A 217,631-nucleotide genomic window follows, 5' to 3' on the forward strand; every position below is an offset into this window, starting at 1 on the left:
AAAAGAGGCCTGGTCCTTGGCCAGAGCCCTTCAAGCTGAGTCCCCAGACTGCTGGGGTCCATTCACTCACCTCTCTCTAATATCAAAGGGACTTTGGCAGAAAAGTTTGAGAATCTTTACGTTAGGGACAGAGCCTGGACAAGAGCCAGGGTTTCTAACTTTGTTACTCTTTAAAAGAGCAAAACATACAAACCACACTACTGTTCCCACCTGCCCAATGTTTAACCTTCAAGTTTAGCATTCAGAACATGAAGTGTTCAGTTTAAATTTACAGCAACTTATTCCTGATTCCTTCCTGTTTAATAATTACTAGCTGAACCACTAATCATCAACTGGGTGAACAGCATACTTTATAGAAGGCTGCAAAGCATAACACCTAAAATCGGTTGGATTCTTACAGAAAAACCCCAAAGCTTCCTGTCACTTAGATCTTTTAAGTTTTATGGCTGTGAAAGGAATTCGACCATCCAGGTCTTGTCGACCCTTCCTCTCTTTACCTGCGTTCTCATCCCCTGCAGGTGCCCCTGTTAGCCGGGTGTGGGGCTGCCCAGGGCTCAAGGCTGCCGTGGGCTGGCCCTTTGTTCATTAGCACATCCACAGGACACACACCTAACTCGGGCTGTGTTACCAACCCAGCAGAAGCCACCTCCATGGCCCCCTGTAGCTATACTTCCTAACTCCTGGTCTTTCTAAAGTTTTACTTTCTCCTTAATGGCACAAGTAATATATATTGATTGCAGAGAAATTTAACCGTCCAGATAGTGAAAAAGTAGGAAAAAGAATCCAAATAGTTTCCCCGCCAAGGAAGAACCTTGGTTAGCTGGGGAGGGCACGTGACTTGGGGTAGCCATGTTGAGTGTCTACCTGTTTAAGTCACACAGTGTGACTCTGACGGTTTAGAACCCTGGTCAGTGTAGGGGGTTCAGTGAGGTGGTATTTTGCTGGGTGTATTGCTCTGATAAAAGTCAGAAGCCTGCCCAAGTGCAAGGTGGGAGGGGACTGGTCACAGCATGGTTTGAGGATCATTAGGTTGGTCCTTTGGTGACTCTTAGGGGTTGGATCCAGAGGACAAAAGGCCTTTTGAGTGGATCCCAGCACCCCTTCACATGGCAGGTTCATGGAGAAGTGGGCTGACTGGACCCTGACCAGCTCTTCCAAGATTTCCCCCTCCGCCTACTCCGTTTCTTGGTGATATTTAAAACTCCGTGAATAAAGAACAAGTCTAAATTACAAGTACTCCTAGGAAAGGGCGTCGAGTGACGTGGATCTACAACGGCTCTTATTCTGAGAGAAGGAAATGCCTTACTCTGCCAAACAAAACTTAAGTGATGCTCTGGCCCCCCCAAAACAGGAGCACCGGGGATGGTAAAGGCATTCCAGCCCCAGAACCCAGGGATGACATAGGGAAATGCCATTAATCATACCCAGGACCCAAAGAACTCTGCGGCCAAGCCATGGAAGGCTCAGGTGAGGGCTGGAAAGAGGGACAAAGACGGATGAGATTGGAGCTGAGAGCTGCAGGGTTCAGTTCAGGAAATCAGTGCTAGGGTGCAGGGGAGGGTGGGGCAGGGAAGGCTTCCAGGGGAGGGGAGTGTGTCAGAGAAAGAGAAGGAGAAGACAAACGAGAGACTGTTTAAAGGTGAATTGGCAGCGGAGGGTGGGAGGTGGCTGGGCCTGGGCAGGGGTGGGTGGGGTAAGGGAAGGAGGAGGGACAGTAGCTTTGAGGGAGCTCTTCGCAGAGGGGGCAGCCTTTCGAGGTGATGACCAGAACTCTGGGTTTTAAGAGCAGGAAAGCAGGTTATATTTCACATCCTTCCCTGAATAGAGAGATTGGATTTGGTCAAGAACAAGTCCCTAGGAAGCAATTGTGAGCACCCTGCCCGTCCATCTTGTTGATGAATATGGAGTGGGAGCAAAGTTGGGAGTGTGGGCACCTGACAAGGTCTTTATGATTCTAGAATCACTTATTACACCTTCTTCCTCCTCCTCTGCCTTGGCTAATGGGCTGCGGTACTCGCCACACAAAGGGCAACAAGGCATTCGTTGTGGGTAACGCGGAAGCGGGGCCCTGCCCTCCTGGCCTTCTGAGGAAACTGGTGTTTGAATCTCGCTTGGTTTTCAACTCTCCCTTTGCCTCCAGCATGACTGAAACTTTCCCCCCCTCCAGTCTCTGGATCGCTTCAAATCCTTCATTGCCCTCAGTCCTGAGAAGTGGGAGTCTGTTCTGCTCCCTATCATCAACCCTTATTGTGCAATGCAGCCCCATTTCCTCCGGCCCAGAAAGACAGCTTCTGGATTAATCTTTCCCTGCAATCCAGCTCCTCTTCCTGGGACCCTCATCTTGGATACTAGCACCATCATCCCATCAGTCACACTGGGATGAGAATCTGGGAGTCGATCTGGATTCCTCTGTCCCTATCAACCTCTCTGATTCAACAAGTGTTTATTGAGCATCTTCAATCAACAGGGCCCTGTTCATGGTGCTGAAGAGCAGCGTGTACAAAACAAACCCGTGCCTCCCAGGCTCGCCATCAGTGACCTCTGCTGTGGATTCTACCTTTTGAACATCTGTTACCTCCTTTTCCGCTCTTACCATCCTCAGTCCTCCCTGTCACCTGGAGTCCTCCACTTGGTAGCCAGAGTGATCTTACAAACCCAGATCTGGTCAGTGCTTTGCCAAAAACCTCAAATGAAGACTTTTTTTTTTTTTAATGTGGAATGAAAAAAATCAAGTTGTAAATTATATCATAATAGTTGAAGTGTTTTTTAAAAAGCACCGAAGCAGGGGTGCCTGGGTGGTTCAGTCGGTTGAGCGTCTGACTTTTTTTTTTAATTAAAAAAAAAATTTTTTTTAATGTTTGTTTATTTTTGAGAGAGAGACAGAGCATGAGTGGGGGAGGAGCAGAGAGAGAAGAAGACACAGAATCTGAATCAGGCTCCAGGCTGTCAGCACAGAGCCTGACGCGGGGCTCGAACCCATGAACTGTGAGATCATGATCTGAGCCAAAGTCGGACACTTAACCGACTGAGCCACCCAGGGGCCCATTTTTTTAATTTTTTTTTTAATGTTTATTTACTTTTGAGAGAGAGAGAGAGAGAGAGGGAGAGGGAGAGGGAGAACATGAATGGGGGAGGGACAGAGACAGAGGGAGATACAGAATCCAAACCAGGCTCAAACTCATGAACCATGAGATCATGACCTGAGCTGAAGTTGGACACTTAACCAACTGAGCCACCCAGGTGCTCCCAGCATCCAACTCTTGATTTCGGCCCAGATCATGATCCCAGGGTCATGGGATTGTGCCCTGTGTCAAACTTCATGCTGAGTGTGGAGCCTGCTTAAGATTCTCTCTTTCTCTCTCTCTCTCTCTCTCTCTCTCTCTCTCTCTCTCTCCCCCTCCACCCCCTTCCTGCTCTCTCTCTCTCTCTGTCTCAAAAAAAAGCACTGAAGCAATGGACATATGTGTGTGTTAAAAATATGAAAACATAGACTGGATGGATGAACAACTCCAAATTTATGGTGGTGCCTCTGGGAGGGAGGAGAATGATACTGGGGAGGGGGGAAAGGGAGCTTTAGTTTTATCGGTAGTGACCTGTTTGTTTTATTTTTAAAACTTCAGAGCAAAGTTGACTAAAGTTTAATAATAGTTTAATAAAACCTCAATTCTGGATAGCAGGAACAAGAGTATAGAAAAACTTGTCAGCATTTATACCATAAATACTTCCAGGGTCCCTCACTGTCCCCACCCCCTTAGCCTGACAAATTGGCTCTTCACCAGCCTATGCCGACTTCTCTCTACACTGGAGGACCTGCGGTTTCCCCAAAGAGACCACAGGCGCTCTTGCCTCTGGGCCTTTGCCCAGGCCCTTCTCCCAGTGCCTTTCCTACTTTTGCTGCTTCACCCCTGCCCTTCCAGACTCAGCTCCAGTGGGGTAGTGAGGATGGCTCATGTAGGGAGCTGGTTAGGACTGGGGAGGCAGAAACATTCTAGAGAGGACAATTCTTTCTTGTCCTGGTTTGTATTCAGCTGCAGCCAGAGAGACGATCACTTTGTTTCTTGTTATTTAAAATCTGGTTTGTTTCAAAACCGTTATCAGTAAGGGGGATGTGGAAAGAGTAAGACCCTCCACAGAGCCTCCCTGCCCTCCAGCCTTCCCAAACAGCCTAGCCCTGAGGCAGAAGCTTCTCGGGAGAATAAGGAAAACTGATAAGCTCGTTCCCTGGGCTGGCTCTGTTGGGATTATCGTCTGGCTCTCCCTGCAGCTGCTGGAAGAGCTGCGGTAATGCAGGCCAGTGCCATCCTGTGCCTAGAGGAAGGAAACATGGCCTGGGCCTGCTGTGACCACAGCCCCTGCTGGGATGCCGAACAGACCCACAAACTCTGGGCCCTCAACATCCTCCCCATGCCATTCTGCCCTTGATTTCTTTTTTTTTTAATTTTTAAAGTTTATTTATTTTGAGGGGGAAGGAGCAGAGAGAGAGGGAGATAGAGAGACTCCTAAGCAGGCTCCCCGCTCTCAGCACAGAGCCTGACGCAGGGCTCGATCCCTCGAGCCATTGAGATCACGACCTGAGCCGAGATCACGAGTTGGACGCGTAACCGACTGAGCCACCCAGGTGCCCCCCCCCCTCTTCTGCCCTTGATTTCTGTGCATCCTTTGAGGTAGATTTAGTGTTGCCTTTTCTACATCGTCCTCGATTCCCCTTTCACAGACTAGGGTGGATGTCCCACATATGCGCCCCCCCGCCCCCGCCGCGCATGGCAACGGTCCAGTCCCCTGCAGAGCACACATCACCCTGAACTCTAACTGCCGGTTCTGCTCCTATCTTCTGTAGCAGACAGTGATCTCTGAGAAGCAGGGACGGAGTCTGTCTGGTTTGCACTTGTATCTCTAGTGCCTGTGGCACTGCCTGATAAGAGCTCAGCACTTTTTCTGAATGAGTGGATTGTCCTCCCCACCAAACTGTGAGCACCTTGTTGACCAGGACTGGGCCTTGGTCACCTCTCGGTCCTCAGTGCCTTGTATAGTGCTTGGCACCCATATCTGGTGCTCAAAAAACTTGTCGATTTGAGTGACTGGACCTCTGTTTCTCCCCCTTACACTCTGGATGCAGGGAAAGGATTTTGCTTCTCTCTCCTTCCTCCCCTGTGTCAGGGCTGGTGGCTGAAACTGTGGAGCCCTGCCTCCAATGGCCATATTCCTGGACCTTCTAAAGGTACAACAAAAGGTGATGGCCGAGTCCCCGGGGCCGGGCATCTCTCCCCTGGCCTATCCCAAGTACAGGAGGACTCCTTGGGAGAAGGGGTGCTCAGGGCCCCTCCCCACTCACTTCAGTCTCCAGCATCATCGAGATCCCATCGTCTTCCGTGAATTCTTCCTGCTATCACACAAGTTTTGTTTCATCTTAACCTATTTTCAGAGACGTGTTTTAGCCATGTGTACCTGTTCCTCAACCCAAAATAAAATACAGGATCTGTCCTACTTCGGGCCCAGTGTTTCCCCATCTGGAACTTTCTTTTCCAATTCATATCACCATTCGACTTCCAAATCAGGTCTCCTCCAGAAAGTCTCCCTTAAACTCAGCATGTTTTCATTTTCATTTTCATTTTCACCCCCTTCTCCCATTACCCTCTGTCCCAACAGCATTGGTTTGTTTCCTAACTGTTCAAATATGAATTCTGTCTTCCTAACCATACTGCATCAGCATGCACTATTTTATTTTTTTATTTTTTATTAAAAAAGATTTTTTTAACGTTTATTCATTTTTGAGAGACAAAGAGAGACAGAGCATGAGCGGAGAAGGGGCAGAGAGAGGGAGACACAGAAACCGAAGCAGGCTCCAGGCTCCGAGCTGTCAGCCCAGAGCCAGGTGCGGGGCTTGAACTCACGAACTGCAAGGTCATGACCTGAGCTGAAGTTGGATGCTCAACCGACTGAGTCACCCAGGCACCCTTGTTTTATTTTTTTTTTTAAGTAAACTCTACTTCCAATGGGGGTTGGAACTTACCACCCTGACATCAAGAGTCGCCTGGTCTACCCACCAAGCCAGCTGGGTACCCCAAGCAAGCACTATTTTAAAAGCAGGATTGACAGATGATTATCACAAATTGACAAGAAGAAAAAAAAATACATACCAAAAAGGGAGTAGAGGAGGATTTTTCTTTTGCTGCTTTAATGTAGAATTTGTCATCTTGGTTCTTGCAAGCTCCTTAGCACAATGGGAAGAGAATTTGATTTCTGCAAAAACTTCAGGACACATTAAGTATCTGTAAGTACACAGGAATAAAGACCATGTCTTTTACACTTATTATTTTTTCTATTCCGCCCCCTTCTTCCTGGGGTTTGCCCAAAGTCCTTGGCTTAAACCCTGAGTATTAATTGGTTGACTTAGGTTTGGACTGCGGTCCACTAAGATCCCCAGATCCTTTTAAGCTAAAGAGTTTACACCCTGCCACGTGGATGTAGGTAGCAGAAGGGCCTTTAAGCGTGACCCATGAGAGAGAAGGAGGTTCTCCCAGGCGGCAGGCTCCTGGCTGTGTGCATAGGAAGGTGGGGGCAGGGGGGGAGTGGGAAGAGCCAGACTAGAGACAGACATACATACTGGGCTGGCAGTTGGGGCAGGGTTGGGGAGTGGAGAGAGGGGAAGAGAGGAGTCTGGGCCAAGGCCAGAGGTGGCTCCCAGGGGAGTCCTCAGAGCGGGCAGCCGGACGTCGCTCCATCCTTCCCGCCTGACGGATGGGTCTGTTGCTCAGGCACAAGCTGTCAGGCCGGGCCGCTGCCAAGGCAGAACAGTGGCGCTTCTGTGCGCGCTGCTCCGCGCCTGGAGAGTGGAGCCGCCCCGAAGGCCGCGGGAGTGATGGAGAAAGCAGACGTCCCGGAGCAGGAGCCGCGAGGGGCGGGGACCCGCGGCCGCTGGGTCACGCGAAGCGAGGGCCACGGGATGCCAGCAAGGGGGGTTGGCGGGGAGCCGCGGAGGGCGGGCAGGGGTGGGGGGATGGAACCAGCTCTGGGGGTGGGGGCGGGAGCCGTGGGCCGGAAGAAGGGGCAGAGGGAAGGACGCCCAACGAGGGTCGGGGCGAGGCGCTCAGTCCTCCGGCCCCACGCCCCCTCCCCTTCGATAACAAGAGCCATTTGCCTTCAGTGACGCGATGTTCGTTTCCCGGTCGGACGCTCCGAAACCGTCCGAGCGCTTCCCTCCCCTCCGGCTCCGCCACCTCGGCCCGCGCGTTCCGCAGCCGCACCGGCCGTCCGCGCTCCGCGTCCGCAGACCGGCGGCGACATCCCCGCGGCTCGCGCCCGGGACCGGGCTCCGCCAGCCGCCCCGGGGCCCGGCTCCGACCCCGCCCGGCAGCCGCCTCCCCCTCAGCGTTAATTAAAACTTGCGAGATGGAGAGGCTGGCGCGGGCGGCTCCGTTTTATTTGCAGCATCTTTCATGCTGCTGACGATCGTAAAGGGCTTTAATATTGAAATATGGGCCATTTTCCCAGCTCCAGCCCTCGCCGCGCGCTCCCCACACCCCCACACCCAGCCACCCCGCGCTTGATGAAAGAGCCCCTGCAAATCCATTAAGAAGAGATAATTGAAAACTCCGGGGTAATATTTAAGGCCGCGCGCCGACGCGGGGCGGAGGGCCCGGCTGCGCCCGCGGGGCCCGTCAGTGCGGTGCGCGCCTCCCCCCCCCCCCCCCCCCCCCCCCACCTCGCGCCCTTCGCGGGCCTCACTGTACCCGCCTCACTCCCAGCTCTCAAAGGGCCTGCTCTCGGGTCCTGGGCGCTGCGGAAGGCTTGCCTCGAGAGACTTCTAGTTCCATAAACAGTGACAAGTCACATGGGCGAAATATGGCTCCGGAGCCAACGTGCGCGGTGGACACAGCGTCTCGCCCCACTGGTCCAGCTCGAATTTGATGCATCAGCACGAAGCCCTGCTTGGCGCCCGCGGACGCTGCGTTTCCCCTCTGCCTGCAGTGTCCCTCCAGTGCTTGCCCACACGGGGGATTGCGGCCTCTCCATCCAAACCGTCCAAAGGAATGGTGCCCTGTGGGTGGGAGGGAGTGACATCGCGTCTGACCACAAGGTAATGGTCTTTGCAGCTGGTGATGAGGACACAAGGATTTGTTATATGTGTATCTTCTCAATTTTCTACCAAAAATTTTTAGAAAGCAGCTCGAGTATCTTCCTTTTATGCCTCCCTCTCCCATAGACCTGTTGGCCTGTCCATTACTGTCCCTTAGCGCATTGTGTTGTCATTAAATGGTTTAAAGTCTGTCCCCTACTAGGCTATGACATCTTGAGAACAGGAACCAGGTCTAATTTCCCTACATAGCCCTTGTGCCTGGCTCAGTGCCAGGCACATAGCATGTGCTCAGTAAATGTCATTGACTTGGATGCTGTCTGTGTTCCTAGAGGTCTCCAGGGTTTCCATGCAAGCACATGGGGGGGGAGGGTGGGACAGAGCACGGAAGAGAGGCAGGATCTGTGAGGCTGGGTTGGGGGTCATGTCCATTTCCCACGGTGACTGGCTCCAGGATGTTCCCGGAATGGGGCAAGGGGGTGGGGGGGATTGCTGAGAACATTGTCGTGCACTGTGGTATGGGAATCCTTAGGTCTGTACCTGAGCTCTCAGGGTGGGGGTGGGAGTGGGATTCTCTACTCCATTTGGCTCACACTCCAATCAGGTCAGCCTCAAAATTCCTGCTGTGTGAGTGTGTGTCTGTGTGTGTGCGTGTACACACCCACACATGTGTCCCTATGTGTTTTGGGTGGGGGAGGGAAGCAGGGGGAAGGGAAACAGGTTATTTGAAGATCTACCCATGCAAAAAGCATGAATGATTCAGGCATTTCCATTGATAACCATCGATAACCCCCTACCCCTCAGCAGGGCCCTTCTTGATCTCTTCTCTTGCCCCAGACTTCCCAAACACAGTGCCCAGCACCCTGCCAGGAGTGGAACTCACAAGAAAGCATCATTGAGGGAGGGGCTATTCTGGCTCAGCTTCCACCCCCACCTCCATTGGTCCCTGAGGCCACAGCTGCAGGGACCCCCTCTGTATGGCCAGGATGAGGCCCACGCCCTTCCAACTCTCTGTTTCCAACTGAAGGACTCCTCGTCAAAATCACAAAATATAAGAGCTGGAAGGAGCCAACAGAACGTCAGGTCTCGCCCCCTCTTTAATATCTACGGGGCAACTGAGGCCCAGAAATTGTATGTGAGGCTGTTGGTGACAGAGCCGATGCGAGAATCCCAGCAAGTTAGCAGAAGAGCGGGAGTTAGAATCCCAATCTCTTGCCCTACTTAAATACACACAATTAGTACTTGAAGTGCCTTCTGCAGACACTGCCTGTGAGGTTGTTTTACAATTCCCATCTACAGATGAGGAAAACGAGGCTCAGGAAGAGAAGTGATTTGTCTAGAGTCACACACTGCTAAACAACAGGTCCAGGATTTGAACCCCAGTTTGATTGGCTCCAATTCCAGTGCTTGATTCAATATCCACTCCCCTGCCCTCAACACACACACGGACAAGCCGGGCCCGCTTCCCAGACATTCACGCTTCATCCCTAGGACATCTGCAGTCAGAGGTCTTTCCTCTCCTCGGCCCACCCGTTCCTACCCAGGGCAGTGCTCTTTGTCCCAAATGAAGGCAGCGGAGGTGTCCCCAGTATGATTCTGGGCACAGACCGTCATGAACGGAAGCCACGCAGAGCCTGGTCTCCTGCACGCAGCCCGGCTCCTGTCCGTGGCCGCTGAGGCCTCAGCCATAAATCCCCAGGTCTCAGCTCATAACCATTAGCAAGCGATTGGGCTCATCAGGACGCATTTATGAGACTCAGGTCAGATAAATGGATTGCCGGAGGTCAGGAACAAGGGATCTCCTCGCCTTGCCTTGCTTCAGAGGTGTCCCCCACCACCCAGAGGCTGGCAGATCCCATTCGACTTGCAGCTGCACGTACAAGAGGGGGTGTTGTCACAGTGAGGTCAAGATGTATCCCCGGGTGTGGAAAAAGGCCAGGAGATGTCAAGCCCCAGATAGCTCGCAGTCCTCAGGGCTGGAGACACACACACACACAAGCACATACATAAACCCACATCCACTATCACACCTCATCTCGGGTTCAGATCTGAACTATTCAGCAGCCACCGCCGCCCCCCACGACACTCACCTCAGTGACGTTCTCGCACTGCTCCACCTCTGAGGTGTTCTCTAGATCGATGCTACTCCAACATCGCCGTCCCTCCCAACGACTGGGCATTTTGTTACAATGCAGATTCTGACGCAGGAGATCTGGAGTGGAACCTGGCGTTGTTTTTCTGATCAGTTCCCAGGCGGAGCCCATGCTGGATCTCCAAGGATTTTCAACGATGCGCCTGCATAAGGAAGGGGTACGAGTTTCAGAATTTGGAAGAGATGGGGGAGTATAGTTTGGAACACCGCTGCCCCCCCCCGCCCCCCCCGCCACAGAGGGACTCCCCTGCTCACACCCAGGCGCCGGAGCCACTTCTGGAATGCTGGTCCCCTTTCCTCCACACAGTTCCTTCTTGCCCTTCAAATCTGAGCCACGTGTCACTTCCTCGGAGAAGCCTTCTCCAGCCACCCAGTTTAATGGGTCCCCACATTAAATCTGTGATCACCTCAGCCCTCTCCACAGTCTAGGTGCCACGACTTGCATTTACACATTTGCTTCCTTTTTTTGGTCTGCCTCATCCCCTGAAATGTAGGCCCTGGGGTCAGGGATCGTGCCCGGCCTGTTCTTTCGTGAATTCTCAGTACCCAGAGCCTCGTAGGCAGCATATATGCGGTGACTATTGCTGAATGAATGAATGAATGAATGAATGAATGAAGTGTTTCCATGCTGAGAAGTAATCTGAATGGGGAGCGGAGGCGAAAGGCAATTAGCGAAATCTCCTTGGTTGCAGGAAACTGGGAGGAACATTGTATGAAGGACTTCGGAGAGAAGACCCAGGGAAAGGAGGGAGGCAAATGTGTCTGGGTAACAGATTGGCCTCACTGGTCCCAGGTGACGTGACAGGCGTGGAGAAGGGGCCTGCAGGGAGAGGTCCTGCGGGCAGGGGCAGGTGCTGCAGGATCTTAAAAACCATTCCCCGCACCTCATGGGCAAAGTTCTTCACTTATTTATTCTTTCCTATGCTTGACAGATGCTTACTGAGCCTCTACTAGGTGCCGGGCACTGTGCTGCGTGTTGCATTTGCAGGGATGAACACCATGGCTCTGCTTCCTGCCCTCATGGAGTATGCAGTCGATCAAGAGGGACTGACATTAAACCAATTGAATTGGATTGTCCGGGTTGGGCTAAGCCTACAAAGGAGAGGTGCATGATGAGGGGTGTGATGGACAGCGGAGAAGCTTCCCTAAGACAGGACAGGTCACCCCGAGTCCTGAGGGGTGGGGCTCTTCCTCGCCAGCCCCCTGACCCCTCGGCTTACATCCTGGACTTCCCTGCATTCCGCTGCACTGCCCCTTTAAGAGGCGCGCCTCTTTCCTGAGCAAAGGAGGTTCCGGGCATACAGCCGAGCCTGCCAAGGTTGTGGGCTATAAATCAATGCTGGCACTCCCTTGGCAGTGGGCTCTCCTCTGAGTTGCCCAGATGGCGGGCAGGCCTGTGGCTCCAGGGGCAGCCAGGCTCACAAGAGGGGGGAGGCAGGCAAAGTGGGGACACAGCTGGGCCCTGGGCCCCGATGGCAGCTGTCCACCTCTGTCTGAGGGCCTTGGGCCAGAAAAAATGCCAAGGTCCTTCTATGCCAGTCACAGGGACCTTCTGACTCCTGAGTCACGAGCTGGCATTGACCTTTGGGGTCACAGTCCTCTCACCACTTCCTGGGATCCAGGCCTCACGGACATCCTCTGAGACCAAAGGCAATGGGGCTGTCCTTTCGGATGACCTCTCAGAGTCCTAGTCTGTTCTAGCATCCAACCCCCAAGTTCTGCCTGTGAGGCAGAACTCTTCTGCCCTCTTCCCTCTTGCTGTAGCCAAGGTGTGCTCTTTAACCCTCCGAAGGACAGCGGCTTCCCATTTGGTGGGGGTTTGGGACCTGTCCCCTCTGCCCTCACTTTAAGCTCCCCAGAAAGACAGGCTAAGATTTCTCAAGGTCAGCTGCAGAGGGTGGCACTCTGCCCTCTTGGGGGCTGGCATCCCTCAGCCACCCTCACAGGTGCTGTGACAGAGGGAACATATGTTGCTCCCACCCCAGAGGACAGTAACAACATCTCAGCAGCCACAGCCCCACAGAGCTGAGCTCAGCAGGCCTTGACAGACCTGGAAAGGCAGCCTCTTGCCTGGGCCCGGGGCCTGGGTTGTGTGTGGAGGGGGAGAAGCAAAGCCTGGAGACCCTTCCCACAAAGGAATAGACAGGCTTGACTGCTCTCCCTTCTCCCCCCTGCCCCCAAATAACCAACAATGTATCTAGAACAGTGGGAAACTCCTGGGTTATAGAACACTAGAGATTTCCTGGGACATTCTTGCCCTCAAGTTCTCCTGTGAAAAGTCAGAGCTCCCAGGAACTTAAAAATCCCCTCACACACTCGTTGTATAGATGAGGAAACTGATGGGGAAACCCCCATTGTATAGAGGAGTAAACCCGGGTCTATCAGCATCCAGGTTATTTCCACTCTATCACGTTTGCTTCCTGAATAGAAATCCCCTGAGCCACCAATAAGCAGGAGGTATTATGTTCCAGCTGTGATAGTGTAGATGGAGGTTAGAGAGTAAGTAGGACTTTCTCAGAATGGCGGACTACAGAAGAGGAGAAGACGGAGTGAAGAAATTGAGTTCTCCAAAACAGTGCGGTGGGAGCAGGGAGGGCTGGAATTTTGCAGAATAGAATAGAGGCAAAGGGGACTGGCATGGAGCCCCAGCAGGGCCCGTGGGGCGTGGGGCTTCTGGGGTTCTTCACTGAGGACCTCCAGCCTTCACCCATTCCAGGCTTCTGGGAATCTCCGGTAGTTTAAATTCAGGCCTTACCTCGGCTGATTCTCTTGGCTTATTCCTTGCTCTCCCGGGATGGCTTATCTGGCTGCCAGAGTCATTTGCCGTCTCTAATTTGTGTTTAAATTAAAGTTCCCACAAACAGGGGCTTAATGTGCTGTTACCAAGAGCTCCCGGGCCCCCTGCAGCTCCGGGAAGTTGAGGGGGCTGGGGGAAGAGGCCGTTCTGCACGCATCGAGGCTGAGCCCACTGGGCATAGGCACCTGGGGTGAGTGAGCCAACTGGGTGCGTCCTGTCCTCACTGCTCTCCCCAGAATGGTGACCCCTCGGGGCAGGGCTCGTGCTCACAAAAGGCTTGGTGATGGTAGACTTGACAAGGGGCTCCCTTGGTGGTTGTTCACCCTTTTTCGGGACATTGGAAAGGAGGCAGGGGAGGTGCACAATCAAAAGAAGGCTGGGGGCAGAATCAGAGAAGCTCCGATTTTTAGCACTTACACAGTGTTCCCTGTGTGCCAGCGCTGTTCCTAGGAGCCTCGTGACCACAAACTCACTTAACCGTCTCCCCAACCCTATGAGGTGGGGGGTTGCTATTCTCATCAGCCCCATTTTTATGGATGGGGAAACTGAGGCCCAGAGAAGTCAAGTACCCCGTCCAAGATCACACCGCTAGTAAGAGGTGGATCCGGGATTGGCATCTACGCGGTCTGGCTCCAGATTTTTTCATGTGCTGGGCCACCACCGCGGCCAAGATTTGTCTGTTACCCTCCAACCTCTTGATCACCCAGCGGGGTTTCTCTTTGATTGCCAGTGTGGGGGAGACAGAATGATCCTCCTGTAGGCTCCTTCTTCCCTCTCTGAGTCACAGATTTCTCATCAGTAAGGTATGTGCGGGGATTCCAGGGCTCGAAAGCCTTGAGGAGATAGCTGGGCATAGCAGCCAGCAGAGGCGGGCCCTGGGCACCAGTCTGTTTCATTCCCCTTGGCCTGACCACAGCTTCCGGCTGCCTGTCCCACACTGCCCCTTGATTCTGCTTTCCAGGAAGGCAGGGATTCCTCATCCCTCAGGGAAAACCCTTGGTAGAGCGTTGTCCTTCATTCAACCTCTCTGTTCCCCGGGGGAGCCCCTGGAGAAGAGGGGTAATAAAGCTGACCTGGGTCTCTGAACCACCGGGGACCCAGTCCTCTGCACCCAGGTGAGGCCAGCCAGAGTTCCAGTGGGAAACAAAAGACACATTCAGAAGGGCTTCACGGAAGGGAGTTTCATGATATGACAGTTTGCAAGGTATAGACAGGATTCGGGGAACCGATAAGGGCCGATGAGGCACCAGGAAAGCCCCAAAGAGGCAGGAAATGGAAATGTGCAGCAAAGCCTGATTCAAGCTGGGGTCATGAACGAAGGGCCACCCAGCAAAGCTGTGGCCACAGAGGAGCCCGAACCCCTGCTGGGACTCAGGCAGGAGAGAGAGCAGGCAGCAGGGGATGGGAAATAAACACAGTGGCTTCTCTCTCCTTCCCTGCCAGGACCCCTGCTGGCCAAACCCCACAGAAATCAGGAGGTCAGGAGCCCAGGTGATGCGGTCTGCTTAGGGCTGCTTCCCCAGGGCCCAGAGCAGCCCAGAGAACACAGGGGGCAAACAAAATAACCCGCCCTCCCCCACCTGGGATCCCCATATGACGGCAAAGCCTATCTCTGCTGCTTTATCACCACCTCTGTCCCTGCCTGCAGACCAACAGTAAACTGACAGGGAAGGAGATCCAAGACTCCTCGTTTGACAGAAACGGTCTGGCTCACAAGGAAGGTGCGGATCCAGGCAGAAAGAAGGTAGAAGGAAGGAGGGCTGCCTGGGCCAGGCGTGACCTGTGCCTGAGCATGGGGAGAGGCCAGCAGGACAGAGCTGGGCGGGAGATGATGTCAAGTGGCGAGGCGAAATGACCGTACGACGTCAGGATTTAGTGCAAACCACTGGATCCTGCTCCTGCCTCCCCTCTCTAGACGGTGAGCCCCTGGAGGGCAGGAATTTTGTCTTGCCTATCCTCCACAGCTAGCTCAGTGCCTCTTAGGTGCATGAATTAGAATGCATTGGATAAATAAGTGGATAACAAGTACATGAATGAACAAGCCTAGTCACAGCTCTTGTGCACACCCCTGGGCCCTCGTCAGGGAGCACTGTTGAGCGAGTAACACGCCACACTCCTAGAGAAGTGTTATTTCTATCATCCACCACCTCAGATTTTCCACGCGGCCAGTGAGTCACTGGCCGCTCCAGCCCACGTAGGTCTCCAAACTGGCCAGAGGCTGTGCTCTGATGGCACCTGTTCATACGTGCAGTGACTTCCTTTGGCCGCTCTCGACGAGGCAACGGGGGAAACGGCAAGTTACATCATTTTGCCCAGCAGCCTTCCTGTGAGCTCTTTCTCCGGAGAAACCTTGATCCATGGCAAACCGTCTGCGGTATTCCCGGCTGGAGCCTTTGGCAAGAGATAGGAGGCCAGAATGACAGTGCCAAAGAGGCAGCTGAAGGATCGTCACCCTGGGAGCCACAGCTCTGGCTCGCTTTTTTTCCAATGGGCCATAAAGACTGAGGGAGGCAGGGGGAAGGGGAGGGGGGTCACCAGAAAAACAAACTAGAGTTCCCGAGTGCAGTCGCTGTGCCGAGCCCACCTGGTGCAGCGATTACACGCAGACCGTGGGGCCAGGCAGCTGGCTTCCGCCTCCCCGCTCTACCACTCGCCCGCTGTGCGGCCTGGGGCAAGACACTCCATTACTGTGCCTCAGTTTCCTCATCTTAAAAAACTGCGGCTAACGCTCATGCCCACCTCATATGGTGGTAGAGAAGAGGAGATGGGCTAACAGTCGTGAAATATTTCAGAGTACGCGGTCCATACATACATAAATAATGTCATTACATACGTACATTACATACATAATTCATTACATACATAAATTTCATTACATGAAGTTGAGCAGGACGCTTTGTGGACGCTAGCCCCACAAACTTTCTTTTTCTGGAACAAGGCCAGCCTTAGCTACCCCGCAGGTCTGTTGTGAGCAGGGAGCTAACGCATGTGAAAATTAGAACGTGTGAAAGCTTGTTATTTGTCGTCAAGACCACGGGAGCGGGCTGATTTAGCAGGAGGCGGCAGGGAGGGATGTTCAAGGACTATCAGTCGTCAACTTCTTTTTTTTTTTTTTTAATGTTTTTATTTATTTTTGAGACAGAGAGAGACAGAGCATGAGCAGGGGAGGGGCAGAGAGAGAGAGGGAGACACAGAATCTGAAGCAGGCTCCAGGCCCTGAGCTGTCAGCACAGAGCCTGACGCGGGGCTTGAACCCACGGACTGTGAGACAATGACCCGAGACTAAGTTGGACGCTCAACCGACTGAGGCATCCAGGCGCCCCAGTCGTCAACTTCTGATTATCTGCCTCATGGAGGTCCCCTTCTTGCCAACGTCGTCAGCTCTTTGGCCTGTTCGAGTCTTTGGTTGACAACATCCAGGCGTCTCACGGGTCCCTCCCACAGAGCAAGGGAAATGGCTGGTCCTTCCCTTCCCACCTGCGAGGCAGGTATAGCCAGTGGGCACAAGCTGTGAGAGAGGGACACACACCTCCGTGTCAGCCCGCTTTCCTTTGAGCAGGAGGGGCAGGACAGGGGAGGGCGGCCAGCTCCTCTGTACCAGGGCCTCGGGAAGAAATGGGTTTGTCTTGAATGCAGAGAGCTGGGAATGAGAACAAATACACATCCCAGAGCAAAGTACAAATGTTCTGCCATATATTGCTACCTATGGGATTTCAAAGACTCTTGGAGTCTCAGTTTTTCTCATCCTCAAAATGGGGATAATTATACCTAATTAAAAGGGTGAAAATCGGTGACATATATAACTCCCTTGGTACATGGCTAGTCCAATAAACGGCAGCCACTTGAGCTAACATTTTGCATTATCCGCACACCATCCCCTCCGAGGGATGGAGAAGGGCTGACATCTATCTACACCAGGAAAGGTGGTGGCGACACAAGTGATTTACAACTCCGATGTTTACAGTTTCTTTCCAGGGAACATACTAAGGGTTCACGCGTTCGTTCATTCAGCAAATGTTGCAGAATTTGTACAACTTGCCGTTATTTTGCTCACTCGTATTTGTCTGGCTCTCACCACCGGAACTGCGAGGCTTACGAGGTCGGTGGCGGAGTCTGTGGAGTTCACTGGATACTTAGTGAAGACTGGCTAGGTAGGTAAGTGAACGGACGGAGCCCAAGGCATGTCTGCAAGACTGAAATGGCGGGTGCTCCTGGGTGGCTCAGTCGGTTGAGCGTCCGACTTCGGCTCAGGTCATGATCTCACGGTTTGCGAGTTCGAACCCCACGTTGGGCTCTGTGCTGATAGCTCGGAGCCTGGAGCCTGCTTCGGATTCTGGGTCTCCCTCCCTCTCTGCTCCCCCACCCTTTCGTGCTCTGTTTCTCTCTCTCTCTAAAATAAACATTACAATTTTTTAAAAAGTAAAGTAAAAGACTGAAAGGAGGTAGGGGCAGGAGGCCTGCATTCTGGGCTCAGTCACGCCTCCAGGAACAAAACTTTCCCTTGACCTGGAGCCTCCACAGACCTTCCTTCAGCTGTGAGATACCGGAGGATCACTGGAGCCCAGACTCCAGGAACCTTTTCCCCAGTGGGAAGATATCCATGCAACTGCTTAGGTGTCTCTAAAAGACCTGGAGATGGGGCGCCTGGGTGGCTCAGTCGGTTAAGCGGCTGACTTCAGCTCAGGTCAAGATCTCGCGGTCCATGAGTTCGAGCCCCGCATCGGGGTCTGTGCTGACAGCTCAGAGCCTGGAGCCTGTTTCAGATTCTGTGTCTCCCTCTCTCTGACCCTCCCCCGTTCATGCTCTGTCTCTCTCTGTCTCAAAAATAAATAAACGTTAAAAAAAAAATTAAAAAAAAAAAAAAGACCTGGAGAAGGGTTCGAGTCCCCCACTCTGAGGAATACAGCAAGTGACCAAAATAAGGATGATAAAAAAAAGAATTGATGGCAAATGGAAGGAGCAGCCCCTTCTTAGTAACTTAACAGAGGGAGGGAAATTCCAGCGAGTGGGTACGTAACTAACATAAAAGAAGACATGACCTAAGTAAGGCCCTGCTTTTGTGGATATCGGGTGCTCCCACATGTAAGACACACTCGTTCTTGCCCACAGACCTCACTTTGTGTGATCCAGGCTGTCCAGAGACCTAAGAGTAAAGGGTGGAAACAACCCACATATGCATCAGCTGAAGAGTGGATCCACACAGTGAGGCATATCCATACGATGGAATATTATTCGGCCGTGAAAAGGACTGAGCTACGCCGAAGTACTGCTACACGCTGCAGCAGGGATGGCCCTCGCAAACATTATGCTAAGTGAGATCAGCCAATCACAAAGACCACACATCACGATTCCCTTTACGGGGAAGTCCAGAACAGGGAAATTGACAGGGACGGAAAGCAGGCTAGTGGTTGCTTAGGGCTTGGGAGGGGGTCTGGGGGGACACGAAGGTGATAAGTAACGGGTATGAGATTTCTTTCGGGGGTGATGAAAGTTCTCAAATTGTGCTCATAGTTGCGCGTTATCTGTGAATACACTGAAACCACCAAATCATACGCCTGAATGGTGAATTGTCCGGTATGTGAATTATTTCTCAAGAAACCTGTTTAAAGAGCGAGCGAGCGAGCGAGGAGGGGAAGGGGCTTTGAGAGGGAGCAGGAGGGCTGTGCTCAGAAACAAAGCTCGAGGCCTGTCAGTCCTGGCTGCGCCCTCAAGCCAGAGCCTGCACATCACACCGGCAGGGTTATGGTAGCCCCCAAGCCACGACTCAGGAAGATAAATTGGCCCCAGAAGGTATGGGGCTGGGTCTCTTCTCCCCTGACAGCTCCCTCTCTGTGTTTTTTCTGGCACAAGAAACATTCTGTCTTCTTGTATAAATAGGGGAAATTTATGATAGTTTTCCCCCTTCTCCTCCCCGGTGGGCTACTCAGAAGGGGCCTGGGCGGGAGGAGGGAGACATAAATGTGGAAAGACTTGAAGGAGTCAGGGATCTTGGCTCTGGCCCCTGTTCTCCTTTCCCTCCGCATGTTTGACCATCTGCGTGAGGAGGCAGCTAGAGAAAAGGTGCAGGCCCAGAGAGGCGGGTCTCCGAGGCAGATATCCAACAGGAGGGGCACAGGGGAAATTAGGCAAGCATGGCTTGGCTATCCCGAAGCATATCAGATGAGATACAGGCCCCCTGCCTGGTTTGGGTTATTCCTGTCCTTGCTGCTGGTTGAGGCAGCTGATGGGGTGGGAAGAGAATTCATCTTGGATTCAGAAAATGGACAGAAAAACGAAGTGTGACCTTAAACAAGTCACGTCCTCTCTCTGGGCCTCATCTGTAACAAAGCGGGGAGTGGGGGGGGCAGATGAAACCGATCAGGGGGTCAAAACTGGTTTTAGCTATGGGGTCCTTTCTCTAAATAAAATCCTTTCTTTAAGGTTTATTTATTTTGAGAGCGAGCAAGCATGAGCGGGGGAGGGGCAGACAGAGGGGGAGAGAGAGAATCCCAAGCAGGCTCCCCGCTATCAATGCAGAGCCCGATGCAGGGCTCGAACTCACGAACCGGGCGATCGTGACCTGAGCCGAAATCAAGAGCCGGACACTTAACCCACTGAGCCGCCCAGGCGCCCCCCAAAATCTTAAGGAGCAACCCAACAGCTAACATGGGGTGTCCCGCTGAACTTCTTGGGTTCAAATGAGGGCGGGGTGAGAAATGCCGAGGCCCCTGTCATGACTGTGAAGGGGTCTGGCCAAGTGTTACATGATCTCCAAGGTCCCCTCCTTCTCCGTCTGCAGGAGGGGACTTGCCCCGTATAGAGAACTCGGGCTCTGCACACTCGAGGTTGGGACCCCAGTTCTACCACTTACTGTGTATCCACGGGCACATCACTTATCTCCTCTGGGCCTCAGTTTCCTCGCGTGTAAGTGAGAATAATAGTGATCCCTCTCTCAGAGGACTGTCACGGGGCTTATATTAACTAACGTGCGTCGTATCTGGCACTCAGTACATGTCATTATTGTAACTATTCCCTGACCTGATGTGATCCTGCCGGTTGAGTCTGAACCACAAACCTGGTGTAAGGAGGTATGTCAGGAAAGACGAAGGCAAAACTGCCGTAAGAGAGAGGCCCCCAGACACAGGAACTTAGAGAAACCAAGTTTATTCTTCGTGTAACAGTCTCAGCGGAGCAGTTCTCGACGGCAGGCAGTTCGGTGCCACCTGGTCAGTCGGAGACGTGGCTTCCTTCCATGTGGTTGCTTTGCTGTCTCTTAGGGACTTCTCCTCAAGTGCACGGTCAAAGCTCAGTCCCAGGTGCATCGGGTCCAGCTCGCGAAAGAAGAACTTACCCAATGTCTTAAGGCTCTGATGACATTACTTGGCTCCCACTCCCCTCTGGCCACACCTGGCAGCAAGTGCAGCCACGAAATGGGTGTCGAGCCGCAAGGTCATCTGCTTTCAAGCAACAAGGAGAGAAGGGGTTTTATTGAACAACTAGTGGTCTTCATCCAGGGCTCAGACCCACACCTGAACCATCCTCTTCCCCTTCCCCTCTCAAAGGAGGGGGGCTAGAGACCACAGTCCAGAAAACAATGTGATCTCTCATGAGGTCACTGTGCTCCCCGATCCCCATGAGGTCACTGTGCTCCCCGATGGCCGTCATGCCAAGAACAGCAGTCACAGGACAGTGACTTGGAGGCCTTGCTCCAGGGAGAATACCCCTCCATCCATCTTCTTCACAAACATGCGAGACAAGCTTCTGCCCCCACTGCCCATCTGCCGCTTTCTCATGGTCCTGTCCCATTCTCTACCCTCTGTTCCCAGTCACTAAGTGTGACTACAAACGCGGGGACACAGTAGGAATGGGAGGCGAGCCCCGGGGAAGGGAGGAGGCCATGCTTTGCAGGCAGCTCAGGCACGGGGGTCAGTGCCGGGCAAATCCAGCTACCAAATGTGTGACCCGAAATGGGGCAGCTCTCTGAGCTTCAACAGACTCTTCTGGAAACAGGAATAAGACACTCACTTGTCAGGGTTGTTGTGAGCATCCAACAGGACACACCCAGTCTATAACGCTGTGCCCGGGCACAGAGTAGGTCTTCAAGAAACGTAACCGATTTTACTAGGCGCCAGCAAAGCCAACCTGATCCTTGCCCCCTGGCCTCATCCAGCCTTTGCGTGGCCTTTTCTCCCTCCCCTTCCTGGCCAGTGTACCATCCCCCCCCCCCGCCCCCGCCCTCTTCGTTACCCCGTCCTCACTGCCTTCCCACCTGAACCCACCTGGATCTGTGCTTTCCACCTCCGGCAAGTCTTCCCTGACTAAGCATTCCAAAACATTCCCACTTAACCACTTCCCACCCCAGCCCCCACTCCAGAGACTTACTCTTGACCCAAGGGGTTGTATTAGACCGAGAAAGTAGTTCCCGCAGCATAGCGCCACAGGGAAAAAAAGAAGTGACTTCCCCTTGAAGTCTCTGGGCGCTGAGAGGGACGGCCAAGCCAAGAGCCACAGCAGAGGCTGGGGAAGAACTCAGGCATCCCAGCCTCCAGAGCCCCAGGGCTTCATTCTCTCCTGCCCCCACTGTGTACACCCCAGCTGTTAGATCAGTGGGTTGAGCTGATCAGGCTTAGAGAATCCATTGAGCCCTTAACCTCCAAGGGGTTCCACGCCTCTATCTCCAACCTTCTCAGGTCAGAAAAGCAACATCCATAATAACTAATGCTGACACAGTACTGCCCACTCTACTGACACTGTTCCGGGCACGTCACACACACGGACTCATTTCACTTCCACAACAGCCTGTGCACTAGGACTATTAGCTCCATTTTGCAGATGAGGAAACTGTCGTCTGGAAAGGTAAAGTAACTTGCTCCGGGTCATACAGCTAGACTAAGGCAGGGCTGAGATTCAAAACCAGGCAGTCGGGCTCCAGAATCCACGCTCTTAACCACTCTGTTATAATAAGAGCTAGCACTGGGGCGCCTGGGTGGCTCAGTCGGTTAAGCGGCTGACTTCAGCTCAGGTCACAATCACGTGGTCCGTGGGTTCGAGCCCCGCGTGGGGCTATGGGCTAATGGCTCAGAGCCTGGAGCCTGCTTCTGATTCCGTGTCCCCCTCTCTCTCTGCCCCTCCCCCGTTCATGCTCTGTCTCTCTCTGTCTCAAAAACAAATAAATGTTAGAAAAAATTTTTTATAATAAGAGCTAGCATTTACTGGTAGTTTCCAGGTGCCAAGCCCCCGTGGAAAACACATCACGTGGATTTCATCAAATCCCAAACAACCCCTGAGATAGCTACTGTTAATATTGTTCCAGTTTTACGGATCAAGAAACTTAAGGGAGCAAAGTTAAGCAACTTGCGGAAAGTCACACAGCTAGATAGCTTCAGATCCCCTAGCTGCTTTACCCCACATCTCCCACCCTCACCCCCACTCCTCCTTCTCTAGGTGGGTTTTAGCACCTTCCTTGACAAACCTGCTTTACCCCCACAGCCCACAACCCTCATGCTCCTACCACTCCCATGCATTTCTCTTTTCCTCCCCACTCCCCCACCCCCACCCCTCCACAGTCCCCCATCCCTCCACCAAAACTACCCCCAAACCCTACTGTCCCTCTCCCTCAGCTCCCCTCTGCCCTCTCCCACATTTGCAGCTCCCACAGAATCAGATGAATTTCACTTAAAAAAAAAAAAAAAAAAAAAGAGCACCGGACGTTCCCCAATCAAGCCCCCACTGAGCCTTGATCTCCAGCCCCCAGGGGAGGCACCGCAGTGACTAGGCTGGAGAGTCAGAAATAAAATCCTCATTCTATTCCCCCACCCCCCACTTGCCATCACTCATCTGGGAATCCAGGGCGAAGAAGGGAGCTAAAGTGCAGAGCGTTCATTTAATATTAACAAATTGAAATGAATTCTTTTAATGCCAATTAACTTGGAGCGGCCCCTTATTAATAGTAATTTAGATTCATACTTGGGAGAAGCGGGGGACGGGGGCTGGGCCAAATGTGCCCAGAATGTCAATGTGATGACGGAGCTGGAGAACCCGGAGGGGAGGGGCAATGGCAGTGGCAGTTTTACTTCTGCCCAGTTGGGTTCTGTTTCCCTCCGGGAAACAGACAAAGTCGCAGGAGGTGGATCTTGGGGAAGCAGATTACTCTAACAATTTGATTTTTGTACTTGCACTGGATCTAAAGAGGCTGAAAACCTCATCACACCATTTTGATGGTTTACTTCACAGTACTGCTAAACAAGAATCTCCTCAGAGGTGAGATTTACCCCAAACTATCCTAAGCCAGACCTCTCCGGCCAGAAGTGATCAAGTCTCAGGCCAGCTTGCCCTTCCTTCTTTGTGTCCGTTCAAAGCCAGAGCCAGAGATCAAAATGGGGGTGCCCTGATCCCTGCCACCTCCACCTTAATCAAAAGTAAAAGAGAGGACTAAACATTGTGTTTCTTCTGGGAATCCTCTTCCAGAAGGTAAGAAACCCAACAGGCTTACCCTGAGCTAGCTGCTGACATTTAGGGGAGGTACAAAGATCTGATTGTACTTTTCTTAGAATTTAGGGAAAAGATGAGAATTAAGATTTCAACTTTGTGTACCAAAAAGTTGCCCAGGATAAAGGCAAGGAGAAAGAGCTCAGTCCTAGACTAAAAAGTCAAACAGAAATTTTTCTTTCCCTGATTTTGCTGGCTCGATGGGGGAGGTGGGGAGAACTAGAACCCTGAATGTAGGCTTTGACCCAAGCAGGACATTGCTTCTTCCTAGGTGTCCCTCTTTGGCTAGCAGAGTGAGTCAAATTTGAAGCTGGGAAGTGTGGAGGTTGGGGGTGAGGGTCCTGAAATGAAGGAGAAAGGAGTGCAAAGGAGGCTGGGGAAGGGTAAGCAAATGTATAAAATGGTGAAGTTTATTAAATAAAAACTTTAAAAACGGTTTAACATGTAAAGATTAAATTTAAAGAACAAGTCAGGTTTTAAAAGGAGGTAAAATACATCAAAATTGAGAGATTAAACAAAAACGAGGATAAAGCATGAACTACTTCAAGTAAATTATTCTTCAAAAGAAGAGGGGGTTGGAATTAATCAAAAGAGACGTGGTTCACACCCCCATAGAGCTTCCCAAACAATAAATTCATTTACCAAACAAAAAGAGAAATCAACACAAGACTAGCAGTTTCACACGGAGGGAAAAAAAAATCATGGAGATTCAGCAACAGCTAAAAAACGAGTGAGGAAGGAGAAAAAAGAAAGAAACTTGAAATCCATTAACTGATTATTGGTAAATATTGAAATTGAAAAATGGGATGGAGAAAGGCGGGAAATTGACATCATCAGAGAAGTGAAACTTGCAAAAACAGAAGGTGTAACTCACCCCCAAAGAAAAGCAAACTCTCCGTAAGTAGAATGCTCCTCCCCAAAAGAAGGAAATACAAAATTGATCTAAAAAGTACCACCCACCCTCCCCTGCGAAAACTATACTAATCCGAATTTAATCTTTGCCCAACTCTGAAATAGATTATACAAACAAACAATAAATAAAAGGATCCCTTCCTTTCAACTGCGAGAAAAAGAAAAGAAAATCGGATTAAATTGCGTAATGGGGCAGGAAGGGGGACGTAGTTTGCAGGTGCCAGAAAGGATGGGGGAGGGGGTGTTTCAGGGGTGGAAGACCGGCTTACCTTGCTCTGGAGCGGCGGCCGCCGTACAGAAGTGGGCGCGGGACCCTGCGAGTGTCTGCGTGTTGGGGATAAAGAGGAATAGGGCCTCCGGGTGCCCCTGCTCGAGAGAGGAGAGTACAAGGACTAGGGGTACCCACCTCCCCACCTCGGCGCGTCTCCCTCCCTCCAGGACTCAGGCCTAGAGAGCTACTGAAAGTTACAAATTGCTTCCATTATTAGCTCATCCCGGGCGTCCTGGTCATTGGCCAACCCTGGACCACGTGGTCCCTCGTACCAATCGATCGAATTTCTAGTTGCAATTCTCTGTCTGTCCCTTGGCTCTGGGCAGGAAAGGGGGGGACCGGTGGCGCGGGGTTTAGGGAGGGGCTAACGAGGGGGGTCTCTTCGCCCCCTCACTCTCCTTCTTCGCCTTGTCCCGGCCCTGAGTGGCCGGCCCAGAAGGGGTTGAAAGAATGTTGTTGGCTGGGACACACCCGGGAGGGCACACACTGGAGGAAGCTAACAGACGTCGCCAGGGACCCAGGGTCCTCTCCTCCCAGTTCCCCGGGTCGAGCCGGTCCCGCTGGCCACTCCCTCTTACAGCGCCCACTCGGCCCGCGGCGGTCCCAGGGCAAGCAGCCTGGCCCCTTGTCCCGGGCGCTTGAATATCCTCCCCGGATCACTGCTTCAGCCCACACTTTGGGGAAGGTGCTTCCCTGGGGCTCGCTCCGGATCAGGCGCCTGCGCCCTCAGGGGCACCCCGACTGCCAAATTTGCGCCCCTCCTGGGACTGTTTGAGAGAAGGACAAACTTTTGAACGGATTAAAAATCAAGAGGAGTCCGTCTGGGGCAGGTGAGCCGGGCTCTGGAGGGGTGCGTGCGTTTCCGCCTGAGGACAATCTGTCTCTCCTCTCTCTGTCTCTCTCCTCCTTACTCCATCCCGCTTCCCCTACCGGCAGATACTAATCTGCCCACCCTTGGAGGAATTTGGGTTGGGGCAGGGCGTCTGTCAAATAAATGGGTCCAGAGCGACTTTCCTCCCTCGAGTTTGGGGACTCCGGTGGCAGCTGGCAGAGGTAGGAGGATTACTTGTGAAACTGGGGAGGACGGGAGAAATTGGGGGCCTGGAGACCCAAAGAGTCTGGTTTCTTCTTTCCCCAACCGCAACTTGGCGGAAACTTCAGGAAAGTTTTTTGAAGGAAGGTGGAGAAGAGAGTAGAGTTGGGGTTTTGACGCTTAATGTGGGAAGGAGGGCTGCGGTGATCCCCATACTGGAGGAAGGATCTGTTTGCTTATCTCCCAGTCAGGGTGGATTGTCAGTGTCCCGAACCTGCTCACCCAGCAAACTGTTAAGAGACGCTTGGAGATCTCCCACAGGGTCTCCCGGCGGAAAGGGAGAGAAGTACTAGCCGAAAATAGTTTCCCACTCTGCTGGGGTGGGGGGCGGGGTTATCAGTCTAGAGCCTCAGCTCGGGAAGACCTCGCCCCTGCTGCCCCGGGACCTTTCGCGGGCATTATTTTAAGTTAATAATGACACGAGAGAGGGAACAACTCCCACATTTCTTCTTCTTTTCCTTGTAAACCCATTTTGATCCAGAGACCCATCTCCTTAAGATGAAGTCAGAGGAGTGCTTCTCCCCTCCACCCCCCACCCCCAGCACAGTCTTCCTACTTTCTCCAGCGCTCAAGGGAGGGCAAAGAGATGAGCCCCTTACCCAGTTCCGGAGCTGAGATTGCCCCTCATCTACACACAAGAGAAGTCCTGGGAGGAAGAGATGGCTCTTCTAAAAGGAGTCAAGTTGCAGAGGGTGGGTTGGGAAGGCGCGACTGAACTTGGGGGTCCCCGGGTTGAGAGTGGGGGGAGTAGGCAAGCCAGGGCGGGGGCTTGCGGCGTGATCTGGGAAAGCAGGTGAGGGCGGAGGCCGCTGCAGGTGCACTGGCAGGGCGGGGCGGGGTGGGGGGGTAACTCTCAGAGCCCTGTGTTCTTGGAAGGGGAGGCCCGGCCCAAACCGGATGGTCTCCGTTGCACCGGAGGTTTGTGCGTCCTGCCCTAAAAAACCGGGCAGGCTGCTGAGGGCAAATTTGAACCAGTTCTTGCAAAGGGCCAGGAGGGGTTGTGCATCCCAGGAGGGAGAATTCCCACGCCAGCGCGTGGTGTCCCTGGCCCCTGCCCAGCCCGAACTTCCAGAGGCTGCTTGGCCCTGCTCTGTTAGGAGCTGCAGAATCGCCCAGGCCTTTGTTTTCGCTGCGCCCGGGGTTTTTCTGCTGGTGATGCAGCGGCTGGCTGTCCGGCACCTGCTCCTACCCGAGCCCCCGGAATTGGGCCCTCCTGGCTACGAGGTTTAGGAGGGTCGCAGCCCCGCACTGCCTAGGGACCTGGTCTTGAGAAGGACTATCCAGGGGCAGACATGAAGGTGATTGATACCCAAACTAAGCCCTTTTCTTTCCTCCCGTTCTGTGGCCCTACCACCTCTCCAGCCCAGAGGACTTGAGTGGAAGGTCTCGGGCTGCCCCAATCCCAGAGCTGATAGGGCAGCTGCCTAGGCGCTGGGTGCACCAAGAGGAGGTGCCTGGCTCTGGGCTTTGTCCCCCTCTTGATGAATCCAGTCTTGTTTTGCCCCTACCTCCCCAACACTCCCCCTACCTCCTCCCATAATCTGCGGGGCTCTCTCTCTTTTACTCTTCCCTTTCTTTTCTTCCTCTTTCTCTTTTTTATTAGGATTGATGGAGAGACAACAATTTGGCAAGGCTCCTCTAAGCCTGTAGTGGGGAGCTGTGGACTCGGCCCTGACTTCTCAACTAGGGGGAACCGTCCCATTCCTGGGCCCTTGCATTTGGCCCCCAAGTTGGGGGGAAGTCGACAAAGAATGGCTTGAAGGATGGCTGGCCTGACACAGGACAGAGCCCCAGCTTGGGGAGGGGGCAGTTTTAGGCCAAATTTCCATTGCAGAGAGAGGACTTAGAAACAAAGGAAAGAAGGTTGAGGAAACAGCACAAAGGACTAGAAAATTTGAGAACCACAAAGATAAAAGACCAGCGAGGGAAGAAAAGATTCGAAAAAGCCCCAGCGCTGGGGACAGAGGAAGGGCCTCCGGGAGGCTGAGTGGGAGAGAAGTGAAGATGAAAAAATTTTGATAAGAGACAGAACAAAAGGTGCAGGATTCGCCTGTTTGGTGAGGGGGGAAAGCGAAGGGAAGGGAAAGCAAAGGGGTGAAAGGAGGGCGCTAGAAAGTAAAAGAAAAGGGAAGGAAACAAGAAAGAAAAAAGGAAAAGCAACAGAAGACAGAAAGAGAAAGGGGGGAAAGGGGAGAAGAAAAGAAGGAAGGTGAAGGAAGGGAAGAATATAGAGAAAAAACCAGCGAAGGTGGGGCAGAAAGAGAACAAAAGAAGGGGGGGAATGAGAAATAAAGAGAGAGAAAGAAAAGGAGGGCCGGAAACCAGCCGAAAGAAAGGGGATCCTGATTTGGAGGTGCACAGGGAGGGAAGGAGGAGGGAGAGAGGCCGCGGTGGCCCAGCCAGGGTCTCCCAGGCGCCCGGGCGCCCTACTGGCTTCCCCTGGGGCTACCTGGGCCCTGGCCTCCCACCCCGGCTGCCCAGGACCCCAGTGGTGCCCCGGAGGGAGGTGGGGGTTCAGCCGTCCCCTTGCGCCCAGCTTCTCCCAGGAGAAGCAGCTGACTGAGCTGGAAGAAGGACTTCTTCCTGCAGCCACGCCAGCCTCAAACCCAGCACAGCGGGCCTGGAGGCGCAGCAGGTCAAGATCTGGTTCCCAAACCAGAACGCGGAGCCGAAGAGGCGGTTTAGAGATGGGGGGGACCAGGGGCCACACCGCCCTGGCTTGTCTCCTCGCCCCCAGCCCCGAGAGCCTCCACCCTGACCTTGCTGGCAGAGGCTGGCTGCAGACTGACTGCTTTTGTTCCGCCCTGTGACCTTGGGCCTCAGTGTGATCTTAGGTCAAATGAGTCCTTTGTGCTGGAGGGTTCTTCTGTAATTTTGGTTGGCCTGTCTGTATTTGCGCGGGGGAGAGAGGGGTGCAGATGAGGCCTGGTCCTCCCCAGCAAGGGCATGTTCATTGGTGAGAAGAAAAATCCTCCTTTGCCATCCTTCTCTCTCTCCATGCCCCAGAAAACTTCCTGCCAGGGCACAGGGTTTCTCTACACCAGAAAGGATTGTGTGAACTTGTAAAGAGCTCGGCATGAGGTTGTCCAGTGCTGGAGGAACCGGAGAAGGAACCTCAGTTTTGAAAGAGAATGAGGACGTTTCCTACAGGGGCAAGTGGAGTGGAGCTTTGCAGGATATAGCACTGAACTCACACGCACAAAGACGTTAATTGGCAAAGGGGCTTTAGACTGCGCTGCAGAGGAATGAACTTGGGGTTATTGTGTGTCTGTGGCGCGTGGGGCCTACACTCCCACGCCCCGTTCATTTGCGCCGGGGACAACTGCCCAGTTTGATTCAGAGGGTCTCTTAAAGCCAATTAGGTAACTCCTTTGTTTCCCAGGAGTGCAGACGGAACACTGCCATTGGGCTCTCCTTGCTGCCTTGGCCTCTGCCCGTTTCTGCTTGCCGTTGTTTTCTGCCTCACTGAGGGGTTGGGGGGGAGGGGGACAGGAAAATAAAATGTCCCTCCCCACTCCCCTAGTCCTTCCCTGTACCCTACCCCCACCAAACCTTCTAGCTGCTGACGGTAATGAACTCCCAGGAGTGCAGAGGGGACAGTGGCTGAGATCAGCCAGATCTTCCAAGGGCAGCACGAGCCTTGGGGATGGGCTTGAGGGACCTTCACATGGCCAGCTGGTGTCCACAGTAAGCCTTGCAGCCATTCTAGGGCGGGGGCCGGGGGGGGGGTGGGCTCGGTCCAGTGCTTCCCAGCACTGTGCTTCTAGACTTCCTCCCCTTCTCCCAAGCTACTTCTTTCCTTCATTTCCGCCTCCCCCTCTCTCTCTTGCTCCCTTCCCTCCTCCTTCCTGTTCTTTAGGTTCTCTCTTTCCTTTATCATCTAGCCCAGGCTGGGACTCTTGTACTGTCTTTGTGCCCCCTGCCCTGAGGCTTTGCTGTGGGAACTTCAGGCAGGCTAATAACCTGAGGGCTGCCCTCAGGAGTTCATGATGTGGATGCAGTACTGGGACTGGGAGATGAGGGGCAAAATGGGGGGTAAGCTTTGCTAATCAGGTGCGGGATGAATCAACTGGTTTTCTCTATCAGTTGTGATTGATAGAGACCACATCGCAGTGGCTCATCCCAGGAAATCTTCCCCCACCTCACGGATCTGCTGGCCTGCCCCTGCCCACGGGGGTGGGGTTGCTGGTGTCCCCAAGGCCATTCTCTCCCAGGGCGAGTGAGGGCCTCCAAGAGCGCCCCTTGCCTCAGTAGATGGGGGTGCTGGGGGTGGGGGAAGAGAGGTCAGTGATGCCAGGTCAAAGCCTCAAACTATTAAAGAAGCAAAGCCTGTTTCCCTATTCCCGATGCATTTTAGGGGTCCTCTTTCCCTTGGATGGAGAGGCTGCTCCTCTCTTGGCTCTTGGCTGTCTCTCCGAGGAACACACCCCTTGATTAGCCAGGCCCGCAGCCATCCCCATCTGCTCTGCTGAGAAGGGAGGCCACTCATTCCAGGCCTTGGTGGAAGGGATACGGACTGCCCAACGCAGCTTCCTTGCCTCAACTGGCCCCTCAGGGAAGGTGGGAACCTCCTTCACTTCGCAGGATCCGGAATCTCGGCCGGCAGAGCGGACAGCCGCGCTCTGGAGCCTGACGCCGGAAGAAGTTTCTGCCATTGCGCTCTCCTTGCTGTCTCAGCCTCTGCCCATGTCTGCGTGCTGTTGTGTTCTCCCTCACTGAGGGAAATAAAATGTCCCTCCCCACTCCCCTAGTCATTCCCTGTACCCTACCCCCACCAAACCTTCTAGCTGCTGACGGTAATGAACTCCAGCTTCCAGCCTTGCTCATAAGCTACTCACAGTGAATTCAAATTCTCTTCTGGGCAGGAGGGAGGACAGATGCTCCTTCCTCGGTCCTCCCTTGCTCAGTGATCCATTTTGAAGGCCTTCTGGGGTCAAAGTCAGACCAGATTGCTTCCATTGGTATAAAATTAGCATCTTAAAAAAATCACACCCAGATTTCTAGCATCCCAGAATAGAAGTCTTGGGGCACCTGGCTGGCTCATTCAGTGGAGCATGTGAGTCTTGATCTCAGGGTCGTGAGTTCAAGCCCACATTGGGCATAGAAATTACTTAAAAAAAAAAAAAAAAGGAATAGAAGGTCTTTACCCAGACCCACACCTCTTCTCTGGCCTTTCAAACCCGTTGATGATATAAAGGCTTGTGGAGGTGGAGGAACAGAAGGGAAATGAGCAATTTCCTCCATCTAAAAGTCAGTCGTTTCAGCTGGTCATTCTACTGTATTTATTTAGTACTTACTATGTGTAAAGCATCACCCCTACCTCAGTTTGTCATGACTGTCGAAAGCAATTCTTGCCCCTATAAGGCTTCAGTGTGTGTGTGGACAGATCTACAAATAAACAAATCAATGGAAAAGAAAGTCTGGACTCAGGCTGATTTTGACTGCAGCCTTCCATGCGCCTGGTCTCAGAGCCCCTGGCTTCCCAGCTCCCGCTGCCCGGACCCAGTTGGTGCGAAGACAGGACGGCCCTGGGTCTCCTCTGTTTCCCCCACTGGAAAAATACCAGAATGGGGAGCGAGAAACATGCACTGGGATTGGCAGACAGGAAAGCCCTGAAATAAAGGGTTTGGGAAGGTCAGCAAAAGAGCCCTCCATAGGTACCTTTCCATCCTCGAGGTGTGCATTGTTGCTGTGCAGGGTGACGTGTTTCTCTGGGTTGCTTAGCCGACTTAAGGTTTGCCTTGGTGCAATCACGTGCCTGAAGGTGACAGCAAGGGTGTGCATATGCAAGTGAGCTCAAGGGGGGGGGAGGTGGACAAGCATTTCTGCACCAGGCTTGTGTGCATTGGGCCCAGACGCCCACACGGGAGCAGGTGCGTGTGTGCGCGTGCGTGCTGGGGGCCAGGCTGCACACAGATCCGAACATATCTCTGCATACATGACCCTCTGTGTATGCAAGAGTGTGTGTACCCGCTGAATTATTATAAAATTACCCTGACCCTTACAGAAAATCCATACCAGCCTCGGCCTTTCTCCCCCGACCTCTCGACCTCTGGGGTGCCTGAGGAAAGAGCTGACCCGGTCACTGCCTCCCCCAGTCAATGAGTCTCTCTCCATTAGCATAAAACATGAATCTGCTGGCAGCTTGACAAATTATAACTAGCAGCCAGAGTTTTGCCAACTGGCTGGCTTGGGCGCTGTCTATTTATCATTGAAAATGGTAAATCATAAGAATCCAGATGACTTAATTATTCAAATCCACCCAGGACCCAGAGAGCCCGCAGTCCCGTCAGTCCCTGGGCTCAGGGAGAGGGCAAGAGGACAGGTGCCGGAAACTTGGGGGCTGGGAGACGCGGGGTCCACGGGCCACCCCTCTCCTCTGCCCCGCCAGCCGGTGTTTCTCTGCAGCTCTTGCCTGCCCCGCCTGCCTGTCCCTGTCCCCAGCCAATTGTTTTGGCCGCTGACCCTCCCAAGACTCTCCCTTCCCCGCCTCCGGCCGCCTGCCACACGTTCCCCTGACTCACACATGGACGTTTCCCTGCCTGTCTTTGTGTGGGTCTCTGTTAGTTTGCTCTCTCTTTCAGTGCCTTCGTTTTTATTTCTTCTCTTTCTCACATTCTCTTCGCCGTCTCTCTCTCCCTCCCCTCTCCCTACGATGGATGCTGAGCTCCCCTACCCCTCACGTAACTAACTTCTCTGATGGAGGTTTGCCTGCGCTCCTGCCCCCTTTGTTTCTAGTGTCTCAGGTGCCCACTCGGGATCCCCACGGACACACGCCGCACCACCCCTAACCCAGCGCCGGAGCCCTGGAAGGTGTGAATTCTTTCCTCCTGGGAGCCACGCGGAAGCACAAGTGTCATGGATGACCTCAGGCCTGCTCTGCCTTTCGCCCCCACCCCCATACACACAACCTTTCTTCTGTGGGTTTCTGCACAGCTGGGGAGATAGCGGACACGCTATCACAGGCATATGCCCAGGGAGAGGCAGGACCGTGTGCCAAGAAGGCCCACCTCCGGGCGGCCCCCTTTCTCTCAACGCAGAACCACCTCAAAGCCTAGCAGAGGGATGGCTCAGTGTGAGTTTTCCCAGAAAAAGAATCTGTTTGCAGAACAAATTCTACATCCAGGGGTCTTCACACAGAGCTTCTGGGGTCCCTTTGATTTCTGGGTCCTTTTATCTTTGCGTCTTCACAATCCAGTGTAAATATGCGCTATTTTTTCTCCCAGTCCCGGACCAGACTGGAGGGAAGCTGGTGTTCTCCCCGCCCCCACTGGGGTGTTTGGGGGGGTGGGTCCGCACTCTCCCCAGTGCTGATGTTGTGTTTACACTCGAGGAGGACATGGGCACTGAGGAGGGTCGCCACAGCCCCTTTGAATGGCATCCTGACTTATTCATTTGGGGGGCTTGTCCTCTCCGTGAGGGCCCCAGAGCCCTGTCCCCAGACGCTCGAGCCCACTTCTGTGTCTGCAGACACTTGTCAGCTTGCTTCCGAGTGGCTGTCAGTGTGTGTGTCTGTCTACATGCTTTCAGGAGTCCTTATGCTGGAACAACAAGTGACAATGTCCCCCCCAACAGGACACCTGAGGAAATAGTTCTCTCCCCACAATTCCATGTTAAAGCCTCTGAGCAATGCCATTCTCAATAAAATATTGGCCTGGCCAAATCATAAAAGTCTAAAAGACGGAGCCACTCATTTCTGCGACCGGAAGTGCATAAGTTCTTTCTTGAGTCTAGCCTCCTTTTCTTTTTCGGGATGGAGTACGGGGAGGGCCAGAAATCTTGGGAGACGACTCCCCCCTCCTCCAAGAGAACATCTATGGCGAATAGGGGACCCCCCCCCCCGCCGACGCCGGGCTCATCCCCACCGCTAACGCGTGCGTCCCTTCCCTCCTTCCTTCCTCCCCACCTTTCCGAGCCAGGTTGGTATTTGACCACAAGGACAGTTGGCGAGGGGTGAAGCAGGAGTGGAGAGGATCAAGATTCAAAAGCAGGCCAGCAGCTGGACGCCAGGGAGATCAATAAGGCAGATAGATTGGAGACAGGTTTCTCCCATTTCTTTTTTTTTTTTTTTTTTTTTCTGCTGGCTCAGCGCCCCTGCCCCAGCTCCGACAAGCAGGTGGGGGACAGAGCCAAGCCCTGGCCTCTGTCTGCCCTTCTAACTCAAACAGGTTCCTAATCCCTGGGTAGAGGGTAAACAGTCTCCGAGCACCAGCGGGATTTAAGCACCAGAAATGCCGCTAATGCACTTCGGGCACTGTTCCCTGCCCCCACTCCCACCCCGTGTTACTAATTAGCCCAACAGCTTGGGAGAAGCCTGGGAGGAGCAGCTAAGAATGCCTTTGTGCGAACCCCGCAAGCCCAGGTCTGAGCTCTGGATAGTGTCTCTGGAGCTGGACCTGCTGAGGGTGGCAGAGGGACTCCCGCCCCCCCCCCCACCCACCGACTCCTAAATCAGCTCAAATGGAGACCAAGGCGTTTTTTCTGTGCACCCCTCCCTGAATCCCCCGTCTCCCCTTGGCTGTTCACAGCTGGGAGGCAGGTGGGAGATAAGAGGGAGCGTGGAGTCGGCTCCGGAAATCAAACGACCCAATAAAAAATTAATTGTCTAATTAAAACCATGAGGAAGCCCCTTGCCAGAGTTTGGCTCTGAGTCGTCAGGGCTATAAAGGGTGGGAAAATGAGTCTCAGCTCCTAATAAATCCCTGATTTGCAGCTTGGTCTATCAGCGAAGGAGCACTGAGCGTTCTGCCTGGCTAGGCCTCCTGGAGGTCATTCCATCCCTCCCTCTGTCCCCAGCCCAGGTGGTCACGCCCACCGCCATCTCCACTCACCCAACTCCAGCCCGGAGACAGGAGCCTCTCCGAATGGACAGAAAACCACTGCTCAGGGAGGGCAAGTATTCCTGAGACTGTCAGGCTCCCCGATCGGGTGCCACCCGCTTCTTCCTGGTCTTTCTCCAGGAATGGAAACTTTCTGGCAACTTCGCCAACCGGAGAGGTCTTGGTTCAAGTTAACGAATAATTGTTATAGAGGGGCTTGCTGTGCAGATTCATTCTGACCTCACCCCCTCCATTTTTTGTGAAAAATACATTTTTATGTAATTCACAAACCAGCAGGTTCCCTCCCTTAGACTTCAGGGCTAATTTTTGCAGGTGAATGACAGGCAACCAAGCTAAGAAACTTAACCTCCCCCACACCAAAGGGCTGAGTACACTCTGCCTAGTTGACCAAATCTTCTGGAAAAATGAACGCAGAGCTGGTCCAGGGAGGAGTGCAGAGCTAGGCAAGTCTCGGGTGTAGATGGGGATCCAAACCTTCTCCCTCAATCGTTGTACCAAATCTTCCCTTGGGTCTGCCTGATGCTTCTGTTCCCTCCCTTCTTTGGCAAAAGCAAATGCGTTCTACGTCATCAGAGGCATTAATTTGTAACAGGAAGAGAAGGAGGAAGTGGTTAAAATACAGCCTTCCACATCATACTACATTATTTTATTATATAGAATACAATATGGGATATATATCTGTGATTAGCTTTTTATTTAAAATTTTTTTTCAATGTTTATTTTTTTGGGGGACAGAGAGAGACAGAGCATGAACGGGGGAGGGGCAGACAGAGAGGGAGACACAGAATCAGAAACAGGCTCCAGGCTCTGAGCCATCAGCCCAGAGCCTGACGCGGGACTCGAACTCACGGACCGTGAGATTGTGACCTGGCTGAAGTCAGACGCTTAACCGACTGCGCCACCCAGGTGCCCCTGTGGTTAGCTTTTTAAACAAACACAGGAGAACAAACAAAAGGTTTTCAGAAGGACATATACTTATTCCACATGTACCTCTATTGATTAAAACACTTCTGCGAAGTCTCTTTTTCTCGTGTTTATTTATTTTTGAGAGAGAGAGAGAGAGAGAGAGAGAGAGAGAGAGAGAGAGAGAGAGAGAGTCAGCAGGGGAGGGGCAGAGAGAGAGGGAGACACAGAATCCAAAGCAGGCTCCAGGCTCTGAGCTGTCAGCACAGAGCCCAACGCAGGGCTTGAACCCATCCACCATGAGATTATGACCTGAGCCGAAGTCGGATGCTCAACTGACTGAGCCACCCAGGCACCCCCTGCCCTCTTTTAAAGATGGACTTCATGGGAGTGCCTGGGTGGCTCAGTCAGTTGAGCATCTGTCTTCGACTCAGGTCATGATCTCACGGTTCATGAGTTCGAGCCCCGGTTCATGAGTTTGAGCCCCAGTTCATAAGTTTGCGCCCTGTGTCGAGCTCTGTGCTGACAGCTTGGAGCCTGGAGCCGGCTTCCGATTCTGTGTCTCCCTCTCTCTCTGCCTGTCCCCCACTTGCACTCTGTCTCTGTCTCTCTCTCTCAAAAATAAACATTAAAAAATTTTTTTGGAGATGGACTTTATAGCCATTCTACAAAATATTCAAGATGACCATTATTAACTATAAATTAATTTTTGACGGATCTCCAAAAAGCACAAGTTAAGGTTTGTCGCCAATAAGGACATCCAAAAAACAGAGTCGCCCACCCTGAAGACAAACTCCAAAGAGGAGTTACCAACACTTGTGTCATTGCCCCTTGTTGCGCTAAGGGGCTCTCCCGCGCAAGGTGACTATAGAGTCGGTGCGCTCTTTCCAAGGCTGTTGTCTGGAGCCACATCTGGAGTGTATTATTTATCATTCCTGATGATCCTGACTTCGTTCATCTGGTTGTTATTTTTCATCCTAAACAGTGAACTAAGCCTTCCCTAAGAAGGAGAAAAAGAAAAGGAAACAAATTCCTGAGCCCCATCTGGGTCAGGATCCCATTTCAGATTTCAGCAGGCTCCCACGCGCGAGCCTGGAGGTGGAGGCTATAGGTCTTCCTGCTTCCCGGAGCCCCAGACCTAGAGACTGGAGCACAGACACTGGTGCCGACCCGCCCCACACCTACTGAGTGCCGGGCCACACCGGGTGCTTGCATATGGGCTATCCTCCTCAATCTGGGCATATCTGGCCATTTCCTTCCCGGTGGATGGAATTTGTCATTTCTACGCCCCGCTACCTAGTCGTAGACTGCACGCTCCTCCGAGGCCCTATTGTTCCAGGAGAAGCTCTGGTTTCCTGGTGCCCACTTCCCAGGAGGACTTAACTTCAGAGATCATTCCAGACACGGGGCTCTGGGCAAAGCCTCACTTGAATATCCCTAGTCCTCAGGTTGACCAGCTTGAGCTGGTAAACAGAACCTTGACCCCAGAAGGACATGACCGTGGCCCACCATCACACAATTTGGGGCATGGGGGGTGGGGCGGGGAGGGCACCGCGCATCCTGAATCCTATGTGAATGGCACCACCTAGAGTTGTGCTCCAGGAGTGCAGTGAATGCGGGTTCCCGGAGCTGAGCAGGGCGGCCACCCTGCAGCCCAGAGAAGCATGGGACTCAGGCAGCCTCACACAGCATTCAAGGGTGAAACACCTACCTCTTGACGGCTAATGTGTCAACACCTCAACCCCCCCGGAGAAAGGACTCAAAGGAGAGACCCTCCCTGCCTCACCGATGCTGAGAGATCTAGGCTCGGCACACAGCTCACCAATCTTGTCTCCATCGACTTCAAAGGCAGCTCCGTCCCCTGGGAGGGGCTCGCTCGAGGGTATGGAGCAAAGCTGGCCTGACCCGAACTTGGCGAAGTCGCCTGAGTGCAGGTGAGGCTGGGCCTAGAAATCACCGGGAGACATGAGATCCCGTCTGGGCTCCAGCCTGGGGAGGGGTGTGAGCAGGTAATGGAGGGGGTGGGTGCAATCCTCACGGTCTAGAGGAATGTTGACCGTTGCCCCGTCCCTCCCAGACATAAGCCCGCCAGGCTCACACGTGGGCCCTCACCCACGTGGCACCCTCTGCAAGCCTAACCCACCTGGATACCCTCCTTCACGCTCTGCCTCGCCCGCCCTTCTGGGCATTCATTCTCTCCACTCCCAAAGAGTCTTTCGGAATAAAACCTACTGACCTCTGTCATTTCCACGACATCCCCCTCAAGCATTCTCTCAGCCTGTGGTCATTCAGCCCCCGTGTCCTCCCCTGACTGGGACAAGGGCTCCTTCATGTGTCCTATCCACACCCCATCAGGCCAAGACATCCCCACCTCAGCAGCTCACAGAGGCTCAGCCATCAGAGCCCCCGATGAGCTACAACATCAAAGACTGAGACACCGGCGTTCAGAGGAGAGGGTCAGCCAGTCAATAGCTAACTGACCTTGACTGAACTGCTTCCTTCTGGCACAGAGGGCCATAGAAAGAGTAGGGGCAAAGAGCCTGGTCCCAAAGAGCACTGGGTCGTATGTGACAAAAAAGAGACAGATCCATCCCAGATTTTAAAAAATAAAATAGGGGCGCCCGGGTGGTCCAGTAGGTTAAGCGTCGGAGTCTTGATTTCAGCTCAGGTCACGATCTCAGGGTTCATGAGTTTGAGCCCCAAGTTGGGCTCCATGCCGACAGGGTGGAGCCTGCTTGGGATTCTCCGTCTGTCTCTGCGTCTGTCTGTCTGTCTCTCTCTCTCTCAAAACTAAATAAATAAATAAACTTTAAAAAATATGAATAAAATAAACCTGACCATGAAGGTGAACTTTATGGATAATAAATTTCAGAGGTGGGAGAAAGAGCTGTCAGCGAGAATCCTCCCCGAGGAGGTAGGCCAGGAGCTAGGATCCCCTCAGAGGCTTCCAGGATGCTGAAGAATCATCATGTGGGTGTCCTTTGTTTTCCCAACAATGGCCGTGGGAAAACGGGGAACATCACTGAGCACCCGCTCTCTGCCAGGCACTGCACCAGGTGCTAGGAACACGCACTGTGCCAGGCGCTGGGAACACAGGAAGAGCAAGGGGGTTTGTGCCTTCAAGGTGCTCTCAGCCCAGACGGGAAAGGAAACTGTAAATAGACCTTTATGAAGCAGTGTGGGACCAACACTATGGGTACACCCGGCATCACCAGAGCACCACACACACTTCTAACCCTCCGAGAGGAAAGGGGAGGGGAAGGCATCCTGAAATGGGGGGGGGTGGCTAATAAAATGAAGCAAATGGTACCCCTTCTTCTCCTTACCCCTCCCAACCGAAGGTCACCTTCCACCATAAGAATAAACCATTGGCTTCTTAAACCAAGATCACAGTGGGGTGCCCACATGCCAGCACACTCTCTCACACATCCTCTGGGCAGATTACTCAAATCTGAACTGGGATTCCGGCCCTGGGGTGCTCCCCCGCAACCCGTCTGCCCCGCAGTCCATCCCACGCTGCCAACATGATGGCCGGGTGCCCTCTGATTCCTGGGTCTGGAAGGACCCTGGGCGGTAGAGAGGGAAGAGCCTACTGTGTCCTAGAATTACACGGTCTGCGGTCCTTCCTCCTTCACACCTTTGGGGAAGATGGCCCTGCTTCCGCCTGGACCTCCATCTGTGATCCCGGGCCCACCTCCCACTGCTGCGGCTGCTCGAGCCTCCCCACCTTGGAAGAACGCACCCCTCCCTCCTGATCTCCCTCTGCAGGGGCTGAGTAGGAAGGAGGCAGACTCTGGTCCCATTTCCCTTGGCCTAGGCAGGCTATTTTGGAAATGAGAAACCCCCTTTGGCCTCTCCTCCCCTGTCGGGAGCACCCTCCCTCCCCTCTCCACATTCCCCAGAAGTTCTCAGACTGAGATCCATCCTACGTGCAGTTATGTGGTGAAATCAGCACTTTTCTTGCCCTGCAGGCGCCGACGCTGGGAAGGGAGCCTACTCAAACCTTTGATGTAGGCACGTTTTAAAAGGCCCACCTGTCCCCTGTCTCTCCCCAGCCCCCAGCCTGAACTGCTGGAGCCCCTCATCACGGCTTTAAATCCCGGGCTACCCCCCAACACGGCCAGGATCAGGTCACACACACTCTCTCCCGCTGGGGGTAATCAAACCCAACCATGCTCACTCAGGGACATCTGTCTCCAGTGAATAAGGAGTGATCCCAAACTTGAGGGGGTTCTGTGACACTTAAAAGCTTCAAGCAGGAAGATCTGCAATTTCTCTTGGAGCAGGGCCTGCGGGGAGGGTCGCTGGGAAACCCTCGTTTGATGTTGTGCTTTCATGGCTGTGGTTTGATCCAGATGTTCCCCACTTGTGGGATTTTCTCCTTGGGAAGGAGGGGCCCTTGGCTGTGAAGACATTTCCATCATGTGCACGTTTGGATCCGGGCTGGCTGGGCGGAGGTCGGGGGCGGGGGGTGCTCTATAGCTGGTATCACTCTCTGCTCTCACCAACCGTGCCCTTTCCCCCCAGGGTCACATCCTTTCCCTTCCCATGCAAAAAAGAGAAGATGGCATTCCCATAAGGGGACCTTCCTAGCTCCTTGTAGGTTTGCAGTGTCACTGTCTAGAAATGACTCTGCCTCCCTGTTCTTTTGGCTCCATAAGTTGAAGCTACATTTGGTTCCCAAAGATGGTTTGTTCCCAGATCATGAAAAGAATAGGAGACAGAGTTCAAGAACCAGATTTCTGGCCAAGGAACAAACAATCATCTAAGAAACTGGGAGTGGGATTGCCCTGAGTGTGGATGAGTCAGGGTTCTGGAAAGAGGAAGTGGCCATCCCTCTTTGGGGTCAGTCCTACCTGGGTCGAAGTAAACCCTTCCAGACACACAGACCCCTCTGCTCCCACAGAGCCTGAAAAGGTTAACATCATCCTTTCCCAAAAGCTTCACTGAAACCTGGAAATCTTTCCTTCAACTTTGAGTCTTTAGAAGTTCCTCCTGCTGTCCAGCCTCAGTCACCACTATCACAGGGTGACCTCACAGGAGGTGGCCTCCCCTAAGGAAATGGCATCAGTCACACCCAAGCCCACTGGCATCCTTCTAGACACTTCTCTCTCCTGGAATCAGAACAAGGGCTGCCAACTCCATTAAAAGTCAGGCTACTCCTGGAGCCGTGCCCGTGAGCACAGAAACGCTTCTAGAATCCTTGCCTGCGTCGTGGAGGTCATGGCCCACATTGGGCACATGGATGTTGCATGAAGGAGGCTGGACAGACGAACGAAACTCCAGGCCCTGCTGGAGGAAGGCACCAGCCTACAAGTGGATCCTAAAGGACCCCCTTTGGCCACAAGTTTGGGTAAGTGGACTATTTTCAAAGGAGGGGATTGTGTGGGGAGCGACAAAATATGGGAAGCTTTTCGCACGAAGAGGTCTGGGGGAGACAAGACAGGGTGGAACCCACTGAGAGGACAAGGAGGGCCCAGTCCTGGGGAGACCCGAGGGAGACAGGCCAGTGGGAGAAGAGCTCGCTGGTTCCCCCAACAGCCCAGAGAAAAGGGAGGGCACAGGGAAGGAAAGCAGAAAAGCCCCAGCAGCTGTCCCACCTGGAGAATTTGAGCGCTGTTCCCAGCTCCCCCGCTCTGTGTAACAGCAGGGAAATGCACATTTGGGGGATTAGCTTCCCCCCTCCGGGAGGCCCTGAGGGTCAGTTCTCAAGCTCCCCCTTCCCTCAGACTTTGACCTCGTCAAGCACAGATAGTCAGGTCATGATGGTGACGGGGGTGGATGGCATTGGTCTCCCTGGCTTGGATTTTTTCTTGTTCCCCCACACCCTCTCTCTCTCTCTCTTAGGCAATAATTTTCATTTTCTTGGTGTTATATGCCCCATATGTCTCTAGCTCAGAGAACTAGGAAACACTCCATCCTTCTTAAGCCGGGCCTCGACACCTGCAAGCCCCTCTCCTCCCACACATATGTCCACACAACTGGGGTACATGGTTAGCTTCCCCATGGCCTCCTCCGGCCCCTCTTCCCCGCTGCCCTTCTCAGCTTTCGGACTAGAATTAGAGTCTTCTCTCCCACTGGGAGGTGGCAGGGGCATGCTCAGGGGTCCTCACAGCTGGATAGCAGCTGGAAGAGCCCCACATGTTCTGTGTGCACTCACAGCGGCTCCCTGAGGGGACCGGTGACAAGGGGAAGAGGTGCTGGGAAATCATGGGCTAGGGGAGCTCATGCAGTGGGATTCTCTACTTGGTCTGGTCTGATCTGGGCCAGGGAGGGGGGTGACTAGACGCTCAACCAAGTGTCCTGGGTCTCTCAGAGGGAATGGCAGTGTGGGCCACCAGTTCTGCCTAGGGCATCTGAAGACTCTTCTTCCCCACCTCCTCTCCTGCTCCTCATTACTGTGGAATCTAAGTGAGGCTCATCCCCTCCCCTGTGACTTCTCCCTCCCTAAACCCTTTCACTCATGCCCAAATCATCCCCCCTGCAGGCTTACTAGAGTCTGACCCAGACTCCCTACTCTAGAGGTAGACTTGTCCCCAACCCTCACTGGTGCTGTGGATGGAGAAACTGAGATGGGACCAGAGGACCCAGACCCCATCTTCTCCTGAGGGGCTAGTGGGCCCCCGGCCCTTTCCCAGAATCATCGCTCCCAGAATGACCTGAAGAACCTCACAGGGGAAGGGCCATCATGGGAAGGAACGCCTCCTGATCTCTCATTCATGCATGTAAACATGAGGGCTTCCCCCCCAAACGCGAGGGTTCCACCTCGGTGCTATGGAAGGCTCCATCCCACCTGCTGCTCGTCCTCCTCCTCACCAGCCCCGTTATTGCCAATACAGAGTCGTTCACGCAAGCTGGCCCCCCAGGACTGGGCTAAGAAGTTTGGGTAGGAGGGCAGAAGTGAGAGACGTTTCCTTAGTGTTCCCTGCAAACCCTGCTAGGCTAGAGGGCCACAATCAGACCCACTGGGTCATTCCACAGGACACCTCTCTGGGATGCACGGAAGGCCATTAGACTCACTGGAGCTCATAAACAAGATTATGGCCAGCAAGCCATCGGCACGGGGCACCCACTGTGTGCTTGGGTGGACTCCGCTGGGGTGGATGGGGCAAAGGAGGGCCATTTCGCTGGTCTTGCGTTTCATATACCACACTAACCCACGGGGGAGCATGTCACAGATACTGGAGATTCCCGTGCTCGTACAAAACCCCCATCACCTTACCTTCGCTCCTGCTCAGACACACGATCCTACGTGGATCTCAGGCAGACAAGCTAGACAGAGGAAAGAACGTCCCTGCGTATGGGTTGTCCATGCCGTGTAGCAGTATCATCAGACTTGGAGGCCTCTCTTCTCGGAAGGCGGTGAACCTCCATGTTGCTGAGCCAGGGGTGGGGTAAGTTTCCTGTCTTCGTGAAGACGGGGGGGGGCAGCTGACATGACCCCTCAAGATCCTACCCTGGACGAGGCAGAGATGTGGAGGTTCTAGGAGAGGGATGTTGAGAAGAGGGACAGACAAACGGATGGAGGGACTGGAGGAGCGGGGAGGGGGAGCAGGGCTGGAGAGACGAATGGTCTCCGCTGGACTGATGGATGGCCGCTGAGGTTTGTTTACTGGCAGCCCCCAGCCCGCCACCGCCGGGGGAGAGGAATGGCGGCTGGCACATCAGAGGGCTCTTAGGGAAGCTGATGGAGATGATTTAGATGGGAATGAATCAGCTCCATATGGATTAAGTGTCCCCGCAAATCCCAGGATCTTACAGATGAGGGGACGGGGCAAGGGCACTGAAGGGAGGGGCAAGGGCGGGGGCAGTGCGGAGCTGGTGCAGAGTAACGTGGGCCTGGAGCCAATTGGAGGGCGCCCTCAGAGGGCACAGATGCTGCGGCCCCGGGTCTGCCCATACCATGTCTCTCCAGCTTGGCACCAGGCTTTAGGAAAAGACCCCGTCTGTTGCAGTGTCCCCTGTGGGTGAGTCCCTGTCCATCTCCCCTTCTCTCTCTCTCTCTCACCTTTCCATCTTTGCTCTTCTGTCCTCCTCCCTCCCTTCTCCCTGCGCTGTTCCAGTCTCTGTCCTTCCACACTCCCCTCTCCTCTGTCCCCCTGCCGCCCTGCCCCTTTCCCTAGAGGTGCGAATGGCAGGGAGCTGACCGCAGGTCCTGTGCACTCCAGCACTCTGGTCTGTCCTCCCTCTGGCCGCAGTCCCGGCACCAGGTCCCTTGGAGCACTCAGGCTTAGAGTTGTCTGGGGACCAGGAAGGTGGTCCGAAAGTGACCTTTTGACTACACAAAGTTCTTTCTCTTCCTCTCGCCCACCCTGCTCTCAGCAACCCCATTATCCCAGTGCCAGAGGAAGCTTGGATTGGGGCACCACGTCAGTAGACAAGGGCAGGCAATGGGTCATCTGTTGGCTGTGGGGCCACCAGAGCACTGTGTCTCCACTGTTCCTCCCATGCCCCATGCAGAGGGCCCTGGAGCTGACTGTGGTTATGAAGCCGGCTGCCATGTGGACGACCTGGATCAGAGCACGGGGTAGTCATATATGACAATCGTTTGAAATATCACAGCCACTCTCCCCCCACCCCCACTGGTGATCTATGGGCTGCGTGCCCTGTAAAAATTATTTATCGGGGCCTCAGAGTGTCCTGATTTAGTACCGCTGCCTCTGGGGCCGAGGGGCCTGCCTGTCCGCCGGAGCCTAAGCGTTAAACGACGCTAAAAAGTTAAACGGCCAACGTTGGGGGCTCACTCGAGGAGGCGCCATAAAGCTGTCGGAGCCGCTTAAATCAGGAGCGAGGATTCCCCGGGACATCTTCTCACCATATGCCGCAAGCCAAGAAGGCTCTCCTCGCCCCTCTGCGCTCACCCAAGGCAGGGTGAGCAGTCCACACAGGGCAGGGGGCACAGGGGCCAGGCTGGGGCCAGAGCAGTGGAGGAGGTCAAGGCTGACCTCCTCTACAGACCTTCTTCCGGTGTCCCCAGGGCTGGGGCCCAAGAGTGTAAGAGGACGTGTCCAGCCCTCTGCCACCGGCCAGGGGTTTCCTCATTCAGACCATTTTTAAAGACCTCCATCAAAAAAGCAGTGTGGCTGTCTCTTCCCATGGCCCTTCGGGAGGCAGTACTTCCCTGGTATCTCACTTCCGTCTGTTTCTGCGCATCGAACCCGCTGGAACTCAGTGTCTCCCTGCTTGGGTGTGGAGAGGGGGTCCTGTTGAGCCAGTCTGTGTTGTGATCTTTAGCCTCCTTCACACCACCGCCCCCCCACGCCCCCTCCTCGCAGGGCTCTCTGAAGAACAGAGCCCAGCCTTGGATGGCCACCAGACACCCCCCGGGGCACCCGCATGACACTCCAGCTCCGCAGACAGTTCTCCAGGCTGAAGCCCAGTCCATGCTGCCACCGCCCGGCCACGAGCAAGAGGGAGGTGGGTGTCTGCGGGCTGTTGATCACGCCTCCTTTCAGCAGCAGTAAGACCTGCCTCTTAAAACCTCCGCCTGGGTCCCTAATATTTGCCTGGCTATATATCTCCGGTGATATATGGACAGAAATTGCTCGTAAACGGCTATAAAACCTCTTAGTTGAGCCGGGGAGGAGGTACATGAGTGTGGGCATGGCCCGGGCTGCAGGAGGATCGGAAGCTGAGCCATCATCTCAAAGTCCCCCCAGACCCCAGGGGTGAGGGGCTGCATGTGGGACCCTCGGGGGAAGAATGGAGGAAGGAGGCCCAGGGGTTGCTCTCCAAGCTCCTTAGGAGGTGTTATGGGGCTCTCTCAGCTGGCTGGCCCAGTGACGTGTGTGTGGCTTTAGGCAAGTCACGTGGGGGGCTCCGCACCATGGTTCCTGTCATCAGTGAGGATAAGGACACCTACCCAGCTCCCTCGGTGAGTTGTCACGAGGGATCAGATAAGGAAAGGCATAGAGCCCGCATTAATCAGTACTTTGTAAACAAAAGAGGCTGCATATATTGGACCCGACCCCCAGAAGGGCATGGTGTCTTCTGAAGGCCTACTACACGCTGGATCCCTTACCTAATTATCTCTCATCCTGACAACACCCTGCCATGGAGATACGACTGTCACCGCACTGCAGACACGAAACCTGAGGTTCACAGAGGTGCACGCAGGTAGTCAGTCCCGGACACCGATTCCAGAGCCGGTGCCCGTTCCACACATCAGCATGACATCGCGGGCACAGGAGGGGTAGCTGGTAAGACACCAGGGGGGCTTCCATCAAAGAGGCAGGGGGACACCAGGACAGATGGCTTCTCTCCTGCTCCCTCCCCTTCCCCAGAGCGCAGGCCTCTCCCTCAGACACTTCTGCTGCAATACGTGCAGGGTCCGGAGCCAAGGGGTTCCCTCAGCATATAACCACTCACTACACCCACCATCCAAAGAAACAGCTCCTGAAGGAGAAAGGGAAACCTAGGGCTTTGTGGGAGGCCAGTGCCCTCCACCCAGGAGGCCAGGAGACACGGGTCTTGCGTGGGCCAGGGGAGAATGGCCTTCGTGGGGGTAGGTCAGCAGGTATAGACCCCTGACAGCCATAGTCCCAGAGCCCCTGGACCAACCCCCCAGCCCCTGGCTATCCCTTCTGATTACCCCCCAGCCCTCCTTTCCCCCACCCTGTGGCCTTTCTGGAGACCCCATGCTGTCCCTCTCCCACAGCATCCCCCTGACAGCCCCTGACTGTCCCCCTCCCCCATCTCCCTCCACACGGAGCTGCCCCTTTCCTCCACTAGGAGCCCTGGTTCTCTTCCTCTCTCTCCAAGTCTCTTCAACCCTTGCCTGTCCCTTGTGGTCTCCCACCCCTTCCCTCCCTCGTGGTGTCCCTCCAGCTCCTGGGTGCCCCTTCCTTCCATGGCCCCCGGCCCCTACCCTTCCCCTAGCGTCCCTCTGGTCTCTTCTCACCTGCGCTCTAGGACCCTCAGCCCCTGACCTGCCCTTTGTCCCCCTCCAGTGACAAACCAGGACAACAGTAGTAAGGCCACCCTTCTGCCCCCCAACTCCCCTTCCCTGGTGGCTCCCACCCCCAACCCCACTTTTCTTTAAGTTTCCAAATCAACCTTCCTCCAATAATAATGATAAAGCAGGAAGCCGGGCCGGAGGACAGTGCAAATTTTTCTTCTTGACACGGAGTTTCCGATTAAAGGCAAAGGGACATAAATCCTCCTGCGTAATTGCTGTGCTCCAGCTCGGAGCCACTTGGAAGGGAGGCTCCCACCCCCTCTGCCCCTGCCCCAGGGAGCCCCACCCCCATCCTGAGCAGGGCTTGGTCCCCAGAGCCTGGAGCTGGGTTGGGAAGCGGGAAGGGAACGGTGCGGGCACAAACCTGAGCCAGGCTACCCGCATTTCCCTTCCAGGGGTCCCAGTCCAGATGGATGGCAGCCCATGGCCGCCCCCAGCTGCCCCTCAAACCTTCACATTGAGAGCATGCTTTCTATTTTGGCAAAGCTTCTCAGCATCCATGATCTCAACTGATACTTTCAAGGACTTTGAACATTATTAAACAAGTCTCAGATGGAGGGAGGAGCCTTTAGAAGTCAGCCAGAGCAACTCCCCTAGTCTGGCAAGTAGGGAAGCAGGGCTGTAGGAGGGGCCAGCTAGGGGCAGAACTGGGCCGGAGTGCTGTCCGGCCCCCACCCGAGTTTGCCCTCTCACATACAACGGAGGCCTGACACCTGCTGAAATCCACTAAATCGAGGCCCAAACAGCCTACCCCCCCACCCCGCCCTGCCCAGTGGTCTTCTCACCCACCAGAGAAGCTTTTGTAACACTCAAGAATGCTTGATGTTCTTACCCTCCACGCTTAGAGGAAGAAGACACTAGAAGTGGGTGTGAATTGCTCAAGATGGAGGGCCTGGAGTCGCCAAACCTCCCAACTCCACGTTTACACTTGTGTTTCCGGCAACTTCTGACACACAGAGATTCCAACCTCCAGCCACTCTGCAGGTGGAACCCCGCCTGGCCAGGACACCCGCCTCCCGACCTTCAAGGGGGGCACACCCGCCCCCCTCCCTCGCCTCCTGTGAGAGCCCACCACTCCACCCCTCCCTTCCTTTCCAGTCCTGTGCCCACTCTCCCCATTCCATGAGGCCTTCCCGATGGGAAGCCCTTGGTTTCTCTTCCCTCTGTTTCTCCCTGCTCTGAACAACCTCTTCCAGCTAGTGCTAAGTCAACTCCTGGGTGTTACTCTCCTCTCGTGCGCTAGGGGAACGAGCCTGGGTGTCTTCCCTCCCAACCCTCCAACCCTCTTCCCCGCTCAGACCCAACCAGATCTGCCCAACCAGAGACATCAGTGGATGTCTCTACTACATACAGTATATGGCTCCCATGGTCCTGGGAACCCAGCAGTCCCGTCACCTCTTGTTCAGTGGAAACTTCCACAGAAGCCCTAGGAATCCCACATCAGGATTCCCACATCAGGAATCAGGCATTCCCACCATGGCTTCTGGGTTTCCCTGGCCCCCCAGACCCCTTCCCTAGCATCTTGGGTGAGGGGAGGCCTTCGGCTGGAACTGAGTGAAAGAAAAGTCACACCCTCAGTCTGCTTTCCCATCCCTGATTAAAACTGGACCCCAGCAATTCAGGCCTCCCAAGGTCTACCCTCTAGGTCTCTTGCTTGAGCTCCTCGGAGATTGTGACAAGGTGGCAGACAACTGGGTCCCTCTACCAGACCCTGACACCCCCCAAGCTCCCCGCAACCCACATCCAGCCCTGCGCACCTGCCCTTCCCTCTGCCACAGCAAAACTGAGTATGGAGCAAGGTCCAGTGAGGTCTTTGGAGTCTTCGAGAAGAATGTCCTATCTGGGTCTGGAAAAAAAGAAAAAGAAAAAAAGAATTGGCCTCGGGATTATGGTGGGCTTTTCTGGGCATCATGGTAGAGCTTCTCAGGATGTCGACAACGTTAGTCTAAAGGGCCACAAACCTGTGATCCTTCCCAGGCCCAGGGAGGGGAGAGAGCTAAGTCTATAAAAGAAAGCCAAAGGGTGGAGAGGACAGAGGAGGTCCAGGCCCAGAAAAGGGGGATGGTCTGACGTTGCAGGGAAGTGAGGCCTGCTGTACCCCATCCTGGTATTCCCAAACCCTGACCAATAACCTCATTTGTTGACAGGAGGGGGCTGGGAGTGGAGAAGGGTCCTTCCCCCCTGGAAGTGACTACAGGCCAGAGACTATGAGTGCTCTCGGCTTTCTATAGGGAGGAAGGACTGGAGAGAGGGGCCTAGACAGCAGGATGGTCCTCCCGGATGTGTGCCTTCAAGTACAACCAGGCTCTGGGCCCCAACCCCAATCTTAGAGCCCTATGTGGAGAATCTGGAGGGAAAAGAGATAGACCCTTCCCCCTGGAGACCCCACTCTTCCAGGATGACAGACCCTCATGTTGGACCCAGACAAATAAATGGAGAATTACTCTTGCAGTTTAGTCATGGAAAATGTCCTCAGAGGTGGCAGTGTGGGGCAAGCACTGGGAAGACAGGTGGGAAGGGAGCAAGAATGGGGATGAGTTCCAGCCCCAGAGACTGGGGACAGGGAAAAAAGGCCCACTCACTCTTGTGTCCATCATTCACTCGGCGACTATTTGCAAGGGCAGCCATGTATCAGGCATGGCCCTAGGAGACACAGAAATGAATTAGAGAAGGAGGAACAACAATGGGGGAGGTCCTCAGAAACTCAGCTCCTCCCCCAAAATATCAGCGTCAGCTTGCAGAATTCCCCAGGTCCATGCTAGCTAAGCTCCCATCTCCAGGCCTCTCTCATCCAAAAGAAATCCATTAGCCATAATTCTGGCTGCCTTCTTCCCCAGGGTCCCAAGCCCTGCCCCAGCCCTTGCCCTGGTTCCTGCCTCTCAAATATGCCATGCTCTTTCCCGCTGGGCAGACTTTGGAGCATCTTCAGGCCGTAGCTACAGCAGGAGGGATGGGGGCTAGATGTGCTGAGCACCTTGCCAGCAGCAGGGAGGACGGTACTGAGGGCTCCAGTAGAGGCCAAGGAAGAGATATGTGAGCATACACGTCCAGGCCCAAGATCCTCAGCCCGACTCTGAGTCGTGCTGGGAGAGGCATCATTCATCTGCCCAGGGGTGGAGAAGGGGCAGGGGGAAGGGAATGAAAAACACCCACAGCCCATTAACCTACTTTTGCAACTTCATTAAAACAGAGTCTCCGACATGTCGCCATAAATTGTCTTCTGAGGAGGAAGCCAGATCCAACATCTAGTTCTAGCAGTAAAGCCTCTGAGAAGAAGCTGGAATAATCAGGGTGGAAGGGACACACTGGGTGAGGGAGGGGGTGTCACTGCATGGCTTTGTGGACTGAGCCGCCTACTAGAGGACTTCCTAAGTGGGCACGCCACCTGGGGGTGGGGAGGGAGCAGGGAGAGGCTTCTCTATAATATTGTACAGTCACGGCCCTGGTCAAGAACCCTTACACTTCCTGGATTCCCTCATGACAAACCTAAAAGCTCTCCTCGGCCTTTCCAAGCCTCCTTCTGGAAGCCCCGCTCTGGCCCAAAGCTCCCTGCTCCAGGGTGTGTGCTGAGTATCATGGTCACAGCCCTGAGTACAGAGGACTCCAGACGACCTAAGACCCGCACTGCCCTGGCTGAGTACACAGCCTGACCCAGTGGCATGAACACTGGCCCAGGGGTCAGTGGGGCTGAGGCCCCGCTTCCCAGCTGACCCATCTGGATCCCGTCCTCATGCGAGTGGTGACTGAGTGCCCGGGCCCTGGAGAGGGACTGCCAAGGTTCAAATTCTGCCTTTGCCACTGAAGGACCTCAGCCAACTTATTTAACCTCCCTTGCCTTAGTGTTCTCATGGGAATAATTATAGCTCATAAAGTTATTGAATCTTAAATGGGATGGCCCATGGAAAACGCATAACACTTAAGACCTCACATCCTAGGGGTCAATAAACATGGGCTATTGTTGTCATCTTTAGGTACTTATGTGTCTAGGTGAGGAAACTAAAACCCGAAGAGGGGAACTGATTTGGGTCAGAATCAGACTTCCTTTGGCTGAATTCAAGGATCTTCTCCAACGCGTCCCCTCTGGGCCTCACTTTCTTCGTTTGAATAATGAATGGAATAAAATAGACCAGTGGTTTCTTTCTCCTCCTCCTCCTCCTCCTCCTCCTCCTCCACCACCACCACCACCACCACCACAATCATCATCATCATCATCATCATCATCGCCTTAGAATTTCGTTTCAAAGCAACCTAACTCAGAATGCCAATACACCAGGGTGGACTAGGTGGGGAGAAACTAGTGTGAGGGCAGGGGGTAGTCTGGAGCCTGAGCAGCCACCCCTGAGTCCCACCGGAGAAACTGGGGGTGTCCAGACCTCAAGTCAAGCCCTTGGCCAGAATGATCTCAGGGCTTCCACTGGCAGTCTAGGAAGCGAAAGAGCAAGAACTCTCCAGACCACACTGGGAGAGGAGGAAGAACCTGATGGATGAGAGACTTTCTGCGGATAGGATGGTCTTCATACCCTCACTGCACAGAAAAGGGGTGGAGGAGGGAGGGATGCAGGGAGTGAACCAGAAGGCTCCACGCAGAGTGGCTAGTCCACAACCCAGGTACAAGCCACCCTGAGCCCCTCCACCTTCCGCACGCTTCTCAGCTCCGAGCGGCCCGCGCTCCCGCCATAGCTGCAGCCCAAGAAAACATGGCCATAAAACAGACATTTGCTTTAATTTTGACTTGAAGGGGCAATTTAGCGCAGGCTGTTTGCAAGCTGTCAGAGTTCTTTACGAGGCTCTATCATGTTTTCCCAAAATGCTCCCCCCAAGCGGATTCCCGGGGTCAAAGTTCACACATAACTATTTAGGGGGAAGAGGGGTTGGAGGGAGCATGGGAGACTGAGGAGAGTGGAGAATACACACACACACACACACACACACACACACACACACACACACACACACATATATAATTTTTTAAAAATCAAGAGTGGCTGGGAAACTAATAGCAAAAGACAGCCAGATCGGGACAGCCCCCGGTCAGAGGCAAGTGCTGCGTCTCTGTCCCACCCTCCTCCCTCTCTGGGCCTCCCACAGCAGGAGACTGTCCGGGGCAGAAAAATGAAACATTGTGACTCAGCCCAGCCTCAAGGGCCTCACACACTTATTCACAATGACCTGGATACTTGGACACTTGCATTCACAACCAAACAAATCTTGCTGAGTCCTGACTGGCATTTTCTTTCTTCTTTTTAAGTTTACATATTTATTTATTAGTCATCTCTACACCCAACGTGGGGCTCAAACTCGCAACCCCCAAATCAAGAGTCGCACGCTCTTCCAACTGAGCCAGCCAAGCACCCGCTGACTGACATTTTCTGTTACTGCCTCTCTACTTTGCACTTCTAGCAACTCTAGAACCCCACAAACTACTGACCCTTCTCCCCTCAGCTTCCGCTCTGATCCCCCTGCTGGTTTTCTAGGCTCCTTCTTTCCTAGGAGAAAGTGCTAGATCTTACTAGATCCTCCCCACTGTTGGAAGGAGGGGAAAAGTCACCAACTCACCTCCTTCCAAAGTTGGCTTGCTTCTTCTGTTTTCCCACAGCCCACCCCCTCTTCCATCAAGAGCCCCGGGCTGAGACTCATTCAGAGGAATAACCCCCACACATTGTAAACAGGGTGGCTGCTCCCAAGTCTGGAGGCACCCAAGGACCTTGGAGATCATAGAGTGGGTAGGGCCTGGGAAGCCAGACCCTGAACATACTCCAGGTACATTTCAGCTCTCTACAAAAAAAGATTTCCTGCCTTTAAGGTCCTTTGGAGGTTGGGGCATAAGGGCTTAGGGGTGCATATTGGGGCTTTCATCCTAACCTGTCCCCCCAAGGTGATATGGGAGCAAAGGGGAGACAGAGGCCAAAATATAGGACAGGGGTCTCCCCTCACTGAAGACCCCTCCCCTTTCCTCACATTCTAAGGAATTTTTCTGGTCTCTGTGGACAATTCCAGCCTCAGTATTCCCAGGGAAGGGTGATGAGGCAAAGGGGACATGTCTCAGGCTGGGAGCGATCCCAGAGGTCAGGGTGAGTTGAGGGCAGGATGTCCCGGAGGCAGGGGAATTGGGACTATGGGAATCTGGGGTGATGGGAAGTCCTGTGATCCCCTCATAGCAGCATATGCACAGGAAAGTCCACCAGAGGAGCTAACTGGAAGCTCAATGGGGTGTTTTGCAGCCCAGACCCTGCCAGCAGGCTATGGACCAGGGACACCACTAAGGCCTGATGCCAAGCCACTCAGGCTGATCTGAGCAGAGGTGAGTAGGGGTTCTCCTGGGCAATGATCAAGGAGAAAAGAAACAGACCGGAGCCCGCACAGGGAGAAATGAGATGGGACGGGGACCCAGACCCGCAAATAACTGTGTCCCTATCTCCACTGTGCGTGAATTAAGCTCCCACCTACTTAATGTTCTCTAAAGCCCCAAAGCAGCCTACAACATTAATTCTATTTTCCATGTACATAAACTGGCGGTGCAAGAGGTCAAGGAAGTGGTCTAGGATCACACGCACCTGTCTAGACCTGACACCAATCTGCTTTCTCCCGGAGAGTGAGAAGTCTCTGGACCCTTGAGTGTAATTGCCATCGATCTACTTACCACCCCAGCCTCCTTACCCTCTGGGCTGAAGGAGGCTATCTGTGCATCTATCTGAGGATGCTCGTCCCCATCCTCACCACCGCAAAAACACAGAATCTGAGAATATGGAGGTCTCAACTCCTCATGGTACAATTGGGAAACTGGTGACCAGAGAAGGTAAGCTACTTGCCTGGGCTCAGACAGCCAGAAAGAGCCAGAGCAGGGACTTGATCCAGTTCAGACCACGCTATTCCCTGGAGCCAGGTTCTCAGCTATTTACGTACACAGAGGCCAGGCACCAAGTTGGCACAGGGAAAATAAAGATGAACAAATACAGGCCCTGCCTTGAGAGGCTCAGAAGTGGCAACGTGGGGCCCTCTCATCCCAAGCTGTGGGAAAGACTTCTCCTCCAAATGTCAAAAACCAAAGAAAGGAGTTGCTATCAGCTGAGGCAGTCAAAAAGTCCTCCTGGAAGAGGGGAGCCTAACCCAGTTCTAAGAGATGTGAACGGGAAGAGGGCACATCCTCCAGGGGATCCAGGCAGGAAGAGAAATGCAAGTGTATATGACATGGATTTCTTTAGGAAGATACTCCTGGTGGAGGATGATGGGAGACCAAGCTGGAAGGTCAGGTTGGGACCAGATCAGAGAAGGCCTTGAATGCTAGCCTAGGGAGTCTGAGCCTCATCCCACGGGCACCAGGGAATCATGAAAAGCTTTCACCTGGGGTAGGAGGGGGACCCAAGCAAAGAGGTTAATTTGGAAATTTACCCTAGAAGCCGCTTCCATGGCAGACTGCCTGAAAGAAAGCCCGAGACACCAAGGGTCTCAGTGCAAATACTGGTGTGCTGTCTCTAGGTGTGCATTTATTGTGGGTGGTGTGTGTGTGTGTGTGTGTGTGTGTGTGTGTGTGTGCGCGCGCGCGCTGTATGTCTGGGCTGGCTTGTATGCATGTATGCACGTAAGCACGATGCTAAGATCAGGAAAGTCTGGTTTCACAAACCACCCTGGTCTGCTTGGGGGTGGGGGGAGATGATGGATCACCAGCTCCCCGCCCCTCTGTCTCCCTCCCTCTCCCAACCACCCTGAACGGGCAAGAGTGCTACACCCCTGCGTGCACGTGAAAGCAACCCTCCTAGAAACAGACACGCACCTGGAACAGAGTGAGCATCTCCTCACCTGACATCTTCCCCCAAATCTCAAGTTGGTAGTAAAGGACACCCAGGGCTAACCATCCAGCAGCCCGTGAGCTCAGAAGGGCAGTGAGAGTCAGGTGGGGGACAGGTGTGGCGGCGCTGCTGATGAGAACAGTTCAACCAACCAAGACCCATGTAAACTCAGAGAGGAGGGGGAAATGCCCTGGAGAGACAGAGTAGAGATGGGGGCACCGCTCAGAAGAGGGGTCTCTTGGCGGGGCGGGGGGGCATTAGGAGCCCATGTGCCCCTTACTTCCTGCCAACCTTCTCACTGAAGTAAGGAAGGGACCTGCATTACTAGGACAGCTGTTTTATTTTGTCCCCCTTTGGGACTCGGGTATAAAGGGGTCCAGGCCACTCCCTTCCCTCAGCCAAGAGACCCTCAAATATGGGGGGACTGTTACTAATGAATGCTGGTGGGGCGGTCATTACTGTGACCCGCAGAACAGCGATTAGCAATTATGACAGCCACACCATCATACCCATCACCCCTGGCAGAGGGGCCTGGCAGCCAGGATTCCTGGTACTTCCACCTGCTCTCTGCTCACCATCCCTTGTTTCCCTTCCATTTATTTATTTATTTTTAAATTTTTCTTTAAAGGCATTGCTGCTTTCTTCCTTTTTTTTTTTTTTAAGTTTACTTATTTGCTTTTAGGTAATCTCTATACCCAAAGCGGGGCTCGAACTCACAACCCGAAAATCAAGAGGTAAACGTTCTACCGACTGAACCAGCCGGGCGCCCCCTTGGTTTCCTTTCTTAAAACCCATGGAGAATCCTAATTTGGGGATTTCTAGGATCTCGGAGTCAGAACAAATCCTGTAGAGGTCCCACCCATTTGTAACCATCTGTTCTCCCAACTCCAGCCTGGGCACTCAAGCCCACCAGTCACCCACTGCCCTGGCAAATTGCTGAAGGCACATACTGCCCCTTAAGACCTCGGGTGCCCCTATGGGGAAGGCTGGGAGAGTTCTGCCATCTTTACCATCCCAAGGGCTTTTCCATCGTTCCCCAAGCCAGCCCAGACACACAGCTTCCCACGCTGATCAGTGACAACCTCTTCGAACATCCAATTCAGGGTCACCCATCCGCACCCCTCCAAGAAACAACTCCAAGTTCTCCCTCAAGCCCGGTTACTCGAACTCCAGCCTACTTCTTCCACAGCTATTTGCTGCGGGCCTCCCACCAGGCAGGAAAAGGATGCTCTGTTTTCCCTGACTTCTAAGAAGGCTTCCAAACCCTCTGCTTCCATGTTTCTGACTTTTGCTCAAGTGTATCTTTTCCCAGACTGTCAGGAAGTTCTCCAGGTTTCACCTGAATCTCACCCTTGGTGAGAAAGACTTGGAGAAAGGTCATTTATTCAAAATCCTATCTCAGCTTTCTGGGTCACTGATGGAGCTGTAGTGTGCTTTCGTTCCCTCTGTCAGCCTTCCAGAAGCACTCTTCTGACTCCAAACCCCAGGCTAGGGCCCCAGCATCCCCATTACCCCAGAGCAGTTCAGGGGATGCCTGCCTCCAGGCCAGACTCTAGCTCAGGATGTCAGCCCTGACCCCAGCAGAGCAAAGGGGGAACTGTTGTACAGCCCAGCCCCCAGCCCAGACTAGAGAAGGAGGTAATTAGGAGCTGTGCGGTCCCTGTCCCCCAACAGGTACAGCTGAGCACCTGCATCCATCATCGGGGCAGCTGCCAGAGAGGGGGAGGGTCACGTGGCTAGGCAGGACCAACGGCAGGGCTGGGGGAGGCCGTGGAGCTGGGGATTGGCTGGTCTGCAGACGGAGAGTGGAGGGCTGTAGGGGATAACCCGAAAATGACCTTGTGGGGACTTTAGCCCCCAGTCTCTGCTCCTCCCTAGACCCCCCTCCACCCTCCCCCAGTTCCTAACCCACAGCCCACCAGTAGCCCTCACCTTGCCATTTTCTCTCTCCCTTCAAAGCCCCTTCTCTAGGGTGCAAGGGCCCCTCTTACTCATTTTTTTACAAAGGAAAATGGCCTCCTGTGTGCTTAATAAGTCCCAATGAGCACGTGGGGGTAGGGAGTCGATTTCTGGCCTGAATAGGGGCTGGTGACTCCATGAGAAACACCGCGGTAAGGTTAGGGTTCGAAGGGAGAAACAGAGGGAGGGAGGGGGCTGTGTTTGGATGGCAGAAGTGTGGGTGCAGGTGCGTTTTTCTCTAATTGCCGGCTTCGGTGCCAGGGTGTGAATGTGGAGGGTGTGTTGGCAGCCGTGTGCGTGGCGCATCTCGCGGGGGTGGGGGTGGGGGGCAGCCTGGGACGTGTTTTGCATACTTGCACTAACCTGGGTAGATTACCACATGCTGCAGTATACACTTGGGCAGAGATGGTCATGTTAACCTTGACCTTCTTTCTGTGTGTGCGGAGGCTCGTGTTCACTTAGTTGGTACCAAGCACACTGACACAATGGGCTTTCACCTTGCCTGTTTCTGACCCAAAGAGGGGAACCCCACAACCCACCTGTGCCTGGGACCCCTCAGCATGTCTCCCAGCGGAGTGGCAGGAACCCCCCCCCCACCACCCCCACCCCTAGGACCACAGGTCAGGGTGGCAGCTGGCAGGAGAGAAGAAAGGGAAAAGAGGAGGGGCAGCTTCGCCAACACCTGTGAAGGTTCTTCGTTATATATGCAAATGCCCTCATTAGAGATGCAGAGCGCTTCCCGGAGCTAATGGCTGCTGCAGCCTTGTCTGTGTGGGGATGCCGAGCAGAAGGAGACTGCGGGCTGGGGGAGAGGGTGGTGGCAGGACCACTGCCCTCTGGCTGAGCGGTGCCAGGGCCCTCATTCCCCAGGGCTGGTCCTGGGTGGTCCTGAGCAGGGGTGGGGGTGGGGTGAGGTAGAGGTGAGCCCACGGTAAGAGTGAAGGCCACGTGCAGGCACAGCAGAATCAGCAGACCACAGCTCTGGCCCTTGGCTTCATCTGGGTGGGCAGCACCCCCCTTGGATCAAGCCTTGCCAGTTGGGTCCTTTGAGGAATGCTGTAGATAGGTGTACATCCCGCACTGCCACCTCTCCACCCACCGAGCCCAAGAGACTGGCGACCTCTGGATCTTGGAGCAGGTGACCCTGGCACCTGCTCCATAGGACGCTACTGGCGCCGCCTGACATAGACAGACTTCTACACAGCCCGCTTCCTAGACCCTCCGTTCTCCCTTCTGCTGCCTCCCTGGGAAAAACAGTCTCATTGTGGTCTTTTTCTGTCACCTCAACCATAGAGAAAGGAGCCTGATTCCAGCCGCTGCTGCCTCTCAGCCCATTGGACATCCTTTTATAGAGCAGCCATTCCTTGGGGCTGCCTTGTGCTTTTTCAACCTCACTGCCACCAACACGGCACCAGAGACAAACGCAGACGCACGCACAGTCCATTCACACACACCCTCAGAAACATCCAAATGATCACTCTCCTCATCACTGGGACACACACTGTCCTGTTTATATCAACCTGCCCTTAGACACACACCCACACTTCAGCAGTCCTGCAAGCCTCTGCTGTCCTTGAGCACACGTCACCCCATTTTGGGGACACAGTCCACAGAGACCTCCCCTGCCCTACCCCCCCACCTCTCCTTTCTTTGCTTCTCCCTCCCCTTCCCGCCCTCCTCCCTGGGCACCCGTTTGCCAGGGTTATTTATAGAAGCAAGCGATAAATTCAGTGTGTTTCTCGGCGCGCAAAGCTATAAATAATGGCACAGATCATTAAACCCCGAGAGCAGGCCCAGCCGCCCCACAAACAAGATGAAGTACAAACCACCACGTGAGAGGGAGAGAGGGAGGCGCAAGGCAGAGCCCCAGACCCAGGGCCCGTGGGCTCCAGCCTGCACCCTGCAGCCCAGTCCCGGTGAACTTGGGCCTCCACGGGTCCTGCCTGGGTGGGTGCCTGTGGGGGAGGAGAGAGCAGAGCTGGGCCTAGGCTTGCAGGCTGGTGAACAGGGCTCACCCCCCCACTGAGCTGCCACACCCTCCAGCCCTCCCCCTTTCACCCTCTTTCCCCCCCTCTGCTTCTCTTTCTACTTCCCTCACTGGATTTTCATCTTTCTTAGATTTTTCTTTTCCCTCCAAACTGTTCTTCTTTCCACCATTCCCTCCATCTCTCCATCCTCCTTCCTTTTTCCTTTACCCTCTGCCCTTCACCTCTCCCTCTCCACCCACTGTTCTCCCCAGCCCTGCCTCCCTTCACCCCAAGTCCCCGGGCTCCAGGAGGGGGCCCTGATCCCACCAAGGAGCCCTCAGAGGCAGAAAGTCCCCTGTCAGCAGAACGCTGGAGCTGGCTGCTGATTCAGGGTCTGTAATCTCCCAGGCGGAGGCAGCCGTGGCAGGGGGGCGGGGAGGGGGACAGCGAAGATGGATGAGGAGTAGAAGAACAAAATGGCACGGACACCAGGGACAGGCTCCAGGCTGAGAGAGGTTCTGGGGAGTGGGACCAGAGCCCCAAGGTTCAGCCCCAACCCCACCAGCGCTGGCTGGTCAGTCAAGTGAAAAGTGCTTTCCGGGTACAGAGACGGCGCCATGGGAAAGATAAGGCAAATAGGAAGGAGCAGAGGGGACCAGGCAGGAGCAGCAGGGAGATGTTGGTGGAATCAAAGAGGGGTCAGAAGGAAACCGGGGGGAAAAAAGGGGGCACTGACGGAGGGATGCCCCTACCCGGTCCCACCATCCCCAGTTCCAGTGTGGACCCCCGAGCAGCCATATTGTCCTCCTGAGTCCAGATCGCAGTGTGGAAGGTTTGGGGGTCCCGACCATGGCTACCACAACCCTCCCTCCTTCACTTTTATGAAGTATCTCTACCCTTTGGGGTTCACCCAATCTACTTCAGCCTATTTTTTGGAGGTCTCCCTCAGTGCCACTCAGGTCACCTACCATCTGGGACCTTTCCCCCCTTCCCACTGGGAAGTTCTTACCCCTGACTGTTTCAGTTTGAGCCTCTCTCCCGGGAGGCTAGAACCTACATCCAATATGTGCCAAACAGGGCCCCAGAATGCCAAACAATGTTCAACTCTTTGAAGCCTCGTCAACCCCAGGGATGGTAGTCAGTTCTCACCAGCACCCATGATGTCAGGCAAACAGACCTCAGATGGGGCAGTGGGCATAAGACCCAACATCAACCAGAACCTACTGGTGCTGAGGGTGGATAGATGACAGGATAGGGTGGTTACATCCTTGGACAGTTAAGGGGGAGCCCCGTGGGCCTGAGCAAGGTGCAACCTGGCCTCGTGGCCAGGGGTGGACAAGAGAGCCTCGGAGACTTCCCCGCCCACCCCTGCCCTCTACACCCCACAGCCAAAGCGGCCATCTGCTCCCACTCGCTCCCCTGTCGGCCGGTTTGATGCAGAGCTCGGTTATTTGCCTGGGGATTTATAGTAGGAGCCAGGACAGCAGCTAAATCCCCCAGCCACCGAGGTAAATCAGCCGCCGCGATGGGCCGGAACGAGGGAGCTGTCAGGCCGGGCAGCGGCACAGCAGGGCTGGAGAGGAAAACACTTGTCCCCGCTCCCTGGGGGCAGCAGCCAATAAATCCCCTCAGGCACCGATTAGGGCTGGAGGCCTGACCAAATCTTGAGGGCTGTCGGTGCTGCTGGCAGAGAATGCACCGCAGTGGGCAGTGCCCACGGACCCCAGCTGCGGCCCAGGGATGGGAGGCACGGAAGAGCCTCTCAAACAGCTGGCCTGCGAACCGTCGGGAGAGACCAAAGCCTGCCGTCCCAAGAGCCGGGCGAAACAGGGTCACGGCTTAGGGAGGGTCTCCAGAGCCAAACGCCTGTGTTCCAATCCTGGTTCTGCCACTTAGTAACCGTGTGACTGTGGGCAAGTCACTTACTTCCCCATGCCTCAGTTTCTTCGCGAGTGAAACGTGGATGAGGAGGGCAGCTACCTTGCGGTTATGGCAATTACATGAGGTGATGTGGACTGTTCGCTGTCACAGAGAAGAAGCTCTTGAGGCTAGGTTAGATCTGGTCTTGTGCAGAGAAAGGAGAAGGGGCCAGATGACCTTTGGAGGAATCTGGGGATGCTGAGATGATGTTTCAAGAAAGAGGGCTCTCTCTCTTTTTTTTTTTTTTTAAGTTTATGTGTTTGTTTTGAGAGGGAGTAAGAGCACGTGTGTGCGTGGAGGAAAGGCAGAGAGCGAGGGAGAGAGAGAGAGAATCCCAAGCAGACTCCGCACCGTCAGGGCAGAGCCCGATGTGAGGCTCGAACCCACAAACCATGAGATCGTGACCCGAGCCAAAGTCAGACGCTTAACCAACTAAGCCGCCCAGGCGCCCCAAGACAGAGGGCTCTCAGGCTCACTGGAGAGAAAGTGACAGCGGCACTGTCCAGGGCCAGCATGGATTCCTGGGGTTAAGATCACAGGCTCCCTAGTCAGTCAGGTTTGCATTCAAGTTCCACCACTTATTACCCGTGAGACCTTCAGCAAGTTATTTCACTTCTCTAGGCCCAACTGTCCTCATCTGTAAAATGGGGATGATAGTAATACCTCACAGGGTTCCTGAGAGGGTTACATGAGAGACAAATTCATACATAAATCGCCTTGCTCCTAGGAAGTGCCCAGTCCATTTTAGAATTGCTGTTTACCATCATTTCAGCAAGTGAACGAGGGCCTCACAGTGAACCCTAAGTCCAAGCAGTAAAGCGGACAGGGAAAGCGGGGAGGGCACGGGTGAAGGCTGGAGGTGGGGGCAGAGGGGTCCCTAAGGAGAAAGGGAGCCAGTCTATGGAAGAGGAAGAAAGAAGCAGGCAGGTAAGACCTGGAGACCTGGAGGCTGAGAGAAAAGAGCGAGCTGGGTGCGGGAAGTGGGGGGGGCAGGGCCCTACAGGGAGAGGAATGGATGGCAGATAGGGAGGCGCAGGATCAGATCAGGAGGGACAACGACGACCGGAGCCTGGGGCAGGAGTCAAGGGAAGAGGCAGGGGGCAGGGGGCCGTCGGGAGTACCGAGGGGCAAGGGAAATGAGGAGCCCTGGCTTGGAGAGGAGAGAGAAGGAAGGAGACCAGAGCGCAGGCGGAGAGACAAAGGAGAAAGAGCTCTGTGTGGAAAAGCAGCAAGCCAGAGCTGGTGCAGCTTGTCACGCAAACATGATTCCACGCAGCTCCGCTGCCCCCTCCCCGCTTTCATTTTCAGCTTGGCTTCCCCCCCTCCGCCCCCCTCCCATATCCCTCCTGCCGGCCTCTACCTTCTCCGCACTGTGCCCCAGGGCAGATGAGGCGGCAGGGAGGGTGAGGGGCTTGGACTCTGCTCACCAGGGGGTGAGAAACTGAGGAAGGAGACGGTCCCCAAAGCAGAACAGAACCCAGGGGTCCATGCCTCCTTCTGGCGGCTCCCCCTCATCAGTGGAAAGAATTGCAAGAGTGGAATAATAATAATAGCAGCTACAGCATTCACACTTTGCAGCTCACAAGTGTTGTGCAAGCCCCGAGTCTCCCAACAGCCTTGGTGATGTAGGCAATATCGCCCCATTTATTATTATCATTATCGTCAAGCAATTCTATAATGCTCACTACCTGCTAAGCACTTCACCTGTGTTAACTCTCTTATTTCTGACAACAGCCCTATTAACCCCATTTTACAGGTGACAAGCTGAGGTCTAGATCCTATGCCCCTCTGCCTTTGCCTCATCTCTGATCTCCCATTGTTTTGGGTGACCCTCTTTCTAATTCTCTCATCTTCTCTTGTCCTCCCTTGACGCCCCTCTTCCCATCATGCTTCCTTGCCAAACTTCAAATTGGATGTTTGTACACTCTCTAGGTATTCCCCCCACCCCGCCTCGCCCCGTGACCAGCAGGAAACCTGGTGTGACTGCATTTGATGGGCAGCCCCTTCATTTGGGGACCCACCGGAACAAAAAGAAAACAGGGTGGAGAGAAATATGACTATCTTCAGAGATGCTGTTTTTCCCCCGCTTTCCTCCCCCCAAAGATCTGAGATGATCTACCAGGTAAGAAACAGATAGAGTGGAACCATCAAAACACCCATGAAATAGAAGGGAGAAACAAGTGAGGGCGAGAAAATGTTCCCCAGGAGGGATGAGTTGCCGGAAGGATGGAGAGTTGCCACAGAGGAACCTAAAACTTAGCTATCAGCGTTCTAAGGCCGACAATAAATGAGGCTGGGTAGTGGCCTAAACCCCTCCTCCCCTACCCCGGAAGCCCCTTCACGTGTTCATTGATCATACTGAGCATCCATGGATCATGCGTGGTCAACGATGGGACCCATACCGAGGACACAGACCTTTCTGGACACGTCTGCTATAGAACTGGCAGGACTCAGCCAAAAGAGCTGGAGGGCAGAGAGGAACATAAAAGTCAGAGGCCATGGGACGCAGGGAGAGGCGAGGCCCACGCAAAGTTGTCCCAGAGCTGAGACCTAGCTGAGGTGTGTCTGTGACAGATCTCGAACGGGTTCCCTGCCCTCTCCCCACAGCCCTTTCAGCCCCCCTCCCACTCCTAAGTGGCCTATTTGAGACAAAGTCCCTGCCTGCCCGTCTAGCTACCCACCTTCCATGCAATGCTGGAGATGGCTGCTTTTGGCTGCTTCTGCTCATTAGCACATCAGCATGGGGATCATCAGAGGAAAATGATATGCCGGGCTCTCCCAGGGAAACAAAATCTGCCCTCCCTGCTGGCATAATTTCTAGCTGATGAAGGAACGAGCACAAGTAAGAAGAGAGTGACAGAGGACAGGGACATACAGAGAGGAAAGACATGGATCCCTGTTAGGGAAAACTCCAGATTGGCAGGGGTGGGGCTCCCTCCCACAATCACAAAAATGCTGCCCCTGCCCCAGCAGCCAGCAAGAAAAGGACATGGGGAACCCCGATCTGTGCCTGTGTATGAAATACACACATGTTAAACGTAAAAGCTGGTTCTTAGGAAGGCTGACACCTGGCCTGGCCAGTGCTGGAGGTTCCTAAGCAGGAAAGCCTCTAAGCATGTGGCAGCGGCGACATGCCCAGGAGCACCCACTCCAAGGCCTTGAAACACTCTGAGGGGGGTCCGAGCGGTTGGTGAGGCAGATGGCAGCACACTCCTGGACGAGTTGGTGCATTCAAGCATTCACCAGCACAGACCAGCCTTGCTGTTACCTGCTCAGCCACCGTGAAAAACTGACCTTATCTTTCCCTCCCTGTCCCTTTCCTGAAGCAGAGCGTGTCCTCATCAGGGGCTCCTGCTTAAAAGAACCTGGGGGTGCCTGGGTGGCTCAGTCGGTTGAGCTTGAGCGTCTGACTTCGGCTCAGGTCATGACCTCACAGTTTGTGAGTTTGAGCCCCCCACCAAGCTCTGTGCTGACAGCTCAGAGCCTGGAGCCTGCTTCGGATTCTCTCTCTCTCTCTCTCTCTCTCTCTCTCTCTCTCTGCCCCTCCACTGCTCATGCTCTGTCTCTGTCTCTCTCTCTCTCAAATAAACAAACATTAAAAAAAAAAAAAAAAGAGGGGCGCCTGGGTGGCTCAGTTGGTTAAGTGTCTGACTTTAGCTCGGATCATGATCTTGCAGTTCGTAGGTTCGAGCCCCGCATCAAGCCCTACTGACAGCTCAGAGACTGGAGCCTGCTTCAGAATCTGTGTCTCCCTCTCTCTCTCTCTCTGTCCCTCCCCAACTCCTGCTCCATCTCCCTCTCAAAATTAAGTAAACATTGGGGTGCCGGGGTGGCGCAGTCGGTTAAGCGTCCGACTTCAGCCAGGTCACGATCTCGCGGTCCGTGAGTTTGAGCCCCGTGTCAGGCTCTGGGCTGATGTCTCAGAGCCTGGAGCCTGTTTCTGATTCTGTGTCTCCCTCTCTCTCTGCCCCTCCCCCATTCATGCTCTGTCTCTCTCTGTCCCAAAAATAAATAAACGTTAAAAAAGTTTTAAAAAAATTAAATAAACATTAAAAACAAAACAAAACAAAACAAAGAACCTGGGATTATGGCAGGAGTTCGTAAAACTTCCCACATAACAAAATTAGCTCTTCCCAGCAGTGGGGGTGGGGGGAAACACCCAGTTCCTCCCAAACCCAGGCGCCACCCTGTCAACTTCAAAGCCTGACCAAGCCTCCAGTGAGTGCAGACAGACTAACAAGACGACACACAGAGAAGGGTCCCTCCCTGGTAGGCCAGGGAAACCAACAGAAGGCAAAGTCTTTCCTGGAAGCCTCTCTTCCAATACACACATCTCATGGAGCTCCCTTCCACGGCTCCCTAACGCATCCAGAATAAACCTGCATTCACGTCCAAGTACTGATTCCTCAAGTTGGCATTTAGAGCCCTCCTTCGTGCAGACCCAGAAGAGCCCCTACAACTTCTCCTCAAGGAACATGCCCCGAACCGTCCTCCTTCCAGCCCATTTTGCCCGGAGTGCCCTCTTCACCAGCCCCTGGGGCTCCCAGATGCTCATCAAAGCTCTCCCCATCTCCCTCCAAGGTCAAAGTCAATTCAGCTGCTTTCACTCGTGCAAGCTGTCTCCCTCCCCACTAGCTGCGTCTCCCAGGTCTTGTTCACCTTGTGTGCCTGGTGCCACGAGGTAGTCTGGGTAGTTTGTGGAAGTCAACAAAAATTCCAAACCTGCTCTCTGCCCAGCTTTCTTTTCTGTGACTCACAAGGTTCTCAGAAGTGGGAGAACCCCACTGAGACACACACACCCCACCCCCACCCAACGCGAGGCTGGCAACTGTCACCGGAGTCCCCTTCCCTCAAGTCAGGGCTGGGGCCACCCGGAGACAGAGGCTTCAGGAGATACTGTGGGTGCTTCTGGGCTTCCTGAGACCATTGGGATGAGGGCTTCTGAGAGGCTTTGGGGGCCATAAGCCAGTGGTGGTGGGCTTCCTTTCTTTCTGGTCCCTCTTTCACTCTCTCCATCTTCATCATTCTCTTTTTCAATTTTAGATGGAATGTTCCTTCCGTCTGAGAGACGCCTCCCCTCAGAGCCTTGTTACTCAAAATGTGATCTGAGAACCAGCAGCATCAGCATCCCTGGAAACGTGCTAGTAATTCAAACTTTCAGGCCCCAGTCGGGATCTGGTCCATCCACTTCTCCAGGTTAACAAGATCCCCAGATGGTTCATACACACATTAAAGTTTGCAAGCAAAAGGCCAGGCCAGGGGCCCAACAGGGAAGCTGGACGCTTAAGACATTCATTCATTCATTCCCTTATCCTTTCAATAAATATTTAATAAGCACCCACTGGGCGCGAAGTGCTGGGCTAGGCATTGGAGATAAAACTGGGGAATGCTTCAAACCTAGGTGCCCAGGAATCATAAGAAACGAAAGGGAAGAGGGGCGCCTGGGTGGCGCAGTCGGTTAAGCGTCCGACTTCAGCCAGGTTACGATCTCGCGGTCCGTGAGTTCGAGCCCCGCGTCGGGCTCTGGGCTGATGGCTCAGAGCCTGGAGCCTGTTTCCGATTCTGTGTCTCCCTCTCTCTCTGCCCCTCCCCCGTTCATGCTCTGTCTCTCTCTGTCCCAAAAATAAACATTGAAAAAAAAAAAGAAAAAAAAAAAAAAAAGAAACGAAAGGGAAGAGATGGGGAAAAAATGGGGAAATTATTCAGGGGGCCTTCGTTCAAGCTTCTTGAGGGCATGAATTGCATCATCTGTTTCTACCAGGGCCCTTGGAGTCCTGCACAGAGCAGGTGTAACCAGGTACTCAGTAAACATTTGGTGCTTGTTGAGAAGTGGTCCAAAAAGCAGCACAGGGTGATATAAAGTGCACCTGACTACGTCTTGGGGGCCCTGGCCACCTACTGACACAGGGACCTTAGACAAGACACTCTCTGTTTCCCTACTGGCAAAGCAATAAAGGCAAACCAAGATCAAGTCCTTTCTCACTCCAGTTTCTCTTTCCCTGGCCCTGAGACCAGAACGCTGAGCTCTCTGGAGCCCTGGTCAGTTCTAGAGCAGGGGTGGCATGAGGTGGTCAGTCCAGCCGGAGTGTGGAGTTTGGAGGGGAAGGAAGCCGAGGCCCAGTAAGTGAACTGGGACTATGCAGATACAGGCCAGGGAGGGGCTGCCCACCAGGGTGGCCGGGAATGAAGAAAAATGACGAAGCCAAGAGCCACCACCCACCCCATCCCCCAATCTTTCCTGCAGTGATGTCTCAGCATTTAGGGGGTATTTTTGTTTTGGTTTTTGCCACTCCACGTCTAAATATTGAAATGCCTGGTCTTAGTCATTGGGTGTCCTCTGTTTTCTGTGCTCACTCCTCAGGGATCTCATTCAGTGTCACTGATGACCCCCAAACTTGTGTCTCCAGCCTGACCTTCACTACTGACCTCCACAGCTGTGAATCCATCCGCCTACTCAACACATCTGCCTGGACGCTGAACAGGCACCTCAAACCTAACAGGTCCCAAACTGATCCCCTCGGAAAACCAGCTCCTGCTGAGGCTGTCTCCATGTCACTTCATGGGGACTCCATGGCTTTGGTCATTCAGGCCAAATCCCCGGCCTCCTCCAGACTCCATTCTCTCTCTCACACCCTCCATCTGGCCCATCAGCAAATTCCTTGGCTCTCTCTGCAAGAGATATATATCCAGAACGTGACTACTTGTCCCCACCTCCGCTGTCACCCCTGTGGTCCAGGCCACCATCATCTCTTACCTGATGCTGCAGAAGGCTGTTAATGGGGCTCCCTGCCCTTGTTTTCTCAACCTAGTTTCAACAGAGCAGTAAGGATTTTCTGTAAAAATACAAGGTGGGTCATGTCACTCTCCTGCTCAAAACCCTCCAGTGACTCCCCGCCTTACTCAGCACGAAAGCCAGGCCTCCCTGTGACTCATGAGTCCCTGCACCGGCTTGGTAGATCTTGGTCTGACTCCCATTACCTCTCAGGCCCGTCACCTATTCTCTTTTCTTACTATCTCTGCTCCGGCCGCGTCAGCCTCCTAGCTGTTCCTCCAACATGCCACACAGGCTCCCATCAGGGCCTCTGCCCTTGCTGCTCCTGGGTCAGGAATACTCTTCCCCCAGAAATCTGCAGGGGTACATAGCATCTGGTACATGGCAGGATCCATATGCTGAGGGGCCCGAGCAGGGATGAGAAGGGGAGCGAAGAGGAAGAGGAGACAACGGAGTCTGGTTCCGCACAAGACACAAAATGGCTTGTCTCGCACGCTCTGTCTGCCTCCTCGGAGGGGTCTGGCCCCTCTCTGGCTCCTCGGGAAGGACCCCACTCTCTGCTGACCCTCAGGAGAACCGCAGGCCCCACGACATCACCTCCCCCCAGGACTCCGTGGGCCTGATGCTCCGCCTGATGCCCAGTGTGGTGGTCCTCCCTGCTGCGCTCCTAAAGGGGGTAGGAAGAAAGGGTCTCCTCGGTCACTCACTCATGACTACTTATTTCCACCAACGACCAGGAGGGCCTGGCCCACCCAGTCCACCCCGCTCCCCTTCCCTCCTCTGCCCCTCCTTGTTGCTCCCCGTCATCAACCCCCATGAGCTCCCGTGTGGAGGCAGGCTGAGGGGTGAGGCCAGAGGGCCCAGCCCCAGGTCCCTGAGTCGCGGGGAGGGCCAGTGAGCTCCAGGGGAAGGCTGTGGGAGGTCACAGAGGCAGTGACACCAGGCCCTTGAGGAGCTGGCCATCCCGAGAGAAGCCGAGAGGGCACCGGCCAGGAAAAGGGGGGGGGGGACACAGAGGCAGAAACGGGGAGAGGAGAAAAAGGTGCCGGAGACAGGAGGTGCCACAGAGAGCCAGACACCGGCTGACGGCGGCGGGGCAGAGCGGGGAGGCAGAGGCAGAGCGGCGGAGAGCGACGGGGGAGACGGAGGCGGCCGGCCCCGGAGGGCGGGCGGGGGGCAGGGACCAGCGAGACAAAGGGAGGCGCGCGGGGCCGAGGGGCGCCGCGGAAGGGAGCCGCGCGCACGGACGGAGCAGAAGGGCCGCGGCGCGGACGAGGGGGCGGGGGAGCAAGCGGAGGCGGCGGCGCGGGCGCGGGCGGGCGCAGCGGGGCGGGGCGGGCGCCGGGAGCCGGCTCGTAAAAGCCGCGCCGAGCGGGGAAATTGCCGCCAGAATCGCTGAGCTCCACAAAACGCCGCCCGCGCGGCCCGCCGCCGCGCCCGCTCCAATCTCCAGCCTCATCGCCGCGCGGGCTGGTTATGCATTTAAATGTTATTTAATTGGATTGCGGAGGAGCTGGGGGCCAGAGCGGCCCCCCGCCCCCGCCCCGCACGCGCCGCACGCCCGGGCTGCTCGCCTCCTCCGCAAATCTGTTTTCCGAGTCACAGATTGCAGCTCGCCCCCTCCCCGCACGCTTCCCCCCCCCCCCGCCCCGACGGCTCCCCTGCGCGTCTGGGCTCCCTCTCCTGTTCCCCACCCGCGCGCGCGCGCGCACACACACACACACACACACACACACACACACTCGCGCCCGAACGGAGCCAGAGGACACTCAGAAAGACACAACAAGTCCCCTGAAGACGCACGGAAACGCAGACACACAAAGCCACGAGAGCAGCAAAAAAAAAAATGGGTCACACTAAATTACACAAGTGTCCATCTGGAAGGTGAAAAAGTGAAGAGACGAGAACGATCCAGTGGATCACAAAAGTCCGCAAATGTGGGGAATACACTGGGGACCTACCCGCCAGAAGAAACACATCACGCTACCCCTTGGAATGGTTCTTACAAAGTGACAGTACCACACATGGGAACAAGATCATGCTGACTCAGTGGCCTCCCGGGGTGACACACAGACCTTCCTTAAAGCTAGGTAAAGAGCCAAACACACATTCACTCTCACACTCAGAGCAAGGCCATGACGCCCCCAATCACCTGACTGTGTGCCTTTCCAGGTTGGAAGGCACACTCTTCCTCCAGAGACATCTTGTTCTCCCAAGCCACAGCAGAAAGCATCATCAGATGGGGTCCTGAGAGGCGACTGCACCGGGCATCAAATTTCTTACCACTGAACAAAGACACAAACAAACCTGAGCCCGTTACAACAGGTGGGCTTCAGGGTAGACACCGGGAAGGCCTTCCTAAAAACAGAAGGTTTGAGATCCCAAGAGGGGAGGCTGGGCATGTGTGTGAGGCTGGGCTTCTGCCCTATCAGTGGGAGACCCATTTTTGCAGCCTGGACTAGGAGTTAGCATCATCAAGGTAGATGGAAGGACAGAATGACCTGCCGAGCATGTCCTCCGCACACTCCCAACCGGCAGACAGGAAATTGCTGGCCTGAAATGATCAGGGTCAAGCTGCTTCAATTAATGAAAATGGAAATGGCAACCCGGCTTGGCACAGGACGCTGTGAAGGACTGTTCTGGGCTCTCAGCCACCCCCTCTGCAAGCTGGGCCTAGAGACTGGCATCGGGCTGAGATCCTTGAGCAGGATATAGGAGCAGAAGAATGAGCAAGAAGATATGCAGGAACATTCTATTGCAGTTGTTTTGTTTTGGACAGAATAAGGGTCAAAACAGGAAGGGAGGGAAAGTTTCCCCGAATACATTATAATTCAACCTTGACCGGTAAGCTTGGGCTGAAGCCAGGCTGGCATTAAGGCTCCTGAAGAAGAAAGCAATTCGGCTTCCCCCAAAACTCTTTAATTCTGCATCACCTGATGGTCATAGCTGGGAAGTTTATCCATGTGTCTAACCTCAGTGTCTCATACTCCAACTGAAATTGTTTCCTTCTTTGGGGCATTAGGGGAAAAAAAGAGAAAACAAAACACCTGGCCTACCTCCTCCTAAACCAGAATATTTGACGAGTAGAGACTTAGTCTGGACTGGGCCACAATTGTTATTCCCTTCATTCCACTGATGTTCTCTGCCCAGCTGTGCCCAGGCTGGGGTTCTGGTCTTTTTTGCTCCCGCACCTGGACACCCCCTGACCCAACCTGCTGCAGTTTTCCACCCAACCACCCAGTTCTCCAAGAGCAAGAGATCAAAGAGGAAGCCCCTCTTGAGTGTCCCACAGAGCGCCTCCCCCCCAGCCCTTAGCTGTGCCAATCCCTTGCCCCCAGCCACTCCCCTCATCCTGTTTCCTATCCCCTTGCGGTTTGGGGCTGAGAAATTCTTGGAGATCTGCCACAGGGGCCCCCTTTTTCGAACAGGAACTCAGTGGAGGTGGCAAGACGGCAAGTGATGAGGGAGCTCTGCAGTCACCACCCCCTCTTACAGGCACACGCACCTGCTGCCTACACTCCAAGGGCTAATCACTTCCACAGTCAGTGCACCCAGGGCGCTGGGTTTAGAAGTTGTTCCCAACACGTTTTCGCATTGATTGATACTATAATTATATGCCTGTGTCTCCCAGCACCGGACAGTGAGCAACGTGGCAGCAAAGAATCATGTAATTCACCTCTATCACTCCCTACGGTGACTAGCACGGGGAATGGCACACAGCGGACGAGTTAATAAATGCTTGACAAATTAAGAAACGAAAGTGAAGGATCACACAGCAGTCAAACGCAAGACTCAATCTTCCTTTACACCATCCTGTTTCAGTAAGAAAAAAAATACAAATAAAAACAGTAGGAAGAGTCTTTTTCTTCCTCAACACGCTCCATCCTTCAGTCTCAGAAGCACCGCGACCCCAAGCACAGCTCGGCCCCTACCACCGAGTGTGCGTATGCACGTGCATGTGTTGGAATGGGACTTCTAAGCCTCCATCACTCCTCTGAACCAGAATTTCGGTCACCGTCACTGGGCAAAAGCAACAAACTCTGGGGACACACGTTACTTGGATGGGCACCTTGGGGGTGGATCTCCAAAGCCAGATTTGCGCATTACTTGCATATTTGTCCTGAACACCCACTTTGTGCCTGGTGTCGGGTTAACTACTGGGGTATGGAATATAAGAGACCCTCTCCTTGCCTTCAGGGCACCTAGTACAATCCTGCCTTAACCTTGGCCGCACATCGGTAGCACAAAGAGAAAAACAGATTCCAGGCTGCACTGCAGACCTCCCAAATCGAAAGCTCTTAAAGTGTAGCTCAGACCTGGGCCTTTTTTAAACCCCCACAGGCAAATTCTGATTCACAGGCAGGGTTGTAAGTGACTGATTTTTTTTTTTTTTTTTTTTTTTTTTTTTTTTAATGAGAGAACGGGAGCAGAGCTGAGGGAGAATCTTTTTTTTTTTTTTTTTAATTTTTAAAAAATTTATTTTTGAGAGAGAGCATGAGCCAGGAAGGGACAGCAAGAGAGGGAGAGACAGAATCCCAAGCAGGCTCCGCGCTGTCAGCGCAGAGCCCATGCGGGACTTGATCCCACAAACTGACAGCCCAAATCAAGAGTCGGATGCTTAACCAACCGAGCCACCCTTGTGCACCACGCTACTGATCTCTTGATCACCGCTATCCAGAACTGTCTGAAATGATGAAATATTCCGTATCTGTGGTGTATGTGTGGCTGTTGAGCACCTGAAACATGGCTAGTGATAGAGAAACTGAATTTTTAATTTTACTTCATTGACGTAAACAGCCACACGTGGCTAGTGGCTACTATATCAGCCCAAACTCTAGATGATCCCAAATCACTTCAATGTGGCTTTTAAATACTTCTCACAAGGGGCCCCTGGGTGGCTCAGTTGGTTGACGTCTGACTTTGGCTCAGATCGTGATCTCACAGTGAGTTCGAGCCCCACATCGGGCTCTGTGCTGACAGCTCAGAGCCTGGAGCCTGCTTCAGATTCTGTGTCTCCCCCTCTCTCTGCCCCTCCCATGCTCATGCTCTCTCAATAATAAATCAATGTTAAAAATTTTTTTAAATACTTCTCATAATATTGCTGTGTAGCTGCTCCAGTCTCCCTTCCCTTTGGCCCAGTAGCTTCTGCTCCCTAAGGACACTCTGATTTGCACTGAAAAAACTACTCTAGAATGAATTGAGGGAGTAGGGGCTGGTCTGATGGATTCAGCCCTATTGGGTAGCTAAGCCACTATACCACTCTACCCCAGACTGGAGGAAGGCACTCCTGAGTATCCTCTTTTGTTAGAGGTTGATATTGGTAGGGGACAGGAAAAGCAAGGACATGACTTTAGATGCCTGTTATGGGCCAAATTGTGTCTCCCATGCCCCTCAAATTCACATGTTAAAAACAGAACTCCTAACATGACCGGATTTGGAGAAAGGGCTTTTGAAGAGGTAATTGAGGTTATGTGAGATCCTAAGGGTAAAACCCTAATCCAATATACTGGTGGAATAGAAGAGATACCAGGAGGCACACACACACACAGAGAAAAGGCCACGGGAGGACGCAGTGAGAAGGCAGCCGTCTGCAAGCCAAGGAGAGAGGCCTCGGGAGAAAACAAACCCGCTGCCATTGGCAGCTTGGACTCCAAGCCTCAAGAACGGTGAGAAAATAAATGTGTTGTTTATTTATTTTTAATTTTATTTTGTTGTTTATTTTTTTATTTTATTTATTTTATTTTATATTAAATACCCAGGCTGTGGTATTTTTGTGATGGCAGCCCTGGCCAACTGATACAGTGTCCTTAGGAAAAGTAGGCCCAGGTCCCTAATCAGTCTCTTGCTGACAAGATGTGCCCAAGAATCGAGGAACAGCAGCCCTACTAGAAGGCAGATCCAGCAGTGACTCTGCCACATCTGTCTTCAAGCCATCATCGTGGTCATTACTGTCCTAGTGTTCCTACACACTGCCCACCCCTACCCCATTTCATGATTCCCATCGCTAATTCTAGACTTCCACCTAGCCTCTGCTGTCCCACGAGGACACCTTCCCTATAATCCCCCTCCCCTTTCCCTTTCTGACCCCATTGCACCGACACTGCCTCCTATACAGGGCCTGCCCCTTCATCCCTATCTGTTGGGGATTTTTAACATTTTTTTTTATTTTTTGGCGGGGAGGAGAAAGAACGAGTGGGAGAGGGGCAGAAAGACGAGGGGTAGAGAGAGGATCCCAAGTAGGCTCCTCACGGTCAGCACAGAAACCGAGGAGGGCGGCTCGAACTCACAAACTGTGAGATCATGACCTGAGCTGAAATCAAGAGACGGACGCTTAACCGACTGAGCCACGCGGGAGCCCCTATTGGATATTTTTAAATGTGAGTGTTCTGTGCATGTCTTTCCGCACTGGACTTCAAATACTCAAAGATGAGTCTAGCATTCGAGACCCTTCACAAGATGGCTTCAGTTTACCTCTCCAGCTTCTTCTCCCAACTTGGCCAAGTCCGCACTAATCTACCTGCTACCCCTTGAACATAACGATGCTCTCCGAAACTCCCAGTCTCTCAGGCCACGTGATGTGCCACCTCCTCCAGAAGGCTTTCTCTGACTACCTCAGCTACACACATAAGGGAACAATCTCTGTGCGCTTATTTCCGTGTCTAATCTAGTGCTCTGCCACATGTGACAGTAACTACTCGGCACTGACAGCCCGGAGGAAAGGAGTCAGAGGCATGAGGGGGTGCAAAAGTGCAATGCAATTCTGATGCTAACTACCCAGAGGGAGCACATACTCCACAGGTTTAAGGCCAAGTCCCCAGCAAGACCGCCCTCACTTCAGATGCCTGCGGTAAGTTCAGGGGTCCCCAGGAGACCTGTACTTCCAGGCCACAGGTCAGTACACTTCTGGGGGTGTCTGGGTGGCTCAGTCAGTTAAGTGTCAGACTTCGGCTCAGGTCCTGGTCTCACGGTTCTCAAGTTCGAGCCCCGCATCGGGCTCACTGTGGTCAGTGCGGAGCCCACTTTGGATCCTCTGTCCCCCTCTCTCTGCCCCCCGCCCCCGCTGGCTCTCACAAATAAACATTAAAAAAAAAAAAAGTACACTTCTAACTGGCTACAAATTCAGGGGTTCCCATGACCCCCTCAGGTTCAAATAATTCATTAGAATGACTCACAGAACTCGGGAAAGCACTTGCTTATAACAAGTTTTATTATTCAGGATACGAATTAGGACCAGCCAAGTGAACAGATATATAAGGCAAGGTCTGAGTGAGTCACAAACACAGCTTCTATGTACTTTCCCCACAGAATCAGGACACATCACCCTGCTGTTGCATCCGTGTGTTCACCAGCCAGGGAGCTCACCAAAACCTGTGTCCTGAGTTTTCCTTAGGGTCTCATTACATAGGTATTATCTTTTTTTTTTTAATGTTTATTTATTTTTTTAATTTTTTTTAACGTTTTATTTATTTTTGAGAAAGCATGAATGGGGGAGGGGCAGAGAGGGAGACACAGAATCAGAAGCAGGCTCCAGGCTCTGAGCCATCAACCCAGAGCCCGACGCGGGGCTCGAACTCACGGACCGCGAGATCGTGACCTGAGCTGAAGTCGGACGCTTAACTGACTGAGCCACCCAGGCGCCCCATAATGTTTATTTATTTTTGAGAGAGACAGAGACAGAATGCAAGTAGGTTAGGGGCAGAGACAGACGGAGACACAGAATCCGAAGCAGGCTCCAGGCTCCGAGCTGTCAGCACAGAGCCCAACGTGGGGCTTGACCTCATGAGCTGTGAGATCATGACCTGAGCCAGTCGGATGCTCAACCCACTGAGCCACCCAGGCGCCCTTCCGGAGATATTATCAATCGAAATCATGGACCGTTTGGTTAAATTCAATCTCCAGCCCTCACTTCAACCTCCCCCCACCCAGGTCAGGCTGGTATCACCTAGCTCATAGCCCCAACCCTCTAATCAAATGGTTGGCCTTTCTGGCACAGTCAGCCCTCATCCAGAGTCAATTTCCGCATAGCCTCTTGTGTGGTTGAGGGGCACTCCATGAATAACAAAGACACTCCTACTACTTGGGAAATTCAAGGACTGAGAGACTCCCTCCCAAGACCCAAGGACAACAGCCAAATTCTTTATTATACCAAAAAAAAAGTCTTTTATTATACAAAAACCTCACGTTTCTTAAAGTTTATATGTATGTTTTTTCAGTAATCTCTACACCTCACATGGGACTCCAACTAACAACCCCGAGATCATGAGTCACATGGTCCTCTGACCAAGCCAGCCAGGTTCCCCTATAGTAAAAATCTTATTAATTTTGAAAGCCGGAGATGCCCTGTCCCAGGAGATGGGAGTCCGACCAGTGTGTCGTCATTGAGATGGCCTCAAGACCCATCCTATTCCCAAACTGACTCACCTTCCCAGTCCTCCTAAAGGGGCATGCCAGCCAGCAGACAGAAGAGATGAGTTAGGTGGAGATACCGTGCTCCCATCCGCCCACTCACTGCCTGCTCCCCCGGGGCCCTGAGTAGCAGACGAACCCCTGACAGAGACCCTTAAGCTCTGGTAAGGCAATCAGAGACCTGTTTACATCTCTTCCCAGATACCCATGAGAACCCTTTGCAAACAGTGAAGAGGTAAGAGAAGGGAAAATCTAAACCACCACTTCGGACTCATATGCAGGAAGGGGAAAAAAAAAAAAAAAGGACCACACAAAAGGGTTTAGGAACTTTTCATGCTTAGACTAAAAATCACAGGCTGGGGGTTTCATGAAGTGACTGGTCCATCTCTGGCAGGGCAAGAATCTGCCCCTCACCCAGCAAGGTCTGCAGAGCGCGGGAGCTCCCGCTGTAGTGTGATATAGCAATGCCCCACCCAAGAGGCAAGAAAGCGAGATTAACAAGCACCCACCTGCCTGGCACTACGCAAGCCACCTTCAAGTGTTCCCTCACTTAATCCCCACACCAACCGCATGAGTTAGGGATCCTCGTTTGACAGATGAGGATCCTGAGGCTTGGAGAGGTTCGCTGATTTGCCCAAAGCCGTAAAGTCTCAAAGCCGAGATGAAAATCCGGGTCTTCTGGTCTTTCCCCACTCTGCCACACTGAATTCTTTCTCTGACCCAGCCTCAGTCTCCCGTGGGGAAGTTTCCTCTTAACATCCACGCCTCTCGCTTTGTCCTGGTCCCTGTGAGGAAAAGGCTCAGCTTGAAGGAAGCTGTTCTATGAGGACGGGTGGGGATCCTGGCAGGATCTTTTCTCTAACACAGCAAACACGACCTCAGAAGTCACTCTCAGCTGACCAGAGGCTCCCAAGGGAACACTGAGGTAGAGCAGTTTGCAGATGGCAGGTCTCTGTGGAGTTGGTTACCACACGACCAGAGGCAGTGCTGGAAGGAAGGTGAAGGAAGCAGCAAGCCAGAGTAGTGTCAAAACTGCCACGCCAGGTCCCAGCAACCAGGGAGGGAGCCCGGGAAGACTCTGTTGCTCCGGTCCAGGAAGCACGTGGCTTGCCCCAGAATGACTTGGGGACCTTGAACGTGTCCCGTGCCGGGCCACGTGGGCACTCATTTCATTAGCAGCGGCAGCAGCCCCAGCTCATTCAGTCTCTCCTTGGCCACAGCCTCCCAGCCCCTGTTGGCTTGAGGGCTACGAGGTGAGGGGTGCAGGAGCCCCTCCACCCGGACCACAGGCATCAGGCCTGCCAGAGCCCGCCGTGCCCGCTGCTCTGCCAGCCGCCCCACTCCCACCACCAGCCGCACCCCCAGCAGCTGCACCTGCCGGCGGAGGGCCGCGTCACAGGCTCCAAGAAGCTGTTCTCGCTGCTCGGCAGGTAGCTCAGCGGGAGTGACGTTGCGCCCACTGGGGGTCAGGAAGAGCAGAGGACACAGATTGTGGACAAAACAGTGACGGAAGAAGACTTCAGGCTGTCCACACAGTTTCCGGAAAAGGCCCCAGAACCGGGCACCGCTCACCTCTGACTGAGGGCACTCCAGTCCCAGCACTGGTCGCTTAGGGTGCTCTTGGGGAGGGGTCAACACATGCCCCCCGATGCCCAACCAGTCCCGGACTACGTTCACTTCCCCAAAGGGCACCTGCCGGGAGGGAGAGAGACACGGGGGTTTCATTCCGGAGACCTGATGCCTGGGTTCTGGGTCAGCTGACCCCTCTCCACCCTGCATGAGGACCCAGTCTGGACACCCCACCCCCACCCCTTCACCCAAAGGCTCGAGACAAAAATTCTGGCCCTAAGGTTTGATCCTGCTCATCTTTCTCCAACTTCTCATTGTGGACTGCAATCCAGAAGAATCTGTTTGTTTGCTTCTATCCCCACCTGCCTTTGGGACCACATGCAAAGACTATATGGGACTATCTGGTCCTACACAGGATATGATGGGTAGTACTGGGGACAGACAGATGGTCTGAGACAGAAAGCTGCCAGGGGTAGAGGAGGCCCAAGGACAGGACTGACCACTGCTCTCTGGGCGCCCTCTCAGCCCCAAGCCTCAGGTTGTCATTTCCATCGATCATCATTGATCACCTTTCATCCCCCAGTTGGGGTCAATAAAAGCGATTGAGCCTCCTGCCCTGAAGCCTCTTCCCCTCCCCCATCTGCCAAGCACCCCCACTGAGGGGCATTCACTCATCCTGAGGTCTGAAAGGAAAGCAGGCAGGCCCCAGAGCCGGCTCTGTTTTCAATCTCTCCTCAGCTAAGAAACAGAAGCAGGCCGGCTGGATGCCCTGCGTCTCCTCCATACCCACCCCTGTCGACCAGTCTCCCCTGAGGACCCAGTAGTCCTGGTCCCTCTCCCGACCCCAACCATGCTCTAGGGAAAGAGGAGATCCGGCAAGGTAAGGGTTAGATGGAGCTGGCGGAAGGAAGGGCTCGCAGAGGCAATTAGTGGACAGCTCACAGGGGAAACGGAACTACCATTAATGTGCTTGGTTAACTACAGGCGGCAAGGCCAGGAGAGCGTCTGAAACCACAGGAGCCAGCATGTGTCCTGGGAGGGGACGAGGGGGCCCGCACCCACACATGTGCACAGCCAGGCCCACGCTCCTCCCCCCACAGCACACACGACCAAACATCCACCCTGGAGCCTCCCACTCCACCCGCCAGGGGAAGCCAAGCCCTTTACCCCAGTCTGGGCCATGCCAAAGGGTCCTGGGTTCATGCCCAGGAACAGCACTTCCTTGGGGCCCTGGCAGTAGCGGGTCACATAGCTACGGTGTGGCTCCCACGCATACTCCACAGGATTGTAGATGATGCCCACGGGCTCTGAGAACCGCAGCTGGCTCAGTTCAGAGCTGAGCCGAAGCTCCTCCTCCAGGAAGCCTTCAGCCAAGTTTTGAGGGCAAGGCTGGGGCTCCATTAGGGCACTCGCAGGTTCATGGAGGGGCCCCAGTGGATAAGCCTGGGGCAAAGCCATGTCACTGCCACCTGGAAAAGAGATGAACAGAAGCTTCATCAGCCCTCAGCCCTAGAGTGAGAGGGATCCAGACTGGCCAGGGCTGCCCTTTCCTGGGCTCAGAAGAGACTGTCAGTCGTCCCCCAACCCCCTAGGGTTGACTGAGTTCATCTCAGTTCTTGGTAGTGATGGGTCCTTCCTCCCCCCGCTTCAAGTATACTTCTTCTCCATATGTTACCTGGTTAGACTAAGCCATCGTCCCCCACTCCAAACCTCCTTTCCATCAGGCATAGGTCTTGAGTCACTAGTTCCTAGGCCATGCCAGACACATGGTAGGTGTTCAGCACATATTTACTGGTGGCAAACTTCCAGCGCCTCTAATGTCACCCTTAATAAAACAAGCGCAGCCAGGATGGGCTGTGTCCTGAAAACCAATGTGCTGAAGAATGAGATGCAGGTGCACAGCCAGAGCCCGGAGACTAATTACAGGAGGCTAATTACAATCGCTTCCAGGTGGTGAGCAATTGCTCTGTGCCAGGTACACCTCATTGGTCCCCCTAACAACCCCATGAGGGGCCTGTTATTGCTCCCATGTTACAGGTGAGAAGACTGAGGCTTAGTAAGACCAAGTAACTGGCCCAGGGTCATGCGGTTAACAAGTAATGAAGCTGAAATCTGCACCCAATCTGTCTGGCTCAAGGCTACGCTCTTAACCACCCGTCTCATCTTGCCTGAGACGGTTCAGTCAGCCACCCTGCTCATCCAACAACCCCGCCCCACCCAAACCCAGCCCAGCTTCTTGCCCACAGTCAAGAATTCTCAGTGGTGAGTAGGACGATTACCAGACTCAGAATAGACCCTTACAACCATGTAACCATGGCCAGAGCTTCAGGTTTTCTCATCCAAATACTAAGAATAATAATATCCACTCAATAATAGTAACATAAGGGATGTGGGGGTGGGGGGGGTGGGGAGGAAGTGGAGAAGCAGAGGAGAAAGGGGGAAGATGGGGGTGAGGAGGCTGAGGGAGCACTCCGGCAAGTTCTACAGCCTACAAAGGCAATTCTTCCCAATCTTCCTTCTCACAATTCCCCCGCAAACCCAGGGTTCCAGACTGACCGTTCCACTCACGCTTTCAAAATGCCTTTCCTACCCCAACTCCCAAAACTCTGCACACGCCATTTCTTCAAATCCGACCAGACACACTCTTTGAATCAACCAGGACTGTGACCCCTCTGCCTCTCCACACATCCAAATCGTACCCCATCCTGCAAGATGCAGCTCCAGAGATCCCACTGGTCCCTTCCCACCTCAGGACACTGTGGCATTTGCCGTGGCTTCCCAGTCCCACCCCACACATGAGAAGGTCTGGTGTGAGACCTGGGAATCTGTATTTTAAACCAACTTCCTAGGGTGCCCTGTTCAGTTTCCCTCTATACCTTCAAGATCCTAGCTTTTATTAGGTAATCAACAAACACCTGCTCAGCTCTGTCCATTCTATCTTTTCCAATCCTGTTTAAAACTACCTTCTACCTCGGAGTCTTTCCCGATGAACTCTCCATTTCTACAGCCTGAGTTCACTCAAGGTTCAGCTGTCCACTTGGCATTCTGCTTGTTTCTGAGGGCTTGCCAGGCTCTGGACGTTTCCAACCTGTTTGGGCCTCCCATAGGGCAGGGGTCAGGGTTCCTCTCCCTCTCAACCTCTTCTCCCAGAAGGGACCTCAGGGGTTGACTGAACAGCTTGATCCATCAGTCTGTTCTCTGACCTCAGCCTAGGGGAGCAGAAGAGAAAAAAAAAAAGTCAGGGCCAAACTTAGACAACCTTTCCCCAGACTGATCTCAGAAGTCTTTAACTGCTCTGTGCAGATGGCTAACCAGGGCCAACTGGGCTCAAACAAAAGCCCAGAAGGGAACTGTGGAGAACTCAAACGTCTCGAGGGGCCCCTGCTCGGCATCTCCTCATGTAGTGCCAATGTTAGTGGACTGGCTGTTCCAGCTCTGGGATCTCTCTCCTCTTCCACTGAGCCTACCTTTGACCTTTAGAGACCTGTGCTGGGGACAGCAAGGCTGAAGGGTATGAAAAAGAGTGACAAGGCTTTGTTTTCAGCGTTCCAGTTTCAGAGCCTAATCTGATAACAAGAACCACAGTCTGAGTGTCAACTGAATCAATTTCTAGCCCTAGTTTTCTAAGTTTCTCTTACGCAAGCCATTTAACTCTCCTCCCTATGAAATCACACATTCCATCCGACCTACCTATCAAAAGCTGTTAACTCATTTATTTTTTCCAATATTTATGAGTCTCTTACATGAAAGGCACTGTGGTCATCTCTTGAAGAAGAAATAATAAATAATAAGAAAATGGAGGCCACGCTCAGAAACAGATAAAACAATTTTCATACACTGTGACTTGAGCTTTATTGTCCTAAACAAACCACTACGAGAACCCAAAGGTGGAACTTGGAAGTCCTATCCAAAGTCACCAAGAACCAAAGACTTAAGAAACGTAGATACGTTATAAATTACAGCGTCGTATTAGGTGCAAAGGCCGCGGAGGGTGATCCAGCAATGTCTGGCCATCTAGGTTCTCTGACACTAAATCCAGGAAGTGGAAGAAGGAATTCTAGACACTAGCCACTCCCCTATCCCTTGGGGGCACTCCAAGGAGTCGACAGGGACAATCAGCAATCCTTAAACGAATAGCAGCAGTAGTAGGTCATGGACTTAAAAACACCACTTTATCCCTCCTACTGGTTCTGAGAGGGCCGCCAGCTAGGGGTCCGTAAGAAACCTCCGCGTCCGCCCTAGGGCTCCGCCCGACGGGAAGGCCACGTCTCCGCAGGCCCTCAGGGAGGTTCCGTGGACTCGACTCTCCCTGCGCCGGGGCAAGCCCCAAACGGAGCAAGGGTCCCTCAAATACACACATTCTGACTCCCCGCTCGACACCGCCTCGCAACCCTGAGAGCCCCAAGCCGGCCCCCCAGCACCCCAGGTCCCCGGGTCCCTACTTCCTCACCTGGTTCAGCTCTCCATCCGGTTTCCGGTTCCCTTCCCCGCCCCCGGGAGCGGAGGACAGAGGGAATTGTAGTCTACTTTGCTTAGGGAAGGAGATTGGCGTAGCGCCGGCAACTTCCGCCGGAAATACTCAAATCCCCGGAAGGCGTGTTAAGTTAGCCCTAAGTGACTCTGGGGGTTGTAGTTTATTCCTTACATCAGAGCAAAATCAAGAAGGCTTTAGGAGAGACCAGGCTCATTAAGGACCTCAGAGGTCCTGGCCGCTAGCCCAAAAGGGCAGCACCCTTCCAAAAGGTCATCGACAAGACTTTTCCCAACAGGACTGCGAATCAAGGAGCTTCAACCATTCCCCAATCTCGAAGCTCACCTGAGGGTATTAAATGAAAAAAGACCATTTCTAGTCCTCCTGCTGCCCAAAGGATAAGAGATCTCTTCTTTGCAGCCCTCAAAGGACAGTATCTAGAACATCCAAGGAGGCACTTCTGGAATCTGCTAACAACTTTATTCTTACTTATTTATTTATTTATTTATTTATTTATTTATTTATTTTGCTGACAACTCTTTAGTAGTGGCTTTGAGACACTTCCATTTCCCATTACTGCCGAAGCCTGTGTTTCCATCGCTTTCCCATTTGATTTCTCTCTCTCCTCTGCTGTGCAGTCTACCCAGCCCTATAATCTCCCATCCTTCCAAATCCTTCCCCTCAAATACTCTGTCCAGGACACCTTCCCTGACCAATCCTAACCCCATGGCTGCACCAAACAGTCCATTCCCTCCCACCTCCCCAACCCAAAACAATGTCCAGAGCTGTCCCGTTCCTAATTTTGCTCTTGTCCCCCACCTGGGTATATTTCTGTGTCCTGACTCTAAGATTTTCATTACACGGGAAGCCCCATAAGGCTAATTATCTTCTAAATCCCTCCCACCCCCTACCCCCTGCACCCCTCAGCACAGCCATGACTGAGATCAAGAAGAAGCAAGGTCTCCCTACAGGTGGTAAAGAAGGAGACCAGTGAACCCCAGGACAGGAAAAGGAGAGAGAACAAGGATGCCACCCCCTTCCCAACCCTCCCCTGCTCTCCTACCAACAGACAAAAACTTAACTGGGTGCGGCATGAGCTTCAGGGAACTGTGAGCAGCAGCCCTCTGACACCAAAGGTGAAAAACCACCCCACCTTTGCAAGACTTTGCAAATAAAGTTAATCATCCACCTCACAGTCTGTTATTCCCTGAACTTGCACTTGTGTCAGATTCTTTCCCTACTTGTCCTTGCCTCTCTCTGCCTATGTAAATGTCTCTCTATCCCTACTCTCTTGATGGTTTTTTCTCTGTATCTATGTGTCTCGGTCTTCCTCTGTGTACATCTATCCCCATGCCTCTGCTTCTTTCTCTGGAATGACTGAAATAAGAGTATCCTGAGCTTCTAGAACCAACTGCCCCAACAGACTCCTCTCTCTTCACAGATCTATGCGTTTGTATGTCTCTGAACCAAAATTATGGGGGCGGGGTGGGGGAACCACACTGTGTTGTCATCTTATTGCTTAAAAATGCTAGGAGCCTCACCATCCTTTGGGCAACCCTCCTGCCCACCCCATCCCTTTGCCACTTGGTCGCAAGCTGCTTCCAGTTTATCATCATGGCGTCCCCTCCACATTCCAAGGCCACTCCTGGTAAGAAAGTAATGAGTAAAATGAGTGACAGGCAAACAGAGATGCCCCCAGGACCCCCACTCCCAATGTCAACTTCCAGAAAGACTTAGAGGATTGTTTCTGTCCCTGTAAGCCCATTTACACCAGGAGCCCAAAGATAGGGAGTCCCAACATAGGCAGAAACTGAGTCTCAAGCAACCCCACAGTGAGTTCTTGTAGCTGACCCCTCAGGGCTCTGGGAGCCTTCTCTGTCTCTAGACCATGCTACTCTTCCCCACCTGGTGGGTCCTTCTCAGGGAAGATGGAGGTGAGGAACTCTCCTGAAGTGGGGGTGCTTAGTAACAGAGACAGAGAGATTTTCAAAAGGTAAAGCCTAAGAGATGAAACTTGGGCGGGGTGGGGGCTGCCAACCTGTCTTGCCTGTGTCCTAGTCTCCTGGCCCTCTGGGAAGTCTCCAAAGCCTGGCCGACTGTGATTTATGGTTAGAACTTACCTGGCAGGAGCAGGAGCAGACCTGTAGCCTGGACAGAGCCTGGAGAGTTGGGCCACTCCTTAGGGTCCAGCCAGGCTTGGGGCAGGTCCCTCTGCTGCCCAGCAGGCTGCTCCTGGGGCCAGAGCCCAGGCAGGAAGGGGTTAACGGGAGGGCTTGTTTTCCTTTGGTTTCCTGGAGCTGCCGAGGCTGTGTTGGGCCACGAGCGCCATCTATCGGCCTCTGGTGGTCCTAGCTCTGACTCTCCGCTCATTGGCTTCTAGGCGGATCTTTTAGCCCTTCTTCCCCTGCCTCCATGCTTCCAGAGTAGAGGGGGGTTGCCTAGCTGCGCGGCTCCAGTGTAGAAAATAGATATCAGGGATTGGAAGAGGTGAGGGCCGCGTTTCCCCCTCCCCAAGTACCAGATGTCACCCTTGGTAACTCCTGCCACCTCTGCCCTAGGGGACCTCAATGGGCTTCTGGTGTTTGACTTTCAGCCTAGCCATATCCTCCAGCTCCTCCACACTAGGGGGTTTCCCTCTCTCAGCCCAATAAACATTTTTTTAAAAAAAAGCCTTGGAGGGGTGCCTGGGTGGTTCAGTCGGTTAAGCATCCAGCTCTTGATTTCAGCTCAGGTCACGATCTTGTGGTTGTTGAGTTTGAACCCCACAGCCATCTTGGCACTGACGGTGCAGAGCCTGCTTGGGATTCTCTCTCCCCCCTCTCCCCCTACCCCTCTTGCTCTCTCTCTCTCTCTCTCTCTCAAAATAAATAAAACTTAACAAAAATAAAATAAAAAGCGTTGGAGAGGAGAGGTGGCATAGCAGAGGCCTTCAGAGTGTGGTCTCAGGACTAGGACTGCCTGAATTTGGATCCCAGCTTTGCCACTTACTGACCTTGGGCAAGCTGCCTCAGTTAGCTCAGTTGTAAAATCGGATAGTCATTGTAATCCATCTTTTCTTTGGTGATAATTCAATGACTTCATTACAGGGGCACCTGGGTGGCTCGGTCGGTTGAGCGTCCGACTTCAGCTCGGGTCATGATCTCACAGTTCGTGAGTTCGAGCCCCGCGTCCGGCTGTGTGCTGACGGCTCAGAGCCTGGAGCCTGCTTCACATTCTGTGTCTCCCTCTCTCTCTCTGCTTCTCCCCTGCTCACGCTCTGTCTCTCAAAAATAAATAAAGATTTTTTTTAATTAAAAAAAAATGACTTCATTACATAGGTGCTCAGTACCGTGGCTAGCACAGAATAGTGCTCTAGAAAGGTTAGTTATTGTTGTTGCGACTGTGTGTCCGGGTCTCAGGCAGATGCTAGTCGGACAACCCAAGATCCAGGCCACAGAGCCATATCAGACACACAAGCACAGAGGTCAAGACTGGGCAACGCATCCCTGGAGATTTCCACAGAGACAGTGACCCATATGGGCTAGCTGTGGGGGCCGGAAGTTCGGGATTGCAAGGGAAGTTCTCCAAGATCATCAGGAAATTGGATGAGAGGGTCAGAGAAAGAAAGAACTTGAGGGAAAGATGTAGGAAGGAAAAGCACTAAAAAAAAAAGGTATTAGCAGGCCCTTCAAAGGACCTTGAATAAGGGAGGGGAGAGAACTCCCTGACGTGTGGGGTGAGCAAGGGCCACCGCATCCCAAAAACATGTCCTCCTTGGTACAGGCACAAAAGTCTCAAGGCTGACCAGGCTTCCCAGTCCTCCAAAAATATATCATATCGAAGGCCCATCCCAACTCTGTGGGGACTTAACGTTCAGTGTTTTCCCCCAACCTTGTGGGGAGGTGACTCACAAAGGGAGAACTCTCTCTTGTCCCGCTCTCCCCTCCCTCCCAGAATGGGAGAACTGGGGAAGCCCGGCCGTGGACACATCCATTGCTTTGTTAACAGGTTCACCCTGTTCCCGCGTCTTCTATCGCTCTGCCTTCCTCTACCTTACTGGCAAATGGGTACAGAGCCTACTTCTCCAAGGGGTGAGATAAGGGGCAGAGTGGCATGCTCCCAGAGAAGACAGAAATGCAGAGCCAGTGGGGTTCCTGGTCCAGCCTCACCACCCCCCACCCCCACCTCAGCCCCAAGGCAGCACAGACCAGCTTTACGGATTGATGGTCACTTAACCGAAGGCAGGTGACAGCTTCCAGGTCTCTCCAACTCAGGTGTTCTCCTTCTCCTGGGGCCTGGACGCCGGGGTCCCCCGGAGAGGAGCAGGCCAGGCTGGATGGGCTGATTTGCATCGCTTCCTTGGGAAGCAATTATCGGAGCTGCTGTCAGCTCAGCGCGGCTCTCTCTTCACTAATCGGATTTTCACCGGAGCCCGGGGCTGGGGGGTGCTAAGTAATTTGGCTTGATGCGGTGGTGGGAGGTGTCGGGGCCGGGAGGCCGGGCAATCCGTCTGAGTGGTGTTCGAGTTGTCCGGAGCAATTATCCTGAGGGGACCACACAGATCTCAGATGGACGGCCAGCCAAGGGGACTGGACTGGTCCCCAAATCCTGCAGCACAACTTGTGGCAGAGTGGGAGGAGCCTCTCCCGCAGGGTGAGCCAAGTTAAGCCACTGAGAAGAGTCTAGATGAGTCTGTGAGAGGGGAGCCACCTAGCCAAGTAGGAAGGAGGCCCAACATACCACCTTCCGGCCTACCCGCCACCCGGCCCTGCCCTACCCTGCACCGCCAAGGAACCAGCAGCCGAGCAGGGACTTGACCGAGGAGGAGCCTTCCAAGCCCTGCTTCCCTCCCTGCAGTGCTCCCAGGCCACGCTGTCCCTGCCCTTGTCGCTATCTGTCACTTGCTTTCTCTTGTCTCCACAGCCCTTTTGAGCCTGTCCCCGCTGCCCTACTCCGTCTCTCCCCAAGTTCACAATGGACGGCTGACCCCTTTCTCTGCCTCTGCCCTCCGTTTCACACCTTTCAGAACGGCGATAAGGGTGATGACAGTAGCGAACCTTTCCTGAGTTTTCCTTCTACACCTGACACTGCCCTAAGTACTTTACGTGGGCTCCTCGTAGCAACACGGCAAGGGCCGTACTCTATATCCCCGCTTACTGACGAGGACACTGCTGCTGACTGAACTTCCTGAAGGAGGGACCACATGTGGTCTTTGCATCCTAAGGTACCAGGACAGCTCTGGTCCGTGTCTGATGCCCAAGAAACGTCTGTTGACCGAATCGACGATCCAATGAGTGATTTACCCTCTTCGCTACTCCTGGCTGGCCTCCAGGTGACATCCACCTCCCCGGTTTGGCCTCCCCACCCTCTCATATCCTGACGCCCCTGTCATCTGAGCCTGACCTTCCTCACGCCTCTCCCACACTCTATCCCATGACACATTGGAAAGCTTTGCTGATTCATCCTCTACCGCCTTTGCACAGTGACCCATCTTGTCCCCTTCGCCTGGAACATTCTTCCCTCCCCATCTCTGGCACTGAATACGTTCTACTCACTGCCCTTGGAAGCATTCTCTGATCCTCCCTTTGCTTGCGCATCCCCAGGGAGCCTGGTCACCAACTCTTAAGTGTTTCACTTATTGCTAACGTACCTTACAGCCCCTGCTCCATTGTTTTGAGAGGTCGGCAATCATTCCCCTCTCTCCTGGGCACAAGCCCACTGCCTTGTACCTATTAGGTGCTCAATAAATATCTGTTGAAAACAGAAAAATATCTGCTGTGCATTTTTGCTTATCTCATTCAGAGATGCTCTTACGGCGGGTTGAAGGAGCACTCAACTTTGGGGGAAACTTGGGAGTTGGGGGTTTGGCAACGGCCGACGGTAACTACCAGCTGTATGTCCTTGAGCTGATCATTTCATTCTTCCCCTGGAAGAGAGGATGACAAAACCGACCGTAAAGGATCCGCAACACATCCTGGTCTTATCTGCTCAGAGTCTGTCTCCAAAGTTCTGGAGATCTGTCTCTCTCCATGTTTCTGCCTCACTACCGAGCCTCTGCCTCTCTGACAGCCACCATCTCAGGCATAGCCCAGGAGTCCTACCACCCAGCCCCCTCGCTGTCACTAGGCCTGTCATTTTTTTTCTGATGCTACCATTCCCGGGAGGTGGCCCCATCCTTCTGCCGAGAGCCCAGAGGACCAGCCTCACCTTGGCTTCCTCACCCCCTTAGCGAGTGAGACCTTGAGTTCTCCCTCTGAAAATATTAATAATAAAGAAACGAGGCACTGGGCATGCAACTGGATGCAAATTGGCCCCAATTCTCAGTCCAAGAAACGGAATGCCTGAGCTATGGACCCAGAGAAATCCTGTGCTCATTTGCATGCTATTTGCATTATATTTACATGTGATCAATTTCATGTTCAAATGCACAACCCTCCCCCCACCCAGTTGTTCTCCCCCGGGGTCCCCCCTCAGCCTCTGATCCCCATCATTCCCCCCCCAGCCCCTACCCCACTTCCCCTAGCTCCTGCCACAACCCCCTTCAACCTTTTCCTTCTTCCTGCCCAGGTCCCCGATGCCCCCTCCCAGCTCCCTCCGGTACCAGCAAGGACCCACTTGCCCAACACCCGGAATAGATTCCTGGGGTCTTACCCTTCAGTTCAGGAGGGGCATCCCTGCCTGCCCCCTCCCGCCCCGAGCCGGGCGGGCGCAGCAGACAGCAAGCGCGTCTCTCAGCAAATCCCAGCCCCATTCAGCCTGGTGATTAATGGCGCTGCCCTCCCCATGAACCTGCCTTTAATACTGAGGAAGTTATGAAACCGCTATACATCAGCAGCTCCGGCCCCGCTGCCCCCACCCGCCTCCTCCTCTCCTCCACCCCCCACCCTCCAGCTCCCTCTTCAAAATCTCATTTGGGCTCCTGCCGCCTGGGCCCAGCCCTCCGCTGGCCTTTGCTGGGGGGAGGGGGTGTCTGCCCCTGCTGCCATCCCTGGTAAGGACCCACATCTCATTTTCCCTTCCTCTCTCCCCCCTGCTCCGCCCTCTCTCCCTCCCCCCCCCCCCATGGCTGCATCTCCGGACCCATTTAGAATTGCTGACATTTTATCTGCATTACATACATCACTCCGTCCCCAGCAGCCATCTCTCATGGATTGGGGGGGGGGGGGAGGGCGGGGTGGTCCTGAGCTTGGGAAGATGGTGGGAAATAGGGTGAAGGTGGGGAGATAGATAGCACTTCCTCCACACCCCTTTCCCTTCAGGGCCTCCCCCAGCCACCTAGGAGGTTATACAGCTGAGACCCCCCACTCCCCGGGTAGGTGGTGGCAGAGATTGGTACCTTGGACTTCTCATGCAAGTCCCTGCTACCTTACGACATTAAAAGACATTTAGACTACATGGACCCGGGAAGGTCATATTGGCCATCACCTTTCCTTCCGTGGGGCTCTTTCATGGGAGATTATGAACATGGTTGCTAAATCGTTTTTGCTCATCTGTTCTCACATTTCCTACACCCCCCTTTTGGGAAGTCCCTCTGAATATCTAACCACTGTGCCTCATGCTGCAGCCATTATTTTCTTCTTGTTTTGTCCTCAGAAGGTCGAAAAGCAGTGTCGGCTCTCCAATGAATTACAGACCCTTTGTTCCAATGCCTGAGTAATCATAAATATGGCCACCTACCCACACTCCTGATTCTTATGAGTATGAGAGGAGGCACAAGATGGGGCCATCCCGGAAAGGAGGAAACTGAGGCCCAGCTTCAGGAGGAAGAAAAGTGAGAACCTGTCCAAGACCAGGAGGCCAGGACCCAGGGGTCCCACGGTCCCAGCGAGCAGTTTTGTCTCCCTGGGGAGGTGGACAGGGCAGAAGGCAACAACAGACAGACAGGTCGGGGCCGACAGACAGACAGCAGAGAGGGGGGAAAGGAGAGGCTGGGAGAGAGACAGGCAAACAAAGAGACAAACAAACAAAGAGCCAGACAGACAAAGGGACCGTCAGCCAGGGACAGGCAGACAGGCGAGAGGAAGCTGACAGGGGACTGCTGCGGCATGTTCCAGGCTGGACACAGAGAAACGCTCTCTCTGTCTGTCCCTGCCAGTCAGGGTCTCTGCCGGAACGTGTCTCTCGGGATCTCTGGGGCTTTTTGTTCACTGGGTCCACAACTATCACTTCCTGGGAATTTTTGTTCTCTTGAGGCCTCTCCATGCCGTGTCCCTGTCCCTTCAGTTTCCCTCTCTGTGGTCTCATCCCAGCGACCCCAGTCTGGGGCCATCTCTCTGACCTGCCCGTCATGTACCCTCTCAGGGAGACCAGACACTTCCTGTGGGTTTGGGGAGGCTCCCACAGGAACCCGGCCGATCCTCCAGGGATAGACAAGAGGGGCAAGGCCTCCAGCTCTGGGGACAGCTCCTGGGCCTGCAGAACCGAAAGGGCAGTATAGAACCGTGTCCCCATATCTGGCCAGGCTTATCCAATGCGGCAGGAGGAGCTCCAGCAGGAAGGGGAAGGACCCTCTGCTCTCCCCACCCTCCCGCTAGCTCGGCCCCAGACAAAACAGACCTCAGGCAGGGGTATAGCGGGGAGTGGCTGATTTACATGGTGTTTGCATCTCATTTGCATGCCCCTGATTCCCAGTCATCCCACAGACCTCGTCCTTCCAATTCCAGGCTCTCTCCAGCTCAGTCTGGCCCCCGGGAGGGTTGGGGGCAGAGAGAGGTGGGTGGGAGCAAGGGTGGGGTCCACACACTGGTGCCAGTGAGTCTGTCATACATCTCCCGCCAGCATAAGACACTTCCCTGCCCTGCCAAGGGACACCTTCTCTCCTCCCTTACAGACAGCATTTCGGTACCCGGCACCAGCCACACACTATCCTCCAGACATGATTTTCGCTGTCCTCCCTCTGACCTTGTCCCTGCGTTTCCCCCAGCTTTCCCCTTCTCTGTTTAGTTCAACATTAGCCATTCTTTAAGGTCAGGCCCCAAGCCCTCCTCTTCCATGAAGATTTCCTTGGTCACACAGTCCAGAGTGATCATAAAACTACAGTTCTCAGTACTGGAAGGCACCTTAGGAAGCCACACCGTTTTGCCTTACCTGTCTTCAGGTAACTGATGCACCACTATCCCCATTTTATAGATGAGGCTACTGAGGCCCGGGATCTGTTAAGTAACTTTCCCAGGGCAGTATGGTCAGCAAGTAGGGAGAAAATGAGAACTCTTCTGAATGTCTCCATTCTACCCTCTCCTTGTCATTCATTTGGCCCTGAGCAATGCCCTGTTCTGCACCCCTCTTGCTGTCCGGTGAGCTAACCGTTAGATACTGTTGCTTACCCTCTTCTGGGCTGGGATTGTTGTCTCCCACAAGCTCCCTGGGATCCAGCCACACCAAATCACTGGCAGTTCCCTGAATTCTCCTCGCCCTTCCTCAGCAACGTGCTTTTACTCATGGTGGCCCCTCTAACAGGACTGCCTTTCTTCCCACCACCTTATGAACTGGAAAAACTCCAGCTCATCCCTCAAAACCCAGCTGAGCTGTTGCCTCCTCCATGAAGGCTTCCCTGACGTTCCTCTGAGCTCCGCCCCCCCCCCAACACCATCACACACATACCATATTTAAGCCTGGCATGCTGTACTTGTCACATTGCTACTGACAGCCCCGCGCCCCTCCCTAACCACAAGCCTTTCAGGGACTTGTCCTACTCGGCTTTTTCGCCAAAGCATACATTGTTTCATTGGACCAGATTTCATTACCACATTCTTTCTCCAAGGCAGGCCCACGGAACAGAGGCATCAACCTGTCGGGGAGGTCAAACAGAAGGACCAAGAGGTTGGCGCCGTATGTAAAAGGAGAAGTCCCAGAAGATTGTCCAAGGGCTCAGGATGTGTCCTTCTGGGTTTTCTAAAAGCTAATCAAATGATTGAATGGAGAGAAGAAGGTAGAGGAACAGAGGAATACAGCTGAAGGGGAAGTGGGGAAGAAGGAAGACAGGGAGAAGAAAACAAGGAATGAAAGACGTGGGGTGAGGGGCAGAAGGAAGAAGGGTCAGAGAAGGCCGGTGAGGAGAGAGGGAGGGGCGAGAAGGAGGGAGCCCAAACTTCCGATTCTCAAACATGCGCAGCAGAGACCCGGAAGTTGGGCCTTCATGACACTCCTGCCCCTATTTTCCTGTCTGGGAAATGGGCACATCTCTCCTTCTCCGAGAACAAGTGAGGCTGGGGAGAGGGCAGAGGACAGAAGCACCCGCTGTGCTGTGTGCCCCGAGGCCCCTAACACCCCCTACCTCACAAAACTCACCTGAGAGGCAGGACTTACTCCCACCCTATAGATGTGAGGGACCCAGGCAGAGAGGTAGGTACTCCATTTGCCTCCAGGAGGCGGGGTCTGACATCAAAACCCTTCTCTTCCCACAGCCCCAGGGCCCTTTCAGCACTATGGACAGGAGAGAGGAGAGAGAGAGAGAGAGAGAGAGAGAAAGAGAGAGAGAGAGAGACAACATTTCACATCACACTTGAAAGTCAAGATGCAGAGGAGAGAGGGGGGACCAGTCATCTCCCCACCCCATGGAAGGGTATGAGGTTATGGTGTCACTTCCCACTTCCGGGAGAGCCCCCCTGCATCGACTCAGTCTTTGCCTAAGAGGCTGATGATACTCAGTCTAAAAATCTAAAGACTTAACAGGGGCTCTGAAGACACAGGTAAGAGGAGGCAGAAAACTGCCCCTCCTCCTTCCCTCCGCCGGTGATCACCAAGCCAGCGGAGGGAGTGGGTCAGGTGTTTTCCTCTGAAAGACCCCACACAGATCTCTTCCTTGTCCCCAGAACCCAAAGGCCCAGAAACGTCCATGGTCCTCTGAGGCTCGGAGACGCACAGTGGCAGGTAACCGTACCCAGCCCTCCTCTCTTCTCGGATCCCCACCAGGGAAGTGCGGGTAGGACTGTGGATTACCGGGGACTCTCCCAACCCCACAGAACCGGAGCCTCACCGCAGGTGAACAGGCAACTGCCCTGTGTACAGCCCCTTTCAGAAGCTCTCTGTCTGAAAGTCCTTCCTAATGTCTAGCTTACATCTTTCCTGCTGCTGTCTATCCAGTCCTTAGTTATGATGTCAGGGCAGAATCTGAGCTCTCGTGGTCAGAGAATGGGGAAGAGAATAAATATTTTACTTCAAGCCTGGAGGGTAAGGAGGAGTGATCATGCACACACACACATACAAAAGAATTTTTTTTAAGTGGCTAACTGAGCCCTGTCTCTTCCCCCCCAGTAGCAGTGGAAATGGAAGGTAGACAGATGGAAAGACTTCCAGACAGAGAAAAGGGGTACTTTCAGAATAGGACTATGAAGGGCAAAGGCGACCTCCCTCTCCGATGGCCTCCCAGCCTGGCAGAGACCCTTCCTCAGTGGTACTTGCAAGAGGATGGCCAACACTTCCAGAAAAGCTCAGTGTTCAGGGGCTGCTGGGAACCCTTGCAGCTCCAGCCGAGGGGAAAAAAGAAAAACCTGGTCCCGGAGCCCCCTTGTGGCCATGCGGAAACAGGACAGGCAGCTCGGCGTCCGGAGCCAGGGAGCAGGGGTGGGGGAGCACCGACCCAGTGAGGGGCAAACCCCGGTGCCCCACCTTCTGAGAAAGGCCCAGTCTGCAGCCCTGAGCTCATCATACCCAATGGCTAACCCTGGGACGATGGGGACCGAGTGCAGAAGGGCCTCTGCAGCTCCCAGGCAAGGGTTGACGCAAAACCACACGGGGACACCCAGGCGTGCCCACATCCCCAGACACGGCCCCTCACACCCCTGGCTCCACAGAGAGGATGACCCCCCCGCAGACCCTCCGTGATGGGGGATGGCTGGAGCGGACGGTGAGACCAGTGGGGTCTTGAGGAACCCATGACCACCAAGCCCTCCCCCAACGTCCATGAAGAGGTCAGGTACAGAGTCACCCCATAGGGACTTGGGGGGGGGGTGTGTGAAGAAGAGGAACTAGGGAGAAGAAGAGGGTCATAAACCTGGACAGAGATCAGGCTTCCTCCCGGACCCACAGCCCCCTTCCAAGACTGCTCCCTTTGGCTATTTGGAAGTTCTTCCAGGCATCTAACCTCAATCCTTCCAGCTGGGATTGGAGAGGCTGGCTCCATTATTCTGGCTCTTTGTCTTGGTCATAAACCAAACAATTCTGAAACCTGAAGAGGAAGAAGGATGGATGAGAGGGAGGGAGCAGGAGGCAAGGGGGAGTCAGATAAGACAGGTGAGAGTCGGCAAGGTGGTGTTTCAGACCCTCTCTCCTCCCCATCTATGAGGAAGGAGCAAGGAATATTGGACACCGCTTGGAGGAGGGACTTGGTGCAAACGACAGGGTCGTTTGGGGACACTGGGGCCAGGTCGATGAGGACATCCTCTGAAAATATTTTAGATTATTATAAACTGGAAATGACAGGACGAGAGACGAAAGGAAGAGGAAGGGGACACGGCAGGAGATGGAAAAGGGAAGTGTCTCGTCCACAAAGAGAAACCAGCACAGAGAGAGTGGAGAAAAAAGCCACAGGCCTGAAGCGGGGACCTACGGAGCTCAGGACTGTCTCACTTAACAGCTCTGGTCTTTCTTTCCTGGGTTTCCTTTCCTGGGGCCAATAGTGCCTGTCGGGGATCTAAGCGAATGCAGCCAATATCCAGCACTGTCAAGAGTCGAGCACAGTGCTTCCTCCCAATTACAGGCCAGCGAGTGAATCAGGGAGGGCAGGAGGGGCCCTAGGAGGTCCTCCAGCCTCCTAGCTCCACGACCCATCGCTGGCTGCCTATCAGGACCATGGCAGGCTTAGGGGAACAGGACTAGGTCCAGACCCCAGAGCTCCTGGATAAGAGGGGCCCGGGAATCTGGATTCTAACCAGCACCCCCCCACACACCAAACCCCCAGTGTTTCTGAGTCAGCACCTGAGAACTGCTGACTTCGTCTCACACTATCATTTTTCAGGGAAAGGAAATGACGCCCCGAGAAGCACAGCCACCTGCCCAGGTCACCGGCTGCACACTGGACCCCACACGTGCAGGCAGGGAGGGCCTCTCACTTCTCCGTGCCTCCTCAGTCCCTGACTCCAGGAAAGATCTTCCTGGCCCTGCCTCTCAGTCCTGATGTCGCTGAGGCCTCCTTCCCACTCTCTAGTGCAGGAACAGACCCCTTCTTTTTCTTCACCAGCATCTGAGTTGGGCCTGAGTGTGTGATGTCCATCCCGGCACCTAACACAAGGAAAGTATTCAATAGGCGTTTGTAGAATGAATGACTCCATCAGTCAATCCCTCCTGGCCTCTGCCCAGGCGGCAGAAACTTCCGTAGAGTCCCTGGGGAAAGGCCAGGAGGAGGCTTGCTTGCTCCTGTTCCCTCCAGTCTGAGTCCTACAGGAAGCCAGGAACCAGATGCCCTGGCTCCCAGTCCCTCCTCAGTCTTGTGCAGGGACCAAGAGAGAGCAGCAGGACCCCGCTCTGCTACAGGGCTTCCTTGGCGGGTGGCTGTCTCACTCATCCTCTAGATAGACATGTGAGGTCAGCAGACCCCTCCAGAGACCAGACTGTCAGTAGCATGAAAAAACCAAGGGTTATGGGTGCTCCAACCCCTGTCAAAGGCCGAGAGAGAGATCAACCTGAATATTGCCACTGAATGCAGGGGTGAAATTCTGGGGGCCCCCCCTCCAGCCTGGCTTCTGCAGGAGGACCATCCCTGCCTGGATGGGACTCACCTTCCTTCTCTAGACCCTCCCAGGCACACAGGTCCCCCTCTGCCAGCCGCAGGGGGCTTGTCCCTGCTGAAGGGCTGCTGGAGGGCACGGAGCATGGGAAGACGAGACCGAGCCAGAGAAAGGGAGAGTGGGGCTGTTGGTGCAAATTGGTCAAAGACCATTCAAAGTCACACCTGTGACTCTGGATGCTGGCGGGCTGGGATGGCGCGAGTGGATAGGGAGTAGGGACAGCAGGAAGCAGAGAGGGAGGAGAGAAGGAGAAAGAAACCAAGGCAGACGGGATGGTGCCAGGGAAAGGAAGGCAACCTGTTTCCTGGTACCTCAATTTCCCTTTCGAAGCTACTTAAGGGCTTAATAAGGGTTCACGCAGCCCTTCGTGGGAGCCCCCAGCCCAGTGGTTTGGACTCCCTGTGGATTCCTAGAGCACCCGAGGCCCTTTCAGGAAGAGCACAGAGCACCTGACTGGGAGTCAAGGACGTGGGTTTCAGTTCCACATCTACCACGAATGTGCTTTGTAATGTTGAGAAAGGACACCCGCCCCCCCCCCAGGGCCTCAGTTGCCCCAGCTGCTAGAAAACAGGGTGCACCACGAGGTCTTTAAGACACCCTCCACCTCCTCCACCCTGGGACACGGGGTGGCAATGCTTAGTGATAATAGGGGGGTGGGGATGGAAAGTCCCTGAACTAAGAATCCGGACTTGTGGATCTTCCTCTTTTACAGATGGGGACACCGAGGCCCAGAGAAAGCCCATAATGCCGAGATCGGGAGGATCCATAGACCCTCAGCGCTCCACGTATGATCCGTGCGCCAACAGCATGGGCACTGCTGGAAGGAGCTTACAGAAATGCGGCATCCTGGGCCTTGCTCCAGACCTCCTGAACTGGAATCTGCATTTTAAGAAGGTCCCCAGGTGATGTAAAGTTTGAGAGCGCTGTGCCAGCAAATGGCTAAGTGTGCGGGTTTCACGTGGGGCCAGACAGAGCGCAGGCAGAGGCGTGCCTCCTCTGCTTCCTAACTGAACTTCTGTTCTCTGCAAAGTAGGGGTGATGCAACCAACCTCGCAGGGCCGTCGCGGGGATGAGAGCCCACGCCTAGAGAGGAGTGTTTGGCACAGCGCTTGGCATGCGGGGAGCACTCAGCAGTCAGGGTAGCGGGGCTAGGGCTTGCGCCACTGGAGGATACGTTACGCTCAGTGCTCGGAGCTTCCTCAGGACAGCCTGGTTACCTGCTCGCTGTGTGCTCTTGGGCCAGGCCTCTGACCTTTCTGTGCCTCTGCGTCCTCGTATGTAAATTGAGAGTAGTTGAGAGTGCCTCCCTCGTAAGGCTGTGGAAGGATTAAGTAGTTAAATGGTCTGATGCATGTGGCTCTACAAATGTTTTGGCTGCTATTATTACAGGAGCTCCAATCTCTGGAGATCCAGATTCTGGGGAAGAAGGCAAATCTTCATCCTGGCCATGAAGAAAAGGTTGAGGCAGAGCCTCCTGGAAGGGGAGCCAGGGGAGGAGCGGGCAGGACCACTTCCCAGAGGCAGCCCCAGGGGCTGGGAACCAAGCAGGCCCTTGTTCTGAAGCCCAAGCTTTTGAACAGAACGGCACACACACGTAGATCGTGCCGACATGCACACGCACTAGTAAGAGCAACAGAGTGGGAGTCCGAAAGCTGTGCCACTAACTCACTGTGCAAGCCTGAACAAGTAGCTTGCCCTCTCTGGGCCTCGATCTCCTCATCTGAGGCAGAGAATTGGACCATTAGACAATGTCGGAGTCCCTTCTGGCTATAACATGCTGATACCGTGGTTCCGGTACATTCCGAAGCATACACCTGCCCCCAAACATGTCACAACATAGTAACGGACAGGGCAAGATACTCTCCTCCCTCCCTCACCCTCACACACAGAGAGGCATGGGCAGGAGGGAAGCACCCAGGAATCAACCTGGCCTTGCCCCAGACACACACCCTCCTTGGCCCCTTGGCTCAGCAGGGCCAGGTAGCTGAGGGACATCCCTTCCTGTGCATCACACAGTCCGGGCATCTGCTGCCCCCTGCTGGCTGGAGGAGGGATGGCCGCCTGGCCCGCAGAGCCGGGCCTAGGGTGGGGACTGGTGGGGACATCCAGCATGCACCCTGTCCTTAGAGCCACCCTTCCCCTCAGCTGCTTCCCTTCCAAGATCCCAGTGAAGGCTATGAGAAGAAATTAGAAGAAATCCCACTGGCGCACCCGGATCCCTGGGCAGGAAGGAAAACTGGAAGAAACACACTGATCTTTATTTTATTAACAGACAGGTAGCACTTAATAGGAGCCAGGCACTGTTCTAAGTGCTCTGCAAATATTACTTCATTTATCCTCTAAGATCGGTACTAGCACTATTCCTCATTTTACAGATGAAGGGAGTGAGGCAAAAAAAGTCGCAAAATTACACAGCCAACGGGCTCGCAGGGGTGGGTGGGGATGGGATATACCAACGCTCAGAGGGGCTGAGAGGGACCAAGTAGAGGTAGAGACACATGGACTAAGCGACAGGAACGTGGGAGGGGAGGGGGCAGGAAAGGGGTAGGGAGACAGCAGGATGGCCAGGAGAGGGAGGGGAGGGAGGCGGGCTCCCCTTTGACCCCAGGGCCCCAAAGATGCTATCAGGCCAGACCCAGGCCGGAAAATCCTTCCTGGATCCCTCCACATTCCAGCCTCTGCCCGGCTGGTTTTACAGCCTCACGGTGCGGCCGGACACTGTTTATGGCAGCCCCATTCTCCAGCTCTTGTCTCCAGGCCCCAAAGGCATCTGGCCAGGCTGAGGGAGGCTTGTGGGGGCAGGGGTCCCCCGCCCAGCCTCCCAACCCCTCCTTTGAACCCTGCTGGGTGCCGGAAGGAGGGGGCTGGGTGGGCGCCACAGGGCCCCTTCCAGGCCCCTTACTGCATGTCTGGGGAGGAGGCAGACCCCCAGGCATGGGCCACCTCCCAAGGACCACTACATCCCAGTGCTGCCAGTTCCTTGTAGTGTGACCTTGGGCCCATGCCCTAACGTGATTTAACCTTTCCAAGCCTCCGTGTAGCCTTCTGTGAAATGAAAATAATAGGGCCTCATGCTTATTTTGAGACTCTGACATGTTATACAAAGTGCCAGCCCCAAACCGTAGCCAATATTATTAGCTACTATAGATTTTGTACATAAGGCAAAAAGTAAAGATTCCCACCCCATTCAGGGTCCTAGGAATTTCCTGCTAATTCTGCCCCCAAGCCAGTCCCTATGCTGCAAGCTTCCTCTGTCCTACCTCTCCTCACAGCGGGCCCCACCTCAGACCCCTCACCTCCACACCCTCGACCTGGGCTTGAGTGTGTCGCCCTCTGCTGGCAGTGGGGAGAACTGCACACTCCTCTTCCCTCTGCTACTGAGAAACCAGAAGCTTTGGAAGGAGAGGACGACCAGGCAGGCCGGCAGGTTCTCTCCAGCGTTCCAAGTGTCTGGAAAAACCTCTACAGAATCCATAAAAGGACCAAGGGCAATAGAGCCCAGAGGAGTTTTGAAATTGGAGTCTAGGACTAGGATGCCTGGGTTCTTTAAAAAAAATTTTTTAATGTTTATTTATTTTTGAGAGACAGAGAGAGACAGAGTGTGAGCGGGGGAGGGGCAGAGAGAGAGAGAGAGAGAGACAGACAGAATCTGAAGAGGCTCCAGGCTCTGAGCTGTCAGCACAGAGCCTGACGCGGGGCTCGAACTCACAAGCTGTGAGATCATGACCTGAGCCGATGTCAGACGCTTAACCGACTGAGCCACCCAGGCACCCCTAGAATGCCTGGGTTCTAAGGACAAGTTGGGGCAGATGAAACGGAATGGCAGAGAAGACATGAAGGAAGGTCTTGGGGAAGGGCTTCCCAGGGATACAGAGAGATGGTTCGGGGGAAGGCAGGGAGAGAAAATACACAACACCTCCTCTGCAGCCATGTCGCAGCCTGACAAAGATAGGGGACAGGAGAGAACATGGAGAAAGAAGAATGTCCGTGATGCCCCCAAAGACACAGGAAAGCAGGGCTGCTAGGGATGGGCAGAGGGTTCCCTTCACACACACACACACACACACACACACACACACACACTGAGGATGGGAAGAGGTTAATTGAGTCTGTCTGCAGGCAAGATAAAAACTCCAGCAGAACTGGAGCTGGTTCCCTGGAGTGTCTTCCAGATAACACTCAGAACCTGGCTGAGATGAACAACTGGTGATGATAATAGGCCGCCGGGAAGAGCAAAGAACCTGCTTCCTCCACTCACATTCCTGCCCTCCCTACCCACCCCCTCCTCCCCCCCCCCCCCCAGTCCCTGACAGCCAGAGGGGTGGAAGTCAGACAAGAGGAAGAACTTGTAACTCTGAGACCGGCTACCTTCCCCCTTCCTGACCCCGCGGTGCTGAGAATCCCCAGATCTCCCACCCTCCGCTCACCCACCGTGCCCACTACTGTTTCGTGCAAAGTTTGGTCAATCTCAGGGGACTTTGGATGCTGCACCTTTCCTCAAAGTCGGCAACAAGCCCTTGAGCAACTTCAAGGGCTGCAGGGCTGTAGTCCCCTCTTTCTGTGCCCCTAGACCCTCCAGTAGGTCTTCCCTCCCCCCCCCACTCCTTTCCTGCCAGCAGGCCCCTCCCCAACACCACCACACACACCCCCCTCCCAGCCATCAAGAATTCCAAACAAGAAGCTGGTTCCAGGCCCCGTGTTTGTGTTTATCTCAGGACAGGCTCTGTCTTGTCAGAAGCTGCCCCTGCGCCTGACCCCAGAGCTCTGCAGTGAGGATACACTGAACAGGGATGTGCAGTGGACAGGCCCTCCAGGGGGCCAGGGCTGGAGGAGTATGGGGGTCCATGTTCTCACGGCAGCCTGCTCCCCAACCAAGTGGCCTGGGCATGTAAGGCCTCTTCTCCTGAAAGGCCTTCTCACGACCCAGGGGCCCTCTACCTGGTTCCTGTTCCTCAGTAGGTATCCCTCCATTCGCCCTCCCCAGACCAGGAGTCAGAGCCACCACCACCCGCCTCCAGAGCCCCCTCTCATCCCCAACATCTCCTCAAACGGCAGGGTCCAGGTTCTCAGCCCCAGGCCCTCCTCAGAGTGGGGCCTTAGGGAAGGGCCTGCAAGGAGGGCACCAAGAGGAGGAATAAACACACAGTGCATGGGAAAGAGGCCGGAGACACAAAAATGAAACTGACCCCAAGCAGGTCATAAACAAAGCGGGACCTTCTGTAAATAGAGTGAAATTCACCCTAAACAGAAGTGAAATGGGCTATCACAGAGGGAGGCTTAAAAACAAGATCACTGACCCCTCCCCAAGTGAGTGGGGAAGGGAAGGGGACCTGGGGACACCTGACCCAGGGAGAAAGAGGATTTGGGAGAGGGACAACACGAGGAACAGGAGTTTACTGCTATCTGAAGGGGCCCAAGAGCTAAGGTAGGAGTTGATAGGATCGCTAAACAGCAAGCAGATGGAGACGATACAGGATCACTTCCTGGTGTCAAGGGCAAGTATGATCTGCCACCGCTTCCCCTTCCCTTTATTCTCCCATCTCCCCTCCCTCCAACCCCATAGGGGCAGTAGGCAGAGTCCCAGGAAATAGCCAAGGGGAAAGATTCAGAAGCTGGGGCCCACTGCAAACCGCAGGAGAGAGGCGGTCCTGAGCAGGTAGGTTGTGCGGGGAAGAGGGCACACAAGAAATCATCAGATGCCCCAGCAAGAGAAAAGTAAGAAATACTGGAGCTGGAAGGGGTCCAAGTCCAGAGGTAAAGAACCATTTCCATCCTGCCCTCCTCCTTCCTCTCCTCTGACTGTGTCTTACCTCAGCCTTTCTCCCTCCTCTACTTCTCTTTGGTGGCATCTACGCCATCCCGAAGCATCAGGTTCAAAGGCAAAACTTTGAGTCAGTCGCAGCATTGCCCTTACCTATCAACTGACCGGTCAGACTGACGTTGTGGGACATCTGGCACATTCAGGACGTGCCTCTGTCTCGGTCTCCCCATCACATCTGCCCTCGTCTCGCCATGTCCACACACACACACACACACACACACACACACACACACACACCTGCAAGTAAAAGTTCTCTTCGTTTCCCTTTCACCTCTGTGCCTACGCCCCTGCCTTTATGTCCTGCAGCAGTCTGAACCCCGGAAGTGAGGAGAAGGGTGAAGTTGATGCCTGCCCTTGCAAAGGGATCCAGGTAAACCCTGTTCAGTTCCTAGTCTCCAAGCATGGGTGTGAGGGTAGGGGGAAAGTTCCAGCCTCTGAACCTTCCCAAACCTTCCCAGGGCCAGGAGAAGGTCCAGATGCTGCCAGGCCCTAGAGCCGTAACCTGCTCCACCGCGGCTGCCCCTCTCCCCACCCCCCCCCACCACCAATGCAATTACTATTCATAGTGCACAGCTGGGTGATTAATGACCTGATTAATAATTACTCAGGCTAATAAAATAATTAATTAATTTGGCAAGCCATTATTTATCTGTTCATCCTCAGCCTGAAACTCTGCAACTAGGAGTTTGGGAATCTCCCCTCCAGGCTCTTTCAGAAATGTGATCATTAATATGGGCAGGGAAGGGTGGGGGGATGGGTCTTCTCCATCCTGAGACCCTCCCAAGGTGGGAGAGGAGAGCGCCTGAGGGCTTTCTGAGAATGCGGAAGGGCAGAAGGGCTGAAACAGACTGACCTGGCAACCTCAGGCCCTGGAAGGAGCTGACCAGGGAGGTCTGGGGGGTGGGGGTGGGGTTACCCTTGTTGCGGGGAGAGGGGGCACAACAGGGAGCTTGGTGGGGGGAGCTGAGCACCCAGGTTTGGGGAATTCGTGGATGTGTTCTCTCCAGCAAATGATTGATGACACCATTTTCAACAAATGATCTTTATCTCGCCTCTTGTCTCCCAAATTTATGATTTTGCCCCCAAGCCCCAGGCTAGACAAGCAAGGACTGAGTGAGCTCTGCGGTGGGGGTGGACTGACTTGGGGTGGGGTCCAAGAAGAAGCGGGGTATCTCTGGGTCTCTGCAGGAGGGAGAAGCCTCCCCCTACCGTCTGTTTCCGGGCTCTTGAGAAACAGCCCTGCACAGAACTTAGATTTGGGTCTCCAGAGGGTCTGGAGCACCCCCCTCCCAGGAGGGAGGGGAGCAAAGAACAGGGTGAAAGAGGGACAGCTGATCTCCTGGGGTTGGGAAGGGAAGCCGAAGCCCACCCTGGTGGTGAGGGAGCCCAATCAGTCTTTAAACAGGCAGAGGTGTCCCTGCCATGTTCCAGGCCCAGAGGCAGAAACAAGACATCGATTCTCCATGACTGGAGAAGCTGAAACACCAGTTGGTCATTCACCAAGCAGACCTATATTGGACTGCCAGCATGTGCAAGGACAAATAAAAACCAGACCTTGCCCTAGAGGAGCTCAAATACTTGTGGGGGAAAACAGACTTGTAAATGTCCCAGGATAAGTGCCCTAAAAAAAGAGGCGTGCATGAAATCCATGGGAGCACAAGAACATCCTGGGGGGGTCAGAGAAAAAGTCCCAGAAAGAAGGGGACATTCGAACTGGGCTTTGAGGAATGAGTAGGAATTTGCCAAGAGAAAATGGAAAGTATGTACAGAGACTCAGAAGAGCAGGAAGCGTTTGGAGAACTGTGAGCTGGGAGGCAAGGAGGTAACCTGACGAGATGTGAAGCCAGATGGCAAAGGATGCAGGTGCCCAGAGCAGGGGAGCTACTAGAGGTTTAAGTAGAAGAGTGATCTGCACTGATTTGGGTTTTAGAAAAAGAATGTGGAAGGTGCAGAGGAGAGAAGGTAGGCAGAGGGGCCGGTTAGAAGGATGAAGCATGTCCAGGCTGGGAGATCCTGAACGACTGACAGTGGGGATGAGGCGGTGGCCAGGGGGCTGGGAGCAGGAGGGTTGGATTTCAAGCCTCCGTAAGTCATAAAAAGGCTGTAAGCAGAGGCTGCTGAGATTTTCCTCACTGTCTATTGCCTCCTGTCCAGCGTGTGTGCGGCGATGGCAGGAAACCTGGGACATTAATGAACCCACACTTCCAAGGGGTGGATTGGAACTGGACCCTCCTCCTGAGAGCTGAGGAATAGAGGTAGCTAGAGCCAGGCCTGGCTAGAGGGTAGGACGTCTGGCTTCCGTCCGGTTTCAGCAGGGGGGCGTGGCCAGGAGAACGGAGGTATGCAGAAACCTGCCCAAGTGGTGACCACAGGGGAGGGGGGCGCGCGGCGGTGCCCCCGGTGGCCAGCAGAGGGCGCGCGGGAGGCGGGCCGGACCTAGCGAGGGCGGCAGCGAGTTGGGTGTACGGGCCTGGGCGCCCTCTGCTGGGAGCCGCGCCTGGAAGCCGCGACTCGGTTTTTTACTGTGGGGTCTCCCATTCCAGGTTTCTGGGGCTGCACCCAGAATCCCGCAGAAAACTAGCGTCCTGCCCTGGAGAATCGGATCCTAGGTCTGGGACGGTCAGTTCTGGGGACCACCCGTCTCATTCTTGGGTTCCCTGTCTAGCATCGCCAACAGTTGGCTCTCCAGCTTTTGCCTTGATCGCCTCCAAGGACCGGGACGGGACCTGGCACCTCCCAAAGCCTCAACTTGTGTGTGTGACCTATGCCAATGCACGGCGGGTCTGCGCGGCTTGAGCTCCCACAGCTCACAATTTGCATAAAACAAAATGCTTTGGGGCGCCTGGGTGGCTCAGTCGGCTAAGCGTCCGACTTCAGCTCAGGTCACAATCTCGCAGTTCGTGGGTTCGAGCCCCGCGTTGGGCTCTGTGCTGACGGCTCAGAGCCTGGAGCCTGTTTCAGATTCTGTGTCTCCCTCTCTCTCTGACCCTCCCCCGTTCATGCTGTATCTCTCTCTGTCTCAAAAATAAATAAACGTTAAAAAAAAATGCTATCACTTTCATTGCTTCACAAAGTCCTCCTTTCAACCGCCTGGGAAGTGAACAGGACAGGATTACATCCTCATGTCACAGATGAGGAAATGGAGGCTTCAAACCGGGGTCACACGGTCAGTAAGTGCAAGACTTAAAACCAGGCCTCCCCCCCACCCCCGGCTATATTTGTGTCCCTACTGTGTGCTGATCGAGGTGTGATCCCAGTTCACAGATGAAGGGTCACCCAGGGAAACAAACTGGAGGAGTTAGAGGACTCCTGGTCTGCCTGGCACGAGTAGGGCGAGCTTCCTGAAAGACCCCTTCCCTAGGGGTCCAGAGTGGACATTTCAGGCAGTGCCCTGCGCGTGTCAAAGTGGTGGGAGGGCGGGTGAGGTGCCACCGGAGCCCACGTGCAAATACCTCTGAGGAGGTCTGAGCCGCCTGCGGGCGGTCGGAGACTCGGGCTCATCCAGACACTGCTTGTCCCATCCGGTTGAGGTTGGGCCCCAGGCAAGCCTCCGGCAAGGGGCGACGTAGGGGGGGCTGGTCTCTGGGCCACCCGGGCGTCTGTCCCGGTGGGCGGTCAGAGTGAGAGCACCTGGTGGGACACCGCCTACCACTCGAGCCCCGCAGCCTCTTCCGTGGGGGGAAGGGCAGCCGCCTCCATCTAGGTTTCTTCTGCCTGTGTCTAACCTTTAACTTTCTATATTCTCTCTCCTGTCCCCACCTGCCCCACCACCGCTGTCGGGGGTTTCAGGTAACTCGCCTCCAGCCCCGAGAACGACGTCGTCCTTCCCTCACACGACCACCACTCCCTGTCTGATTCCAACGGGGGAAGTCCTGCTTAGTGTCTGACCACCATTCCTCCTGCTGCAGCTGTAGCTCAACCTGACAAATTCTGTCCCCACGGAAGATAGTGAGTGCTTTAACTTTCTTCCTCTTGGCTAATGAATGCAAACCTCCAGCCCTCAACCACGCTGACATCCCATTTCCCCTTCCTGACAAGGCCTTCTTTAGGGGCCGATTTTTTTTTTCCCTCCTGCCTTTCATTGTCAAGGTAATCCAAGGCTGTTTTCTGATTGGCTGCCCCCTCCCTTCCAATTTCTCCATCTCAGTACAGTACCTCCCCAACGGTACGAATATCCAAGTCCCACGCGCCAGGGCCCATAGATGGCCTCAGTTTCTCCGAGGAGGGAATGGCCCCGCCTCTGTGGAGCCCTCCCGTTTTGTGAGAGTCCTGCTCAACGGCATCTAGGTCATCTCGTCCTCCCCCAGCTACTGAACAGGACACCGCCACCACATTCATTCATCTCAAAAACATTTATTGAGCGCCTACTATGTGTCCAACCCGAGTTCCTCGCCTCGACTCCCAGCCCTCTGGCTGCTCCCTGGGCTTAAAGGAAGAAGCAGGAGATCCAGGAGTGCCGGTCTCCAGTCCGGAGCGCGGGGTAAGAGAGCTGAAGGTCGTCCGCGACTGGGTGAAGCCACCGGGGTAGGGCGGGGGTGGTCGGACGCCTGCGGGTCTGATGCCCGGGGATCGCAGTCTAGAGGACACTGCACCGGGGAGCCCCCGCCAGCGCTCGACCCAGGCGCAGGATTCCCATTCTTAGCGCAAGGAAGACCCCTTGTGGCTGCTGTGGGAAGAGCCAGCAAGGAAAGGGGGCCAGAGCGGAGATGGCAGTCCCCAACCCAGAGTCCCTTCTAGGTGTAGCCTGGGGTAAAGACTTGTTCCCCCGGGGGGGGGGGGGGGCTTGGGGGCTAGCTGTGCCTAGTAATCCTTCGCCCCATTCCCACACCCTCAAAGCCCAACAAGTGGGATTTACGGAATAGAGTCTTCTCGCCAAATCATGAGAAATAACACAGAAACCGTAGCAAGTGTGACTGTGGTTAGACTTCCGGAAGGAGTTCTCTAGAAGTGGATGGGAAGCAGAAGGACAGATCGCAAAGAAGGAATGAAAGAAGACAGGCTTTCGGACCCTCCCCTTCCCTGAGAGAGACCTCTCTGAGGCTGGGGAGGGTGTGGGATTATCATCCCCTGCCCAGCGGCTCCTTCCGGTTCACAGACTGGGAAGGAAGCTCTCGCCAGCAGGCGGGCTCAGGTAGTGCCGGCGCTGCCTGGGGCCGTCCCTCTAACCGCACCTGAGGCTGGGGGGTGGGTGGTTGCACAAGGTCACCATGGGCACAGGGAGGGGACCCCACGTTCGTTACAAGAGACTGTCAGGGTCCGGAGACGGGACCGTCTGGGCAGGGAAGATGCCTCCCACCCCATGTCTGAACTCCTTTGGGGAGCGGAAGAGCCCTAACGACGCCGCGCCCCTTCCCCCAGCCTTTGAAGCCGCCAGCAACCGGGTTCGGGCAGTGTTCATTTGCATATATTTGCATACCCAGTTGCGCACAGCTGCATCCGGCTTTGGGCCATAAATTCGTGGCGGGCGGCTCCGGGCAAGCGGGCCCCACGCGGGGCGGGCGCTCTCTCCCCACCCGTCCGCCGCCCCTGTCGGACGCCCCGGGTGCCGGCGGGTTCTCACGGCTCCCGGCGCTGCGGCCGGCGCAGCCCAGCCCTTCCCGCCTTCCCCCACCCCCGCTCGCGCCACCTCCTGGGCTTCTGTCTGCGTCGCACTGCCGCAGGCCAAGCCTGAAACCCCTGTTCCCGGTTCCTTCGTCTCTCTGGGACTCGATCGGCTCCTTGTGTCCTGAATGTATTCACCTGTCTCTGCGGCCTTCGGACCAGGGGCTTCTGGCCAGATTTTCCCGCCGGCGCCAGTGTGTCGTCTCCTAGGTGGTAGTCCTGCCTCCGGGGGTCCCTTGCTGAAAAACAGGTCTGATCGCGGTCGAGAGCTTAAAACTCCGTGGACTCCCGAGGCTAGCAGAGTAGAGCTTATATTTTTCACTCGTGCCAAGGGAAAGCCCCTCACATTCTGCCAGCGTCTCTTTTTAGCTTGGCCTCATCACCTGCATTGTAGCCAGACCCAGGCACACAAAACTGCAGGGGATCCATTAAACTCATGAGCGCTCCCTCAGCCTGGCCTTTCCCAGTGCCTTGTTTCCACCTGGACTGCCCCTCCCTGTTGTTTGTTTGACAAACACGCTTAAATGGGTGCTAAAGCGTTCCCTCCTCTGGGGAGAGCTCCTTAAGTTCTCGCATCTCTGGAAACTTTTAATGATGTCTCCCACATACACGTTTGGGTAGCTGCACCCACCAGATTTTGCGGGGTCCTCTCAGTTAAGACAGAAACCATGTCTGTTCATTGCTGTGTCCCAGTTCCGAAGCACACAACCTGACACCCAGGAGATGCTCAGAAATACTGAATGAGGAAGGAGGGAAGGAAGGAAGGAAGGAAGGAAGGAAGGAAGGAAGGAAGGAAGGAAGGAAGCTTGTGATTCTCCCAGGCACTCTGTATGTGTGGAATATGACACACACAGACAGTCAGGACTCTGCTGAGTGCCATCCCTTACATGATATCTATGAGCCCACAGGAGAGTCCCTCCTCCCTCTCCAGTTCCTTTTTGGTCCAAACACCCCTAAGATTGTGAGAGGTGAGAATCCAGGAGGATGAGTGGAGAGTTGGTGCAGTGAGAGAGCACTGGACTCAGAGTCCAGAGATTTAGGGTCAAACTCTATTGCTGCTTGACCTTGGAAAAGCAACTTCCTTCCTCTGAAGCTATCTCCCCAACTGGGAATCATGAAAATAATATTGACCACTTAATAGGGACTTCATAATGATTGAACGCAATATTTCAGGAAATGCTCGCTACGTGTCATTGCAGGCAGATGATACGAGGATCCATCTTGCCCCTTCCCTTGGGGAGGAGAGCGCCTCCAGTAATGATCCCACTTAAAAAAGTGTAAAGGACCGAGGTTTCCAAGGCCTCGGATTTCACCAGTAAGCATTCTGCCAGAACCTGTGGGACAGCAAGACATTTACCCTGAAGGGTGGAAGGCCTACCTACTTATGGGCTTGATGGTCCTCACTGCTGTTCCCTCGATGGCTACCAGGGGGCAGCAAAAAACCCCAAATCACCTCAGACTGCCTGACACCTTAGGCAGGAGACCCTTCTGGGCCATCTTCTGAAAACTGCCTGAATCAGCGTCCCCAGCCCCCTCTGCTGTTGTTACCGTCCCTTCCCTGGCTTGTCTTGGTGTGCTTCCCCTCCCCTCACCCGATCCTCTCCCCCGCCCCCCCCACCCGTGCCTCCTGTTTTTTTCTGTGGCTTTGCCGCTCCCTTGGCCCATCTATAGCAGGCTCCTCCACACCCAATTGCCCATCCTGCCCTTGATTTTGAACAATCTTGCTTTCAGTAGACATCCCAGCGTTGGGAAGGACACAGGCAAAACACTTCTGGGAACAGAACACAATGGGGAATTCTGGGGAAGGCAGAGTTGGGTTCCGGACCCGGCTCTTACCACTAATCGACTGACGCCTGGGACAGATCGCAAAGGGTGTAACTCTGAGTTGTGAAGTGTAAATGCATTCAGTGCATGGGAAGCTCTTTCTGCTGGATGCTTGTCTTATTAAATGTTGGTCCCTCTGACTCTGCGCAGGGTTCACCCTACCTCAGGCCGGAGCCTCCCTCATACCAGCCCTATTTCCCATCTGGTCTCAACTTTCTTGATGACGAGACCCTTCTTTGTTGTTCTTCTTCTTAACATTTTTTTATTTATTTTATTATCTATTTTATTTTAGAGAGAGAGAAAACGTGCGTGCAAGCGGAGGAGAGAGGCAGAGGGAGAGAGAATCTTAAGCAGGCTCCGTGCTCCGGCATGGGGCTCGATCCCATGACCTTGCAATCAGGACCTGAGCAGAAATCAAGAGTCAGACGCTCAACGGACTGAGCCGCCCAGGAGCCCCAAGACCCTTCATTCTTAACACTGACTTTCCATTGGATACATACACCAGGTCCTATAGCTTCACACCAGAGAGGGGTGTGCCCAACATGGAGGGAATTCACATAGGGCTCCAACCCACTCCCACCCACAGAGCCCCAAACAGGCATTTTCTGGGCGAGACAACCAGCAACTCTGTTACCTTACAGGAGGCCGTATGTGTGCCCGCATGTGTGTCAAGGATTGTGACATCCATGAGCCTGGGCATCACTGGAATGCCCTGCCCTCTCCTCCCACTCCCCCAGATAGGAGGACTTGCTGAAATTGACCCTGCTAGGACTCTCATCACCTTCCTTTGGTTGTCGTGGTGCCCAGGAGGTGCCTGGACACCACCCAGGTGCCCTTCCCTCATGCAGTGCCTTTTCCCCCTCTCCCTACATACCTCACCTTTCTTACTTTTCTGTTTCCTCTTTTCTTTCCCTCTCCCTTTATGCACCCACTCTTTCTCCTCCCATTTCCTCTCTCCTCTTCCTTCCGAGGTTGGTCTCTTCCCATCCTTCTCACCCTCCAGAAATCCTATCCTTTCTCCATCTCAAATGCTTTCACCTGTTCCCCTCAGGGAGCTCTTCATCATCTTCCTCCAGTTCCCTGGCCCTGTCCTCTGTGTTTCCCCACCAGGGCCCTAATGATTTATGAGCCATTTTTTGGAGATCCCAAACTCAGAAACCGCCTTCTGATGCTTCAAGGAACATAATGCGCAAACTCCACCGCGGGGACGGCCTCGGTGATAAGGGTATTGAGAGCAGGGCAGTCCTGTGCCGAAAGTAGGACTGTGGAGCTGGGGCCAGAGCTGGACAGTCTGGGCAGTGAAGGTCTTGCCAAACAGTGTTGGGTATTCTCGGTGAGTTTCACCCCTGTTGGTGATGACGAAGACAAATCCAATCTCTCTTGATGTCACATCATGCCATTCTTTAAATTACGTTCACATCCTTATTCACTGTTCATCCTTCAGAAAGTCTGTAATGACTACTCCCCAAGCACCAACTATGTCTTAGACCGTGAGCTCCAGAAGGCAGGGATGACACGGACCTCCCATCGATAAAACTCTTGGCTTTGAGAGCTCTCCAGGATGCTCAGGAGGAGGCAACAGAGGGCATGTGGGTACAGGGGAGACAGAAATAACTGAGGTGCAGAGATATAGATCTGGGGGTCATGAGCCGTCGTGCTTATGAGAACAAGAGCTAAGAGGGGAACCCTTGGAACCACCACTATTTCAGAGGTACGAGGCTGAGATAAAACGGCCAGCGGGGTAGGAGGGGGGCCTTGCAGACCCTGGATCCTGCTAGAATCCATACCTAGTACCTTCACGATCATTTTAAACAGTAATTGTTACCAATACATAGTGCTCTGGAACTATTTTATGATGTTAAGTGAAAAAACAAAAAACAGAATGGTCCACACACTACATAAAAACAAGAATTTGTCTCATATAGGGGCACCTGGGTGGCTCAGTCGGTAAGTGTCTGACTCTTGATTTCAGCTCAGGTCATGATCTCGTGGTTGGGAGATAGGACCCCGTGTAGGGCTCTGAGTTGGAGCACCGAGCCTGCGGGGGATTCTCTCCCTCTCTCTGCCCCTCCCCAGCTCGTGCATATGTGCCCTGCCCCCCAATAAATACGTTTTTTAGAAAAGAGAGAATTTGTCTTGTATGGAAAAATCTGGTCGAGCACACACACAAACATCAACATGTATTCATTATATTAACATGACAGAATTACACTTTTCCCAATGTTTCCTTATATCAATCTTTTATTATAATAAAAGACAAAATATTTTGTGAAAAATGAAATCATTATTCAACATTTGAGGCGAGTACCCACCCACCCCCCCCATGCCAAGAAACTGATACCCAGAAGGGGAAATTAATTTGCCCAATATCACACAGCCTATGAATGACAAGCCTGACTTGAACTTTCACTTAATGATCCCCCCCCACCTCGTAGTGGGGCTGTTCTGGGCTGGTGCTTCGGCTAATTCTTGAATGAGGTCAGTTGTGAGCTTCTATTGCTTCCTGACCTCTCAGCGCACACTTTAGCAGGCCACTCTTCGTGTGTTTGGCCTTCCAATAGCACTCTCTCCCTGAGGCCCTCTCTGCCTCCCTGCCTTTCCACCTGAATGGACGACACAGTGCCTGCAATTTTCTGCTTCTGATCTGTATGGCTGTCCTGGTGCAGAGCTAAGAGCAGCTTTCGTTTGCCTCCTCCACTAGAGGATTTCTTCCTCCTGGCCCAGAGAAGCCCGCACAGCACCTTCCAAGGCCCGTCCCGGGTGTGCAATCCAAAGCACCTTTCCATCATATTCATCAACCGAGTTGAGGATTATCTGCTACCTTGAATTACCTAGGCCATTGCTTCCCCTCCATTAGATGCAACTTGGACCCAGTGGGGTTTCATAGATCCACATGAGCACAGTGTATTTTTTGAATTCTCATAGACACACAGACCTACCATTTCTTTGGGAGGAAGGGGGAGCTGTGTGCCCCAGCTCCTCTTCGGAGACAGCAATAGCTACTCAGTTCTGAGGAGTTTCTAAGGCACATTAGGGTTCCCCCCTCTGCGGCCCATGAGACACCTGTACTGCCAACCCCCAGTCTCCCCTCCCCCATACACGGCCCCCCTCATACACTTCCTGAGACCACTTGAAGCGGGATTGGGGATTGAGGGAAGGAAATATCAAGATTCCAGGCCCTCCACCCCCCACAGCACGGTAGAAATGAAAGCCCTTCAGCATTGCTGCCAAAGGGCCTCCTGAAGTGATCAAAATATATTTTAGGTTTTCAGGGCACTCGTCCAGTTCAGAGCAAAGACTATTCTAACTCAGAACACATGAGGGTAAATGCTAAGTTGATTCATTGCCCAGAGCTCTTCAGAAGTGAAGTGCCAGCCGTCTGTGTCTGGGTGAAGAAGACATTTTGCCTGGAGCAGAGAACGCGGCCTTGCAGGCCCCTCGGTAAGCTTGCACACCCCTCGCATCTGGGTTCTGGCACACACACGCCCCCCGCGCCCCCCCACCCCAGCGTCTGTTCCTCCAAGCCCCTCATCCCCCACCCTTCCTCATTTCATTCCACTCTCCCAGTTTCTCACGGGGACAACCTTGTACCTCCTTCTCTCCCTCTTCCGTGTCCTCTAACCGAGCAATGTTGTCCCTAGCCACACCTGACCCAGCTCCTTAATCCAAACTGGAAAGCCTCTTCTCTGCCTTGAGTGAAAAAAGCAAGGTGGGTGTGAATACACTCGATCACTCACTCTCCCTCACTTCCCTCTATCAGCAGCTGGGTTTTACCTGCCTTTTAGGGGTGGTGGAGAGAATCAGGGAAATGGTTTCTACCTGCCCCCATGATCCCTTAGGTTGATGAGTGGGGCAACAATGGAAGGAAGTTTTTATTCCTATGTTGAAAGGCAGGCAAAATTCAGACAGAAACAAGGAAGGATCCAGTTGGTTTAGCCGGACTGCAACCCGGTCTCCAATCACCTCGAGGAGGGTTATGAAATTACCCAGTGATTATCTTAACATTTTTAACAGAAAATTACCACACAGAGAACAGACTCCGTTTCTGTGGGGATGACAAGGGTCTCTCTCTCTCACATACAAAATCATGAACAACCCAATTAAAAATAGGAACTGCTTTTCAAGGTTAAGAGTCCCTGTTTTAGACATCATTGCTGAGAGAAATCAGGAGGGTTGAGGATGGAGAGATGCTTCAGTCCCCAAGAAGAGAAGGACTCCCCTTCCCCCCACCTGCAAAGTGGAAGAGGGGGAAAAAAAATCTGTATTTTACTTTCTCTCTCAATTTCTTCCTGTGAGCTTTCTTATTAGCTGTGTATTCCTAGAGACAGGGAAATAAAAATGGGGAGAGGAGAAAAGGGAAAAACAGTAACTGAGAGAGGACAATGAGCGGGAGAAGAAAGAAGGGCAGAGAAAAGATGGAAAGAAGGGGCATCCTCTGTATCCTGGTCTCAAAGCAGGAGAGGTTTTTCCCACCCTCCACAGCACCTTTGAGAAGCAAGTAGGCCAGACTTGCTCTCTCCTGGGAGCATCGTGGCAGCTCTGTCCCCTCTACCTCCCAGGTCCCTGTGCAGATAAGACCAGAAAGGTGAGAAGGGAACTAGGGGAAGGGGGGCACATGACGGAGGACAAAGGCGCTGTCAGGCCCAGGTCTCTGGAAGTTGAAACGTAAGGCAGCAGAAGGTTCCAATGTTGGGCAGAGGGATCAGGGGGAATAGGCGGCAGAGAGGTGCTGCATGGTTGTTGGAAACAGAAGGAAGGAACGGTCCATCCTGGGCGCACACAGCATAGGCAAGGGCTTCAGTTCATCTGTCCTCCTCTCCAGAGCTGCAGATCTCACCTGCCCCCGCCCCCGCCCCCACCCTCGCTGCAGACCTAGAAGCTGAATTTTCTCGCTGTAGCCAGCAGCTAACTGCCGGCCGGCTTCCTTCCCCAGAAAACAGCAGCAGCAGGAAGGGGGAAGAAAGGAAAAGAGTGCAGTGATAATCCCAAACCTTTGCATCTCAGCAGCCCCCAAATTTATAAGCCAGCCCAATTCTCAGCCTCTCTTCCTCTCTCCCTGGCTCATAACCAAATGATCACACAAGGCTTTTCTGAGAAAAGGCATGAGGTATCGCCTCTCCCCATCTGGGAGGGAGCATCACATTATACACAGAAAGAGATGCACCTGTTTCCAGAGGTGGCATGGGGTAGAAAGAGCTCATAAAGAGTCCCAGATTGTTGCAAGAAAGATAATAATTTGATGGGGTTGAAATTAAATGTCCAAATTGAGGCTGCTTATGAAATTTAAACGGGGTGGGGAGAACATGGGGTGGAGGGACCAGAAATGAGAAGGAAAAAGACAAAGAAAGAGAAAAACACACGCGATACAGTAGACAAAGGGGAGAAACCATAAAAAACACAGACACACAAATAAAGACAGAAGCTGAGAGAGGAGGGAGCCGGCACCTGGAAAGCAAGATGTTACAGCTGCAGAGGGGGTGGGGGAAGTAGGAGAGCAGAGGCAGGGAAAGAGGAAACAAAGGCCGAGGAGCCAAGGACCAGACCTTTCCCCTCCCACGCCTTCAGCCCGTCCCCAACTGTAAGCAGGAGGGTTCAAGAGGTTTCTCACTTGGTCTTTACCTGCCCCCCATCTCTGCCAGAGTAAGGATCCCCAGTGCCTGTATGGCACGCTCACCACACCAGCTGGCCCCAGCTTTTGCCTTGTGCCCCCACCCTCCTCCACGGGTCACTTGGGTAGCAGCTTGGCATGTCCTCAGGATGTAATGGGTTCCCCTCTTGCACATGCTCACGTGCAGCAGCCCTCGACAACGGGGGCTCCCGCTCCCCTCCAAAGGTAGAGGCTGCCAGGGGGCCCCGCTTCTTCTAACAGACCACGTGCACTCAGCAACCCACCTAAGCACAGACCCCCACACTCGGTCCTCCACGTTCCCCCGGCTGTCAGTGCCGCATCGATCTCACTAGCTCCGCAGCTCTTTAGGGGAGACAAAGGGGGAGGCAAAACAGCCCGGCTCCGGGCTTGCCCAGCACACGGAGAGGCAACATTCCTGGGAGAAGAGTTATGAGCAATGATGAGCTCATCTGAATGAGGGCCATGCGGGCGTACCCCCTGACACACTGGAGGGAAACAAAAAGCAAGGCGCAGTTGTTTAGGAGCGGGGGCGCGGGCATCCAAACCCTGGAGCCGCGCCTTCTGCGGGCCCTGGGCAGAGACAAAGTGGCGCGAGGGTGCGGGAGCTGCTAGGAAAGGGAAGGAAGGGGGCAAGCAGTCCCAGGCTTCGGAGGTGGGAAATAAATAATGTCCAGAAGGGGCTGGCTCTGAAGTGGACCAAATGGCTCTCCTGTCCCATGTTTATGGGGTCATGGACCATTAAACCAGCCAACCTACAGATGTCTTCATAAGACTTTACGAGATTAGGCTGGGGAGACCCTATAACTCAGCAGCAAGAAGGGAAAACGAGAGGGAAGAATTGCAGATAAGAGATGTGGAAACGAGGCCTCAGCCTTCGGGGGGCGGGGGGCGGGGGGGCGGTTGCAGTTCAGTGGGAGGAGGTCTGGCTTCTGGAACCCCTCTGGCTTCCTCACCCTACTTCGGCGAGAGTTTCTGCCTGTCTCCATTAGATTGAAAAGCGCATCAGGCTTTTACTAATTGATAATTATAAACTATTATTTAACATACTTTCCTCCTAATCCAACTTCCAGTTGCTACCTACCCCCACCCCACCACGTTCCTGACCCACAATCAGGTCCTCAGAGAAACAGTTTCTTTGGCACTTGTGAAGCATATCAGAAAAGATAATAAAATAGCTATATTTACAAGCTCACGCACATTGGGATTTTCAAGCCTGATTTAGATGGTCAGTATGGTTTTCCACAAATTTTCATAACCAGGAGCGGACTCTTCTGGGGGTCCCTGGGAGGCTGAAGGCTAATATTTACTCTCTGGGCCACTAGCATAGCGCTGAGTGCATCCAGAGACCAGGAAGGCAGTCTTAACAGGTTATTAGGGAATAGAATAGGGAACAGGATACATGGTCTCTTATTCCCTCAGGCTTGCGCCACCCTGTGGCGATTTGCAGAAAGTCAGAGACCAACAATCCTCAGGAAAAAAGCCCTTGTTCTGGAAGTCTCGCAGCTCTTTCGGAAAGACATTTGTGACAACTAGTTGACATTCGAGGGCCCAAGTTAAGGAAGGGTGTCAGACCCGCATCTTCAAAACCACCACTCAGGATCCATATTTGAAAAGCAACCATTTATTAGAACCAATACAAGAGTATGAAAAGAGGGAAAAGAGGGTGGAAGAGGGGGAGAGAATGAGGTCTGCATCAATGTCAGTTGTGGAAACACATAAATTGCCTACTTTTAAACATTTACATTTAAAAGGCGAACATATATATATATCACTTATCCTAAAAAAATAAAAAAATGAAAAGCAGACATGTTTGGCTGAACTAAAACCAAGAAACACAACCAAAACTCCCCCACAAACCAAAAAGATCCATAGAGAATTCAACTTCCCATTTTTCCACTTAGAAATCTGGCTACCAAGTGTGATGTGTTTTGTGACTCAGGATGGGACAGAGTGCGGAAAGAAGCCCAGCCTCTTGAGTCTCTCGGATCCCATCCTGTGAGAAAGGGCAAGGGCTGCTGGGCCACGGGTGAGTCAACTCCTGGCTACTTGGCAGGAGGCAGGAGGTCAGACTGTGCGCTCTCCACCCTCCAGAACTCCACAGAACCACCTGGTGCCGCCAGCGCGGAGTGAACAAAGTCCACAGAGCGCGGAGAACCGGAATGTGACTGCAGCAAGGGGCCAGGACCTTGTGCTTTTCCATGGGTTACACATCTAGGGCCAAGGAGAGGGGAAAGGAGAAAGAGCCCTGTGGGGAAGAGCTGGCTGAGCCCACATCTGGGCAAGTAGAAATAGTGTCCAAAGTTTTCCCAAACCGGAGGAAAGAGGGGTCAAGGTCAGATTCAGACTGTGGACACTGAGAAAAAGAGGACAAATGAGTACAGTAAGTTGGATGAAGCTTTAAGGAGTATCACTGCCTCATTCTGAGTGTTAAATGTATCTCTAGACAAAAACTTTCCCACAGTGGCTCTTTTGGTAGGGGATGGACAAAGTGGTTACGTTTATTGAACCAGCTGGTTCCTATGGAGAGGCGAGGGTGCAGTGATTCCATTCAGGGGGCAATAAAATCAACGCTATAAATTCAGCCCACTGTGTTCATTTTGCTCCTGAGACAGCTGGAGTCTGCTCCAATCCCATGGGGAACAGGACCTTAACACCCAACCTGCAGAAACAAGCAATAGCGTCCCTGCCTCGTGGTTCCCTAATCCAATACTCTTGGGTCTGGAACAGCCTCTCTTCGTGGATGCAAGACATAGAAAATACTAAGTGCCTTCCCCCATGACATCCTAAGTCTGGACTATTAAGACTCCAACATTCACAAAAACACTGTCAACATCTGAACTAGCAGCTTTGATGAGGGGTGGGGGTGGGGGGCAGAGAACTTGCCGAGGTCACTGGCAGTTCCAACCTTGGGACAGCTCAGTGAGGACTAAAGCCCGTGTCAGGCCTAGACTTTAGACTTCGGCTCAAGGCATCCTCCAGCGAGGACCCTACGGTACTCTACCAACTTTGATTTACAATGCCTCACAACACCCCTGTGAGGTAGGTCAGTATCATTAACCCCATTTGACAGATGGGGAACTGAGGCATTGGAAGGAGTGACTTGCCCAAGGTCAGCCATTATGAATCAGTTGAGGAGGTTGGCACACGTAGTCAGCATCCACTCAATTCTTGTTCCACTGCCCAGGGCATTTTACTTCTTAGGGCGCACTTGCAAGCAAAGGAAGTCAGCAGGTACACCTTACACTGCAAACTAGATGATCTCCATCAACCCACAAGTATTAACAGAGGGCCTATTCTTTATCTGGCATAACACAAGGAAGCTTGGAGACACAAACTGCTTCTGAAAGTCACGTGTTAATGGATATTCTGCAAATAAAATTCCATTTCAAGCATTAAGGGCACGAATTCTTTCATAAAGAAATATTCACTTTATCGTTAAGAGGTGAAGGACTAAGTCACGCTGATTTCCCAGAGTTCTGTGTGAGAACCCCTACTCCTAAATCCTGAAATTCAAGAACAAAACCTCATTTAAACAAGAACCTTGTCCCCAGCGGTGATCTTGATCGTGCGTGGAATTGCAAGGTTGGGAGGGGAGGGGGTGGGGGGCAAGATTAGCAACAACAGTGCCGGTGGCAGCAGCAGTCCCTATGGGACGAGGCAGGAGGCAGGGATCCTTCTGCTGCCACTGTCCTTCCCCTCAATGGCCACAAGGCATCTTTCCAACTTTCTGTCCCAGCCCAACCTCCGGAGTTGCAGTATCTTCATGAATGGCTCTCAAAATTAAGGATATGAATGGTGACCCCTAGTTTTCCATTCAGGGAGAAGGGATGAAGTGTTCTCTAGAACTACTTGTAAGACTCTCATAATATTCTTTAAAATCCTGACAGGGGCCTAACTTTGTGACAAAAGCAAGCTAAAAGGAAAAGCACTTTCCCCCCTCCTTTGGACTACGGCTGGACTCTGGTAGTAATAATTATGACCCTTGTCCTAAAACTAGGGGGAAAAAAACTAAATACACAGTCAGTCCTAGCTTTGAATCAAATCCTAAAGCTACTGGAAACTGCAAAACACGGACTTGAGCCTTAAAAGTGCTGTGACACAATTAAACTCTATCTTCTCGGGTCTCCTTAAAGAATCTCCAGGCAGGAAGCCCCTCTTTTCCTCTGTGCCCCCACTCACAGTAGCCAGAGTAGCTGGACTCTTAACATACCTCAGAAGCTCAAAGAATGATTTGCCAACACACATGGTATAATGTCCACCAGGGTTACTCTAATGCCAGGAAGGACTGACCATCCCAAGATCTAAATACACACCTTTTTTTACTCCTGACCAACACTGGACAAGCCCAGGTGATGGTAATATTCAAGACTGATTAAAATGACAATGACAGTTCAGGTTCAGTCTGTTTGGAATTCCTCAAAAAGTGTGATGAACTGGCCGCTGGCGCCTAGATCAACTGTGAGGTCATACTTGTCAATGCCAGGGGACACAGACAGCTCTAGCGCGCGCGCACGCTCGCTCTCTCTCACTCACACGCAAACAGACTGGCAAGATAAAAAGTTCATTGCATTCAATTTAGCCTAATTTCTTGATAATAGTTTCCTATTAGATTTTCCGATTAATACTGATGGCTCTTACCTAGGCTGTGATAATTAGGTTTTGATCTATTGTGACATTAATGATCACAATCAGTTGACTTTGAAATTGTCTTAATTAATGGCTCTTCCCTCCTCAGCTGCCTCCAGTGCAGGTTCTATCCCCTCCCCCCACCGCCGTGTTTTAACTCTTTCTTACTGATCCCAGAGACAAATAGCAGTGGAGGATCACTTCCCATAAACCAAGATTTTAAGCTATTTTAAAACATTTCTCTGACAGAAGAACAACACGAGATGACGAAATGAGGATCTGGATGAAAAGGCAAGAGAATGTGCTGTCAAGGCATAGAAAAAACTCCATGTTAGAAAACCACCAAAGTCAAGCATGATGTTATAGAGTGGCAATGACAAGTTGAAGTCACTCTAAAAAGACAAGATGAGGTAGTTTACAATTCAAGAAATCCAGCACAAGCACAAAGAAATTAGAATTGTCTTTATGAAGCTATCCAAAGAACCTGCACATTGTAATTTTCCAGAACAGTTACTCTTCATTCCTGGGAATTCTACCAAAGTTAGTCAATTCTCAGTTACCCAGGCAGCGAAAAGTATCTTTTTCTTGTGGTTATACGGTTCAGAACGGAGAATTTTCTTATGGTTAAGCTGGTTCTTAACAGGGCTAGGCCTCACCCTCGACTTCCCTAGATTAATTATATCCGAAACTTCAGGGTATGTGCATTTCCAGGACAGAAATCACCACCCTGTAGTGTTAAATAAAACTACACTGCACAGAATACATGGCTCACATGTTAGATGTGCCCCAAGCCTTCTCTGTGGCTAATCTCTTGTCACTGAAAAGTATGTCCTTGTTTCAGAGTTAAAGCCAACCTCACGTTAATTCTTCCAAAAGGGATGAGAAAATGAAAAAGGTGTCAGCAACTCTGATGGCAGTAAGTGTTACAGAACCCACAATAACGTCACCAACACTGAACTGGATATGCAACACAGATAATACGCTTTCCACAAACAAGGATTCACTAGTTCTTAAGAAATACTTTGGCAAAGAACCTAAAACAGGGATCAAAATGAGGGGTTCTCAATCCCCACTCACCTGTTTTCTCTCTCAGCGACAGCATTTCTAACCAACCTTCAGTTATCCTTATCTTCTGGAATAAAGCAAGTCCTTGTTGTAGTCCATCTATGGCCAGTTAGCTCAGTTCGTCCAAGGTCACAGGTCTTTTCCACATATGAATCAACTGTCACCCTCCTACTGCCCCCAAGTCAGAAATGTGTCCCCGTTTATGGTATTTATTACACTGAACTATTCACAATCAGTTCATCCCACATCGGCATCAAGGTTAAGGCCAGAGACTGCATCTTCTTGAACTTTGTACCCCCCAAGGCCAAAAAAAATGCTTGTTGAATAAAAAGAATGCTGACGTACACTCAGGTGGCTGGAATATGGACAGTTCAATACAAATCCACTATTATTAATTGGGTGGGGGCACTGATTTCTGAGCATATACTCCTGGATGCAACGCTGGTAATCTCTCTGTTTTTGAAAACGTAACTGTTACGATTAGCGGTAAAGCCAGCATCAAACTCGAATACACTGGATCCAGACCATTCCTCTCTCCACCCTGCCACAGGTATGCTTACCTGGCGGTTCGATTACAAAGGTACAGATCGCAACAGTGTGATTTTTACTCTAAGAATCTAAACCAAAAGGATGGAATCATGGTGCAAAATGAGCTTTTCCTTTGACCTCATTTGTGAGAAACAACTTCCACATTTCAAATCTGATGACATAACTCTTCCTGGGGTTCTCATGGCATTGCGAAGTAGTATTTTAGGCCCTCAAATTCAAACCCTAAGGGCAAAAACTGCTCCCCAGCCCAGACACAAGATAGATCCCTCTGACCCCTGACCGTTTAGGTGAGCTGGACTAAATGCCAACCCAACAGAATCACAAGATGAAAATCCCAAGCACCTTCCCAAAAGCCCTAGGATCTGACCTGAACAGATGGAAAATGGCCTCCAGGAGGCCAGCTACAGAACAGAAATGAAGAGAGTTAAGAATAACCTAACTGCCCAAGCTATGGAAACAGGACTAATCTTTCATCACCAATCAAAAGCAGTTCACAGATACGGCTGTAAGACAGCCAAGGACCACCTAGACTTGTGAGCATCAAGGAACACCACCGGCTCAAATGCTCCCTTGAGCAGATGAAAACTGGACTGCAGAGGGAAAATGATACGGCCCTCTCCAGGTTAAAAATGGGTGCTTCCATCAGGACCGATGTTCCTAACAGCTAATCCTAACATGAGGGCATTGGCCCAGAGCTCAGGGCTCAGAAAAGCAGCTACCCTGACCTTGGTAAACTCTGCTGGGCAAGACTCTGCTACTTTCTGTGGAAAGGAAGGTCCTTGAATGTTGATTACAAGAAGAAATTCAGCATCAGAAAGAGGTTTTGAAAGAAGACTAAACACGGGAAAAACATATTTCGAGTACCTGAGACCTAGATGTTTAGGAGTGCTTAGCCCATGGCTACTAACTCTTCTGAGGAGAAAGCCCCATGAAAACAGGTTTCCCTTTGAGACTGCAATTCTGCAAGGGCCAGCACAGCTACTCAGCACTAACAAATGCCGGGGGCACAGGCGGGCATCTGGTTTCCTTTCTGTTGAGGGCTGAAATCAATACTGGCCCCTGGCTCCCTACATTCCTACCGAAGCAGCTGTGGGTAGTCAGTCAGGGAAAACAACAAAAATCGTGCTGGCAGCACTCAGTACAAGACCATGATTCAATAAACTGTGAACAGAAAACATGGAGTGAAGAGTAAGGTTTTAAAGGGCTGATGAGTTGTAGATGATACTTCTTTTGTTCAAAGAAAATCAGGTTTTGATGAGTATCTTAAATATTACCTATAACCACGGCAACCACATGCCCCAGGTTTCGCAGGACCAATCTCAGCACAAAATAATTCCATGGTGTTCTTTGTCCAATGCTAGGTCTTGGTCTTAAAAATACCGTCACTGTAGTTTACAGGCCCACTGCTCCTGGGAGGCACACTGGCTACATGGATAAGGGGCGATTTTCTCCACCTGCAAATCAACAGACCCAGATCACCTCCTGAGGGGCTCTGGCCTACTTTTGTCTTACTCTTGTCTACCCTAATTGATATTCTTGGCTCTTTGTAGGACAAATTTGTTTCCTGACCATCCTTTCTTTCTTTTAGATGCCCATCAGATTAAGTACTAAGCAATTATCTAGCACTTGATCTAGACCTTGAATTCTTTCAGAGTAAAGAAAGATGGAGATAAAAACTCCTACCCACTTGAGCTATGGGTTAGGAGTTCTCACCCAATCACATTACCATTCAGAAGGATTTTCCTGGATGACTTAAACCAAAAGCTTCATTGTTCCAGTCTGTCATGTCACTGCAGCAACAGCTGTCTTCTCAACTGTGCAGTATAATTTTTGACATAATTTATACAAGCACACAGAATTCAATCAGCAGCTGAGCAGGAAAGCAATGGTAACAAATGCTATGAATGGGTATATGATTTGCATATTATTCAGCTCATCTGTGGACTGGAGCAATCTATCCATTCCCCCGATTACTCTGAATCATCTAGAAATGGCTGAATGCTCCTGGCCAGACAGCTACATGTTTTAAAAATCAAAAGCAACAACAAAAACAACCTCAATGGCTGGTGAACTCTAGAGTTAAGGCTATTTCAAGCATTTATTCTTAATTCCTCAGCTTTGGACTGGGACACAGATGCTCATAACCCTGCTATTTCCTTACTTTTAGTCTTGTTTCTCTAGCCACCCTCCCCCCCCCCCCAACTGAAAGAAAATGGTTAAAGAGAATTAGGGCATTTCTTGGGGCACAAAGGCAGAAGGATATGGTAATAATCTCTCAATATAATGGCAAAGCAGGAGGAAGCCAAAAGTGAAATCTTTTGCTGAGTAGGGACAGAAGGTTGTGCCAGCATGCTAATGCCAGGGCCTGTCACTCTAAGGTGATAGTCTTCCACAGAAATGCATTTTTAAAAATAAGATACAACAAAGAGTTTGAGGGTGGAAAAAGGGAAGAGTATTATAATACTTTGGGGACTCTTGGTGGCAAATCCAGGAGTCAACAAAGCAGGAAATTTAGGACTATAAACACTATGAATATTTAAAATTTGATGTTGTGGCCGATGGCTCCCCTCCAAGAATTCCCCACTGAAAATAATGGCATGGAGGGGACACTTGGGTCCACGGAGAAGTGAGAGTCAGGTCTGAAGCCTCTTTGGTAACAGGAATGCTTTGGGAGGCCACAAAAGTTGGCAGGGCTGGAGGGTGCCTAGCACCTTGGCACAAGCAAGCACCAGGCAGTCACTCACACCTACATAAATATATAGTCCAAATGTGAGGGATGGAAGGAAATAATACATATATACCATATGTGATAATAAAGACAATTATATCCTACTCCATCATCCTCATGTACTAATAGCTAAAAATCTCCACAGTTAATATTCTTGTCATTGTATGACCGACTACACCACCTTGCAGAAGTAGAATCAAGGATTGATAAGAAACAAGGCCAAAAGTCCTGGAGCTAAGAGCGCCTTGACAAATTTGAGTGTAAAATTTCAAGTCCTCCAAAGGATGGAGCTATTCTGGGAGGATGAGTGGGGATGAACAACAGAGGGTGGCCCAGAAGACCACACCAGGAACCCTGTATTCTACTGGGTAGAGCTGAATGAGGTTGGGAAAGCCCCAACAGGTAGGCAGTTGCTATTGGCTTTTTAAAAAGATGGGAACATCTTTTCCATCCCAACATCTCAAAACAAAAGCTAGCTGGTCATCAACATGTTCTAAGAACCAAAGCAAGAAACCAAAATTCATCATCATTATAACAAAATCCCCCAATCTAAAAAGCAACTAACCCTGAAAAGATCAAGACTCTAAGATGTTTAAAAAGTTAAAACTCATCTTGAGGTCACAGGGGAGCAGAAGGAAGAGATCAGGGCAAAGGAAAAAATTGTGGGAATTACACACAGTATGTAAATGCCTGGTCTTCACAGAGAGACACTTATCATGAATCAGACCATCAGTTATGTTACAAGAGAACCAATACCAACATTTCTCCTGTGGAGCACAGTGATAAGCACATTTTTTATGGATGTGTTTAGGATAGAACAGGGTGGGCAGAAGGGAGAGGAGGCAGGGAGGTGAATGTATTATATACAAAGAGAAATGACAGAGACCACCCCCTCCTTTAGCTCTTTGCTGTTTCTTTCTCTTTGTTTTCCGCGTCCTCAGGATAGGCATGCCACGTCAGTCTCTCTTCATAAAATGCTATCACAATCTGTGGACATTTTACATTAGCTTCTTTTGCAAGAACCAGGTCTGCTTCATCTGTGTCTTTCCTGGAGAGAGAGAATACGAGACTTAGAAGGAGAGGAAGTAAGAATGAGAGATAATCTATCTAAACCAAGGTTTATGTTGTTATATGGATTTAACGGACTTGATTTCCTCTCCATCTTGATTTCAAGGTGAGAAGGACCCTAACAGCTCAATATTTTCAAGGAGAGATTCAAGTAAATAAAAATTACCAGGGAGTATCATTTAACTACCACATCAGACAGAAACAGAAGTCTTCAGCTAGAACTTAGATGAAAAACAGAAGGCTTAATCAAAAGGCTGAAAACGAAATTATATAAATTTCGCTCCTGTAATTCTGATTTGTGTGTATGAGCATGTGAGTGAACACACGATCAAACCTACATTCAGTCCTATTGATTATGCACAGATTGATCAACCCAGTTTCTGGATCATCTGAGTGAAAAGGTCTTAACCTTCCTCATCTTGTGGCCTTTTAAACACTCATTGTCCTTTTGGAGAGAACTATGGATTGGAATAATAAGAAAACAGAAATTTAAGTCAGCAACAGTACTTATACAAGGGAGAATAAAGGAGAATGTAAAATTTAGTCACTAAAATGAAATGTAGGAATTAACTGCAAATTTCAATTATCCAAGTTTACAAAGGCTCTACTACCATGTAGGACAGAAAAACACAGCAAGTCTTAACCAGGATTCCAAATCGAGAAAAAAAATATTTTAAGTTAAAATTCCACCGACACGTGAGCAAAGACAACTACCTCCTTTTCTAGAAAACGGAGATATTTAATTCATAGAGGTAAGTATTACAGATGAAAAGAGGAGGGAAAAACACACAGCTCAGAGCAGATACTCAAATTTGGACTGCGGTGGGGAAAAAAAGCTAGTTAATATGTGAATGTAAATCGTGTAACGCATATGGCTGAGTGGGAAAAGCAGTCAATACAGCTCCTTACTTCTGACAGAGTATAATGATTCTTCAAATCTAGGCTTCTGGGTAATTTACCAGCAAAATTTCGATCAGATAAAATATTAAACCTTTTGATTCTACAACTTTTAAGGTAAATTAGCTTCCTCAGCAGCAATGCGGCATGAAGCCTCTATTTAGAGACCAAGCTTAAATCACAAGCCCAGAATACTTGGAAACAGAGAGGTGGTGAGGGCCACACCATAAATCACCCTGTCTTTAAGAAACCAAATTGAGGGGAAGTAACTACACTTTCCTCTAAGAGACATTCCCTCCACCGGATGAAATAACTTATGCTTTGGCTAGTATTAGTCTTAAAGCTTTTTGTTGAGATTATTTTTCTCTTTTAGACATCATTCAGTTGTTTTGATCCTCAGTAATGGCAGAAAGCCTCACTCAACTCCCATCTCATGGCCACAGGCTCATGGTCTGATGGTAAATGATTCAGAACTGTGTAAATAAATGGTTAGGTCATGTCTATAGGGTTCCTACCTAAAGCTACCTTAGGTATTGGGGCTAATGTAATTTGGCTTAATACCAAAGTTTGGGAATATCTTAAATTCATTCTCGATCATAATTCCCGTTAATACTAATAGGTGATATGAGCCAAAGATCTTTGACAATCAAAATTCTTCGTTGGGAAATACTCGGTCTTCCCTATCTTCCATACAAACTCAAGTCACTGGCAAAGAAACACAATTGTACACTGAGGCCCAATCTCTCTCACCATTTCATTAGGAACATTAAATCGCCACAGGAATCTGTCGCCCCAATGATCTTTTCTGGTTCCAGTCCTCTCTCAAAGCCCCGAGCGATATCATTGCTCTGCTATAAATAGAAGATAAAGAAAGTTTACAGCTTGGAGAAGAGTAAAAAAAAAACCCTGTTTCTCAGCTCAACAAAGCACAACCTAAGTTCATTTTGTCACCAATTCAAAGAATTCTTAGAACTTAAGAAATACAATAGTGGGCCAGCCAGTGACAGTGATGCTAAGAGGTATTTTTGTAAGAAGATGCAGTTGTCTTTCTAATACTCCTTCACAGGATTAGGAAATGGCCCCCAAAACTCTTTCATGTCCCGTAAGACATCCTGAAATCATCATCTAGGAACTCATCTAACCCTGTAATCAAACCTCCTTGAGATTATGAATTGACTACCCCTACAATGCTGCTTCCAAGATGATAAACAAGTCCATGCTTACCTGAACTAAACCCTTTTTCGCTTTATAAACTTCAAATATACCACCTCTTAATTTTTTAGACATTTAGTTTAACAGTCACCGATATTTCTAATACTTTTTTTCTTTAACATAGTCCTCTATATGTATGAAAGAACAGCGGTAAGAATGATTCAAGGCAGTACCATAAAACAGCAAATTTCTTTCAGAGCTCACATACTGCAATACCCACATGCTTGGAGAAGAGGGCTGGTCTATGCCCATCCCCTCCTGAAGGAGAGAACAGAACTGTTCATTAGAGAACAGAACTGGACAGTGATTTAAAACAAACTGATCATTTTCTAGATTACTCAAACTTGGCCAAAATGTAATCATGCAATCAAGACAAGAGTACACCCGACTCAAGGGTGATGGCACTGGTTGCGAGCAAAATGGTGAAATTTTAGACAAACCAGGTAATTTTAAAAACCTTATTATAGAAAATAATGCAAGCTTATCTAGTGGCAACATAAAAAAGATTTAGAAAGACTGCCCAAATGAACTAAATCTCTGATGTCTGATTTTCATAATAAAATCTCTTTGATCTGACATTCACCCTGCTTTTTTCTGAGATACAAAGTATTCAGGATCCAGGTGGTCCCCAAAGATACCAGAACCCACACTGGGAAGGAAATTCCATGCACGGATCAGGGGAGATACTGACTCAAAAACACAGCCTCTTTTGGGGGCGCTTAAGGGGAGGAGGTTCCCAGATGTGCACACAGCTGCTCACAGCTGGAATGCTGGCGCACGAACTGAGTCGTAAATCATAGCTGGCGGCTGAAAACAGTTTGCCACATAGGGAGGGAAGGGAAGAAAAATGTTCAAGCTGCTGAAAAGGAGCCGAGGCGAGGAAAATGCTAAAATCATCACACAGGCAGTAATCTTAAATCAGGCATAATGCCGACTAACAAATTTCTTCTGCAGTGGTCTAAAGAAAGAAACGTAATCCCCTCCTGTATCTTTAAAACATACAATCACCTATCTTTCTGGCTGCCTACCTGACAGCCGGGAGCACTGCTGAGAATGCTGTCAGGGGCCCCAGATGAACATTACAATGTAAGGGACGTGTGGGGGTTGTTTTCAAGGTCAGTGGCATCAGAACCTGGCCTGGGAAGACAACTCTCTATGCTGGCCAGTAGGTCTAAGCCAGATTGTTCCTTTTCAAAAGGACAGAAACCTTATGTTGAGGAAAAACAAACTATATGGCACAAATGGCTAGTCACAAGTCTTACACTGTGCCATTTGGTCTCTTTATTTACCTAGAAAATGAATCAAATGACAAAAAAACAGAATACAAAGGACTAATAAAAAAGGAAAAAAAAAAAAAAAAAAGAACCAAGTCTTAGCTCCTTAGAGAAGGGAAGGCATTCTCAAATCCTCATCAGTACACTATACCATAATGATATACACCCCTCACCAGAATAGTTTTAAAAAATAAGGTTGTAAAAAATAAAATTAATCAGGGAAACAAATAAGGAGACAAACACAAACCCAGAGTCCACTTTCACTTGTAGCTTCCAATCTTTTACTCTTATTTTCAATTCTTTTGGAATGCTGATCTCCCATTTTCTCTATCACTTATATATAGGTCCTTGATGCCTAGGGTCTGACCCACAGAAATCTAAATGTAATTGGTCTGGGGTGCATCTTGGGTACTGGATCTTTTCTTTTTTTTAAGCCCCCCCCCCCCCCGCCCTGGTGATTCTAATATGCAGCCAGGGCTGAGGACTAATGTTCTAGAAAAATGGGTACCAAGTAGAATGAAGATAAATAGAGACGCTTATGGCAGTGATGCTGAAGATTCAGAAGTGGACTTATGCTTTTATTTTATTAAACGTTAAGGGTATGATACATCCTTCACCACAAAAGGCTTCATAACCTTGAAATAAATGAGTGGAAGCTGGTGGGGTGTGTGTGTATGTATGTGTGTGTACACAGATGAAAAAAGAGAGGTAAGAACAGTGCTTATGCTAGTTATTTGAGAGCTGAAGATCAGAAGGATTAAAGCAACTGAATCAACCAATATTTCATAAACACATTTTCCAAACTGAACAATAAAAAGATTCAAGAGATGAAAATTAATTTATCTGGAATATGTAGAATAAGATCAAAAGAGAAAATACCCATGCCACTGAACTGTACACTTTAAAATAGTTAACTGTATGTTATGCGAATTACACCTCAATTTTAAAAAGCAAGAGAATATAAAAGTTGGAAAATAAGTGCTACCTTTGGAACAAAAGGAAAAAAGTAAAGTAGTAAACATTTTAAAGCCCTTTTTGTAGACTTAAAAATGTCAAGTCCCTCCCCATCTAAGATAACCTAGCTGCCTTACTCATGGAAAAGACAGGGAGTGGCTGCCTGTTTTAGAGGGATTTAATTTTGCCACCTTAATACAATTCAGTGAAACGCATACAGTATTACATTTCTCACTCAGCCAGGAGGGGGCGCTGTAGTCAATAAACATATCTCCCTGGAAGCTCTTTTGTTCAACAAATTACCTTGCAGACCATCCTTAGAAAAGAAACAACCATAATAAGGCTGCGGGGGAGGGGGGGGGCGGGGCGGCAGGGGGAGGGTGGGCGAGTGGCAAAACAATTGTTTGTGGGGAAAAGGGAAAAGGAAGCTTACCTCTCTCTTTTTTTTGGATTTGATATCATCAGCATTGTTCGAGAAATTGGATTTCCTCTTGTTACTTTCTGACTTCTCCCTGGGTTTGTTATTTTCACCCTCCTTCATCTTCTTATACTTTTTCATAAACTCAGAAATTAGCTCAGGGCAATCCAAATTTTTCTCAGGTTCCCAAGTATTGTGCTCCCTGGGCACAAAGAATGGAAAGAAAAAGAAAAAAAAAAAAGGAAAGAATGAGGGGGAAAAAAATTGAATGCTTTCTTAAAGACAAGTAGGCAAAACGAAAAAAAACCCTATACTTAAAAGAGATAATAAATTTGATCCCAGGATCTATCCAAGAGAAATGAAAATATATATCCACAAAGAAACTTGCACACAATTACTTATAGCAGCATTTTAATAGCCAAAGACAGAAAACAATTCAAATGTCCATCAACTTGTGAATGGATGAATAAATGCGGTATATCTACACATAATAATACTATTCAGCAACAAAAGAAACGCAATACTAATTAATACATGCCACAATATGAAATAGAACCTCAAAAATAATAAGCTGAAAGAAACCAGATGCAAAAGGCCATATATTATTGGATTCCATTTATATGAAATGTCTACTAAAGACACATTTAGAGACAAAAAGCAGACCAGTAGTTCCTCGGGGCTGAGGTTTGGGATTAACTACAAATGAGTTCAAGGGCATCTGGGGAGATTATAGAAATTCTAAAAGTTGAGTGTGGTAATTAATAGTGGCTACACAACTCTATGAATTTACTAAAATTTGTTGAATTGTACATTTTCAATGAATGAATTTTATGGTATGTAAATTATACCTCAATAAAGCTTTTAAAAACTCAAACATGAATTCTGCTTTTAAGTGGCAAAATGTGATTTCATACCTATGAGAATCCTAAGGAATAACATAGTAAGACCTGCACCCCCAGTTTACACTATCTAACTTTACTAACACTAACTTTACTTATTTTGAAGAAATATCAACAATTATTGAAGGACTGAAAATAATTATTAAGAAAAAAGGTAGTGACGGCTTCAATCATTAGAATATAGGTAAATGGTAGGAAGACAACTCAGAAGTGGGATTTGGAATGTATTATTCAATGCTATGGATTCAAGACTACTGTTACTAGTCAAAATACATTTTTATATTAATAAAAAAACCCAAACTGAATAAATGAATTTAATTAAACTTGGATCATGGGAGTCCCATTAAGAGAAAAACAAACAGTTATTATTCACAGAGTTGTTCTATGTATTCCTGGCATGGGTTTTGGAAAACCAAACTACCAACTGCATCAGAAGCTTATGGAATCAAAGCATGAAATGTACCTACATGGGAAAAACCAGACCAGGCATCCTTTTCACTCCTAGCCAGTGGCAGAAGTTCTTTTGGTTAACAGAGTATTACTAGTTTATATTAAAGTACACCTAAAAATGTATTTTAGTTGTAGGATGATTAATGATTATACGTGAATGAAAATGATTTAAAATGTAGAAAATAATTTCTACAATCCCTTCACTGACTTGGGAAAAAAGTATTTAATGTATGCACTATCATTTTAAATATTGTTTTTTAAATAAGGTGTCTTTAGATGGGCATGGTTTGAACACATGCCAGAATAACTTGACTTAAATAAACAGAATAATGGAAAACTCTGGTATTTACTCTAGATTTAAATAACCTTTTGCAAAAAGAGCTTGAGAATAAGACAAAATGTATTTCAAAATCATCTGAGCTAAAACTAGAAAAGACTCTCTTTCATAGCTCTTCTTTCAGCAAAAAACAAAAAACCACCTCACACAGTAACTTTCCCCCAAATCCACAAACCATATAGCTTACTATCCCAGAAGAAATTAAGACACCAAAAGCAAAGGCATGCCAACACTGTGACACAAGCAGGCAGACATGGGGGGGATAGGACAGAGTCTCTACTGACAGCAAGGCAAGCCGGTCCTATAAGGCTATAATAGGTTTATCTCTTCTCCTACCATATTAGTATTGCTGCTTCTACATCAACCAATTTCCCCCCACAAGACAGCATGATATAATTTAAAAAGAGCCTGGGCCATCAGGGCCAAGAAATCGGATACTGGATCCTTGTGCCAGCACTTAACCAGTGCCAGATGCTTACACTATCTTCGGCAAATAACTTCGCTAACTTCCTCATCTGTAAACTGAAAATACTTCCAAAGGCTGTTATGAGAATTAAAGAGAACACATGAAGTAAAATCTGACCATTGCCTAACAAGCAGTAGGTACTCAATTATAGACAATGCTGAAGTGGGCAAAATTTGTTCATCTTTAATGAAATCCTGGGCATTTCTGAGAAAGTAAGGACAATTGCTTTAATCCATCTACCTCAAACTGTCTTCCCCCCTTTAATCTATGTAAGCTACCAGTAGCTCAAATACACATATAGTTTCAAGTACCTTTAAAACGACCAAGAGTTTCCAATGGTGATTCACTGGGCCCAATAAACACCCTTAAAATCTTTCAGTGTTATTTTCTTTAAAGTTTATTCACTTATTTAAGTAATCTCTATACCCAATGTGTGGCTCAAACTCAGGACCCCAAGAATAAGAGTCGCACACTCCACTAAATGAGCCAGCCAGGCACCCCTCCGTATTATTTTAATTCCTATTCCTTGGTCTGTCCAACTTGTATTTCTCATCTCTAAAGGATGCTGTGATACCATACCTCTTCAGAAATATGAAGGGCATATTCTGATTGCTGTGCTACCTGTGGTGCTGTGTGCTAGAGATGCTAAGCATCCTGTAGTGCACGAGCTGTCCCACCTAAAATGCCAAAAGTGCTCCAAATGAGAAATGTTGACTTACGTACGAAATAACCTTAAGTATGTTCTATAGGCTCCTGATTCAGACCTTCGTCCAAAGACACTGTCAAAACTTCAACCTTTTTAGTATCTTGAAGCCCTACACTTTAATGTTAAGATGTTTGGTATGATAACAATTAGCCACAAGCGGCTTCTGAAAGCTTGAAATGTGACTAGTCTGAACTGAGATGTGCTATAAAATATACATCAGGTTTTTAAGACTTAGCATAAAAAACAATGTATAATATTTTAATCTTTAGACTGATTAATGTTGAAATAGCATTTTGATACACTGTGTTAGATAAATTATTAAAATTAATTTCACTTTTTCTTTCTTCCAAGATTTCATTTAAATTCAAGTTAGTTAACATGTAATATAGTATTGGTTTTAGGAGCAGAATTTAGTGAATTTCACTCTTCTTTAATGTGGCCACCAAAAAATTTAAAATTACACATGTGGCTTGCATTAGATTTCTATTGGACAGCCACTCCAAGAAGCCTACATCACTTTCTATCAGTTCACTGGGGTTCTGAGAAATCCATTCTTTGTTATCAGGCATCCTGGGAAGGGAATTAATCAGAAATTGAGGCAAAATGTCTAACGATTACACAGCCTCACATACTTCACCTTTCAAGCTACCTCTTCTGTGCTTCAATATATGTCTAGTTCTATTTCTTGCAAAGAAGAATAATCTCCTTTAGCACTTCAGCATAAAGCCAGATACTTCCTAACAGACATTCCAATCAATACCTCAGTATCACTTGTTTTGTTTGTAATGTTTATTTATTTTGAGAGAGAGAGAGAGAGAGAGAGAGAAAGAGAGAGAGAGAGAGTAAGTGTGAGCAGGGGAAGGGCAGAGAGAGAGGGAGAGAGAAAATTCCAAGCAGGCTCCACACTCAGAGTGAAGCCTGACACAGAGCTCAATCTCATGACTATGAGATCATGACCTGAGCCAAAAATCAAGAGTCAGATGCTTAACTGAGCCACCCAGGTGCCCCACTTCGGTATCATTCTTAAAGCTCATGGATTAAAGGGGAGCCTGGGTGGCTCAGTCGGTTGAGCATCTGACTTCAGCTGAGGTCATGGGCTCAGGTCATGATCTCACAGCTCGTGAGTTCCAGCCCCGCGTCGGGCTCTGTGCTGACAGCTCAGAGCCTGGAGCCTGCTTCGGATTCTGTGTCTCCCTCTCTTTGCCCCTAACCCACTCACATTCTGTCTTTGTCTCTCTCAAAAATAAATAAACATTAAAAAAAAAAAAAAAAAAAGGGCGGGTACGGGGGGTGATAGGTTCAGGTCTTAAAAAACAAAAAAAAAAACAAAAACAAAAACACAAAACAAAACAAACCCCCCAAAATCAAGACTGATAAAGTATATTATTTAAATTGCAGAAACTAGGGCAATGTGTATCTGAGTGTTCACTCCATTTCTTTTGCTTCAGCTGTACATTTTAAATTAAAACAAAAAAGGGCGCCCGAGTGGCTCAGTTGGTTGAGCGTCCGACTTCGGCTCAGGTCATGATTTCGTGGTCTGTGAGTTTGAGCCCTACATCGGGCTCTGTGCTGACAGCTCAGAACCTGGAGCCTGCTTCAGATTCTGTGCCTCCCTCTTCTCTGCCCCTCCTCCGCTCATGCTCTGTCTCTCTCTGTCAAAAATAAATAAACATTAAAAAAATTTTTTTTTTAAAAATGAAATTAAAACAAAAATAAATATTGGCCCACGTGGGGGGAAATGTGGCCTCAGACTTAAGTTTCCCATTAAAATAAATCCTTCATCCTAGGTCACTTCTGAGATTCAAGGATCATTTTGAAAAACTAGGCTATGGGGTGGACAACTTCTGCTTAAACATATATATTTTAGATTAGTTATATTCAAAAGAATAGTAACAGTAACAATTTTTAGTTATTTATTTTTTAATGTTTATTTTTGAAAGAGGGCATGAGTGGGGGGGGGGGGGGGGAGAAAGTGAGTGTGAGTGTGTCCCAAGCAGGCCCCACACTATGAGTGCAGAGTCCAACTCCAGGCTTGAACCCACAAACTGTAAGATCATGACCTGAGCCAAAATCAACAGTTGGATGCTTAACTGACTTGAGCCACCAAGGCACCCCAGTTTATACTTTAAAAAGAAAAAAGAAAGAAAGATTTTATTTTTAAATAATCTCTACACCCACCATGAGGTTCAAATTCACAATCCTCAGATCAAGAGTCACGTGCTGTACCAACTGATCCAGCCTGGCACCCCAGTAACAGTTTATAGTTACACTGAACTTACCTGTCAGGCTCTACATCTACCCAACATCTCTATGACAAGTACTATTTCCTATTCTATTGAAGAGGAAAAAGAACAAGGAACTAAAACCAAGGTCACCCAGCTCCTAAGTTGGGGAGCAAGAATCTGGACCCAGGCGATCTAGCTCCACATCTACGCACCGATTCACCATACTGTCTCTCAAAAGCATTATCACTAGAACCCCAGCTCCAAGGGAGAGACTTCTGTTTCGTTTACTGCTGTGTCTTCTGACTCTTAGGAGTGCAGGTGGAGAGAGGAAAAGACAAAGATGGTGGTGGCTCATGGGGAAAGAAACCAAAGGTATCCACCCGATAGAGTCCGAAGGCCTAAAAGAAGGCACTTACTCAGAAAAGCCTTTCCACTTCAGTAGATATTCCACTTGCCCCTTAACTACACGCCTGTCTAGCACCTTCTCCACGACATACTCCTCCTCATCCTCTGAAGAAGAACTGTCAGCTGTCCGCTTGGTTTTCTTGCCCATGTCGCAAACTGTTCCACCTGAAGGACTAAGGCCACCGGGTTCCTGCAAATAGGAAGGACAAAATGGTCAGAATCCACACAAGGAGTTATAACTCTGTCACTGCTTGGGGCACCTAGGTGGCTCAGTCAGTTAAGCATCCGACTCTTGATTTGGCTCAGGTCATAATCTCACAGTTTGGGAAACTGAGCCCCACATCAGTTTGGGTTTCTGTCTCCCTCTCCCTCTCTCTGCCCCTCCCCCGCTCACTCACTTTCTCTCTAAATAAATAAATACACTAAAAAATTTAAAAAAACAAAAACAAAAAAAACCTTTGTCTCTTCTTGATGGAATGCAGGGAGTACTGTACCCCTCTCTTGGGTCTTGAAGCATTCTACAGATGATTCCTAAGAATATAAGTAAAAACTGGGTGAATCCCCACTTTCCCAACCACAACTTTCTCTTCAGCTTACAAGACCAAAATCATTATTAGACACAACTGTCTAACTCCTCTATTTTCAGATTCCAAAAGACAAGTGGTATGGTATGTTACTCCTGTAACTGTTTACAACCCAGGATCTCAAAGAAATGCGGAAAACCATCAGCTTAAAAGAGGGATAGAATTGAAACCTTTCCCTACAAGGTGAGTAAGTTTCTTTATAAAAATGAAAAAAGAAAAGCCACAAATTGTAAGCCTTCCTCTGCTCTAGGGATCCTGACTAGCCTCTTAGCAGCACACAAAAAAGGCTTGGTCAGGCATCTTTCACCACTGTCTTCGGTGACCTGGTACATCTCTCCCTTAAACAAATTGAGCTTGTCCCTACATACTATCCATCAGCTTACAAAAGCAAGGCTGGCATCTCAGACACAGCAAGCCTCCTTCTTCATTTGGGGATGGGAGAAAGGTAGGGAGAAAAAGAAAATTTTATTCCATAAAATAGAAATTAGTTACTGGATTGTTCAGTAATTCTCAAGGCTCAACTAATCCAAATAGTTAAGGAGGTACCTCTCTTAACTGGAGTTGACCATGGGCCAAAGGAAGAAGAGGAGGAAAAAGAACTCTGGCCCCAGACTCACATCAACACGAAGCCTCGAAACACAGAGGAACCATTCATAGGCCCAAGGAAAGCTGAAGCAAGGCAACACAAATGGAAATTGAGTTAAGCTCAGAAAAATGCACAACTAGGGGGTACTCAACACAGAATCTAGTTTTTTAAGTTCCCATGTTGTTGTTTCCATAATCATTTTTAAGAATTCTTCTTTAACCATGTTAAATGATGCCTACAGCCTGGATTATAGAGTAGCAGGAATTGTTTTCTTAGCTGAACTCCATTTTTCTTTTCCTGCAATCTTAAAAGATTTTTCTTCACCACTTTCTAAAAATATTTCCATCCTGACTAGAAGAGGACTCCCAGGAACAAGGAAGGCCACTACTAATCCCAGAATTTTGTTCAAGTCAAGTAGCATAAAAAGTTGCATTTATCAATTTGCCTCAAGTTAGCAACATTTAAGGAATTATTCCAAAACATCTAATTGGAAACCATGTCTCCAGAACCTATTAGCAATAGGGCTGCCCACCCAAAAAATTGTACCCATTACTGCCCTGTAATAAAACTAAGTTTTTATTAAAGTCCTTTATTTGGAAGAGGGGGTGGCAGGGGGAGAAATGTAGACAGGAGTTTCAAAATAATCTTTCCATGAATTTAGAAGAGAGTCCTAAGCTTTAAGAAAAAAAAAATCTTATTTAAAATAAAAACAGCCTCCGACCTCACCAGAGACAGGAAATGTCATATTCCAGGGAGAGTACCCCACCCCCACCCCCACTCACCTTGGAATTTCCGGGAGCTGAGCAGTTTAGGTCAGAGCGCTGGGGTTAAAACCAGCCCCGGGTTAGATGCATGCAGTTAAGCATTGTGGCTATGGCCTCCCATGCCTCACGAGGAAAAACAAGGATTTACATATGTGTTCTTCAGTTTGAGGGAGGAAAGAGGAAAATCTCCCTTTATACCTTCATGCAGAAGAGGAGCCCCAAAGGTAGAAGATGAATGGGGGTTCCCTCCTTTACCTACCGGATCGCCCCAGTTCTTTCTTTCCCTCTGGGCTAACAGGAGGGGCCTCCCCTCCCAGGTCTGGGGCTTGGCGGGCTGGCAGCTCCCCCGCCCCCACCCAGCTGCCTGGGAGCCACTGCGCAGCTGTCCCAGCCCGTTGCCATGGCAACTGGCAGCAGTACTAGACTAAGGGGGGGGGGGGAAGCAAACGGAAAAGTTAAAAGGCTTAACTTTCCTTTTCTGTGAAGACTGGGTGGAGAAGTTGGAAGGTACTCCCTTGGCCTCAAAGCTAAGGCATTCAGAGCTCAAGGGAATCGGTTCTTGGGTTTTAAACCCAAAACTTGTACTTATTCCTCTAAGAGCACTGGGAATTAATCAATAGCATTTTAAGATCATCTAACAGGATTATACCTCAAATGGAAGGGGGAGGGGAAAGGCTAGGTCCTTGTACAACGGGAATCAGTTCAAACCACCCACCCCAACCCAGCCCAGAAGCACTTTAAACAAGGCCTTTTCTACCATCTGTCACTGAACAGTTAATTAAAATTGCTTGGGGGATGCAGGGCGGGGGGGGGGGGGGGGGGTGGATAGCAGGAAAGGGGGAGAAAGGAAGTATTTCAAGACACTATACAACTTTCCTTCTTTGGGAGAATACTAGATACAGAAACAGAATCCAGACACTTGAAGCATTACCAAAGAACCTATCAACTGACATTATAGGTAGAAAAAGATTTAATCCTTCAGTAGTTTTTAAAAAGGGAGTAGTTTAAAAGTCCATCCTCGCCATTGTTAAAACCATTTTCATTAGTTGTTCTTATAACGTTATGAAACAAATTTTTGAATAATTACAACCCACCCAAAGCATTAATATATAATAATTTAAAACCCTATATACCAATAATACCTAACACTTGAGAAAAGGAAGGCTGAGATAAAGAAAAGAAATACTTGGTGACTTGCAGTCCCATAAAGTGTCCTTTCTCCTGGCCCTAAAGAACACTTAGGAGAGCTCCAAAGCCCTGCTCTGCTTTACAATATAGGTCTTTAGAGCCAGAGATTGCTGCCATAGGAGAGTAAGAAAAAGGGACAGTCCAAAGCAAAGAACCCAAGTGAGGAAAAAGCAGAGAATTGTGATTATTTTGGTTATCAAACAGAAGAGATTACAGGGTATGAGAGTAAAGTAGACAGTTTTTAACTACAGATTTCCTCAACTTTGAATGGACCCGTCAGGAAATCTGAGTAAAAACTGCCTTTTTGGACTCTTCCTAACTTTTTAAAACTTTTTGTAGTTAAGGGATATGAAAACAATGCCAAAGGAATTAGATCAGGGTTCTGACTCTGTGATTAACTTGCCATGTGTGATACAGAGTAAATAACTGAGATCTAACCCCAGTCACTAAAATGGGCCAAATAAATCCCCACTGCCTACCTCCTAGGGAAACAGTGAGTTTATATAGAAACCAAAGAGATGGTAAGTCCCCCAAAGAGAAGCTTTTGTAAAAATATAGGGCCAAATACAACAGCAGCAGGAAATATGTGACCTTCCAAATTCCTAAACTGTTAAACCCTATCACATGTAGTAACTCCTGCAACTCAACATGTTAGTAGACATCAAGAAGAGTGTCTTTGTTAACTAGGCACCAGTAAACTAATAAAGCTTCAGAGAATACACAGGTACATTCTTCTTTTTTTTTTTTTTATGTTTATTCTGAGAGAGAGAGAGAGAGAGAAAGAGAGAGACAGTGAGCAAGGGAGGTGTAGAGAGAGGGAGACAGAATCCCAAGCAGGCTCCGCAGCTGTCAGTGCAGTGCCCAACTCTGGGCTCAAACCCATGAACTGTGAGATCATGCATGACCTGAGCCAAATCAAGGGTCGCTTAACCACTGAGCCACCCAGGCGCCCCAGGTACATTCTCTCTTAAGGGTAAAATACTTATTTTTACTTCTTAAAGCTCAGAAAAGCATTGGAGTGGTAGTATGAAAAGACTAACAGTAATTCTGTGAAGAGATAAACAACAGGAAAGAATGACAGCAACGTTAATATTTTAGTGAAATCTTTTAGGAAAAAAAGTGAAATCAACAAAGAAAAGGACAAAAATATTCTGGTGTGTATCCCCTCCCTGAAACACCCGGAAATAATGTCAGATCAATTTCCTCCTTCCCCCTCTTTAAGAACTGCCTAAAGGGCACATGGCTAAGGTCCTTTTCTCTTTGGGAAATGGGTTTTCTAACAGCTGACAAATCAAATTGGGCGTGATGCCAGGAGTCAGAGTCCAACCATAATATTCTGTAAAGAATGGCATGCAAGTGTCTTGTAAATCTCCTGGACAGTCACAGATCAGAAGCTGGCAAGGATGACGACATAGTTCTGATGGAATGTGTCTTATCTTAACCTTGAAGTTACAGATCTGCTCAGGAGCAGCAGTAAGAAATGAGAAATGCACTCAGACGTTGGAGGGAACATAATTCTCCTTTAGACAGTGCGACCCAGTATATTAGGGTCAAATGAAACACAAAGCCAGACGGACAATTTAAGGGCTAGAGCCCGGACCAGATAAAGCATCAAGACTGGTGGTTCACGCTGAGCTTGAGAGGAGGGAGCGTTCAAGTATGAGAAATGAGACATGGCTGGCAGGATGATGGAGTGATTAAGGTAGAATCCCGATACCATGACGAAGGAAGAGAGGATGAGCCTGAGCGCAACCTTATCCTTATAGAAATCTCCATAGGAAGGGGTGAGCAGCTTCTCAAGTTTCTAGAGTCTTTCAAGCGTAACAGCTCTCAGCCCTTTCTTACACACAGTAACTCTGCTAAAGGCATCAACAGCTACAGATAGATTCCAGCAATTTAACTGCCCATCAGGATGTGAGAAAAGAGTAGGCTCCACCAACCCTTCATATCAACAACACAAGGCAAATTCACCTTACAGGCCTGAGCGCTAGGCAAAAAAAAAATACCTAAACCAGGGATCTGGTAAGAAGTCAGCCTTGGAAAAACATCAAAGAGCTTTGTGGCCAGGCACAGTCAGAACCCACATTCCAAGTCGATGACAGGAGACTTCTTTAATAGATAAATCTTGGGGGGGGGGGGGGCGGGGGGGGAGTGAAGAGGTAAAACAGAAAGAGAAGAGGGACAAAAAAAATCCCACTCATTATATCATTACAAGGGTTAAAAAAATGTATTAAGAACTGCTAGTCTGCAGAAGGTGCAGAGAGACCATTACAGAAAACTGGGACAATCCAGAACAACAGAGGTAATGGTCAGCTATTTGCATTTATCAATCCTAGAACCACAGAATCACCCACATAGGGTCTCTGGGATCTGTTTGTCCAGTTCAGGCTCTGCTCCAGTCCCTCCAGTCACTACTTTGCAATGCCAGCTGTCTTGGTGGCTTTTCTTAGATCTTGGTGTAGCACATTTTATTTTCATCACTACTTACGAGCAAAAGTATATATACAACATAATTCTAAATCTTTCTCTGAGCTTGCTTTGTATTTTTTTTAAAGTAACGAAAACCAACTGGTAAAGTGCCTCACTGAACCACCCACTGAACTATTTGGAGGCGGTAGTCAGACCAAATGTCAAAACACATAATCGGTGAGCTTTCTCTTCATTTTAGAGTTTCTTTTTCTTTCTTCTTCTTCTTTTTTTTTTTTTAAAGATTTTATATTTAAATGATCTCTATACCAAACATGGGGCTTGAACTTACAACCCGGAGATCAAGAGTTGCATGCTTTACCAAGCGAGCCAGCCAGGCACCTCCATTTTAGAGTTTCAAAATAAAATCTATAAGCCCACTAGCAAGGCAAAAATCCTCCAGAAAGAAAGCCTACATAAAGAGGAGAAAAGGGTGAGGGCATATGCAAAGCTCCCTATCACATGTATTAATTAAATATGCTGCCAATGGTGAATTCAGTTAGCCCAGGCTTGAGAAATTCCCATTTCTCCCCCAAAAGTACTTGGGGAAAGTTAGTAGCTTAGGTGAAGATTAAATTGCCAGCTACAGCACTGTCTTCCAGGAGTCGTCTGTATCGCCTTATTGTGATAAATAAAACAGATGAAAAGAAACCAAATTTTCAGAACCGTTTTAATCTGGTCTACTATGTTCTTTGTTCTTTATGTATCTAGAAGTACCAATGATTTTGAGTTTGTAACACATACAGCATAAAACTAAAATACCCTCTATAAAGATGTTTTCTTCTACTAGATTTATGATTTCCAAAGTATTAGCCATGTGGCATTTTAACAAAAACACGGCATAGAGATGCACATTACAGCTGTCCTGGCTGTCTCAGGTTTTGTTAAATGGGTTGATAACTATCACTCCACCTCCACCAAAAGCCCATGAGCACCCAATTCAAGAGGAGTTAAAAGCTTTTTAAACGTCTATTTAAGAGACTGGATTAGGAAAGAGTTGAGGAGGAAGATTAACTGTGGTCGTTAACACCCCTATCATTAACAAGCCACATATAGACAACACAAACTTTATTAATAGAGAGGAGCGTGGAGAGAGGAAATGCTCTCCCTTTGGCTAGTGCAGCTCCAGTTTGTGATCCTTTAAAAATCAGGCCTAGGCACTGCCTCAACCAGTCACAGAATTATTCTGGGGCAAAGTATCCTGTTTGTTGATTATCCAAGACTCTTGCTCCAGTGAGCAAGGGAGTAAAGGGCCTTTTGTACTTTTAGATTAAAACATATACATTATAAATAGATAAAGGGTGCCTTATAAATTTTATTTGGCTGTACTCTCCTCCAAGCAATGAACCACACCATTAAAAAATATAAATGAATGTGTACCATAGTGATTCTCAGAACCGCTTGAAGTTAATCAGTCTGGTTCACTGACATGTTTAGCAGTAACACACAAATTCTTGAGATCTCATTACGAGATCACAATCTCACAAAATAATTTTATATGGGATTTTATTTCCTTTATTAAAATCTACTGAGTTTCTGGGGTGACTGGGTGGCTCAGTCGGTTAAGCGTCCGACTTTGGCTCAGGTCATGATCTCACGGTTTGTGAGTTTGAGCCCCACGTCATGCTCTGTGCTGACAGTTCAGAGCCTGGAACCTGCTTCAGATTCTGTGTCTCCCTCTCTCTCTGACCCTTCCCTGCTCACACACACACACACACACACACACACACACACACACTCTCTCTCTCTCTCTCTCTCAAAAATAAACACTTAAAAAAAATTTTAATCTATTGAATTTCTTCTCTCAAGTGTCAGTCCTCTTTAAATTTAGTTAGGCTACACCCAAACCCATCACTGGGCAAGAGGTTAGATATCCAATTGTTCCAAGATTTATGAGAAAGTAGAATTTGGCACCGCTATGGGCAAATGTCTTCCAGATAATGCTTTCCAACAATTCTGTCCTTGCAATGTACTGAACTCCTCTTAAGGGACCACAGTCTCAGGTGGGTGTTAATGTAATGCCCTCGATTTTGAATTCGAGAGACCACCGAAGAGCCGATACCAATGCAAACGCATGAGGGTTTATTTGCAAGCTCGAGCTTGGGCCCAAGTATACCCGGCACAGCAGAGCAGGGACTTGGACCCCTAGGTTAAGAGGCGTAGCAGTTTTATGGGGGCCAGTGGCCAATGAGATTGTAACACACACAGAAAGTTGCACATTTATGTCAGTCCACATACAGGTGGCCAACTGAATTACAATTTACCCTATGGTAACTGTTTGAACTAGCCTATCACTCTGGTCAGAATTGGCACGCAAGTTTGGCGAGCAAAAGGTGGGGTTTACATTCTCTGGCGGTTAGGGGTTCCGCATTCCTAAGTGAGCCAGTTTCCAGTAAGAGTGTGCTCAGTGGCTTGACTAGGGTGGGGGAGTGTCTTAAGCAATAAGTAGGTCATGTGGGGGTTATACATGAGATAGTGGGTGTAGCACAAGATGGAGTTAGTCTTGCTCTGCTTGTCCAGGGGTAGGGGATTTTTGTTAAATTCCTTGGGTCCCACATTCCCCCCTTTTCCAGAGGATCCTATGCAGGACCCAATCATGGGTTCTGGGTTTCTGTCGAGAGAGTCAGTGGTTGGTATTGTTGCCTGAGTACCGTGAGTTGAACTGTGTTGACTCAGTCCCTGACAAAAGCCACTAGTCTATTGATGAGGCAGGGCCTGAAGGTCAGAAGGAGAAGGATGATTATGGGGCTGGCTAGGGAGGACAATAAGGTAGTCAGCCAGGGAGAATGATTGAACCGTGATTCAAACCATCCCTGTTGCTACTCTCGTTCTCGTTTTTGCTTGGCTAATCCTTCCCTTACCTTAGCCATTGATTCTCGTACTATCCCTGAGTAGTCAGTGTAGAAACAGCACTCTTCGTTCAGGGCAGCGCAGACTCCCCCTTGTTGTAGAAAGACTAGGTCTAATCCCCTTCTGTTTTGGAGAACCACTTCAGACAAGGATGTTAGGGACTCTTGGAGGTGAGAAATGGAGGTCTCTATGCGCTCTAGGTCTATATCAATGGCAGCCCTGAGGCTACTGTAATGGGAGGCCTGGGTGGCTAGTGTGAGGCAATTCCGGTTCCTGCGCCTGCCAATCCAATTCCTAATAGGGAGGCAATGGTGATGGCTGAGATGGGTTCCCGTTTACTTTGTTGGTGGGTATCCGCATCTTTCCATTGAAGCACCTGTTCATCTGAATGGTAGATGATTCTAGGGAGTAGTTGAACCAGCACACAGAAGCCCTCAGTTCTGTTTATAACGTGACCAGGAGCGCAGGGAGTTAGACCCTCGGAACAAGCCCACCAACTGTCTTGGGGTGGTAGACAATACCCTGTATTATTTATAGGCATTGCACAGAGCCTGGTGGGTACGTGGAGGAGTGCCTATAAAGAGTCCTTGGCCTGACACGGACTGCAAGGTGAGGCCTTCACTACCAGGCTCTCAGTGCCACCTGCAAGCATTAGGGTCCGTGGTCGTGTTATATTGCCCCATTATTGCGATACCCTCATAGAAGGGGGGGCGGATATCATAGCACAGCCAGCAGGATCGGGTAAGATTGGGCTTAGTTGCGTTAAGGAATTTGTAAGCTTTGGACATCAGGGCCCAAAGAAGGTGTTGAGAAGGGTCGAGGGGGAGGAGAGGGGAGAGGAGAGTTGGGACTGGGGTGCCCCCATCGGAAGTGTTGTGGGCAAGCCTCTGAGGTTGAGGAGATGTTAGCACGGGCGGCACTAGCACAGTGTTGGGACCTATTCCAAGGGTTTGACCTTTTGGGTTCTCTAGTTGTCTGATCATGAATAGGACTCCGTTATCATACCCGCTTTGGTAAAGCCGGAGTCCCCACAGAAGTCCTGCTCCCCAATTTGTTGCTTGTTTCCTGGTCTCCATGAAGGAAATGGTGACTGGATTACAGTAGGGGAGTTCTGAGCATGAGGGGTGCGTAGTATTCAGTTGGACTTTTATGAGGCCGGACAGGTTTTGTGATAGCCAATTGCATGTCCCAGTGTGTTCGAAACCCCATGCCTGACAGAAGTAGTCTGCCCAGCCACCTCATGAGATACTATTACTGGATTGGGAGGGGGCTGGACATACGTAAAAACAGGTATTTTGGAGGGCTGTTTTGCCTACTTTGGTGCCACACCCTGGTATCCCTAGTCATCCGTTATGGAAGTTGGGGTTTTTCCCAAACAGGTCACATAGGTCGATTGTCAGATTAGGCCACCAGGTTCCCCTGGGGTGTAGTTCTGACAGCTGGGTTACTACCTGATTACAGCTTGGGGTGATGATGTGCCAGGTTAGATTAAGTGGTTGGTGGGGGTTGGATTTAGCCGCGAGGGGATACAGCGCATGTAATATTAGCGAGGCAAGTGGGAGGGACGCAGCCTTAGCTTTAAGGGATTGTCCTTGTCAGGCTGACTCTTCCATTCCGGAACAAAGTCTTTGAGGACAGCGTGTGGATCAGCTGGCCTGACGTGGGTGTAGTGGACCCAGGGAGTTATTCCGTGGACCTTGAGAGCAGTGGGCGTGGTCACGATCACAACGTAGGGTCCTTTCCAGCGAGGTTGGAGTGCCTGCTGTTGGTGCCTCTGCACGTACACCCAATCGCCTGGTCGATACCGATGGGGGTCAGGAGGCGATCCGGTCTCGTAGAGGGCCTTCAGCTTAGGCCATACCTGCTCATGGGCTCTTTGTAACATTTGGAGGGAGAAAAGAAGCTGTTGGTCATTGAACTCAGCAAGCACTTCGGGTTTCAAGGCAGGAATGATAGGTGGGGATGTACCAAACATGATTTCACAGGGAGTTAGTCCCATCTTACATGGTGAGTTTCTCATCCTATATAGGGCAAAGGAGAGGAGAGTGACCCAGTCCCCGCCAGTCTCCAAGGCTAATTTAGTTAAGGTCTCTTTTAATGTCCTATTCATTCTCTCTACCTGACCTGAGCTCTGGGGTCTGTAAGCACAATGTAATTTCCAATCTGCCCCCAGTATTTGTGCTACTCCCTGTGTTACCTTAGAAATAAACCCCAATCCATTGTCGGATCCGATCCTGGCAGGAAATCCATACCTTGGCAGAATGTCCTCCAGCAGCTTTTTGGTCACGATTTGCACTGTTTCGTGCTTAGTGGGGAATGCCTCTGTCCACGTAGTATCTACATCTTCGTAGTATCTGTGAAAACTAGCAAGTACTTGTACCCATATTTTCCAGGCCTTACCTCGGTGAAATCTATTTCCCAGTATGCTCCTGGGCGGTCTTCCCTGAGTCGGATTCCGGCGTTAGACCCATGGGTGGTGGCGTTGGTTAGCTGGCATGCATGACAGCTTGCCACAATCTGCTCGATCTTTGCTCGAGAGTCCTTAAAAATGATCTTAGCATATCGTATGAGGTCTTCCATCTTTCTTGTTCCCATATGAGTACTCCGATGCATTTTGGATAGGACTCGTTGTCCTAGTTCCTCCGGCAGGATGATGCTGGAGTCTGCGGCCCTCCACCAGCCACGCAAGCATTGGGTCATAGGCAAGTGTTTAATCCATTGTAAGTCAGTGCCAGTATAGTTGGGGGTGTCCAGCAGGGTTGATGCTCCCAGATCGGGTAGTGTGGTTAAAACCTGGGTCACTGAAAGGGCCACCTCCTTTGCTTTTGAGTCGGCTAGCTGGTTTCCCCTGGCTACTGGTGTGTCTGCCTTTTGGTGTCCTGGACAATAGATGATAGCTAGTGCCTTGGGCAGCCAGAGGGCCCTTAGGAGTTCAAGAATCTCTGTTTTGTTCTTAATAGTCTTTCCCTCTGCTGTCAGAAGCCCTCTCTCTCTGGAAAGGGCTCCGTGGATATGAGCGGTGGCAAAGGCATACCTGCTGTCGGTGTAAATGTTTATTCATTTACCTTCTCTCATGGTTAGTGCCTTGGTCAGGGCGATCAGTTCTGCCCGTTGAGCCGATGTTCCGGCTGCCAATGGCTCTGCCCAGATGATCTCCGTTTCTGTGGTTACGGCTACCCCCACGTATCTGATTCCTTCTCGGACAAAATTGCTGCTGTCCATATACCAGGTGGCGTCCGCGTTCGGCAGTGGCTGGTCCCGGAGATCAGCCCTGATTCCGTGCGCCTGTGCCAAAATCTCTTGACAATTATGCAGAGGGGTGTCCCAGTCTGGGTTGGGGAGTAGCGTTGCCGGATTCAGGGTTGTAGGTGGCTTGAATAAAATTCTGGTGGGGTTCAGCAGTAGGCTCTGATAGGTTCAGCAGTAGGGTCAGACGAGCATTGCTGATCCAGCGGTCTGGGGCTGTTTGAGTACCCCTTCAATAGCATGTGGGGTGGTAACATATAGCTCTTGCCCCATGGCTAGCCTGTCTGCGTCCTTGACCATAGTGGCCACCGTGGCAATAATTTTTAAGCATGGGGGCCATCCAGCGGCCACTGTGTCCAGCTTTTTAGAGACATAAGCTACGGGTCTTTTCCAGGGACCTATGTACTGGACAAGGACCCCTTTTGCCACCCCGTCTTTCTCGTCTACATACAGGTAGAAGGGCTTGGTTAGGTCAGGCAACCCGAGAGCCGAGGCAGACAGCAAGGCCTGTTTAAGGTCATTAAAGGCCTTGTTCATGGCCTCTGTCCATTCAAAATTTTGTTGGTGCCTGGTGGCCTCGTAGAGGGGTATGGCCATCTCGGCAAAACCCGGAATCCATAATCGACAGAACCCTGCCGACCCCAGGAATTCGCACCTGATGGACGGTTTGCGGCTGTGGGATCCTCAGGACGGTTTCCTTCCGCGCATACGTCAACCATCTTTGTCCATCCTTTAATTTGTACCCCAGGTAGCTCACCTCTGCTTTGCAGATTTGGGCCTTTTTGGCTGAGGCCCGGTATCCTAGAGCCGCTACAGTCTGGAGTAAGTCCTTGGTGCCTCGCAGGCAAGTGTCCTGGTCCTCCGCCGCCAGCAGGATATCATGTACATATTGCAATAAGGTCAAATGAGGGTGCTCAGAACGGAACTCACCCAAGTCTTCGTGTAAGGCCTCATCGAAGATGGTTGGTGAGTTTTTGAATCCTTGTGGTAGGCGAGTCCAGGTGAGTTGGCCATTGATGCCTTTCTCGGGGTCTGTCCATTCAAAGGCAAAAAGGTCTTGGCTCTTGGGTGCTAAAGGCAGGCTGAAAAAGGCATCTTTTAAATCTAATACTGTATACCAATTTTTGTCTGGAGGCAAGGTGGAGAGGAGGGTGTATGGGTTTGGGACCGTGGGGTGCACATCCATTACTCGCCGGTTGACTTCCCTTAAGTCCTGGGTGGCCTGTAATCGTTAGAGTGTGGTTTTCGCACCGGCAGCAAGGGAGCGTTCCACGCCGATTGGCAGAGCCTTAATATGCCTGAGTCTAGTAGTCGCCGTATGTGGGGCGTGATTCCTGTTCACACTGCGAGAGGCATGGGGTATTGGCGGACCCTGACAGGGTCTGCCCCCTGGTTTTAGTTCTATCTATATAGCCGGTCGGTGTCGGGCCAGCCAGATTACCTGTTTCTGCCCATGCCTGAGGAAATTCCTGTAGCCAACGGTCAATGTCAGTCATTGGGGCTGGGGGGATCTGGTGGAGACAATATTCATCTTCCAAACTCAGGACAAGCACCTGAATCGGTTTCCCTTCTTTGTCTAGGATTTTTGCCCCTTTGGGGTGGAACCAAATTTGTGCCCCCATCTTGGTGAGCAAGTCCCAACCTAATAACGGGTAAGGACATTCAGGGATGACCATGAAGGAGTGGGATACCCGACCCATGCCGAGGTCCACAGTTCTTCGGGTAGTCCATGAGTGCTGTTTGGTCCCCGTGGCCCCTTGCACCCATGAGGTCTTGCTCGCCAATTTTCCCTGGGGTTGTAATAAGACCGAATGTTGTGCCCCAGTGTCCGCTGGAAATTCAACTGGTTGCCCCTCCACTCTGAGAGTTACCCTGGGCTTGGGGAGGGGTACCGAACCCCGACTTCCCTAGTTGTCCAGGTCCTCCATCTCTAATATCTTGGCAGGGGCCTTAGATCTTTTGTTAGGGCAGTCTTTCACCCAGTGGCCCTCTTCCATGCAATAAGCACATTGGTTTTTTGTTTAGTTTAGGGTGCTCCCGTCAGGGACCAGGGCCATCTTCCTTACCTGTCCCTGAAGTCAGCTTCTTGAGGTGCCTCGTTTTTCCTGTGGGTCATCCATGGTTGTAGCCAGCAGAATCTTAGCCAGATTTCGGGTCTGCCGGTCGCATAGTTTAATCTGTTGCTCCTCCGGGCTTTCTCTATTATTGTAAACTCTCTCTGCTACTATTATTAAGTCCTGCAGTCTCTTTTCTCCTAGCCTCTCCACTCTTTGTAATTTTCTTTTGATGTCTGGAGTGGCCTGATTAACAAAAGCCATGATAATTGCGGCTTTTGTTTCTGGGGCTTCTGGGTTCATAGGGGTGTACTGCCTAAAAGCCTCTGTGATTCTTTCTAAGAAGGCTGCTGGACTCTCATCCTTACCTTGTCTTACGTCATATACCTTAGTCAGATTAGTAGGCTTGCGCGCGGCAGCCTCGAGATCTGCCATTAGAGTCTGGCGGTAGACCCGGAGTCTCTCCTTACCTTCAGCCGAATTGTAGTCCCAGGTAGGGCGGGATAAGGGGAAGGCAGCGTTTATGAGGTCTGGGTTTTGAGTCGGCTGTTTGTCCTCTCCCAGGACAGACTTCCGAGCTTCCACCTGTATTCGTTCTCTCTTCGGTGGTGAAGAGAACCTGCAAGCGCTGCTGACAGTCATCCCAAGTAGGCTGGTGGGTAAAGAGAACAGTATCTAAAAGCCCAATTAAATCTTTAGGGTTATCGGAGAACTTTGCATTTTGAGTTCTCCAATTGTATAAATCACTGATGGAGAACGGCCAATATAACACTGGTTGTTTTCCAGACTTGTCAGGAGGCCCCATGGCGCGGAGGGGAAGGGCGGTGGAGTCGGCCAGCCCCATATTTGAGGGTGGGGCTGCCCGGTGGGTCCATCCATGTGTCCCTGCTGCTGGCCCACGCACAGGAATTCCTTCGTCAGGGAGGGGTGGTGCCCCTCCTGCAGCCCCTGGTGCTTCCAATGGAGGGGCAGAAGGGAGAGGGAGAGCCTGGTAGGGCAGTGGATGAATCAGGTCCTCCGGAGAGGAATCCTGCAAGACCAGATAAAGGGGTGTTGTGGCCTTTGTGTCAGTCTCCTTCTCGGCTTTCCGCAGGGCTAGAATCTTGGTAGGTCCTGCTTTGGGGGGTAAGAATGGTTTTAGCCAAGAAGGGGGGTTTTCAATCATGTCCTGCCAGACCAGGATGTAGAGCACCTGGTCAGGGTGGCCATCTGGTTTGTCCTTGAAGATTACAGCCTTGACCTGCAAAATAATAGGTAGGTGGAAAGTTCCTTCTTGGGGCCATCCCACATCAAAGGTTGGCCATTCTGACATGCAGTAAGTCTGAAATTTCCCTTTTCTTATGTCTGTGCTCAAATTATGAGCCCTTTCCTTAATGTCCGAGAAGTGGGAGAGCATAAGAGACAGGGGGTGGTTTGGGTCCGCCCCATTTCAATCCACACCAAGACACAAACAATTATGACGATTAACAAGGACACAATAACACAGACAAACATTCCAGTGCGGCCGCGGAGACAAAACAGAAAGTAAAACGAAGGGCTGGCTGTCCGTAATGGCAGCCGGCCCTCCTCACAGATGAGGGCTTTGCCCTCCTGGCGGGGGCAAGGGACGTCTCCCAAGACCCCCGGTCGACGGCTCGCCAGTGCGTCCGCTTAAGCCAATGCCGACCCAAAGACAGTTTGGAATTCCTACAGGTAGAGATACAGTATAGAGCTCTCAGAAAATATGCGCGCGAAAGGTAGAAGTTGAGTGCACTCACCAGACGTGGGACCCTCTGGGTGGGGTCCTGGGGGTCTCTCGAATCCCAGACGAGCCCCCAAATGTAATGCCCCCGATTTCGAATCCAAGAGACCACCAAGGAGCCGATACCGCTGCAAACGCACGAGGGTTTATTTTCAAGCTCGAGCTTGGGCCCAAGTATACCCGACACAGCAGAGCAGGGACTTGGACCCCTAGGTTAAGAGGCGTAGCAATTTTAAGGGGGCCAATGAGATTGTAACACACACAGAAAGTTGCACATTCATGTCAGTCCACATGCAGGTGGCCAATTGAATTACGATTTACCCTATAGTAACTGTTTGAACTAGCCTATTACTCTGGTCAGAATTGGTGTGCAAGTTTGGCGAGCAGAAGGTGAGGTTTACATTCTCTGGCGGTTAGGGGTTCCGCATTCCTAAGTGAGCCAGTTTCCAGTAAGAGTGTGCTCAGTGGCTTGACTAGGGTGGGAGAGTGTCTTAAGCAATAAGTAGGTCATGTGGGGGTTATACATGAGATAGTGGGTGCAGCACAAGATGGAGTTAGTCTTGCTCTGCTTGTCCAGGGGTAGGGGATTTTTGTTAAATTCCTTGGGTCCCACAGTTAATCTCACACCCACTCCTCCCTTAATTAAATGTGATGAAGCATGAACTAGTAGATTCAGTCACCTTTCATGAAGAACCTGGCAATTTCATCAAAAGTAAATCTTAAGAAAAATGGATTCCAGCAATGTTTGAGTAGATACTATGAATCTTAGATTTTTACATACCACTTTGGCAGAGCATGTTCACAAAACATGAAAGGGTTAGAACAGAACTAAAAGATCTACCCGCAAGTAAATTGAGGTCATATTTTTCAAATAGCCATAAAATTAAGATGCAGTGCTAATCCGACATCGTCCAGCTTGTACAGATTTTATTTTTTTCTTAAGTTTATTTATTTATTTTGAGAGAGAGAGAGAGTGGGGGGAGGAGGAGAGAGGGAGAGAGAGAATCCCAAGCAGGCTCCACATTGTCAGCACAGAGCCCAATGTGGGGCTAGATCCCACGAACCGTGAGATCATGACCTGAGCCGAAATCAAGAGTCCAAATGCTTAACCAACTGAGCCACCCAGGTGCCCCCAGCTTGTACAGATTTTAGATATTAGCAGCTTAAGGGTCTACAAAGACCCCTTCCGGTTTCTCCCACAAATCCTCTATTTTAAGGAAAAGCCTCTTCTATGCCAATTTACACTATCTCACAGCCTTAGTTTAGAGAAGACATTCAAGTGACATAAAAATTAATTTGCATAACCATAAACTAAAATCTCTAATTTAACTATTGAAATGCTATTATAATTTAAGTCAATACGCTAAAATTTGATTAATACAATGCTGACAAAAAAAGAGTTTTATAGAATTGGAGTTAGACTGTTAAACTTCACGGAGTAAAAGAGAGCACTCCTTCAACTTATGGCATAATTTTGTACTTTACTATTACCTTGGTGTATTAGCAACATGAATTATATTGAAGTCACAGCCTACAATTTAGATAAATAAAATCAAGGCAGTATTGAACTTTTTCCCGTCCCATACAACAGTATCCTTGGCAGCTCCTTGGCCATCCATTATGTTCCTGACCAATTTCTCTCTGTGGCAATTTAAAAGCTGTAAAAAAATACATAATGGGTGATGACAGGAGAAACAAACCCACACCAGAAATTATTGAACCTTGTAGGTCTTTGCAAGTGTCTCTATTGACATTTAAGTGTGAGTTACTATGCCACAATATCATAAAAGTGTGCTCTACACTTCAGATATATTGATAGTTAAATGCAAAGAAAGGCCACCACCAGATTAACGGCTAAAAGGGATAGCCAATCTCAGACTACCCAGCTCTTCCACTGAATGCTCTGATGTGTTACTTAAACCAAGTAAGCTGTTTCTGACTCTCTTTTTGTCCAGTTTCCAACTACAATCCTAATTTAAATCCTATACCAAAGGGATGATAAATATAGCAATTCTGATCCTTGCTCTGGGATATTTATTGAGGGCCTAGTGTCAAGCATTGCATGGGCACTGTCTCTAACCCAGTCTTCAATTTAAGAGCTAAGGATTTTAACAGTTTCTCCTTGATTAAGTCAGCACTGGTTAGTCCTGTCCCCAAAGGCTGTTAACAAAAAAGCTACTAAAAGGGCAACTTGTTAACAGTGGCAAAATCAGGACTAGGAATTAGAAGATGTGGTCCTCTTCCAGTCAGATCATTGAAAGATCAAGCTAGACAGTTCAGTTAACCTTAGGGTGTTAAGTTATTTGCCATACTTATCTCACAGATCTGCTGTGAAGGTAAGACAAATGAGCTAGAAAACACTTTTAAAAATATAAAGGACATATGGGGCACCTGGGTGGCTCAGTCAGTTGAGTGTCTGACATAGGTTCAGGTCATAATCCTGCAGTTCCAGAGTTTGAGCCCCACATCAGGCTTGCTGCTGTCCTCTCACAGCCTGCCCTGGATCCTCTGTCCCCCTCTCTCTGCCCCATCCTGCTTGTGAACTGGCTCATGCTCAGTCTCTCTCTCTCTCTCAAAAATAAACATTATATATATGAAACAGAAGTGCCTGATAAATGAAATTAAAAATAATGAATGCTAGGTAAGTGCTCCCTCCTCTCTTATTTTCTGAAAGTATTGGTGTAGAATAAGTATTATCTCTTCCTTAAAGGTTTGGTAAAACTTACCAGTGAGGCCATCTGGCCCTGGAGTTTTCACTGGGGGAAGGTTTTCAACTACAAATTTCATTTCTTTTTTTTTTTTCCTTTTAATGTTTACTTTGAGAGAGAGAGAGAGAGAGAGAGAGAGAGAGAGAGAGAGAGAGAGAGAGAGATGAAAAGGGTGAATGGGGAAGGGGCAGAGAGAGAATCCCAAGCAAGCTCTGCACTATCAGCACAGAGCCCAACTCGGGGCTTAAACCCACAAACTGTGAGATCATGACCTGAGCCAAAATCAAGAGTCAGAAGATTGAGCCCCCAGGCACCCCCCAAATTTCATTCCTTTAACTACAGGGCTAGTGAGGTTCTGTATTTCTTCTGAAGTGAACTTTGGTAGCTTGTCTTTCAAGGAGGTGATTCAATTCATCTAAGACACTGAATGTATGGACATAGTTCATAATATTCCCTTATTGTTTTTAAAGTGTCTCTACAATCAGCAGTGACATCCCTTCTCTTAGTCATTTGTTTGTTTCCCAGATCAGACCTGGTTGGTTTATTAATTTTACTGATCTTCTCAAAATATCAACTTTCACCTTCATTGATTTTCTCTACTATTTTTATTTTATACTTCATGCTTTAATCTTTACTATTTCCTTTTTTCTGCCTACTTTGGGTTTAATTTGCTCTTCTTTTCCTAGGTTCTTAAGACAGAAATGTAGGTCACTGACTCTAGACCTTTCTGCTTTCTTAACCGAAGCATTTAATACTATAAATTTCTCTCTAAGCGAACTATCTTAGTTACATCCCACAAATTTTAAGGTCATGTTATCATTTTTATTCAGTTCAAGATATTCTCTAATATTCTTTGTGAGGTCTTCTTTGATCCATGGGTTGCTTAGAAGTGTATCAATACAGATGTATATATTTCAGTTCCATTGTTTTTTTCTTTCAGGTACTTTGAGGCTTTATTATTAGTTGTGTAAAACTCAGGGTTGTTGTGTCCTCTTGATGAATTGATCCCTTTATCATCTAATCTGGTGTTAGCTATTTGCCCTACCTACCTCATGTCTGTTATGGAAAAAGAACAAAAGAACAGTTTGGAAAGTATACAGCAAACAGAAGGTAAGATGTCTGATGATAGAGAAAGTTAAAATAACTTTAATGAATTTTCTGAATGAAAACTTTATGAATGAATAACTTTAATGAATTATCTATGCCTGTCTCCAACTACTCATATAAATGAGGTTTGCCTATGTTTTATCAGATCCTTAGATATAATTTATTGTTGGGAAATACAGAACAAATTAGCAAATTATTATTACCCTCCACAACTCCCTGTGAGGTAAGTCTTACTGATTTGGGATAAGAAAGAAGGCACGTGGAGGATCTGCCTCAGAAACCAAATTTAAGATAGATATCCCAGCCTGTTGGTTGACCTCTTTAACAGGGCATTTTATTCCGACATAATTATGCCTGCTGACTCAGATATGAACTTGCTTTATTCTAAGAAATGGAGATTACAATCAGAAGAATACTTGAATTCAATTTGGTTCCTTCTCCTCTTCTCCATGTAAGAAATGAGAGTGTATTATAAAGCTTGATCTTTGAATAGTCCTTTCAACAACACCATCTCAAGCCCATACTTTCTAGTGTCCTTTCTAGCAATGAAGCATGATGGAACAGGCACTCAGTTAAGTCTGAAGAATAAGACTGCATGTGAAGAATTTTGAAACTATAGCCCCACGACCTACTTGCAGGTAAAAAAATCTGTCACTGTTTAATTTTGACAAACTACACTTACCAGAAAGGAAATGCAGACTACACAGTCCATAGCCTCATTAGGATGAGAGTGAAAAATGGCCCAAGTAGTCCATTATGCCCTTTTTAGAAAATCACACACAATTAACAAATGTGTTACCCTGTGTCAATACCCCAAGGATATGACAACCAGACAACCAGCCAACAACTTAGCCTTCTATCCTTCAAGTCCTAGGCAAGACCACCAATGGACTACATTGGCCCAAAATATTAGAAAGAGTTCTTCATGTACATTTAAAACTAGTGGCTTCAAAAACAAACTCCAAGACAATTCAGGAGTCATTTAATGAAAGACTTTGGTCTAGAAGGCTATCAGCAATCACCTATCCAATTCCTTTCATGTAACATGGAGAAACTAAGAACCAAAGAGAGCAAATGGCTCACCCAAGGTTCTATCACTACTTAATGACAGATATGGGAATAGAATCTAAGTTTCCTGAGCCTTTTTTTGTCCCCATTTGCCTCTCATTTTTAAAATAACTTTTTCTTAGGGTGCCTGGGTGGCTCAATCGGATGAGCATCCTAATTTCAGCCTCAAGTCATGATCTGAGTCAGGGGATCAAGCCCCAGGTCGGGCTCCACAATTAGCATGGAGCTTACTTAGAGTCTCATTCTCATTCTCTCTGTCTCTCTCAAAAAAAAAAAAAAAAAAAAAATTTCTCTCTCTCTCTGCCCCTCTTTCTCTAAAGTAAAAACAAAAAAAAAAGTTTTCTTTTCTGAATTATGCAAAATTTATTTGGATAGGGGTTAGAGAACTAAGGTGTAGTGGTCTGAGCAATGGCCCCCCAAAAGATACCCAAGTCCTAATCCCTTGAACCCATGAATATTATTTCATAGGGCAAAGGTGTGACTAAAAGATGTGAGGGGCGCCTGGGTGGCTTAGTCAGTTGAGCATCCGACTTCAGCTCAGGTCACGATCTTGTGGTCCGTGAGTTCAAGCCCTGCGTCGGGCTCTGGGCTGATGGCTCAGAGCCTGGAGCCTCTTTCCGATTCTGTGTCTCCCTCTCTCTCTGCCCCTCCCCCGTTCATGCTCTGTCTCTCTCGGTCTCAAAAATAAATAAAATGTTCAAAAAAAAAAAAAAAAGATGTGAAAGGAGAAATTTATCCTGGAATATCTGATTGGGTCTTAAATGCAATCACATTTATCCTGATGAGAGGCAGGAGTTCTGAGACAGAGAAGACCATGTGAAGACAGAGCAGGAAGAGCTGAGGCCACAAGATGAGACTGACAACCACCAGAAGCTGGAAGAGGCAAGGAAGGGACTCCACCCTCGGGCCTCCAGAGGGGGCTCAACACCCTGACTGCAGACTTTTGGCCTACAGAGTTGTAAGAATAAATTCCTATTGTTTGAAAACCACTAAGTTTGTGGTAATTTGTTCCAGGAGCCACAGGAAACTAATACACAGGGGAAATAAAATTTTTAAAAATCATAAACTGGGTATATATAAAACCAATTCCTGATCCAAAAAGAATTGTGCTCCAAGTAACCCAAAGAATGCCTAAAACCTTTAATCCCGCATTTCAAAGGGTAAATTGAAGCAATCAGGGAATGTAATTTTCCTCCCAAAATACTGGCAGATCCAGGAAGACAAACTCAGCGAGGTCTAGTATTTACATAGCTGCTAACAAGAACAGTGTAGGTTTTTCCCCAAACATGTTAGCTGGTAGAGCTCCTGGACAGACTAAACATAGGCACCAGTTGTCACTGTGGGTGTTCTGCCAACACAAGTGTAAAGTTGTCATCAGAAATGAATATGTGGCTTCGAGTAGCTTACAGAAATCCAACAAAGCTGTATCTTGGACTCTGCACAAGCCAACTCTTCTCAGGATGACCTGGACTCTTTCCCATTAGTACAATGATCAGTTAAAGGCATCCTTTATAAGGAGGAAAGGAAAATCAAAGTTATGTCAGGGAAAAAAGATAATTGCCCAGAGTCCAAGTTCATGAATAACAATGTGTAAATAGCAGCCATACTAAGTCAGTTACAAGTGATAGCTCACATTGTAATTCACTACTCTTAAAATCAATATCCACAGCACACAGCTTTAAGCCCAATTTCATGTAAGGTAAATGGAAATAAAAATAGACTGAGCAAAAGAACAAGGAAAGGAAAGAGATGTTTTACCGAGAATTATTAAATGGGCTATTCCAGTAAGATATATAAATCGTGCTTTGTGGTTAAATTATATAACTTAAATAAAAAATGCTAATCTAATCTTCCTCAGAAATCTTTGTATCCTATATGCCTTTTCTCTTTTCCAGAGCCACTATCAAGGGGTCTGAAAACCACCAAAACTTTCCTAGACATATTAAAATCCAGTCACTGCAGAGGCATGTTCTTTCTTTCTTTTTTGCCCCAACCATCACCCCGCTCACCTACTATCCAGATCGCTTTCTTTGTACTGGTTTTCAGACAGACCAGTGAAGATGTGTTATTTTCCCTTTCAGGTTTGGTGGCAATAGTATACCCCTAAGTTCTAAGCATAACCACTTGAAACTCAATTTTTGTAACATAAGCTAAACACCTTGTTTTATTAACACACCGGTACAAATGAACAACCAGACCAGGTTCTCTGATGGCAAGAAATAAGCCTAACCTTAAGATTTTCAATCTGATAGTCTCCGAATTTCAATGAAAAATTACCCACCAGAGAGAGAAATGTTCATCAGACCTATTAACTGACATTGTAAGAGAATTCACAAAAAAGCAATTTGTACTTGCATACCACAGTAAACCAAGAAGCCTGTATTCAAATCCTGAAATCTTTCAAATTAAAATATATCACTAAAATCGTCAAATAACGGACCACAGGTTAATTTGTTTATAAATCCAAGCAGCTCAGGCTGGAGATAGAAGGAATCCATTCAGAGTAATGTAAGAAGCATGATTTGGTTCTCTTTCTTCAGATCAGCTTTTTTTCCCCAAACTGTGAGTTTAGGGCCATGAAATCAGCAGAAACTGACCTGTATTTCTAAGAAAATGAAATTGTGTACTGCAGATGAGAAAATACCAAAGTGCTTTGCACGTGTATTTATATAGTAAAGCCTATTTCAATATGTGTACAGGGTCAGGGTAAAACTCTCTGATCCAAAAGAATTCAGTAAAGGAAAGAGGTTTAAAGCAGGCAAAAAATCTAAGAAGCATCTAACGCAAGGTCCACCTTCTTACAAAAAATATTTGCTAATATTTTAGGAAGCCAAACAAACACTGGATGCAATCGTGTTTAAACTTCAAGAAATGGTAAAAATTTAATGAAATTGTCCTTTTATCCAATGGAACAAAGATCACTCTACATATGAAGAGATATCCATTAGGATTTAGTGATCCATTCACCAAAGATTACTTTCTAAACACTTTACCGATCTTCTTCGTCTAATTTCCAATTATTAAAATGAAAGATTTTGACAAAAATTTCAGCATCTATCATTTTATTTATTTTTATTTTTTAAAGTAATCTCTACACCCAAGTTGGGGCTGGAACCTATGATCCTGAGATCAATAGTCACATGTTCCTCCACTGAGCCAGTCCCAGCTCCCAGCATATCATTTTAAATCAACGTGTTTTTTTTTTTTTTTTTTAAGTTTCTTTGTTTTTTAGTAATCTCTACACCCAATTTGGGGCTCAAAGTCACGACCCTAAGATCAGGAGCATATGCTCCTCCAACCAAATCAGCCAGGCACCCCTAAATCAAAGGTTTTCAACTGAGGAAGATTTTGCATCACCACCAACAACAACCCCAGGACATCTGGCAATGTGTAGAGACATTTTGATAGTCACAAATGGAGGTGACGGATGAGGTGAGATGCATTTGTTGGCTCAAAATGTCAACATGCTGAGGTCAAGAAACCCTGTAATAGATCAAGGTGGTATTCCTTTTAAACCTAAATAAAATAGAGATAGATAACCTTAATCTGTATCTTTCTTTATAAACTAAGCAGAAAAAAGTGCATAATTAGCATACCTACAGTTTACAACCAAATATGAAATAAATTTGTCTTCTTGCCAAGTGTCAGAGATTCTCTCCTCTGGGCAGCTAAACTTTCTTTTGTACAATGTCACAAAGGTCTCTCTAATCAGAAGCGTACTTCATATGTAGTTGAACTTATTAACAGTACTTCTATTAACCTTAAATACATCAGTGAACAACAACAGAGCAATTTAGATTCTTATATGGCCATTATGTAATGAAAATGTCACTATTTTACTGAAACATCTTCAAATCAGCTGACTGGGCATTACCAACAGGTGATATCAGCTCCTGTAAAATAAATATTTTGAAGGAAATATAATCAAAAGGCAATGGAATAATCCAGGTGATGGATGAGTCCTGTCTCTAACACCCTAAATATCCCCCTTGTTAAGCAACTTCCTTATCAAAATCCAGACATCCTCAAAGGAAGAGAAGAAAGAGAGCTTAGAAACTCTTTAGTGGTGTGAAGAAAGATCTACACGGGGGGGAAGGCGTCAAAGATAAAGGCACTGAGACATGAATAATGCTTGTAAGGCGCTTAGTTTAGCCTCTCTAGTAGGTACTAAGTAGTCAAATAAAAGTTACCTTTTTAATATTTGTATTTTTATACTGAGGATCACCTTAGTTCTTAGGGGAAAAACAACTCTATCGAGGTGTAAGGATAAAAGAGGCTGTGAGAAGCCCGTGATTATGACTGGAAACACAAAAGTTGACTTTTTAATCTAATCTTTATTTAATCACAAATTACGATCCCTGAAAAGGCTTAAACAGCAGACACCAACCTGCCTAGATCCCACTCTGTCTATAGAGGTAACACACTTCGGTATGTAGCCTTCCAAAACTTTTTCTATGGATTTACAAATACCCATTTGTCCGTGGAAAGGTGCTTCACGATGCAGATTTTTCTCGGGTGCCTTTCCACGACAGTATAGATTTATCCTACTGGTTCTAACATTTCAAGTCAGTCTTCCTAAAGAAGCGAGGTCCCAAAGATCTACCTTGCTCCCCTCAAAACCAAAAGTGTTGGGACAGAACTTATAGTTTCCCTACAAGAAAGGTGTATGGGACGGAGGCCTAAAGGATTCGTTAGAGAAGTCACAGTGGATAAAATATGGGCTGCCGCGCCATCACAGGCATTGAATCCCCTTCTTCACAACCTCTAACGTTAAGACCTCCCTCTTCTGGACCGCTGATTGGACGACCTGCCCGAGCGCTTCCCGTAGGCTATCCGTCTACTGGCTCCAAATTTGGTCCATCCATTTAACCGCCCGACTCCCGCATTCCCCATTGGAGTCAATCCGCTGCCTCTTGGATGAGCCCAACCTACCGCGCGCTCCATGCTCATTGGCTCAGGGAGCCGCTGCTCAGGAGCGGGAAACCCGCCTCCCACATTCCGATGGCCCAAGGACCGATCAGTCGGCAGCTAAGGGCGGACCCAATTGGCCTAAACACAAGCCAGTCAAGCCCTCCGGCTGCACAGCGCCACAGAACTTACAGGAATAAAACATCCCGCCCCTGTTCTTCCATTGGTTGGCCGGACCCACCGCTCCCCCTTCACGAGCCCCCACCCCGCGGTCCATTCATTTCACACAATAACGGGCCCAATTGGAGTCAGTTCAAGACCTCGTATGGGTAGGCAAGACTATCCGTCACTTACCCGGAATCGACACCGATCACTCACGCAAACGTCTTCCCTGTTCCTCTGTGGTGAGGCAGGACCACAAGACAGTGCCGCCGCCGCCTTCTGCGCAACGCCAACCGCCCGCCAAAACGGATCCTTCCCTGCGCCTGCGCGACCAATCCTGGGACCGTACCCTTTCTCCGCCCATTACGCCTGCGCAAAACGAGGCACAACTCCCGCCACTACGCAAGCGCTGTAGATTCGCCGCCGTCTCCCGCCCGCCATTTCACGTGTTCCAAGCGCCCAGCGGAACTTCTTAATGCGCTTGCGTAAACTCGCCATTTTACTACACATGCGCTTAGTGGGCGGTCGTTGCAAAAAAAGAAAGAAAACAGTCACCTCATAACTTCTTTCCTAATACATAGTATTAATCATGTTTTGCCAAGTGAGTTGAGCGTAATTTCGGGGCGCGAAGGACTGCAAAATTATTTAAATACCTTAGATACATTCAAATATGAATGATTGGTTGGCGAGCCAATCACACTGGCTAAGAGTAATATTGTTCACGAACCAATGAACACTAAGGGGTGGAGACTGCGTAGAACGCCCAAACGGATGACGTTACACAGCAATGCGGCACTACAGACCAATAGAAGGGGGGCAGCTACTGCAAATATCCAATCAGAGACACTCAGGGGCGGAGTCTACCAATGCCTAAAGCGAGGAGGCGGGATAAAAAAGCGAGGCCGAAGGTAGGCTGGCAGATACGTTCGTTAGATTACTCCTTTCTGCCCGTGGACGCCGCCGAGTAAGCATCGTGAAAGTCTCCCCTCCCACCGCCGTCATGTCTAAGTCAGAGGTGAGTAACACGCTCTCTTCGGCCTAATTTTCTTTCTCGCCGTTACTGAATTCGGTAGGATGTGGTTTGGTTTGGCTGCTTGCGCCAGCTCTGGCTCGGGATTTCTTCCGTTGCTGCCAAGGGCCTACCCCTCCCAAAGTTCGGGTCGCCATTTTGTCCTCGTCGTCGCCATGAGGCCGCCGTCTTGCAACACTTGGTTTTCACTCCGGGCTTGTTCCTCCTGGCAAACCCTTATGCACATTCGATTGTTTTGTTTCGTTTTATTTTTTCACCTTGTATCGGGACGATTTTTTTAAGGAGCAGATGTAGTTCTCTATTGGCTCTGAATTCTTCCAGCTCCGTCCTTTTGTTGCGCGTGCGTCGGAGGGAGAGTTGGGACGCATGCGCTCGGGGCTTCCCAGCCCCCAACATATCGTCTCCCCTAATGGGGAGAAGCACGTGGCTTGCGGCGACCCAAAGGAACAATAAGTGCTATGTATCATTGTCGTGTAGCTTTGCTTCTCCTAACTGGAAGCTTTTTTTGTGTTGTAACCCCCCCACGTAATGATTTTTTCCCCCGACTCCTAGTCTCCCAAAGAGCCTGAACAGCTGCGGAAGCTTTTCATTGGAGGTTTGAGCTTTGAAACAACCGATGAGAGTCTGAGGAGCCATTTTGAGCAATGGGGAACGCTTACGGACTGTGTGGTAAGACTTAGAAGAGACAAAAGGCCAGTAGGACTAGTTGATTTCTTTGGATTATCTTGTTGTGATTACTTGTGAAGATTGTTAACGGGATTATAGTTGAAAATAACCTGGCAAGGGAAGGTGTGGCTTTAGCTGATTAGAGGCTCCCTTGTTAATTTAGTGGGAAACTGAAGGGCCTTGTATTTACTCATGGTAGAAATGACAGTAGTCTCTGGGGTTTTATTATGTAGTAAATTTTATTAACGTTTCAGGTAATGAGAGATCCAAACACCAAGCGCTCCAGAGGCTTTGGGTTTGTCACCTATGCCACTGTGGAAGAGGTGGATGCAGCCATGAATGCAAGGCCACACAAGGTGGATGGAAGAGTTGTGGAACCAAAGAGGGCTGTCTCGAGAGAAGTGAGTGATCTAGTTCTTTTCTCGGTTATTTAAAAGTGTGCCACTAAGCGGACTTTGCGTTTGGGGATGTTAAACTTCTTAATGATCTTGATTAAGGATAGTTTTATTGGGAAGTAAATTAATTGGGCTTTCTCATTAGGATTCTCAAAGACCTGGTGCCCACTTAACTGTGAAAAAGATTTTTGTCGGTGGCATTAAAGAAGACACTGAAGAACATCATCTAAGAGATTATTTTGAACAGTATGGGAAAATTGAAGTGATTGAAATCATGACTGACCGAGGCAGTGGCAAAAAGAGAGGCTTTGCTTTTGTGACCTTTGATGACCATGACTCTGTAGACAAGATTGTCAGTAAGTCTCCGGGGCATGCAACTCGCTAAGGTTTCTGAAACCCGTGCTGTATTCTAGTCTTTGAGATTGTGTTCTCTTTGAAATTTTTTTTAGTTCAAAAATACCATACTGTGAACGGCCACAACTGTGAAGTAAGGAAAGCTTTATCTAAGCAAGAGATGGCTAGTGCTTCTTCCAGCCAAAGAGGTGAGTTTGTTTAATTAGATCTTACGGGCAACGAAGTCATTCGAATCTGTAGGTTTAACACTTCAAACTTCTCTTTCAAGGTCGAAGTGGTTCTGGGAACTTCGGTGGTGGTCGTGGAGGTGGTTTTGGTGGGAATGACAACTTTGGCCGTGGAGGAAACTTCAGTGGGCGAGGTACATGTGGTTATATATAGTTTGCTGAAAATTAATAGTAAGCTTGTCATTTGACAATCCCCAGATAACTTGTCCACTTGCAACCTATGGTGGATGTACCTATGGGCCAGCTTTTCCAAAGTTAATTTTTATCCAGGTGTTGTGGCTTCTTACTGGAGGGTTAAGTCTTCAGTATAGAAATCATTTTTGTGACCCAAGGGGGGGTTTCAGAAAACTTGAATCTAGGAAGGGTATAATTTGTATGCAGCCAATACACCTCAGAAAGTGGTTAAAACTCTACTTTTTTCCAGGTGGCTTTGGCGGCAGTCGAGGTGGTGGTGGATATGGTGGCAGTGGGGATGGCTATAACGGATTTGGTAACGATGGTAAGTTTATCTTGGGTACGTAGGTGAAAAGTTTGTTTTGGAATCTCTAGAGTAGGGTAGTAGAGCTAAAGTAGTGCATGACCAGCTCAGCTCTGACCGTAACCGCATGCTGTGAGCAGGCTTTTAGGTGTTACACTTGCACAGGTTTTGATTGTTGAATACTTTTGTCTTATTGAGAAGAATTGTATTCTTGTAGGTGGTTATGGAGGAGGCGGCCCTGGTTACTCTGGAGGAAGCAGAGGCTATGGAAGTGGTGGACAGGGTTATGGAAACCAGGGCAGTGGCTATGGCGGGAGTGGCAGCTATGACAGCTATAACAACGGAGGAGGCGGAGGCGGCTTTGGCGGTGGTAGTGGTAGGTATCCAGTGATCCAAGTACTTGGTGCAATAGTTAGATTAGCTCTTTAGAGTTTATGATCATAAGGGGATTTGATGCTCTTAAAAAGCATTATGTGGTGCAATGCATGGTGTTCTTTTTTAACGGGCTTGCTAATGCTACCTCCTAGCTTTAAGCTGGGGCCGCCTCACTCCCAAATAAGATAGATGGATAAGTGGATAGTCCTGTCTTTAATCAGAATTAGATTAGCTTCCAGCAGGATTTAGTTGTCTTAACTCCCTTGGGATCCTAGGCACTTAGTTGATACATCCAGCATGTGTTTGCAGTGCCCCGGATGGGCACAGACCTTCAAGCCTAGAGAATATATTGCTATTATGCCATGGTAAGTTGGGTAAATTTTATTAAAAGTATTGAGTTATTCAACTGAGTGCCTTGCCCAGAAAAGGATGATTGGAGCCACCAGAGTTTGGGAGGAAGGCAAGCAGATCATGCAACATTTTTTGCTCTGAGCACTAAATAGAATTCAGAACTTAACCATCTTCTCCAAATAACAAATAAAGGTCCTCTTTCCATTTCTAGGAAGCAACTTTGGAGGTGGTGGAAGCTATAATGATTTTGGCAATTACAACAATCAATCTTCAAATTTTGGACCCATGAAAGGAGGAAATTTTGGAGGCAGAAGCTCTGGCCCCTATGGTGGTGGAGGCCAATACTTTGCCAAACCACGAAACCAAGGTATTGTATATATGTTTATTAGAGGGTGAGGTACCCATAACCAGGTCCAGTAATTTTGGGGTGAGGTGTGTGTAGACCGTGAAAAGCTACGATCTAAAAGCTTTTCAAGAACTTAATCAGATTGGGAAAATCATGTGCGCCCGAACTCAGATCTGAGGCTTTATTGCCCCTGATACAAAAAGTGTTTCTATTTGTGCTTCCAAAGCTTAAAGGGACAAATTCTATTCTTAGGTGGCTATGGCGGTTCCAGCAGCAGCAGTAGCTATGGCAGTGGCAGAAGGTTTTAATTACTGCCAGGTAAGTAAACATCTTTTTATGTTTGAAGTTAACTTTTATAAATGATGATGAATCCAGTAACCCTAATATAGCTGAGCAGTGCAACATAGTTAACATTATAATTGCAGTAAAATTGTGGATATTAAGTTAATATTCAGATCAGCAAAATTTGTGGGAAACAAAACTTGCTATTGGATTGTAGCCTTGAGTCTTAATATGTTTAGATTAACAACTTTATTCCATATTGTTCAACAGGAAACAAAGCTTAGCAGGAGAGGAGAGCCAGAGAAGTGACAGGGAAGCTACAGGTTACAACAGATTTGTGAACTCAGCCAAGCACAGTGGTGGCAGGGCCTAGCTGCTACAAAGAAGACATGTTTTAGACAATACTCATGTGTATGGGCAAAAAACTCGAGGACTGTATTTGTGACTAATTGTATAACAGGTTATTTTAGTTTCTGTTCTGTGGAAAGTGTAAAGCATTCCAACAAAGGGTTTTAATGTAGATTTTTTTTTTTGCACCCATGCTGTTGATTGCTAAATGTAATAGTCTGATCATGACGCTGAATAAATGTGTCTTTTTTTAAATGTGCTGTGTAAAGTTAGTCTACTCTGAAGCCATCTTGGTAAACTACCCCAACAGTGTGAAGTTAGAATTCCATCAGGGTGATGCCAGGTTCCATTTGAAATTTATTTGCAACCTGCTTGGGCACAGAAGCCGTTGTCTCCACAAACATTGGTGTGGTTGAACTGACAGTTAATGTGTTGTGACCTGGAGTTCACCGTTAAAAGGGTCACCCAAGCAAAGTCCTGGAGTTTATTTGGTTATTAATATGATTGTTGGCACATCCTATGCAATATATCTAAATTGAATTATGGTATCAGATAAAATTATAGATGGGATTAAAGCTTGTGTATCGTCCATTATCATGTGTAATCAATAAACGATTTAATATTCTCTTGAATGGAATGACAACTGTATGGATTTGGGACTGGCAGAGCTTTGGACTTTCCCTACCCACTACCCCTCATAATGTTGAATGCTTCTATCACGATTCAAGTTCAAAACTCTGCCAGAGAATAGAAACCAGCTGCTGGCTAATGCCACCCCATAAGTCCACAGATTAGAAGTGTTTGGGAGACCTTTTTAAACTGACCAGCACCAGTAAGAATATCTTCTTTTTAATACAAAAACAGGCTTACATTAAAGGAAAACAGCAGTTTTGTGGTTGGGTGGGTCCTTAATAGAGGTCTATAGATTAACTACTAATTACCGATTTGGACATTAAAATTGCGGAGATGGGGAGGCAACTTACTATATTCACGCTAACTGCAGTTTTCCTTTAAATTTGCTACATCACACAACCATCCTAAAATGTTAATTGTATAGAAAATGATTTCTGAAGCCTTTTTACAGTCACTTAATATCCAATCATTGTTATTTGTTACATAGGTTCTTTTGAGCCCTCCCTTTGGTACCCTCAATTTCAGTGCCATTGTACCTGGTAGCATAGAGAATTGTTTATCACTAGGACTGTGTATTCCCTCCCAATTTCGTGGGTGTGTTACTTGGAAGTTTGGGGAGGAGGGCGGAGGGGGGAGCGGGTGGGAGGTGGGTGGGAAAGCATGGGTGATAGTTCCGTGAGTTTGATATTGGCTGAGTTTGCAATGGCAGGTGGAACCTTAACTATTGAGGGAGTTTGCAGATACCTCAGGATTCGTGACAATGCCTTTAAAGATCCAGGAGAGATGTTCAGCTACTAGGAACTGCTAGCAAGCATAGCGCGAATGGCTCCGAGCTCAGACACTCTACAGCTGAGAGTAGACACTTGTGGTATGTGGAGTACAGATAAGCCAGGGGCAGGCCACGGCACGCTCCATGAAAGCTAGGAGGGAGTGAAGTTTCAGTGACCATCGCGAGAAAGGAGGCAGACAAGAGTAAGGCACACCTGACTCTTAGGACTAGCAGTCAGAACCAGGAGAAAAGGTTTTATTGCTATGCTGGTAGGTAAGAACAGATTTTACTTCCATCCATATAGTGTTCTCTAAAATCCAGTTTTCTGTTAACATTAATCCTTCATATATTGAGCCAAAACTAGTCCAGTTAAGCTGAACTTGGTTTTTCTGGAGATGAATTTTCTTAAATTGACACCCTAGATTTGGTGGCTCCCAAATGAAGGAAGTAAACACTTTAATTCTGTGACAATATATTTTTGCCCTTTAATTTTATTTCCTACCTTCCTTTGACCCATTTCCTTAAAACGATGGCTCAAAGTAATGTGTTAGAATCTTCCCAAAAGTCGGGGGGGAGGGAGGGTGGACCCTTTTGGGGAGGGGGAGGTTGGGGGGTTTACCCTGAGCTGGGACTTGGTCTCCCAAAAAGCTAGTTCTAAAGGTTGTTTACTTTTCTAGGGAGGAGTCTGCTACTCCAGGCTAATCAACTCTCTTTAAAAATATAAAACAAAACAAACTCATCTGTCCAAATTTATGGCTAAAAGGTAAGCTGTTTACAAACTTAACAGGCGCCAAGAGTGCTTGGTATTGCCAGAATAGACCGTGACGAGCTGTACCTGAGAACAAAAACTTTCATAGTCTGGTCTAGTAAAAGGCCATAGCCAGCAAAAAGTGATTAAAGCAGCTGGGTTCCCAGTCAACAGAACAGTATAATTGTAGAATCTTCCGAGTGCTTATGCAAATGCCTCATAACTTTTTTTTTTTTTGGCAGGAACATCCTTATGAGGACAACCTTTATCTGAGCCACTGCACTTCCATTTTCACTACCATGTAGTTGTTAGCTGTTTTGCAGCTTGAATTAATCATTCAGTTTTATGAATGGACTTTTTAAATAAAATTTCTTTTGATTTCGACTTGGTTCTGTCTTGTTTCATTCACTTTCATGATACGGTAAATCAGAATTTTTAGCAGAGTTGAAGTGTTTCCCCTTTGTTCCTTGCTAATTCTTACTTGGATCCTTCTAAATTTAAAGTAATGGGGTGCCTGGGTGTTGACTTCAGCTCAGGTCATGATCTCACAGTTCATGAGTTCGAGCTGGGCTCTGTACTGACAGCCTTGGAGCCTGCTTCAGATTGTGTCTCCCTGTCTGCCCCTCCCTTACTTATGCTCTGTCTCTCTCTGAAAAATAAACTAAAAACATAAAGGAACAAGCAAGACCTTATGTAGGTGGGTAAAGAAAGGTAGAACAACATAAACACTTTAAAACAAAACCACAGGTTGAGTTGAGATTAGGGAGGAGCAATTGGTTTGAGAGATAGGGAGACAATCTGAAGCAGGCTCCTGGCTCTGAGGGCAGTCCAGAGCAGACGGGGCTTGAGCCGCAAGATCGTGACCTGAGCCAAAGTTGGATGCTTAACCAGCTGAGCCACCCAGGCATGCCAGGTGTTACTGTAGAAGTTTTACACCATCAGGATCCTGGTTTAGTGAAAGCAAAAACTGGCTCTGAGCGCAGGAGTAAATCTTAGCCTAGTTAGAAGTAGGGTGTTTACAGTGGCCTCCGCAAGTATTTATTGCCAGCTATCTCTGGGTCCTAAAATATCTGGAACCAGGATTAGACGAGTATGGAAGGGAAGGAAGTCTTTGTTTCCAAGGTAATCAAAAGCTTGGGCGCAATAATAGAATCCCCTAGCAAATGCTTAACAAATGTCCCCTATGCTAAAGAAAAGGTTATCCAGCCTCGATTTTAAACCTAGCAAAAGAGGGGCATTGAGCTGTGAATGTATAGGCAGCCTTCACTTACCACAGTTTTAAGAACCAAATTTTGAGGGGGCCTGGGTGGCTCAGTCAAACATCCCCATTTTTGTTCAGGTCATGCTTTGAGGATGGTGGCATCAAGCCCTGTGTCAATGTCAGTCTGAGCGTTGGAGCCTGCTTAAGATTTCTCCCTCTTGCCCCTCTCCCCGTTTCAGGCTCTTTAAAAAATCTAATTTGTGACATGAAGTTACTAGCAACTCAGGCCACCAGACTGCAAAAAGCGTTCCTATTGAAAGTGAGGTTAATGCCTCTTCCGTTCTGTGTATTTTGCTACATGTTTTACAAATACAAGATTGTTAAAAAATCCCATACTGTTTAGATGAGAATTACCTTGTTGAAGTTCTACAATCTCTGAAACAACCCAGGTCACAGTCCACTGGTGTTCCACCCGTTGCTTTGGGTAGCCACGTACCAAGTTGTGTGCATATGTGGTGGTCTTCCGCACTACGGTATATCTTGAGCGCTTGGCATTTCTCCTGTTAGCTGTTTGCATCCCCGGTGTAACTCTAGAACTTAGGTGCTCAGTAAGTGTTGAATAAATGAAGGTCTGATTTTGCCTCCGGGTTAACCACTTTTGTGAATTTGGTTAGAAGTAAAAAAGTCACTGCCCGATGTTCCCTCAGGTGAACTAATCCAGTTTTTGTTTTTGTTTTTTTAATATTTATTTATTTTTGGGAGACAGAGTGCAAGCAGGGAGGGGCAGAGAGAGAGGGAGACACAGAATCTGAAGCAGGCTCCAGCCTCCGAGACGTCAGCAGAGCCTGATACGAGGCTCGAACCCACGAAGTGTGGGATCATGACCTGGGCTGAAGTCAGACGCTTAACGGACTGAGCCACCCAGGTGCCCCAAACTAGTCCAGTTTCTGAACAGCTAATCCCAGGCTCTGCCCTTCACAACTAGATCCCACGTTTTCTTTTTTTTTTTTTTTTAGAAAACAGTCGACAAGTTGTCTGAACTGTTTTTAAAAGATCAACTAGGAATCAGCTTTAAGTTGCTTTCATTCCCTAAACCTAGGCTAGAGATCATGTTCCTGAGAATCTATAGGCATAAGGATTCCACACCTCTTTTGATCACTGCCTTTTATGTCTCACAACTGTCTATGAGAACTTGAAAGTAAGTTTTCCTTGTTGGAATGGAGCTAGTCAAATTGAATAGAAAGGTAAATAGAAGTAAAATACCCTAAAGAGGTAATTGGTGTAATTCAATGACTAGAAAGATGGGGAACCACCTGACTCTAACTTGGGAGATGAAGGTGTCATGTCAAAAGTTTGGATTTTGATGTGATGGATTCTGAAACTTGTTTCTATGTTTCTTTTTGAGAGACTGAGGGCCAGAGAGAGAGAGAGAGAGAGAGAGAGAGACCAGAGAATCCCAAGTAGGCTCTGCGCAGAGCCTAAGGCGGGACTCGAACTCACAAACTGGGAGACCATGACCTGAGCCCAAATCCAGAGTCAGATGCTTAACCAACTGAGCCACCCAGGTACCCCAGATTCTGACATTCAATCATGTTCTGCTTCAAGAGAAAAATAAGAGGCCCTAGATCTTCAAAGATCTAGAAAAGGGAGGGCCCCAAACAAGAGCAGGGTAGTGTGTCTAACATAACCAAGGAGATAGAAAATGTTACCAAAATTCATATCCTGCTCCATGCTGGAGCAGGTTTTGCCCAGACTTGGGTATGAAATCCCTTGAAACTCTGATGGCCAATCAAACTATCTCATTCCAATCAAGACCATCTCAGTCTTCTGAATAGAGCTCTGGCACAATCATGATGAGGAAGTCCTGCGGAAGTAGACAGCAGGGAGAGAACAAGAAAAAGGCCTGTGGGCATTCTAGGCTTTTCTGTTGCTCCAAAGATTGGGAAAGGAGAGGCCTAAACTTCAGAGACCTTGCACCGAGGGTGCAGTCAGTTTGGGCCGCAATCTCAGCTCTCTGAATCCTGGGCCACCAGGGAGGGTGGGCTTCCTCAGATCATCCATGGCCCTGGCTCTGCAAAAGGAGATTAAGCAGGTAGATCTCCACACTGCCCAAGCTCAAATTTCTTGCGTACCTCTCTCATACAGAGCTGTAGGGGAAAGAAACGAGCCTGGCAGGGTTCCCTCCCCATCACCACCAAGCGGTGAACTTGAAGTGCTCAGCTCGTCACCCTCTCTCGAGAAGGAAGACACAGTGGAAGGCTATTAGTGTAGAGCGCTTTATATATCAAAGCTCAAACAAGAGGAGGAGGTTGGAGCCCCGGGAAGCTGAATCACGGCAAAGAGATTCCAACCCTCCCCTCACGTGCTTGTCTCAAGGCAAGCCTTCCTGGACACGCTGTGGACCCTCCAAACGCCAGGTTTCCCCCTGTCCCCTTCTGGTCTAGAGAACCCAGTTCCTTCTGGGCCTCAGGGTTGGGGAGTACCTTGATCGGAAGGGACTAAAGGAAATCTCCATCACAGTCCCACCCCTTCGGCCAGCTCAGTCTGTGGCCTCCATCTTGGTCCCCCGGGGCACCAGGAAGATGGCCCCATCAGCGGCCTGTTGCAAAGCATACTCTTCAGGGGAGTAGCTGTTGCCGGCTTCATCCCGCAGGTGCTGGAAAATGTCACAGTACAGCTCTGTCAGCTGTTGGCGCATGACCTCCAGGGTCCGGTCGGCCTCCCCTCTGGCCCGGAGGAGCCGCTCCCGCTCGCTGCCCAGCCTCTCCAGTTCCCGCTCCAACTGCACGATGGTCTCCAACTTTCTCTTGCGACAGTTCTGGGCGGCCACCTTGTTCTTACCCCGCCGTCGGATGTCCCGGACCAATGCCAGCTGGCTCTCCGTCAGTGGGTACCGCGCCAACAGCTCATTAAAGTCATCTACCGGCAAGTTGACAATCTTGTCCGTCGGGAAGGGAATCTTCATGGCCAGGGCCCGTCGCTCATCCCGACTCCCCGCCTCCCCCCGTGCAGTGGACTTGGCCCGCACAGGGCCTGAGGAGGGTTCTAAGGCTAAGGGGGTCTCTGCAGGTGGCAAGGCATAGTTGGGGTGGGCTAAGGAATTGGGCATAAGTGAGTAGGGGTACTCCACCGGGTACATCTCTACATACTCGCCGCGCCGTCGGCCAGCCTCTGTCCCCTCCAGCTCAAGAGATTCAGCATCGCTATAGTTGAGGGATAATCCTGAGTCAGATTCTGGGTCTTCTTGAGGCTTGGGGGGCCCCCCTGGCAGCCCAATGTCCAGGAGAGCCAAAGGATCTGAGAGGGGCTCACTGAGCAGACCGGAGAGAGTCAGTGGCTTGGAGACTGGTATGGCCATGTTGCCATAGGAGTATGAGGGGTCTGGGACATGAGATGTGGGTGCTGGGAGCTCATAGGGTGGTGGAGGAAGGGAGAAGCCAGCTTCTGGGTGGATTGAGCAGGGGCAGTAAGTTGGGGGCGGTGGGGGTCCAGGGTATGGGGCCTGGGCAGGGGGCTCAAACGACGTCTCACTTGGAGCATTTAGTCCCTGCAAGAAAAGCCATAAAGAAGTTTTGGAGACAGGCTGAGGAAGAGAAACCAGCTCTCTCTCAGGATCAAGCTGGGTCCTTCTGAAAGACACAGTGAGATAATAACAAGGGAACAGAAAGGTGCTAAAAAATCACCCAAAGCTTCTTGTAAGGTTGCAGCGTAGTTATTTTAAGCAGAAAGCAGCTTAAACTTGAATGAAAGTCACTTAAGTCCAACTTCAGAAAAAAGACTATCTAATGTTGCAACAACATGGAATCTCCTCTTCAGAAGTTCTGACTGGGTTGAAATGGCTGCTCTTCCTTTATTTCCTTCAGGAACACAAGAAGTGGTTATCTATAATGACCCCCTCAGACGCCTTTCCTGCTATGGTTATCTGGGGTCAAAGGGTCAAGTTCAGACCCTGGTCATGCCCTGGGTGCCCAGCAGAGGGAGCTGCTGCATGGGAGGAGGGCTTAGGGCAGATCCTGAGGACCCAGGCACAGTGGCAGGGGAGAAAAGGGGGGGTGGGGAGGCAGGCAGAGCCAGGTCTGGGGGCCAAGAGGCACCTTGGGGAGCTGGCGCTAGCTCTACCCTCTCCTCTTCAGTCCCTCTGTCCCTGCCCAGGTGCAGAGAGGAGGAGAGAACATGCTGGAAACAGAGCCCCCAACCCACATGGAGGAGCCACCGTGCTCCAGCCCAGCTGGGGACAAAGGCATCATTGTGAGGCCAACAGACACCCCTTTGTCCAACTAGCAGGAGGCGAGGACCCCGTCATAGTCTGACCACCCCCCTTCCCGAGGCCCCTGAACTATTGCTCTACTACCTGAGGGAAAGGGGCCCCGGCATCTGAGGGCAAGGGGAGGAAATGAAGGAAGAAGATGGGCAGGATTGGAGGAGAGGGGGTTCAGAAGGGAAGAAGGTGAGAAAGGGTAGGCGGGGCAGGAGGTGGGGTAGAATGATGTGAGCAGAGTGGCTGCTGGGAGCGCTTACACCCCCCAATCAGATTCTTCCGCCACTCCTATCCCCTGCTCCTCTACACCCCTTTCCCCTTAATGTTCTGGTCTTTCATCCGGATCCCCCTCCTACTCCGACCCTTCCTTTTCCAGTCCCTGGAAGCTTCCCTGTTTGCTCCAGTCCCCTGCCTTAGTCCCAGCCAGCCTCCCTGCTTCTCTGCTCTTCCCTCCCCCAGGTTCCCCCAGCCCCGCTCACCTGCAGCTCAGTGATGGACATGATCTCTTGCCAGGTCAGTTCCATCTCGCCCAGCTCCAGAGTGGGCAACTGTGTCACCCTGTTCCTGCTCTGCTGGGGAGGACACGGGGGCATCCTACTGGGCCAGGGCCTGGTCCAGGGTCCCCAAAGCCCAAAAGGCCCCTGCAACCTGTGGCAAAGGAGAAACAGGCTTTGAAAAAAGAAAAAAAAAAAAAAAAGAAAAGAAAAGGCCCCTCGAGTGCCCAGCAATTTTGTCCTGCCTTCATGGAGAATTCCCTGCAGCCTCGCCTGAGAGAAGGACAGGCCTCATCCCCCCCCATTATGTTGTCCTCATCAACCAACTCCTTAAGCAAAGGCTTGTCTGCGGTGTGATCTCTGCCTCACCTGCTGTGGCTGTAGTCGGTTCCTTTGGGAGCACAGTAGGGCTTCACCTTCTTTTTCAGACAAGACGCCTCCTTCTCTTCCTCCTACTTCTTACTCCCCCAAAACCGTATCGCTGGGCAGGGCAGAAGTCACATCTTCTGGTTTGTTTTGGTTTGGTTTTTTTCCCTTGTTCTGGGGCAACATCAGGGATCACTCTGGCTTTCCTCCTCTGTCCTCAGTTTTCCTCCTCTGTCTCATGTTCTCAAGATGAGAGTAAGTGCTTGGGGATCCCCAAGGAGTGTGTTGTGGGAAGAGCCAAGCAGACAGCCCCTCCCCTTCTCCGAGATATGGCCCAGGCCTGGTGGCTGATAGCAGCCCTGCCTTCTCCTCCTATCCTGGCTCTGGGCTCCCCTGCTCGTGCCAGATAAGAGGTTTATCAGCTGGAGGCAGCAGAGGAGGAATGGTCTCTGGGGACACTGGACCTCTCTGTCCTATGTCCCTGCAGGGTCATCTCAGCCATACCCCAACCCACACAGCCAGGCTTCCAGGGTTCCTAAAGGGACAATCATAGCAGAGACCTATTAAGAACTACCAAGAACTGCGCTGATGTTTTCACCATCGTTACTAGTTTATGAGATTGATTTTCAACAAGATCCTATAATGTCCATTCAGAGAGTGACACCCAACCTGGGAAATAACAGGCTCAGGTCTGGAACATACTAGCTAACTCTGCTAGCCCATACTGGCCTCTCAGACCCCTTCCCATCCCACTCTTGTGTGTCCATACTCCAGTCCTCTATTGGTGGTCTACATCCTATATTGGCCAGTCAGTTCTGTGGAATCTCTTTTCTCCTCTTCTGGGGAATATCCTTTAGAGCCGTACATACACACTCCCCTTCACACACCCCCCCCCCCCCGCTTTCTTTGATGTGGGCTCTAGCTGCTGGTCAGCCACAAAGCAGCAGTGTGAGGTTGGGCAAGGCCATCGCACTTCTCTGAGCTTCTGTTTCCTCATTTATAAAACCAGGGAGTTGGATAAATTGAACTCGGAGGTCCCTTTCTGCGTGGGCAGCTTAACATTCTCAACAAACCCTCACCCCTGCCTTCATCTTCCTCTTTATCTGCCCCTCTCCTCATCCTACCTCCCTATTCCCAACACCCATCTCCCTGCATCTGTTCTCTCTGCCTTTGGCAAGAGATTCCAAGTAGATTTTGCAGGGGCCTCCCAATGTCTTAGAGCCAGACCCAGCACCCTACCCCTGCCATATAAGTAAAGGCAGGCAGGCTAGGGGGTGGGAGAAACTTCTGAAAGGACAGAGGATAGGACTGGATGACTTCAAATTACATGACCTTAGATCATCACAAAGATGGCCTATCACAGCTATCTAATATGGAATTCACTCTTTGACTTACCCCAAATTAGCAAGAATTACAAATTATCCTTTTAAAGCTGGATCTACCCTAGCCCTTGCCCCCACCTCTTTGTTACAGTGCTATCCCCAGAGCTGGGAGCTGGTGTAGGCACAGGCCCTTGGCCAGTGGGCAAAGTGGGTGGGGTGTTTATGTCTGTCCAGGATGCCATTTCAACACCGGAACCCCACCCTCCCCCACCCAGGTTCTGGAGGAAATTGCCCAAAGGCAAAGTGAATGGAGAAGGGGTTTAGGGGTTTAGGGGGCAGGGACAATGCTTCTTGCCTCATAGTCCTTCACATCCCCCTCTGCCCCCCCCCTCCGCCCCACCTTCTCCCTCCTTGTATCTTCCTGGATCTGACTCTTAGGTGCAGTTCAAAGATCCTGCCCTAGGAGGCAGGAGACCAGGTTCTATGGCCTTCCAAATATGTGACTTTGGCCAAATCACTTCCCCATTCAGTTTCTTCCATTAAATGGAAACAGGACCCTAGAAGCTCTTTGCTATGAGAGGCAGTATCTGGCATCTAGTTCAGGCAGTCAAAAACTGGACGATGCACTGCATTCATGCATCATACTTGTAAAAACACAGGCTCCTTCCTGCAAGCCATCCCAGACCTACTGAATTGAATTCATAGGTGCAGGTACCCAGCAATCAGCATTTTAACAAGTGCCCTAGTGTTTCTGATGCCAGAAGCCCACCCCACCTTGAGAAATGCTCAACTAGTCCAGCCATATGTACTTACAGGAAAGAACACAAAGCCAGAAAAGAACCTGGCAAATGATCTCCAGACTTCTCTTAGCTTCAAACCCATGACCCAGGCAAGGCTGGATTCTAGGCTGCCCTGGTCTCTGAGACTAGATATCAGTCCCTTCTCATGAAGACCAGGAGCTCTATCTGCCTTGCACCTTTGAGACAAGGAAATGAGAATCCAGAAGGGTCCCTCGGGGAGGCAAGAGGTCAGGGAAGAGGGAGTTGATGAGAATCTCTGGACCAGCTCCAACCATCTCCCTGGTGCCGCGTCAAGTTTGTACCAGGCCAAAGGGGAGTAGTATGTTTTCCCCTAAATACTCAGGGATTGGTAGTGGTCTATACACCAGGCATAGTCCCCTCTGGGTCTTAGGAGCCTACCTTTCTAAGGATGGGACTGGAAGACGGGCTGGCAGCTAGTGATACAGATCAGGGAGGAGGGTGTAGTCAGAATTGGATCAAACAGAACATCACAGAGGACGCAGAAGCTGGACAGATCCTGGGAAAGGAGAGTGAGCCTCTCCGTGTCCCTTTTGCTTTACAGTAAACAGTTCCCAGTTTCCAGTTTCACCTGCACTTTGAGGTCACACAGCCATCTTCCTCCCCACCAACATGTATCAGGTAGGACTGAAGCCATCTTCAGGGACTCTAATCCATCCTCCTTCCTGTGATCCTGATGGTCCTACCCAGAAAGATCTTATCACAGGAAAGTGATCACAGAATGATATGGAGCTTTCTGCTTAAGGATTCGAGATGAGGACCATTTGGGAAGGGATGCCTTGACGGGGAGACAGAGATAGAGAGGGTGCTTGCTTCTGGGATCCTGTTCTGAGGCTTGTTAGACCACCCCGCCTCTCCAGGTGTCAACAGAAGCAGTGAAAGAATGGGCACGGATCAGCAACACCTGGGGTGTTGGAGAGGCAATCGAGCAAGCTATTTAGAGAGGTTAAGAAGAATCCCAAAAGAGGGAGAGACACATAGAGGTAAAATAGAGAAACAGAACGGAAGAAAAGGGGAGAGAGATTTGCTCAGAGTGAGGATTAGTCTCCTGAGGGCATACATGACTCAAACAGGTGTATGGGAACAGGGGAGAAAGGCACACGTCTCTGTTATCCTCACTCAGTCCCTAGAAACCAAACCCCGGTCATTTGGGGGCCAATGACTAGAGAGAATCCCAGCCCCAGCAGATCTGATACCTCCCCTCTTCTGTTCCACGGCTACCCTGCCTCCTACTTCCCAAGCTGCTAAGATTTCCAGTCTGAAGGAACCGAACTGGGGGCCAGATGCCTTCCTCTCCCTGCTGGTTCCAGCTGATCTCTAACTGCCCCGGGGGCCTGGGAGAAGTGAGGGGGGCAAAGGAGGCAAGACCTCAACAGCCCTGCGCCCACCACTCCATCCTGCTGCCGTGGTTGGCAGCGATCCAGGCATCCGGTGTCTCCGATTCCTCACCTTCCCCCAAATCTTCCCAGCTGGCCAGACAGGGCAGTGATGGACGGGAGTAGGGAAGGACGGTGCCATATACCTGAGAGTCTATCGGCTCTCCAGGGGCAGCCCCCTGCCAAAGGGTTCTGCCTCAGCCCCTCAGAGGTGCCTCGGAGGACCCCTGCCTGGTCCCCATCTACAGCCTCTCACCCCAAGCCTCTCAGAGTGCTCCAGAAGCCATCAAGGTCTTCTCCCAGATGAATTCTCAAAGATGTCAAATTCCTAAACCCAGGGCAGCCTGGGAAGCCCTGAGATCTCCTAGGGACGTGAGGAAAGTTGGTTCTTTTCTCCCTCTGCACCTCCACCTCCCCAGCTCGCCCCTCGGGGGATCCCACTGAAATCCCCCTCCCACCCCGCCCGTCAGGCACCTGTGCAGGGTCCAAGCAGAGTGAGGAGAGAGATGTGGCTCCGGGGTGCTGTCTCTGGGGAGGCTGGGCCTGGGCTGACACCTCCTGGGTGAGGATCTCTGCTACCTCTGAAAACGGGGGAGGGCTGCGCCCCGCCCCCGGGCCATTACTGAGCACTGAGTATGGAGGGAGAGCGCCGGGCGGCGCACCAGCCTCCACTGTGAAGCCCTCGGCCTGAGTTCTCCGTCCTTCCTCCAACCCTCCCCTTTCCCCGTGGCCCTCCTCTCCTCCTGCCCCTTCTGGCCAAGAGAGGAAACTTGAGCCCGGTGTGGTTTCTGCCCACACCCCGCCCCCACCTTGTTCCCCGGCCAGCGGGGGCACACACGGTTCCCAGCGGCTCCCAGCCCTCCTTTTGAGCCCAGGAGTCCCGCCAGGCCTGCGTTTCTCCTATGCACAGGATGAATTCCAACCCGGTAGCCCGCTCCAAAGTGACCTCTAAACTTTATACAGGTCGCAACCTCCTTCCTTCTGCCCTCTTGACTCTCTCTGAGACAGGGAAACTGAGTCACAGCGAGGTGGATGGCAGCGAAAGATAAGGACCCGATGTCTAGTGTCCCAGCTGCTTAGGCAGGTGGGCATGGAGGGCGCTGCTTTTATTTAAGGAAAGCCTGGGTTCTGGGAAAGAGGCAGGGGAGCTCTTTTGGGGAGGAGGGGCAGTTGCTGCTTTGATGTGTCCTTTCACCTGTAGCCCTCTCCCCTCCCCCAGCAGCCTCAGATGTCCTAGGACAAAGGCCTCTTTCTTGGCCAGGTTTGTTGTCAGTGTGTGAGGGGAGTTGGATGTGTGTGGGGGCGCCCAGAAGGGACACTATTCACCTCTCTTAAAGGGGGCCCTGGGTGCCAGGCCGGGCACCCGAACACATGGCAGCCGCATACTCTGGACAGCCCAGGACACCTGTATAGGGTATCAGGTTCATCCCCAGCACCCACAGCAGCTCTTTCTGAGGCCAGTAAGTACTCCCAGAAGTCACTCCATCATCCCTTGGCCTCCAACACACAACCCCAAGACCCAGGCCAAACAGATCTCTCTCTGGAGACCAGAAGAGGCTTCCTTCCTCCTAGCTTACTTTTACTGACTCTTAGCTGTCAGGAAAGTCCCTCCTATGTCTAGCTTCAGTCCTTACAGCTGCAGCTGAGGCTTTTTCTCTGTTTTTTTCTTCTTATAATGTTCGAGTTATACTGGAAACAAAGAGTGGGAGGCAGACAGGTGTCACCCCAAGGCAGAGCTGGCACCCAGCCAACATCCTCTGATAGGCTCCTGTTCACTGTTAAAATAATGGGAATGTTCTGTTTCCTTTGGTAACGCATAGCTGCTGGGAGTCCTCCTCCAAGTGTTCCCCACCCCTACAGCTCTACATCAACCCCACTTCTCCCTTAGGGACCTTCCACAGCCAACAGCACAAGCAAGCAACTCAAGCGGCAGTTTGATACGGCTTCTTTGCATCCTTCTTGCAGCCTGTGTGTGTGGGACTGATCAACACCCACCCCAAACCCATGGTTACATGCTTTGGATTCCATCTCTAGCCCAGGAGATGATGATTCTACATGCGTGATCTATGTAGGACAGGAGGGGACCCACGGCTTCATTGCACGGCACATGTGGGTCCGGAATCTCTTGATGACCTGGCCGTGAATCTGGGTCACATACCTGGAATCTGGGCATTCAGACACAGCTCTCTCAGTGGCATACTTATTCTGGCCCCTCAGAGGGGATGAAGGGTGGCGATAGTCACACTGGTGGCTGATTAAATAATGATATCAGGTTACAGCTAGTCAACACACAGTTATTGAATGAAAACTACCGGTTCAGGCCACGGTTGTGGCATTGCAGATACAACTGTGGATAACACAAGCCTCATCGCTCGTTAATTCATTCAACAAATATTTATTGAGTGTCTGCTATGTTTTATACTCCAGGAACACGAAGATGAATAAGACATAGTCTATGTCCTCACTCACAGTCTAGTTGGGGAATGACACTAATAAAGGTCTATATAAAGTGCTCTGGGGGCGCCTAGGTGGCTCAGTTGGTTAAGCGTCCAACTTTGCCTCAGGTCATGATCTCGCCATTTGTGAGTTCGAGCCCTGCGTCAGGCTCTGTCCTGACAGCTTGGAGCCTGGAGTCCGCTTCGGATTCTGTGTCTCCCTCTCTCTCTCAGCTTTCTCCCCTGCTCACACTCTGTCTCTGTCTCTCAAAAATGAATAAACGTTAAAAAAAAAATGAAAAAAAAAAATAAAGTGCCATGGAGTCGAATTTCTGCTTTGTGAAATTCAGGAAAGGCTTCACAGAGGAGGTGACGATTGAGCTGGGCTGTGGAGAATGACTAGGGGTTCACCAGACAGAGAGGGGGAGAAGGGTGTTCCAAGCAAAGGTATGAAGGAACAGAGGCATAAAATGTGAAATAGTACTTTGGGTCTACTAGGGTGGGGTGTGGGGTAGGAGCAGTGGAAGAGAAGCCTGGGAAGTTCGGAGCTAGATTGTAAAGTCTTGAAAGTCAAGCTAGGGAAGCAGTTTCCTACTTATTTCAGGGGAACAGACACGATCATGTACAGCGAACCGAGTGAACAGATAGTCTTCACTGAGGCGACTGGCCAGACAGAAGTGTCTCTCCCACCTCTCCCCCACTCTCCTCCTGTAGGAAGAGGCCATTACAGCTGTTCCCAGGCTGTGTCCTGCCTCCAGAGCATCCTTTACAGCCCTCAGGGGTGGGAATGATTCCTTCAGCTTCTGCCTCTCAGATTCCTGATGTCCAGAGTCAACGGCCTTCTTCTTCTTCTTTTAATGTTTATGTATTTATTTTGAGAGACAGAGACCATGAGCAGGGAGCCGGAGAGAGGCAGAGAGAGAGGGGGAGAGAGAGAGAATCCCAAGCAGGCTCCACACCATCAGCACAGAGCCTGATGCCAAGCTTGAACTCACAAACCGTGAGATCATGACCTGAGCTGAAATCAAGAGTCAGATGCTTAACCAACTGAGCCGCCTGGGCGTCCCCAACGTCAACAACCTTCTATCTTAAGTCTTTGCCTTAATTTACGATTAACAGGGAATTAGGAGCCTGAATGGGTTGGATCATGCCTGTGGCTTGGCAAGGCAAGATACCTGAGAGTTTCCTATCTCAAGATTCTCCCCCTTCAGCAAAGGTAGCAGAGAGAACATGGAGAAAAACATAGCAACAGATCTTTACTGTTATACCATCCTCCATCCATGCTGCTCACCTATCCCCAGAAGGCTGACTTGTCACCCCTGATGAATCCACCCCCCACCCTCACTCCAACGCATGTGCACACCACCACCAGCATCAGGTCAAGCCACAAGCAATGTTGCCAAACACCCCACTGGGTTATGCAACCAGCTTCCCGAGTGGGGCGGGGTAAGTAGAGGTGGAACCAGGGGAGGGCCATGGGTCCCAGAGGGAGATGGCTGCCTTGCCTGCTTGCCTGCTGGTCTGACCGCAGTGGCCCCAGGGGGCGGGGGCAGGCCTGGACCTTTATCAGTGCCCTGCAGGGCTGCACCCGCCACCCCCCGGCTTCCTCTCTCAACAGACGGAAAGGGGAGGCAGCCACAGGAGGCGAGGGGAGGGCTGGGCGTTATCCTAGGCACCAGAGCCTGGCGGTTACCCCGGATGGCTGGGGGAGGTAGGGATGGGGGGTCTGGGACCCCGGAATAGTTGAGGCCCCTCTTACTAAAGTAAACTGAGGCCCAGGTAGTAGAACCAGATCTCCTAAACCATCCATTGGTTTCTTCCTTGTGTTCTAGTTTGGGTGAGGATCATATAAAACTGTCTTTGAGGAGGTTGCTTTGCAGTGGTTAAGAATTCTTAGAGGATTGACTCAGGCAGGAGTTGAGGGGAGACTGAGTCCCACTCTCAGACCAAGAAACCTTGGAGCTTATGGGTCCAAGGTGTTGGGTAAGACTGAGGTTCCCAGACTCCAGCATCTAAGAGCTATGCCCTGATAGCAGAACCTAGCCGTGAACCCCAAATGGGTGAAGGCTAATAGATAAGTCCAGAGTAGCCCTGAAGGAATAACCCCCAGGGCTCACTTCTAAACCTCCAAAGAGATGTGAGCATGACACTTAGCAGAATGCAGGAGGACCAGATCCTGAATCCTGAGGCCTGGGCTTAAGTCGGCATTTCCGGGCGATGTGCCTTGGGGCAGCCCACCCTTTCTGAGCTTTGTCTCCCCACCTGAAAAATGGAGATAATGATGATAATACCTATTTGGTGGTGTTGTTGGGAAGATGAAAAGGAATCAATAGGAAATTGGAGTCTGTTATGGTCGGGAAAGGGAAGCTTCAAAGCCTGAGGCCGCAGGGCCTCGGGGGCTTGAGGAATAAGACCGACCCATCTGGAGGCCACACTCCTGTGGAGAGATGCTTGGAACAGAATGGCAGCCAGTGGGCAGCCTGACTCTGGGAGACATCTAGGCCTAGGATGCAGCAGTTGGTTGGGGAGAGTGGTGGCTAGACTTCCAGGAACTAGCCCTCAGGCCATGGCTCTCCCACCGGCACTATTGGGCGGGGACAGTTTTAGCCACACGATGGGCACAGGGCCAGCCTTATGGGCTTCAGCCACCTTCCAGGAACCCAAAACCCCTACCCCCACCTCACCCTGTCGCAATCCTCTGCAGGGGCGGGGCTGCCTAGGAAGTGCCACCCTCTGCTCCTTACAGGATGAAAGACTTGATGCCTATTTTTTTTTTTAATTTTAATGTTTATTTTTGAGAGAGAGAGAGACAGAGCGTGAGTAGGGGAGGGGCAGAGAGAGCGAGAGAGGGAGACACAGAATCCGAAGCAGGCTCCAGGCTCTGAACTGACAGCACAGAGCCCTAAGCGGGGCTCAAACCCACAAACTGCGAGATCATGACCTGAGCCAAAGTCAGATGCTTAACTGACTGAGCCACCCAGGTGCCCCTAAATCTTTTCTTTTCTTTTCTTTTCTTTTTTCTTTTCTTTTCTTTTCTCTTTTCTTTTCTTTTCTTTTCTTCCCTTCCTCTTCCTTCCTTCCTTCCTTCCTTCCTTCCTTCCTTCCTTCCTTCCTTCCTTTCTTTCTTTTGAGAGTGCATGAACTGGGGGATGGAAGGGAGGGGAGAGAGAGAGAATCTGAAGCAGGCCCCATGCCCAGCCCAGAGCCTGATTTGGGGCTTGATCTCACGACCCTGAAATCATGACCTGACCTGGAATGTTTAACCAACTGAGATGTTTAACCCACTGAGCTATCCATGTGCCCCTAAATATTTTATTTTATTTTTGAAGTTTATTTATTTATTTTGAGAGAGAGAGTGTATGTGTGTGTGTGAGTGGGAGAGGAGCAGAGAGAGAGGGAGAGAGAGAATCCCAAGCAGGGTCCACACGGAGCCAGAGTCGGGGCTCCAACTCACAAACCGTGAGATCATGACCTGAGCCAAAACCAAGAGTCAGATGCCCAATTGACTGAGCCACCCAGGTGCCCCTAAATATTTTATTTTCTAATATTTTATTGTGTATATGAGTTTGTGCTTTATTATATTCCCCTGTAATCGAGATGGTATAAACTGTATTGTACAAAACTTGACTCAGGCACTATAGCATTAAGACTAAGAACATGAATTTTAGGGGCACCTGGCTGGCTCAGTCAGTGAAGCACATGACTCTTGATCTTGGGATTGTGGGTTTGATCCCCACATTAGGTGTAGAGATTACTTAAATTAAAATCTTAAGGGGCACCCGCCTGGCTGGCTTAGGCGGAAAAGCATGCAACTCTTGAACTTGAGGTCGTGAATTTGAGCCCCATATTGGGTGTAGAGATTACTTAAACAAATAAAAACTTTTAAAAAACCTTTAAAATTTTGTTTTCTAAATTTTTTATTTGTTTAAGTAATCTCTATACCCAGTGTGGGGCCCGGACTCACAACCCCAAGATCAAGAGTCATATGCTCTTCTGACCAAGCCAACCAGGCACCCCCCCAATTTTTTCTTAAAAGTTTATTTATTTATTTTGAGAGAGACAGTGTGTGAACAGGGGAGGGGCGGAGGGAGAGGGAGAGAGAGAATCCCAAGCAAGTCCCTCCTTTACTGTCAGCGCAGAGCCTGATTCTGGGATTGATCTCAGGAATCGTGAGATCACGACCTGAGCCAAAATCAACAGTTGGACGCTTAACCGACTGAGTCATCCAGGCGCCGCCCCCCCTCCAAATTTTAAAAAAATGTTTATTTATAAGGGGTGCCTCAGTCGGTTGAGCAACTGACTTCGGCTCAGGTCATGATCTCACGGTTTGTGAGTTCGAGCCCCGCGTCGGGCTCTGTGCTGACAGCTCAGAGCCTGGAGCCTGCTTCTGATTCTGTCTCCCTCTCTCTCTGCCCCTCCCCCACTCATGCTCTGTCTCTCTCTGTCTGAGAAATAAATAAACATAAAAAAAATTTTTTAATGTTTATTTATTTCTCAGAGAGAGAGAGAGCGCGCGTGCGCACACATACGGGCAAGTGGGGGAGGGGCAGAGAAAGAGGGGGACAGAGGATCTGAAGCCAGCTCTGCGCTCAAACTCATGAACTGTGAGATGGTGAACTGAGCCAAGTCAGACACTAAACTGACTGAGCCACCCCGGTGCCCCCCGCCACCCCCCTTTTTTTTAAGAGCATGAATTTTGAAATTGGAAGCGCCTGCACTCTGACAATCACTTTGAGATCTCAAGCAAATTATTTAATCTCTCTGAGCCTGATTTTACCCACCTAGTAATTTGGGGGATAATAACAATACTTATATGTTATTGTGAAAAATAAATTAGTTAAAAACCAGGTATATATGTTTAATTCAGTGATTCAGTGCCTGGGATATAGTGAGCACTATTAAATGGTACATATGTATGTGGCACATCTGATATTATTATTAAATAATTAAATTATTACATTAAATTGTTGTTAACTAGTAGATAAACATCTTATTGAGAAGGATTGCATTTCATGTTTTGTCTTTTTTATATATACAAGGTGTCTAATTCTGAGCATAAATACTCTCACTCAATCAACAAATATTTCTAGAGTACTTACCAAGTTGCTAAATTTGGAGGATACCAAGAAAACTAAGTTGTGATTTTTGCCTTTGGGCACTCACAGTCTAATGGTGCAGACACATGTATAAACAGATTAGTGGATATGGCCAGTGATGTGAGGATAGGTAAGTTAATTTTGGGGGGAATGAAGGAAAAGGGGCAACTATTTTAGGGAAGGCCTTGGAGAGGAGGTAACCTTTCAACTAGTCTTGAAAGATGGAAAAATCTGAATTTCCTAGGGAGAAAAATGAGTGACAACATACCGGGCAGAAGAAACAATATATGCAAATGCACAGTTGTGGGGGAAAAGCCTGTTAGATTTGACCAGTTACATTGTATGGAAACCCCAATGTTGTAAAAAGAGGTTTGGGTGGAGAGGAAGTTTCCTGACGTTTTCTGGGACAGCCGAATGGATCTTAATGAAGAGATTCAGGGCCCACACCCTGCCTGGAGGCTAGTTGCCTATCAAAGTTCTCAGATAGCCCCCTCCCTCCAAGTACCCTGGGCCAATTTGGGTTGACCTACCCTGGGAAAACTTAGAGGGCTTCACTGAGTTTCTTCCAGTCTCTAGAAGTGACCATCTTGGCCAAAACTGACAAGGAGGGGACATTCTGGGGTTCTCTTCACCTTGGTGAGCCTGGGCTCACCTTTATGTAGCACAGGGAGACACTGGGTGAAAGTTGCCTAATTTGCCCCGTGCCTCTGGGCCCCTTCCAAAATTTTCTTGTATTTAAAGCTTCTTCCAAAAAGCCGTTCTTCACACTAGGGACTCACGTTTTCCCTGTTGGCAATTCTTAAGTGTGTTCTCCCTGTTTGCAGCTGAAACCATGCTCGTAACCTGTATATCCTGGTCATATTTTCCCCAAAGAGATCACTTGCCAGAGAAGGAGACACCCACAAGGAGGAAGGTGGAGGGCTCCTGGCCTTGTCTTCCCCAAACTATCAGCTTTCCTTTTCCAGAATGAAGGGACAGAAGAAAAGAGACAGAGATCCAGACTGAGGTTGGTGGAGAGCCAGAAGCTCAGTTACCCGGACAAGAAATGAAAAGCAGACTTCATTGTTTCTTACTCTCTGGTGGGAGGAGAGGTGGAAAGAAGAAATAAGGAAAGACCAAGGGTTGGAGAAGAAAAGAAAGCTGGAACAATTTAATTCAGATAAAATCTGAAATGTCCAAGTAACTTACCTTCTGTGCACCATTTTCTGCTTTTTCTTTTCATACCCTAACACCACTCCTCCCACCCAATTACCCCTTTTTCCTCAAGGACCTCTAAACCATTGGTACTATGTCTTTATTTTATTCTTTAAATAATCCATCAACTGCCCTTCATATCCAGAACTATAAACTTGCAGACACTGTTAACTTCTTTGCCTTTTTCCCCCTCCATTCAACTTTCCTGGGGAAGAAAAAAAATCCATTCTGGGGAGCCTGACTGGCTCAGTCAGTAGAGCATACTACTCTTGATCTCAGAGTTGTTAGTTTGGGTCCCATACTGGGTGTAGAGATTACTTAAGAAATAAAAAAAATTGGGGCGCCTGGATGGCTCAGTCGGTTGAGTGTCTGACTTCAGCTCAGGTCATGATCTCACAGCTAGTGGGTTCGAGTCCCGCATCGGGCTCTGAGCTGTCAGCACAGATTCTGTGCTGCTTCGGATTCTGTCTTTTCCTCTCTCTCTCTCTGCCCCTAACCCGCTCTCATTCTGTCTTTGTCTCTCTCAAAAATAAATAAATGTTGGGGCGCCTGGGTGGCGCAGTCGGTTAAGCATCCGACTTCAGCCAGGTCACGATCTCGCGGTCCGTGAGTTCGAGCCCCGCGTCGGGCTCTGGACTGATGGCTCAGAGCCTGGAGCCTGTTTCCGATTCTGTGTCTCTCTCTCTCGGCCCCTCCCCCGTTCATGCTCTGTCTCTCTCTGTCCCAAAACTAAATAAAAAACGTTGAAAAAAAATTAAATAAATAAATAAATGTTAAAAAAAATTAAAAAAAGAAATAAAAAAATTAATTCTGGTTAAATCCAACAATTTAGCCTCTCCACATCTATACCTAGGCAGCTAAATATTGATAGAGAAAATCTCAGATTCTTGCTGAATTGTATCACTTTATTTTTCTTTGTATTAAAAAAAATTTTTTTTATGTTTATTTTTTAGAATGAGAGAGACAGGGGCGCCTGGGTGGCTCAGTCGGTTAAGCGTCCGACTTCGGCTCAGGTCATGATCTTGCGGTCCTGAGTTCGAGCCCCATGTCCGGCTCTGTGCTGACCGCTCAGAGCCTGGAGCCTGTTTCAGATTCTGTGTCTCCCTCTCTCTCTGACTGTCCCCCGTTCATGCTCTGTCTCTCTCTGTCTCAAAAATAAATAAACGTTAAAAAAAAAAAAAAAAAAGAATGAGAGAGACAGAGCACAAGCAGGGAGAGGGCAGTGAGAGAGGGAGACACAAAATCCGAAGCAGGCTCTAGGCTCTGAGCTGTCAGGACAGAGCTGATGCAGGGCTGGAAACCACGGACGGCGAGATCATGACCTGAGCCCAAATCCGATGCTTAACCGCCTGAGTCACCCAGGCACCCCTGACTTGTATCACTTTCAATTTATGCACCCAAAACTCAACATTGCCCAATACTACATTTCCCTGGTAAATTCTCATTTCTACTCTGCTCAATAACTATTTCACACCTTCTGTCTTCTAAAATCTCCAACACCCCCTCCACTTCCCTCTTAGCAGATGACCTGGCCTCGTATTTCATTGATAAAATAGGCGCAGTTAGATGGATTGTCTGATTTTTCTAATACCAAATCCACCAGCTTACTTGCACGCGTTCCCACATGCTGAGAGCCTTCTACCTTATTAAGATGAAAGAAGTATCCCTGTTCCCAACTAAAGCCACCTCCTCTCAGCTCTGTGAAAAGATGAGAAAATTCGATTCCTCTGATGTATAGCTAACATTAAATTCTGCACCATACACAGCAAGGTTGCTCTCTGTACAGCTGACTATGTGGTTTCAGTCCGGAGGAAGAGGCATACAATAATTCGGGGGGTGGGGGCGCTGAATTGCAAGGCGGCAGTCCTAAGAGTTCATCCAGGTAGGGGTGGGCGCCTGGGTGACTCTGTCGGTTAAGCGTCTGACTCTTGGTTTTGGTTCAGGGCACAATCTCACAGTTCATGGGTTCGAGCCCCACTGCTGGTGTGGAGCCTGCTTGGGATTCTCTCTCTCTGCCCCTCCTCTGCTCGCACTCTTTCAAAATAAATAAATAATAAAACTTTGGGGGAGCCTGGGTGGCTCAGTCGGTTAAGCGTCTGACTTCAGCTTAGGTCATGATCTCGGCGTTCGTGAGTTCGAGCCCTGCTTTGGGCTCTGTGCTGACAGCTGGGAGCCTGGAATCTGCTTCAGATTCTGTGACTCCCTCTCTCTGCCTCTCCCCTGCTCGCACTCTGTCTCTCTCTCTCAAAAATAAACATTAAAAAAAATTAAAAAAAATAATAAAGCTTAAAAAAAAAAAAAGAATTCATCCAGGTAGAATTCCCAACCCTTTCTCTTGGAAGAAAACAGCAGCTATATCACCCCGGGAAGCTTCCTCTTTGTGGTCTTAAGTTTCATCATAGTTGTGTGTTGGTAAGACACCTCCCACACTTCAGAGAAAAAGCCAGACTGCTGTTAGGTCAGAAAGAGACTACTGCCTTCTCTTGTCTCCCCAAGACCTGCTTCACTGTCAGGAGGTGCCTCCACTGAGCACCCAAGGCTTGAGGTGTCTTCACTAGTCATCTTGTGGAGGGAATGTGCTCACACCTGCAAGTCACCAGCAATGGCTGCTGACACTCTTCTGTCAGTGATTACCAGTGTTTGTGCTGTTTTGCATTCTGTAGAAACAATAGGTGATTGCTTTAGCAAGAGGCAGAGCAAGCCCTGGGCTGGGAGTTGGATGAAGTGTTTAGCACCTAGTCTGGGTGAACTCTGTGTGGCCCAAGGTGACCTGAAGTGTTTTCCAAATCTCTGTTCCACTCTAAAATGGAAAAACCAAACAAGAGAAACTCCTCTCACTACCTCTCCAAGTACACAAAGTAAGGCTCCTTCCACACTTGGGTTGATGTTAGAGTGACAAGAGATAGAAACATTGTTGATTTTTCTTCTTTAAGAGGATCTGGGCCTCAGCTTGAATGCCCAGAAGTTGATTTTGGCCCATCAATTCATCTTAGAACTCATTTATGCTGACCAAACTTAAAAGAGCATGAAGTATAAGCCATATGGTTGATTTAATGTCCCGCATATGACTTACGGTGGCCTAGACAATCCTCTTGACCAATCAAAATACTTGACAAGTTTGGAAATCAAACATTATAACTAGATGGTTTCTTGGTGAACAAGTGAATTTTTGGATAATTTTAATGGCTAATACAACTACATCCATGTAGTTGTACATCCTTGAGGCAGAACAGGAAATCTTCTTCCCTGTTACTGGAGAAATATTGACATTTTTTTTTTTTTTTTGGTTGGGGAGGGGGAATCCTATGAAGATTATCTCCCCCTTTTGTGAAGACAAGGTACAATTCAATTGATTGGGTTTTAGCTCCAGCCAAGCTAATATAATTGATTCTGTTTATGTTCACTTCAGCCATTTTATTATAATTGATTAGGTTAGGGTTTGATTGTGTTAGGGCTCCAGCCATTCTACTTTAAGTGATTAGGCTGTAGAGCTTTAGATATATTGATAGAATTATGCTTTCCTGAAAACGACACCAGTTCATTTGCTACTTCTACATATGGCTGATCTCATCCATTACACTTTGGCTTTTCCTAATTTCACTTGTGGTACACAGTCTTTAGGGGGTATTTTCCCACTGTTACTGTTCTGTGCTCACTGCAAACTGAAGAACTACAGTGGTTTCCTAGTTGCTCTTTTTGCCCTTCATCTCTCCTCGACCCCTTCCTGCACATGCAGTTGTCAAATGAATTATCTTTGTTTCTGTTTTTTTCTTTAAATTTTTTTACATTTATTTATTTATTTTTGAGAGACAGAGAGAGAGACAGCACAAGCGGGGGTTGGGCAGAGAGAGAAGGAGACACAGAATCAGAAGCAGGCTCCAGGCTCCCAGCTGTCAGCACAGAGTCCGCCGCGGGGCTCGAACTCACAAACCGCCAGATCATGACCTGAGCGGAAGTCGGACGCTCAACCGACTGAGCCACCCAGGTACCCCTAATTATCTTTGTTTTTAATGTTTATTTATTTTGAGAGACAGAGAGAGAAAGGGAGGGAGAGAGAGAGAGAGAGCGCGCACGCGGGAGCACGAGAGGGGGAGGGGCAGAGAGTGGGAGACAGAGAGAATCCCAAGCAGGCCCCTTGGTGCAAGCACAGAGCCCCACTCAAGTCTTGAGAGCCGTGACATCACCGCCTGAGCTGAAATCAAGAGTCAGACACTTAACAGACTGAGCTGCCCAGGTGCCCATCAAATTAAATATCTGAAAATTTCTTCCATGCAGCCTACAAAATAGGAAAAAATACTTGCAATTCATATGTCTGATAATGGCCTAGTATCCAGAGTATATAAAGAACTCTTAGGGGCACCTGGGTGGTGCAGTCGGTTAGGCGTCCGACTTCAGCCAGGTCACGATCTCATGGTCCGTGAGTTCAAGCCCCGCGTCGGGCTCTGGGCTGATGGCTCAGAGCCTGGAGCCTGTTTCCGATTCTGTGTCTCCCTCTCTCCCTGCCCCTCCCCCGTTCAAGCTCTGTCTCTCTCTATCCCAAAAATAAATAAACTTTGAAAAAAAAAATTAAAAAAAAAAAAAAAAAAAGAACTCTTAGAGCTCAAGAACAGAAAGACAAACAGCCCAATTTAAAAAATGGGTAAAAAGGGGCACCTGGGTGGCTCAGTCCGTTGGGCTTCTGACTCCAGCTCAAGTCAAGATCTCTCAGTCTGTGAGTTCGAGCCCTGCGACCAGCTCTGTGCTGACAGCTTGCTTCAGATTCTGTGTCTCCCTCTCTCTCTGCCCCTCCCCTGCTCCCACTCTGTCTCTCTCTCTCAAAAAATAAATAAACATTAAAAAAGTAGATAAATAAATAATGGGTAAATTACTTGAATAAACATTTCTCCAAAAAAGATTTACAAATGGCCAGCGAGTACATGAAAAGATGCTCACATCATTTGTCTTTAAGGAAATCAAAACCACAATGAAATACCACTCCATAGCAACTAGGATGGTCATTCAAAACAACAACAAAAATGGAAAACAGAAAATGTTAGTTATAATGTGGAGACATTATACCTTGGAAAGGAAGATGGTACACCTGCTGTGGAAAATTGCTCGGTGGGTCCTCAAAAAGTCACACAGAGGGGTGCCCCGGTGGCTCAGTCGGTTAGGCGTCGATTTCAGCTCAGGTCATGATCTCATAGTTTGTGGATTTGAGCCCCGTGTCGGACTCTGTACTGACAGCTCAGAGCCTGGAGCCTGCTTCGGATTCTGTGTCTCCCTCTCTCTCTGTGCCTCCCCTACTTGCTCTCTCTCTCTCAAAAAGAAATAAACATTAAAAAATTTTTTTGAAAAAGTCACGCAGAGAATTAATATATGATCTAGCAATTCCATTCTGAGGCATTTAAGCAAAAGAACTGAAAATAGGTACTGGAATGTTTGTTACATGAATGTCCATAGCACTACTATTCCATCTATAATAGGCAGAAGGTGGAAAGAACCCAAATGTCCATCAGTTGATAAACAGAACAGTGTATGTTGAACAATGGAACATTACAAGGCCCTGACAAGAAATGGAATACTGATACTTGCTAAGAAATATAGGCATCTTGGAAATGTTATGCTAAGTGAAAGAAGCCAAATACAAAAGGTAAAATACGGTATGATTCCATTTGTCTGAAGTATCTACAGAGATAGAAAGCAAATTGGTGGTTGCCAGGATCTGGAGGGAAGGGAAAATTGGGAGTGCCTTCTTTATGGGTACCAGGTATTTTTGGGGGGGCAATGAAAATGTTTTGGACCTAGATAGAGGTGGTGGTTGCATATTGTGAATGTACCTAATACCACTGAATTGTACACTTTAAAGTGGTTAATGTTGTGTTTATGATTTTGCTTCAATTTAAAAAATTGCTTCTGTAATCTCATGCCTCTGCTCAGAAGTGTTCAGTGGGTTTTAACTATTTTTAAGATAATAAATAACAATGGCAGAGCATGTAACAGTTTACATATATTTTTTACACATATTACCTCATTTAATCCTTCCAACTTTATCCCCACTTTGATATACTTTTTCTTCATTCGTTTTTTTTCCTTCATTCGTTTTTAATTATAAACACACGCTTGTTGTAACAAAGTCCAACAATACCAACATATACGAAGAAAAACTATTTAATAATCCACACTTTCCATCTCACCCTCTAGGGTAATATATATAGATTTAGATTTAGTTTTCTTTTCTTTTTTAAAAATATGTGCTATTTATGTACGTATGTATGTATCTGTGTAATCTCTGTACCTGAGTCGGGGTTGGAACTCATGAACCTGAGATCAAGAGTTACATACTTTACCGACTTAGCCAGCCAGGTGCCCCTAGGGTGACCTATGTTAATGCTTTTCTTCCACATTTCCCCCTATGTTATGCTCTCTCCTTTTTTTTTAGATTTTATTTTTGAGTAATCTCTACGCCCAACGTGGGACTTGAACTCACAACCCCAAAGATTAAGAGTTGTATACTCCACCAACTGAGCCAGCCAAGGCTTCCCCACCTCTATGTTCTCTCTGATTAGAGTGCTCTTCCCCCAGATATGAACATCATTCATTCCCTTACTCCTTTCAGATCTTTTATCAAATATCTTCTTAGTGAGGTCTTCCTTGACTGAACTTCCTGTCCTCATTTCTCCCCATTGTGAACGGTAGGGCTCCAAATTGTGCCACAGAGCAGAATGGCCCCCTAGCCTCCTCTTTAGTTTCAATTTCTCCCTAACACCTATCACCACCTAAACTCCTAGACAGTTTTCTTGTTTCTTTGGTTGTTGTCTGCTCCTGTTCCCCAACTAGAATGCAAGTTCCATGAGGGTAGGGATACTTGTTTTGTTCACTGCTATATCCCCAGTGCCTAGAGTGAGTGGCTGGCCCTCAGCTGGCATTCAATAAATATTTGTTGAATGAATAGAATAGAATAGGATAGGATAGGATAGGATAGAATCATTTACAAACATAGTTATTCATGATTAGAGTCTTATTTTCTTTAATTAAAAAATGCAATCATACCTCATAAATCCCTCTGCAACTTACATTTTTCATTCAGCATGTCACTACTACTTCTCCAGGTTAACGCATACAGCTAGAACATAATTTTTTATTAGTTGCATATTATTCCACAGTCTGGATGTACAATAACTTATTCAACTATTCCCTTATTTATACACAATAATATTATTTCTCGCCATTGTAAACAATGATGCAATCAGCATTCTTGTATATGTATCACTGCATATTGGGGTATGTTTTTATTTCTCTAGGTGAGGATGTACTTGTGTTTACTTTACAGAATATCACCATTATAGTTTCCAAGAGAGTGTCACGGTTCCAACTCCCACAATCATCTGGTCGCACTATAGCAGCTACCTAGGTTTGCATTCAAGGCATTTCACAATCTGGCCACAAAGTGCCTTTCCAGTTTTCTCTCCGTCCTCTCTGTATTCCTTCATTTGAATCCCCTGTGCCATCAAGTCAATCCCTCAAACATTTCTTACACAACCATGAAGACATTATGCTGAGTGAAAGAGGCCAGACACAAAGGGACAAATATTATATGATTCTACTTATAGAAGGTACTGGAATAGTCAAATTCATAGAGACAGAACAGTAGAATAGTGGTTACCAAAGGCTGGTGGTGGGGAGGGGTGAATGGGGAGTTGTTTAATGGGTACAGTTTGAGTTTCGGATGATGAAAAAGTTCTGGAGCTGGATGGTGGTGATGGTTGCACAACAATGTTCATGTACTTAATGTCACAGACTGTGCACCTAAAAATGGTTAAAATGGTAAAATTTATGCTATGTGTCAAATAAATAAAAACATCTTACTTTGTTTTACAATTGGAAAAGAAAAAGAAAAAAAAAACAGATTTCTTGTACATCCCAACCTCTATACCTTTATTCATAGCAAACTCTACCTGGCATTTCAGTCATGGCGGGCCTAACTCAATACCTCCTCTTCTCTCAGACCTTGACCACCTTCCCCAACCAATCCTGAGGGATCACTCCCTTCTTAATATCTGTGGTCCTTGTCTTTTAATCCTAAACTTCCCTTTGACACTGTTCATTCGTCTTTGTATCTTGCATTTTCACCAATGTTCATCCCATTCAGGAAACACTGTTTGAGTGTTACCATTTGAAGGTTAGGGTGCTAAAGAAATAAAACGAATGGGACACAGATGGTAAGTCTAGTGAGTTAGATCGATGTATTATAACATGGTTAGATCCATGTGTTATAGCATGGCTATGACTAGAGTCGACAATGTCAACAAAGAGGAGGCATCTAACTCCACTTGGGAACTTCAGAGAAGGCTTCATGGGAAGAAGCTGATTTTGTCCTTTAAAAAATAGCTTATTAATGGGGCGCCTGGGTGGCACAGTTGGTTAAGCGTCCAACTTCAGCTCAGGTCACGATCTCACGGTCCGTGAGTTCGAGCCCCGCGTCAGGCTCTGGGCTGATGGCTCAGAGCCTGGAGCCTGTTTCCGATTCTGTGTCTCCCTCTCTCTGCCCCTCCCCCATTCATGCTCTGTCTCTCTCTGTCCCCCCCCCCAAAAAAAATAAATAAATAAACGTTGAAAAAAAAAAGCTCTCCCTTCGTCATTCTTGACCTTTAAAAAAAAAATAGCTTATTAAAAGCTTTTTTTAATAACTTATTTTTCTCCTTTGAAAATAGCACTCATATACTTTACAATTTTATCTATTTATTCGTTTAAAATATTAAAAAAATTTTAATGTCTATTTTTGAGAGAGAGAAAGGCAGAGCACAAGTGGGTGAGAGGCAGAGAGAAAGGGAGACAGAGAATCTGAAGCAGGCTCCAGGCTCTCAGTTGTAGCACAGAACCAGATGTGGGGCTCGAACCCACAAACCATGAGATGATGACTGAAGTTGGACATTTAATTGACTGAGCCACCAAGGAGCCCCTTCATTTACTATTCTAGGGAGGGAGGGAGGGAGGGAGGGAGGGAGAGAGAGAAAGAGAGAGAGAGAGAGAGAGAGAGAGAGAGAGAGAGAGAGAGAGAATTCATTCAAGCAGGGGAGAGGGGCAGAGGGAGAGATAGAATCTTAAGCAGGCTCCACACTCAGCTCAGAGCTCAGCACAGCGCTCAGCTCCAAGACCCTGGGATTATGATCTGAGCTGAAATCAAGAGTCCGGTGCTCAACTTACTGAGCCACCCAGGCGCCCCAGCACTCACACATTTTAGAACACGCGGAAAATATAGAAACATTGAAAAAAGTCCTAGCAGTTCAAAAATACCACCAGTTACATTTTGATATATTTTCTTCCAGTCTTTTTCTCTATCCCCCCCCCTTTCTTTTAAAGATTTTATTTTTATTTTTAAATTTTTTTTAAAGATTTTATTTTTAAATAATCTCTACACCCAATGTGGGTCTTGAACTCACAACCAACCCTGAGATCAAGAGTCACATGCTCCACTGACTAAGCCAGCCAGTCACCCCTCCCATACATTTTTAATAAATTGTTTATAATCGTATATACATGATTTTATATTATGTGTGTGTATATTTATGGGGGGGGGCGGCGAGGGATGTATGCATTTCCTATTTGATTGATTCTAGAGGTTTTATAGGTGAAGGGGAGGTGGAAGCAAAAGGACCAGGAATGATCATAGAACTTTAACTGCAGATAGGGCCCTAGAAATCTCTGGTGGGCTGTACCTGGATGGCTCAATCAGTACAGTGTGCAACTCTTGATCTTGAGGTCCTGACTTTGAGCCCCATGTTGGGAGTAGAGATGATTTACAAATAAAAAAAAAATCTTTAAAAAGAAATAAAAATAAAAGAATTAATTTTTTAAAGACTCCCAACATGGGGCTCAAACTCATGATCCTGAGATCAAGATTCACATACTCTACCAACCGATCTAGCCAGGCATCCTCAAAAAAAAAAAAAAAAAAAAAAAAAAAATCTCTGGTCTGAGCCTCCCCATTTTTCCAGAAGTGGCATCTATAGTCCAGAGAGGGTACAATGACTTACATGGAAGTCTCGCAATTATTTTTTTTAAGATTAAAAAAACTTTTTATTTAAGTAAGCTTCATGCCCAGCGTAGAGCTCAACGTGGTTTGAACTCATGACCGTGAGATCAAGACTTAAGGTGAGATCAAGAGTTGGATGCTTAACCAACTGAACCACCCAGGTGCCCCAAAGATTTTATTTTATTTATTTTATTTTTTATTTTTTAAACATTTTATTCATTTATTTTTGAGAGAGAGAGAGAGTGCATGCACCGGAGGGGCAAAGAGAGAGGGAGACAGGAACCCCAAGTAGGCTCCACACTGTCAGTGCAGAGCCCAGTGTGGAGCTTGAACTCATGAACCATGAGATCATGACCCGAGCCGAAATCAAGAGTTGATCGCTTAACCTACTGAGCTACCCGGTGCTCCCAGAAATTTTATTTTTAAGTAATCTCTGTCCCTAACGTGGGGCTCAAACTCACAACCCTGAGACCAAGAGCCGCACACTCTATCGACGGAGCCATCCAGGTGCCCCAGAAATCTCCTACTTATTAAGTCACTACAAGAATTAACGTCTCCTATCCAGCCAGTTGTCTTCCCTCTACAGCACAGTCACGTAATAGCCTGGAAAGAAAAGAATGAGCCATCTTTTGGAACAATGTCTGACTGTTAAAATTTGTCAGTTACTCTGTTAAAGAAAAAGGAGCCCCCTCCCCCACTTTTCCTCCTCATGGCCTTATAGAACATCTAGCACTGGTGTAAGGAACCTCAGGTAGGAATGGAATACACAAGAGGCTCGTACCACAAATCAGAAGAGTGGATTGTAGCTAAGAACATGGTTTTAGAACCAGACCTCCTATGTTAGAATGTATGGTGGTCAATTAATCACTGTATGGCCTTAAGTCGATTATTGAATTGCTCCAAACTCTACTTTTCTCATCTATAAAATGGGAATAAATTTCATCTACTTCATAAAGCTTTTCTAAAAATATTAAATAATGTATTCAAAGACTTAGCAGGTGACTAGCACATAGTAGATGGTCATTAAATGTTCATTTTTTTAAAAATTAATTAATTTATTGTGAGAGAGAGAGAGTGTATGCGTGTGAACATGGGAGGGGCAGAGAGAGAGGAGAGAGAGAGAGAGAGAGAATCCTAAGCACTGACACTGCAGAGCCCCACGAGGGACTCAAACTCACCAACCGTGAGATCATGACCTGAGCCAAAATCAAGAGTCAGATGCTTAACCCACTGAGCCACTTGGGCACCCCAAATGTTAGTTTTATCATTAAGCTGCCAAGCTAAGGACAACCTTGTGATGCCAGGCACAATGCTAACTAAATATCTGAATAACTCCCCATTTGGACATTTGGAACAGATAAAGCCTAAGCCCTTACTTTCTCCAGATGTGAGGCTTGTCCCCTGGGATTTGACCAGAAAATCATATACCTTCCTTCATAGCATGTATGTTAGCTCTATAGTTTGTATCGTTCTATACATTTCTCTTAGGCCCTCTGACTCTACGCTCAAATTATTAGAAAAACTCCTGATAGTTTTGGGTGCTCTTCTTGGAGAGGTCCTGAAAACATAATTGTCAGAAATGGGGGAAAAAAATCCCTGTAGAGATAAGGCAATAGGTGTCCCTGACCTAAGGGGTGTCAGGACCAAGGAACCTAGCGGTAGGGGAAAGCTAGACTTCATCAAAACCTTTCCATATTGTGAAATCCCTGCGTTCAGTAAACTTCTCTTTTCTCATTTTGCAACAGCTTGTCCCTACTGGAAAACCGCAGACCCTGTCCCTACACCCTTCCTTATCCTGGACCCTCTACCCCTTTGTCCCTCCTACTCTCTCCTCTCTAGGGTCCAAAGCTCTAACATCCCGTTTCACGTCCGGTCAAAGAAAATCTACTTTTAGAAACTCATTGGCTTCTTGTCCTTCCTTGGGCCCAGCAAAGCCTGGGACTCCATCTTGGGGAAATTGTTACTGTAGCAGTTAACTCCCAGCGGCCTCGTTTTATTTAATACACTGGGCATCTCTTGGCTTTTACTCTGTGGTTGTGCAGATTTCCGGTGAGGATGCTGCACTCAGCGAGTCTGAGGGAAGAGCTAGCAGTGTTTGCTAAAGCAACCTTGGATATCAAGGGCCTACCTAATATGTGGCTCTTGGACTGGGGATTCCGGTGCGATTCCGTCACGAGCTGTCCAGTGTTAAGGGCTAAGGAGACACAGCGCCCCCTGAAGGGAGTGCGGATTAAAGCGCTAAATCAGGCCCACGAATATCACGTGGTCTCTTCTCCACCAATTGAAAATTAATAATCGCTTCCTCTGTTCCCCGTGGAAACAACCCCGCCCCCTGACCCTCCCGCCCCATTCAACCTTGAGGTTTTGGCGTTGTATTGAGTGTTTAATCTGACAATCAAATGCCTGCGCCTTCTGGCTGGACACCTTGCTTCCGCTAAGCAAGCTAGTACACTGATTGGCCAATAAAGCAATAGCTGTTACGATATAGTCCAATAATCCTTATCCTGGGCGGGGTCTAATGAGGATGTAGGGCCAATCAGCGGCGGTGTTGCTTTTGCGGCTCCACGTCGGCACCAGCTGCGGGGCAAGATGGAGGCGCTGATTTTGGTAGGAGCCGGAGGGGCAGCCGAGGTGCTGCGGTGTCCAGAGGGGCTGGGAGTTGGGGTTCATCCTGACTGGGAGGGGGTAGAAAGGGGAATCCCGGGGAATCCTCGGGGACCGAAGGTTCTGCCAGCCCCTGGAATAAGCGTGTGGCCTGGTGTAGGAACTGTAGGAGGTAAAGCCTCGGTTTAGAGTAGAAAGCTCTTCCGGGGAGAGGGCAGAATCCGTGGAAAGTTGAAGGGAGCACATGGAGTCCTTAGAACGCATAGGATCATCAGCATACTGAATTGGGGTCTTTTAGGTTTCTCCTGATTCTGAGCATTATGGATGATACTCTGATTTGACTTTCTCCAGACCTCCAAACTGGCCCCAAATTGTAGGACTAGACTGCAGTTGCTTGTTATCACAGGGTCCTCCTGGTGGTTGTCATAGTTTGACTCTCCGTTGACAGTTCTGTTACATATCTTCAGAAAACGGTTTTCTTTTTACTTAGGTCTCCTGTTAATCCCTGTTATGTAGTTTTGTCATGGTAAATGTATTCCATCAAAGTTCTGGAGTACCTGATAAGTTAGCATGGACTAAAGAATATTTTTTCCAGACTCCTTATTCTCTTCTCCTTTTTTCTCTCCTTCTAAGGCGTTAGGAATTCTTATTGTAAGATCTGGGATGCTAACTCTCCCTCTGGTTATGTGAGAATTTTGGTGGCTAAAAGAGTGTTTTAGCTTCTTTACCCGTATAATCCCTTTTGCCTGTTAAAACAAAATACTGTTACCCTTTCTTTAGAACCAGACTGGAGGATTTCTCTCTAAAGTGCTCTGTTTTACAGTCTGGGGATGTTAATAGGTATGTGTGTGTATAGGAACTCAGCGGCCAACCTCCTTCCTTGATTAACTCCAGGCTCTTTCCAAAGATGTTTTCTTGCATCTTTTTCTGCTCTAATACATGTACATATCCAGATTTTCATCAGGTAGAAGACAGTAACAGGTTTGATTTCTTTCAAAATGGCAAAGATAGGGATAATTCCTTCTCATCATGTGAATTGATCAAGTCTAGGTAGCGAGCTTAAAATCTGAGGTTTTTAAAAATTTTTTATTTTTTGGGGCGCCTGGGTGGCTCAGTTGGTTGAGCATCTGACTTCGGCTCAGGTCATGATCTGGCACTCTGTGAGTTCAAGCCCCGCGTCGGGCTGTGCTGACAGCTCAGAGCCTGGAGCCTGCTTCAGATTTTGTGTCTCCCTCTCTCTCTGCCCCTCCCCTACTCATGCTCTGTCTCTCTCTGTGTCGAAAATAAATAAAATTAAAAAAATTTTTTTTTTTATTTTTTAATTAATCTCTGCGCCCAGTGTTGGGCTCTAACTCATGACCTGGAGATGAAGAGCCGCAGGCTCCACTACCTGAGCCAGCCACGCACCTCCTGAGTAGTTTTTAATAAGTTATTTTCTGTACCAGGCAGTTAGCCAGTATTCTTAACCAGTTAACAGACTAGGATAAATTCCAGGGAATTGGTTTCTTTGGAAATTTTTAGGAATTTTGTAAATGCTCCCTACATCTGTTTACAAGGGAGCCTGCTTAGAGGTATAGGAGTGAGGGACATGATGCTTGGGGAGCCGTCTTAATAAGGGATATGTGTGTAGTGGTGAGTTGTGGGAGGTATATGTGAAAATCTCACACATTTTCTCTTACCTCAGTTTTCAGTCTGCTTCCTTGTTGAAGTCTGTTTCAGTCTGCTTCTTCCTTGTATCCATTTTGATCTGTACCCAAGATGCCAGATTCCTGCTACCTTGGTGAGGTACCCCTGAACTTTGCTTTTAAAACCATATTGATTCTGGGGTGCCTGGGTGGCGCAGTTGGTTAAGCGTCCGACTTTGGCTCAGGTCATGATCTCACGGTTTGTGAGTTTGAGCCCTGCGTCGGGCTCTGTGCTGACCGCTTGGAGCCAGCCTGGAGACTGCTTCGGATTCTGTGTCTCCCTCTCTCTCTGCCCCTGCCCCGCTCATGCGCTCTCTCTCTCAAAAGTAAATAAAAAAATAATAAATATAAAACCATATCGATTCTTTGTCATGAGAAATCTATGTGATGGGTTTAGGGGAAACCAAATTATAGAGAAGAGGGCTTGCTCAGGGAAGCACGTACTGGAGGATACCTCTCCAGTATGCAGAACTGTACTTTTAAACATCAATTATATAAAGCATTTATTGGGGACAAAGTACTAACAGGTATCAATTCGTGTGCGTTTCTCCAAAGTTCTTATGATATTAAACTAATATTTTCCTTCCTCTGTGTCAGCTCTTTACAATTTCATTATATTTTGGGCCCCCAATTAAGAATTTATGTATCTTTCTCATCATTCCAGGCTTTCTCAGCCAGAGTTCTAGGAGAGAAGTAAGCCTAAGGCATTCATTAATGTAATGAATCAGCTTCTCTGTATCCACAATGGCACTAGTTTGTACCATCCTTGGGAGAAGTTAAAAAAAAAAAAAAAGTAGTCATTTAAATAGTTTTCAGTATTCAGTGCTTCAGATGAGGAACCCTAGTTGAGAATCAGGTGATACTTCCTAAATGTTTATTTCTCTGTACCCTCACAAACTGGATCATGGAATTTAGCTCCATCGGATTCAGAATCACCCTTCTGCACTGGTCCTTTTTAACCTCATGCCTTCCTCTGTTTACTCAGCAGCGCCTCCTGAGTACTTAAATCACCATCGTCGTGAAAAGTATGAGGAATCCCTGGATCTTACCTTAGCTGTCTCCTGAACTAGAGTTTACTGTACCCAGATAATATTTAACAGACCACTCCTTAAAGAGGCAGACACCTTCTAAAGTTCTTGTAGGCTTCCTTCGTTCACATTTTTGTTTTGACTGGACCTCTAGGGAAAACTGATGAATGTACATTCCTCTGTCCTCACCTCCACAAGGCACACAGCCATAGGGTGTTGAGAAGAAGGGAAGAGTAATCTAGAGGGGGTCAAGAAGAAACATCTGCCGAAACTTAATCTGATTATGGGAACTTCTAAATACCAGTAGGTTCCCTTCATTTAGGTACTTTACAGTGGGTCACATTTCTTTTTTGAATTAAGTAATCTAGCTCTGGGTTTCAAGTAGATTTGTCTAATCTTTCTCAGGTCCTGTTGTCGTCTCCTAAGGAAAGAGACCCTTTCATCAGCTTCCTTCCCAGTGCTTAATAGTGCTCCCAGCCTGCACCTTTGTACTTAACTTCCTCTCTCCTGCTGTTTTCTGCTGATGCTCCCTTTCTTAGCTGTGAATGGAGAGGGATCTCTACAGGTCACCATTCTCCATTAATAACCTATGAAATCTTAAAGATAATGACTTCCTCCCTTCCTCCCTTCCCCCTTTACCTTATTTTTTTTCTTTTCTTTTTCCTCTCAAAGCTGAATTGCTCTAGCAGTCTAGATCCTTACATCTTTCCTCATAGGTTTCATTTTTCCTAAACCTCTCTGGATTCACTTTCTGAGTGTTTTTCCAGCGCTTTTCAGACTAGACTTAATTCCATTCTTTCTCTCCCTTTATACCATTTTTTATCCTAAAACAATGACCACATCCCAAATTCTAAGACTCCTTCAAACATCAGGGCATCCAGAGTGCACAAGAGCGTGCATCTTTGTGGAGGAGGAAACTATGCAGAATACATCAATGACTTAAAGGTTGATACTGCTCTGTGGCCTTCGCTTCCTGAATCATCTTAATGGGGCTTTTGTTAAATTCCTTTGGCACTAACAGTAGAGGTACTTGGCCTGAATGCCCCCTCCCCCTGCTCTGGGCAAAGGTATCAATTACATTAAGCCCCCAAAGCACTCCCATCTCGTTCCTGGCAGTCCCTTGTGCCCCTCTCCCAGCTGCGTCCTTGCCGGTGCCTGGCCCCTCCATTTCGTTAGGAGAAGCAATCTCCTCGATCCTGCGCCGTGGAGATATATTTCTCAGCTAGGGCGCGAGCTGTGCCAGCACTGCCCCCGGTGAGGTCCCTGGCAGCCATAAAAATTTTTATTGTGATTATGTTGGTGTCGGGGTGTCCATCTGGGTTATTGCACACCTAGTTTAATTGATTGAAGTTTAATTTATTGACACTTCAAATTAAATGATCAGAATAAACTGTGCTGTTACTCTGGCCGGCTTGTTTTAATGGTTGATTGCTGGAAGCAGACCTCGGCTTGAACTAAAACCCCCAAAGAGCAATTGACGCTGCTTCTAACTCTCTCCGTGTCTTGCCCTCCAAGAAGACCTCGTTATAGATTTCCGACGTATTTATATATATTTTTTCCCTCTCCTTCACAGTGGTGGGAAAGAGTTGGTCCCCGGCAAGGTATAAATTATATCAAAGGTCTAGGGGAGCTGTCACATGGTCAAAAGAGGAGGAGGGGGTCTCCATGTGAAGAAAGACCTTTGAGAAGCCAGGTCTTCCCTGTGAAGCAGAGGATGAATGCAATTATCCAGATATTTGAGGGAGCCTAGTGGCAGATTTAGGGTCTTTTTTTTATCTAGGTATCTGCTACTGTTCTTTACTCCGCTGACACAACTTGGTTAGAGTTAGGATATTGACCACTAGTCATGGAAAGGGGAAATCAAGAAGCAAATAAAGGATCGAACAGGAATACTGAATCCGTGTCCACCTATCCACTTACACTAGAGTAATTAGAAAGATGGAAGGCAGAGTGCCCTCAAGCAGCTGACGAAGATGGATTGGGGGGTTGAGTCCATGCGCGTCATAAGATGCCTGTACTGGCAAGGGCCCTCTCACGTTCCGTCTTCCCTGATGCTGTGCAGAATAGGTTTTCTCCCAGATCAGATTATTAGAGGAGTTCTCTTTATCCTTCGATTTCCTAGCTTTCCTCTTCTGGCGTTTGACCACACCCATCTCTTCAGAAGACTTTCCTGCTGTGTAACCTAAGTCACATGTCAGGTGAAATGCGTGTCTCCTTATCTCGGCGTTTAGTTTTCCCACTGTCAAGGCAGGTATCTCCACCTACAGCCAGATGGTTTGGATAGCCCTACCAATTTTCTTCAACTCCTTTTCTATTATTTGTATACTTTTTAGAGGGAGACTGAAACTGGGGCAGAGGATAGCAATTAGGCCTTAGGACATGATTTTGAATTTTGGGTTGGTAGACTGAAAGACAAACACAGAGGCTGTCGACCCATTCTTTTAGGCTAGCAGATTAGGGGCAGGGTAGATAGCCCGAAATGTTATAAACAAGAACTCTGCAGAAATAGATCTAGTTCCATCGGATTTTTCCCTTTACTGATGATATTTAAATGAGAGCTCTTGGATTACCCAACTGGGAAGACGGGAAGTTCTAATGTCGCTCTCAGGCCTCAGGTGCCAAGTGCTCTGATTTCTGCTTGTTCAACTTGTCTCTCTTTCCAGTGCTGCTTTGCTTTGTCCTGCGTTTGTGTAATTTTTCTTTTTTTTCTTTAAAAAAAAAAATTTTTTTTTTAACGCTTATTTATTTTTGAGACAGAGAGAGACAGAGCATGAACGGGGGAGGGTGAGAGAGACGGAGACACAGAATCTGAAACAGGCTGTCAGCACAGAGCCCGATGCGGGGCTTGAACTCACGGACCGCAAGATCATGACCTGAGCCGAAGTCGGCGGCTTAACCGACTGAGCCACCCAGGCGCCCCTGTGTAATTTTTCATAATAGTTGGAGAATGGACTGTGCACCGTCTGGGGAAAACTTCTCCAGGTGAGGTTTTCTGAAATTAAAAAATAATAATAAGTTCTAGGCTCAGACTCACAACCCTGAGCCCAAGGGTTGCATAGTCTACCGACTGAGCCAGCCAGGTGCCCTGGCTTTCTCAGTTTTAAGAGAGGACCTGAGATTTTGCATTTCTGAAGAGCTTAGGCTCAGTTATCTTTGTCCTTGCCTGTCTCACAGCCACCAAGTTCAGTCACTGAAAGCTGGAGGGGTATGGTGCCGACCTTTGCTCCCCCTGCTGGCTGTGTTAGTTTTCTCAGTCATATTTATTAATTTATGAAGGCCACACACATATTTATTGAAGTCATTATTTGGTTCGAGGCAGAGGAGAGGGGGTGATTTTCAAAAGTATTCATTTCCCCCTTTCCCCCTCCCCTCTCCACACCATCTTATTATCCTCACAAAGTATCATATTTAATTCTAACTGGGCTCCTTGAAATCCTAAGAATTTGTGAATGTGTAGTTTTCTGGTAACGGGGTCCATAAATTTCATCAGCTTATCAAAAAGGTCTGCTGTAACTTAAGGTATTAACCTTAACTGATCTAGGTCAGGCCTCTCATTTCTCTGATGAAGAAGCAGAGTCCCCCAGAAAGGTAGAACTTGAGTTAATGGCCGACCCAGATTACAATAAAGGATTTTAGGAGTTCGGAGACATTTTCTCCTATAGTGGTTGAGTTCTTAGTGACCGTGCTTTCACATTTTTTGTCTCTGTCAGACAGGAAGATTCTTTCTAGGTGTCTCTTCCTGACATCACTTCTTCCTTCCTAAGGGTTGTAATCACTTTCCTCTTTATAACCAGTATTTGGTCTCATGGCAACTGGGTAATGTTCTGTGGTACCTGTGGCTCCTGGTCTTTCCTGAGTTGTGCTTGAATCTAAGCAAACTCTTGGGTAGTACTCTTGGGTAGTTTGCTTCCCTGTCAAAGCCTGGAGCTAATTCTTCTTTTTGTTTGAAGTCCCTAGGCTTGTGGCTGGCAAATTGGAGCCCTCAACCCCAGAGGAGCTTTTCATGTTAAAGGAGTTGGCACAGAGTCAGGGAGCAAAATACCTGCTTAGCTACGTAGAGCAGCTGGGAGTGATATCTAGGGATTTTTCCTTCTAGTTTTTACCGTCTTGGTTTTGCTCTATAAATAGAGTTGGGGCACCAGAGTGGCTCAGTTGGTTGAGCATCTGACTCTTGATCTCAGCTCAGGTCCTGATCTCAGGGTCGTGAGTTCAAGCCCTGCGTTGGGCTCTACGGTGGGCATGGAGCCTACGTTAAAAAAAAAAAAAAAGGGTCGAGGGAAGAGCGTCTTGTTTCTTGTTGATCAAGACCTGTTGCCGAGCCAGGGTACTACTTTTTGGCATGGCCATAAAGATTTCTAAGTGGGAAATGAAGAACTTTCTAGGAATTTCAACCAGGTTCTTACTTGCGCCCCTTCAGCCGTGTGGATAGCATCCTCTAGCTCCACAAAGCCTTCTTGGTCACGTCTGTCCCCCCCCCCCCCCCCACCGTCCCCGTGAATTAAATAAAAATAATTGGTCTTAGCCCCCAGATATCCTGTGTGCCTGCTGCAAAGATTCCCCTCTCTCCACCCACCCCCCCTTTCCTCTTCTGGTGACATTTCATGATCTTACCCCAGAGTGCCTTCTTACTCTGTACGCTGTGAACTGACTTAATTCAGTGCTTTTTCAGGGCCTATCTCTCCTAGTTTGACTTACAAGACACACAGAGAACTTCTATCCAGAGCTGCCTTTTAAATATTTTTGCTGATTACACTGCTGAGGAAGCTGCAGGTCATTTGAAGGCCCACAGGGGGCAGCACGAGGAATGACTTCCCCTGTAGTCCCCCGTGTGCTAGTCGCCGGGGTACTGGGAGGTGTTTTTCACCAGACCACAGAAATCCTCTGATTGAGATCGGAGACTCCTTTGCAGCAGGCTGGTTGCTTGTTTGGTGTTGTTTCAGCGCTCCTGAGGAGTCCCGTCTAATTTCCTTGACAATAAAAACGCACATGAAAATCTATCTGAGCCACCCAACCTCCCGCAAACAATCTGCCTACATGTCATTTCCAGGCACTATTAGCATTTGAGGTGAAGTTCTGTTATACACTCAGGCTGTGGCTCTCTGAAAGTCAGTGCATCACAGAACTTTGTCTCGAAAGCTTTCTAGCAGCTACACATTTGGGAGTGGGAGGGAAGAATAGACCTTTTAAATCCTTTGAACCTGGCCTAAGCTTGTAGGGTCTTTTTCAGTAATCAGCATTTAATGTGTTACAAGGTCAAACCTAGTCCATTGTCCAGGAGGCCCATTTCTCAATAGCTGGGAGTTATTTATAAACTTGCCCTTTGCAAAAACTCAAAATGAAATTACATTACCAGTCATGGTTTCTGGGGCCTTTAAACTGGCTAGTTTTATGGTATGAGAGGAACTCTTGGCCTCCCCCACTCCCGAGAGGTAAAGGCCCCAGGCTGAAGTGGCACCGGCTGTAGTCAGGAGGTGGCAGGAGACAGACGTAAAGGAGACGCTGCTGGCTCCAGCTGTAGCAGAGCTGAAGCAGCATCCGCTCATGCCTCAATTCTTGGCTTTATTGAGTATGGTTATTCCCTCGTTTGAAATCACCAGCCTTTCCTCCAGTGCCTTCTTACCTCTCTCAGAGTCAGATCTGGTCTTCTCCCTGCCTTCCTTTGCCTGCCTTTTATCCTTCCCAGTAACATCCAGTTCCTATTTGGGGGGTTTCCTTGATAACATCTTCTAGGAAGCCAGCGAGAAAGGCCCAGGAATCTCTTTCTGTCTTTGCCAGCAGTTTCAGGCACTCATACCCCAGTGGCCACAAAGGGCATTGTCTCTCTCCTAGTTGGCTGGTGGCTATAAGGGTTTTTCTTTTCTTTGGGATCCATCCCATTCTTTCTAGGGATGCCAGACTCTATGGCTGCAGGAACCAGTTATCTATGCCAGACTAATGCCCAGTTTAAACCATTAGGAAGCTCTCCAAGGTTTCTGTGAATGTGGAGAGAAGAACAGAGCCAAAGATTTCCAGGGAAAGTAGGAAAAATGCTCTCTTCCAAATTTCCTTCCCTGTGGGCTTCTTTTCCTCTGTGAAGGAAACTCATTCCCACTGGTGTCTCCCTTTTGGTCATTTGAGGTTGGACCCTCAAGTTGCTATGGAATTAAGCCTGCTTTATGGGGAGATCTTTCTGTGGGGATTAGGAGTGAGGAAAGCTTCTCTATTTGTGACCTTTTAGATGAGACTCTAGAAGACTTGCCTCTGCTAGACACAGAGTTCCTTAGTTTGAGACAGACTGTTTATTCCAGGGAGTAATGTGTATAGAGTGGGCATCTCTATGGAGTGTTGATCAGAGCAGAGATATGTTGGTAGTAGTATCACCCCAAATGGCCACACCAGAACGTATAATGATACATGGAAGTCTAATTACAGGAGTTCCCCTAGAGGGGTGCCTGGGTGGCTCAGTCAGTTGAGCACCTGACTTCAGCTCAGGTCATGATCTCATGGTTCGTGGGTTTGAGCCCCGCGTCGGGCTCTGTGCTGACAGCTCGGAGCCTGGAGCCTGCTTCAGATTCTGTGTCTCCCTCTCTCTCTGCCCCTCTCCTGCTCATGCTCTGTCTCTCAAAAATGAATAAACGTTAAAAAAAAAAAAAAAGAGTTCCCCTGGACACTTACTACTTCAAGAGATTTTTGCCTTATTCTCAAACTTCATTTCTTGTCACAATTATCCAGTAAATACTGAGAGTTTAGTGTGTGACATGTTCTGGACACTTGGAATAAATCAGTGAACAAAAGACAAAAATTGCTATTGTCAAGAATTCAGGTGAGGAAAGCTTACATTCTTCATCACCCTGTTGTCCAAACACTGGGTTCCCTTTACTCTCATTCTTAATTCCCCGAGGCAGGGTTGGCTCTTTGCGTGGAACCAGAAACCTCCTGGCGCCTCATGGGACAGTTTACCTTTGTGGAGGTTGCAGTTTCTGGATCCTTGGCAATAATTCTTTCATGCTCACTCTTGGGTCTTTATTAAACACATGCCACATGCTTGGAGGTTACATTTGGCCCCTGTGAGAACCGCGGGTTTCCTAAGCAAGGCCAGGAAAGGGAGGCAACAGCCCTGTCTCACAGCACAGGGGAGGGAGAGCAAGGGTAAGTAATGTTGATTAGAAATTCAAGGAATGTGGGGCTCCTGGGTGGCTCAGTCGGTTAAGCGTCCAACTCTTGTTTCGGCTCAGGTCATGATCTGGCGGTCCATGAGTTCGAGCCCTACACTGGGCTCTGTGCTGACACGCGGAGTCTGCTTGGGATTCTCTGTCTCTGGTCTCCCTCTCTCTCTGCCCCTCCCCTGCTCACTCGCTCTCTTCTCTCTCAAAAATAAATAAACATTAAAAAAAATTCAAGGAATGTGAGGTGCGCCTGGCTGGCTCAGTTGGTGGAGTACACGACTCTTGATCTTGGGGTCGTGAATTCGAGCCCCACGTTGGGCGTGGAGCCTACTTAAAAAATACATAAAAAAAAAAAAAAGGAAATTCAAGGAATATGAGCCTGCAGACACCTTCTACACACGTTAACACTGCCTCCCTTTCCTTCCTTTTCTTCTCCTGGTTAGCTGTTTCGTTAGAAGTTGCAGGAGTAGAGGAGCTTTTGCAATGTGATATGCTTTGCAGTTGGATGTAACCATTAAGGCTGAGGCCGTGGTTCCTTTACGAGAGCCATTATCCTCAAGATTTGATTGTTGATAGTGAAAGAACACTCCCCTCCTGCTCATTAACTCCGGGCTCCCGGCTTCTTAGACCCTCTTCTTACTGCTTCGTAACTCCCCCAAAATTCAGAATGGTTTTTGTCTTGGCAAGTTAAGCGGTAGTGTTGGGAGTATCGTAGAGGAACTGGGATCATAGGGGAAGTCTTGGAAGATGGATGTCTCGCTGGGCTGCGTTCAGAACTGGTGTGTCTGTGTGCACGAGTGTGCACACGCATGCGTGTTCGTTTCCCTCTGCTCAGTGTGTGGGTGGTTCAGGGAAGGCTTGCTTTATGCCTCTGCATTGCTACTGCATTGGGACTGCAGAAACTTCCAAGTACACTAGGGCATTCAATCCTATTTTCAGATAGCCTCGTGCAGTGCCTATTAATTAATCTGGTCACATTCCATACCTACCTGTATGTGGGAGAGCAGGGAGGGAGGGTAGTTTGGAAAATAACTGTAGCATAATGTGTGGAAATAACATTCCGTGACCTACCTTGATTAAATCCTCTGTGAGTCCGGCTCAGAGACACTGTTCCTCTGATGCTATTTTGGAGTTCTTTGTCGAAATGCCCCCTCCCTCAATTCAGTTCATTCACCACTTGATCGTTCTCGGCGGGAATTGTCTACATCTAACCAGGCTGGGGTAGGGGACATGCAGAGGCACCTCTGTATCCTCTTGCAGCCCCAGTGGGACTAGGGGAAGGTAGCTGGTTTGCCACTGGTAGCAGGAGCCTTCAGGACTGAAGGTATGTTCCTATCTCTTCAGGAACCCTCCCTGTATACTGTCAAAGCCATCCTGATTCTGGACAATGATGGAGATCGACTTTTTGCCAAGGTGAGATTCCCTTTGAAATTCACTGAGGAGCAAGACAAAGGCTGATTCTGAGATTTGGACCTGGGACTGCCCCCACTAACGCCTATTCCTTGATACTATAATTTTGAGAATTCTTCCATTTTCCTGTGACCACTCCAGATGAAAACCCAGACTGCTTCTGTCTCTTAGTTGCCCTGCTTCCACACTTGCCTTCCACAGATTTTGACCTCCTTTGTTGTCAGCATTAGAGCAGGGAAAACCTTGGGAACCTTGGTTTCTGAACAGTACAGTGTCTGGATATGAGAAGCAGGCTGCCCATGCCCATCACTCTTGTCCCCCTTCCTTTTGCGTTGTCACCCTGCCTGCGTTTTCCCAGGAAATTCTCTCGCAGTTCCAGGGTCCCAGCCCTAGGTCTGCAGTCACCACCAAGCTTGTTACCTCTTGATTTCCCCAGTGTGATGTTTCTAACTTTGGATCTATTGAAAGAGAGGAGAAAGGACACCCCTCTCCTCTCCCTCCATAGTCTCCCCCCTCCTGTGGAAATTTTTTCTGTCCCTGGTGTATTAACTCCGGGCGAGCACAGCATAAATCAATCAGCAGGTAGAGATTAGTTTAGAATTCACCAGCTGTTCCTCCCTGTAATTGGATGTAACTATGCAGGACACCTTTTGAAACAGTTATCCAGTTACTAAATGCCAGACCTGTCATAGGTCTTCAGCTGACTGCGACGGATTAGCCCCTAAAGAGCAGAGCGATTTAGCAGCCTAGTATCTCCGCCCCCGTGCCAGGGAGAGCTTGGGAGTGGGCTCAGCAACGTGCTAGATGGTCTCCTGTTTTCAGTTTTCAGAAAAGAGAGCTAAGATACGAGAGAGGTTGGATAGGCTTTGCCTTTCTTTAGAGGAAGGAGGTTTTTTGCAGCCTTTCCCCCATTCGTCAGTTTCATACTGTGCATGAGGGTCTGGAAGAAGTGTTCTGTGCTTCTAGTGTCTTTTGCATTCTTTAGCACTGCTCCCCCGATGTAAGGAAGCTCCTAGGAAGCACTCCGTGAGATCAGTCTCGGGATTGCTCTCCTAGAGTGCAGACAGGGGTAGAGCTTCATCGTAGGGCTTGTAGGCCTCTGCCCTTACAGTCTTAGAAGTGTGAGGTGGGCTTGCCTACGGCAGGGTCCCTAAAATTTTTTTTTTTTTTTTTTTGGTATTCAATTACTCACTGCCCATTCCCTGCCTCCATAGTTCTTCCTTCTTCGTGTCAGTGTTTTTCCCTCACCCCATGCCTTGAAGGAAAGAAATCCAAGATCCAGGGCAAAGCACAATCACTAATCATTCTGGGCTCCCAGCTCTAATGACCCAACCCATCTCCTTTCCCTCTGACCAGTACTATGACGACACCTACCCCAGTGTCAAGGAGCAAAAGGCCTTTGAGAAGAACATTTTCAACAAGACCCATCGGACTGACAGTAGGTCATTTTCCTTTCATTGCTCCTGGTGTTGGGGGAACCGTGGGGGGCGGGGGGGGGGCAGCAGGACTGCAGAGAAAGGATAAAACGACTGCCTCCTTTTTTCTCTTTTTTCCTCCTCCCCTCATATAATAAACTCTTCAGAAATGTAATGGGGAGGTGAGTGTACCTCACGCGGGAATACCGTGCTGGAAGGTTGGCTGTTAGCTACCTGTCTAGTCCCTGGATTTATGAGCCTCACTTGACAAATTTAACTGCAGCTCTGCTTATTGTACCGCATCCATTAGGGCAGGTAAATGGAAGTCTGTAAAGGTGACCGCTCTGCTTTTTCACCTCCGAAGGATCGACTAGTATCCTGTCTCATATACAAGGAGGGAAATAAGGGTAGTTGGCGGGGGAGATGGTTAGAGGAGAAGATACGTTTCGATTTCCCCAAGTTTATACTTCCCTTTTACCACCTGGAAAGAAAAAGCAGGTCAACTTTGGTCTTTGGACTTTATTACAACCTACCTTCCTTGAGCCCAAATAGCTGGATGCCAGGAATTCATGGGAACTCCTTCTACCTACTTCCTTATCTCAGGCCACCCACTGTTTCCACCTTCCCCCCACCCCCAGGTGAAATCGCCCTCTTGGAAGGCCTGACAGTGGTATACAAAAGCAGTATCGATCTCTATTTCTATGTGATTGGCAGCTCCTATGAAAATGAGGTGAGAATCCCCATCGCTCTTTGCTATTGCTGACTCCACTTCCTAAACCATAGGCAGGACAGTTACTGGTTCTGGACCCTAGGAGGGCCACGTCCCTCTGGCTTCTGACGGGGCTAATGAAGTTATCAGAGTCCTGCTGCCCTCACAAATGTGACCTAGCAAACAAATCAACTTAGGGGCCCCTGGGTGGCTCAGTCAGTTGAGTGTTCACCTTCGGCTCAGGTCATGATCTGTGGTTTATGAGTTCGAGCGCCACGTCGGGCTCTGTGCTGACAGCTCAGAGCCTGGAGCTTGCTTGGGATTCTGTGTCTCCCTCTTTCTCTCTGCCTCTTCCCTACTCTCTCTCTCTCTCTCTCTCTCTCTCTCTCAAAAATAAACATTAAAAAAAATATATTTTTTTAAATCAACCTAGAATGCAGGTTTTTCCCCACTTGCTCTTTTTTTTTTTTTAAGTTTTATTTATTTAAGTAATCGCTACACCCAACGTGGGGCTTGAACTCATGACCCCAAGATAAACAGTCGCTTGCTCCTCCAACTGAGCCAGCCAGGCACCCCCCTCCCCCACCATTGCTCTTTTATCTTCACGTTGGAGACACCAGATATGTTTTCATACATACTGATATACGGTATCAAGGGTCTTCCCTGCATAGTGTTTTCAGAGGTAGATTTCTGAGGTGCGGTCAAGGTCAAGGAGATGCTTGCTCCTACTACGAAGGCTCCACATCTGACTGAGCTTGGGTCAGTTAGCCAACATTCAGGGTCATGTTGAAGCCGTACATTCTGAATGGGTCACTTGAGAAAACTGTGAATATAGTCCTAACCTGCTTCCTATGCACAGGAAAAGCTACTTACCTCAGGTAGCGACGTCTAGGAGAGTAGATAAGTAAAAATAAGCCCCCACCTAATTTGAAGCAAAAGTAAAAGTTTGAGAGAACCAATTCTTTCTGAGCTTTTACTACTTTAAGTGCTTTGTAAGGTACATTGTTACCTAATCCTTACAGCACTTATGTGAGTTGTGGGTATTAGTGTTCTTGTTTTATAGATGAGGAAACCAAAACATGAGGAACAATATGAAATTGCTTGCATATGACCACCGTTGAACTATAGAAATGGCAGTTTCATATGGTTCAACCTAATAACTTTCCCAGGGTCACACATATAGAAATGGCTCAGCTGGGATTTAAGCCCAACTCTGTCTGACTCCAAAGTCCATACTCTTTCCACTAACTCTCTGACCTTAGTTACTGTTTGGTTAATGATTTCTTTACCTAAGATCTCCGGTAACATATACACAGTTGGTAAAGACCTGTAGAGGACTGCAATAGGAAAGTTTGAACAGTCTGGTCAGAGAGAGGTCTCAAATTGTGGGATCGTGTAGCAGAATTTATTTCTGCGAGAAACCACAGTTCCTCTTCCTGTTTTTGCTCTGACTTCCACCTTATGCTTTTGGTCCTTTGTGAAAGCCCGTGTCTTTTGATGCTTAATGAATTGGCAGGTTTTGTTTTCAGGTAGCAGCTTTCAGGGCCTTGAACCTTATCCTTCTGCTTCTCCTGTCTCCCAACAGCTGATGCTCATGGCTGTTCTGAATTGCCTCTTTGACTCATTGAGCCAGATGCTGAGGTGAGCAGGCCATTCTTGACATCTGTTTGGGAGAGAAAGTCACTATTCATCAGGCCCAGGAATTTGTGGGGGAATTAGCAGAGGCTCCAGGGAATTGATTTACCTTGAGAAGTTAGGCTTATTATTTCAGAGTAATTTGCACTGATGGGGAAGACTGGATGGAAAGTGTGTCCCACCTGGGGGATAATTCTCCTAAGAAAGGGGATTGGGAGGGAGCAATGTCTGTCTACTCTCATATTACCCAGTGGCTCTGTCAGAGTTCTGAGTGCCTTTAAGGTGCTTTTCTAGACTTCATTAGAAGATAGGGAAAGGGCAAGTGTGGGGAAGTGTCCCAGATGTAACATCAGTACCCTGGGAATGGAGGCAACACTCCCAGTTTTTAACTTTAGTCCTTAGTTTTTTGTTTCTATAGGACAGGAAGAATATGCCATTTACCCTCGCCTCCCCTCCACCTCCCCAGCAGCCAGCCCTCTGTTCCCCATGTAGATGGGCAACAGAAGAGATATAAGATACTTTCCTTGAAAACATCCAGGACTCTGAACTTCATTCCCCCGGCAGCTCCCAAGTGAACCCAGTACAGACAGCCATCCGCCATCCGGAGCAGAACAGCAGGCGCTCTCAGCCCCACAAAATCAGCAGGGCGAATGGCTCAGATTTCCTCAGGAAGGGGATGATTTATTTCTTAGCCAGGTGAATGAATAGACTTCATTTCAGTGATCTAGTGAAAGAGTCAAGCTGACGGATGTGACTGGCCACATGTACAACCACCGGATCTGAAGCTGGTGGATGAGGGCCCTGACTGTTCCCAGCCCCCTGGTTGGGCTTCTTTTCAAGGCCTGAGAAGAGCTGGTGAGGGAGGGGGACGCAGGGGGAGCAGGGGAATGGGGAGAGGCTCAGAAAGTCTGTCAGAGCTTGAGTGCAAATAGAGTTTGCACCCAACTCCTCTCCACCTCCCGCCACCCCCAGATTGGATTTAGCTGTTTATTTGCTTTTTTCCACCCACTGATGGTAGTGTTTATGAGCAATGTCATGAGCAGCATCACGGTAGGTAGGGAAGAAACAGTAGCTCTGGATAATCAACTCTTGGATAGTCAGAAATTGACTATTTTTTTGACTCTCTTTCCTGACATTCCTGATCCGTACTTAGCAGCTAAGAATAGGAATAAGCTTAGAGTGGATTAGCCAAAAAGTTCTTATTTACTTACTTAACTTCCTTTTTGGTCTGTGCGGTTGGTGGAGGCGTTTTGTTGGTCTAGTTTAGGATCCCCAACTCAGACGGTGTGCTAGGTTCCTATGTGTCTTAGGCTGATTTTTCTCTTCTCTTGGGGACTCAGGAAGAATGTAGAAAAACGAGCTCTGCTGGAGAACATGGAGGGTCTCTTCTTGGCTGTGGATGAAATCGTAGATGGAGGGTGAGTTTTCTGACCTGCCTGGAACCTCCTTGGAGCTGGGGTGAGAGGGTGGGATCGTTGCCTCTGTCCTAAGGCAAGTGGCCTTAGTGACCAGAGTATCCCCACAATGGGTCTGTCCTTCAGGCCAGAGTGAACGATGGTCTCTTCTTTGTCTTCTTAGGGTGATCCTAGAGAGTGATCCCCAGCAAGTGGTACACCGGGTAGCACTAAGGGTAAGCAAGAGTGTGCTCCCCTACATCCCCCGTCTACTCACCCTCTAGGGCCAGACCTGCTAAATTTATCTAAAGGTCAGGGCTCGTAGAATACATACAACCTTCTCCTCCCCTTTCAAATTCTCATTGTCTCAAAGAGGGGAAGCAGAAGGGGCATACTTTTGTCCCTAACCTGCTACCTAGCGTCTCATACAGTCTTTGCCCAGAGGGGACATTTAGTACATACTTAATTGAATCAAAGATGAGTAAAAGAAACTTTAATATTAATGATTCTGAAACTATAAAGGAAGTTGAGGTTGGCTTATACTTCCTTTGGGGATGGATCCCAATCAAGTGAGGCAGAGGAGTGTCTTTCTTGTCATAAAGTCTTTACATAACTAAGGACAGCACCTGTCTATCAGGAAGCATTTATTTGCAGAACCTCAGTCCTCTTTGGTGCTAGGGATACCAGAAAGGGGCCTTTGGGTTAACCGTAGAAGCCTCCAGGTCTGCTGGGGAGACAATGGTGGGTGTAGAGAGAGCCCACCAGCAAACTGTGGGGTGCCTCGATGTTTGAGCAAAGCAAATCTCCCCATTCATAGAATGTCCCAGCTCTGACCTCCACGGAGTGAAGGCTGACAGTGCCGGGTAATGGGAAATCTTCTCCCTTAACTGCCGTGGGCTCCATTTGCATAGTTTAATCTTCTCCTCTAACATATGTCTCTATGTGGCAAGAGAGAGGGTCCCCCCCACCACCCACTCCCGCCTTCCCCTTCTCAGGCTGCTGTTGCAGCAGTTTATTTCTTCAAATTAACATGCTGTCGTTACCCATCAGGCCTTGCGGGATCCATTAAATTACCCCTGGCTCCCCCTCATCCTTTCCCTGGCGATATTGATATTCAGGGAAGGTCTTCTCTGACTAGGGAATCAGGTCCCCCACCCCCAAGTTGAGGATCAGATAACCTGCTGATTACTTGGAATGGAATAAATCTTTTAAGAAGTCCTCCTGCCTTAAAACAGAGGATGGATGAAATGACCCTTTTCTGTTCACAGTCCCTCTGGCCAAGTAAAATTATGGCTGTACCACCTAGAAGGGACTGAGAAGTCGGGCATCTGCCTTTTCCTTCTCCACTACCAAACTTCAGTCAGGTCTCACTCCAGCTTTCTCCCATGCTAAATGCTTGTTTCTCCGTGCCACAGGGTGAAGATGTTCCGCTTACGGAGCAGACCGTGTCTCAGGTAGGACTTTCTCCTTTTCTTCCTCTCCAGACGGACTGGGTCACTAAAGAGACTAGAATAACACTCCACCCCAGCCCAAGTTGGAATGAGTCTAGAGACTGAAGACACATCTTTCTTGGCTCCCTCTTATTCCAGAGAACTGGGACTCCTCCAGCCAAACACTCCCTACCCCACCCAACTCCTGTCCCACTTCCCTGTGAGCAGTGGCTGTCAGCCTTGCTCTGTACCCTTCAAACCCTCCCTGCCTGATGCCTCATTCAGTGATTTATTCCCCAGCAGAGGCTTGCCTTAAGCAGATGGTCTGTGTGCGTGCGTGTGCACGCGCGCGCGCGCACACACACACACACACACACACACACTCTCTCTCTCTCTCTCTCTCTCTCTCTCTTTCTCTTCTCTTATTATTCAAATGAGGGCTAAGCTGGAAGTGCATATTCTAGAATAAGCAGGTTTTGCAGATCCATCCTGCTACTTTGCAGATAGACTGTCTACCTGATGCGGGAGGCAAGGGAGGGATTCTGTTTTCTACCTACTTGGAATTCTCACTAAGAAGCCCATCTGGATGTGGTAACCCCTCCTTTCTGACATATGTCCAGTAACCCCCAGTTTTTTTCTTTCCTCCCAGGTATACCTCTTCTCTCTTCATCCCCCCAGTGGATTTGAATTTTTTTGGAATTTCCCAAACTGACAACCCTCTAGGGCCTTAGAGAGCTTCTTCCCATCCCTCTACCCTTGGGGATTTTCTATTTGCCATTCTTCTAAGGACAGGGAAGGCAAGTGCGGGGAAGGAGAGCCCCAATCTCTGTCCTTGCCCCGCCCCCGCCCCCCTCCCCCAGGCAAGCCCCTCACTGCCGCTCTTGTCCCTGCAGGTGCTGCAGTCAGCCAAAGAGCAGATCAAGTGGTCACTCCTTCGGTGAAGACCTCACTGTTCCTGGCTCCTCACCCCCTCAGAAAATCCACATATCTGCTGTGACTTCTCATCCAGTCCCCCAACTGATGCTCTCAGGGTCATCTCGGGGATCACAAGGGATCCTTAAGTCTCCATCCTCTCTGTGGTTGCTCCCCCAAACCCCCACTTATGCTTCCTATTCTTTCACACTTTTTTTTTTTTTTTTTTAACAGCCTGGGAGTAAAGCTCCCATCAGATTCAAACGCAGGGTAGTAGGGAAAGCACCCTCTTCCTTTCTACACCGAACTGTGCTCTCATGCTCTCCAACCCCCCCCCCCCCATATTTTCTTCTCAACTTCGGTGCCCTTTGCTGCAGCTACACTTGAGATCAAAGCAGGAGAAAGAATGTGCTGAGTGTTTTCCTCCCTTTGCCTTTACCAGGCCTTCATCCCAACAGCCCATATGTTAGCAAGGGGAGGGAGGGAGAGAATGTTTTTTCTATAGAATGAGTGGGGGTGGCATATTCCAGTCTCAGCCACAGCCCCACTCGCTCACTGGCCTCAGCGTTTCCTCCCATTCCTTCTTACTGCCCTGTCCTCCAGCCTTGGGAGAAAAGATGGGGAACAGCTCGTGGGCAGGGGACAGAGTAGAAGAAGTAGGGATTTAAATGTTATGGGATAGGGCTTATAAAAGTCTGTATTTCAGTCACAGCTGCATTCTTAACCCTGATCCTGGCTTCTAGCTTCAGAACCGCTGAGGGTCTGTGAGTGTTCACTGTAGGACTGTCCATCTCCTGGTCCCACTACCTGGACTCTGTCCACCTTCGCCACCCCTGGGATCTTTGCCTGGCCTGTCCTCGCTGTGCCCTGGAGCAAAGCCGGTCCCTGAACTAAAACTCCCATTTTCATCCTGGGAAGAAGAGGTTTTGCTCAGAACTGGGGAGGGGGTGGGATTTGTGACTTGGGCCTCTGGGCTCTGTCCCCTTCGCTCCCCCCACATGCATTTCACTCCTCTGCCCAGGGTCTGCAGTCTCTGTTGCTTAACCCCCTCTTCTCTCTGCCTCAGCCTTACATCCAGGCA

At 49.6% G+C, this 217,631-nt stretch overlaps 5 protein-coding genes and 7 long non-coding RNA genes across 45 annotated transcripts; 5 read left to right on the plus strand and 7 right to left on the minus strand.

The window, feature by feature from the left end:
- Window positions 1-20,150: 20,150 nt before the first annotated feature.
- Window positions 20,151-24,871, minus strand: LOC111561366. Its single transcript, XR_002743894.2, has 2 exons — window positions 24,672-24,871; window positions 20,151-20,456 (listed from the first exon to the last, which is right to left on the minus strand). It is a non-coding gene; the product is annotated as an uncharacterized LOC111561366 (long non-coding RNA).
- Window positions 24,872-24,909: 38 nt separating this feature from the next.
- Window positions 24,910-31,184, plus strand: LOC123386606. Of its 3 annotated transcripts, none has more exons than XR_006600752.1 (2): window positions 24,910-25,503; window positions 26,248-31,184. It is a non-coding gene; the product is annotated as an uncharacterized LOC123386606 (long non-coding RNA). The 3 variants fall into 3 exon arrangements; XR_006600751.1 differs by having other exon boundaries at window positions 27,370-31,184; XR_006600750.1 differs by having other exon boundaries at window positions 30,124-31,184.
- A 4,913-nt stretch (window positions 31,185-36,097) lies between these two features.
- Window positions 36,098-50,600, minus strand: LOC109501606. Of its 4 annotated transcripts, none has more exons than XR_006600753.1 (4): window positions 48,224-50,600; window positions 45,531-45,705; window positions 42,732-44,691; window positions 36,098-36,509 (listed from the first exon to the last, which is right to left on the minus strand). It is a non-coding gene; the product is annotated as an uncharacterized LOC109501606 (long non-coding RNA). The 4 variants fall into 4 exon arrangements; XR_006600755.1 differs by lacking the exon at window positions 36,098-36,509 and having other exon boundaries at window positions 38,346-44,691; window positions 48,224-48,312; window positions 49,049-50,600; XR_006600754.1 differs by lacking the exon at window positions 36,098-36,509 and having other exon boundaries at window positions 38,346-42,966.
- Window positions 50,601-75,011: 24,411 nt separating this feature from the next.
- On the minus strand, window positions 75,012-82,072 carry SMUG1 (single-strand-selective monofunctional uracil-DNA glycosylase 1). Of its 7 annotated transcripts, none has more exons than XM_045061888.1 (4): window positions 81,297-82,072; window positions 80,050-80,055; window positions 78,014-78,315; window positions 75,012-76,969 (listed from the first exon to the last, which is right to left on the minus strand). In XM_045061888.1, exons 3-4 carry the CDS (start codon window positions 78,302-78,304, stop codon window positions 76,442-76,444), a joined length of 819 nt encoding a protein of 272 aa, XP_044917823.1. In that variant the 5' UTR covers window positions 78,305-78,315; window positions 80,050-80,055; window positions 81,297-82,072; the 3' UTR covers window positions 75,012-76,441. The 7 variants fall into 7 exon arrangements, with proteins under 7 accessions (XP_044917823.1, XP_006933822.2, XP_006933821.2 ...); XM_006933760.4 differs by having other exon boundaries at window positions 79,935-80,055; window positions 81,297-82,070; XM_006933759.4 differs by having other exon boundaries at window positions 79,817-80,055; window positions 81,297-82,070.
- A 2,446-nt stretch (window positions 82,073-84,518) lies between these two features.
- LOC111561367 lies at window positions 84,519-88,113 on the minus strand. 2 transcript variants are annotated; one of them, XR_006600756.1, is made up of 4 exons: window positions 87,948-88,113; window positions 86,947-87,222; window positions 85,505-85,840; window positions 84,519-84,573 (listed from the first exon to the last, which is right to left on the minus strand). It is a non-coding gene; the product is annotated as an uncharacterized LOC111561367 (long non-coding RNA). The 2 variants fall into 2 exon arrangements; XR_002743896.2 differs by having other exon boundaries at window positions 84,523-85,840; window positions 87,948-88,110.
- A 27,383-nt stretch (window positions 88,114-115,496) lies between these two features.
- Window positions 115,497-159,949, minus strand: CBX5 (chromobox 5). Of its 6 annotated transcripts, none has more exons than XM_045061895.1 (6): window positions 159,799-159,944; window positions 148,383-148,564; window positions 134,186-134,364; window positions 128,702-128,888; window positions 125,579-125,679; window positions 115,497-123,911 (listed from the first exon to the last, which is right to left on the minus strand). In XM_045061895.1, exons 3-6 carry the CDS (start codon window positions 134,320-134,322, stop codon window positions 123,761-123,763), a joined length of 576 nt encoding a protein of 191 aa, XP_044917830.1. In that variant the 5' UTR covers window positions 134,323-134,364; window positions 148,383-148,564; window positions 159,799-159,944; the 3' UTR covers window positions 115,497-123,760. The 6 variants fall into 6 exon arrangements, with proteins under 6 accessions (XP_044917830.1, XP_006933823.1, XP_006933824.1 ...); XM_006933761.5 differs by lacking the exon at window positions 148,383-148,564 and adding an exon at window positions 134,631-134,705 and having other exon boundaries at window positions 159,799-159,943; XM_006933762.5 differs by lacking the exons at window positions 148,383-148,564; window positions 159,799-159,944 and adding exons at window positions 134,631-134,705; window positions 136,368-136,445.
- On the plus strand, window positions 136,196-155,519 carry LOC123386607. 4 transcript variants are annotated; one of them, XR_006600759.1, is made up of 5 exons: window positions 136,212-136,332; window positions 139,852-139,942; window positions 153,302-153,471; window positions 154,000-154,106; window positions 155,325-155,519. It is a non-coding gene; the product is annotated as an uncharacterized LOC123386607 (long non-coding RNA). The 4 variants fall into 4 exon arrangements; XR_006600760.1 differs by lacking the exon at window positions 139,852-139,942 and having other exon boundaries at window positions 136,196-136,332; XR_006600758.1 differs by lacking the exons at window positions 136,212-136,332; window positions 139,852-139,942 and adding an exon at window positions 148,564-149,604.
- A 513-nt stretch (window positions 159,950-160,462) lies between the features above and the next one.
- HNRNPA1 (heterogeneous nuclear ribonucleoprotein A1) lies at window positions 160,463-166,992 on the plus strand. 4 transcript variants are annotated; one of them, XR_440776.3, is made up of 12 exons: window positions 160,463-160,621; window positions 161,189-161,305; window positions 161,557-161,703; window positions 161,843-162,053; window positions 162,147-162,239; window positions 162,320-162,412; window positions 162,703-162,777; window positions 162,974-163,132; window positions 163,694-163,849; window positions 164,081-164,146; window positions 166,538-166,623; window positions 166,851-166,992. XR_440776.3 is itself a non-coding variant. In XM_019835032.2 (11 exons), exons 1-10 carry the CDS (start codon window positions 160,607-160,609, stop codon window positions 164,134-164,136), a joined length of 1,122 nt encoding a protein of 373 aa, XP_019690591.1. In that variant the 5' UTR covers window positions 160,463-160,606; the 3' UTR covers window positions 164,137-164,146; window positions 166,538-166,992. The 4 variants fall into 4 exon arrangements, 3 of the variants coding, with proteins under 3 accessions (XP_019690591.1, XP_003988842.1, XP_003988841.1); XM_019835032.2 differs by having other exon boundaries at window positions 166,538-166,992; XM_003988793.5 differs by lacking the exons at window positions 166,538-166,623; window positions 166,851-166,992 and adding an exon at window positions 164,381-165,090.
- Window positions 166,993-170,071: 3,079 nt separating this feature from the next.
- On the minus strand, window positions 170,072-197,448 carry NFE2 (nuclear factor, erythroid 2). 8 transcript variants are annotated; one of them, XM_045061892.1, is made up of 6 exons: window positions 197,312-197,448; window positions 192,225-192,273; window positions 178,602-178,694; window positions 172,931-173,042; window positions 172,547-172,715; window positions 170,072-171,356 (listed from the first exon to the last, which is right to left on the minus strand). In XM_045061892.1, the coding sequence occupies exons 5-6, from the start codon at window positions 172,658-172,660 to the stop codon at window positions 170,349-170,351; spliced, it is 1,122 nt and encodes a 373-aa protein (XP_044917827.1). In that variant the 5' UTR covers window positions 172,661-172,715; window positions 172,931-173,042; window positions 178,602-178,694; window positions 192,225-192,273; window positions 197,312-197,448; the 3' UTR covers window positions 170,072-170,348. The 8 variants fall into 8 exon arrangements, with proteins under 8 accessions (XP_044917827.1, XP_044917828.1, XP_044917829.1 ...); XM_045061893.1 differs by having other exon boundaries at window positions 192,201-192,273; XM_045061894.1 differs by lacking the exons at window positions 192,225-192,273; window positions 197,312-197,448 and having other exon boundaries at window positions 178,602-179,000.
- Window positions 171,916-185,161, plus strand: LOC109501608. Its single transcript, XR_002159797.3, has 3 exons — window positions 171,916-172,256; window positions 175,612-175,688; window positions 184,940-185,161. It is a non-coding gene; the product is annotated as an uncharacterized LOC109501608 (long non-coding RNA).
- A 226-nt stretch (window positions 197,449-197,674) lies between the features above and the next one.
- Window positions 197,675-216,808, plus strand: COPZ1 (COPI coat complex subunit zeta 1). 4 transcript variants are annotated; one of them, XR_006600761.1, is made up of 11 exons: window positions 197,677-197,790; window positions 208,990-209,058; window positions 210,412-210,493; window positions 211,109-211,200; window positions 212,765-212,820; window positions 213,379-213,510; window positions 214,155-214,232; window positions 214,393-214,444; window positions 215,624-215,662; window positions 216,288-216,435; window positions 216,532-216,666. XR_006600761.1 is itself a non-coding variant. In XM_003988794.5 (9 exons), the coding sequence occupies exons 1-9, from the start codon at window positions 197,773-197,775 to the stop codon at window positions 216,577-216,579; spliced, it is 534 nt and encodes a 177-aa protein (XP_003988843.1). In that variant the 5' UTR covers window positions 197,692-197,772; the 3' UTR covers window positions 216,580-216,808. The 4 variants fall into 4 exon arrangements, 1 of the variants encoding a protein (XP_003988843.1); XR_006600762.1 differs by lacking the exon at window positions 214,393-214,444 and having other exon boundaries at window positions 197,675-197,790; XR_006600763.1 differs by lacking the exon at window positions 213,379-213,510 and having other exon boundaries at window positions 197,685-197,790.
- LOC109501609 lies at window positions 212,139-215,151 on the minus strand. The gene is made up of 2 exons (XR_002159799.2): window positions 214,026-215,151; window positions 212,139-212,842 (listed from the first exon to the last, which is right to left on the minus strand). It is a non-coding gene; the product is annotated as an uncharacterized LOC109501609 (long non-coding RNA).
- Window positions 216,809-217,631: the final 823 nt, after the last annotated feature.

Source organism: Felis catus, chromosome B4, assembly GCF_018350175.1.
Source record: "Felis catus isolate Fca126 chromosome B4, F.catus_Fca126_mat1.0, whole genome shotgun sequence".
NCBI lineage: Eukaryota > Metazoa > Chordata > Mammalia > Carnivora > Felidae > Felis > Felis catus.

What these genes read in the sequence shown, in the direction of transcription:
- SMUG1 (XM_045061888.1), bottom strand. Translation starts at nt 78,304, where the DNA reads ATGGCTTTGCCCCAGGCTTATCCACTGGGGCCCCTCCATGAACCTGCG. An exon ending in TTGGCATGGCCCAGACTGGG is followed by an intron (nt 76,970 to 78,013) that starts GTAAAGGGCTTG and finishes CCCTCCCGGCAG; the next exon opens with GTGCCCTTTGGGGAAGTGAA.
- CBX5 (XM_003988789.6), bottom strand. Translation starts at nt 134,322, where the DNA reads ATGGGCAAGAAAACCAAGCGGACAGCTGACAGTTCTTCTTCAGAGGAT. An exon ending in AAGTGGAAAGGCTTTTCTGA is followed by an intron (nt 128,889 to 134,185) that starts GTAAGTGCCTTC and finishes CTTTGTGCCCAG; the next exon opens with GGAGCACAATACTTGGGAAC. An exon ending in AATCCAAAAAAAAGAGAGAG is followed by an intron (nt 125,680 to 128,701) that starts GTAAGCTTCCTT and finishes TTCTATTTATAG; the next exon opens with CAGAGCAATGATATCGCTCG.
- HNRNPA1 (XM_019835032.2), top strand. An exon ending in AGGAAACTTCAGTGGGCGAG is followed by an intron (nt 162,413 to 162,702) that starts GTACATGTGGTT and finishes ACTTTTTTCCAG; the next exon opens with GTGGCTTTGGCGGCAGTCGA. An exon ending in CGGCTTTGGCGGTGGTAGTG is followed by an intron (nt 163,133 to 163,693) that starts GTAGGTATCCAG and finishes TTCCATTTCTAG; the next exon opens with GAAGCAACTTTGGAGGTGGT.
- NFE2 (XM_045061892.1), bottom strand. Translation starts at nt 172,660, where the DNA reads ATGCCCCCGTGTCCTCCCCAGCAGAGCAGGAACAGGGTGACACAGTTG. An exon ending in TGTCCATCACTGAGCTGCAG is followed by an intron (nt 171,357 to 172,546) that starts GTGAGCGGGGCT and finishes CTTTTCTTGCAG; the next exon opens with GGACTAAATGCTCCAAGTGA.
- COPZ1 (XM_003988794.5), top strand. An exon ending in GAGATCGACTTTTTGCCAAG is followed by an intron (nt 209,059 to 210,411) that starts GTGAGATTCCCT and finishes CCCTCTGACCAG; the next exon opens with TACTATGACGACACCTACCC. An exon ending in TCATTGAGCCAGATGCTGAG is followed by an intron (nt 212,821 to 214,154) that starts GTGAGCAGGCCA and finishes TTGGGGACTCAG; the next exon opens with GAAGAATGTAGAAAAACGAG.